The sequence below is a fragment of the Equus przewalskii genome, chromosome 26 (genome assembly GCF_037783145.1).
Source record: "Equus przewalskii isolate Varuska chromosome 26, EquPr2, whole genome shotgun sequence".
Lineage (NCBI taxonomy): Eukaryota > Metazoa > Chordata > Mammalia > Perissodactyla > Equidae > Equus > Equus przewalskii.
The window spans coordinates 24,231,614-24,519,971 of NC_091856.1; the positions used below are offsets into that span (position 1 = coordinate 24,231,614).

Consider the following 288,358-nt stretch of genomic DNA (forward strand, 5'->3'; position numbering starts at 1 on the left):
TATATGTATGAAAAAGAAATCCGAAAGGAGCAAGTTTTTTCTATAACATTTTCCTGGACATCTCAGTGGATTTCCAATGGGGACAAGCAAAAGCACAGACGAGAATATATGTTAATATATGCTTTCTTCTCAGGGTGTTTTATTTTGTTTTGTTCTAATAGGGGGAATCTTCTTCATGCGGCATTTGTTTTTCCTAAGTGGAAAACTTTCTTTAAAGGAACTTCTTAAAGTGAAAAGCACAGTCAATAAATGAAGGGGTCAAAGATTTTGATGAAGTGGTTTGAAAATAAATGATCTGTGACATATATTAAAAGGCTTCCAACAACTCTGACCACATAAAAAAGTAAAACAACAAATCTACAATAGGTACAAATTATATACATTTATTTTTAATAATTTTAAATAACACTCTTGTATAAATTCTTTCATATATTCAAATCATACACAAATTTAGAAATGCATCAGGAAGCCTAGTACAGCATATGTATGAGACACGGTTTTAAAATTTGCGTTAGAATTTTAGTGACATAAATATAAGTCTAATGTTTCAGAAACATTTCCTAATTGCTTGGGCTGAAATTTAACGTATTACAGAGTGCTTGTGCCTAGTATTAAAACTTAACTTTAAATCATTTAGCTTTTGGACTGAGATCTGAAGCCCTGGCTGACATTCCAGGGCTGCTGTCACAGTTACCATGTACGCATAAGGAACAAGTAAGAAAGATTCCCACCTGCCTTTGAAAAAGCATCATTCAACCACTGACATTTTCATGATCCATAACCTTTAGTCCATTTGCTATTGACTTCTTTAGATGAATCAGTGTATCCTTCCTGCTCTTCCCCTTGGCATAGTCACCGGCTCAGGGTTAAAGAGAAAACTTGCATTAACTTTCCATTTCTCCCCTGCACACACCAAACTCATTTTAGCTCCCAAACTCCTTACTATCAAGAAGATCATAACAGACCAAAAGGTTCATCATGGATGAGGCCAGAAATGCTTTCCCTGCTCTAACAGCTTACGTTGGGTTGCTTTTTACTTCTCTAAACTTTCGTCAGAGAGCTTTCCTTGAGATGTGTAAATTCAACTGCTATCCACATACCTCAAACATAAGAACCAGGGAATGTTCATGATAAGTGGTGTGATGTTCACCACGTGTCCTACAAAAAACAGAGGACCAGAGGGAAAGGTCTAACGCTCCAGTCCCAGCAGAGGCTGTCAGGAGGAAGGACGGATGCTGTAGCTCTCTGCCTCCAAAGCAGCAGAGGAGGGCCAAAGACCCTGAAGGCGCTCAGCTGACCAAAACGAACTAGCAGGTCAGTGAGCATTGCTTTAAAGGCCAATTTTCCCAGGCATATTGGAGCTAGAGAGTAGCCACGTAATTCGACTCTTCTACAAATCCTCTCCCAAAAATCTCTCGTCCCATCCCACGTCAGCTCTGTTCTCCTCTCTTAAAATTCAGGTATCCTTAAGAGTGACACACTAAGTCCACAGGATCTTAGTATAAATGATGGCTAGTTTTCATTGTCATTTTTCTCTATAAATGGAGAAATTCCACTAACAGGAGACTGCTGGGAGCTGGAAGGTGGAAGGAGGAAGGGAGGGGAAGCAAGGGAGGACAGACAGACTTAACACAACCTAGAGCATGTGCATGTCAGAAGTGCATAAGGGCTTATTAATGAAGACAAGCGTATCACTTAATAGCAGTATCTGTCATTTATCCATAAGATTCACACTCATCCTATCTTACTGGAAAATAAACAAACTTATAATCCTTAGACAAAAACTCTTCCAATATCAGTCTTTCTGAAGGACTGATGGGTTCCTGGGGCAGAACGCCGTGGCATGGGGATGAGGCCTTAGAGGAATGAGTGGCGTGTAATGTACCCCACACTAGTCTCCTGGTCTGATTTAGGTGGTACATCACTTCACGATTGATTTATCTTTTAGAGCAAAATTACTTTCACCAACAGAAAGGAGGGGATGCTAAAGAACATTATTTAAAACAAATATTAAGACTTTGATTTTTTTTCCATTGGGAAAAATTAAAAACATAAGCAAGGAACTGTTCATAAGTATTGAAAGGTAAACGTTCTTTGTGATTCAATTTTTGCAATACCTTTTAAGGTCTGCTTCAAGGAATCACTACATGGCCAGAATCCGGACCATTTGGCTTTGGCTCTCAGACGCCAACAAACACGCCTTCTTTCTCTATTGAGTTCACTTCTGTTTAACAAATGTTTATTTCTCACCCTCTCAACCCCTGGCTTTGAGGAGCTGGTAGTCTGGGAGAAAGGCAGGTATACCACTTTGCAGAATTCCTTGGAATTATGCAGTGCAAAGTCTGTACACACATACGTGGCAGCTGCTGGGGACGAGGTTTGCCCTCCCTGCTTGGAAGGATTAGTTCACTTTAATGAAGCACAAACTGGTATTTTATTTGCTTATCACCAGTCGTGGCTTCAGGGAGTACTCCTCCTGTGTTCTTTCCACAAAGCCCTTCACAGGCATGTGGCCCCAGACTGCACCGTGCACTTAGAAAAGTCAGAAACACCCAGACAGGACTGGCCCTCGCAGGCTTCTTGAGTCCACGGCTATCGGCCTGCAGTTGGCAGGACATTAGGAATCCTGATTCCAAGCCCAATGATGACATATTGCATAGCCTTGAACAAGGCATTTAACCTCATCTATAAAATGGGGACAACAATTACTTCCTCAGGGGGCTATGGTGAGGAACAAAGGACACACATATGGGAAGATGCTTTGCAAACTGTAAAAGGTTATAGAAACATTAATTAATTCTAATATAATGAATGTAAATACCAACTCTCATGAGCAATGGCCAAGTATTCAGAGCACTTCAGGTTACCACAAGTAGATTATCTGCCTGTACATCCTCCAGTGCATCATCTCCAAACCCTGAGAACAACTTAGTGGTCTCCTACACAGGGATGACCAAATTCCAGGTTTTTCTCTGGGGAAGTTAGGAAGAGTTGTGAACTTGGATTTCCTAGGTCTAATTGAATAGGTCTTTGCCTTTTTTCTAACCACTTGAAAGTTTGCTGTTCCTCCTAATCAAGATGTATATGTGACTTCTAGCTGCTTTTCCTGGCTTGCTTAGTCCACAATCTGTCAATATCCTAACAGATGAGAACAACAGTAAATGGCCCCTAGGAAAAAACTGTGTCTCTAAGCAAGGACTACCTCTCCTTACTCAACCACAGAGCACCCTCCAGCCAGACGAGCAGAAACAGGAGAACTGTAGCACTGCACAGAGATGGCACACACCTCGCGGCGCATGAGTGAGGGGCGATGTCACAGGTAGGAAGCATTTCTTAGGAGGGAGAGGGAGGATATAAATATTTCACAGGCATGAAAGGGGATCCCAAGTGATATGATGGGTTTTCTTTTGGAACTAAAATATTTCTAATTCCTTTGGAAGACTATCTTTTACATTTAAAAAAACCACTTTTTAATGAGGATATGTTCTACATTAATCTATGTAAAATGTATAGAGTGGCTAATGTCTAATTAGGTGAGTAGTTTGGAAAGCACAGCCTGTGTCCCAGCTTAACGATCGTTGACTTCAAAATCTATTGCTTGAATCTATAGTAAGTCAAAGAACATATCACTCTACTTTTACATTGAGAAACGGAAAGAAAGATTAGAAACATTCAACCCCTTATAAATTTCAACAACGTCCAAAGAGGGACTAAAAATGACGGATGCTCACCAGAGTCCCAGCTCTAGCAATATTGTCATCTATTTTACAGGATTTTAACCAATCCCCATATTCTCTTTTTACAATGCCATTAACTGCTGTACAAATAATTCTAGATGATAAAATATGACATGATTTTTTTTTTACAAATAGATACAAATACAATGTTGACCAGATATGCTACATTAACTATATACACCTTATTTCTCTAGAGGCAGGAAAATTTCCTGTTTTTAGACAATTTATCATTTACACTGAGACCCTAAGGAGGACCACCAGCTTCCTGCTTCCAAATGTTGCCCTCTTCTCTTTACCATTAGAAGCTTATCCTGTGCTTTAATCCCATATTGAGTAAGAATTCTGGAAGGAAAAATCAAATCCTTCTAAAGATCTTCTTAGACCTTTCTGTCCTTATTCTAGAAACACTAAAGATTATTTATTGTGATACAGCCCAGACATCAGCTTCTCCTCAATGATGTCTTTTAGTAGAGTAAAATGAATATCATGCCTGACCCTTTAAAAAAATGTGTTTCAGGAATGGAGATGAAGTCTTCTGGCAGTCCTTTCCCCCTCCACATCCATCATCCTGTTTCCACTGGTTTGGTGAACACTTCCCCAGGAGTCTAACCCGAGGTCAAGTGGATTTGGGCTGCACTATGGGGTTGAGCCTTTCTATACTCCCATGTGGTTTGGTACAAAAATATACTTTACTTCAAGTCCTTATTGACAGTGACTACTTCAGATCTTCACGGGAAAACTAAGAGTAATAGGCTAAGTGCATTACACATTTGTACCTGAAATTTCAGATGCACTATACGCCTTTGCTTTCTCAGCAAATGCTACCCAGGCTTTTTTTGGCCCAGGGGCTGTTGCTGTCTTAGTAAGCGCTGTGGTCTAACAATCCAGGAGAAGAGTTCTAGCTCCTTAGGCTTTGTAGTTATGCATGGGTGTCGTCAGGGTCAGTTGCCCATTGGGAGCCACTTCGTTGCCATCATCTTCCAACAATCCTGACACATCTGCATTGGGAATGCTGTCATGGTAGCTGCTGAAACTGATATTGTCTTCTTTCAGCTCGATGGTCCAAAAGGGAGCATTGAGTTTCCGGTTTTGGTACTCCCGGTACATATATACAGCTCCCACAAATCCCATCAGCAGCACCACCACAATGATGATGACTGTCAAAATGATGATGTTAAATTGGGTCCATGATACATCAGCTAAAGCTGACGTGCTGTTTTCAGCAGAGCTTACTGAAAAGATAGTCTGCAGGGTTGTAGGGGTAAATGTACTATTTATAACAGGGGTGGGCACTGATGTGGTCAAAGAGGCATTGGAAACCAAAATGGTAGAACCTTCAGGTGTTGGAACAATAACTTCTGAAAATAAAAACAGAGAATGAAATGTAAAAGACAAAATTATCTAGTTTTAAGAAACAATAAAAGAAATACACATGGGAGTGGAAGTTGATATGGGATGTTGACATGATAGTCTGCTTTACGGTAATGCAAGTTAAAAATAATTTTTAAAGAAATATAGTGAAAAGAATCAGGGTCTAGAAAGCTAGATTATTACATCCATGGCTGTTCTCCAAAATATATACAGCTATACTAAAATCTTTGGGAGAATTCTAATGTTGGAGTTTTCCATCCTTTTTTACTCCTGGATAGATTCATACAAATTCCTGCAAAGGCAGTAAATATGTCACTACTGAATTCTAAATCACTCGGTTAAAAGTGACAGGGATAGATGACAATCATTTGAACTAAAATAAGTTCAGTATGTCTGATGACATTTCATAAAATTCTCTTCAAAGGAGGCAAAAACAAAATAGGAAAAATCGCATTCATAGTTACTTCTGAAAAACACAATTTAAACGTGGAAAGTTGATTCAGCCAAGAGGGAAAACAGCTTCCTTTAATTGCATGTGTAGTAATTCTTGTTTTGTGTACTAGTTATTTTATAACTAAGATACTATGCTTTGTATCTCTAATGTAGCATAGCTCAGTGGAAATACCAAAGGCTTGGAATCTAGTAGAACTGTGTAGCTATAGAAAAGTAAGTCAATCTTTTTCAAACTGAGGTTCCTCATCTGTAAAATGGGAATAATAATGTCTAGTTTGCAGAGTTCTTGGGAAGGATTAAATGAGATAATGTATGATACAACATTATCATATTTAATGTTTACAGTGCTTGACACATAGTAGGCACTCAATAAAAAGATTACTATTATCATTATAATTCATCACCACAGTCAGCCACATCAATCTATCCTAAAAAGAGGAATGTCTTACATTACCTAATAACTAATCAGAAAAATCATCACAGTCCTGTCAGCTAAGGATGGACAAGGTATGCCTGCAAACGGGAAAGAGAAGTGAGTGACAGGCTCTCCAGGCTAGTGAGAGGGTTCAGTCTGAGTCTTCTAGCCTTGATCACAACAGAACAAGGATATTAAGAAAACGGCAGAAGGATGACACTTGCCACAGACTCAGCGTCCATCAGCCCAGTACTCAGCATCTGTCAGAATATCGGAGTGGTTTGCAGAAGAGCATGGTCTAATCTGCCCGTGATCTAATAAGGCCCGAATATCCCTAACTCATGCTGAATTTCTAATCACTAACTTTTATCTAAACCCTTACTCAACATCCCTTTAAGAAACACTTTGCCATAGGAATAACTTTTTCTTTTAAAAATCAAAGGAAGATTATTACTATTTCTTCCATCACACATGGGAAAACCTAGCCCCAAAGTTAGGACAGATGCTAGAATGAACTCTTGTTTCTCATTTGGGACTTCTAACCAGATTATGGGTCCCTACTTAAAAAGACCTGTGATGATCACTGGAAGTGATGAGAATACAGGAAGCAAAGGATAAAAGAAATGATAGGACTTTTAAATTATTAACATAAAAATAAAAATAAATCAAGAGAAAACATGAGAACACTGCAATGACTTTGTCTCGGTCCTCAAATTTCTGGAGTTGACTGGAGTATCAGGAGAGCAGCAGGAACGGAGGAAAATTTCTTTAGGCAAACATCTATCAGAATCTATTTCCAGAAAACTCCTCTGGTGGGATTGGAAGGTTTTATAGAGCTAAAGGTAGGTGTCCTGAAATTTTCACTGCTAGGCTTAGACACTAATTTACAACCTTAGGTGAAGTTTTACCTTTCTTGATGCAATTTCCCTCGCGGTCTCGAACATAACCTTCTAGGCAGTTCTCACACCAAAACCCAGTGGTGTTATGGAGACAGTTGATGCACTCACCACTCTCGGGTTTGCAAATCTTTGGAGTTTTAATTGGGTCCACATGGCCATGACACTGGCACTTTGTACAGATGCTGTCAGAATTGTAATAGCCGTTTTCACATTTATTGCAGTTCTGGCCTGTGTAACCATCTTTGCATTGGACACATGTAGGTTCCAATTCACCCGAGTCTAAAAGAGAGAGAACGCCAATATAATTCAGTACAGTCTGAAGCTGCAATTAAAAATGCAAAACAACTGCTAGTCCTCAAAAAGATTTACAAACCCTCCCTAGTATCTCCTCCCAAACTTAGGAGACATATGGAATCAAAGTAATAATCTATACCTCAGTCATTAACTGTCCCATTTATTGTGAGAATGAGGGGGGCCATCTGAGAACCAATTCAGGGAGAGAATAAAAGAAATATGCCCACATAAGGAATCTGAATAATTGTGACGGAGAGACACTCAAAAATTTTTTATTCCTTCCTCTGTAGTCATGAGAGAGGGAACAAAATAGGACTTGAACAAAATCTTCCTCATCCCTCTCTCAAGTCTCATTTCACATACACATTTGGATTTGATTGCAAATTCCTAGAAAGAAAAACCTTTGCTGCTTTTATAAGTTCCTTTCACCTACAGCATCTAGAATTTTATTTATCAACACACCTTATACCCATTGATAACTGATTCACTGATTTTTCCTCTAAAAATGAAGATTTAGAGAGAGGCCTTACTTATGATACAACTGCCCGTAGATGTCACTGCTGAACAAGGGCAGCGAAGACAGCCTTTAGTGACATCAGGACTCTGATAAAATCCTTCTTTGCATTCTTCACAGTGATCCCCTTTGCTATTTTCCTGGCAGTTTAAACAAGCACCTAAAAGAAGCAAATTATTTTAAGAAGTTAAAGATTTACTCTGAAAGCACAGTAACTTTAAATAAATCATACCTGCAACCGAAAGATCTTACGAGGTAACCAGAAAGAGTTATCCAGTAGGGATTGGACAGAATTCAGTTTCTACCCTGTCACATTTCTACACTGGCCAGGGGGCACACGAGTAGAGTTGCAATAAGCCCTGTTGATTGACTGACTGCATACTGAAAGCACTTTGCAAAGAAAAAATAAAAACAATCTAAAGATCTATTAAAAGAATAGAAAAACTGTGCTATTTTCATAGTTAGGATACTATAGTTAAATAAGTGAATTAGACCTGTATAAACACATACAAATCTTAAAAGCAACATTGGTTGAAAAAAGTAAATTGTAGAATGATACACACAGAGAGAGTGCTTACTTTGCAAAATTTAAAAAACCGCACTACACAATACTAAGAAAATAGATACATAATACACTATGCAGATGGATACATACATATGTAGCAAAAATTAAATGTGGACTGAGAGGGTATAGGTGCATTTTATGCTCTGCTTGTCTCTGTGGAGGGAGGGAGAAATATGAAACTAGGGAAGAAAAAAGAGAGAACTCCAACTTTATTTGAAATTTTCTACTTCAAATATATAACTATATACACATATGTACAAATATTAAGCAAAATATCAAAATGTTAATATTTATTCATTCTAGCTGTGGGTACATGGGTATTTCTTATATTATTCTTCATATATTTTACATTTAAAAGTTCAAAGTAAAAATGAAAACAATTAATTAATAAAGAAAATGAAAAGAAAGGAGGCAAGCAAAGTTACGTATTTTGTGGTAATACTCCTTTGGTACCCTATTAGTAAGGATATTCTGCAGGCACTGAAGCAGCATAACGTCTGAAAACAGGAAAGGAAAAGTGCAGTGTACTTTATATTCCTTCTTTGGGGGGCACAGAGATTGAAAGGGACACTCAGAACTATTACCACAAAAATAAGGGAGTAAACTCCATATAGAAATCTAGGAAGACAATGAAATTTTACATGATAAACTAAATACAGTTCAGTGCTGAAACTATTAGTAAACAGTTTCATTTGATTTCTTTTCCTTACTAGTAAAATATTTTCAAAAAGGGGGAGAGAGAATGAGGCTGTAAAATAAAATGTTCTGACAACTGGAGCAAGATTTGAAAAGCCGAAGAATGGAAATTATGTTAACATACATGTCAAATCTCAATTCTTCAGTGATTACAGCAGAATTCCCCAAAACTTCATGACCTTATTGGGAAAGACATCTTCAAAAGTACATCTGAACACTTCGAATTCAATCAAACTTGCATGTAAATATCATCACTTCTAATCATATAATTTGGTAAGGCCTGATAGTGTTAATGATATTTTTCACATATATATCACAAAGTAGGATATGATCATACAGTGATGAACACTTTAGGTACTGATTTCTTTCCAGGTCTTCTTATATCTTCATCCCTCTTTAGCTATGTATCTTTGTGACAATAAAAGCAGATAAAAAATACATGCTAAGAAACTGTAGATTTTGGCTCTAAAAATAAAATAATCTTAAATGTTAAAGTGTTCTGCAGGTTGGAAAGGTCAAAACCTACATTGTGTATAATATCTATCTGCTCTCCCCCTATTAAAAATGTCCAATGGAAATAATTTTTAAGAAAAAAGTTCTCATAAAGTTCTAAACTTTAATACAAAAATACCTCAAAAAAGTTACTAGTTCTGTAACAGAATATGGTTGTTTAGGGCAAGAGGCATGACAATAACACACCATTTGCAATGTGGCAAGAAAAGGTCATGTTGCTACTCTTATTAAAAAATGGGGTGTTGGGGCCAGCCCCATGGCCAAGTGGTTAGGTTCACGCACTCCACTTCAGTGGCCCAGGGTTTCACTGGTTCGGATCCTGGCCGCTCATCAAGCCATGCTGAGGCGGTGTCCCTCATGCCACAAATAGAAGGACCCACAACTAAAAATATACAACTATGTACCTGGGGGGCTTTGGGGAGAAAAAGGAAAAATAAAATCTTTAAAAAAGGAAATGGGGTGTGCATGTGTGTGTGTATATATATATTATACATTTTTAATACTTTGCCCCTACAATGCTACTAGGCCTACATGCTGATTATTTTGGGGCTTTTCATTATTCTAGATAAGACCTTAAGCCTTTGCTTTGTGCTTATCACAAGACAATTTTACTCTCTTAAACCATTTATATTAGAATATTTAACTTTTTTTTTGAGAAGGATTTATTACTTCTGTTTGTTTTATGCCATACTCTGCAATGAGGAGTCAATGAGAAAAAATAACCCTAAGTGGTAAATATGTCATCTCAAAAGTAAAGATAAGTATGACAATAAAACTCATCAGTTCTTAAAAACTCATCACTCTACATTGCTTTAAAAATAGCACTCACCTGGAACACAGCTATGGAGAAAGAAAATGAATAAATTAAAGACAGAGCAGACAAACACACCAGAATGCTGGCAATAGTTGTGAGGGGCTACAGTCCTTTCAGTGTTTTTCATCCCTCTAATTTTCAAATTGTCTCTCGTATGGTGTGCATGTATCACTTTTATTTTTATTATCGTGATTTTTTTCTGATTGAAAAATGGATACATTATAAAATATATCACCACGCACGCTTTAAAATATTTCAAGAACTCAAGCAATTTTAAAACATTTCATGTAGAAACCTGAAGACTGATTTTTATAATCAAAATAAGGATCATAACCTTTAAAATCTATATACTATAGGAACTAATAATGTGAATTTACTTTTCTAACAGCTTATAGCTCCTCTCTGGGAGGCAACACAGCATAAGGAAAATGTAGGGTATTTAAGGCCAGATCTGAGTTCCATTCCCCAGTGAACCTCTTACCAGCTATGCGACCTTCAGGAAATAGTTTCTCTGAGTTTCACTTTTCTAATCTGTAAAATGGGATAACCATGCCTTGGCTAATAATTTAAGGTAATGTAAACATTTCAAAGGGTGAAAGACTATTCCATAGAATATAACATTTTCTCTTTATGCTTTAGTTTCCTCATCTATAAATTAAGAAAGCTGAACTAGATGAGACCTAGGTTCCCTTTAAAATCTAAAATTTGAGGATCTTTCTTTTATGATAAATTATATACATAAATTAGCTGAAGTCTGACTTGGTTCATTATGCTCTGCCTGGAACCACCCAAATATAACAATACTGCCTTAAAATTCACATTCTCTTTGCTGAAAGGTAGCCAAAGGAGTGGATCCAAAAAAAAGGAATGAGTGTTTCCTGAAGATGATCTCATGCTTCTTGGCTAAGCATCAAAAAAATCTGGTAGGGGTAACCAAGAAAATAACTGGTCAAAGAAAAGAATGTAGGGCTCCTTTCCAACCAAATTCAGTGACAAAGCTTTGAAACATAAATTGCCACCTGTAAAAAGCCTTTTCCTTGTTTATTTTGCCATTTCACAGTTTATATATAAACCTGTCAGAAATACAGCAAGATACTTTGTTGTAGGAAGAAATGCCTGGTCCTCTCTACAGGGCAGAAGGCAAACTTTAACCTGTCAAACAGAAAGAGAGCTAGCCTAAGTGAACAAGGGAGACAATAACAGGAAATAAGGTCAGAGAGAAAGGCAAGGGGCAAAAATGTAAAGTCATGTAGGCCATAGAAAGAAGTCTGAATTTTATTCCAAGAGGAACGGGAAGCCATTGGAGGGTTTAAGCATAGGAATGACACGATCAGGTTTTTAAAAAGATCCCTCTGTTTATTATGTGGAGATTGGACAGTGGTGGGGTGGGGGTTGGAGGATGAGAGCACGAGAGAACAGGCAGAGAGACCAGATGAGAGAGTGTATAAGTGGCTCAGAGAGATGACAGTGGCTTAGACAAGGAGGACAGCAAGAAGATCATGAAGAGTGGTCAGATTTAGGGTGTATGTTGAATGTCAGGCTGACAGAACTTGCTGATGGATTAGATACTTGCAGTAAGGAAAAGAAAGGAATCAAATATGACTCCTAAGCTACTGGGCTAGGCAACTGGGTGAATGGCGCCAGTTACTGAAATGAACACTAGGAGTAAAGCAGTCTTGGCTTATAGGGTAAAATAAAGAGCTGTTTTGGATGTGTGACATCATCAAAAGAAGATGTCAAGGGCGCTGTTGGATCTTTGAGTGTGAAGATCAAGGGAGAAATGTAAATCTGGTAATCAGCACATGTATAGCTGGCATTTAAATTAAATTCAGGGAACAGAGTGAGATCACTTAGAGAGAGTATAAATGGAGAAGACAAACATGTCAAGGACTGAGCTCTGAGGCACTCCAGTGCTTACAGTTGAACAGAGGAAGATCTAGCAGAGCTGACTGAGGAAAAAAAAGGAAAAAACCCAAACCAACCAGGAAAGTATGTGACATCCTAAAGTGAAGAAAGTCATCGAGGAGTGAAAGAGTGGTCAACTCAGTCAAGCAGCTGAGGTTGTTACTCACCATGCGACATTACTCACCTGATGAATACAAGAAGGTGCCTAGAATTCTTAGAAAGAAGTACACTATATGAACATAAAGTTCTAGTTTAAAAAATAACAGTCCCCCTTACCTCCACTTTAAGGGAAATATGTGTTCAATAAAGAAAATCTAGAAAAATACAGGAGTAGAAAGAAAGAAAAAAAATCACCCTAAGAAATCTGTCATTGAGATTTTGAATACTTTTCCTCGAAATCTTTCCTTATATGTAGAGGTTTGGGTTTTGCTTTTCAAATAGTCTAAACATATGGCACATGTCATTTTATATCCTGCTTCTTTCACTTTCTCATGTTGGGATATATTATTCTTTAAAATATTTTAACGACAACATAATAATAGTTGCCAATTATTGATTGCTTATAACGAGCCAGGCACTGCATTAAGCACTTTATAAATATATTGCATTAAATCTTCACAACCCATCAGGCAGTTACTATTATTATCCCAAATTTCTAGGAGAAAAGCAAGATAAGTAACTTGCACAAGGTAAAGTCAAAATTTCACTTTCTGTCTCTTAAACATGTATTGCCTAGAGAACATAATTTGCTTCATTCTCTGGTGTTAGAAATAGTGTTGTCTAATTTTTTAGAATTATAACCACCACCTTGGTGAGCATCCTTGAACATAAAGCTTTTTATGAATTTAGAATTATTTCCTCAGAATAGATTCCTGGAAACAGAATTATTGGATCAAGGAAGTATTTTTAAGACTTTCGATACACAGCATCAAATTGCTTTCCAAAGTGTTTTTTCCTAACATATTTTATCACAAAAAGGTTACTTTAAAAATCTACTTCAATCTAAAACACAGGTAAAAGACTAGAGGTGAGAAAAAATAAGGACTGCGAAAACATTGTTAAGTGGCCACCAGAGGGCAACCGTATCACAGCACTGTTGAAAAAATCTCATTTGAGACAGAAGGAAAGATTGATTTTACGTGAAGCCTGCAGTTTTAAATCAAGTATTTGCAATCCGTCACGTTGGATTCCACTTTCATTATGTTTCCAGAAAGAGAAACTGTGTATTTCTCTTATTACTGGCTGCTTTTAGAAGTTGTAATCGTGAAAAGGGTTTCTTTTGCCTTAAATTATCCCCAGAGCAGGACAGGTTGGGATTTACTTCACGTTAATGAGAGCTCCCTTACTGCTGCAAGGAAAATCAGAAGTGAGAACCAGCACTGTAGACTGCTGTCTGGTACCATAAAAGATCTAGAGAGCAATTTAAATCAACTCAGTATGATGAAGCATTCCTGTCATTACCCAAGATTGAAATTCACCTTCCTTCTGTATGTTTTTCCATTCATTTGTTCATTTACTCAACAAACATTTAATGAGTACTTACTACGTTGCCAAGCTCCATGCTAGAGAGTGTGTACCATGGTGAAGAAAACTGATATTGCTCCTGTCCTCATGGAACTTACAATGTGGTGAGTAAGCCATATGACTCAATCACAAGTAAATCTATAATTACAAGCTGCGATGAGTGCTATGAAAAAAATACACATGTATAGGAGAGTATATAACTGGGAATCATCATTTAGCCTGGAGCATCAGGAACTGTGTTCTAATGAAGTAACCTTTAATTAAAGGCCTGCAGGAAGAATATGATCTAATAAAGGAAAGGGGCCAGGCGTAGGGGTAGAGGTATACTAGAAAAAACATTCTAGGCAGAGGAAAGATCATGTATGAGAACCTTGATACAAGGGAACATAGCTTGTTTGGAGGAATAGAAGCCAGTATGACCGGATCATAGACAGCTAAAAAAAAAAAAAAAAAAAAAAACACCAAGAGAATAACACAAGACAGAACTGGTAGGTAGGCAGGTAACAGATCACATAATAGAAAAAAAATTCTTCTAAATCAGTTTGTTTCACCATAGAGCAGAGGAGTAGAACGAAGAATAAGTTTTCAATAAAGATTTTTCCAGGGTACTTTAAATTTCAAATTGCTACCCTGTCCTCATAAAAACACTTATACTTGTCAGATTAATGTGTCCTGATTTTTTTGTTGGGAAAAAAAATTTCCAAGAAAGTATCTGTAATCCTTACATTTAGGAAAACTGAAGAACAGAAAAGTTAATTGTCTTTCGTTTTCAGTAGTTTGCCTAGATGTGTCTTCCTTTGTTTTTATAATGCCCAGGGTTTGCCGAACTTTCTAAATCTGTGGGTTGATGTCTTTCATCAATTTGGAAAATTCTTGGCCATTATCTCTTCAGATATTGCTTCTGCCTCCACATCTCTCTCCTTTCTTTCTGAGTTTCCAATTACATTTATGTTAGACCTTTTGGCTGTGTCCCATATGCGTTTCCTGCTCTGTTCTTCCCATTGCATTTTTTTCTCTGTGCCTCAGTTTGGATATTTTTAACTGAGCTGTATTCAAGTCTACTAACTTTGTCTTCAGTATGTACAATCTGCTGTTAAACCCATGCAATGAGTTATTAATTTCAGATGTTGTATTTTTCAGTTCCAGATTATCCTTTTGATTTTTTTATAGATTCCAATTCTCTTGAAATTTTGCCTCTTTTCACGTATTGTCTAGTTTTTCTCTATTTTCTTAAAATATTAATATTAGTTATTTTAAAGGCATTGTTTGCTAATTCTAACATCTGGATTATCTCTGGGTCTGCTTCTATTGTTTACTTTTCCTCTTTATTAATGGTCACATTTTCCTACCTCAGCATTGTCTAGTATTTTTGATTGTATGCCAGACACAATGTATAAAAGAACCACAGAGGACTTCCCTTTCTCCTGCTAGGCAGCTATGATGAGAGGATCATTAAATGCAGTTAGAAATTGAGATGGGTTGAGGACGGACTGCAGTTTTAGTACAGTCAGCTCACCTATGGCTCGTCTCTGTCTCTTGGTTGTGGCGCTCTAGGCTTTTGACTGAGAGCCTAGCAGGCCCGCATCTCCTCAGCCCTGAAAGACTGCAACAGATTCAGTACTGCCCTTTGGTGGCTTGAGCCTAGGTGCCACTCCGCGTACCTTCAGAACCTGGCAATGTCTCCAGAGACATGGTCATATGTTGTAGCAGCCCTTCTCTAAAGAGATTTTGTCTTCCCAGCACCACCAGACTGAGAGATTTCTTCATAGCTTTTGGGCCAGCCTCCCACCTCCTGCACAGTCAGCTAATGTTCTATGGGAAAACTGGTCTTGTGTTTAGGGCTCCCCCAGTTTCCAGTCCTTCATGCAAGCCTCAAACGACTGACAAAATCTCTTTCTGTGTCTCTTTCCTCAAGAAGAATTCCTTTGCTTGGGCCAAGCCTGCTCCTAACCTGTGCCCAGAATCTGGAAAGAAAATAGCTGGTGATCATCAGCTTACTTAGGAAGAGTTCTATTCTTTCTGGAATTTTAGTTCATTTAGTTCAACATGATTTTTGAACTTTATGTATTTTTTCTCAAGTTGTTGTAGCAGGAGTTTGGCTTGCTATATAACCTATTATGCCCTACTTAGAAGAGAAAGACCCCTACAAACTATTTGGGAAGAATCAACCTCAAGATGAAGGACTTCAAAATGAAAAGAACAATGGACTAATTACATAACAAAGTTAAGGAAAGTGCGTACCTGTGAGGGCATCACAACTGGCAGACCGATTATTGCACTGGCAGGGCAAGCAGCCATTCTTACTAAAGTCATAATATCCATCTTGGCATCGATCACATGTAGAGCCGGTGACACCCAATTTACACTGGCATTTCCCAGAACTGCAAATAAAAGCAAAGACAATGAACAAAAGTAAATCAGCTTAAAATTTTGTTGCCTAACATTCCATCATACATGATCTTAATGTAGAAACAGTTTTACCTAGATTCTGGTAACTAGAATTATTGAAGGATCTTTGTTTTTAATTGGAAGTTGAACAACTTTACAACTATATAAATTCAATTAACATGGTACTAACATTAATCATTTGTGACAATTTAATCCTCTGCACTTGGGTAGTTTAAAATAAACGATAAAGGAGCCTTGGAGAATGTAAGTTCCCAGTGCTTACAAATCTTTGTTTACTAAGCACTGGGGCACGGAACTGGTACCACTTCTACATCTCATTCCTGGATCATTCCACAGTTCCATCAGCAGCCACCCTGCCCAATCTGGGGAAGAGAAGAAGCACCACCTAGCCTTCATCCAACCTAGCTTCCGGCTGAAGAATATGAATACTAAGATCTTAATGAATGTGAAAGCTAATATCCATTTAGATGCTGCAAACTTGATATAATTTTCTACTTTAGGTCCAGGCTCTTTTGAAATAATATTTCTGGTAATTAAACTAGAATTTACAATTAAGTAAATATGACTATAGTGGAGACCTCTGTTGCTTTCTGGATTAAATTCATATAAAAATTCTAGATTGTCGACTCAAAAAGACTAAAAATCTAAAGTAAGAAAAATATTTTGTTTAGTAACCCAACTCTTCCTGTTAATCTATTTTCTTTTCTTAGATGTCCATTACATCAACAATACCCTCTCTCTCCAATCAGTAAACGTAAACCTTTGCTGTGATTTTCAACTCCTCTACCTCTACTCCATGCTCTTACAGTCACTGATTCATATCCAATATATCACCAATTTCTGTCAATTTTCCTTTCTCTTAGTGTTATTATTTCTTCTACAATCCTCCCTCTTAGAATGGCCTTCCTCCTCTTCACCTGTCAAAAATTCTCCTGCTTTCAGGCTCATCTTTTTCCATCAAACTTTTCCCTGACTGGTCTGAAGAGATCTCTTAGCTTCTTGACTTCACATCTATACCATACATTTTAATCTTAATTATGATCTGTTCTGTATTCTTCCATATATGCAAGCCTTGCTTCTCTAACTAGACTGTTAAAGATCTGAGGAAGGCCAAATGTTGTGGTTTTTTTTTATTGTCCTCAAGACCTAGCACAAGCTTAGGGATAATGTACTATAACTATTTTCATTTCATACATCTTACTTGGTGAGTTTCCTGAATCCAGGGACCACATCTTAGCCATCTTGGTATCCTCAGACTCTAGCATAGTACCAGTTTGTCGTAAGCACTTAATATATGCTTGATAAATAAATGCTCAATAAATACATAAACTGAATTTTAGAGTTAAGCACTGGGAGGGAAAAAGAAAAATGAAAGGCTACACCAATCACTAGGGTTCTCAGAACACCTAAAGTACTTTCCCTTTTTTCAAACAATGTGACTCTTCTTCAGTTGCTCATACTGAACCTCAAATTTTTAGACTTCATCTGAGTAGCTTTTGGCACAGTCATATTGGATGTGAGACAATATAAGATAGAACTTCTCTTCAATTATTATTATTATTTTTTAGAGATTCAGCTCCCAATAATGAGCCCCTATGGGGTTGTTGATTTTAGTTCAGGAGCCCAAGCTAAAATTGTTAATACTTACACAGCTCTTACACATACCAGTTAAAGTAATTCCTTACTACTTCCCATATTCCTATTTCTGTAATAAAAATAGAAGCTCTAAATTTGAGAGTTATTGGAACTCTGGGTTGAACTTTGCAGAATGGAAGTAAAGGAACTTTCAACCATGTGTATTCTGCTTGTGGTATACAAACCTAAGGATTATTTGAGATGTGCTTCTCTGTTCACCAGCATCCCCTGGGCTAAATAATGAGGCTTTTGCCCTCTACTCCTAAAAACTATTTTGAGTAACTAGAGTTAAAGTTTACTTCTCTCTGCCACTTAAGATTCTCTGCACTATCCAAGGGTATGCCAGAAAGGAGTAGAAAATTAGAAAAACAGTTCCACATGGGATATTTTTAGGGCTTTACTCAAACAAAGCCAGTCTAGAGGGGAAAAAAAGCCAGGCTTATGTAAATAATCTATACTGTACATATCTCAAAGCCTTGTATCCTGAGAAGTCACCTATCAAACTCTGTATTCCTATCTTAAAGCTGTCTAGTGTATTAGTTTAAGCAATTTCTTGACTAACAAACAATTACACAGAAAATGTAAATTGGAGGTATCTGAAAGCAGAAGTGATGATGACGATGATAAAAACAATGAGCCATCATTTATTGAGGGCCTATGTCAATAAATATATATTCTCTCTAATCCTTAAAATAAGCCTGTTAGGTGGAAGTCATAATCCTCATTTTACTATTGTGGGAATTCAGAGATGTTAAAGGTATTGCCCACACCTAGCAAGTCAGGTTTCTTTATACAAAGCCACACTACAACCTCTGTACCATGTTACGTACCTCTCCCTAAGTTTGACTCTAAATTTGTACAAGAAATTTGCCTGCCAAATAATTTGAGACCTACTTGGGTATCTAGCTTCATTCTACAGAGTCGATAGATTCTTCATTCTATAGATCCAGCTTCATTTTAAAGACACCACAATTCACCATTTATTTAGGTTCTGAGCCCACTGAACTGTTTCTGCCTTGCCCAGAATAAGCTCCGGTCTCTTTTTTCACTGTTAGTAAATTTCAGGGCTTCCTTGACAAAAGCTGGGAGTTCTTAACTGCTCGAATAGAAAATGCAGCCTAGCAAAGTCTAAGGTTCTCAGAGACTCAAGCCCAAATATTTTGATGCTTAGTTAAAGCTTAATTAAAATTTGTACTGATCATAGTATAGAAGATGAGCATTGATTTTAAATATGCAACAGAAATTTACATTACCAAGCATATCTCTTAAGTAACTTTGCAAAAAAGAAAACAAAAGAACCTCCCGCCCCACCACACACACACAAATATACACAGTCTTACACAAGAATACCTCAAGGTATGTAAAGATCTAGCAAAGTAAATCTGTATTCATTAAATATGAAGTTCAAGAATATCTTATGGCCACAATAAACAACGAGTCCATTTAAGTCTCGCTATACTGTCAGAAAATTATCAAGGATATAATGTATCTTTCAAAGAATGTCTAACAACGTTCATTCACCAATTTCCAAGGCTTTTAAAGTGTTAATAAAAATATGCTTTGTCCTCATTTCTCTATAGACATTAGATTATTTGGTAGAGAGAAGAATAAATAGTTACTTTTAATGACAGAGTTTGCCCAACCCACCAGCTACAAGAAAATAGTATTATCTCGGAATGCCTAATCACTTAATAACATCTCACAACCACAATATAACCAGTGCTCTCAAAGTAGTTGCTATTCCTGTAAGTAGACTTTCCCTCCATAATTCTGCTCTGAGCACTAAAAGACTGATTTAAGCAGGGATCTTTCTCCCTGGAGAATATGATCCTTAGTTGCTAATTAAAAAAATAAAATCCTTGAGTGGCTTTTTGAATCTTGATAAACTGGCTGACTAGCCTAGATACCAGGCTTCACTTTTCCTGGGTAGATTTTAAAACAACAGGAAAGGAGGTGCTTTTTTTCTCTTTTTAAAATCTACAGAAGGGAGTAGGAAAGTTTGGTTGCGAGGCTGCACTAGCAGAGCTTTTCCATCCCATGACTCATGGCCCATGGCCAAGTTCTGCATGTATAAGAATTAAAGCACTCAGCAAATATAAAGCTTTCCCTGTGTGACTTCCTTCATAGAATAGCCTTTACAACACCCCCTTTCATGGTCTCCCTCTGTTAAAGACTGCTGAATGCTTTTTGAAGCAAAGGTCAATGATATAAATGCAATGAAATTTTAAAAAAAGGAACGCAAAGGCCTGTTAACAGACCACTTATGCTTATCCATAGGTTTGAATGAAAAGAATCAAAGACTCGCAGGTTCATATCTGGAGAAAAGGACGCAGAACTGGATTTTGAATAGAAGGCAGAAATCTATACTACTGGGATCAACCAACAAAGAATTTAAGATAGAATTTTCTCATCTGGTGTTACTTTTTACAGACATGAGTTAGTTGTAGCATGGAGAATTATATCAGAAAGAAGAATATAAAATTATTTATAAAGGAAGCACCAGCATTGTGGAACTAAGCTGTACTAAGTATAACTAAGCATATACTACACATTTCTTAAATTATCCCAAACAGAATTCTCAGATTTTCATATGGTGTTGGTGCTTAGTTATAGAATTTATCACACTTATAGGTGTGAACAATTATTACAAGGTTTTAGCACTTAAAAATTATCTCTTAAAATGTAAACAAATATATATTTGAGATGAAGTTATTATTTTTTCAAAAGGAAATTCAGTGGTGTATCATCTCAAGATATGGTACATATTTATGTCACACAACTACTAACCAAAATGTCTTTTTAAAGATTTTGTTTCAGTTAAGATGAGTGAGTGTAGAATCTTCAGAATTTCCCTTTTTATACTCACATTGACTAGGGTGGGAAGGGTAGAACACAGGAAGGGAGGTATCAGGGTCTATGGAAAATTCATAGCTTGAGGAGACACAGAGAGCTTGGTTCAAATTCCAGTTCTGCTTAGTAACTAGCTGGGACCAAGTACTTATTCTATCTTAGACTCAGTATTCTCATTTGTAAAATGAAGACAGTTATACCAAACTTTGCAGTAGTTATTGTGAAAATTAAAGACTGCATATGCAGGGTACTTTGCACAGTGTCCAGCACATAATCAGCATCAAAAACGAAAGAACTACGAAGATGATGATAATGGTCCTAGATCTTGAATTTTTTATGAGAATTGTAAGAAGAATGGGTTAGAATCTTTATTAGGCAAAGACAGACAAGACTAAATTATTTCCTTTTAAAATTCTGTTAACAAACCTACAAAAATGGCAAAAATTTATGGGGTAATTACTAGTTTGGAGCAAAAATTGTGGCTAGGAAAAGAGAGCAGGTTATGGACCTATGGTAGAAACAGTTTTTGGAAAGAAAACTTCAAAACTGAGAAGGGAAAGGATCAGCAAAATCCTCCATTAGGTAAGACCAAAGCCAGCGAGACCCGATGTGCTTTTGTCCCAGCTAGTTAATTGATTTAATTTTCTAAATTGTCAAATGTCTTGGCATGTTTTGTTATCAAAAACATTGACTGTCAAATGTCTTGGCATGTTTTGTTATCAAAAACATTGACTGTCAAATGTCTTGGCATGTTTTGTTATCAAAAACATTGTCTATTTTATTCCTAAGAGTTACAAGATATAACTTATGTGTGAATGGCATACATTTCGATATCATGTTATCAATTTTGACTCAAGGAGTCACAGAATAGCTAAAAAGATAGAGTTCTAATAAAGGGAAATTAATTTATTCAGAAGTCTTGCTTTTCTTCCTGCCTTCTTCCTAAAACAGTTTACATGTTGGCACTCTGACATGGAAAGAACAAGAAACAGAAAAAAATAGATAACTAAACGTATCGACTTTCTTCTCCCTCTTTTTTAATAACTAAAAACAATTTAGTTTATGAAGAGATTGAAACTACTAGTTAAAATAGGGTCTGACATTACCAGAAAATTACTGATTATAAACTCTCTCAATATATTAAAAATAATATTAAAAGGCAGCTAGAAAAACTTTTTCCAACCAGAAAAAGCTTTTACATGGGAAATAAACAAAATGAAAAGTTTTTAAAAATTCTTCATTTCATGTTTGGGTCATGGTTTTGTAAAGGTAATGAGAAAAACAGCTTCTCCTTTTTTGTTATGAAAGAAACTCAATAATTGGACATTTTGGCAAAAGACCATCTGCACTTAGTGTTCCTCTGTCTTTCTACAATCGTGGAAAAGACCATTATGCAATGAGCAAAGCTCCTTTTCTGGAGGAAAAAAAGATAGCTTTATTGTTGAAAACATTGGGCTATTATGCTAAACATTCCTTGTATTTTTGAGGGCAAATAGTCTAAAATATTTTTAGAGGAAATCCATATTCAGACAGAAATTCTTAATACTCAAAAAAGGTATTGCCTAAGTGCAAAAATATTTTCTGATAGCTGATCTTACCAAAATCAAATTTAAAAGTTTATTTGAAAAGTCAGAAGTAACACTTAACGGCAAAAAAATAAAAAGTGTCATATTTCCAGAGCCACAACTTGGGAATGCTAACTTAATACAACTAGGAAAGTTATTTCTTACTTTCTTCACTTTTTTTTAATGGAAGAAATACAGCCATAAGAATTCTCAAACCCACACAATTACTCCACTATTTGATAGAGATTTTCGCATTTCAAAAGTCATTTTGAAAAGAGAAAAAGCATAAGCTTCCAGTATCATCTTGACAAGAAGATGCTTCTCAAATATGCTAACATTTTGTATTCTTCTATAACCACTCTAAAAGGTTTGCTTAGTGAAAGGGTAATTATTAATATGTGATTTGTGTACGTGCTGTGTTCCAAAAATTAACTTGTACTTCCTAGAATCCAGAACTCCTTTTCTCAGAGAAATGACAGCATATGTGGTGGCTTAGTTTCCAGGTGAGCAAACAAAAACCCGTTTAACTGAGAATGTTGATATTGACAGTGCTGAGGACCAAGCCCTTTATATCCAAGTACGAAGCCTTTGCCTTCTGAACCCTGCAGGGGGTAGAGTGGTCAGGAGGCAATATTTACATTTACTGAGTTCCTACCATGGGGTTACAAAGAAGGTGCATAGAGCAATGTTTATATTACTGAATTTAGTCCTTACAATAATTCTATGACATTCACTAGTGTCAGCTTTGCCACTTTGTAGCTATTTGATTATTGGGCGAGTTGTTTTCATATCTGAAAAATAATAATAATCCTTATTTCAAAAGATTGTGAAAATTAGCTGAAATTACATATTCAAGTTTCTTCTAAATATTAGTAGCTCCATATATGGTAAAATATTAATACTTCCAAATCCCCAATTGGTAGAGCTTCAGCAATTGTGAACTGACTCAATTTTCAAGCTCACACAGCCAGAGGATAATCAGAATTAGAACCTAGGTCTAATTCCGGCATAGGGGTATCTGCAAATAGCTAGATACAGGTAGGAAACTAGAGCTCCCACATCTTAGAATTGTATTGAAACAGATCAGAAGCAATATCTCATTTCTTTGGTAATTATTTTGGCAAGTACGTAGAGGTAATCTATAATTATATAACTTAATAAAAGCAGCCAGAAGGATTTAATGTGCTCATCTTAACAGACTTGCAGCACTCCTAGAAGAAGCTTTTCATGTTAATCTTCTCCTGACTCAACTGCCAGTCATTTAAATATCTCCTCTGATGAATGGGATTTTAAAATAATTGCCAAAGAAATGAGATATTGCTTCTGATCTGTTTCAATACAATTCTAAGATGTGGGAGCTCTAGTTTTCTACCTGTATCTAGCTATTTGCAAATGCCCCTATTCCAGCCAGTTTCCTTGCAAAGCTTCTCCCACCCCCCGACAGCTTTATTGATGTAACTTTGCAAAGCTTTTTTAATCTTCATTTTTAAATTGTGAAATACATCGTTCATTCAGAAGTAGATAAATTAAAGGCAATATAATTTAAAGAATAATAAACTCAACACTTTGATACCCACTAGCAAGACATCTGAAGCTCCTTGTACGGCCTTCCTCTGGGGCAACTGCATCTCCTTCTCTTGCCCCAGAAGCAACTAAGTTTTAATCATTCTTTAGTTCTTTAAGAGTTTTATCATCTCTGTATGCATTACTAAATAATATATCATACAGTTTTGCCTGCTCTTAGCTTTATATTTAAAAACATCATTATGTATTCTTCAATGTACTTTTTTTTTTTTGCCAAGAGTATTGTTTTTGAGATTCATCAATGTAAATTTGTATAGCTGTAGTCATTCATGTTTTACTGCCATATTATATTACACCACATGACTATAACCCTATTTATTCATTCTGCTGTACATTTGGGTTGTTTCCATTTGGCATTGTGGATAACGCTTTCGTGAAGCGTTTCTTACACATGTTTTCTGGCACACATGAGCATGCTTTTCTCTAGGGTATATAGCAAGGAATGGAACTGCTGCGTAATAGAGTCTGTGCATGATCAACTTCACTAGGCAATGCCCGCCTTTTCCAAAGTGGTGGTAACAATTTACACTCCTATTTCCAATGGAATAATGGTCTTATTGCTCTATATCCTCACCAACACTTGACATCATCAGCTTTTTAAGTTTTTGCCAATCTGGCAGCTTGAAGCGGTCTCACATTGCGGTTTTAAATGCACTCTCCTTGATTATTAACGTGATGGAACATGTTTTCATGCTTATTGGCTATTTCAGTTTCCCCTTCTATAGAGTGTGCCCAAGTATTTTCGATATTGATTTGTAGACGTTCTTTATATATTCCTGGAAAAGCAATCCTTTGTCAGTTTAACGCGCTACAATTACCTTCTCTCAGTTTGTGGCTGGTTTTTCCACTCTTTTTAAAGTTTTATAGTTTCACAAAGTGTTAAGATAGGAACTCTGGAGCTCAACTACCTGGATTCAAATCCTGGCTTCATCACTTACTAGCCATATGACCTTAAGTAAATTACTTAAATTCTTTATGCCGTGGTTTCTTCACTTGTAAAATGGAGAAAATAATAGTATCTCTCTTGTAGGTTTGTTGTGAAGATTAACTCAGTTAATATGTATTAAGCATGTAGATCAGTGCCTGACATACGGTAAAAAACTATACAAGTATTGCTATTAGAGTAATGTTATTGTTGAAGAATTCTTTCTCCACCTCAAGGTCATTAAGATGCTTTCCTAAAAGCTTTATGTTTTGCCTTTCGCATTTACATCTTTAATCCACTAGAACTTTATATTTGCATCTACGTAAGTTGGAGGCCCAATCTTGCTTTCTTCCTTATAGATAACCAAGGCTCCAGCACAATTCATTGGAAAGTCCTTACTTGTATCCCTCAGCTGTGGTACCTCGTCTGCCCATGTCAAATGTCTTTATGCACATGGGTTGCTCTAGGCTTTCTTTTTGGTTCTATTTATCTATTTGTCTATCTCTGAACCAATATAACACTGTCTTAATTACTATAGTTTTATTTTCCTAAAGTTTTCAAATAAAAATTTTCAAAAACATAGCTATGTTGAAAGAGCAGTACTCTGAATATTAATTATGTATTTTGCTTTACCTAGCACCCCCTGACCCCTAACCCCTACTTCCTTCATCATTTTAGCCACGCTCATTTTGCTTTTGCTCCAATATGCCAGGCATGTTTCTGCATCAGGGACCCTGCGCTTGCTGTTCCCTCCATTAGCAATACCCTTCCCCCAGGGAATCCATATGGCATGCTCCCTTACTTCTTTTTGTTATTTATTCAAATGTTACATTCTTAACAAGGCCTCGGCTAGCCACACTATCTAAAATTATAATATCCGTTACTATGTAACATACAGAATGTCTGATTCAACAGGCATGGGGTTGGGCTCAAGAATTTGTATTTCTAACTAATACCCAGGTTACGCTGATATTAGTTTGGGGACCATCCTTGGAGAACTATTGCATTAAATTAACTGAGAAAATATCACTGCACTTATTTCACTCTCTACTTTTTATACTTCTAGCTCTGACTGGTAAAGCTGCTTAATTTCCACTTCTGGGCTTAGCACTGAACACTTAATCTGACATCATTTCTGACCTCAGAAGAGAATATTTAAGGCAATCAACCTCAGTGATCTGTCTGTCATTAAGTCCCATTTGCTACTGGTTCTTTTGACCTTAGTCCCCTATATTCTCAATGGCTGCATTACAAGTATTGTCCCTAGTTTCTTGATCCCTGGCACCTGGTCCCAGTTGCCCTGCTTCTCCACTTCCCACCCCAATGGTTAGGTCCATGACACTTGCTTTCAGATCCCCCACATGTCGAATGCCTGCCATTTAAGCCCCAGCCAGTGAGGTAGACTCAGTTTTGATATTCATAATGCCCTAATTCTTGTCTTTCAAATGATTCTTTGTAGATACTCCCATTACTTCATGTTGCCTTCTTCCATGAAATATTTCTTTTCATTGCAGCCCAGATCTGATTTCTGGATTTACGTCTTCATGGGCCAGTCCTAGGAGGATGAACCATGCTCACTCACACCCAGACCTGCACTTACATTGAGACTCCCGCTGCCACATCCAATCTTGCCCATTCTATTTCAGGGTACAGTGGGGAGAGCTTTGGAGTCAGATAGACTTGAGTTCTAAGTTCTGCCATTTATTAATTAGTTATTAGCCATTTATTAGTTATCAATTATTTATTAGTTAATATGTATTGCTAAGTAACTCAGCCTCTAAGAGCAAGACAACTAAGTTTTTCTGAGAAGTCAGTGAGGTTACATGTGTAAAATATTAAGCATAGAAGTTTAACAGAGTTCATTAAATGTTAATTTCCTTCTGTTCCTCTTGCTGCCTCTCCTGGATTATACAGCTTCCTTAGATGAACAGTTTAGTCAAGAAAGTTAATATATTTCCCTGAAAAAACTTTTATTTCAAATATCTATAGTATCTGTTTTACTAGACATTCTATTCAACTGTAAAACACTTTAAAATATCAACTCAAGACCAGCAAAAGTAAAGCAACTAAAGAAATGGTCATAGTGTATGTGTTAGGAATTGGCAGAAAAGATGGAAGAGATTCTGTTATTGATGATATGAGCCATATTTTCATTACTGCTTTTGGCAATGTGAGAAGAGTATCTATGTCCTTCCTGTATGGTATCTAGAATAAAACTTCTTAAACTTGATGGTATCTCAGATCTCTTTGAGAATCTGTTGAATGTTATAGACCTTCTCCACAGAAAAGTGTACACATTCACCATTATATTTCATGTGCTTCCCTCCTCATAGGTTAAGAACTCCTGATCTCAAGCATAGGAGCACATATTAACTGAGAACTGAATGCCATGGGAGTTTAATGTAACGGAAAGAACATGGGATATGGTATCAGAAAAGCTTGAATTAACTCTTCTTGCTCTGGTATTTTATAAATATCCAAGCATGGGCTTATCATGTAAACTTTTCATTATTACTTCTCATCTGTAATTTGGTGGATAATCATCCTTACCTATCTCTCAGGGTTGTTGTTAGAATCAAATGAGAAAATGTACAGGAGAAAAGAATACTATTAATTGTAAATGACTTAACAAATATTAGTTTTTAAGAGTCCATAGAAAACTACCAATTTATAAACGCAGAAGCAAGCTTGAAAAACCTGAATTGTTGAAACACATGGAATATATAATACCAGAGAATTCATTTAATATATAAAGAACCATAGTAATGAAATTAATAATTCTTAAACTAGTTCTATACACTTTGAATGTCAAGATAATCAGGGCTGAAGCACTTATGTCCATTTTTATAGGAAATCTGGAGAAACTTCAAGTCCAAATCTCTCTCTGGGATTGACAAATTTAGATATTTTGAGTGGAAATCAAACCCAAGGAGAAAAAAAGATGAATGGTCCCATATTTCTCTCTACCCTCTAGGAAACATATTTCTTGCTATGAAAAAAGCCATCTGAAATGGAAAAAGTCATGCTGATTTAATTTTCTTTCAAGGGACACAGGGGTAGACAAAGCCTTCTCTGTGGGAACAAGTGTCCTTCTATTTCAGGCCAAGTCTACTAACGTAACTTTTAGGAGCTATTCTTTTAAAACTTTAGAGAAAAGATATTTAAAACATTAAAATAGGCCATGAATTCGATTGCATATTCCAACCACAATGTCCTACATCTAAAATGGCAGGTCTTCATGGCAGCAAAGTAAGTTTATTTCCTTATCCTGATTCCTCTTCAGGATCAAGGCTAAGAATTACCATTAGGACCAACTTTGTCCTCATAACAAGACAGTAAGACAATCCATATTCAATGATTGACTGTTATTTGGTCAGACTGACTGACTTTTTATTTTGTAACAATATTAGATTTAAAGAAAAGTTGTAAAGATAGTACAGAGAGTTCTTAACATACCATTCACCCAACTTCTCCTAATGTTAACTTCTCATGTAACCATGGTATATTCATCAAGACTGAAAATTAACATTGCTATAATACTATTAACTGAACTATGGACTTTATCAGAGCTCCCTAAATTTTCCACCAATGTCGTTTTTCTGTTCCAGGATCCAAGTCAGGATATCACCTTATATTTATTCGTCACGTCTCCTGAGCCTCCTCCAATCTGACATTTTCTTGGTCTTTCCTTGTCTTTTCTGACTTAAAGCTTTTGAAGAGAACTGGTCAGGCATTTTGTAAAATGTTCCTCAATTTAGTTTGTCGATGTCTTGTCATGATTAGACCAAGGTTACAAATTTTGAGGAAGAATATCACAGAAGTAACGTGCCTTCCTCATGTCATCATATTAGGGAGTATATGATACTCACCTGACTTATTACTGATGATGTTATCTTGATCACTCAAAGGAAAATTTTTCATGCTAATAATCTGTATGGTAGCAAAACTTGGGATGGTTATACACTTAGCTGGAAAATAAGCAGACGTTCAGTCTCTCAATTAACAAACCCTGGGGCCTACTGAAGGCAGTATAGTCAGAGAGGTGTTGGTTTGAGTGTTTTTGCCACTTACTATTTGTTTGTTTTGGGCCAAATTATTCAAGTCCATTTCTTTATCTATAAAATGAGAATAATATCACTTCAATCAGTTAAACTGATAAATCATTTAAACTGAATGAGCTGATTGTTAAGATCTGTAACTTTGGAGCCCCAATTTCGAGTATCCTTGAAAGAATTTGGCAGTAAGGGAGGGGGTTCATCCCCCCAAGAACAATTGCTGTCAATAATCCTGGACGAGTAAGAGCATCATGACGTTAGTGAGCAAGTATCATCTGTCTGGTGGTTCAGGGCCAGGCCTCAACCCAGTAATCCCATGTAAGAATGAGAAACAAGAACATCAGCAAACTGATCGGAAGCACGTTCCCTTGACGTTTAGCATCAGAGGAGGATTGACTCCTAGAGTTATGGGGAAATTAGTAATTAATTGTTGGAGAATGGGTTGCCTAAAAAGGAGGGCACTGGATTTGTGCTACTGAGGCATATGAGTATCAGAGTGACCAACTGTAAAAATAAAAGAGGTATGCCGATATTTGAAGTCTGTTTGTGGAAAACTTTGTCAGTCATATAAACTTTCAACTTTCCCATATCTATTATATTTGCCAGTCCCACAGGCCTCTCTATAAAGATGAATAATTTTCAAAACTCAAAAGGTAAAGAGCCTTTGGATTGGATTTATTTTTAGCAACATAGAAACAACATGGGGATGGGGACACCACTTGCTGCTCAGCAGCAAGGCCTATGAGGGAATAAAAGTCCCATGGGATACAGTGGGTGGTAGCAACTGCTGAAGCATAGGAAAGCAGATTCAATTCCCACAGCCCACAGCAAAGGAAGAACAGGAAGCACACTGAGAGGGATGGGCCTGAGAAGGAACCCTGGGACTCAGCAATTCTCGAAATTCAACTTAGAAATACAAACTACCTTTAGATTTGTGTGCATGTATCAATGCAAAAATCACAAACTTTCTCGGGAATGATGCACAGAAACACTGCTACCATGGGGCATAGCACCATTCTCACTCTTCGCTATTCTCTCAATATTCTCTCCCTTCTCACTATTAGTACTCCAATTTTGGCCCTCACTAGGCCCTCTCCCCTGCTTATACCCTCCCATTCTGCTCCTGCTAGAACACAGTGTTAATCTTTCTTCTGCTTAAAAATTGCTTCATGGGGACCGGCCCTGGAGCCGAGTGGTTAAGTTCACGTGCTCCGCTTTCACAGCCCAGGGTTTCAGGGTTTCGCTGGGTTGGATCCTGGACGTGGATGTGGCACTGCTCGTCAGGCTATGCTGAGGTGGCATCCCACATAGCACAGCCAGAAGGACCTACAACTGGAAGATGCAACTATGTACTGGGGGGCTTTGGGGGGAAAAAGAAGAAGAAGAAGAAAAAGATTGGCAACAGATGTTAGCTCAGGCGCCAACCTTCAAAAAATAATTGCTTCATGAATAAAATCCAAACCATGTCTGGCCCTTAAGGCCCTCTGTACTTGATCCCAGCAGGATTTGCCAGATTTATCTGCTCTGTCCCCATTCCTTTTCCACCTTACATCCTGTGTAAGCACATCTCTGAGACGTTAATCTTGCTGTTTCCTGTTTTGTAATGTCCTTTCCCACCTTTTCCGCTTCTGTATATCTAAATCCTTTCCTTTTTTTCAAAACTGAGGTCAAAAGCTATCTCCTCAATGAAACCATCTCTGATTTTTCCAGCTATAAATATCTCCCAGTTTCTCAACCTCCTTAACATTTTATCTTTATATTTTAGGATGTGGGTCAATTTTTACTTTGCATTATAATTATTTATATGTATTTCTTAGTGATCTTACTAGACCAGAAGCTCCTTTGGTCTTCCTACTGTCTTACTTATTTTCCACAAGGTATATTAAAGTATCCTGCACATAATTTGTTGAACAAATAAATATCTTGGTACCAAATACTACATTTATCTGAACTCAATTATTTGTACTATTAGCATATATAGAATTACAGATTTGGAGGAGCCTTTCAGAAGAAGCAAAATAAATGATCTTTTAATATTATCGATAACAAAACTTTAACTTTAAAATATTTGTTTTAAAAATTCAAAACTGGACTAAAAGTGGCTTAATAAAATGGAACAAGTAGAGGAGTCTACAATATGGTTTAGGCAAAGTAACATGTTTGATCAACAGCAACTATGTCAATTCACTGTGACATGTTATGTTAATGTTCACAAAGGTCACCAACAGCTGGGGGGAGAAAAGCGTTTTGTTTTTTTTTCATTCATTTGACTACAGCTGATGTCTACTTAATAATTAGAGGACCAAGAGGGCAGAAAATATTGAGTGGAGTATTTAAGATAGAAATGCACTGAAAAACACACGGAGCTTACCAAACTGTAATAGACATGCATTATTTATACTTAAACCACAATGCACTCAGTGCCTTTTTCTGAATAAGCCCCTGTTTGGTCATTTATTAACATTCAAATTTTAGCCTAATTTATTTTACCATGAACTTAAACGTGCTTAAAATATCTTCTAAGACATAAATGATTTGGCACTGTACAAATATTTCTTGAAACAAAGGAACCACGACAGGATAAAGGCTGAGATCAGTTACCTGCTTTGGACTAAGATGGCTACCTTGTAAAATTCTACCTTCAAGGAAAAAAAATGTTGAAGTATACAAAAAAAAAGGTAGCAAACTGGAGATTATTATAATTGCAAGAACAATAATTGGGATATAAAATAAAGTTATTTGTAAATAAAATTAAAGCTATGAGGCTTTGTTCTGTTTTCCTCTAAACTAGCATAAAAATATAGCATAAAAACATGCTAGTTTAGAAGACATCTTAAGTTTGGCACACAATGTATATGCAACTGTCTACCAGACATCTCTATCTGAATGTCCCACAGTCACTTCAAAATGAACATGTTTGAAATCTAACATCAACATCATCTCCCTCCAACTTGCTTATCTACCTGTACTCTTTATCTAGTTAATGGAATCTCTCTTCACTCATGTGCTCGAGCCGGAAAGAAACATGGGAGTCGTCTCTCTCTCTCCTCACTCTATACACACAATCAACCATCTAGTCCTGTAGATTTTATATTCGAAATATCTCTTACTTTGGTTCCCTCCTCTCCCATTGCCAATGCCAATGTTGATGCCTTAGATCAGGCCTTTAACTTCTCCTGCTTGGATTGTTACAATAGCCTTCCCACTAGACTCCTTACCTGAGCTCACTCTCTCTATCCACCAGACTTCTGATAGAGTAATTTTTCTAAAAAGCAAATTCGATGTCACTTCTTACTCGATATTCTCCAATGAATCAACTAATTTGTATGGCATATCAGGCCCTTCATGGTCTGGCCCTGTTTATTCTTCATTCATTCATTTTGCTCATTAATCAAGTATTTACTGAGTTACTTTGTGCCAGGCACTGTGCTGGGTGTTAGAGATAGAGCAGTAAACAGACAAAAGTTTCATCTCTTTAACCCTTCCTCACCACCACTACCAAGTGTTCTTTGCCTTCAAGAAATAGTGAGCCATCTGCAATCTACTAAAAATGCCTTGTCTGTCATACAAACTTCTACTGACCCTTCAAATCTCAGTTTAAAGGCAACTTCCTCTTTCAAGACTTCCTTGAATCTCCTGTGTACTTCATGAATACTCATGTTTTGTCTGCATTTACATCTTTCCACTGAACAGTAAGTTCCTTGAGCACAGGTATAATGTCGTTTGACATATAGTTAGCAAATGCAATATCTTTATTAAACGAAACAAGTGAATAAAATGACAAAGCTTTCCTCAATTGTTAATTGTTTCTAGTGATCAAATAACTTTTTCTTGATCTCTCAGAATTATAGGCAAAGTAATAAATGAGTTTACAAAACAGCTGTTACTTCCAATTATTACACAAGAGCTAATTTTCAGAGCCTCATGAACGTGAGCCATGGAGATTTTGTCATCTTTCTGTTTGACATTTATTTCAGCGTAAGTTTACTTCATGAGTAAAATTTTTCCCTCTGTCCTGGGGCACATTCCCATAATTAAAAATGCAAAGTAGTAAATATTTCAAAATACACTGTATAGTAGCAACCATAGGTTTTACAGAAAAGGATATTACACCACTACAGAACTTCTTTGTTCTCTTACAGAGACAGTTTAAAATGATGCGCCTTGTACGCTAACCTACTATGAATACATTAAAAGATCTCAAATCAGTATATAATTGCTTACATATAAAGTTAGCCCAGGTAGTATTTTAAGGGCTGTGTTAAAAGATTCAGGCTCTCACTAGGCATACTCCTTTTTTTAAAGATTGGCCCTGAGCTAACATCTGTTGCCAATCTTTTTTTTTTCTTCCTTCTTCTCCCCAAAGCCTCCCAGTACACAGTTGTATATTCTAGTTGTAGGTCCTTTTAGTTGTGCTATGTGGGACGCCGCCTCAGCATGGCCTGACAAGTGGTGCCAAGTCTGCACCCAGGATCTGAACCAGTGAAACCCTGGGCCGCCAAAGAGGAGTGCATGAACTCAACCACTCAGCCACGGGGCTGGCCTGGCATACTCCTTTTTGAGATAAAATGTTACTGATTTCTCCATTCATTTATTGAGCATATGTCCAAATGTGAATCAGGAAAATATTAGGAATGCATTCCAAAAGCAAAAATGAAAAGTTAAGATATCACAGACCAACTCCTTCCCAATTAAACAGGTTGGAACACCAATGGCGATGTGAGGGGCTGGCCATCTGTCAGTACATAAAGGACTTTGTGTTTGCACACAAAGACATTGCCCAACCCACATCTGGCTCCTGCAGCCAAATTCTACCCTCGCTGGGGCAACTCCCACTGAAATACATGGGCATAAAGAAAAGGGAATGAATTTTTTAAAAGCCAGCTGTTTGTTCCATGGACAGTAGATGTATGAGAGAATCAGGACAGAATTGAGTCCACTTTTCTACTTTTATTTATTTTAAAAAAGAGGACATGGAGGTCAAGGCAGAAGAGAATCTGAGTAGGTGTTAGGAGATCAGATTTCTCATCTCATTGTAAAGTCTTAGGAAATTCCCTTGAATTTTCCTGTTTTTTTCCACCTGATAAGGTCGTCTTATCTCTCTGCCTTGCCAAATCATAACCTGTAAGGTATATCTCAGTTCCCACCTCCTCTGGAAAGGCTTTCTTTATTACTTCAGCTTATTCCTGTTCTTTTCCCACTCTAAACTACTCTACTTAGAAATGTAGCACGTATTTATAAGCTGTTTTGTATCGGCTTCTAGTAGATTGTGTCTTTTAGTCTTGCATAGATTATATGTTTCCTGACAAGAGCAAAAGCAATATTGTTTTCACTGCAAAGTTTTTACTTCTCTTTTGTGAGTTATCGATTATATTCCTCACTTTAAACAAAAAACAAAACAGATTCAACACAAAGAGATGGCAGTATAATAGATACAATAAATAATAATTATGCATTGAAGGGCTGAACCTCTAATGTTCTCAATTTCGACTAAGCTAAAATTGGGATTAGTCCTTCCCGAAAGAGTTATTTATATGGCATGAGCTACATCACACCAGGGTCAGGGTCCAATTACCAGAGGACAATCAGAAGAAATTCCTACAAAACATCAAGTGGTCTACACCACAGCATCAGAGTTTCTTACAATACTCACTCACTTTACTCAATATCTGAGATTTTGAGAAAGGCTGTACCAACATAGTGGATAGGAACATATACTCTAGATCCAGATAGCATATGTTTCAATCCCCACTCTTACTTACTGGCTATTACCTTGTAAGTTAATAACTTGCCATTTTTTTTCCTGTACTAATGAGAATAATAATAGTGCCTACCTGATATGGTTGCTGTAAGGATTAAATGTATTACTACATGCAAAAGGCTTAGGATAGTGCCTAGCATGTATTCAATTAACTTTAGCTATTATTATTATTCTAAAATACAGAATGTCCAACTTTAAAAGGTATAATAGGTTTATGAAAATGGAAGAAAATAGTTAAACTTTTTTTTCCTGTTATAATGAACAATTTCTTTTTTAGCCTACCAACAGAAACAAATATCCCAACCCCTACTCATACCCAAGTCTGGTTGACTTAATCTTCCTCTTTTCTGAGTTGTCAATTCTATTGCTCGCTTCCTTTTTTCAGAAAACAGATTCAACTCCTAGGGAGTTATTGGGCTGAATCTATGTGCCAGTCACAATGTTAACAGGTACACACACACATACAATTTAATTCTCACAAAAATCCTTCGTGTTACATATATTAATCCTATTTTACAGATGAAAACACTGAGTCTCAGAGAGGTTAAATGTCTTAACCAAGGTCATACAGTTAGTAAGTGTCTAACCAAGAACGGGATCAAAGTCTACCAATTTCAGATTCCCCTTCCTTTCTACTACGTATCACACTACTTGCCTAAGATTTCCCTTTTCCCTTAGCTCATCCACAGAAATTTACAGCGGAGCAGAACACAGAGGTGTTTCATCATAGTTTACCCATACATTCTTGCCAAAACACAGAGTCCTGCAACTTCCCATTTCTGTTCCTCTATTCTCGTGTCAATTTAACTTCCTTTCTGGCAGTAGGAAATGCAATGCTTACAGGTGGATTTAGAGCTCCCATGCCTTCCTTCCAAGGACTTTAAGTACAGGCTTTAAATGACTTTTGTGATGTATTGCTTGTTCTGACAAATTGCCTGGCATTCTGAAATAATATCGTTAAAAATGTTTTAATTAAAGATTACTCTGCAGTAACCCACAGAAAAGAATTATGGATTTATCTCAAAAATTTAATATGCCTATCCTTGGGACCAAAGACAATTAAGAAATAAGGCAAGTAAAAGAAACAAAGATTAGAAGAAGCATGAAAGAAAACTTATGAGAAGAGAGGTCAAGACAGTGAAAGGCCAAAGCATTGTTAGGATCATCTCTAGATATTGAAATCATCCAGAATTATGACGGATGTAGCTTCAGAGAGACAACAGTGAGTCAGAAGGGAACCGACTCTGGGAGTGGCAATAAGGAGAAAGGAAGATATCTATTCCAACTCCAGGTCCAGAGGTAAGAGAGAGAAAACATCCCTCACTTGTAAGGGCTGCAAGGGAAGCAAGGTCCCTCCAGATTTCAATTAGAAGATGATGGTAAAGGATGTGAGAAGTCAACATGCTTTGATATTATGCAGATAATATTAAATCATGTGTTACTCATTAAAAAAAAGACCTACTAAGAATAATAGAACCTATCAGGTACACAGAATATAGTCCTTGTAGACCAGGTAATAATAATAATAATAATATCTTCCACCTCCTGCCTAGCATCAATCTTTCATTACTGAAAATCAGATATTCTGCATGAAATGCTAACAAAGAACCTATTTTCCAATATTTTAAATGAAAAAAAATTACAATGCACTACACGTCAACCCCAAACCACCAACCTAGTCTGTTAAAGTGTAACTAAAACACAGTAAAGCACAAATAAGTAAGAAATAAGTAACAAACTCCCATGTTAGCATAAAAATGCTTACAAAATCACTTCCTGATCAAAAACACTTCCTATGGCTGTTAACGGCTGCTTCACACGCAGTAACACACTGTACACCTTCTTTGTTGACATGTGGTGCATTTACAAATTGTCTGCATGTGATTCTGACATTCTACCAATTATATCTGGAATTTAACACAAGACTGCCCACATATTATTTTGTTTAAAATGTTACATATGGCTTTATCGAGTTTCTGGGACATAAATACAAATTTTTCTTACAAATTATCAGCCAAAACACACTGCATTGAGAGATAAGTAAATTCTAGGATATTTGGGTGTTAAATACCAAGGGGCTTTCTACTAGGGACTTATTAACTGCGAAGTCATTTTGCTTCACAGAATAAGCATTTGCTTACTACATTTGTTCAACTGGAATGAATGGTAGCTTTAGTGTATAAACATAGGAGAGTTAACTATACCCTCTAGATATCAAAATTCTCACACACAAAGTGGGAAAATAATAGTTCTTTCCTCAAAGGAGTTTTTGTGAAGATTAAAGGAGATAATGCACGTAAAGCACAGTGCCCTAGGGGGTTGGCCCCGTGGCCAAGTGGTCAAGTTCGCGCACTCCGCTTAGGCGGCCCAGGGTTTCACGGGTTTGGATCCTGGCCGCGGACATGGCACCTCTCACCAGGCCACGCTGAGGCGGCGTCCCACATGCCACAACTAGAAGGACCCACAACTAAAAAATATGCAACTATGTACTGGGGGGACTTGGGGAGAAAAAGCAGAGGAAAAAAAAAAAAGAAGACTGGCAACAGTTGTTAGCTAAGGTGCCAATCTTTAAAAAAAAAAAAAAAAGCACAGTGCCCTAGCATATAGTATATACTCAATAAGTGGTTCCTATTATTATTTTTATTGTCTGTCTAACAAGTACAGATTGTAAAAATTTACAAAGGTGTTATCTTCCTTGATCCTTAAGACAGCTCTTTACAAGAGAGAGATAGGGCATGGACTGCTACCTTCACGTCACAAATGAAAAGACAAATGCTTAAAAGAAGTAAAGTGACTTACCCAAAGCTACATGGTTACCTGACTATACCCACCATGACTGGAACCCTGTACCAGGGGTTGAGGAACTTACCCTTAAAGAGCCAGATAGTAAATATTTTAGGCTGGAGGCCATATGGTCTCTGTCAGAACTTGTCAATTCAGCCACTGCAGCACCAAAACAGCCATAGATAACAAGTAAACAAATGGGGGTATATGTGTTCCAATGACACTTTATTTACAAAAACAGGCAGTGGGCTGGATTTGGTTCAGAGCTTTGGTTTATAGACCTCTACCCTAGATCTTTGAATTAGTAGTCTAATGTCCTTTTCCACTACTTTATAGTTACTACCTATTTTCAGAATGGTGTTTCAGCCCATGTCACTTAACGACATTAACCGTCAGGGAAAAGATAAATCAGAAATAGTTTGTGAAAGCCCTATAAAAAACAGTAAGATATTACATAAATATTAGTATTACTTTTTTTCCCCCACTCTTCTCCAGCTTCTAAAACCCTCTCTCAATCCTCTCCTTATTTCTTTCTTCTCTAATAAGGTAGTTTGGCCTAGAAGTAAAAACTTTTCTCTCTCTCCAAAAGTACTCAAAGCAAATATGTTTGCAGAATCTTCTAAAAGAAGGAGTGGATATATCATTAGATACCAGAATGAACAAACTTATCCAAATCTCATCTTTTAAAATGGTAAGAAATGTGAACTTTCTACAGACGACTTGTGTGGGCATGTTTTTAAGGGAGTAAAAAGAGCAATGGTAAGTAATTTCTATACTCTCAATCTCAAATAACAGATAATCAGTTTTCTCATTATGGAAGCCGTTTGGCATGGTGATAAGGATACTGGATCTGGAATTAGAAGACTTAATTTGGAATTCCTTCTCTGCCACTTACTATCTTTGTGATTTAATAACCTACGTAAAAGGAGTTGTTGTGAGGATTAAGACAAATAATTATTTTAAAACACCAAGCATCACAAACATTGATTATTGTTGCATTTGAAATTATAAGCTTCTTAATCAAGTTCACTTCTATATTTTTAAATAGAAGTACAATATGATACGATAGTACAATGTGATTTGTAAAACATCCAAAATAGCTACCGCTAAGTATAAAGAATCTTTTCTGACAAGGAGCTAAAAGTTCTTTAAAATATTCCCTCATTAAGCCAACAATATTCCTTTGAAATTACAACAAAAGAGAATTTACCGACTGACGTTTGTGAGGCATTTTACATACATTCTACTCATTTAACCTTCACAACCTCGAGAAGAAACTGACGCTCAGAGAAATGAAATAACTTGTTGAAAACACAAAGCTCCTAAAAGGCAGCAAATCTTGGATCCATACCCAGGTTACATTGACTCTAAAGCTTGTGTTGTTTTCCTTACACAACACTGTCTCTTCAGCTTTTTGACTTGGGGTCCACAAAAAGCTAAGTGCCTCATACAAGGTCAAAGTTTAGTGGAAGCAAATCCTTAGATTATGGGGCACTATTCTACTATATTAAGTTACCTCCAAACAACTTGCCATTTTAAAGGTACTTCCAGACAATTCCTTTTTTTTTTTTTTTTGCTGAGGAATTTTAGCCCTGAGCTAACATCTGTACCAATCTTCCTCTATTTTATATGTAGGTTGCCACCATGGGACAGCTGACAAGTGGTGTAGGTCGGCGCCTGGGATCTCAACCTGTGAACCAGGGCCGCTGAAGTGGAGCATGCCAAACTCAACCACTAGGCCACAGGGCCAGGCCCCAGACAGTTCTTGCTTAATCTAGTTTTGGTCCCAGAACACATGCTGGTATATAGAGTGAAATCAGTCTTTTCCCCACTAGCTAAAGAAATTTAGATATTACCAAGTTTAAGCCTTAGATGTGCAAAGACACCGTTTTAGAATTTTGATAAGAAAAGAAATAAACCAAAGAATAAGTTTCCTGAAACTCCAATGGTATGTTAATAAACATAACAAGAACATTCCCACTGGAAATGCTTGGAAATTATTGCTTCCAGAAAGCAGATTGCTTTCTCAGTAATTTTTTTCCATGAAATTTAGAGAAACTATCACAAAGCAAAATTGGTGACCCAGGTGCTTTTGAAGAACTAAGTCAGTAAATTAGAAGCTTTTTAATCTTGACATTAAGTATAATATACAAAATGAGGGGATAAAAGTATATGAACTGTTTTGTAAATCGATGGCCCCTCCCCCCTATTTAAACAAGCCTGGTCCTTGAGAGCAGGAGCTTTGTTCCTTGACAAAATAAAATTAAGTTCACCTCCACCCTCTGCTGCTTACCTGTTGCAGGACATGCTGAGGGCTCCATGTGGACTACAGTCACATGGCAGACAGAGCCCAGAAGTACGATTCAGGTAAAAGCTCTCCTTGCAGGTTTCACAGCGAAGACCCTGATAACCTGGGTGACACTCACACTGCCCTGTGGTCTGGTTGCAGCGATTCACATCCAGGCTTCCAACCACAGAGCAGTTACATATGTATTCTGCAAACGAAAGAAGAAAAGGTACATTATTAATTAAGATTTAACACTTTCCTAGGAAAATGAACTCTTTTATTTTTCTTAATAAATGTTCATGACAACTTTGAAAGGATGGAAGAAATTAATTCTAGTTCAAATTCACTTTCTATCCTATTTAGTTTATTTATGTTGGGAAAGATACATAGTAAAGTACATAAAACTATGTACTGTTCATAATTACAAAACTAACATTCTCAATTTCCTTTTCAGTACTCTTCATCTTCAGCCCTCTTACCCTACACTTCAATGTGTGTGTGGGTCTGTACCTTATTAGTTTTTCTGGATTGGAAATCTCCAAAGGCAGGGCCTGTGCTTATTTACATGACACTGACAGCACATGCGGGAAATGACAACACGTTAAATAATAAATAATCCCATTGCATAGCAGCAAAAGCCTAAGATTCAGATGATTAACTGTGATAACTAATTCAGTTCAGACAAGATCATGCTAAAGCTGGAATCATAAACGAATATGTTCTTCCCAGAAAGAAATTAATGGAGAATTGAAATTTTAAGGTGAGGAAATGATGAACAATAAAGTCCAGATGAAAGTTCACAGGGTCAGCCTGATCAGTGGGTTAAAACCAATCATAATTTGAATCTCTTTCCCAAATCAAAAGATTTAGAAAATAAACATTTTCTTTAGATACATTTCAAACAGTTCTTTGGAGGAAAATATTTAGAAGTCCTTGGTTTTAGCCTTTTAATACAAATACATTTAAAGATCACTTAGGATTTGGTTTTGCTATTGTTTATACTCATTTTAACAAGAAGAAAGTATTTTCAACAAAGTTTGACACAGTAACAACATGGGACTTTGTAAGCATGTGCAAAAATATGAAGTTAAAATCAACGGCAGATAAAACAAAATCTTGTACATATTTTAGAAATAGCCCCCATTTCAAAATAGCTATGAACCTAGGTTTAAAAAGCCCAGCAAAATCTATGGTAACAAAGTATATTTCTGAATAGGTAAGACACTATATAAAACGGCATTATACTAATAAAAATTTTGCTTGGAAAAAATAATCTTTAACGTCATTTTTGATGATTTTTAAAAAGTTACTGGATAACTGCAAATCCAGAGTCTTAAATAGAAAGTTATAGAGGAATTTGCTTCTCTACTCTAGAAAAGGAAATTAACTTTCAAAATTCTTTAGGTCATCACAAGCAATTTATCCAGAAAAATCAAAACAAAGGATTCCACAGAAATATTCCCACTTGGCCAACTCTATACCTCCCACACTTCTTCAGGTCCTAATTTTTAGTGTCAGCTCATCTCCCTGCTCTTCCCACCTCTTTTAATTTGTAAACAAACCAAATGAATGAATATACATTGGTGAGTGACTTGTTTATTTTATCTATATTTCAAGCTTGGGTAGTGAATTAGTTACAAAACTCAGAAAAGAGTTCAGATTCTTCAGCCCCAAATTTAGGAAAGGAATCAGCTCCCCATCTCAATCGAGATTCTTATTTTCACTGGGCTATGTAACCATGACATTTCTTTGACAGAGCTGCATGTTTTCACGTTATTTCTAGTTTCTGTGTGTGTGTGTGTGTGTGTGTGTGTATGTGTGTGGTTTCTGTAAATGAGGAAGCCGTGTTTAGTGGTCTGTAAATCTGCCAATGACAACTTCATGGCAAGACCTTCACTCCACCGAAAATGAACAGAACGCTTAAAATAACATTTTTCTTCCAAAATCTGGCAGAATTTCAACATACATCCAATTCCTCCTGCTGGACCAATTTCATCACAAGTTAAACTAACCAAATTAGGCTGGTGTGGGCAGAACTAGCTCAAGAAAAACGAACAGACTAAAAAATTCTATTATATAATAAAGACTGAGAATTTTACGTTATCATTTCCTTACTAACGTACTTCCATCTGAGACCTGAATCAGTGTTCCCAATGAGTAAGATTAGTAGAATTTTTTAAGAAGAAAATTAATCTACGAACTTTGAGACAAAAACTACGGGTTTTTTTTTTCAGTAAAGTCTAATGGGTAAACCTTCAGTATTAACCAAGTTCATTGGTTACTTATTATTTCTATAGAGCCAATTCAATCTTTTTGTTATTCCCTAAACATACTCTTTTTTTGTTTTTTTGAGGAAGATTAGCCCTGAGCTAACTGCTCCCAATCCTCCTCCTTTTTCTGAGGGAGACTGGCCCTGAGCTAACATCCATGCCCATCTTCCTCTACTTTGTATGTGGGACACCTACCACAACATGGCTTGCGAAGCGGTGCCATGTCCACACCCAGGGTCCGAACCAGCGAACCCCAGGCTGCCGAAGTAGAACGTGTGCACTTAACTGCTGTGCCATCGGGCCGGCCCCTAAACATACTCTTTTTAGTCCCATCTTTGAACCTTTGCTCATTCATGCTCCTTGGCATGCTCTCCCCTCTCCCCATATTCAAACCTATCCCTTATTTCAAGAATCAGCTGAAACTTACTCCTCCATAAACTCTAATATTATTGCCCCTAGCGTGAATCCGTAACATCTACTACCTACTAACTTTCATATGACAACAATTTGAAGATGCAGCAAAGTGCAGCATTATTAGCACAGACTGTAGAGGTAGACAGCTACAGGTTTAAATCCAGCTCTATCACTAACTTTATGACCTTAGGCAAGGTAGTTAACATCCTGTGCCTTTCTTTTCTCATCTGTAAACACGGCATAATATAGTACCTACAAAACTCAGCCTCAGCACATAAGCTGGAAGTGACTTGGACTGTAATCATACAGGAGCTAGAAGAAACAGACACCAGATAAAATAACACAAACACAATTCAGATGTCAGATTCATAGGCCACAGCTTTGTTACACCCTAAGGACAAGATCTAAAAGCCTGGGATTTGGTTTCTTACCATAGCAGTTTTGGATAATGTCAGGGAAGCAGAATTAGTGTCCTGGCATTCAGAAATCCAAGGTATGGGTCATCTAGATAGAGAATAAGAGGGTGTCCTACATTTGCTAGGCTCCATACATTACCAATATGGGTGCCTACAAATACAATGATGAAAACAAAGATTTAGGATGCGGTTTCAGAGAGGATGAAAAAGAGCGTTTGTTGTTTATACACCCTTGGTACTAATCATCCTAACAGTAGTGGGGTGAATGGCAAATATTTCAGCAAAGAGACCACTCTAGTACCAGGATGAAGTCCATCACCAGGAAGATGCTGTATCAAGACAAAAATACAATATCATGTTAACATCCCTCTCCAAATTAACCAAAGGAAAGGAAGCTGAACCAAAGCATACCAAGTACCAGGGAACATGCACAGCTTTTCTGCTTGCAGCTCAGAATCCAAGGCCCTATTCCAGTGACTGATTTCAATTGAAATGACCCAAGTTAAATGAGTAGTATAAGCAACAGTAATAAATGTAAAGCACTATAAACAACCATTAAATTGTGTCAGGATAACTTGTTAGCTTGTAAGTAGAGTAAAATCTCAGAGCCTTCACAGTTTTTGACATTCATATGGAACCAGATAAGAGTTAGTGCAGAAACAGTGCAATTTACTAGGAGGCTGGCAATATGAAAAAAGAAAGGAAATTTCAATTGATAGAAGCAGTGGGAAGAACCCACAGCCAAGACAAGGGATGAAGCGCTGACTTTTTAATGAGGTAGAATCTTGGACACCACAGCAGCACAAAGGAGTCTGTGACATGACTAATGGTAAGTCACTAGCGTGGATGTTAACGAGAATGAAACAATATGAAGAGGACACAAAAAGCTAATCACAGACAAGTCTCAATGAAATGCCAAAAAGCTCATTTGGTTGCCTAAGAGTAAATAGGGAATAAACTCTCTGGCATTTGAGTAGCAGGTTTCCTTTCAATGCCCTATAATTCTCAGAAAACTCTACAGAGAAATAATCAGAGAAGAGTAACGTCAATGTTAGCAGAGAGACTGCAATCCTCGGCAATGTTTTTTCCTTTTGTTTGGCTCTGAAGAGCAATGAAACACAGTGATTTGAACTCTGAAGAAGAATAAGGAACTAAAATCTGGTGCCAAACTATTTGAAAATAGAAATATAAAGCCCCAGAGAAAAGACAATACATTGGCATTTTTCTCTGAGGGTGATCTTGATGTAAAAGTATCCAAAGCAATCACTGCATTTAAATCAAACACTGCACTTTTTAAAAAATCCCTTACCAAAGCCCAAGAAATGAAAATTTTCAGCACTCAAAAAAGAAAAGGATCATTTTGTTTAAAAGTCTGATAAGTCCTCCTTTTGTGCACAAACCCCTGTCCTGGTAAGAGATGATCGTCTTGGAAATACCCATACTAACTGGGTCTTTCATACAGCAGGTTGGCGTCGCACTGTATGCAACTTTTAACCACCTCATGTTCCTGCTCAGTAAAAAGTCCTTTATATCTCCTACAGAATTTTAATTGTGTTAGTATTATACAGCTACTTTGATGGGGTTTTTAGAAAAATATTAGCTGTGATAGTACATCCTAATTAATGTGTCCTCTGTTTCTGTATGCCTTTTTGAAGTCCTTTCTAAGTGCTGTAATTATGGCAGTTTGGTACAACAGTGTGTTAGCCTTTTGAAGATAAAAAAGAACTATAAAAGCAGTAAATGAAAGATTTGAACAAGAAAATGAAAAAACTGTGTCCTCAGTCAATTCATGATGCAAATCTCATAAACAAAGAAATATTAATTGATAACAGCACTGTTGCTGATCTAAAATGATTACAAAACAAGTACTGCATTTCAACCTGGACACTAGGAAAAAGACTTGTGAATGTGACTAACACAGAGCACTCCCAGGAATCTGGCTCAGAAATAGCCCGAAAGTCTACCTAGAGCCTCTTGGAAAACTGTGGAAATATCTTTACAAAATCCAATTTCTGTCTGCTTTTCATTCCTTCAACAATGATTTCACTCTTCCTTTTCACTATCTTCAGAAATTGAAGGAATACAAAAAAATTACCTATTAATAATACCAAAAAAAACTGCTCTAGGCTACCAAAACTTTTCATTGTTCCCCATATTCAGAAGACATACAAAATGTACTATAATTTTGATGGCATCTTCTGTTCAATCTCAAAGTAAGAAAACCTAGAATATATGCATTTAAAACACGTTAAGATTCAGTACTTAATCTTATAACTAAAATTTAAAATACTAACAAATTCAATTAGTCAGTTTAAACTTTGAAAAACATTTTTAAAAATTATCAATATGAACTATAAGCAAAATATTCTAAAGTGTACTTTTTGTTCTTATTTAATATGTATAAAAAGTGTTTTTTAAAAGTACCACCAGTTTTCAAATTTGTCCGAATAGTCCTTAAAATAGGGGAAGGACTTACCTCCAGGACTTCAAATGTCTAGAAACTTCACGTGTCTATTTGGATAGGCGTACTACACTTTAGTATCTTCATCAGGAAAACAAAACTACTTTGTGAGGCAATATCTGGGGGTCATCTTTAATTATGGAGAAATTGAGTTTCTTGGGCTTTTTATTAGAAGGGAATAACCTGATTGTAGGATATAAAATACTTGAGGGAGATTTATAAACTGAGATCATACGACAGGGATCATGTCAGCAACCATCATACTGGAACAATTGTTACTATTTCCTGCATTGTACCCTAAAGCCAAAGAAAAAACACACCTTCTCCGCTTCCCAGGGAATAATCTCCTATTCCTCCACCTTCTCCCTTTCCTTCTTCTTTTTCTCTCTCTATTAACTCTGGTGTAATGTTTAAAAATTAAGTAAGACAGAATACAGTGCAAAGTAGGTATGCAACAGAACAATAAATATTTTCAATACTTGGACACACATTAACTTTAGTATCTTTATCAGAGGAGCATGATCACTTGATGAGCATATTATCTAGAGCTCCGATGAATATTACTTATTTATTCAAATTCTAAGTGCAAAATGGATATCACAGTTATTAGTTAGAACCACAGTCTAATTTGCAAAAGGAGATAGAAGCAGTTCTGTTCTCTATACATACATTGTAGCCATTAAAACAACGAGCACTGAATGGAAGTCAAAGAGCAAACTGCACACTAAGAGGCAATGAGTACCTGTCTATTAGAATGGCTCAAGTTAAATAACCAAAAACCTGACAATATCAATTGCTGGCAAGGACGGAGAACAATTGAAACTTTCAAAAATTACTGGTGTGAATGCAAAATAGTGTAGACACTTCAGAAAACAGTTTGACAGTTTCTTATAAGGTTAAATATATCTTTACCACATGACTCAGCAATTCCACTCCTGGGTATTTATCCAAAAAAAATGCAAACCTATGTTCACACAAAAACTTGTATATAAATGTTTATAGCAGCTATATTCATAATCACCCAAATCTAGAAACAACCCAAATATCCTTCAACTAGTGAACTGGAAAGACTGTGGTACATCCTTACAATGGAATACTACTAGCAATAAAAAAATGAGCCATTGACATGCAAAAACATGGATGGATCTCAAATGCATTATGTTAAATGAAAGAAGCCAGAATAAAAAGCTATGTATTATATGTTTCCATTTACATGATATTCTGCGAAAGGCAAAACTATAAGAGCAGAGAACAAATCAGGAGTTTTCCAGGAGTTGAGGGGAAGGGGGAAGGTTAAATAACTACAAAGGAGAAGAACAAGGGAATTTTGAGGGGGTAATAAAACCATTTTGTATCTTGATTGTACATTTGTCAAAACTAATAGAACAGAAGACCAAATGAGTAAATTTCATTGGATATAAATTTAAAAATAAACAAAAACTTTGGGAAAAAAGCAATGAGGTTTTACTAGACTAGATTCTTAAATTTTGCTAGAGGGAAGCCTTGGTGCAGACTGTGGTGCTAAAGTCAGCGTGGGACCCAACTAATAACTCAGTCTTTTTTCAAAGCTAAAGTTACAATTAAGATAGCAAAAAGGGATTAATGCTTCAGCTGACTATTGCATAAGGAATTGAGGAATATTTTGGGATTTAAATGCTATTTAACTAAAGAAGTAGAATCTTTTCTTTTCCCTTTGGCTCCAACTTAAGTCTTGGGTTATAATTGCTCTGTGTAGAATGAGGGAGAAGAGGAAACAATGAAAAATAAAGATGTATAGGATTTCCACCCCCTTTTTCACATATAATTGCTTATTTCCCTTTGAGATTCATCATTAAAAACCCTACTGTATTTAAACAAAGACCAGGAAAATGCATGTAAGTATAACAACTTGAATCTACCCAGCCTATCCAACATAGGGCTTCACTCTTTTGCACCTAGGATAGCATCTACAAAATAACATCTCTCCTGATTTTCAAATTGAAAAAAAGGGAAAAATAATTGTCAGAATCCAGCGTAGGAATACTTAATTCAAACCTCTGCCTGTACATCAAAAGAATAGAAAACAACGAAAGAGCAAATTATATTCTCTTGTTTATAGGTCTGATTTCCTAAGTGTGTGGTGTATTTACTTCAAAATGTACTTTTTATTAGGCCCATATTTCATCTTTGTAGGTTTAGAGTAAAGGAATCTCAGAAAGGGCTCATTCCAGGGAAAAGGAATTATCAACAGAGAATTTTTATTTTCATAAAAGGTCTTACTCTAGCATAACATTGATACTCAAATTACATTTCACATTTATGTTATGCCAGGGTAGGGTCACAAATCTTTGCAAAGCTGGGAAACTTAATATTAAAGCTGATGAGTTTCCTGAGTTAAACCAGACTTTGCAGAAATGTGGAAAGTTTTAAAGCCACCACTTTTAAAGAAAAGCTTTAAGCTTTCCCTTTTAAAATAAAAATATATCCATTGAAATTCCCAATCACAATTCACTATTGCAAAACATTTCTTCTGCTTTATGGTAAACATATAAAAAAGAAGGTAACATACAGAGGTTTTATAGAAAATTTTCTGTCTCACACTTAAGCACCTATTGTTAGTGCTTGTCCTTGCATTGCCAGTTTCACTCATTTAATTAGTGAGGACAGATGACAAGTTCTGGGAAAGGTAGTAACAACTAGCTTTTACTATGAATAGTAACAGAGACAATCTTACCAGTTATTGAGGATGTACTACACGTATACCAAACCACATGAGAAACTTTACACATACGGCCTCCTTTAATCTTCGCCACAATCCTGAGAGGTAGGTACTTTGAATGAGGAAACTGAGTCCTAGAGAGATTAAACGAATGATACAGCTAACCAGTACTGGAGAACAGATTGGGAACCCAAGGTGAAGAACTCCAAAGTCCATGCCTTTTTACTATGAGAAGCTCTGCCAATGAAAAATCACTAGACAGACCCAGGACACCTTAAAACCAGAATCTGCTGCTAATTTACCAGCGCTGTTACCTTCAACAAGTCTAACCGCTGTGAGTTTCAGTGTCTCAGTCTACAAAACATGAATAATTCTTGCCATCTATCTCTAAGAAATACTTAGGAATAAAGCTAACATAATATGTGCATGATCTTTATGCTAAAAACTACAAAACACTGATGAAAGAAACCAAAAAAGAAACTAAATAAATGGAGAGAGATAATATAGCAACTAGATCTATAGAGTCAATGAACCCCAATCAAAATCTCAGCAGGATTTTTTGGTAGATATTCACAAGCGGACTCTAAATATGAAAAAGCAAAGAAATCTGAATAGCCAAAGAAGAACAAAGTTGGAGGACACTCAATAACTAATTTCAAGACTTACTATAAAGCTACAGTAATCAAGACAATGTGTTATTGGTGAAAGAATAGACACAAAGGTCAATGGAACAAAACAGAGAGCCCAGGAACAGACCCTCACAAATATCGTCAACTAATTTTTGACAAGGTGCAAAGGCAACTCAATGGAGAAAGGATAGTTTTTTCAGTAAATGGTGTTGGAATAGTTGGACATCCATATGCAAAAAATTGAACCTCAATCTAAACGCACATCTGGTACAAAAATTAACTCGAAATAGACCACAGCCCCAAATGTAAAATGTAAAACTATAACACCTCTAGAAGAAATCATAGGAGAAAATCTGACTGAACTTGGGTTCAGCAAAGAAATTTTAGATACAACACTAAAAGCAAAATCCATAAAAATTTATAAATTGGACTTTATTAAAATTTAGAACTTTCGCTCTTTAAAAGACTACTAGAGAATGAAAATACAGCCACCAACTGGGAGAATATTTGCAAATCACATTTCTGTCAAAGGATTTGTATCAAGAATATACAAAGAACTCTCAAAACTCAACAATAAGAAAACACCACAGCTTAAAAATGGGGAAAAGGTCTGAATAGACACTTCACCAAAGAACACTTATCTATGGCAAATAAGCACTTGAAAAGATGTTCAACATCTTTCATTAGGAAAATGCATATTGAAACCAGAATGACATACTACTACACACCTAATGGGATGGCTAAATTTAAAAATACTGGCATGGGGCCGGCCGCGTGGCCGAGTGGTTAAGTTCTCGTGCTCTGCTGCAGTGGCCCAGGGTTTGGATCCTGGGCACGAACATGGCACTGCTCGTCAGGTCACGTTGAGGCGGCGTCCCACGTGCCACAACTAGAAGGACCCATAACTAAGATATACAACTATGTACGGGGGGGGGGGGGGGGGGGAGGTTGGGGAGATAAAGCAGAAAAAAAAAAAAAAAAAGATTGGCAACAGTTGTTAGCTCAGGTGCCAATCTTTAAAAATACTGGCAATACCAAGTGTTGACAAGGATACTGAGCAACTAGAACTCTTATATATTGCTGACAGGAATGGCTGGAAAACAATCTGGCAGTTTCTTATAGAGTTAAATTTACACCTACCATATGACCCAGCAATTCCACTCCTAGCTATTGACCCAAGAGAAATGAAAACTTATGTTCACATATAAGTGTAAGTGAATGTTTATAGCAGTTTTATTCACAATCACCAAAAGCTGGAAATAACCTAAATGTCCTTCAGCTGGTGAAATTAAACTGTGATCCTTTTTATATCATATATTAACATATTTTTCACATCGAAATCTGTTTCTGATTTATAAAATTGATCTGTCTAGTCTTATACCAGTACAGTGAAAAAAAGTTTTAATATCTACAGCTTTATAATGTGTTTCACTGATGAATTCCTCTTCTTTAAATTTTCTTTTATTTGTTCATAGTTATTTATGATTTTATTTGAACTCTGTTGCTAAATTTCCTTCAAAAAAGATCCTACTGTAATTTTCCCAGTAATTCCATTTATTCTAAAAGTTAATGTATCAAGAACTGGTAGCTTTACAATATTCAATTTTCCCATCTACGAACACTGATATGTCTCTCCATTTATTCAGCCTTCTTTTATATCTCTCAGTGAAATTTCATAATTAAAAAAGACATGTATATGAGTTTCATACATAGTGAGATTATTCCTAAATTTTTTATTATTAGTGGTAGCGGCAGCAGTAGAGGTTAGACCTGTAATCTCTTTTTGCATTATCTCTTCTAATTAGTATTTTTAGTAATAATGATTAACTTAGTTTTTGGGGATATATACATAGCCATTTTGATGAACTCTCTTATTATTTCTAGTGGTTTCTCCTTTGACTCTTTTGAGTAAGGTTTCTATTTTTAAGTTACAGAAAGTTAGGTCTTCTATTGAAGGTCATATTTTACCTAACAATAGACACAATTCAGAGTTTCTTCAACCACAACAGTTTGTTGGTAAAATAGAGCAAACCATTTCACCCAACTGCTTATCTTAATCCCTAGGTCAACCTTATTATTAATTATAATAAAAGCAATTACCATTTACTATTGCCTACAATGCCTCAGCCTTTATCAGACATTTTACTTGCATGAACATTTAGCTTCACAACAACCTTGCGAGGGTTGTTTATAAATATGAAAACTAGAAGCTAAAGAAGCTAAGGACTTGCCTAAGACCTGAGTTGCAGTAAGTGGTTGAGACAGCACTCAAACTCAGGTTTATCTTACTCTACTACCTTTCTTCATTCTACTTCACCACAGAGTTTTCTTCCTTTAAAAAGAAGGGAAGAAGGGGTGGGCCCAGTGGCATAGCAGTTAAGTTAGGCATGCTCCACTTCAGCGGCCCTCATTCATGGGTTCGGATTCCAGGTATGGACCTACACCAGTCATCAAGCCATGATGTGATGGCATCCCACATACAAAATAGAGGATGATGAGCACAGATATTAGCTCAGGGCCACTCTTCCTCAAGCAAAAAGAGGAAGATTGGCAAAGGTGTTAGCTTAAGGGCAATCTTCCTCACCAAAAAAAAAAAAAAAGAAGAAGAAGAAGAAGGGAAGGAGAGAAGGAGCAAAAAAGAAAGAAAGAAAGAAAGAAATTCCACCTAGTACTGTTAAATGTAGTTGGTTTTTTTCTTTTTCCAATCTGTTTTGTTTGCAAGAAAGCGACATCAAGTCAAATGATTACCAAGCAATAGAATAAGGGGAAACAGTTGCTCAAGCTACAAAAATAATTCTCAACTAGAGACTTAGAACACCTTGCATTTGCTTTTGCCTGGTGAGTCTTAATATATTATTCAGAGCCAAGGACACATACTCATGATTTAATATTTGGGATCTGTTTGTTTTATGTAAATGTATTCTCATAGCTAAAATAATACTGCTGATTGGTATTTCCAGTCTCTCTCTAAATTCTGGATGTTGACTATGTTAAACTGCCAGATTGCTACCTGAGCCTAGGCAAAAAATATTTCTTTTTGTGCCACCATTTTCCCATTTGCTTGCATTCTTCAAGGTTTTGAAAAAAGACAACCTAATTTTGTCATTTAATAAGAGTCAACTGCTTACTTTTTGAAAGGGCATTTTATTCTGACAGGCCACTATCAAATTTAGGATACATTGAAAGAAGTGACCAAATACTGCCTAAATGGCCTGAAGGAATAACTATCCTACCAAACTTTGAATTTATATAAGCTGTTTTATTTACTGCATTTTTATAGTGACCTTGAGTTTAAGAGGAGGTAGGGAGGTGGGAGGAAAGCAAATACAGAAATTAATTGGGCCAGAACAACTTAAAACCTGGCTCCAGGCCACATGAGAAAGAGATCACTCTATGAGATCAAAGGACCTGGGTTCAAAACCTGAAATCACTGTTTATATGCCCCATGATCTTAAGTTTCATGCCCTCTTTGTAAAGACTTTTCATAAAATTGGGCTAACGATACCTAACTTATGAGGGTGTTCTAAGAATTAGAGGAGACAAGGCAAAGAAACCTAGGAAGGGCCTTCCTTTCCCCGCCCTACACTTCTATCATAAGCGATGTTTTTAGCAAAGCAGCACCCTTAGATGGTACTACAGATTGCAAGAGTTGAGAACTAAAAGGGATCATCAGAGATCTCTAAATGTACTCAAATTACCCTAAATAATCTCACTAATACCTTAATTTTGTAGCAATAGAACAGAAAAGGTAAGAAAAAGAAGAGAACTTCAATTTCCAATACTGCCCATTGCTTCTGAGGTTGGCACTAGATTTGCCTTAGTGTCTCTGTTTACAGAGCACAGCTGAGCAGTTTAAAGGCTAGAACTATTTGCTCATTGTAATAGCTGGAAAATTAGTTCAGAGAAAAAGAGTGCCAAGAGAGCAAGAGGAAAGGTCAGTTTAAAAATACTATCCTAAAGTTCCCAGTGAAGTAATCTAGGAACTGTTTCCTAATTTTCAAAAAAGGGAAGGTTGGTCCCACATATTATAACATTCATCCTCAGCTAGTTTTTAAACATATTATTAAACATATTATTAAATATTATTAAATGGATGGTTTGTGGATTACTAGGAATAAACATGTATTTGATCACAAAATTATGTGATACCAACCTGGGAAAATACATGGAGTATATAGGGAAAAGTGAGTATAGAGAAAGTCTACTTACCATGTTTGCAACAAAGACTGACAGGGAGGAACATAAGGAGGAAATACATATTCAAAAGGTATCTGGGGCCCTGGATTCCAGTATAAGGAGTTTGCAGCTCATCCTACATGGCCTGATTCTCCAAATAAGTACCACCTGCTTCAAAACCACCTGTGGAGCACAGCAAAACACTGGGTCCCAGCCTACACTTACTGAATAGAAACCTCTGGTTGGGGGACTCAGAAATACGCATTTTTTACAAGCTTCGAAAGTGATTCTGATGTACCCAAAAAGTTTGCTATAAGCAAAAGGGAAATGTGGGAAACTCTTGAGTAGAGTAATGATGTGGCCAGAGTTGGGCTTCAGAAGTAAAAACAACAACAACAAAAATAGTAACTATAATAATGACAACAGTAACTATCCCTACTATTATTTATTATTTGTTTATTTATTACATGCCAGGCACTGTTTTAGGTACTTCACACACACGAACATTTAAAACTTGCAAGTAATATAAGGTAGGTACATGGTGATACAAGGGATAAAATAGGGAAATGGAAGCACAGAGAAATGAATTTCCCCAAGGTCAGATGGCCCTAAGGCATCCAGCTGGGATCAGATTACCCTTAGCAGCAGTGTAAAGGAGGAACTAGAGGGAGGAGACTGGAGGCAACAGATTCATTGATAAACCATTGTAGCAGTTTAACAGGAAAATCTGAGTTTGGGCAGTGTCCTTACTAAAGATTGCTTCCACAAACATACAGATACCTGTCAGTAGATTACACAGCTTAATGAAGTCTGCTTGCTTTCTGAATGAACACTGCAAGGTGGAAAATATACCTGTTTGCAGCGCCAAAAGTTTAACAGATTTGGAGTTATTCCAAAGGATGCTTAAAAGATGCACTTTTTTTTCTTCACAACTGGAAGCGGACTATTTTACTGTGTTCCCTATCTAATCCTCTTACTCCTCAAAACATGTAGATGAATTCTTCCCACTCTCCTGCCACTCTTCACCATTATCAAACACTTGTACAGTGTAAACATTGTTCTACACTGCAAGCTGTGAAGTTCTTTGCTTTATCATCATGACTAAGCATTTGGGTAACACTTCAAATTCAAAAATAAGGGCATGAGAGAGAGAAAAACCCTCTTCCAACTCCACTGCTCACTCCTGCTCTTGTACACACCATTAGAGGAACCTAATTACCCCTCCTTACACACACACACACAGGATCCTCAAAAGAAAACTGACATGGTTAGAAGTCACAATTCTAAAACACAGATTGGGAGCCTTCATTGTTTTTTTAATGAGTTTTTTGGGAGCACCAAGATGTTAAAGACTTTGCTCAAGTTTGCAAACAACACAAAACACAACCTTCAAACTTCCCCTAATCACTGCTAAGGCACTACTGGAAGTTAACAATCTGAGAAATTCTCAGGGAGCAGTGGTCAATAATAAATCAAAAAAGAAATAATGTGGCTCCCTCCTCCACTCCTAAAGTAATCGTCTTGGAGAAGCAAGCAATGTCAGCTAAAGTATCTAAGGGAAACAGACTCTGCCTAAGTACAATGTATCTCCACACAGTGGAACTTACTGTTCTTCCCACTTCACTTCTGATTTCATGTATCCCATCCACAACTATCTGTACCATTAAAAGTTACCACCACACTGTCGGTGGGATTGTAATAGGACAACCGCTATGGAAAACAGCATAGAGGTTCCTCAAAAAATTAAGAATACAACTACCATATGATCCAACGAGCCCACCTCTGGGTATATATCCAAAAGAACTGAAAGCAGGGTCTTAAAGAGATATGCGTACACCTCTGTTCATAGCAGCATTATTCATAATAGCCAAGATGTGGAAGCAACTCAAATGTCCATCGACAGTGAACGGATAAACAAAATGCGGGATATACACATGATAGAATATTATTCAGCCTTAAAAAGCAGGGAAATCTTGTCATATGCTACAACATGGATAAGCCTTGAAGTCACTATGTTAAATGAAATCCACCAGTCACAAAAAGACAAATACTACATGAATCCAGTTATATGAGGTGTCTAAAGTAGTCAAATTCAGAGAAAGAGTAGAATGGTGGTTACCAGGGACTGGGAGGGAGAGGAGAAAAGGAGGAGTTTTGTTTAATGGGTATAGAGTTTCAAATTTACAAAATGAAAAAGTTCTGAAGATCTGTTTCACAACAATGTAAATATATTTAACGCTACTGAACTGGTCACTTAAAGGTGGTTACAAAGATAAATTTTATGTGTGTTTTTAAATCATAATAAAAAAATAGGTGGGGTGGAAGCTATTATCATACAGTATGTGTGTATGCATTTCTTAATTTACCAAAGAAGGTAAGGAAATCTTAAGTGCGGGGACTTAAGGATCTGATTATCTGGTCTACTCCCTTTTTGTAGATAACTGAAGCTAAGAGTAGAAAATTAATTTCCCATTTAAACCGCGAAGCCAGACACACTAGGCTACAAACACGGCTCTAACTCTCAGCTGTGAGCCTGCACAAACGTGGGGTTTAAATGAAACAGTGTAACACAGTGCCTGACAGGCAGTTCTTCCCTTTCAGCAATCTGGGAGCCTTCGAGTGACAGCCAGAGCCCTGTCTGGGTTGACAATGGTAAATGGAGCGACTATTTGAAAAGAAACAGGTAAATTTTTTATAAAATACTTTTATTAAAATCTATATATCTAATGTAGATCAATTCCTAAGAAATGTTGAAATTATCCACTGAAATAATTTTGCTTTTTTACTGTTTTCCCTCCCAAAAAATCTAATTTTAAGAAGAGAATGGTTACAGATTAAATTGAAATAGTCATCGAAAAGAGGCTACTCCTGGAACAATCAAATCTCTCATATACTCCTGATGGAAATATAAACTTCTACATCCTCAGAGAACAATGTGGCCATATCTGGAACGATAATGATGTGCTACAACCTAGTAGTGCCTTGCAACTCAAAGTGTGGTCCATGGATCTGCATCACCTGGGAACCTGTGAGCAATTCAGATTCTCAGGCCCACTTCAGACTAACTGATCAGAGTCTACAGTTTAACGAGATACCCAGGTGATTCCTACACACATCAAGTGAGAAGCACTGCCCTAGAGAAACTCTCCCATATGTGGAGAAAGAGACATGCACGAGGTGGTTCATTGCAGCACTATCTGAAATAGGAAAGAAAAGCATTATTTGAAATGACTATCAATAAGAAAATGGATATCACACTGTGGCATATTTATATAGTGGGAAACTATACAGCAACTTAGACAATCTAGAGTTATATGAACCAACAAAGATAAATCTCAAAAAAATGTTGGGTGAAAAAAGCATGATACAATGCCATTATGCAAAGTTTAAAACATTAACACTATATTTAGTGTGTGTGTGTATAAACATTTTTAAATGCATAGGACCAAATTCAGAAGAGTGGTTACATCTGAGTAGGGAAGGAAGAAAATGGGATGAAAGAGGAACACTTGAGGCTTTAATCATTTCTAGCATTTTACTTCAGAATGAAAAGAGAGACCCAAAGCAAATGGAAGACAATTCGGACATTACAAAGCTGACATTCGTATACAGGGGCTGCTCACTGTAGTACTTCCTATACTTTTCTAGAAGCTTGATATATTTCGTAATTTTTTATGAGATATAAGTTTCTCCCCATTGATCAACATTTCTTATTAGTACATATTACCCTAATCGACCTCATACTATAGTTATTTATCTTCTTGAGCTATCTGGGTTCCAGAAGAACAGGTTTTACATCTGACTTATCTCTGAAGTCATCCTCCCTTCTCCCCAGTACACACACCCACGGCTCTTTGGTCTTCAGATACCAGGTTAAGCGATGCAGAGGTCAGATGTAAGTGGAGTGATGGTTACCTGGGGCAATACAATGCATAGATAGAATCTGTTCCTGGAGTAGCACAGACTACGGCCTCAAAATAGGACTAACTGTAAAGTCCAAAAAGTGAAAGACAGAAAAGAAAACAAATAGCACCATACTAGAAGCAGGACTGAATCAGGTGCATTGAAAGGGTCAAAAAGAAAAAAGATGCACATCTAACGCCATGAATTTATTCATTCACTTGGCAAATATATATTGACTTACTATGTAACGGACATTGTACTAAGAGCAGGGGATGTAGCAGTAAGTGAAACAGACCAAAATTCATGCCCTCATGGACTTTACATCTTAGTAGGGGAGAGACATACAATAAGTAACTTAATTTAAATATCTAGTATGTTAGAAGGTAAATGGTAAAGAGAAAAAGCAACACAGGGAAGGGAAACCCAGGCGGCAGGAAGAGGAGGGACTGGACATGTGTGTCTTGGGGACTGCAGTTTTAGATAGGGTGGACAAAGGAAGCACACAGTAAGTACATGCAGGTGTTTTCCTTTTGAATGTTCTTTACACATGCTTCTGAACAAGGCATAGGGGTTTAAAAGGTTCAAAGCAATGTTCTGCTGAATAATTGAATGAATAAATAAATGAATGAATAAATATGACCAGAAAATTGGAAGAAAAATATCAACACATGAAATATCAAGAAAATGAAATATCAAGAACATGAAAACAGAGAATCCTAATTCTTCTCTAAGGTTGTCAGAGAAAAGGCTCTTAGCAAAGCACATGATTATTAATTCAATCATTCAACAAACTAGTATTGTACCAGAAATGGGGAGTATGATTTCTAGATGCTGAAGATACAATGGTGTGGAAGAAAGGCATGGTCTCTGCCCTTGTACAGTCTTAGAGCAGAGAGAAAAACAAGGAAGCAATATAGTGTGATAAGTACTAAAATGGAACTACACACGCAACATTATGGGAAAACATAGTATGTGTGTTTGTGTAGTGAGAAACACCTAATTAAGACTTTCCAGAGGAAGAAGTCTAAACTGCGACACAAAGAATTAGGAGGGTTAGCTAAACTAAGAATACAGGGGAAGTATATCCCAAACACAAGCAGGTAACGTGCGTAATGACCTGGAGGTAAGATGAAGCATAGTACCATGGAGAAGAGAGACAAGTTCACTGTGGCTCCAGCACAGAACAGGAGGCAGGAGTAGTGACAAGTCAAGGGCTTTCTTAAGGTCAATTGGGTAGCCACAGAAGAATTTTACACAAGAGAGGATGACATATTCAGATCTATATTTTAGAAACGTAACTCTGACTGTAGTGTAAAGAATCGACTGGGATTGTTTATTCCTAGATATTTTATTCTTTTTGTTGCAATTGTAAATGGGATTGTATTCTTAACTTCTCTTTCTGCAAAGAGGTGAAAGGTTTGTACATTGAAAACTATAAAACATTGTTGAAAGAAACTGAAGAAGACACAAAGAAATGGAAAGATATTCCATGCTCTTGGATTAGAAGAATTAACATAGTTAAAATGTCCATACTTCCTAAAGCAATCTACAGATTCAATGCAATCCCGATCAAAGTTCCAACAACATTTTTCACAGAAACAGAACAAAGAATCCTAAAATTTACACAGAATGACAAAAGACCCTGAATAGCCAAAGGAATCCTGAGAAAAAAGAACAAAAGAGGTATCACACTCTCTGATTTAAAAATATACTATAAAGCTATAGTAACCAAAACAGCATGGTACTGGCACAAAAACAGACACACAGATCCATGGAACAGAATCGAGAGCCCAGAAATAAACCCACACATCTATGGACAGCTAATTTTCGACAAGTGAGCCAAGAACATACAATAGAGAAAGGAAAGTATCTTCAATAAATAGTGTTGGGAAAACTGGACAGCCACATGCAAAAGAATGAAGCTAGACTACTATCTTACTTCATACGCAAAAATTAACTCAAAATGGATTAAAGACTTGAATGTAAGACCTGGAACGATTAAACTTCTAGAAGAAAACATAGGCAGTACACTCTTTGACATCAGTCTTAGCAGCATATTTTCAAGTACCATGTCTAATTGGGCAAGGGAAACAATAGAAAAAATAAACAAATGGGACTACATCAAACTGAAAAGCTTCTGCACAGCAAAGGAAACCATCAGCAAAACCAAAAGACAACCTAACAACTGGGAGAAGATATTTGCAAACCACATATCTGATAAAGGGTTAATATACACAATATATAAAGAACTCATACATCTCAACAACAAAAACACTAACAACCCAATTAAACAATAGGCAAAAGATCTGAACAGCCATTTCTTCAAAAAAGATATCAGATGGCCAACAGGCACATGAAAAGATGCTCAACATCATTAATTATCAGGGAAATGCAAATCAAAACTACAATGAACTATCACCTCACTCCCGTCAGAATGGCTATAATTAACAAAACAAGAAACAAGTGTTGGAGAGGATGTGGAGAGAAGGGAACCCTCATACACTGCTGGTGGGAGTACAAATTGGTGCAGCCATTATGGAAAACAGTACGGAAATTTCTCAAAAAAGTAAAAATAGATCTACCATATGATCCAGCTATTCCACTGTGGGATATTTATCCAAAGAACATGAAAATACAAATGCATAAAGATATATGCACCCCTATGTTCCTCACAGCATTATTCACAGTAGCCTAGACTTGGAAGCAACCTGGGTGCCCATCAAGGGACAAATGGATAAAGAAGATGTGGTGTATATACACAATGGAATAGTACTCAGCCATAAGAAACAATGAAATTCAGCCATTTATGACAACATGGATGGACCTTAAGAGTATTATGCTAAGTGAAATAAGTCAGAGGGAGAAAGTCAAATACCATATGATCTCACTCATAAGTAGAAGATAAAAACAACAACAAACACATAGAGACAGAGATTGGACTGGTGCTTACCAGAGGGGATGTGGGGAGGGAGGAGGGCAAAAGGGATGGTGAGGCACATGTGTGTGGTGATGGATTGTAATTAGTCTTTGGGTGGTGAACATGTAATCTACACAGAAATTGAAACATATAAAAATGTACACCTGAAATTTATATAATGTATAAACCACTGTTACCACCATAAAAAAAGAACAACAACAAAAAAAGAATCAATGGGAAAGAATGAAGGCAAAAAGATCTTTCAGTAGCCTGCTAAAATAGTCCACTTGAGAGAGAGGCAGAAAAATAAATGTCCAGAGCGTGTGTGTTATTAGGACCACAGGAAATTTATCATTACCTGAGCCAGATGGTATGCTCATGTCCTAAAAACCTAGTTTTCTATTGTAGCAAAAACAAATCATATGTGCCAATGAATAATCAATGTCTCTTACCCGGAAGGCAGGGAAATTGCATAAAATCAAAGACCCTAATAAAACAGGCACACAAAAATGTTATCAGAGTTGTGCTTTATAACCACCTGAAGTTATTATGGTTTTCCCTAAAAAAGCACCTTCATTGCACACTATGTCAATATCTGATAATTTTCATCCTTTCCCTTCCCAAAACAATTTTTCTACCCATTTTAACAGCTTCTGAGACCTTGACATTCATGCCCGGCTGTGTAAGACACAAGTACGGCTTTTCAGCTGAATAAACAAAGACAGACAATGAGGGCAATGTGGCAAATGAGTCTGCCCACTCAGATATTTTCCAAAGTAGGAGTTCATGCCCAGCTCCCTCAGTTGGAAAGCCCTGGGGAATAAACATTCCAGACATAGAACTGAACCAATATAAAGACATATTTCATCAGCGCTATCATTTCTGCTAATTGTTGAATGGCCAGTACACAAAACTTTGGTAAAATTATTAGGTCTAAGGGTTTAAAAATTAAAGAATGGGAATAGAGAAGGTAAGTCATTGGGGTATCGTGTTGACAGCAGCAGACCCGACACATTAAAACAACTTTACTCACCCACAGAGAAGAGGAAAGCAATGAGCTTTCATCAGTGTTCTCTAGAAGTCAGCCTGTGAGTGCATATTAAAAGATATGTGGCTATAGTCAAAAACGGCTCCACTCAAAATGAAAATTATTTGTATGGTAGGGTATATTCTAAAAGACTAATGATTTGTATAACTATATATCAGATGTGGGATGTCTTGGGTGATACAATGTTTGAAGCAGCTTCTCTGTCCATTTTTCTCAGTCAAAATGAGCAGTACATTCCTAATCAGGTCTGCTCAGACACCCAGGGTGCTAGTGAATGGGAGTACAGACTCTTAGTGACCAAGCAACCAATATCCTGGAATTTGAAAAGAACTTTTCATAATGAAAAGTTCCACTATCAATAGACCATTTGCTTGAGTTGTTTTCCTAGTTGCAACTGACCCTCTGCTGGAGACCAAAATTTCCCCTGTATTAGCCCTCAAGTCATTCCAACTAAAAATTAGGATAGGACAGAGGAGGGGGAAAGTACTTTAAAATTCTAAGACATCAAAAGATAGAAGAAATTAGGTAATCAAAGAGAAGAATGTCCTTGTTATAAAAACAATGTGGGCTATAGACATTTAAAAAGAAACATAAATACTAAATTTCTTGAACTCAATAAATATTTATGGAATAAGCATAGTTCAAAGGACAAATTCAGCACACGTCGTTTGCAGTTTATATGACTATTGCCAAGTCATTTCTTTGAGTCAGTTTACTCACACGTAAAAATTAGATAATACTCTGTACTCAATTCTACCCGAACAATTCAAGGAGTCCTTATATTGCTAGTTTTCATCCTCATTTGGGCTATATGAAGTATTTAGCAATGTCAGAAACAACAACTTTCATTACTTCTCACAAAAAATTATCAATAAAATCTTTAGATTTAGCTAAAATTTAAAAAAAATTTCCTCACTAATCATAAAGAAAGCATTTTGCTTACTCTATATTTGATGATATTAAGAAATTGTTCAATTTTTGTCTGTTTATTTAGGTATGATAGTATTGTGGCTACTCAAGAAAAATAGGAGAAGCCTTGTATTTTAGAAATACATTCTGAAATATTCATAGATGAAACGATATGATATCTGGGATTTATTTCAAAATAATACAGGAGAAAGGTAGATGGATGGAGGTATGGATAAGGCAGGATTGATCCAGATGGCGGTCCAGGTGGGTGATGGTATGAAAGAGGTCATCACACTATTCTGTTAACTTTTGTATATTTTCAAAATTTTCCATAATAAAAAAAGTTTTTAAGTGTCTTTATGCTACTTTCACAGGCATATTTTCTTGGGTTTTTGTTTGTGATAGCAAAGTCATTTACTGATCTCCTGAATAAGAGGTCAGATTTCAAATACACATGGTAGGCAAAAGCTCTTCACTAAGATTAATTTGAATAAGGTAGGTTGGTTTAAATGCATTTTAACAAAATTTCCTGAATGTTTGGAAAATAGATGAGTTGCTATTCCAAAAACAATTTTAATAACTAACATTTATTGAATTCTTTCCCTGCGCTTTCCCTGTTTTAAGTGCTTTAGCAACACTATCTCATGACAGTGCTCGTGACTCTACGAAGTAGGCTGACAGGCTCAGAGAGGTAAGTGATGGAGCTGGGATTTGAATCCAGACAATATGACTTGAGAGCCTGCGCTTTTTTTTTTTTTTTTGAGGAAGATTAGCCCTGAGCTAACTACTGCCAATCCTCCTCTTTTTGCTGAGGAAGACTGGCCCTGAGCTAACATCCATGCCCATCTTCCTCTACTTTATGCATGGGACGCCTACCACAGCATGGCTTTTGCCAAGCGGAGCCATGTCCACACCCTGGATCCGAACTGGCAAACCCTGGGCCACGGAGAAGCGGAACGTGTGCACTTAACTGCTGGGCCACCAGGCCAGCCCCAGAGCCTGCACTTTTAATCACCAATGATTGGATCCTTCGAGGCCTAACAATACTGGTTTGGGTAGTGTTGGAAAGAATTAAGAAAAGAGGAGAAGAAAACTACTTCAAGCGTGAAAATACATATGAATTGCCTTGTCAGGGGAAGCAGTATATATGGTGAGGGAAAAAAAAATGGAAAAAAATCAGGAGTTAGGTAGATTAACTATTGAATTGTAGCTATTTACCATTCATTATTACATGGCCTTGACTAAATAAGTGATATTTACCTCTTTTAGTAGAGCTTTAATATTCTCACCATAACAACAACAACAAAATGGTAATTATGTGAGGCAAAAGATTTAACTAACCTTACTGTGATAAACACTTTGCAATATATATGTGTGTCAAATCATCACATTGTACTATCTTAAACTTACATAATGCTATATGTAAATTATATCTCGATAAAGCTAGGGAAAAAAATAACTGTCTCATCCTCAGTTTTCTCATCCATACTTTGAAGATTTAAGGTAAGGATGGAAAGTGAAAATGTATGTAAAGGAATCTAACACACAAGAATCCTAAAGCATTTGCATAAAGTCTGTCCCTCCGTCAGATGGTAAATGTCCCTGTCATTCACCACTCTACCGTCAGCTCCCAGCAGGGTGCCTGGCACACAGGAGGCACCTGGGTTTGTTCAGTCTAACACCAGATCCATTAAGAGGTCCAGCACCAATTGCTGGCTTCATTTGTCAAGTCTCTAATTTTAGTTGTCTAAGTCTGTGTGTTATACCAACAAACAAAATAGGTTTCAAATATTTGCTTAATAAGAGAAGATATAAAACTAATTCATGATCCCCTCCTACTATTACATTGTCTTACCATGTAAACCTTTTAATCCAAAATTAATGCTGAAAAAGATTTAGAGAGACAGTCAGTGGCCTCTAATTTCTTTTGCTGGGGATCATCTACTCTTTTAGGAGTACACTGCAGTTTCCAGACTAATCCTAAAACACAAACTTTACTATGTCACTTCGGGGCTTAGACTTCTTTGTTGCTTTTAGAATAAATTTCTGAGCACGACATACAAAGCACTTCCTGACTGAACAACTGCCAGTCATTCTAGCCTCAAATCTCACCCCCTGTTCCACACTCACATATTCTCGCCTCCCTACTTGAGCCACTAGGAGTTCAGTTCCCTAACAGGCCGTGCATGTGCTTTCTTACCTCCACACATGCTGCTCTCTTCTCCTAGGGTGTTCTCCACCCCCCACCTCAAGATTCAGCTTAGAGAAAACTTCCTCCAGGAAGCCTTCTCTGACATCATCCTTCAGATCCCCCAGAAGTCTGGGGGGGAAGCCCCTCTTTGCTTTTGTAGTATGTGCATACCACTACGACGGAACTTAGTCTGTAGTCTGATTTTCTGTTTCTTCCACTGTGTTCTCAAGGACAGAAACCATGTCTCTCCAGCATTTATTTAGCCCAGCACTAGGTACATAGCAGGTAATTAACAAAGATCTGATAAATGAATAAAAGAATGTTATTTTGTTAACATGGAAAGTCCAATGTAAACTTACTGACAAAAGCATACCCTTTTCCCCTACATAAAAATGAATGTAAAGTCTTAAGCTGAACTATCTTAGTGAAACATAGTTGAAGGCCAGTTTGAGCATGGGGAGACAAAAAAAATCAGGTGGAAAGAGGATCTGAAATCTTATCTGGTTAAAAAAAAATGAAGAAAAGGAAAGAAAGAAAACAAGAGGAAAATACCATTGCAGATTGGTTAAGCAATAAGGAAACAGAAAGTAATAGCTTCCTGACACTTGTTGCTTTAGTCCTGAAGACTACTTAATCACTGATTTTAAGTGCATTTCTAAATGAATGATCTATTATATGAGATTATCAACTAAAAGAAATACAGCAAAGAGAAATCCTTACTTTTTGGTAAATTTTTAAAAGGTCTGTTAACAAGAAAAATCATATGCTAAGAGAAATAATTCTCTAAAACAGTAAGTTTAACATTTTTTTTTTTTGCAACAAGTGTCTGGAGTCATTTGGAATTTCTCAACAGAAGTTTTATGCATAAGTTAAACAATGATTAATACACACAAAAGTACTTTATTATGTTGTGAGATTTTTGTAGCAACCCAATATATACATATTTTGTTGTTGTTGTTGAGGAAGATTGGCCCTGAGCTAATATCTGTGCCAATCTTCCTCGATTTTGTATGTGGGTCACCACCACAGCATGGCTTGATGAGTGGTGTGTAGGTTCATGCCCAAGATCCAAACCCGCGAACCCTGGGCTGCCAAAGTGGAGCATGCGAACTTGACCACTGCGCCACTGGGCCAGCCTCCCAATATCATCTTTGACATTGTCTCCACTTCCGACAACTTGTGTTTCATCTTTTACACTGGGTGAAATGGGCCTTAGTTTTTGGATATTTGCTATTTGCACTTAAATGCCATCCTAGCTAATGTATAAAATTACTTATCTGATCATAACAGATATCTAAGCCTTCTCTTCTGGAAACCAATCCACTGTACAGATCAATTAAGCTAATAAAAAAATGAAAATGAAATTAAAATGGACAGGCATAGTAGTATGTGAAGATATGCTTTGGTCTTTCAGATAAAGTGCATACTTCCTACCACAAATCCAAAGAATCAAGAGGAAAACCAACAGATCTACGGTACAGATAGAAAAACAGTGACTACAAATCAGAAAAGTAAGTGAAGGCGGTAGGGGAAAAAAGATGCATTAAAACTAACAATGGTGGTTAGAAGGATATAACAAAGCACGGTAAACTCAATCTACGCTTAGCATGTAATTTTGCCATGATAGAAAGAGCATCAAAAATAAGAAGAGTTGGGTTTGAATCCCAACCAACTAGTACTTCCTAGCTATGTAACTATTGGGCAAACCACTTAACCTGATCTCAGACTCAGGTTCCCCGTAAAACACGGTAACACTACTAGTTCAGAACTGAAAGGATTAGGGGTAGTGAAGAATTAAGAGGATTCGAAGTAGTAAAAGTAAACAGGTATCCAAAATACAATAATAAAAAGAACAGCTAACATTCAGAAGGCCTACTTATGCTAGGCATTCTAGGTACTTCACATATGTTGTCATTTAATCCTTATAATAATCCTGTGAGGTAGATGCTATTATTACGCCCATTTTACAGATGAGGAGATTGAGGCACAGCCCAAGGTCACACAGCCAGTAAGTGGTAGAGAAAATGATTCACATCTAGGCAGTTTGGCTCCAGAGATGAAGCCATCACTAATAATAATAATTCCTTAGTTAGCTTGAACAAAAGTTCTCTTTCAGCTGAACATAATTGTGCTTGTGTTCCCTCCAAAAAGCTAACCTCTAAAAGCTACAGAACTCTGAGCTACAGTACATGTCTGCTAGTCCACTGCCTTTCTACAAATCATTTCACAATTATGGGCCTTCATGCCCTCATTTCTTCAAAGTGAAATACTGCTGCCCTAGGTTATTACACTTTTTAAAACAGTGACAAAACAGCCTTTTCTTCCCAGAATAGATGCAATCTCAAGATATAGGTAGTTATACAAAAGGGGACCAAAAAAAGGTCTCATGTCAAGCAGGTATGATACTTTAGGGCATTTTTGTGGCTAGCAACCATGGTGGCAAGTCTGGGAAAGAATTCCAAATTGCCCTTTTCTGGTTATGCTTCTGGATAGGGAGAAGAGGTAACTGGAGATGAACAAGGCAGTTTCTGGCCTCATATTGTACGTGTTCTAGTTGGAAAGTATGATAGAGAGCTTTGAATCTGCTGTTCAAAACCAAAGGTCTTCCTGACCGTGTCATTCTCAGAGACAAATAATTTACTATTTAGAAGTATTCATTTATTCAATAAATATTTACTGAGATCCTATCACATGCTAGGAATTAATCTAGGAGCTAGGGATACAGTGGTTAAAAAAGGAGCGAGAGACAAAACCAAAAACAGCTGCCCTTGTGGAACTCATATTCTAGCGGTGGTAGGCAGGGAGAGTTTATGCCTCAATTCAGTTCAACTATTTATTGAATGCTTACTATATACTGAATACAATCCTAGGTAGAGGTTAGAGAGTATAAATATCAATGAGACATAACCTATAAGCTACTTAAGAACTCCTCGAGGGGATTCAGTTACTTAAACAAGTAATACTTAAAACAAGAATCCTTAAAAAGCAAGTAATCAAAAAATATGTACAGTAATATTAGAATGTATAAAGTACAATAGTTTTGGATGCTGCATGGATGATATTTTTCAAGGCAAATAAGTCTGTCAGGTGAAAGGAAGGGATGCGGTAGACGTCTGTCATTCTTTTTGGCTGCCTAGTCTCAGTATAATTTTGTACTATTTCAGAATTCCTTCCTATTTGGGGAAATTCCCCATCTTTTAAGCCTTTCTATCCCACCACAAAAGTTCATAACGCCAGCACGGGCAAGTGATTTAGGCTCCAACAGTCACATACACGCTCACCTGGCTTGAAATTAGAAACTAATGATTCAAGGGACTGAGCATGAGGCTCTTTCTCTGGGAGCAGAGAGGGCGATGGCCACAGTATGACAAGTGGCAGCAGTACTTGCATGGCATCCAGTACTCAGTGTTAGCAGTGTTGGTGGTGCAAACTATAGCATCTAATGCTTAGTGGTGGTGTCAGTGGCATATTCAGAGGACCTCTCTGTGACACGACTGGGCATTATCTCTAGCTCCATGTCCTGAATTTGGTTCCCCTGGGGATTCTGCAAACTCTTCAATATCCTTTTAATAGATTCCATTTCTGATTAAATCAACAAGCATTGGTTTCTGTTGCTTACAATTAAGACCTTTTTTAAAACTGAAGAGAAGGGTGTTCCAGGCAAAGGGAACAGCATAAACAAAGTAACCAGAGGCCAGTTAGCTTAGTGATTAAGAGAGGAGGCTCTGAGGCTAGACAGATCTGAATTTGAATCAAGGTTCTACATTTTACTAGCTATATGACCTTATTCAGTGTATTTAAAATCTCAAAGCCTCAATTCCTGCTTAGTAAAGTGGGGATAATAATACATATTTCTTCTTAGGTTCTTCTGAAAATTAAACAAGGTCATGATAATTCATTGAAAATTCTCAGTATCTGACACAGAATAAGACCTCCACAGATGATTGCTTTATTAATAATAATGATAATAATAAGCATGGTGTTTGGGGGGAGGGGAATATAAGGAAGTTGATTCTGCTCGAGATTAAAGCACAAGGAGACAGGGCCTAAAAAATGATTACAGAGACAGATTATGAGGCGTTTTAAGTCATATTAAGAAACTTGAGCATTATGGGCTGGAATCACGATGATTAAATAGGAGAATTATATTGAAGTATAAATATATTAAATTATTAACTAGGAGAATGAATTGACCAGGTTGTGCATTGCATGTGTATTCTCCTCAGCCATAGTTGTATAGTTTGAACTAACCACAGTACTTGTACACTTGCAGGATGTAATAATATATATTGTTGAGTCCTGATGTGATACAAACCGGAGCTAATTCTTTCTAATATATACAAATCCTCCAAAATTGTGCATATTATTGGTCAATATGGTTTACAACTGGATCAGAAGGGGCTGGGTTTATACTTGAAATAATAGTTTCCCCTTTGTTTGATCTGAGAGACAAGTAACCTTTGAGCGAGGAGGGAAGTTTATAAAGTGGGGATGGGGAATGCATCCTCAGGTGACGGGGAGAACTATGAATCACATTTGCAAGTCGGAGATTCTTCTATGACTTTTATATAATCAAACATCACCTGCTACTTTTTACAACATATTGTTTTGTCTCAGCATCTTGATCTAGAGTCCATATTAAGTGAAAGATGAAAGGTTTTATTGTGAAGTCAAGAACAATCAATACTACCATTTTGCAGTGGATGGCATTTCTTGCCAAATACTAATAAGCATTACATTGTCTCTGTTAGCACCAATCCTCTGGCTGAGTAGACAATCTCATAGTTACTGTTCAGTTCTGCTTTGCATTTATCATGATTGTCTACCTGTTTACTGTCCTCTAATTTCCACCATTACCTCCTTTGCCCACCTCCAATCCACGACCATATCTACCTCCGAGAAATACTCTTTGATCTAATTTTGATTTTCACAGTAACTATTGAAATCAAACCTGAGTCACTGTGTAATTCAGAATGAGTTCTGAGAAGGACAATGTATGAGCTTGCTGGGGGAAGCTGGGGAAGGCAACAAAAACAGAACCCAAAATGTGCTCTGTAACCACTGAATGCTTTATTTCATTTTCTGCTATTCCCATCTGCTTTGGCAATGCAGCACAGTTTAGTTAAAAGAAAAAAAACAGCACAGACTTTTTAAGTCAGGCAGAGCTAGGTTTGAATTCTAGGTCAACATTCAAGAACCCTATTAGGTTGGTACTATTATACTCATGTTACAGACGATGGTAAAGCAGCCCAGGGAGATTATGTGACTTGAACTGTGCATGTGCATGTTATATTTGGCATGCTTTTAAAAATATCAATGTGCAACCAATATAAAAAGGAGTGGTCATGTCTTTCTATAGGCCCAGTCTTATTTTCATTTTACATGGTCATTTATGGCTAGGGTTTGATAGCTATAAAAGATCCCAGAGGAGTATACATCTGCCAGAACTAGACAACGGCTGTTTCACGGATCCCCTAGAGTCTTATCTTTGCATTTGCTTTTTGAAAACAGCTTCCATTTAGTCCAGTTCTGAGCAGTACCATTACTCTTGCATCTGGCAACATGGCATAGGATAATTCTGGCTTGAACTGAGCCACTGTGATGGGATAGGAGGTAGCCTTTTGCATCAAGCATATTGGTCACACCCCATACCTTAGAACTACCTGTTAGAAAAGGTTGAATGTGACAATGTGCAAGTCTTCCTGATTACCAATGCATTGCCATTCTACAGACTGTGCCAAGTAAGCTGGTAAATTTATTAATCTGGAATTGACAAAGTTCTCTCTGCTCTTTTTCAAACATTGAGAATAGGTAATAAAAACTATTAATAATAATGATGTTAATTTTGAGTGTTTATACTATGTGCTGATTATAAGCACTTCTGAATTAAGTGTTTTACATGTATTAATTAATTTAACCCTCTCTCAATAACACTATGGTTCACTATTGCTTTGATTTAAAAGTTACAGCCTTTTCGTCACAAAATTCAGAGAATAGAGATCACTGTGTAAGATAGACATCAGTTTCCTGAAGGCCAGAGCCACTCTTTGGCATATTCTTTAGCACAGCACCTAGGCCTTTTTTGGCAATGTATGAGCTGGGCAGATGGGCACCTTGACTTCTTTCGTCACCAAATTGAAAATACTAAATGCCTCGCTTGGTTCCAGACTGCCCTGGGCTTTCAGGGGCCATTTGAACCCAAGAAAAATCACTCTTGTACTGGAACCCACAAGCAGAATAGTCAGCTGGTTTGCTTCTGCCAAGGAGCAGCAAGTCTCAAGTAAAGCATCGTACAGAGTCTGAGATCTCTCTTCAAAATCGATTTATGTTCTTTTTTGGTGATATGACACATAATTTAAATGTGATGAATTTTTTCCCATCTTGTTCTGTCATACACTTGATTTCAGAAGAGTGCTAAATCCAACTCACACCTCTGTTTTCATAACAAATAAGTGATCTCATCTATTGCTATGGGAAATGGAGCAATATATGCAGTAATAAAATATTAAACTCAGTCATAAAAAGCTTTACGGTATAGTCTTTTCTGTAACTATTAGGAGGTAATTAATACAGTAACTTGAACAAAGTCAGCACTCAGAGTTTGATCATTTAAATTACATACAGTAATAGAGCCAATAGTACTACTTTCAACTGCATTTGAAAAGTGTCCAATTTCACAATGTTAAAATATTTGAAATATATTACATTAAAGGGCAGTTGCAAAGCAATACATCCATACAGAATTATCTCAATGGTAGGGAGGGGGATAAAAGAAATACTGATGTAAAAAAATTCAGTAGTTACCATTAAAATATTAACTTCATGATCTCTGGGTTCATTTTTTGGCTTTACACTTCTTTATATTTTCTAAAATGAACAAACATTATTTTTATAAAGATTATAAAGATTTTATAAAGATTAAGTAGAATCTCTTCTAAACAGATCAATCAAAAATAATATTAAAGATCCTTTGATTAAACATCGAAAGCATAACTTATTATGAGTTTAATATAAGATAAAGATTATTTTATTTTCTCAAGGTAGTATAGGAAGAAAAATAACACTGAAGGATCCCAAAACTTTGGAAAATACTATAATTGTCTATAAATTATACAAATGTTAACTACAAAATAGCATAAAAATATATTTTGCATAAAGAAGTCACATGTAAATGCATGTGTTTATGTCTTTCCTGTGTTTAATCAAAAGCTATCTTGTTCACATTACATTGTAAGCTAATATAAACCATGTAATTAGGAAAGAATATCAAAAAAGAGTTGGAATTCTATAAAGCCTTTGTGTTTGAGAAAAGCCCACCATAATTTATGTGTGTTACTTCTTAAAAACCTTGGGAGACTGGAAGCAACAAGCTTCATTTTATAGTTAGAGAAACTAAGTCACAGAGCCATTAAAAAAAAAAGTGCTCAAGAACTCAAAAAAGTGAATAGAAAGACTAGAATTTAGTTCTTCTGACTGCTACTCCACTGATTAGCTGGACCATTCGGCTCTGCCTTTGTGGACAAGTTGAAGCAACAAACTAACTTAAAAACTAAAACCAGTTGAACAGGATAGGTTTGCAGGCTACGTACCAACAATTCAGTATAATAATACCCAACAGCTAGATTGCTTTGTGTTTTTGGTACACTTTATAACTATTCATTAACCCAGACAACATCAATGGATGGTGGGGCTATATTGTTAATGCAGTTCATATAGAAAGGATAAATCAAAACACACTGTAGGATTATAAAGAATATGAAGGCAAATGAGAAGTCTATGGCAGAAAAAGCCCAATGCCTTACTCTAATCAAGCCTCAATAAATAAATAAAACAGAATAAATATATTGGAATACCAAGCATCTCCTCTTATCCCCTATCATTTCCGTTAACCCTTCCCAAACTACCATTACATCCCTATAAATGATAGACAGGACTGAAGAGAAACTAAAAGCTACTCAGTTCATCCAATTTCCTTCTGAGACGGCAACATCTAAACTTTCTCTAGAATATTTAAGGAATTTCACCTTTAAAGACCATTTCCAAAATTCAAAGGACCTAGAGAATATGATGTTCTCTGTACAGTTAACAATGCTAACCTCTTCCTTTTCCTCACATATATTAAGTAAAAGCACTAGATATTTAAAAATAAATAAAGATCTAATAAGATCCCTGTAATAAGCCAGTTTCTAGGAAGCATGCAAGACTGAAACAAAAGTTCCTGAAATCAGTTATCTAAAGAGTCTAAAATTTACTAAGTAAAGGTTAACATTCTCCAGCCAGGTTGAAAACATTCCTACTCCTTATCATTTTCCCTGGGACTAGTGAGAATACATTCCCTTTTCCAATTGAATAAATTTCCCTTTCCCTCAGCTCTTAGCTGTCTCCCTGGCAAGGACAGCAGATAGAACAGCTGTTATATTACCCGTATAAAAGCAATCACATCTGTCTAATTGCTAAACATATGGACAGACTGAAACCAAACTTTTGGGAGTCCTATGTCTTTAAAGAAAGAAAGAATCAAAGATCTTCTATCAGTAAAGGCTGTGACTGATGCCATGAATTCAAATTTTGCACAATTTAAATAAGATATACTTCAATAAGCTACTTTAATTAATTTTTAAGTGCATGCTTTAAATTCCCTAGACAGACTGAAATGGATAAAGAACCAGCTCTGTTTTCAGTCTCTTCTAAGATTTCAGTTAAACCTTCCCTAAAGGTACCAAATCTTAGACATGTCATCCTTACCCTATGTTTAAGATTTGTCAGGCCTCAGGAACAGTTTCCTTTCTTGGGTATTGTCTTCAGCAATCTCCTTCCTTCAGAACCACAACTCACTGAGACTAAGCAAATATCTTTGATGCCGATCAAAATGGCTGAGTCAGAGCAGAAATTATAGTTAAGTGGCCCTAGGTAATATCACCTGATTTGATCTCATACAAGTAAAGGCTTACCAAGCTTATCACAACTTTTTATTCATTTTCTCATTTTATTCACTTATTTTTATGACTGTAAAATTAAAATTGGATATATTCATTGGAAAATTCAGAAAAACACAGAGAAGGTAACTAAAATGACCCATAATCCCATTACTTAGCTTTAGTCATTTAACATTTTGGTAGATTTCTCTCCTCCTCTGTATATTGCTACTAAATGCAATATAAGCGTTTTAATGGCTGCATAATAGAGATTACCATAATTTCTTTATCACAGAATTTTAGAGTAGAAGAATTCCTATTTCAAAAATCTTTACTTAAAGAACAAACCCGATATACAAACCAGATGAGAGTGGAGCTGAGTACAGTGTGGGTGGGAGGATGGATCCCCATCCTCATATGGGGATGAGGGTTGGGGGTGGAGGGCCCAGAAGTAGACCGACTTGACCTCCATAGACCCCATTCTGGGCCCTAAACACATCTGAGGGACCCTAGATCCCCAAATAATACAGTTTGAAAACCCACAAATCTGGTCTAACTCTCTGATTTTACAGATAAAATTATTTGCCTAAGATTACAGAACTGGTAAAAGAGCTGAGAAAGAACTTAAGGTCCTATGTCTCACAGACAAGTGCTCAGCTTTTCCAACTTAGTACTCTTTCTACAAAAGTCATCAGATGTTCATTTGTCTATTGCTGTTCTTCCTTTAACTAAGAAAAACAGAACGGATAAAGTTATGCAACAAAAAAAAAGAATAATTAATGTAATTTGCTGGATCGCAAAGAACACCACTTACCCTAAGTAGGTTCTCATGCTATTCCTATGAGTAAAGGGGGAAAGAAGGTAAGAGTTCATTGTTAAACTAAGGAAAAAGGTCACGAGATTAGATTAGTTTCTTGAGCATACATCGCATGTCTAGTGTAGCTACGAACCATCCCTTCTTCCTCACTCATTCAATCATCAAACATTTACTGAGACTCTACTTGGGGCTGGAACTGGGGATACAATTGTGAACAAACAAACAGAAGTCTCTGCCCCCATGGACTATATAAAAACCTGACAGGTTTGGGGCCGGCCCCGTGGCTGAGTAGTTAAGTTCGCGCACTCCACTTTGGCAGCCCAGGGTTTCTCTGGTTTGGATCCTGGGGGCGGACATGGCACTGCTCGTCAGGCCATGCTGAGGCGGCGTCCCACATGCCACAACTAGAAGGACCCATAACTAAATAATATACAACTATGTACTGGCGGGATTTGGGGAGAAAAAGCAGGGGAAAAAACCCCTGATAGGTAAGAGCAAGCTACTTTACATTTCTGAATCTCAGTATTTGCCGTCCATAACGCAAGGATAATAATATTTAACTACTACATTGTTTAAGAATTAAATAACATGATTTTGCGTGTAAAAAAAAATCCTGGTAAGAAAGTAGACATATTATATGTACTCAATTAACATTAATTACTTTTCCTGCCAAAGTGTTAAATATCAGATTGGAAATGAGAGGTGGGAGAGTACCACATCTCTTTGCTACTAACACACTGATTTGAGGCAATACAACTGACATGGTAGGTTTAGATAATTCCAGATTCTTACACTAGGAAAGAAGTACTTAATATTTCAATCTGAAGAAATGAAATCTACATGAACCCTCCCAATCAAGTTCTGTAGTTCATCTTGTTATCTCCATCACCATTTACTTTCAATTACTACTGGGCTCTTTCAATAACATTCAGCCCCATTTGGCACCTAGAAAAAAACATAAAGTAAGCAACCCTCTTCTCCAAATACTATTTTCCAGCCTGTAAAGATGGGCAGCCAAGCCAGTCAAAGGTTTACATTCAATAAAATAAACTTAGAAGACAACAGTTTGAAATATAAAATATCAAATGTGAACCTACTGAAAACCTGTAAAGATTTTGTCAAAATTCACCTATAAAAGTTCCAGCAGAGGACAGAAGCTAAATAAGCCTTTATTCACTCATCTAATATGCAGAAATCAACACAATATGGACGTGAAAGTCTTGGAGATTCTAAGAGCACCTTGAAACCATAACGCACGGCACACTTGTTAATTATTAGAAGCACTCTGTTCACTATTAACTTTAATTAAATTTCTACAAGGGAAATTGTCATTCAAAAGATCTGACATTTGTTTCTCGACCAAATTAAACATTTTATATTGGTATGCAGCCCAAATCCACCTACCTAAAAAAACAGCTCATATTATTCATAAATAGAAAAAGAAGTTTGCTACTTATTCAAAGTACTTGATTTTTTAGGAGGCAGATAACTTCCGTTGTGACAGTTTTTTCTGTATTGTTCCTTAGGAGAAGAAAAAAAGGAAAAAGCTGGGCAATAAAGAAGACGCCAGAGCAAAAAGAAAATCTCTCTCATTTTTTTCAAAAAGAAAGAATTAATAACATGCCCTGAATATTGTATAAATTCTGACATTTTCTTATCAAGTGGGCTTACCGGTCTAAATTAAATAGACTAAGAACAAATTCATAGGAAAAAAGTCAAAGTTGCAGAGAAAGACAGGTTTTGTTCTGAGTGCAAAGTGTTCAACCCTGTGCGCCCTGTTACCAGGACATCTTCAAGGACCTTTTGTTCCTCCAGAAAGACTTCTTGGAAGAATTGGGCTTTGAGGAGGCACTGAAGGAGGACAAAGTGGTAAATTGTTAAATAGAGAGGATAATTTGGTGCCTTAAAGAACATGAAAGAAGGGATGGGGCTAAGAATAAGAGACACGAGCGAGGAACATATAGAGGAGTTGAAAGTGAAAAAATGAGCAAGAAGGACAGAGGAAAGATTTTTCTTTAATGGAGAAAGATTTCTTCTGACAGTAATAATTATCTGTGCAAGAGCAGCATTACCAGAGGAATTTTTTTGACACAAATTTATCACATGTACTTAGATACATCTAAAAAGATAATTATTTTGAGTAAACCTTTACATATGTGATCCAAACACATATGTATCCAGACATAATCTTTATCTTTTTCACCACAATTTTTAAAAATCTCCCTTCAAAGTTGCCAGTGCAGTTAGGGTAGTTGTTCCTAGTGAAAAACAGATAAACCAAAATGCATACTTGAAAAAGACTAAGCGACCACAGAAGAGGTACCTGTAACATAACCTCAACATTAGTACACTTTTATATCACATGTAAAGAAAACAAACAAAAATCAAGATCAAGGCAAAAAAGCATGAATTAAAGCATTTCTAACTAAAAATATCATCTAATGCTGTCTTTCAGCTAAACAAGATTTTTATTTCTATTCTCTTCTGATCTATTAAGTGCCCCAAAGCAGTAATCTCTCTACCCATAATTTACCCGTCAGGAAAAACAGCACTGTGATACTTTTCTTCCATTCTTTTTATAAGGTGCCAGGACGTCTGGAAGTTAATATATACATGCTTAGAAATGCTGAGATAAAAAGTAATGCACATTTTAATTTTATGGGTCTTTAAAAAAAATCAAGATAAAAAGACCTAGTCAGATTATTTCAATGTGTAAATTTTCAACCAGTCACAAGGCTTCCTAGGACATAATTCAGCAGACTTTAACGTTCTGGAGTTTAACTATGCTGTTCCATAAACTAATCAGACTAAGCAATTTCTACTGAAAGCTAGGCACTTAGGGCAGGAATAAGATACAATGAATATGAGAAGTCCCTGGGCCAGGCTGTAAAAAGAGAGGATAAATTTCTCTATCACAGACTATATGAGAACCTAATCAAAGGAGGAATTAGAGCTATAATTTAAAATCACAGTTGCAAAACAGAGCATTTGAGGAGGTGAAAGAACAGTGCACAATGGACTGAAGGGAGTAAATGTCAAAGGACAGCAGAAATTTTTTCAGATCAGTATCCAAGGACCAACATTTTTAGCAAAATGGTTTCCTTTTCTTCTCTTCTCCATAACTATTTCTTTAAAAGCCAATAATAAAATTCTGAAATGAGAAGGACTGGGTTTGAATCCAGGCTCTGCCATAGCTAGGCTTCTCTGAGCTTCAGTTTCCTTATCTATAAAATGAGGATAATAATAGCACCTAACTTGATTACACCTGTGTGAGGATTAAATAAATTAATATATGTAAGGCACTTAGAACAGTGCTTGGAACACAGTAAGTACTATATGTGTTTGCAATTACTATTACAGTGGTCCACAGTCCTTCAGTCTTGATGCTAAATACCAGAAGATGCAAAAACCAAAATTTTTTCTCTAACTCATTTGGCGGCAAAACCTGACCTGAACAAATGCAAGGCTATTTATAGTCTTTATCTTACTCAGTGTGAATATATGTACATGCGTTTTTTTTTTTTTTTTGGAGGAAGATTAGCCCCGTGCTAACATCTGCTGCCAATCCTCCTCTTTTTGCTGAGGACGACTGGCCCTGAGCTAACATCCGTGCCCATCTTCCTCTATTTTATATGTGGGATGCCTGCCACAGCATGGCTTGACAAGCAGTGTGTAGGTCCACACCCAGGATCCGAACCTGCAAACCTCGGGCCGCCAAAGTGGAATGTGTGAACTTAACCACAGCACCACAGGAGCAGGCCCCTGTACATGCATTTTGATGCAGATATTTGCATGTGTTTGATTACAGGATGCTGGCCCAGACTTCACTGGAGTGTATTTATTAACCTCCTAAAATCTGAAAAATTCTAAATTCTGAAATACATCCAGCCCCATAGGTTTTGCATAAAAGATTGTGAACCTACGTTACCTTCGGAGCCTGAACAACCTCTATTTCCTGAAAATGAATGGTATCTTCTTAAATAACTACAAACAAATAAGACTCTGAACCCAGCAGTAGAGAATTTCAGGATGAAGAACATATTTCCCAGTACCATTAGGAGGGTCCTGCATTCCCAGAATGTTCCTTTCAAATCAAATTCATTCATAATATTTTATTTACAAGTCATAGTAGTCAGAGTTTTCAAACTCTAAATCCTAGGGCTTGCTTAAACAAAGCCTATTCTCTTAACTTAGATCACAAATAAACGATTAAAGCTCTTTGGGGGGCATTAATGCGCCCTGAATCATGCACACCAGATCATCATCATCATTGTCGAACTTTAGAGCTGGAAGAGACCCTTGAGAACTAATCTAAACTCTTATTCCTTCCCTTCCAAACTGTTTCAACATCCATAAATTTACTCTCCCCATGAGGTAAGACCAACCTGTCCTAACTTGTCTTTCGACTCTGTCTATAGGAACACCCTGAAGGTGAATGTGAATAAACTGGGTGGGGTACACTGACAGGCTTGGGATCTCAAAGGACAACTTGAATCTAGCAGAATAAATATTACATGTTTAGCAAATGTCTCAGCTTATACTTTAGAATATAACAAGAATTTCCAAGTCCAGAATGAAGGAAGACTCATCTAGCATATTTTGGGGCCGGGGGGAAGACTTGGTTATCTTAATGGACGCAATGAGTCAACAACATAATGTGGCTGCCAAAAGAGCTCTGTGATTAGGAACTAACTGGCATCCAGAAAGAATGAGGTAACTGCCCTCCCTACTACGAGCTAGTTAAAGCTCATCTAGTGTGTCACATGCAGCTCTGTGCTCCACACTTTGGGAGAGACATGGAAAGACTGAACAAGTCCAGAAGAGTCGTGACCAGGATAGTGAGGGAATCTGAAACCATGTCACATAAAGAACAGTTGAGGGAGCTGGAGAGGGAATATGATCACTGTCTCCAGATCCCTAAAGAACTGTCACAGCACAGAGAGAGCAGACGTGTTCTGCAGGGCCACAAAGAGCAGAACCAGAAATGGTGTTAACCACAGGGAGAAATACTTCAGCTAAGTCTGTGGAAGCATTTCTTAAAACGTAGAGCCATGTTACCTATCTAGCCTTAAAGGTCCACAATTTTAAAAATTGAACATTTGTCATCACCTCAGTCTCTTACTGCTGATACCTATTATCCTCTAGCATCACAGCCTCTCCCTTCACCCTTCTTAAAATGTCCTACCCAGCCAACCAATCAGCCAAATGTTTGCCAGGTCTGTGGGAGGAAAGCGCCTGCTTGCTGGGCAATTAGTTTCAGTTTGCAGATCAGTGTCCCTGTAAACAAAAGAGGGTCCTAATTGAGGGGCAGGCAAGGGCTCTCAGCTAGACCTCCATGAAAGAAATTTTTATTAATTCAAAGAGCAGCTAGAAGACCCGTCCAATCACATAATATATTATCAATGGCACTCAGTCCTTACAGGAACATTACAATAAAACATCCTGTACAACCATCTTCCCCAATGCCAGGGAATCCAACTTTGCAAGCCAAATTAGGTCTCTCCAATTCGGTTGGAATTCTTCCTTTCGTCAAAGAGATGTGTTTACTTTTCGAAGCAGACTAGAACCCATGCTCAGATAAAAAGGCTGTACTTGATTATATCATATAAAGCTAAAATTGCCTCTCAATAGGCCCACAAAGTCAGTTCGGCTGCTGAGAACTAGACATGGGCAATCTATAGTGAATTCACAGAAAAGTCCAAATTATAGAAAATTTAAAACACAGGAGAGTTACCGAAGTTGGAGATCCTTCTAAATCTTCTGTCACCCAGAGATCATCATAGACATAGGTGTATGTTAGTCCATGGAAGTTACTTAAAGCCTCAAACAGTTCAAATGGCAAATAGTAATCAATCCAGCTTTACTGCACTTAAAATTTGGATTCTGCGACACTCCAGCCAAAGTATTAGAGAATATAATCTATACATGATGGACTGAACAAGAACCCATTCTTCTGTGTGCTTTTTAAACTGAAGCCCGGAAGCAATCTAACTGTCCATAAATAGGGACCGGTTAAATAAATTATGAAATATTCTTCCAATGGAAAATGCAACTGTTAAAGAATACGGTAGACCTTTGGTACTGACATGAAAAAAAAAAGTCCATGAGACATAGTTAAGTGAATACAGCAAGTTGTAAAACAATATGTATAGAACGATTTCATTGAGTTTTCAAAAACGATTTCTTTCAACCTTGTGTGTATGTGCATATATGCCCAGAAAAACGTCTGAAAAAAGATCAGACTGTTAACAGCAGTAACCTCTAGGGACTGGCTGGAACTAGCGGGCAGTAAAAGAGTGACTTTCACTTTTTCCTTTGTAGACTTCTGGTTGTTTGTATTTTTTTTTTTTTACAAGTAAAGGTTACCTTAGTGATTTAAAAATAACAACACAAAAATAACAAAAGTAACATAACATCAATTACCCAGACATTTATCATATACTAACCATTCAAAATAAGTGATCTTGCTACTTAAATGCTACCACGTGCTTCAAACTCGGAAAATCTAATTCATCCTTCTTCTATTATAGTTTCCTAAAAAAAACAGAAATCAGCACAAGTCCCTACTAGGCTTCTCAGATGCTTTCTATCCCACACAAAAAGCCTAGTCATAAGGATAACTAACACATACATGGTGCTTACTCTGCACCAGGAACTGTTCTAAACACTATACATGTATTAGCTTATTTAATCTTCATAGCAACCCTATGAGGCAAGTGCTATTATCATCTTCATTTCACAGTTGAAGAGAGGTTAAGTGACCTGCCCAAGATTGCACAGTTAATAAGGGGCAGAGCTAGGATTCAAACCTAAGAAGGGACTCCTGAGTCTACACTCTCAACCACTAGGCTTCCTGTCTCTCAATAAGAAGTCAATCTCTCTATACAAAGGTCAAAAAAGTTTACAGTCAAAATTCAGCTCGTTAATACACTCCTTGAAGCTGGAAGAGATACAAACTTAGCTCTTTATGGGTGAATAATCTGCATTCCTACTTATGTCAACGCCAGGCTCCAACCCAAGATTCAAGACTGTATTAAGACTCATCATCACGTGGGATAACACTCTACAAATTCAATTATACTCCAAAGTCCATACCTGCCTCCATAGGAAATCACTGAACCTAAGAATTAGGTCAGAGATCCGTTAACGTAAGTACAGCCAGATAAATGGTTTGAACAAATCTCCACCCCCACTTAAAGCAAAGGAATTCAGAAACTCTTGTCTACCGTCTTGATGAGGTAGGTTTTATTTGTTTAGCTCAGGCCCACTCTAGATGGAAACGGGGAAAGAACAGGAGTTGCCTCTAACTTGGCTTGAAGACGTCAATCAGCAGGAAAGACCAGCCTTGTTTTCTATGTGGACTCAAACAGAAAGTGGCATTTATCAGTATTAGCAAAATTGAGCGTTCTAGCTTAAGGGAGAAAAAAAAACAGACATCCCTGCTTAAATTGTGCATTTGTCCAAACACATTGACCTTGTAATTGAGGAAGGAAAAAAAAAATGGTCCAAGGAGGGGATTTAACCTAATTTATAAACGTGCTCAACCTAGATACACACCTGTCCCAAATGACCTACTGAATCCACTGATTTGCAGGCAAAACATGGATTACAACGTCTTGCCTTTTCTTTTTTGCCTTAAATGATCTGTACTACTGCCTGTACACAAAATCCTCTCAATCTCTCTTCCACCTGTCACACGCACATCTGATATTTATATATACAAGGAGAAATGAACAAGGAAATTGGAGCTTTGGGAGGAATCCCTTGTACTCAGCTTTGGACCCATCGGAGGAGGTATTGTGCTGGCTCTCAAACTTCCCCAAATAACCCAGACGGAGAGGCAGGGCGAGCGAACCGAACCCAAAAGTTTGCGCCCATTCCGGGGCTCCGACAAAGGCCAGAAAGCGCTGTCTGGCAGGGAGGGGAGATGCCTTCCGCACGGCAGCCGCCCCCTCCCGAGGAAGCCCAGCTCAGGGGGGGACAAAGGACTTCCCAGATGCGTGGGGGGCGCGAGGGCAGCCTAGCCGGAGCTTGGACCTCCCCTCGGGAGTCGAAATCTGGGTAGCCTTTGGGGCAAGAAATGATCCCTTCCAGCCAGGAGCCCGACCCTAGGGCCGGGGGCCGGGGAAAGGATGCGCAGCCGCTGGGGAGGGTCCTGCGGGCGAGGCGGCGCCGGGACTCACCTGGGGGAGGCGGGGAGGGGGCCTCGGTGACAGGTGGGGTGGGCGGGACGCTGCCGCGGCGGCCGGGGGGAAGGCGGGTCGGAGTCAGCGGAGGGCTGGGCGCCAGATCGGTGGTCGCTACCGGGGTGGTCGCCGCCGGGCCAGTGGTCGTTGAGAGGGTGGTCGGCGCGGGTCTGGTCGGCGCCCGAGGGGTAGTCGGAAGGCGTTCCACCGCCGGAGGGGTGGTCGGCGCCGGGCCAGCGGTCGTCCAGAGGGTGGTCGGCGCGGGTCCGGCCGTGGCCCGAGGAGGGGTGGTCTCCGGGGACGGGGCTGAAGAGGATGCAGCCAGGGCTCGATGGACGGTGGCGCGCGGGGGTCCGGTCCTCTGGGCCGGCGTCGTGGGAGCCGTCGCCTTAGAGAAAGAGTGACTGGGCTCGCCCCCCAGCCCCGGGCCCGGCGACGCGTCCACCTGCCCCGCGGCCCCGCCGCCACCGGTGACATTCCCGGCCGAGGCTGCTGAGGCGGCGGCGGCGGCGGCGGCGGCGCAGCACAACAGGGCGAGGCCGCCCAGGCTCGGCAGGCTCCTCATGGCGCGCTCGGCTCCGCCATTCATTCATTCAGGCAGTCGGTCGGTCAGTCACCTTCTCCTCCCTGCCCTCGGACCAGGGAAGCCGCCACAGCCGCCGCCACCACCGGGCGCACCATCCCCACCTCCCTCTGACAGGCGGCCGGCCCCGCGGGCGGGCCCCAGCGCGGAGGGAGCGACCGGGCCGTGCGCGGACAGCCCGCCCTCCCCGATTGGCAGCCTCGGACGGCCAATAGGAGGCCACGCTAGCCCACGTGACCCACCCACTTCCCGGCCTCTTTGTAGCCCCACGGACCAATCAGAGGGCGCCGAGGGGAGGAGGCGGTGCTAAGGCCGGAGGAGGGTGGCGCTATCCCCTCTCCTGCCGGTCCGGCTCGCAGAAGCCCCGGCTTTGTCTGCCGGAGGATCGGGGCGCGGGCCTCGGGCATCGGGCGCCGCAGAGCAGACAAAGGACGCACCCCGCGCGGCAGAGGCCGGGCCAAGTCCTCTGCTCCATTGGGCGGCGAGAGCGACCCGGGGCGGGGAGTCCTCTCTCTGAAGTTTCCCCGCCCTCTTGAACAATGGGGCGCCGGCGCCGCACCCCGGCTCGGGTGGGGACCGGGCTGGAAGCCCCGCGATGGGCGAGGGCTGCAGCAGCGAGGATGGAGAGCTCAGCATTGCCTCTGCTGCCCGAAGGTGCCTGGCCTGGGCCCTGCGAGGTCTGTGCTGCCGTTCCCATTTCAGAGATGGGGAAACTGAGGCCCTCACTGAACCGAGACCTACGCCCTCCCCAGGCACCTGCTGTGGGCCAGGCGCTGTGTCAGGCAGGACAGGGGGCCTAGAGACCCGTCAGGAGCGGAAGGTACCACCTTCCTCCGTTGGGGAGACAGGCTAACAGGCACACTTCACCCGAAACCCCGGTGAAAATAGGATCAGACGAGTGGAACCTCAGCTTCATGTCTCCTGCCAGTGGTTTTGTGGTCTAAGCACAATTCTCACCTCTAAAATGGGGATGCTACACACCTAACCCACCCCCATCCCCCTCTCACAGAGCTGTTGTGAGAATTATGTGCTGAGAGGACTTAACCCAGTGCCTGGCCCTTAGTAAACCCTCATTAATGCTAACCACTCTCAGTGTACAGTGTTAGGACAAGCCCCACGCCACAGCCCTACTGTGACCCCAGAGCCGCCTGCCTGTTGCAGGGATTGGGGTGGGTCTGACAGCAGTGCTTGACCCTGGGTGACACTAAACCCTTGTGAAGCTGGAATTCCAGCGCGCAGCCTCGCACCATCCGCCCAGGATCCAGAGCTTGCTCAGGCGCAGCAGCCTCGCCTCAGCGGTTTCCAGGGAGAGCCAGGCGGGGCGGGTTCATCATCTGACAGGGCTTAATCCCATACCAATGCCAACCCATTCCTGGCCCTCCCTACGTAATGCTTGCCTTTGTGCATGGCTTCCCTTTAGTCACTGGCCTCCGAAAAGAAGAGCAGGATGAGATTTGCGTGTGAACCTGCATAAATGTTAATGAAAAAAATGCATTTATTTACCTTCACAAGTAGTGGGTGGGGAGAGGATGTGTATGTACTTGTGAATGAAAGCATAAACATCTTTGTGAGTCTGTGTGTAGAAGCATTATAGGTATTTGTGTGAGCTTATGAGTATGGGAGCAATATCAATTTTTTTTTTAGGAAGATTAGCCCTGAGCTAACATCTGTACCCATCTTCATCTATTTTATATGTGGGATGCCTGCCACAGCATAGCTTGATAAGTGGTGCGTATGTCCGCCACCGGGATCTGAACCAGCGAACCCTGGGCTGCGAAGCAGAGCATGCGCACTTAACTGTTCCAGCACCAGGCTGGCCCCAGCAATAGCGATTTTTGTAGATTACGTGTTTTAAGTATCTGCATGTGTGCTGGTGTGTTTTATGTATATTTTCTGTCTGTTTTTGCATTCGTGAATATCTATGGGTATGTCTTGGTAGGTCTGTCTGTGTATGTAAGGTGAGGGACAAAAGGAGAGGGGTGGGGGGGGGGGGTGTTCTGGTTTCAGACCAGTATTTAGCAAGCACAAATCAAGATTCTGTTTTTACTTCTCTTGGGGAAGTGAGTGGACAGGCCATGCCCTTTCCCCATATTCTCTTGCTGATTCTTCCTAGCCCTCAAACCCCAACCAAAATACCATATCCTCTGAGACGTTGCTGGACCTCTGAGTGGGAATGAATCCCTCCCTCCCTGTTTTCCCACTGCCCTTTGTTTATTCATTGATTACAACCCTGATCTATCAGTCTAGCTCTCCCCTGCCTCTTCCTAAAAGGATTAAGGATGGCTTTCAGAAATATATACAACAGGATAAATGGAATAGCCCACATGGCTTTAATGCTTCTCACAGATGTGCATCAGCGGTAATACTAGAACTTGCAATTTGTGTGTCTGCCTCTCCCATCAGGCTGTTCTCTCTGTTCTCAGTGCCTAGCAGGGATGACATGTGAGTGCTAGTCCTTGCTGGTTAAGTTGAATTAAACTGAAAAAGAGATCCTGTGGTGCCATGGGAAGAGCTTGTATCTTTAGAGTCAGACAGATCTGAGTCTTGACTTTGCCAGCTCTGTGACCTTGGAAGAAACCTTTCACCTCTCTGAGCCTCAGTTTCCTCATCTATGAAATGGGACCAATAGATTCTGTCTCCCTTAGTTGGGCTAAGAATTGAAGAGAATGTTTTTACAGAGCCTGGCACACAGAAGGTGCTGGATCTATATAGATTCGTATTTGATTTATACCAGTGCTGACCTTGAGCCTTGTTGGCTGAAGGACCGCAGCAGAAACCTCTGTCCCATAATTTCCCCATCAGATGACACAGCTTGACAGTTGCCCTACCAGATATCCCCAAGTGACAGCTGAAAAATGCTGGGTTGGCCCTAAGCTGTGCTATATCAGAGATTCTCTGGCAGTAGGGGAGAAAGGCTGATGCGGCTTCTTTGCCTGAGAATCACAGAGAGGGACTAGAAGACCTTGCTGAAGTGATCCAAGCCAGCTCCCTGCCTCAGACAGGGATCACCCATGCCCGGGCTTCCAGGATAGGTTAACTACCCTGTAATAGACGTAGAAAATGTTGGATTTCTTTGAAAGGTAATTTAAGTATATTCATGTTGATTTAATCAACCTGTAAGTCTTAAATTTCTTGCTCTGCCGTCATCTCTAAACCACAGATGACTTTTTAAAAAATTTCTTAGGAATAATATTTTACTTTGTGTTTAAAAATCAGAAACACCTTAAGTATCCAACATCAGAGAAAGGTATATCTGTTCCATTTAATTATATAAAATTAGTGTAAGGATGGCTATGAAGACAGTATAGCAAATATTAATAATAAATCATTGAATTCTTACTGTGTGCTAGACATTATACTAAGAGCTACACACGAAATATTTTGTTTAATCCTAAGAAGAACCCCAGGAAGTAGGTGCTATAATTATCCCTATTTTACTGATAAGGAAACTAGGGCACAGAGAGGTTAAGCAACTTGCCCAAGGTCACTTACTAAGTGTTAGAGCCAGAAATCAAAGTGAGGCTGGCTGGCTCTAGCTGTCACCCTCACCAACTGTGCTATAAAGGGAAAATGCTTATGATATAATGTTAAAGAAGAAAAGAGAAAATAAAACTGATAGCTGTGACTCTCTGTGTCATAGAATGTTGACTGACACTTCTCCTGTTGCTCCAGCACTGCAGCTAAGGCCCAGGGCACTAAAGAGAGCTGGCAACCCACCCATGACACCTGGGGCCACAGGACGTCATGAGGGGTCAAAGAGGGCCTTGTCAGAGTGGGTAAGCAGCCTGAACTTCCTCCTGTAGGCAATGGAGACACTGTCAAGGGCCCTGTCTGAGTGCTGTTTGTATACTCAGCACCTAGCACAGTGTCAGATACACTCAAGAATTGTTCGTTGAGCTAAGATGAGTCTTATGATATGGCAGACACTGTTCCAGGAGTTTTGCATTCATAACACATTTATGCCCCAAAGGTAGGGCTATCACCCTTACTTGAAAGAAAAGGAAACTGAGCCTCTGAGAGGTTAAGGACTTGCCCAAGATCTGCCCACCTCCAAAGCTGATCTCTAGACTACCGTCTGTTAATGTGGCCACTGTGCCTTGCACGTAGCAGGAGGTCAGTGAACACGTACTGAGAGAAAGGACACATGCACGCCAAATTGAGTCCTCCTACTAGAGCAGACTTTAAGGAAAGAGAAGCCTTGGGAGTAAGCAAAGAAAAAAAGGCATAATCATATATTCGATGTGGCTCAGCAAAATAACCTCATCGCCCAGATTCCAATAAAACACGGAAACTTTCCCCTTTCTGGTTTCATTGAAACAGCAATGCTGACATGGACAATCTCTAATCCTGCCAGAGCCTGGCCTCCTATTGGCTGTGGCTAGATTGTTTGGCAGCTTCTGAGGACAATTTTTGGATTATTGGGGCCACTATTAACAAAGTCTGCCCAGCAAAGGACACTCACAGACAACTCACAGAAAGAGAAATACAGATGGCTAGGAAACGTGAAATACTGTCCATTCAACTTGAGTAATCAAAGGTTTGCAAATTGAGACAATGCATTACCATTTTTTTAACCCATTGAATTGGCAAGAATTTTAAAAAACTGGTAATACTTGTTGCTGCCGAGGGAGCGCCTCACACTGTTGAGAGGAACACCTTAAGTGTTAGAACCCTTGCAGTAAGTTTGTACTCTTTGACTCATCATTTCCACTTTTTTTTTTTTTTTTTTAGATTTTATTTTTTCCTTTTTCTCCCCAAAGCCCCCCGGTACATAGTTGTATATTCTTTGTTGTGGGTCCTTCTAGTTGCGGCATGTGGGACGCTGCCTCAGCGTGGTTTGACGAGCAGTGTCATGTCCGCGCCCAGGATTCGAACCAACGAAACACTGGGCCCTGCAGTGGAGCGCACGAACTTAACCGCTCGGCCACGGGGCCAGGCCCACATCATTTCCACTTTTAAGTATCCATTTTTATATCCAAGGGAAATAAATAATCAAATGTAAATTAAGATTTATATACAACAATGTTCATCAGAATGGTATTGGTAATGGTGTTACCATATATTATTGTTAACACTACACGCCTCTTAGAAGGGCCAAAATCTGGACACTGACAACAAAGATGCCAGTGAGGACGTGGAGCAACAGGAACTCTCCTTCATTGCTGATGGGAGTATGAAAATGCTACAGTCACTTTGGAAGACAATTTAGTGGTTTCTTATAAAACTAAATATACTCTCACCGTATGATCCAGCAGTTGTGCTCCTTGGTATTTACCCAAAGGAGCTGCAAACTTATGTCCACACAAAAACCTACACACAGATGTTGATAGTGGCTTTATTTGTAACTGAATTCATAATTCAAAACTTGGAAGCAGCCAAGATGTCCTTCAGCAGGTGAATGGATAAATAAACTGTGATACGTCCAGACAACAGAATATTATTCAGCGCTAAAAAGAAATGAACTATGAGGCCATGAAAAGAGATGGAAGAAACTTAAATGCATATCACTAAGTGAAAGAAGTCAATCTGAACAGGCTACATACTGTATGATTCCAGCTAGACGGCATTCTGGAAAAAGCAAAACTATGGAGACGGTAGAAAGATGAGTGGTTGCCAGAGTTTGGGGAGAGGGGAGGAAGGATGAATAGGTGGAGCGCAGAGGATTTTTAGGGCAGTGAAAATGCTCTAAGTGTCATTATAATGATGGCTACATGTCAGCATACATTTGTCCCAACTCATAGAACGTACACCACCAGGGGTGAACCATAATGTAAAACTATCAGCTTTGCGTGAATAAGATATGTCAATGTAGGTTCATTAATTGTAACAAATGTACCACTCTGGTGAGGGATGTTGATAACGGGGAAGGCTGTGCATGTGTCGGGGCAAGGGGTAGGTATATGGTAAATCTCTGTACCTTCCTCTCAATTTTGTGAACATAAAACTGCTCTAAAAAACTAAAGTCTTATTTAAAAGTATAGGTTACATGACGGTTTATACTATGATCCCAATTATGTAAAGCAACATATGAATATATGTATAAAATAAAAGACCAAAAGAAAATATGCCAAAGTGTTAACAATCTCCGTCTCTGAATGATTGCATTATGGATATTTAAAATCTTTCTCCTTTACACTTTTTTGCATTTGACAATTTTTTTTTTTTACAGTAAGCGCATATTACTCCAATGATCAGGAATAACCAACAATAGAACTCATTTGGATCTTGGGATGTGTCTGACAACCACATCCTTGATCTGCCTCCGTAGCATCTCTTCTTAAGATGATGAGGGGGAGAAAGTCCTAAGTCGGAAACTCACATGATTGCAAAGCACCTTCCCCAAACAATGAAGTTAAATGTTGAAATCCTGCTTCCAAGTCCTTCTGATGCTAAAAATAGGCTCAGAAAAGCATTTGCTGCAGTTCTTGGAGATCTACTGAAGGACATCATTCACAGTGGGCACCAAGTCAAACTCTCGCTCGTCATCAGTGTTGGCCGTAGAGCAAAGAATTTGAACCACCGAGGGGAGGAATGGGGCCGGAGATAGTCACAAATCTCTCTTTCCCTCAGGTTGCTATGATTGTAATAAAGGGGATTACTGACAGGTACAGAACACTCAGAGCTTTCCCAGTCATCTCACTTGAGCTTTGCATCGACCCTTGTGGGAAGATGATTACAGTAGCAGCAGCACTATCAGTAACAGGGACTAACGTTTACTGAGTACTTATTAGATGCCAGGCATCAATGGTAAACATGCAATGTACATTATCCCTTTTAATCTCACACTGTGAAGTAAAAGGAGTGTTTATCTCCACTTTGTAGGTCAGTATACTGTCACTAAAAGAAGTCAAATGACTTCCCCAAGGTCACCAAGCTAATAAATGGAACAAGTAGGATTCATAGCCATTTGTTTAGTCCTCAAGTCCAGAGTGATTTCCCCAACTGCTTACTGAACTTCTTAAACTGTGATTATTTCTTATTGCTATTGTTATTAGAAACGACATGAGTTTAGCAGTAAAGACTGCTGGGTTCAATCCTGGTCTTTCTAGCTGTATAATCTTAAACAAGTCACTTTAGCTCTGTGTCTCAACTTCCTTCTCTGTAGAATGAGAATCATAAAATCTATCTCACAGGGCTCAAGGCCAAAGAAAACAACGTATATGAAGTGTTGAGCCAAAGCCTGCCCCTGATAAACACTCAGAAGACATTGGAACATATTTGATTTTCCTAAACCTTGTCTTCTCACATAGTGGATCAAGGCCAGAAGAGTACAATGACTTTGGGGTTCAATGCCCAGAATTTCTAGACTCTCAGAGGAGTCAAACTCCCCAACCTGTTTCTATGACCCCAGCCCTCTTGAAGGGCCTCCTTTACCGGAGTGGGTACCTGTCATTGGAATGTGTACCTAGCATCTAGGGCTGAGAGAGTGGCAGGAGTGGGCACTTGACTCCTCGGGTGCCCCCTGAGAAATCCAGGCCTTTACGACTATGATGCGCTTTGTTGAACTCTTTTGAGGGTTGCCTTGTCCATTTCATGCTGGCTTCTGAGGGCTGGATGATAGGAAACCCAGTCCTAGAGAAGCAAATGTTCCCCTGCAAAAGCCACAGAAAAAGCAAATATCAGAGCTGGAAGTGGACTAAGGGATCAGCCCCTCCAAGCCTGACCTTGTACACATGATAAACCAAGACCCAGAGAAGGGAAGGACCTTGTCAAGGTCCCTCACTGCACGTTAGTGACAGAACCAGGGTCAGATCCACACCTGCTGACTCTCAGGCCACCATCAGACCCACATCATTCCTTACAGAGGAGGCAGCCGAGGGCCAGCAAGAGAGCTACAGTCTGCTGGTTGGAAACCCAAGGGCCTTCCCATCCACAGCACTGCCCTTCCGACGTCTGGTCCAAGGCTCTCTTTATGTCACCAGGCTCCCTCGCCAGAAACTTTCCTCCTGGAATCACAGAAACTGTGCCCTGCTGCCAGCTTTTCATCAATGGCCAAGGCAGTGTTTGAAATGATGACAATAATCAGGATCTGCTCTCAGGCAGCAGTCGGGACCTCAGGAATGGCCAAATCTTCCAAATTAGGCCACAGGAGTGTCAGAGAACCAGAAACAATGTCTTTCCCATTCCATCAGGCCTGGATTAGAACAGCTATGAAGGGGGCCCTAGGAGATCAGGCGTGGTCTCAGGCCTGGGGGTCTGATTTCCTCTCTCCAACAATTGCTGCACTTTTCTTATAATCCTTGGGCGTTTATTGAGTGTGTGCAACGCCTCAGAGGCAGCCTGGAATTTGGCGTTGGATGTAATCCTTAACCACATACTGGCGGCACTACTTCAGAGACAGGAACCTTGGAATCTCTGCCATCCAGTCCCATGTTGGAGAATTAGTCTATGAATCAGCCAAGCTGGGTTCCCAGCCCAGAGCATCTCCCTTCAAGGTGAAATGGTCTGGTGGAAAAGTCCAGGATCTCGTAGGCCTGGCTGCACTGCTTCCAGCCTATGTTACCTAGCGCAAAAATCAACCTCTCTAAGCTTCAGTTGTAACATCTGTGAAGTGAGCATATGTGCCTGGTCCACTTGTTCTGTTGCTAGGAGAATTCATTCATTCATTCATTCAGCATAAATATATTAAACACTGATCTAGAGATACCCTAGTGAAGAAGACCAAAAATAAAAAAAAGGATACCCTTGCACTCATCATGCTTACAATATAGTAAGATCATCAATTAACAAATAAATGGGTAAATAAGCAAGATACTTACAAATTATGATAAATGCTTTGTTCCTAGTGCCCTCGAGTGGATTCTGACTCCTAGATACCCTGTGTACAGCAGAGCAGAACCCTGCCTGGTCTTTTTGCACCATCCTCTCATCTCCCAGCGCTATATCAATGCTCTGCTGCTGTTCATAAGGTTTTCATGGCCAATTTTTTTCAGAAGTGGGTTGCCAGGTCTGTCTTCCTAGTCTACCTTAGTCTGGAAGCTCCGCTGAAACCTGTCCACTATGGGTGACGCTGCTGATATTTGAAATCCCAGTGGCATAGCCTTCAGCATCACAACACACACCCCCTAAAGGATGATAACTGACAATGGGTGGTGTGGTTCCCTAACCTGGAAACAAACTCGGGCTGCGGTGGGGAGAACGCCAGATCTTAACCACTAGACAAAGTGGCCATGACAAATGCCACAAAGGAGATTAAAAGGGCTCTATGACACAGAATAACTGGGAGACATTCCCTTGTGGGGGTCAGAGAAAGCCTCTTTGCGGATGTAACATTAAACTTGAAATCAAAAGAAGGAGCTGGCTCTGCAAAAACCAGGAGGAACAGCAAGTGCAAGTTCCTTTCCCAGGAGGTGGGGAAGGAACTGAAAGGAGCCCAGGACAGACGAAGTGAAGGAGAACGTGGTGGGAGATAAGGTAGGAGCCAGCCAGGCAGAGCTCTGTAGCCATGTAAGTAGATTGGATTTTCTTCTAAAAGCAAAGAGAAGTCGAGGGAGAGCTTAAGGAGGGGTGAAGTGGATCACAGGTGAGGAAGGGCAGGAGCATGGCAAGCAGGGAGAAGGCTGAGTTGTCCAGGCGTGAGAAGATGGCGGCCTGGACTGGCCTAGAGGCAGATTCAGGATCTATTTGAGAGACGGAACTGTCCAGACTTGCTACTGGATTGAGTGTAAGGTGAGGGAAACAAAGAAATCAAGAATGATTCATAGGTTGGGGAATCAATGAGATCTCTCATTCATTCAACAAACATCAATTAAGCACCTGACCCCATTCTTGGTATTGTGGATAAAGATGGGGATGAAGATTACAGCTTAGTCAGGGAGATAGTCCAGAAAATAGGCAAATTAATGCCTTTAAATAAGTGCAGTAAATTATAGAGAACATCTAACTCTGCTGAGGGAAAAGGATCAAAGAAGTCTTAGGGGAGGGGAATTTGAGCTGAGTCTTAAGGGAGGAACAGGAATAAAGAGGACAAGAGGTTTGGAGTCATAGAACAGAGTTCTGAAATAACAACAACAACGGCAGTAATAATAGTAGTGGCAGCAGCTGATATGTGTTAAGCCCTAACAATGTTCTCGGCACTGTTATAAACACAAATTAACTCATTCAATCCTCATGTAAGAATGCTATGAGGTAGATACTATTATTATCATCTCCCCTTTACGCATGAGGAAACTGAGGCACAGTTAGCCTCTGTGATATAACTCATTCAAGGCCACACTTCTCATAGCAGGCTCCAATCTCATGCAGTTGGGCCCCAGAGGCCGTGCTCTGCCCACCACACAAACTACCTCTCTGTGGGAGAGCCCTGCCCTTGAAGGCTGACAAGTGCAGAAAGTGTGGGGTGTGGGAAGGTAGATGTTGGTGGGAGGTGAGATAAATGGCATGAAAGTGTTTTGCAAACTGTGAAGTCCTGTCCCCAGGCAGATTGTCATCGCCATCATTCAATAAGTGCCTTCCCTCTGTGAGAAACAAAGGGTTCTCGGCAGCATCTCTGGGTTATTGGCCTAGGAGGACAGAGGTGCTTGAGGGACCTGCCCAAAGAGAGGGCATCTCAGGAGAGGATGAGTGAAGGGAACCTGACCCTGAGTTGGGAAGCCGCGGTGTGCGTTCCGGTCCTAGTTCTGCCCCTACCTTATTACATGGTTGTGAGTGAGCCACGTCTCCAGCCGGTCTTCCTCATCTCTAAGATGGGAGGGGAGGAGTGGGGATTCGAAGGGCTTACCCGGCCTTCACATTCTGAACAATTGCTGATGCTATGGGTGCTCTGATTCTCGACTGGACAGACAAAGAATGTCTGCTTGGGACCCTTTAGAAAAGCAAAATGCCACCTTGGATGAGAATGGTACCATCCAGAAAGCAAGATCCAGGCAGGATAGGAAGGCTATGGCTTATGTCTCGAGTCCATGGTCTCCAGGTTAAACGCCTCTCATTCCTCCTGTCCCTGCCAGGACACTGGTCTCCATGCCCCTTAAATCAGGCCCATTCCTGTCCCTCGGAATCCTCCCGAGAGGGTCTGAGCAGCACAGCATGGTAGACCCTGTACTTCCGAGGGTGCAGCCAGAAGATGCCAATGCTGTTTACATGCTAGGGGGTCCTCTTTAGTTTCCTGTGACCCAAAACCCTCAGGGCTTTGTCACATGTGCTGCTGCAAGCTCCACCTTGTGCCGCTGGTTTTGGGGCCGCTGCCCTAGAATAAAGAATGTCCCTTTGCAATGCAGCACTGGATCTTTCTCCGCACGTCTTGGGATGTCCACAGAAAAAAACAGCCTCATAGGCCTGCGAGAGAACCTTTTCCATCCGAGTAATGCAATCCAAACTCTTCTTGCTGACACAGAGCTTTATAAACTGTAAAGCACTTTCATACATTATTAATTCACATATTATTCCTTTTGCACCTCATAAAATCCCTCAGCTAGTTTGGACAGGGGTAGGGTTGCCAGATAAAATACAAGATGCCAGTTATATTTAAAGTTTAGATAAACAAGGAATAATTTTTTTAGTGTAAGTATGTCCCAAATATTGCACAGGACACACTTATATTAAAATATTATTCCTTATTTATCTGAAATTCAAATTTTACTAGATATCTTGTGTTTTTATTGCCTAAATCTAGCAACTCTAGACAGGGAACATTAACCCCACTTTGCAGAACTGTGGTTCCGAGGAGTGAAAGGATTTATTGAAACTCCCTGAGAGCAGGGACAATGTCTGATACATTTTAAAGATTTTAGTATTTATTTATTTTTTAAACATGAGTATATTCCCTTAAAGCCAGGGTATCCCTCCCTTTAGGCGTGATCTGAAGGATTTTTGCTACACGAAAAGCCTATTCCTCTGAGAATCTGTACCCTGTGTTTGTGTAGGTGTGTATATTGCACAGAGCATTAAATGTTAATGATTCATTTTTAATCCCCAGTTCCCAACCTGGAGTTAGCGCTGAAAAGACGCTTAGGAAGTGTTTCCTCAACTGTTGGGCTTTCTGAGTCTCTCATTCCTAGGGGACCCCTAGAGGGGGAAAGAGAGAGCTGGCTTAGGACAGAGAACAGCCCCAGGAACTGTGTTAGGCCGGTGTTCTTCCTATGTACTTGTGCCTAATGAGTTTCAGGAAAGCCGAGAGAAACTATAGAACGTTGTGCAATGATCACAGAATGTCACAAAAAGGTTCCTTTTCATGACACTCGCCTCTCGCTCCACGTTCAGGACCGCAGGGAGGCCTGCCCAGGGCTGCCACATCCCGGGAGGTCTTGGCACATGTGATCCCCAAGGAGTCCCTATACTGTGAAAGACAGAAGCCCAAAGTCCCTTCTCTGTCCTCTGGATGAGCAGACCAGTCAGGGACGCTGGTGGGACAGCCTCCAGGGTGACTCTGGGCTAGATTCAATTCCTCTCTCTCATGATGGCCGTCTTGGGCTCTGCCCAGTGACAGATCACAGACTGATGTCATCTGCCTAGCCAGAGCTGTGAATAAACACAGACACTCTGAGAAGACTTGAGTTGCTGATGACAGAGGTCAGGGGTCTTGTTTCCTTGCCAGGCTGTCAACTAAGAAAGATGACCTGCTGAAAAATTGGAGCCTGGGCACGAGCACTAAGTTTTTCACTGTCTGAGGTTCAGTGGTAGAATCCTAGAATGTTCAAATTAGAAGAGAGGGCCTTAAAAAGCATCTGGTCTGTTCCAAACATTCTCATTTTTTCCAGAAAGAAACACCAAGGCTCAGAGAAGGAAAGGACCTAGTCAAGCTCACACAGTCACCGGGCAGCAGAACCAGGTCTGGAACTCATATTCCTTCTAGGTCTTGCATTCCTGATTCACATGATCGACTTTCAGTGCAAAGCAAACAACAGGTGGGGGCAGATGTGGTCACTAACCCGTGTACTGGGCTGTGGGTCACCAAGCTTTACCCCTGGCACACCTTAGCATCTTAACACAGCCTGTCACCCTCTCCTCCCTGGAGGCCCAGCCGTCCACCGGCCGTGGATTAGAAATAAACTGCTCATGGCCAAGGCCTTGATATTGGAGATGATATGGCCCACAAAGATCATCTCATCTAGTTCCCTTCACAATGCAGAGTCCCCGGCCTCTGTCCTGGAAAATAGTTCCAAGAACCAGTGAGCTCAATGAGCTGACAGAATGGTGGGGAGGCCCCACGGAGGCAGCGTGTGGAGAGTGGGCCAGGGATGGACAGGGTGGGCCGGACAGAGTGTGGAGCCAGCCCAGGTGGGCAGCAGCAGCGCCCTCTGCCTCCTGTCGGCTCTGTTCAGAAGTTCTTTGTATATCGAACTAAAGTCTGTCTCTGTGAACTTCCATCCACTGGGTCCAGTCTGCTCCCTCTGCAGACTTGAATGGGAGGTGGCTCAGGTCACGCCACAGGTCAAACTGCCAAGGTAGGTGGGAAGCCCCGTCTGCATGCAGCCCAGCCAGGGCTCTCTCCCCTGCCAAGTCCATATGCCCATCCCAATTAGGAGAAAAATGATAAAACCGAGAGAAGAAGAGCACAGGCAGCTCTGCCTGGGATTTTTGGATGGAGTCCCCCGCACGCGCTGGCTCCGAGCAGAGAACAGAATAGCCTTTGATGCCTCTGTCACGGAGCTGATGTTCTGGTTAGGGAGTAGGACAATTGATGGGTAAAGAAATAAGATAATTTTAGGAAACGACAGTGCTAAGAAGAAAACACAGGCTGATAACGGGATAGAAAATGACTGAAGAACAGCATGACCCATCGGAAAAGGTGCCCATGTTGCTGAGGCCTGAATGAAGACAAGGAGGTGAGTGTGGGAAGATCCAAGGAGAGGGAACAGCACATGCAAAGTCTCTTGCCCAGGAAGAAGCTTGGTGTGTTTGAGGAAGAGAAAAGCCAGAATGGGTAGAACACACGGTGAGTGAGGGGAGGAGGGGAAGGAGATAAGATCTGAGAGGAGGTTGTGGTCTAAGCCACAACCTACCGCACTGCACTTCGCTAAAGATTCAATCATGGTGACGATTCCACTTGCAGAGGAGCAGAGCCGCAGGGAAGCAGTCGTCCCAGCATCATTGGGAGGATAGCTGTGAAGGCCAGATGCTCACACACATGTGACTGGACTGGGGCCACTGGGGCAGCTCTGCTGGGACCTGCTGTTCTGGTCTCAGATCCAACAGGAGACATCCCTCCTGGGGTTCTGTCTAGGCCAGACAACCTCGGGAGGGCTTGTCTGCCGCTCCCCTGGGCACACCGCACTCCTGAGGGAGCCCCATAGGTCAGAAGCAACTAGAGAAGGAAACGTAGGTGTTACGAGTTTTTGTGAAAGCCTCTGAGCCTCATCTCCTTCCGGGGGCTCCTTCTCTCGCTCAGAGTCTTCACAGGGGCTCTTCACCTCCTTCCTCCATCAGGCCTGTTCTCAGAGTCGGCTCTGATCCCATAGTTCACCCTGCGGTGCTGGCAACGTGCCCTCTCCCAGGTGTCCTGCATTTTATCAAGAGTCAAAGTCCTGAGCCAAAGGAATGCATCTAGAATTGTGTCACTTCAGTGATCTGCCATCCCGGTGGGGGTGGGAGGGAGCGCCTCTGAGTCAGCCCCTGGATGGCAGGGCCCTGCCTGGAGCTGGGTCTTCTAACTCCAGGGTTGGTACAGAGCTCTCTCTGCCATGCTGCCTTGCTCAGGTAAAACATTTATTTCCGCCACAGGCATTTGACCCTTGGGAGTTCATGAGCGATTCTAGACAGTGCCCAGCTCTATACGAACTGCTGATGTACGATTCCTGCACAGGCAGTTGAGATGAGGGTGGGGTGGCCCTGAATAAGCTGACAGAGGACTGGGCTATCACTTGAGGATGTTCTCACGGAAAAGTCTATCCTCTTCCAGAAAATTCTGCCTGGCCCAGCAAATTGTCTTGTCATCTCATTGGCACTCCTTCTGTATTTCTGTCCCATTTCAGACCAGGAGAGAACACGTGGGCAATCTCTGTGAGTTGTTTTCATCTTTCTTTAGGATGATCTAACCTTCAGTAACAAGGCCAAGAAAACCCATTCCTATCCTTTGGTCCGTCAGTCTGCTTCTAGGAATCAGCCCTAAAGAAATACTTCTAAAATTGTTTTAAAAGCTTGTTTTAACAAAGGTTGATAGTTTTACATATGATAGCAGAAACCTGGAACTTTCAGGTGCCAAATGACAGGTAGATGAACAACGTTTGGCCCATTCATTTGAAGGAATACTATGACACGCTTAAAAATGACAGATATAAATCTCATGGAGACATGGAAAATATATACGAAAGAATGTCCAGTGAAAAGATTACAAACCAAAATTGCACAAGTCTTTTAGTTTCTTCCCTGGAGGCCTGTGGGTGAAAAGTGGAAGAGCTCAAGAAGGATTTAAATAAAGCTCATCTCTTTTTTTGTGGGTATTTGCATGCGTAAACAATGGAAATAAAGTAATCCTTGTGAAAATACTTTCTAACTTTTAAATATTGTTCAATATAAATGCTTATTCACTTTCTTTTAAAAATAGCATATAATTTTAATAACTGCTAATTGTTCCATCCTATACTAGGTAGTAGGGACAAAGAAATGATTGTTTGCTACTTGGGATTCAAAAGAGTGGGGATGGGGCTGGCCCCGTGGCCGAGTGGTTAAGTTCTCACGCTTTGCTGCGGCAGCCCAGGGTTTCACCGGTTCAGATCCTAGGTGCAGACATGGTGCCAGTCATCGAGCCACGCTGAGGCGGCGTCCCACATGCCACAACTAGAGGGACCCACAACTAAGAATGTGCAACTGTGTACTGGAGGGCTTTGGGAAGAAAAAGGAAAAAAATTAAATCTTTAAAAAGAAAGAAAAAAAAGAAGAAGACTGGGGACAGAATCTTGACCAGGTCTCTCCCTTCTCAGGTCACTCCAGGAGTTGGGGTCCAGAGGAGGAGCAGCACATGCTCACACCCAAAAGATGGCAGATCGCTTCTCCATCAGCACGTGTCCTGGACCGGGGGAAACCACCTCTCGGGTCCAAGTGGCCTGTCCTTCTAGAAAACACTCTGCTCCCCCAACAAATCACATTCACCATATCAGTCAGGATTTTTAGCTGCAAACAACAAAAATCTACAACGGATAGTTTGATACTAAGTTATTATTACTGTTACCATCATCATTAGTGTTATTGTTGTATGCGAGCACTGTGCTTGGTGGTAAGGGTTTTATATACGTTATCTTTTTTTGTACATAACTTTGAAAAGGAAGGAATTACTCTCTGCTAAAAGTGAAGTAATTGAGGTTTAGAGAGGTTGAGAAACTTGCCAAGGCCACAGATTTACTAAGTGATGGAGATGGTTTTCCAGGCTAGAGGTGACTGCAGAGCTGGAGGTCTCAACCAGCAGGTCCTGCTGTCTCTACGGTGGAGCTCTTTCAGGTCTTCAGCAAGAATCCGACAAGCTGGCGATGGGGCCTCCATCCTCCGTGGGCCTCTACTGGCCTTAATGTTGCAGAGAAATTTCCAGGTTGCTGGCTAGAGTTGGTTGTTGACATTCACACCAGCAGAGCCATGAGGCTGGCTTTCCCCGCCGCTCACATGAACTGGCAAGAGGCAGAAATGCCCTCATGGCCTCAGGAAACATCTGTAAGTCCTCAAGGAGGCAAGAGCTGCCCCTTTATCGCCTTCCAGGAGAGATAGTGGGCCTGTCCCTGCACAGGGAGAGGACAAACATACCGCTTTTCCTTTCCAGGCTGGGTCCCTGCAAATGGAACAAGTCACTCACTCCTATTACACTTTTAGGATCAGACACTTGGGAGCAAACCCCTTACTGGGCAGTGGGGTCACAGTCCCGAAATCAGAGCCACCAACTGCCTTGTAGGGCTCGCAGGCCATGGCGAAGACAGTGACAAGAAGTATTTGCAATTCAAGGTGATTGGTGCCAGAGAAGGGATGTGGCGTAAGAGGAAAAGTATGAACTTTGGAGTTAGAAAGACCAGTTTCTTCACATCCTGGTTATGCGACTTTGGGCAAATTTCCTAAACTTGCTAGGTTGTTTCTTCATCTGAAAGAAATGTAAATAATTATACTTTTATTGCATAATTCCCACGAGAATTAAAAGGAACAAGTACGTCAATACTTAAAATTACCTAGCACATAGTCGGGGCTCACTAAATGGTAACTCTTAGTATTATTATAAAGATGCTAGTAGAGGCATCTATAAATGGTGTTGTTAAGGAGAAAACAACAGAAAGGACATAGGAGCTGGGTTTTGACAGGTAAGTAGGAGTTCGTTGAGTAGCTGGTGGGCAGGAAGAGTTTTCTAGTTAGAAACAACAGCAAGGGCAGCTTTGTGAAGGAGCAGGGAATGTTCAGGATGCATGAGCAGACTAGTTAGGAAATACTGAAATATTCCCAAGTGATAAGGAACTAGCCTGGGGCAAGGTGACTCTCTGAAATCCCCTTTCTGCTGTCCTCATATAAAGGACCCTAAACGACCTCTCAGTGTAAATTCATAAACCAGCATTTTTGTAAGCTATGTTCCCTGAAGTGAAGCAGCCTCCACACCCCTGGCCGGCCTGTCCACAGGGAACAGATGAAGCTGAGGACCAGCCTCGAGGCACCCAAGCCTCTGACTCACCTTCTCTGGAGTAGCACAGGCTAGGGGTGGTTCATGGTGGAGCCACTTTCCTTGCTGTATAATGTCGGCAAGCCACTTCTCTCTCTTAACTCGCAGTCTTGTTATCTGAAACAATGAGAAGAATTATACATTACATAGAAGTCATCACATGCTACCTCAGTGCCCAGCACACAGCCTCTGCTGTGCAGGGAAAGGGGCTGCTCGCGTGCCAGAACTTACTGCAGAGGGAGGGCAGGACCACCATATGTCTGGTGAAGCTGCGCCATCTCCACGACTAAAGATGGAAAAAAAGACTTTGACCAAAATGACATATTTGAGATATTGCTCTGCACTTTGCTTTTCTCAATAAATAATAGATCACGTCAATATAGATGTTTCTCATTCTTTTTAAAAAATTATTTTATAGAGGTCATATTGGCTTATAACACTGTACGTTTCAGGTGTATATCACAATATTTCAGTTTCTGTATAGACTGCATCGTGTTCACCACCAATAGTCTAGTTTTCATCTGTCACCACACTTATGTGCCCCTTTACCCCTTTTTTTACTGAGATATAATTCACATACCATCAAGTTCAGTCTTTTAAAGTGTACAATTCAATGGTTTTTAGTATATTCACAAGCGTGTGCAACCATCACTACCATCTAATTCCAGAACAATTTCATCATGCCCAAAGGAAACCTTGTCCCCATCAGCAATCATTCCCCACTCCCCTCTCCCACCAACCCTCGGTTACTACTTATTTTCTGTCTCTATGCATTTGCATATTCTAGACATTTCAAATTATATGCAGCCTTCTGTGCCCAACTTCTTTCACTTAGCATATTGTTTTCAAGGTTCATCCATGTTGTAGCACGTGCCAGAACTTCATTCCTTTTTATGGTTGAATAATATTCAATTGTATGGATATTATGCCACATTTTGTTTATCCATTCATTAGTTGACGGACCTTTGAATTGTTTCTACTTTTTGACTATTATGAATAATCCTCATTCTTTTTAATGGTGGCAGAATATTCCACTGATGGAGTGTAGTTTATTTAAGCACTTCCTCCTGAAGGATAGTTCTGGTCTTCCTCATTTTTTGCTAATGCAAAATGCTAACGCAAAAAAAAATGTTGCCACAGCATCTTCCATAAGAGGTAGTCAAAACTTACCCAGTTTCCTGAGGAAATTAACCAACCGAAGCAAAAAGTTATATTGACAAAGATATTAATTGCAGCACCTTTTACAGTAACAGAAAATTGGAACAGCTTAAGAGTCCACAATCAGGAGCAATTTCGATAAATTTTATTATTTGATGAGATAATGCACAGTCAGTAAAAATGACAATTATGAAGGCAAGGTGGCAACAAGTGAATTGCTAATGATGATCTTAAATGAAAAAAATACAACAAAATGCAAAATGGCATCACCTGCCCATGCTGGTTCTCACAATAGTAAGAAACGGGGCTGGGAAGCTCACCATGCCCTCAGGCCCTGAGTGGCCCTGAGTGGCCCATCACTACCCCATCACCTTGACGTATAGAAGCTGGGCTTCCTCTCTAAAGAGCAGGCTGGGGATCACTGCCGCCCCGCGTTACTGAGGGTGCCGTGAGAGGACCCACTCAGAGGAGGGGGGAGGGCTCTCCCCCCAAGTGACAAGGGGGAGCAGATGTCACATTGCAACTCCTTAGGTCGTCAGAGGGTGGGTCATGGCTGGGCTGTGTAACCACGATGAGAATCATGGACCAAGGTCATCTTGGGGCTGTGGAACCAGGCATTCGTGAAGATTTCAGTGACTTGTTGTGATGGGTCCCCTCCGAACATCCTGCATGCTGTGCGGAGTCTCTTGCCAGCACTGAGCATCTGGGACAAACGCTGACTTCTTCGGGTGCTGCCTGATACTGTACTTTCCAGAGGAGTGACTGCAAGTGCATTCAACCGCAGCAACTGTGAATGCGTCCAATGGAACCTGTGATGGGAACCTCTTTTTTTTTTTAAATGTATGCTTTCTATCGTCATATTCATATATACCACAATCACTGATAATTAAGAACACACAATGTAGCAAAACCAATGATGACCATGCACTCTTCACAATATTAATGGGAAAAATTTAACCCCAGCGGAGGATGTTGGATGGCAGGTTATTTCCTGTTGCTTGTAGTTATGATTTTTGTATTGGCTTTTATCAATACACTTAGCTTATATTGATTATTTATTGTAACTTAAGCTATGAGTTACAATAATAACTTAGACTATATATATTTTTTCTAAACATTCTAAACTTAAAATATACTAAATGTATAATTTTTGTTAAATCAAAGTTTATATGAAGAAATCTAAAGGGCCAATATCTTAGGGTATTCTATAAATAGTGGTTTCCACGTGCTCTTGCTACCAGCCTCTAATCAGCTCCATGAACTGTAAAGTGGTCTCCAAAATGTCCCCAATCTTAGGGAGAAGTTTGATGTTGTATTTGTTAGGGTCACAACTAAGCTGCTGTAACAAAGAGACTCTACAATATAGTGGCCCAAACATCAGCATCGATTAATTTCTCTCTTAAAAAACAGAACAGCCAGGCTAGGTTGGTGAGGTGGCTCTGCTGTGAGCAGGTATAGGGTTCCCTGTTGCCCTGCCACCCCCTAGGGTGTAATCATTTGCTTAATTAAAGCTGGGTTGCTACTCCTGGGAAAGAGGAAAGAGCTAACATCTAAGACAGAGAGCTTAAGTTAGAGATGACCCAGAAAGGGTGCATATCATTTCCTTTTATATGCTATTAGTCCAAACTTAACCACACGGCCACACCCAACTGCAAAGGAAACTGGGAAATGTAGTTTCCACTCTGCCTAGGAAGCTGGAGAACAGGGATTTGGGACAAATAGCCATTTGCTACAGAGACTTTTTTTTTTTATTTAAAAAAATGTATAGCAATAGAATTATACCACAATCCCTTCATACAACCACTGACATTTCTCTATGGTTCCTCCCTCACTTGATTTGTACATGTATTTCTACAAAGTTGTCAAAAGATTGTCTATGCAATTTTACATTCTACTAGAATAAAATAATGTGATAAAAATAACATTAGATTAAAAGAATGATATACTAGTTTTCATCTGTGACATTGGCAAGGATTTTTTTAAACCACAGTAGCCAACGACCCAGAGATAATGGGGACATGGCCACTTTCAAATGTTCCTAATGAGGGTGCAAATTTGTGCAACTTTAATGGAAGGCAATTTGCTGATACATCTCAAAAGCTTTACAAATTTAACCTCAGGGGGAAAATTCAGAGATGCAGGTACAGATTTGTATAAATGGCTAGCCATAAAAGCCATATTTGTAATAAAGCCTTATTTGTAATGCTAAAAAACAGAACCAACCTGTTTATCCAACAACAGGGAATTGTTTAAATGAATTATAACCCCTCCATCCACAGGATAGACTACTACACAGCCATTCAAATCGTGCTTTTGAAGAAAATTAATGATATGAAAATTCTGATATTATATTAAGTGAGAAAAGTGTATTGTAAAACAGCATAAGTGTTCTGATTCCAATATTTTGCTTAAAATTATTCAGAGATATAAAAATGACTTGAATATTCACCAAAATGTTAACAGTGGTTCTTCTGGGTGCTTGGTATTAGCAGTCATTTTACATCTGTGCCAATCTTCCTCCACTTTTTATATGTGGGTTGCCATCACAGCAGGGCCGACGAGTGGTATGGGTCCGTGCCCAGGAACCCAACCCTCGAATTGGGCCGCCAACACAGGGTATGCCAAATATAACCACTATGCCACGGGGCCAGCCCCCTTAGCAGTGATTTTTACTTCCTTATTTATTCTTTTTTCAAATTTTTTGCAATGGACATATATTACTTTTATAATAAAGGGCTTAGTTAAAACATTGAATTAGACATAGAGAATCCTAACACATTAGAGCAGGATGGATCCTTGGCAACAACTCCCTCATGCTCCACGTGGGGAAAGTGAGGCTCAAAGAGGGTAAGTGACTTGCCCAAAGTCACACTACTAGTCAGAACTGGGATTTGAACCAAGGTCTTACGTCTTCAAAGCCAGTAGCCTTTCCACCACGCCACCCTAGAAAGAACATTTCTAAAAACAACTCGATCCCTAGCAGATTAGTCAGTGTTGAGGTGTACACAAAACAAAATGTGTCTGGAAGCCCTTAGAGGACTTAAAATAACTTAAAACACCCCCCCTCCAAACTTCCGCTATGATCAGTAAATGTATACCAGGAAAACAAACATTCACATTGATAGAAGAGATAGGGTATGAGAACTTCACTCATTCATTAAAAAAACATTTGTCAAGCAGCAGCTACACACCACTTTCCACACACTGGAGCCTGGTATTCAATGATGAACAGATATGATTCTTGCTCTTCTGGTGCTTACAGTATTTAAATTCTGCTCACGGCTGCTGAACACCTGTTACGCACTGCGCACTTCCACAGACCTTTGTTGCATCACGCCAGTGGTACTAATCCCCACTTACTGAGTTAGGGCCTAACAGCTACGCACTGTAACTAGGCACTCTTTCCAAGCTCACAGCAACCCTATGAGACAGCTGTTATTAAGCCTGTTTTACAGTTGAGAGAACTGAAGATCAAAGAGATTAAAGTGAATTTCCCAACGTTCCATAGATCGTCAGTGGCAGAGCTGTCTTCTAATGCATGTCTCTCTGTCCTTAAACCTACGGCCTGTTCCCTACGTGGCAGCTTCACCCACCAACACCCACTCATCACAAAACCTAAATAAAAGTCCAAGACTCAATGAATTTGGACCTATCAAGATTGACTGAACTTACTGGGATGGGGCCCAGGAATCTTCTGTTGTTTTTTTTTGAATCAGTTGTCAGATTTATTTTGAAAATGGTTGTCAGAATCTTCTGTTCTTACTACAATCTCTGTATTCTTTGTCCCTATGTTAAAGTTTAGGAACCACTGCCCTGATCTGTAACCTGGAATCCTACATACAGTTCAATCTTTCAAGAAAGAAACTATCCCCAAGCCCAGGCTAGAAGTATCAATTCTCAAATTTCGCTAGGGGGCAGTATAGACCAATGTGCCTAGAGCAGCAGTACTGGTGAATGCATACTTTTGTGTATGGTCCAGGCATCGGGCTGGGCAATGGTGGGTGATCCCTAGAACCCTCCTGCTGTTTACAAACTAGGAAAGCTGCTTTGGACAATGTGGTTGATGGCAAAGCAGAGTCATAATATTTTGCAGCCTCTCCCATCAAGAGGTGGAGTCTATTTACCCACCCCTTGAGCCTGGGCTGGCCTCCCAACTTGCTTAGACCAAGAGAACATGGAGGAAGTGACTTGTGGAGCTCAGGAACCTAGACCTCAAGGCCTCGCAGCATCTACCTTTGCCCTCTTGGAAGGCTTCTGCATCCAGAACCGAAGCCCAGGTTGAAAGACCATGCGGAGAGGCCCAACTGCCCCAGCGGAGGCCCCAGACACGTGGGCGAGGCGGTCTTAGACCACAACTCACCAGACCGGTTACCAGCTGACTGCAGCTGCCTGGGTGAGCCCAGCAGGCCCAATCAACCCACTGAATTGTGAGGAAAAATAGATCGTTGTTGTTTTAAGCCACCAAGTTTCAGAATAGAATATTACACAGCAATCAATAACTGATAGAACAGCATTGCAAGGAGATTATTCATTTATTTAACAATTATATGGAGGCCTCCCCTGTACCAAGTATTATATTACCCCAGGCGTTGGGGATCTGTACCTTGTTGAACAAGACAGGAGAAGCTCCCAGCCTCGTATGGGTGAAGACAGACAATAAATAAGTAAACTGGTAGACATAGAATTTCATATGGAGAGAAGTGCTGAGAAGAAAAACAAAGCAATAAGGCGTTCAAAAGTGACTGGGGTTGGACATGAGGGTTTGGGGAATAGAGTGGTCATGGAACCATCTAGAAAGGTGAAATTTGAGGATAGTTCTAAGTCCTGAGAAGGAGAAAGACCTGTGGAGATCTGCGAGAATTGTGTTCCAGGAAAATGGAACAGTCAGTTCAAAGACCCCAAAGCGGGAAAAATCTTAGTATATTCAGAACACAGCCCGGAGGCCAGTGGGATTTGTTAAATGCAACACATACTAGTCTAAGAAGCCATTTTAACTTATTTAGAATTCTTCATAGCTCGGTTTTCCCAGCACTCAGAACATGTAATGTTGGTCACTCACATTCATGAAATGCTAACTTAAAAGGATATAATTCTAAAGTATTTGTCAAAATATGTCTAAAAAGTATTTCTCGTTCTGGCTTTTGAATCAGCAAACTGTTTCCCACTTTTCTGTAGTTCTATTGTCTTTAGTTCTCTGCTTATGTTCAGAATCTGATTTTCAGATCTAGAATATCTCTTCAAAGAACATCAAGTGGTTTTAAACCAGACCAAATACATTATGGGGTCCCTATTAAGATGGGAAACTAACACTGGGTTTTCTCTCTCTCCCTCAAAATCCATTCTGGAGGAATTATTTAAGCAAAATGGAAGGATGGAGTTGAGAAACTTGGAAAACAATATACAAGGAGAGGCCTCTGGGGAGAAAGAAATCTGTCTGGAACTCACGTGTGCACCTAGGAGCTAGGAGGGGCTACCTGCAGCCTGGGGGAAAGGCCAATGGAGGCAGCAGAGCAAGGAGAGGCTGGAGGAAAGGCATTTAAGGTCGGCGATTGCCTCATCCAGGCGTTGTCTTGAGATAACCACTGCCCGCCCCTTCCCATTAGAAACCAGCAGCACAGGCAGGCCACGTGGGTCAGCCTATCAGGAAAGCAAAAATCCCCAGTGAGAATAAAAACACAACGGAGCTGGAGATTTCACCCCAGAGACTGCCTCCTCCTAGGGCTGCCACTTACTATTTAAGGACAAATCCTGACCAGAGAATTAATTCCACCTAGAAAGGTGCTATTAAACCAGAGGGATCAAGGGCCCAGCCTGGTGGTGCAGCAGTTAAGTGCGCACCTTCCACTTCGGTGGCCTGGGGTTCACCGGTTTGGATCCCAGGTGCGGACATGGCAGCGCTTGGCAAGCCATGCTGTGGCAGGCGTCCCATATATAAAGTAGAGGAAGATGGGCACGGATGTTAGCTCAGGGCTAAGTTAGTTAGTCTTCCTCAGCAAAAAGAGGAGGATTGGCAGCTGATGTTAGCTCAGGGCTAATCTTCCTCAAAAAAAAAAAAAAAACCAGAAAAAGCCCCCCAGAGGGATCAAGAGTGAGCCTGTGGGTCCTGGGGTTCTGTGGCCTGGAGCTTATCCCCACCTATCTCCTTACACCCAGCAGGAGAGACACAGGCAGAGAGCCTGGTCCTCAGACCCTCCCCCAAACACTACCATATGAGGAGCTGATATCCCAGGGGAGACATGAGCTCAGAGACCAAACTAATGAGCCACCTGAGGAGCACAACCACGGCGAAAGAAGGACAAACATCTACCAGGACAGACATCTGCCATCTGAAGGGAAATGACTGGAATAGACTGGTCAAGAATGTGCACGGTAAATACACTTAGGAAAATAAGGCATTTTAAAATACAAAGAACGGGAAATCATTTTTTACAACTCTAATGATGTATAATTAACATACTATAAGCTGTGCATATTGAAAGTGTTCGATTTGATGAGTTTTGACGTAACTATACATCTGTGCAACCATTGCTGTAATCAAATAATGTAGCTCTCCATAGCCCTCAAAGATTCTTCTTGTCCCTTGTAATCCATCCTTAACTCCACCTCTGTCCCTAGACCACCACTGATCTGCTCTCTTTCTCTAGAGATGAGCTTTATAGAGAGAATTTTGTATAAATAGAATCACATAGTTTGCATTCTTTTGTGTATGGTTTATCCTATAATTTGGAATTCATCCATGTTTTTGTATATGTTGATAGTTTTTCCCTTTTTATTGCTGAGTAGTATTCCATTGTACAGATATACCTCAATTTGTTTACCCATTTACAAACAGTAAAATATATTGGTTAGGATAGTCCTCAAACTTTTGCACATTCAGTGTCCAGTTCTTGTAAATCACTTTTCAAGTTGAGATAGTCAACGTCTGTGATTTTCCACATAATCTCTTTCTCTATGCTATCAAGAGCACTGGTTATGCAGCATTTCTTTACAAAATTTTTATAAAAGAATTAAATGCCTTTACTGCCAGATTTGCAATTATATGTGATGCCAGCTTACTTTTTTGTACTATTTTTTTATTGTGGTAAAGTATATATAAAGTAAAATTTGCCATCTATAGTGAAAATTCAGTAGCATTAATCACATTTACAACGTTATACAACCATCACCATTATCAATTTCCAAAATTTTCATCACTCCAGAAACTCTGTATCCATTAAGCAATAACTCCCCATTCTCTCCTCCTAAGCCCCTGGTAACCTCTAATCTACTTTCTGTCTCTATGAATTTTTCTATTCTAGATATTTCATTTAAGGGAATCATACAATAACTGACCTTTTGTGTCTGGCTTATCTTACCTAGTGTGTTTTTAAGGTTCATACATGTTGCACCGTGTATCAGAACTTCATTCATTTTTATGGCTGAATAATATTCCATTGTATGCATATCCCACATTTGTTATACACTTTCCATTTATTTAGGTCTCTTTAATTTCTTTCAGCAATGTTTCATAGTTATCAGTGTACAAGTCTTGTGACTCTTTGGTTCTGTTTATTCCTCAGTATTTTATTCTTTTTGATGCTATTGTAAATGGAGTTGTTTCCTTAACTTCCTTTTCAGATTGCCCATTGCTAGTGTATAGAAATAGAACTGATTTTTGTGTGTTGATTTTGTATCCTGCAACTTTGCTAAATTCATTTATTAGCTTTAACAGGGTTTTTTTTTGGTGAATTCCTTAGGGTTTTCTAGATATATTCTTCAATTCCAGTTTGGATGGCTTTTATTTCTTTTTCTTGCCTAACTGCTCTGGCTAAAACATCCAGCACTACGTTGAACAGAAGTGTCACAGCATCTTTGTCTTGTTCCTGATCTTAGGGAAAAAACTTTTAGTCTTTCACCACTGAGTATGATGTTAGCTGTGGGTTTTTCATAAATGCCCTTTATCATGTTGCAAAAAATCCCTTCTGTTCCTAGTTTATTGAGTGTTTTTTTAAAATCATGGAAGGCGTTTAATTTTGTCAAATGCTTTTTCTGTATAGAGATGGTCATGTGCCTTTTTTCCTTCATTTTATTTACATGATATGTTGCATTTATTGAGTTTTGTATGTGGAGCCACACAAAAAGATAGGTTAAAACCTGGATTGTTGGAAATTAACAAATTACTAAGTAACACTTGTTAAAAAAGAAATTAAGAAATACTGAGAACTGAATGATAATAAAAACATAACAGATTAAAATTGGACACAGCTTAAGCAATACTTAGGCCAACAGAATAAACTCAAAGAAACAAGAAGGACTGAAACGCTAAGAAGAAATAGAGAGCAACAACTTACAATAGAGAATATGAACAAAATCCAAAGCTGGCTTGTTGAAAAGACCACTATTAAGATAAATAGACCATTACCAAAACTGACAAGAAAAAAAAGACACAAGCTGTCAAAAAAACTAAAACTAAAAAAAGAACAAAAAAGGAGAAATCACGATAGACACAACAGTGATTTAGAAGATAAAAGAATTGGAAGAGGAATATGCTGTTAAATTCGAAAACAGATGAAATTGATGGAAAAATACAAAAGGTCAAAATTGACATAGAGCAAACATCTGATAAAGTACTGCACATGTTGATGATGATAAAAGCTCTTTGCAAACTAGGAAGAGAAGGGACATTGCTCAACTTAGTAAGTCCAGTGGACACACAGGGCTGGGGGAGGCAGCCCCACTTCTTAAAGAAGGGAGTATCAAAGAGTTGTCAACATATTTTAAAACCATCACAGATAATTTCCTGGAAACAGGCAATTTACAGAAGAGGAGACCTCAAAGCCCAATGGAAGGTAATATATAAAGGATATTCAGTGTCATTGACTATTAGGAAAATAAAACAACAAGCCTGTTAAACAGGCAAAAAAAAAATCAAAATAAACTGAACAATAAGTGTTGAGAGGATTGTGGGAATACAGAAACCCTCCTTCTTTGCTGGTGGGAGAGTAGACTGGTGCAGCCATTCTGGTGTCATCTGGCAGTATTTCATCATATTAGGCATCCTCCACCCTCCTCCTCCTCCACTGCCAGGCAAATGGCCAGTAGAGACGCCTAGAGAAGCTGGAAGGATCCTGGTGAGGCGGCTCAAGAGACCCAGCCCCCGGGGAAGAAGGGACTTGGGCGGGAGATGTCGCCACGATCCGCAACAATGCTCCACCCAGGTGCATCCTGTTCCCAAGGGGCACCTTCACCTCTCCTCCAAAGCGCACCACCACCTGATCTCATCCGGGTGCTGGAGGAGAACGTCGCGGCGCACAAATGCCCAGGAAAGCTTGAGTGAATCTCCGCGATGGGAAGACGGCGTGATGGATGGGAAAACCTCTGCCTTTAGGCTCTACAGACCTGTGTTTTCTAGCAGCCACTCGGCCTCGGACAAGTTTACCTCTCTCAGCCTCAGCTCTCCAAGTGTTAATGGGGCAACACATCAAAGGATGTCTATAGAGAGCGCCTGGCACACACTAGGAGCTCAATATTAACCCTGCTCTTCCACGTTTTTGACAAGCCACTGCTGAATGTCTCTGGGGACACAGGGGCTCCTTTTCTTGCCACCCTGTGGGGGAGCTCAGCAGTCTTCCCCACGCTAAATCAACATCTACCTTCCTGGAACAAAAAAAAAAAGTATTTAAATATTGCAAAATATTAATTAATTAATTTGTTATCATTTGTATTTCATGGGAATTTAAACTTTGTAGTTTAAGAAATTAATAGCCCCATTTGACTCACTATATTTCTTTTTAATGGTTTCTAACTTTGGCACTTGCCAGAATCAGGGATCATTTTACTTTCTCTGGGCTAGACCTACATTTTAATTCTTTTAAAATAAGCAATGGGGTGGAAATATCAGGACCCCAAGAGATCAGTTAAGGGATTTTCTTTTGCCTTTTAGTTTCTACCCAAAACAGTGTTTTACAAAAGTCAAGTATTACCTCATTGGTTTCAGCCAATGAAACTCAGGACAGGGTTTGTTTGTGGCTTTGCCCACCCTGGAGCACATCTAGACCTTTCACCGACTTGGAGGGGAAAGACAGTTTTGTCTGCAATCTGCTTCAAAGTGGGGCGGAGGGGTCCCGGCTCTTTTTATAACATCTGAGGCGTTGACAAACTTCCTGGCATTATTCTTTTATTTCATTTCAGGCAGGTTAAATTTCTTACATGGAAACTTTGCAAACACTGTGTGGTTCATTTGTTGCAATAATGTAAAATTTATCATTCTGAGAAAGGTACATGTATACTTTGCTTTGACTTGAGAACCATTGCAATTTATGCCGATCTTTTTCCCGAGAGACAGGAAAACTTTGTTAAATATATGCTGGGTGTCAGGAAGCTTTAGGCGTGTAAAGGAACATTTGACTGAGGGATTCTTAGAAATATTACTTAATTTATGGCAGGCAATAAATAGTTTTCCTTTAAAATAAATTCATATAAAAAATAGTTGTTTCAAAGAAAAATATTAGTATGCAGAAATGATAAAAATTGGTGATATTTGAATAATGAAAGGTTTTGAAAACATTGTTCTAGTTCATTCATTTATTCTACAAATATTTCTTGAGCAGCTTCTATCTTCCAGGCAATCTTCTAGGCACAGAATTTTTTGGTGTGCAAAAAGTTGTTTGAAAGCTCCCAATGATAGAGCTCATAGAATGGTACATCTGGACAGGCCGTTAATAGTCACCTATTCCAATCCCCCTCTTCTGACTGACGGAGAAACTGAGGCTGAGAGAGCAGACATGAATTGCCCAGGTCATACATTTTGTTTGTGAAGGAAAAATGAAGGAAGCCTGCCAGTTCCCCATCCAGGGCATCACTGTGTCTTCATTCCTCTGAACTCTGGTTGTCTGGTCTGTTCCCAGGACTGGCATCTCCAAGACTTGTGTCGTGAAGGTTCTGCTCTGGCATCACCCATCCTGGAGACAGCCCAGGATACACCTGGGGGAATCAGCATCAGGAGAAGGACTGCTTTCTGTTCTTATCTCAGATTTCTACTCCCACGGTAAACATTAATCAGTGCCGGCTGCCAGAAGTGGCTGTCTTTGCTTCACTTTGAAGAGGCTACGTCAGTATTTGTCGGAGGGAGAATGAGTTTTTAACCCCATTTATGGTGACGTCTTCTATTGTCTTCTTTCTGTCTTGGGTATGATCTGTGTCCATGAAGTCAGGATGCCCCTGATGTTGTTTGGTACAGATTTTGCTTGGAGTCGCGTATTTCACTTTGATCTCGTACATCATGTAGTTCCATATGATGAACCCAAAAGAGAATCACAGAAAATCAAAATATGGGCCCCAGAAGGGAGATTGCTGGAAGTACAAGTACACCCCTTGGAGATCAAAGGCCTTCTGTGATAGCCTCTGTTTAGATCATCGATCTCTGCCAAATCTCCTCCATGTTATTGCAGTTCACCACGGAGAAGTTCGAGAGCTGTGCTGCTAGCGGTGCTGACTGCTCACTGGTAACATCCATCGTAAGAGTAGAAATCGTGCCCCACACTAATAGGAATGGATTCCTTTCCTACACAGCTGCTGTGTTGTGGAAGTTTCCTCAGGGAAACTGTTGGCCCAGGGATGTGTCAATGTACTGGGCCAAGATGAGAGACACATACCAAGGCTTCAAATCAGAAACCAAGTTCCCATGGATCCTTCTTGAGAGTTCACTGTGTGCATTTCACCTCTTTTTTTAGGAATTACAAGAATATTCTACAATTCATACAAGGCACAGAAATGTGGAAACTTTTGGATGTTCAGACCTGAAGATTTACAAAACCAGCTGCAGCAAATTTCTGGAAAGATTCTTGCAGTATACATCCCTGGAGGGGCAGTAGAGGTAATTCATAGCCCATCACTACCTGCTTGGTCTCGTCTCCTTCCTGGCAGAAAGGTGACATTGCTCACTACAGCCAGGGGCCAGCCTTCAGTGAGCGCATCTGTAGAAAGGTGAGCAGGAGGCGGTGTGTGCTGCTGGCTGACCTCGATGAGACGGTGCTGCAGGTCAGGCACTGGCACTGGAAGGCGCGGCAGGGGAGCTCAGGCATTTACATCCCATGGTGGGCTTTCCCTGTTTAAAAACCTTGTCTTCTTCAATACTATTCATACATAAACCCCACGTTTTTCAGGTCTTCATGGAAGCTTCTCCCTGGGGTGAATGTGCTGCAGCCTACATATAAGGAGCAAGACCAGATCAAGTCATTGAAATCCAAGAATATGTTGGTTGAGCCAAAGGAATTTGTTCAAGTTTCAGTGCACTGTTCTGGAGAGATTTGTTTCCTCCTTAGATGTGCTTCCGGATCCAGATGTTGCTTTCCTTTACCACTGCAGAAAGCCCCTCCTGAGGGACAAAGCAATAAGGCAGTAGTGTAAAGCCTTAATTTAAAATGCAGATCTTGTGCTGAATAAATTCTATGCGATGAAAGAGTTTCTAGAATTCCTCTTACAAGGAGAGAAAACACTGAATTAACTTTTGACAAGAGGCCCAAAGTCAGGTCCAGATGTTTCAAAGGCCAACTGGCTCCAAGTCATCTAAGAGAACTAAACCAAACTCTGGTGGAACTTTTCAAATACAGCCACCATCGACTGGAAAACTCCCAAGAAGACTGAGAAAGTCAGCAATTGGAGCAGCCATCTATCAGAAACATCCACTGGCTTTAGAATATATGAGAAAGACATGATCCTGGGCTTAACAGGTTGCAGGACATACGTATTTGTCTATAAATATTTTAAGGACATTCTTTTCCAAGAAGATTTAAAGTATTTCATATTTTTCTTTCTTTTTGTCTTTAGTACAATCTTATTGCAAACAGAAAAGAAAAACCTTATATTTGAGACTAAGATCATTAAATACTTCTCTAGAAAAGATTTGCTGTGATCAAAGGTCTTCTCGAAACTACTATCAAAATTCTTTGGTGCTTCAGACAGTAGACGTATGTAAGCAAATGAGCGATACCTACTTGAACACTCACTGGATTTTTGAAAGGATATTTGTTCTTTTCTAAGGGTTTCCTGATATTTCTCGAGAAAGGCACTATTGGCATTCTGGGTGGGGGGATTGTTTGTGGGGCTGGAATACCTCATGCATTTCAGGCAGTTTAGCATCATTACCCCAGAGGCACAGAATAGTCTAAGAACCTAGGTCCAAGGAGAACCACCCCCAGATCCTGCCACTGGACAAAGTCAACAGTTTTGAGCGCCTCTGACCCAGGCACTGTGTCAGGCACTTGGGACACAGAAGTGACAGAAAGGCATAGTCCCTTCCCTCGAGGAATTTACAGTCTAGGAGGGAAGGCAGACATTAAACAGTCTCCAGAAGGCACTCTGGCACAGTGTGGCCAAATGAGTTCATCTAGTCTAGAAGTCGGGAAGGCCATTTTGTGAAGGACTCTGTAGGTGACACTGAAGGATGGGTAGGCAGTGGCTACACAAGGCATGGGGAGAAAAGAATGTTCCACATGAAAGGTTCTACTTTCTCCCAAAGATATAAAAGGAAAAAAGGTGGTGTCTACTTCTTATCTCTAAAAAAAAGATTTTTAAAAATCTAAAATGCTTTATCTTAAAAATGCCATGATATATTATTTTGCAATATCATTTCGAGCTGATATTTTGGCAGGAGACTGGATGCTGGACAGATGTTCACGCAGAGGGCAGGGCTTTAGCTGGAGTGCATGATCCAGTCTGGGCTCAGCTTTGCAGGTTTAGAAACTTTATCAGTTAGTTCAGCGTTGATTGGATTCTAAGATAGATGATGATAAATCTAGATTTTCCCCTAAATCCGTATTCCCTACCAGAGGTTTGGCTGGTGAGCAGAGAATTTGAGAGAAAGAAATTTCGGGTGATTTTATCCAGGCAGAAGGCTGAGCTTCTGGTCACCCAGACACAGTACCTCTATCTCTTAGTTAGTGCTGGAGCAATGGGCAAATGTTTCCTGCCTGGATCCCTTTTTTTGGGGCTCCATCCAGACCCTTGGGGTACCACGTCCCCTTTTTAGACAGATCCCATGGTAGACCAGGTAAACTTTGGACAGTCTAGTTGGCCTCAAGATTTCCAAGTCTCCCTGGGCTCATGAGTAGATCCTTCTGGAGATTTCTTGCTCTCATCTCTTCAGTTACAAGAACTGGCACTCCTACACTACATAATTCAAAAGATAATTATCGCTTCCATTTTATAAGTGAGGAAACTGAAGCTGAAGCAACTGATCCCACATTGCACAATAGTAACGAGTCAGGACTGGTACCCAGGCCCTCTGCACCAGAGCTTCTCACCCCTTAACGTGCATGTGAATTACCTGGGGATATTGTTAAAATTTAAATCCTGACTCAGTAGGTTTGGGGTGGACCCAAGATTCTACATTTCTAACAGGTTCCCAAATGGTGCTAATGCTGCTGGTCTAGGAACCACATGCTGAGTGACAAGAGTCTACACACCACGCTGCCTCTGTTAAGTTGATTTAAAAAAAAATCTTTTTCATTGTAAATGAAAACAGAGATACTGAGAACTATGCAAATCAAGTATATGCTTAATGAATGATTATTATAAGGTAAATAGCACCCAGGCAAGAAATAGAACTTTTTCAGCCATCCCCAAAGCCCTTTCCATGTGCGCCATCCCAGTCACAACCCCCGCCCCATCTCATATCATAAATAACCTGACTTACAGTAACCACATCTTTCCTTTTTTCTTTTCATAATTTCGGCACCCAACCAAGCATCATCAGCCCTATAGTTAAGACTTGCCTATTTTGTTTTTTAAAGATTTTATTTTTCCTTTTTCTCCCAAATCCCCCTGGTACATAGTTGTGTATTTTTAGTTGTGGGTCCTTCTAGTTGTGGCATGTGGGACACCACCTCAGCATGGCCATGACAAGCAGTGTCATGTCTGTGCCCAGGATTTGAACTGGCAAAACCCTGGGCAGCTGAAGCAGAGTGTGCAAACCCAACCACTCAGCCACGGGGCCAGGCCAAGACTTACCTATTTTTAAAAATCTTTAAATCTCTTTCAATCTATAGATTCCTCTTCCATCCCTTTCATTTCCTTACAATGTATCTGTTGAAGAACCCACGCCATTTAATCGGCAGCTTCCCACAGTCTGGATTTTGCTGATTACACGCTCTCGTTGCAGTTCAGTGTATTCCTCTGTCCTTGGAGTTTCCTGCAAATTGGCAGCTGTATTCAGAGAGTGGTTCAGACTCAGGTTTGGTCCCTTTGGAAAGACGATAGGAGACATATGTCTGGTTGTCTCTCTTTTTGTGATCTTGGCAGCTGTTGATGCTTACTGCCTATGTATTATTCAGTGGGGCCGCAAACTGGTGACATTCTAATTCCATCATTTTTTTTCCCACTTGGAATACTTTTCTTGAGACACTTTCGCTCATCTATTATTTGGATGCCAAAATAATTTTTTCTTTAGAGTCCAATTAACTTTAGTAGACTGTTTTGGTGTGGGTCCCACTGGGTCTATGTTCTCAGATACACAGTATACTTTCAACATGTAGTTTCAATTTCTTTTTTAATTTCAGAAACGTCTTTCTTGAATTACAGTTTTAGCATTTGTTCTGTTCCCTTGCTTTGGTTTTCTTCTTTAGGGACTCCTGTTATCTGCATGTTTGATCTCCTTTGCCTGCCTTGAATGTCTGTCACTTTCCTTCCCCATTGGCTTTTTACTGAAACATTTCTTCTGCTTCTCTTAGGGTATTATCTGTTGTGTTTAGTTCTTAGGTTGCTTCTAGTTTAGTCTTCATTTCTAAAATGATTTCTAATTCTTTTCTGAATGCTTCATTTCATTTTTGAGCTTTTCAAATTCTGATTTATGCAATTCTTTCCTGTCTTATATCATTTGCTTAATGTATTCTCGTTTTTGAATAAGTTACAGTTTTGATCTGGTTTTGACCACATCTGCCTGGTGTGCTTTCATTGTCTATACGGATGTTATTGGCCCTCTTTTTCTTTTAATAACTTTGTATGGAATTTGGCCTTGATACTTTTCTATTGTTTAATTTTTTGTAAAATTACTTTTCCTGAGTTTTTGGAATGGAGATCTTTTCCAGAAAGATCTTCAACCTTCACAGAGCTCCCGCTTATATTGTTTTTGTGTGTTTAAAAATAAGGTAACGTGCGTTCTGGGATTTCCTGCCTCCGCCCTTATCCTTTCTTGGGTCTGGGCCATCTCTTTCTTTCCTTGTCTTCAAATTCTGGTAGTGTCTTCCATGTTCCTATATTGACTATAAAGACCATGAGTAATACAGTTTCTCTCTCTCTCGTCTCTGTCCTGCTTAATTTTGATTTTAGTCCTAGGAGTTTTCCCTAGTGTGGGGCCCTGTTCTAGAAGACAGCATGTCAGTCTCATGAGCTTATAAGGGCTGCCCTGCTCCAGCCCTTTCAGGCGTTCTTACCGTAGGCCCTTGCACTCACCCACTGTTGGAGAGGACAAAACCTCTCCCAGCTTCAGCTGACATTTTCAGATTAGCTGCCCAGCTCTTCAGTGATCACCTGTTACCTATTTTGGGTTCTCCTCCTCTCAGGTCCATCATCTACTACCCTGTTCCTTCATTCCTTTTCCTCTTAGGTGAATGCTGTTCTTGTGGCAGTTTTTGGTTTGCCCCACCCACTTGTATTTTGGGGCTCAGGGGGTTACCTTGTCACCTACTTTTTTTTATAAGTATTGCCTGGGCTTTTGGTTTTGCTATTTAGTTGCTGATTTTATGCGGGGATTCAGAGAGATTGAAAAAAAACTATGCTGCCACCAACAACAACCCGCTCCTTTTATATGGAATTTCAGCTGTTTAATGATTTCATCTCCAAATTCTGGTAGTGTCTTATACGCTTCTATAGTGACTATAAAGACCCCCATGAGTAGCACAGTCCAGCCAACCATGCGTATCCCAGAGCTGGCTGAAAAGGCTGGCGATTTACAGGATGCCTGCATCTAGGGTCCTCCTCTTAGCTTGGGAAATTTATGAAGTGTTACTTTCTGTGTGAAACTTGCAACTTCTCCCTTCTTTGTGCTTCCTTCATTCTCCTTTCGCGTTCTGTGTGTGTCCACTGCCCCAGAGAACGGTGAGCTCCCAGAAGCAGGGACCATACACAATTCATCTCTGTCTCCCCAGGCCCTAGCACGATGCCTGGTAGAGAGTAGAGACCTAATGTTTCCTGAAAGAAGGAGTTTGAGCTAAATGACGCCTGCAGCTGGATAGCATAACTAAAGTTTTGAAAAATTATTCTTAAAAATAATTCATGCTGTTGAGAGCTTAGAACAAAAAAGCATATAGAAAATATTCACCTATAATCTCACCTGCAGGAGAGAACTATTACCCTTTTGATGTATTTCATTTTGTTCCTATTCATATTAAACCATTGAGTTTGAATCATGCTGTATGCCATTTTTAGTCCTGTTTTTCCACTTACGTTTTTGCATTTCCTCATGTATTATTCTTCATAGCATTACTTCATAGCTGTGTATTATCCCAGTGCATGATAAAAACAACTTCAGTACAAAATTAAAGGCATTTCTAAAACAACAGGGACGAGTTTCTGCAGACTGCCTGCTGATGTCTTGACACGACATGCCCTATAATAATTGGAAATAAAGTAGAAAGCAACTCCAGTTTGAGAACACATTCAGAGTGGCTGTAACTTTAACCACAAAAAAGTCCTTAGTATAATTAATGTGCTCTACCCACAGCCAGATGTTACTCCCAAAGGTTCCACTAGGTGGCAGAGCAGGTTAGATAATAGAAGTGGGTCTCAACCTTCGCGGGCATGTCAGTCTCAGAAGTTCTGATTCAATTGTTCTGGGTGGGGCCCAAGAGTCTGCATTTCTAACACGTTCCAGGCGAGGCTGATGTGCCGGAAGGAAACTGCGCTTTGAGAAGATCAGATTATAGAAGTCACTGGAGACCAACCCAAGGCCCATTCACCCACACGCAGCCACCCCCTCCTTCAGAGTTGACTTTGCACCAGTTCTAGACGATTTGGGCACAGAGAAAAATAAGACATGGTTCCTGTTCTCAAGACATAGTCTTGTGGGGGAGAAAAGGAGAAATGAAGGAAATAACGCTTAGTTTATTACTTGTACCTCTCCATCTCTTCTTCCTGACACACAGACTTCACGTGTTTTTTGTTTGTTTCTCTGACTCCCTCTCAGATAGAGTTCAAGCTTCGTGCCCTTAAAGCTCGAATGAGCAACTCGCTGAAGAGTCGCCTTACGTGGCTGAACCTGCTGGACTAACCAACTCAAGAAGTTTGCTCTCCTGTGAAAGGCTCACCGATGGACAATCTCCTCTGAGCTCACAGAGGCCTGAGATACAAAAGCACACCTGACAACCCCCTCCTGACTCTGCATTAATGAGTAAAAATAAAACACTAGGATGAGTGTTCTTGGAATTCGCACTTGGCTGCCTTCTGCATTCATTCCTTATTTTAAATTTCAACACATATTATAGTTTATTTTGGAAAAAATCCTTTTGATTCATGATTGCCCATATTTTCCTTTAAATATTACTGATCATCAGTGACACATCTTCATTAGGAAAAGTTTAATTAAAAATACAGTTCTACTATATACCCAGTACCGTTGACTAGCTCTCTTCCGAAATGCTGTCTTCCTAGACCTACTTTCACAGGCCATGCATGATTTTTGACAAAGCCCATCAATTACTGGGATGTAAATAGCAATTGTTGAGAGGTTTGTTTGACACCAATCCTTTTTATGTAATGAAAGAAAATTTCAATGCATGTCTTGGGTTATTATTTCTAAGCTAGCGATGCCTAGATTAGTGAAATTTTATTTTTGACCATAATTCAATTCAAACAATGTTTCCCAAGTATTTGAAAATGTAATAAAAATAAAAGGGTAAAAAAAATGAAGATAGAATTCAAAAGAAATACAAATAAGCACACATAAAAATGTCTTCACATGCTAAATGTGAATCAAAGCAACCTTGAGATACCCTCCTCATACCTACTAAATTGGCAAACATCTTTAAAATAACCTTCAAAAGTGAGGCTGTTGTGCTGAAACAGATACCCTCAATGCAGCAAGGTGACAATATAAATCTAATTCACCCATTTGGAAATCCACAAGACAAGTATGATGCAAGAGCCACAAAGTGTTCCTTCTCGGACACAGAGGTTTCTGGGGAGCTAGAAATGTTCTTGCTTGACTTGGGCAGTGGTTAGACTGTGTCAACTTTCTAACTATTCAGTAAACTCTGTGTTTTATGCATTCTTCCGTGTCTACAACAAAAAATGCTATGAGAAGAATTTCCTTTGCTTTTACCAATAAGTATCTCCTGGGAACTTGTTCTAAGGAAATACGCACAAAGAAGTTCTCCATAGCATTATCTAAAAAGCAAAACTGGAAACTACCTAAATGTCCACCAAAACAGCAAATTATAATAATAAAGGATATTCCGAGGTATTATAGTAATTCCAAAGACTTAGAGCATACTTTTGAGAGCACAATACAAAACAATGATTTGCAATCATCAATTGATACATTTGTGCAAGAGGATTAGAACAGAATATTAAAAATCGTTATGATAAAGGAGCTCTGGGTAATTTTCTCCATAAGTTTGTATTATCGTTAGATTACCTTGACAATAAAGAGAACAGAACATGCGGTTAAAATGCAAAGGACAGGAACATCCCTCTGGCAAGGACTACCCATGTCTAACCATAGAGTGATGATCAAACATTCGGCCCAAAAGTACTCAGAACACTTTAGATGTTTATAGGATACGGCAGGACAGGGAAGTCTAACAGAGGAAGAGCTGTATATAAGTGGTCTTTCATTTGGCATCAATGCTCTGATATTCTGAAGTTATTTTTCTCCCAGTTAATGTAGACCCTAAGACAATCATGGAATTTATTGCAATATCTTATCAAGAACTTTATTGCGCATCATGGAGTTCCTAGCCTCAATCTTACAATGTTGGTGGGGAGACAAGGTATTCACCTGAATTTTGACAAATTTATGGATCAAGGGTGAAAGTTAATGGTTTGCCAATTGCAAAAGGTCACACATGATAAATTGCCAAATGAATTGCACAACCACCTACCCTAGACAAAAATGCTGAGTCAGGCTGGGTGGGGGATGATGGTTAGCACAGGCTCTGAAGACAGTGGGAGGTCAAAGGGCTCCTAAAGGCTGGCCTAGGACAGGTGGAAAGGAACATGAAGGGCTTTTCCATGAGGATGGGAGATGACCCAAAGTGCAGAGGCAGGAGAAGAAAGAGTAAGAACTTTTTGAAGAGATGAGTTGGGACTCATTTCATGTTAATGAATCTAGACACCCCTTGCTGGTGATAGGGAGTTATTAAGGTGGTTTGAACAGAGGAGCCACGTGCTCAAAGGAGTGGTTGGGAGATGCCCTGGAGGCAGAGTGTAAGAGGGCTTGATGGGCACATGTAAGTGAAGGGGGAAGGCGTCAGTCCAGGTTTGGATTGAAGAGACTTGAAATAAGAAGAAAACGGGAAGGGAAACAAGGAATAACCCAGGACTGTGAAGGCTAAAAATTAGGTCCCAGCCTCATCCTCACCGCTTACTATTTCCCTAAGCAATTAGCCACTTTGCCAAGCCTCAGCTTTCTCAACTGTAAAACAGGAACGATCTGCCTATAACAGTACTGTCGAGATCAAAGGTACAGTGTGGTTAGTGACAAGGAGCCCTATAGATTTAAATTAAGAAAGAGCTAACTGCCGGGAGATGTGCTGACCAGAGGAAGGCAAAAGAAAGGAAGTGGATTCCAGAGTCTGGATCTTGCACAATGGTACCTTCCCCCGCATTTGCATCTCCTCGTGAAGGTCCCCAAAATTCCTTCCTTGCATTTTCCTTTTAAATTTATTGTTTTCCCTCCTGGATCTCATTCAGAAAGTGTTATATTGTTGGGCTTACACTCTAGAATATGCAGAAACAGTAAAAGAACAGAGCCACTTTAGATCACATGAGGGGCAGTTCCATTTCTACAAACACATTCTAAAACACACTTTCCAAAAAAACCTTGTGAACTGGATGGGGAAAGAAACCCAAGAAAATAGTCTTAACTACAGAATGCATTTTTAAGGAAATGCAGCTTTATTACTTTCAAGTACAAATGATAACGGGCTTGGCTGGCCAAATGTTGCCTAATGGAAGGAACCTGCTTTAATGTATAGATATATAGGATTTATAGTTAGCACAACCACTCATGGGTGAAAGAATGCTTCTATGATGCACAAAAATAATTTCTTGTCTTAGAGAGACATCTTGTTCCACAATCACTCCACTATTTGCTTAAGCGATCCCTTCCCCCATCCCAGACAGTTCAAATATACACTTCACACCTCATTCCTCCAAGACCACAACATACATCAAGTTAGTGAAACATGAGTTGATGGATTTTACCACATTGCTATAGATGTTGGATTGGTGAGACCAGCCTTTTTCGACCTGAGCATTCTCATCAAGAGTACCAAGTCTAAACTAGCGAAATATGTCTGTTCACAATGTGAGTATAGGGGCACCAAAAAATTGTGAGCTTGTACCATCTGAATTAATATTTTGCCAGATTTAAATATGCAAAACCATCTTTATTTGAGCAGATTCATGAAGAGTAGAAGTAGCTAGATTCTTTAAGCTGCAATAATTAGGCGGCTTTACACTGGTCAGGATTGTAACACCAACTTTAAGCAACTAAACCATTCTAGGGAAGACTGGAAATGCGTTGAATCAACTTGACAGCAAAACACCTTTTTGCACTGAGCGTAGTCATTCAGCCTGATGGGAGTGCTGCAAAGACTATCCAGGAATCCACCTGAGGGTTTATTCTGAAAAAAATTCCTAGAGCAGGCACAGGGGGACTTCTGATTGGAGACACTGCCAAGGATGGCTAGTGAGCATTTCTGTCAAGAAGGCTAACCTGTTCTTTTCATCAGACACTCTATCTGCGGACTGCATACTTCTTGAGTGTCCTGGTTGTCTTAAATATCTTGGCAAGCACCAGCATAATCAGGTAGGAAAGCCATGTCAAGGGGATAGACCTAAATGGTTTCTCCCCTACCCTGACAACTCTGTGTCCCTAAAGGCTAAGGTGACAGTGTGCCCTGCCCCAGACTGCATCCCAGAGCAGTGATCGGATTCTGCACACTTCCTACAGAGAAAGGCAAGTGGTTCTGACACCTAGGCCTGCAAGAGGCCCAGAAAGCTGGGAGAGTGCTGACGGGATGATCCACCTCTAGGCTCCCCAGGAGCCAGGGCACACAGTCACAGCTTCAAGGAGCTGGCTGGGCTTGCCAAAGCAATGTGTAAAGCCAGGCTCCACCATCCTCAGCTACTTCTGTTAGGTCAAAACGCCCAAGCTAACAGAATCAATTTTCTTCATGTCTAAAATAATACTGCTTCCAAAAGTATTTTTCTCCCTAAGATGTTTTAAAGATGTAGAGCAGCAATCATTCTCCTGAGAGCAAATACTAGAAGGATTACATAATAATCCTCATTCACACTTTACTAAGCGTTTTCAACGGCCAGTACAATTTTTAAACAATAAAAACGAAATGCAAACTTTAAAATTTAACAGCAATATTCCCCACCTTCCAGTTATGAAAAGCTATCCAAACCATGCACCTTCTGTGGAACTTTCCAGTCTAGCCCCTCCCCTGGAGGAAGACTTTCTTCCTGTTTCTCTGACAAGTCTAAAGGTCCGTGCAGGGCCAGTTTTAACAACACATCACTTCAAATAATGGCGCAGGAGGAAACTACTTTCCTTTAGAATGGGAACCACCTGCTACAAACCTTACACCCTCCCCACCCCCCACTCAGCTCCTTTGGCTCCCTGTCCTCACTCTGGAGCCTGAAGTTATGGTACCTCTATGAACGTGAGAGGAGGGAAGCCCTTCACGTCCACCACCTCAGCGTCCTCAGGAAATCCAATGCTCATAAAGAAGGATGCTGTCCATCTGCTCCTGACCTAAGAATTTTTTAGAAATCAGAATATTCATAAAGAAGCGGCAAAGGCATTCCCTGGCCTCTGAGCTAAGGAAGCAGAAGGCAGTGTGAGAAGACAACCCGTAACTTAATGAAAGGAGACTAAGCGCGTACAGCCGCACTTACCCCTACCCATTTCTCTCTCTCCCCATTTTGCTTGATTTTTTTAAAAGGATGATTTTTCCATTTTTATACGAGCTGGCAATAGTATGAATAAATCCAGCATCTAAAAAGCAATGAAATAAAATGCTCAGGTGAAATGAAGGCTCTGGGAGAAGGAATCAGTTAGGACTCCAACCACTGCCTCAAGCATTGCTGTCAAAATCCCCTGCACCAGGCACCACCCTTGATGGTAACTTCGGTTTTCAGCCCTGAAAATTGAAATGAGACATTCTGTACAAGTTTCAGGTTTGTCATTTTAAAAAAGATTTTCCCCACAAATAGCTATAATTACTTGCCCTTTGAAGCTATTGGATAGATCTGAAAGTGAGGTGGGAGTATGGATGGTCATTAGATCAGTAACCTCAGTTACTTGTTCAGGCTGGATGAAAAGGAGAGCCATTTACCCTTCTCACTGCCCAGAGTCTCCTGCAGCTCCTGCAAAATAGATTCCAGCTGCAATTCTGGTTCCGTTCCTTGGAGCATCAAGCAGAGCTCACGCACAGAACTCAGCGTGAGATGGATTAAACCCAGATTTGGGGGATGGAGGAAAATTTTGTTCCTTTACCTATTTCCTTAGAATCTCAACATGGATATTAACTAAACCTGTTCTTGAAACCAACCATTAATTCTCTAAAATATAAAGTTCCCAGCATTCAGGGGTCCACCGTCAGGCTCTGAGCTAATACAGACTACGAGAGCACGGGGTCTCCACTGCAGAGTTTGCATCTTTCTCAGCCAGCACCCCTTTCCTACCTTTAAGATAGATATGCTTCACACTAGAGTCGGCAAGAGGAATAAATAACCCACACTCCCAGGTACAGGTTCTCACCGGGGTTCAGTTCTCACTGTCATCTTCACACCGCTCTCCTATTGTTCCACGAATGCAATGCGGGCCCCCCTCCCCGCCCCCCGCACAGCACCACGGTAAACCGCTGAAGAGCACATGATCTTCTCCTTCTGCTTGCTCCCTCTACTTTCTCTCTAATGTTTGTGACTATTATGCTGAAACATTTCCACTGCTGAATCACAGAATTACCGAGCTTTACAGGAATGAGAGGGTGGAGGAGACAAACTGGCAGCCTCTAGACAGGCTTTGTTCAGCCCACTGTATTTTAAATTATCTTCAATTAGTGGTCAACATTTTTGAAATCAGGGAATTTCAAATAAAAATCTGGATTTCTACTTCGTCCTGAAAAATCAGAAGACCCGCCACCACTGGGCTCGTTTCTGCTGACAGTGAGAGAGGACTAACTGCCCATGAGATAAGTTTCCCAGGGTTCACTCCTACCCCACGTGTCTCACTCATTTGTGTTACCTGCATGGCTCCCTGGGCATTTGAGTTTGTGAACCCTAATCTAGGGCAATTCCTTCATCTTAAAGCTGAAGAAAATGAAGGCCCAGGGATGGGAAGTTAACCTGCCTGCGGCCACACATCAAGGGAGAGGCCAAAGAGGAAGCAAAGTGAGGTTCAGGTAGCTTTCTTTCTAATACAGCACTGCTGTTGCCTCTCTAGGGAACCGCGCCTCCACCAGCATTTCTTCCACCAATCATTTACATTTTCTAAGTGGAAAGTGTTATATTTTCCACATTCCCCTTTTATCCATCATTTTCATATATTTTATTTCCTTATAGATAACAACTTTGTATCAATGATTTCATTTAAATATTATCTCCAACCCAAAAGAAACAATTAGGAATCAGACAAAACAGAAATAATCAACTTTTGCAGACCTCAGTAAACACAGGACCAGAAAGAATCTTAGAAATCACTTAGCTTAACACCTGGCTACACAGACAGGGAAAATGGGGCGCAGAGAAGCACTATGCCTGAGGTCGCAGGGTTCCCAGGTAACAGAGCCAGCCTTCAATCTCCCAGCTCAGTGCCCTTTTACTCTACCATGTCACTTCAGTGCAGGCAGCCAGGCAGTGGGGCACTGAGGCCCGGCTCGCTCCACATAGAAGCAAGAATTACAGAACTCCCTCACATCTTAGACACGGCCAACTTTGACTCTCGGTTTAGCATGAGTTCCAAACAATCAATTTATAGAAGTGGATCTGCACTCAAAGACAGACTTTCTCTGGAAGTGGTATTTGGTGACGAGTTCACAAGTGTCACGGGACTTGGTCTTTGTAACACTGGCTGCTGTGAAAGCTCAGCCCATGAGAGAGGAGCTGCTACAACATCATAGCACCTTTGCTTCAACTTCAAGAGAAAAAAGGCAATGGTAAAAAAGCTTTAATAGTAGACAATGTGTTTTTATAGGCAACCAATTAGCAGATTAATGAACCATTTAACTTTCTTTACTTAAAACCAATATTCAAGAAAGATGAACCCAAAATGCATCCTCATACTGACCAACAGAACTAAGTACAATGAAGTCAATGGTGTATCCCATTAGCATGCTGCACTGTAAGTCAATAAAACAAGCCCTCCCCCGCCCCGAGCCCTGGCCCCCTGGCAAACATAGATAAATGATTGTGCACTGCGTGATGATACCATTAGGTGAGAACTTTGGTTCATGCAGTCGGCTGCCACAGAGGTTGCACTAAAACCCGCAGCCCCGGCACCCAAAGTCAGTCGGCCGTGGTAGCTCGTGGCATCAGCCGTGCTCCTTCCACAACACCAGGTGAATACTGTGGTCAGGCATGCTGGTGGCAAAGACCAAGCCCGTGTCATTGTGCCCATCCAGTCCATTCAGCCAGGATGCTTCGCCTGCCAGGAAGCTTGAGCCTCTCTTGGATTTCCTGTACTCTGGCAGAGGCCAGCGGCTAATGAGGCTCTCTGTCCGCAAGTCCATGATATACAGGTAGCGGTTGTCAAACAGCAGGGCGAAGATATCTCCGAAGCCAAGCAAGGCCAAGTTTGCTATCTCAGGAGTCTTGATGACCCTGCAAGGATGACAGTTAGGAAACGTGAACCAGAGGGCAACTCTGCTTCTGCTTCTGCTACTAAAGTCTTTCCCAGGGACATTTAAAACCAATACAAAATTCATACAAATTTAGTTAAATAAAAGTTTTTGATAAAAAGGAAAATATGAGGACAAAAAACCTCAGCCTACCTAAAACGGGGGGAAAGGGAAGGCAGCTTCATTATATGATAGCAGAGGCACACAAGGAGAAAGGTTGTTTGGTAACCGTTTATAAAAGCACAAAATGCCCAGCCAGGCTGGAAAGGATCTTAAAGATTCTCTCATTTAACATTCTCATTTCTGAGATGTGAAAACTGAAGTCCAGCCAGGGTAAACACTTTGGCTAAGGATTCACAACTATTCAGTCAGAACTACAACCCAAGACTAACTATTATCACTAGGTAAAAAATTTATTCATGAAATCCTAGAATGCTGGCCTAGGGGAACTCCTGGAGCCTAGAACAAAGACCGAAAACCAAGTGACAAGTGCTATTCTATGCAGTAGGGAGCAAACACACAGGCTCCTCTCAAAAAGCAGTGGTGGCTGAAAATATCACAAGTTTCCTAAATAATTCAGACACTTTAGTAGATCCAGAAGAAGGTGTTAGAGAAAACTCGGGGAGTTGGGAGCAGAGCCTTAACCTTCTCAGGTTGCCAGTTCCCAAACATTGATGACAAAGGCACAAAATGGGAAAGACCTAGCCACACAGCAGCACAGAAGAGAAAAAATTTAGTTTCCGTTGTCTACACTCGTAGTGAGAGGAAAAGGCTGACAAAAGGTGAGGTCCTCCTTGGAGGCACTAGGTAAAGAGCTATGAGACAAGGGAAATACAAATCCTGCTCTGGCCGGCCCCCGTGAGAGGCAAGTTTAGCCTATGTTTTAACAAGGACACTACCAACCAGCGTCTGTCCAAGGGGTCTACCTGAATGGGCAGAGCCTGGTAAGCAGGACAAGTAAGAAAGAGCTGAAGGAAATCAGCCGAGACAGGAGGAAAAGACTTGGTAGCGACAGGGAAACTAGACATGACCATCACCTTTAGATAGTGAAGGATGCACAGGAGGTTACACCAGACATTATGAGCTCCAGCAGAGGGAACACGGCTCCAGGGCAAAGAGGGTTACACAGAGGCAGATTTCAGTTTGACGTCAGGAAGGGAGGGGATTTAGTAGTTAGCACCTGTTCCTCAGACTGAAACTGAACTTATTGGCCAAACCTGTTTCACTTCTTTATTTCCCTGGCTGCTCATTCACCCAGCTGCTCAAGCTAGGAAACATGGCAACTATCCAACTCTCCTCCTTCTTACATCTTATTCAATCACCAAGATCTACTGATTTTACCTCCCAATGTTTCCTCTAATTTACTCACTACTATCCGAATTGCCACAACTCTGATCTGAGCCATCTTTTTTAAAATTTTTTATTCAGATTATGATAGTTTACAACCTTGTGAAATTTGAGTTGTACATTATTATTTGTCAGTCGCGTTGTAGGTGCACCACTTCACCCTTTGTGACCACCCCTCACGCCCCCTTTCCCCTGGTAGCCACTAATCTGTTCTCTTTGATTACACGTTTAACTTTCACATATGACACATGGAGTGATACAGATTGTCTTTCTCTATCTGGCTTATTTCACTTAACATAATACCCTCAAGGTCCATCCATGTTGTTGTGAATGGGACGACTTTATTCTCTTTTATGGCTGAGTAGTATTCTATTGTGTATATATATATATACCACATCTTCTTTATCCAATCATCAGTTGATGGGCACTTAGGTTGCTTCCACGTCTTGGCCATTGTAAATAATGCTGCAATGAACATAGGGGTGCATGGGACTTTTGGAATTGCTGATTTCAAGTTCTTTGGATAGATACCCAGTAGTGGGATGGCTGGGTCTTATGGTATTTCTATTTTTAATTTTTTGAGAAATCTCCATATTGTTTTCCATAGTGGCTGCACCAGTTTGCATTCCGGCCAGCAGTGTATGAGGGTTTCTTTTTCTCCATAACCTCTCCAACATTTGCTACTTTTTGTTTTGGTTGTTTTTGCCATTCTAATGGGTGTAAGGTGATATCTTAGTGTAGTTTTGATTTGCATTTCCCTGATGATCAGTGATGATGAACATCTTTTCATGCGCCTATTGGCCATCTGTATATCTTCTTTGGAGAACTGTCTGTTTATCTCTCCTGCCCATTTTTTGATTGGGTTGTTTGATTTTTTGTTGTTGAGTTGTGTGAGTTCTTTGTATATTATGGAGATTAACCCTATGTCGGATATATGACCTGCAAATATTTTTTCCCAGTTAGTGGGCTGTTTTTTTGTTTCAGTCCTGTTTTCATCTGCCTTGAAGAAGCTCTTTAGTCTGATGATGTTCCATTTGTTTATTCTTTTGTTTCCCTTGTCTTAGAAGACATGGTGTCCAAAAAGATCCTTTTAATACTGATGTCAAAGAGTGTACTGCCTATATTTTCTTCTAGAAGCCTTATGGTTTCAGGTCTTACCTTTAGGTCTTTGATCCATTTTGAGTTAACTTTTGTGAATGGTGAAAAAGAATGGTTAATTTTCATTCTTTTACATGTGGCTTTCCAGTTTTCCCAGCACCATTTGTTGAAAAGACTTTCTTTTCTCCATTGTATGCCCTCAGCTCCTTTGTCAAAGATAAGCTGTCCATAGATGTGTGGTTTTATTTCTGGGCTTTCAATTCTGTTCCATTGATCTGTGCACCTGTTTTTGTACCAGTACCATGCTGTTTTGATTACTGTAGCTTTGTAGTATGTTTTGAAGTCAGGGATGCCTCCAGCTTTGTTCTTTTTTCTCAGGATTGCTTTAGCAATTCGGGGTCTTCTGTTGCCCCAAATGAATTTTAGGATTCTTTGTTCAATTTCTGTAAAGAATGTCATTGGGATTCTGATTGGGATGGCACTGAATCTGTAGATTGCTTTAGGTAGTATGGACATTTTAACTGTGTTTATTCTTCCAATCGAGGTGCATGGAATGTCTTTCCATCTCTTTATGTCTTCAATTTCCTTCAGGAAGATCTTGTAGTTTTCGGTGTATAGGTCTTTCACTTCCTTAGTTAAATTCACCCCAAGGTATTTTATTTTTTTTGTTGCGATTGTGAATGGTATTGTGTTCTTGAGTTCTTTTTCTGTTAGTTCGTTATTAGAGTATAGAAATGCTACTGATTTATGTAAGTTGATTTTATACCCTGCAACTTTGCTGTAGTTGTTGATTATTTCTAATAGATTTCCAATGGATTCTTTGGAGTCTTCTATATATAAGATCATGTCGTCTGCAAACAGTGAGAGTTTCACTTCTTCCCTCCCTATTTGGATTCCTTTTATTCCTTTCTCATGCCTAACTGCTCTGGCCAAAACCTCCAGTACTAAGTTGAATAAGAGTGGCGATGGAGGGCATCCTTGTCTCGTTCCTGTTCTCAGGGGGATGGCGCTCAGTTTTTGCCCACTGAGTATGATGTTGGCTGTGGCTTTGTCATATATGGCCTTTATTATGTTGAGGTAATTTCCTTCTATCCCCATTTTCTTCACAGTTTTTATCATAAATGGCTGTTGGATCTTGTCAAATGCCTTCTCTGCATCTACTGAGATGATCATGTGGTTTTTATTCCTCAATTTGTTGATGTGGTGTATCACGTTGACTGATTTGCGGATGTGGAACCATCCCTGTGTCTCTGGTATGAATCCCACTTGATCATAATGTATGATCCTTTTGATGTATTGCTGAATTTGGGTTGCCAAAATTTTCTTGAGAATTTTTGCATCTATGCTCATCAGCAATATTGGCCTGTAGTTCTCCTTTTTCCGTGGTGTCCTTGTCAGGCTTTGGTATCAGAGTGATGCTGGCCTCGTGGAATGTGTTAGGAAGTGTTCCATCCTCCCTAATTTTTTTTGAATAGCTTGAAAAGTATATGTATTAAATCCTCTCTGAAAGTTGGTAGAATTTCCCAGGAAAGCCGTCTGGTCCTGGGGTTTTATTCTTTGCAATGCTTTTGATTGCTGTTTCAATCTCTTTCCTTGTGAGTGGTCTGTTCAGATCGTCTGTTTCTTTTTGACTTAGCTTTGGGAGGTTGTAAGAGCCTAAGAATTTGTCCATTTCCTCTAGGTTATCCATTTTGTTGGCATATAGTTTTTCATAGTATTCTCTTATAATCTATTGTATTTCTGCAGAGTCTGTTGTTATTTCTCCTCTTTCATTTCTGATTTTGTTTATTTGAGCTTTCTCTCTCTTTTTTCTTTCTAAGTCTGGCTAGGGGTTTGTCAATTTTATTAATCTTCTCAAAGAACCAGCTCTTTGTTTCATTGATCCTTTCTACTGCCTTTTTTGTTTCAATAGCATTTATTTCTGCTCTGATTTTTATTATTTCTCTTCTTCTGCTGACTTTGGGCTTTTTTTGTTCTTCTTTCTCTAATTCAGCTAGGTGTATTTGAGACTGCTTATTTGGGATTTTTCTTGTTTGTTAAGGAGTGCCTATATTGCGATGAATTTCCCTCTTGATACAGCTTTTGCTGTATCCCATGTGAGTTGGTATGGCATGTTATTTTCATTTGCCTCCAGATTTTTTTGACTTTTTAATTTCTTCAATGATCCATTGCTTGTTCAATAGCATATTTTAGCAAGACATCATCTTTTGCTTGCACTACTGCCAACTGTTTTCAACTGGTCTCCCCACATCTACTCTTAGATCCTTTCAATCAGTTAACCTCACACTAAAATCTAATCCTACTGGTACCTCATTTAAACTTTTAAACTCTTCCGTGGCTCTCTATGGCATTCACATCTCCAGCGACACTGGCCTTTCTCAAATGCAGCAGGGTCCTTCATCTCAGGGCCTTCGAATAGACTGGTCTCGCAGTCTACAATGCTCCTCACTGCACACTCACTGCTGGCATTTACTTAATGCATATACTCATCCTTTAGAGCTTAGCCTGAATCTCTTCCTCAAAGAAGCCTTCCCTTACTCCTCAAACTAGGTGGGGTCTCAAAGTCCCCCACAGTATGTTGCTCTTAGCCCAACCACTGAAACATCTGTATGTAATTAGTTGTTTAATATCAGTCTTCTCTCTCGCTGGTTAGTAATTTGCATGGGTTTGCTAAGTATTTCTGATGGTTCCCAGTATACAGCACAAAATGCCTGACACACAGGCAGGTGCTCAATAAATACCTGCTAATGAATAGAACAGTGGTGCAATGAACATGAGGAAATAAAAATTCCTACAAAAGAGATCCAAAGGAAACTGGGACAAACAGCAAGAAAGTCTATTTAGTCCCACATCGTCAATGCCAAGCAGGAAATAACCAGAAACTTAGAAAACTGGGTGGCTAGGGAATAGGATTTAAGCTGGTGAAGATGAGCTGACTCCAAAGCCTGGAGCACAAATAAGTTGCAGAACAGAATACAGGTTTTGACAGGCTCACAGCCCCCCTTATTTTGATTTCTTTAGAACTGTAAACAGACATCCCTGCTGTGCAGTCTGGGCCCTTGAACCTAAATAACCCTGCCTGCTGTTCTGAGATAACTAGCTCAAGAGATTGCATCATATCTTAGCTCTATTGAGCAAAATGCTGCCATCTGCACTTTGCTTCTTTTCAATTAGCTTCAAAGCATAAGTAGCCCTACCTGGTCCCAGCAACTGAGGCCATAGGATTGTACTAAGATTTCAAAAGAGGTTGATTTATTTGCATTTGGAGTGGAGAAAACCAAGAGATAAAACAGCCCCTTTTCAAAGAAATAGTCTTAACCTAGCACTTCCTAGCAGCAAACAATCTTGCAGGTTTATTTTTTAAAGCTAGTGTATCCAAACACCAAAAACAAACAGAATTTTCATCTGGGACTCTAGACTCTATACGCCATTCAGAGTAAGCAGCACACATGAGAAAGGTAAATGCAGGGTCAAATTAAAACCTTTAGAGACTCTTAAGCATTAAAAAGATTATAATATCTATACTACACATTGCCTTTGCATGCCTCCCTCCCCTATTTTAATTCAAAACAAAAACAATACGAAATTGTAAAGGAGCTGATTTTCCCATTATGACTACCTGGATTTTTTCTTTGCAAAGTTATCAAGTTCTTTCAAAAGCTCTTTCTCTCTGGCTTGCTGGTCCCTTAAGCATATGCCTGTTGGATGATCCAGCCATGGCCGGCTGGCTGGCTGGCTGCTGGACTAGGGTGAGCCGTGGAATGCTGGACAAGGCCCCTACTCTCTCTTGGCTTCAGTTTCCGCATCTATAAAATGAAGAGCTTGGACTAACATTTTCTAGGATCCGTTCTGGTCTTTTTTTCTCAAAGTATAATTATCAATCAGTTCTAGAAACGATCCTGACAGCTTGGAAACCTAATTGGTTAGAAATGAAGGTCTGACACCTGGGAGACATAAGTGGGGTTGTAACTTTATGACTAGAGAGACAGGGCCTGCCAAAGCCCTGTTGGCTAGTATGATCAATCCCATACAAGTTGACCTCAAACAGTCATGCAAAAAAACAATGAAGAGAACATTCAATTTTCTGTACTCCCCCAAGCCAGCATTTCCTGAAACCATGCTGTGGAACACTAAATCTGTGAGCTATTAACAGGTGTTCCTCAAAAAAAGGGCTTTGTGCACAGTAAGTGTGAGGTACAGTGAGTTAAATTCAAACAGGTTTCTTTACGCAGGGGTTCTCAGAGCTATCAGTAACAGAGCTCTGCCAGGTCCTGTGCTAGGTCCTCATTACAGGCATTTCACTTAATCTTCACTTTATTGGTGAGGAAATTGAGGCAGAGAGAGGTTAAGAAACTTACATAAAATCATACAGCTCCTAAGAGATGGCACCAAGTCTTAAACCAAGGTTTGTGTATCACCAAGGTAAGTTCTCTGAAGCACCATATGGCACTGGCTTCCATCAGGCTCTGATGTGCTAAGAGACACCGCCAATCTCTAAGAGGGGTCTACAGCATGCAGTGAATCACAAAATTACTTGTCTATCGATCTCTTGTGTATTTCTTTGGAGAGAAACCTTGTAAGTTGTATTTTTCTCTAAATACCTCTGTCTTTTTACTAGTCAACAGAAGGTCATTTGATGCCTCAAGGTAAAATTTCAACTGACAAGGAAATAGAACGTAAAATGTTAGAACTAGAAATCCGAAGATCTTTTCACCCAAGCCCCTCATTTCCCAGAAAAGGATGTTAAATTCTGAAAGGGGGAGTGACTCAGAGTAAGGAGAGGGACCAGAACCTCAATATTCTAGGTTCTAGCACGTAACTCTTTCTGATTACTGCTATGTGTGAGATTTTCAGCATATAACCCTCTCTTTAACTGATATAGTAAACAGTTCCCAAAAGCAAGTTATTGACTAGTTTATCCAAATATTTAGTCTTGTCTTTACTACTAAACTGCAACAAAATAAAGAGACCGCAACACTGTCAGAGGAAACCTTACCTGAGAATATCATAACTGGCAAAGTCCCACTGGTAGAGACCCAGTGCCGAACTACAGACGATGTATTTGCCATCAAAGTGAAGTCTGGGCTGCAGGCAGATACTTCTATCCTCAGAGACAGACAATGTCTTCAAGCACTTGCAGTTGATTTCTCTCCCAATTGGCCAAATCTACAGATAAAAGACAGTTAGGAAAGATGACAGATGATATCACCATAGAAAAGCTTGTCCTTAAACAACGTGGCTTGTGTTGCTGACATCAGATACAAAGTGAAGTAAAGTGGAAAGACTGCAGGTTTTACAGTCGAGGGATGGGTTCAAGCTCCAATTCTGCAGGTATGTGCCATGTAATCTTGGGTAAAAAACTTAACCTCTCTGAACCTCAGTTCCCACAATGAGGATAATGCCTACTACGTGGAACAGTGCAATAAGAATGTATGTAACAGTGCTCTGTAAACCTTTTGTAAATTGTTTTTATTATAGAAGTAAATGTTTATTTTTTTTTTTGAGGAAGATTAGCCCTGAGCTAACATCTGCTGCCAATCCTCCTCTTTTTGCTGAGGAAGACTGGCCCTGAGCTAACATCCGTGCCCATCTTCCTCTACTTTATACGTGGGACACCTACCACAGCATGGCTTGCCAAGTGGTGCCATGTCCACACCCGGGATCCGAACTGGCAAACCTCACGCCACTGAAGCGGAACGTGCGCACTTAACTACTACGCCGCCAGGCCGGCCCCCAAATGTTTATGTTTTCATAGTTTAGATCTAAGAATTGAGGAGTAGGAGACGCGTGTCTTAAGAAAACAGAATGTACTGAAGATAAATTTCTGCAGTTTTTTTTTCTTCATTTACAAATCAGGGTTAGAAACTGCCTAGAACATAGAAATAACAGGTAATTCTCTTTTCAGTGTTTTAAAGATGGCTTGGACTAAGACATTTCTGCCTCCCTTGAAATATTCCCCCTTTGCCACACCATTTTAATTTTTAAAATTTTGCCAGGTTTTCTTTGTTGAGACAGACTGATGGAGAAGAAACCCTCACCTTGATCTCATACTTGTCCGCACTTAAGAGGATGTAGTCTCCAGGGCTGTGCAAGAGAGACTTGACTTTGCACTTCTGCAAGACCACCTAGAAATGGAAACATCCGTGTTACGGAAGATCCTTTCAATGCTACTCCTATATTGCTTTTAAAAAAATTGAAAATATGAAACGATACGGTATCCTAGAATAGCTAAGCTATAACTCTATGGCCAAGTTAACTTCTACTAAGAGTTTACTACAACCAGATTCTCTACATTATCAGCAGGATCTAAAAGTGTCTAATGTTGGCAGTATTTAATCTTTGCTTCAGTCTGGAAGCAGACATTAGGAACGATTTTAAAAATGATAAAATGTGACTTTATAGAAAGTGTAAGGAACAGGAAAGAAAAAAGTCTGCAGACACAGGAGAAACAAGTGATCTGTTTTCATAAGCATGTGCATTATAAAGGAAGAAGCACTGGGCCTGGGACCAGAATCTGCCATATATTGACTTCGCAAACTGGGGCAGTACCATCTAATCTCTTTGCTTCTCAGTTTCCTCACCTTTCAAATAGGGGATGAGGCACTTATCTCACATAACTGCAGTGAAAATGAAACAAAGCCATTAAATAACCGTAATGGCAACGAACATTCCATTGGCACGTGGGATCTGTAAACACTAGGTTCTAGTTATTTTTGTAATAAATCAGCATGATGTGACAGGGGAGGCCAGACTCACTCATTCAAAATCCTGGGTTGCAGGTTCAACTGAAACTGACAGACATGCTACTAGGTGCCAGGCACCTTGTTGGGTACTGTCCCATCACCTCATTTAATATTCACAGAAACATTGAGGAGATGATGAAACTGAGGCCCGGAAGGGAGGAGTAACTTGTCTAAGACATCACAGTCAGTGTCCTGGCCCCAAGCCCACTGTTTTTAACCCAACACCAAATTGTCTGACATAACTTTTCTATTTAAATATTGAATGTGCCCAATACAGAATTATTTCTTTTCCCAATTTCTTTATTGGTAAAATACACATAACATAAAATGTACTATCTTAACCACTTTTAAGTGTACAGTTCAGTGGTATTATTGATCTTCTTACAAACTGCTCTCCTTTTAGCTCTGCCTATTTCAGAAAGACACAATTACCCATCCAATCTAAAACCCACTAGTCATCTCTGATTCTTTCTTCTTTGTTCCCCGTGAGTCAGTGGGTTCAGCTGGCTTTACCTTGAAGACATATCCTTCATGGGCGCCCTTCTCTTTCTTTACTGCCACTCAAGTCCAAGCCACGGGTATCTTTTGCTCAGACTACTGCAAAAGCCTAACTGGCCACCCTGTGTCCACTTGTGCCCCACTCAAATCCACTTTTCACTCAGCAATTATCTTCTTAAAATATAAATCACACAAGACCCTTGCTTAGAACTGCTTCCTACTACACTTAGAATGTCTATAAAATCCTTAACAGTGCCAAGTAAGGCATACATGAGGGCCACCCCTCCCCCAACTACATCACAGCTCCGCTGGCCTTCCAGGGCATCAAATGTGCCAGGTTCTTTCCCACCGCAGGGCCTGTGCAGATACTGCACCCTCTGCAATAGTCCACTACTTTTACACAGCTACCCCCAATTTATTCTTCATGTTTTGTCCCTTCTCAAGAAGCTTTCCCTGAATGAATGAAATTGGATACCTTCCTAGACTTTCTCACAGAACACTGCACTTCTCCTTCATAGCACTGAACACAATTTGTAACTACACATTTATTTGTGATTTTACTGTTAAAATAACTATTTCTCCTACTAGGCTAACACTCGTGTCAGGCCTGGGTCTGTTTTGTTCACTCCTGCATCCTTGGGCCCTCACAGAATGGCATGGTAAGCTCAAGAACAGTTTCTGCATGGCATTTCCATTATTAATACTGCATCTAATCCTCACAGCAATCTTTTCTTGAAAACTAGAAAACATCACAATGTTCTTTTAAAGATTCTGTAGATTTTTCTTTGTCCCATTTCTTGTAATCATTTTCTTTTTCAAAATAAAAACTGCTTTTCTGATTAAAAAAGAAATATGCTTAGCCTAAAGGGAAAAAAGCACCCACAATTCCAAAGAAATAATCATCTTCAACATTTTGGTGCATAAACACACTCAGAAACTGATATCATACATAGTTTTTTGTATGTAAACCTGTTTTATTTGCTCCCTCTACCCACCTAATGTATTGTGGGCACCTTTCCATGTCCAAAGTTATTCACTTGTTAAAACTGTTTACCAAGTGTCTTTTACGTGTTGGTCACTGTTGTACATCATCATGCTTTGTGGTTGCATCCATTCCATCTTACGGCTCACCTACCACTTATAAGGCAGCGTCTACCATCCTCCACTCCACCCACAGCTCCCCCACCCCCACAAAGCCTGACGTCCAGATTTCTTCTGTAAGTCTTCCTACCTTGGTGACCCATTCCGTGTGCCCAGTGAGTGTGTTCAGGCACGTCCCAGCAGATAAAGCCCATACTTTCACAGTGAAGTCTGCAGAGCCACTCACCAAGATATCCAGTTCATCATTGTAATCGACGCTAAACACTAGTATACATAACACACACAAAGTTAAAACATGCCTCTGTCTGAGGGGCTTTATAATAGAGTTCAATAATGTTTATTCTCCCTAGCTGTCCAACTGTATTTCTCAGCCAGAGCTACCATAAGAATGGTCCCACTCAGCTAGCAATTCTATGATAAAAAAAATATAGCCATTTCAAAATTCTCATTATTATCATAGCTTATTATGCTAAGGATGGAAAGTGTCTGGATTAATACACTCTTTTAAACTTGTGTTAGCTTCCAAGTGAGAGGCAAAACCAGTGTTGGAAATAATGGCATTTCTTCTTAGGACTGCTGCCTGATACTACACAAACTTATCTAGCTTATGAAGGGAAAACAGAACACAGGTGGCCCTACTTAGATTTGCACTATTTATTGCAGTGAGGCAAAATGTCAAGAATATAAGCTGCAAAACAACGCCCATATTCAAGAAAAGCCAGTGTAATGAGAACAACAAAATAAAACACAAAGATCTCAAAGGTCAGACTAAGCCACTATCTCAAAACTAACTGAATTTCTTCACAGCTATACCCCCAGCACCTAAAATGGTGCCTGAGTATGGCAAGTGCTCAAGTATTTGTTTCTAAATGTCTGCCAAATTCTAAAGGAACACTGGGGACCTAGAGATGAAGACATTGGTCTTTTCTTTAAGGAACTCAATCTAAGTGAGGGGTGGAGGAGGAAGTCCAAAAAAAATAAATGTTTACCTCTTGCTAGGGAAACACCAAGGAGAATGACTAACTCTGCCCAGGGGTATCAGGGAGGACTTCAGGGAAGAGGCGATATTGGAGATGGGCCCTGAAGGATGAGTAGAGTTTATCAAGAAAAGAAAGAGAATACTGCAGGTAGAGGGAGCAAAGGCATGGAGTTAGGAAAAGCCACAGCAATGTCCAGGGAACAACAAGGAGAAAGTTTTTTAGAGCAGGGCTCTCAGTTGATCAGGTATAAAATCACTTGGAAGTCAATGTATACCTTGACACTGTGGAACAGTACACTCAGTTTAATATACAAGTTCCATGATAATTCATATATCTTCAAATATTGATTTCTATAACAAATGAGTGGCAACATAGCAGACTGAGGAAAAATGTATAGGATGACAGACAAAACGGCAAAAAAGCCTGTTTTTAGCAATCGAACAGCTAGGTTTACTTCAAAGAATTACTGAGTACCAGGTACAGTGCAAGGAACTCAGGACCTAAGAGTGAACAAGACAGGCAAGCTCCCTGTGCTTTGGAGCTTACAGCCTGGTGGGGAAATCATGAGATGATCATACTTACTTGTACGATGAGAGTTAGGACAGAAATGCAGGTTACTGGGAAACCTACAGCAGAGAGACCAACCTGTTGAGGGAGTCCAGGAAGGCCACTCATAAAATGCGAGGCTTAAGAGCACAGATGGTGTCTGTCAGGGGCTAATGCGGTGGGTAAATGGGCAAAAGGAAGAAGGGAGCTGCTGCACAAGAGGCTGGGGAACAGCTCAGCATGCTTTCTGCACAAAGCCCCAAAATACAGTGCAGCAGAGGGCGAGAGCAGGTCTTGAGGTTATATTCAAAGGACGAGTTTTTGCAAACCAAGCCTGCTGTAAAATTATTAGGAAATCTTCAGGGATCTGTTTCTTTCATCTTATCTCTAGGCAGTAGCTTGTTTTAACAATTGTCAATCAAGCTCCAATTTGACAGAATATGTGTAGATCACACAATCTGGAAACCACTGTCACTCCAAAGGATTTTCAGCCTTAATTCTACAAATGAAGTAGACAGAATTTACAAGTGTAGGACTTAGTCAATTTGAAGTATGGAATCTGATAAAAGCAAAGGGGACTGACTGTCCAACAGCATAAAAATGAAATAGGAGAGAAGAGTTTTTAAATGGGCCAAAGAAAAGCAAAATTAGGGAAAAAATTCCAAATAAGAACTTGAATAAAGGGATTAACTGCCGTGACTGAGAAAGAATAGATAAGAAAGGCAGGTTAAGTTATAAAACAAAACAAAAAAGAGAATCACATTCTTGACTTTTGGCTTCAAGGCACAAGGTTAAACTAAGTCCAGAAACCCTTGAAAAAGGGCAACCCACCCGCCCCTGTGTGCCCCCGGAAGTGCTGGGTCCTGCTTCCAGAACTCCATTCCCAGCAGGCCACAGTGTTGTCAAAGGAGCCTGTCACAAGCTTCTGCTCATCAAACTTCACAGCTGCACAAGTGTGGGTCTGGATGCCATAAACGCACTGCCCTGTGCTCACATCCCACAGTTTTGCAGACAAGTCATCTGACCCTTCAAGAGAAAAACAGGGAGGTTAGTAAGAAAACAAACACTAATGAAGGAAAATCAATCCCCAAACCATGGTATTCTTAAAGAAGAAACTTAACGGTCACCCTGCCTAGTACTCTCACTTTATAGCTGAAAAAACCAAAGCATGGAGCGGGTAACACAACTTGCTCAGGGTCACCAAAATGGTGTTAACGGCACAGCGACTGAATGCAAGCTTTTTGGTATAGTCCTTTTCCCTTAATTTTCCAGGCTACAGAGGAATCTTAGACTGAAGCATCCTTTGGTGCTTCCACTTCTAAAATATCATAAATCTTTGACTCTCATGAGCTCTCTGATTTGAGCTTGAAATGATGTGTATTACTATGACTGCATGTGTACACGCATGCCTGTCCATTACCCAACAACCCTGAATAAATAAAGAATGTTGAATAGTAAAGCAGTCTGCTGGAACATGTTCTACTCTAAGGCAAGTCCAAAGATAAGCCTCAGATCATGAGTTAACTTCTGCAAACGCTAACTGATAATTTCTTGAGCCATCTTGAAATGTGTAAAGGAACCCCTAAGAAAACCAAGGATAAATTATTCCCAGATAGTCACAACAACTCAAAAATGAGCTTGTAAAAGTCTCTTAAGATTCTGTAGAAAACAGTACATTTTATTTCTGCCTCTGAAGAAAATATTATACTGATCATGGCGCCAATTCAAGGCTGTGCTTGAATTATGTTTAAAATCCTAATGATTAACTCACGTCTCATAACTTACCTTTAGAATAAAAAATAGTAAGAACTGACAAAGACATTTTGAGGACAAGTCACTATGACAAGGACATAGTATCCTAGGAAAGCACAAATTAACCAGCTTTCAAAAAGCTGAAATGACTAAAGCAAGCCAGCTACAATTCTACCCTTAGGGGTTGGTCAAGAGCCACTGTTCCAGACAATGGAAAAATAGCTACCACTTATGAAAGAGGTAGAGCGTGAATTCAATCTGGACAAACCCTATGAGAACATACTGAAATGAAGACTCTGTGTGGCATCACTTTACTTTGTAGGGACTCAGTTTCCTCTCTATAAAATGAGGGGCAGGACTGGCTGGAGGTTCTCACTGGGCATATGAGACACTGGAATCATCTGGGGAGCTTTATCAAAACACGTGTGCAGGGCCCTACCTTCAGAGAGTCTAATTTAGAATCTCTGAGGTGGGGTCCAAAAAATCTTAAAAGCTTGCCAATAATCTTAAAAGCTTGCCAGGTGATTCTAATGCATCGGCAATATTTTGAGAACCAATGATCCAGAACAGTGCTGTCCAACAGAAATATAAGGCAAGACATATGTGTAATCAAAATTTTTTCTATTATTTACTTCAAAAAGTAAAAAAAAGAAACTAATCTAATATAGTTTAACTCAAGATGTCAAAAATTTAACATTTCAACATGTAATCAACATAAAAAAATTACCAATGAAACGGTTTATCTTCTAAGTCTTTGAAATCCAGTGAGTATTTCACATTTCACATCTCACTTTGGACGAGCCACAGCTCAAGTGTTCAAAAGCCATATGTGGCCAGTGGCTACTAGATGGTGCAGTGCAGTTTGAGATATTCTTTAAGCTTGGACATTTTGTGACTGTATTTCTAGGGGGCTAAAACAGGGAAAGAAATCATTTCGGGTCCTACCTGAGCTTGGTTCTGATTTACTGCTAGTGCTCAACTGGGGTCTCATTCATTCAACCTTTATTTATAGAACTTCTGAGTCAGGCAGGGCTCCTGCTCACACAGCGCTTAGTCTACTTGGGAAGACAAAAAGGCTAAGCAGGCAAATATAATTCAGTACAGTAAGCGGTGGGCAGTACAAAAGCCCACAGCAAAAGCAGGGAGGGGATAAAAGGAGAAAACGCCTCAGATGAAGCTCCCCTGGTTCACACCTGTGCTCCTGAATCTCTAGTGTTCCACAAATACGCCTTAGGAGATGGCATCCTTGGCTCCTCAACTATACTCTCATTTGTTTTTAAGCTGGGCTTTGTCTTAGGATTGTTTGAAGAAGGGATCTCATGGCTTAAAAAAACTTTCAAGTTTTAACTAGCTGAAATCTAAAGGATGAGTAAGCTAACCACCCCATCCCTACCTTCCACTCGGCCGCCAAAAAGGAACAGTACATGCCAAAGGTCAGCCAAACTTTTTCAGTACAAGATTAGATCATAAATATTTTAGGCTTTTTGAGCCATACAGTCTCTGTTGGAATTACTCTGCTGGATTTGGCCCTGAGTTTGCAGTTTACCAATCGCTGGTATATACCTACTAAGTATCTCTACATATTACATAAATACATGTGAATAGACACTGGGGTCAATTCATAAAGAACTACTTGGAACCATTCTAAAAACTGCCTAGGAACTATTTAGAATGCTTGTCAAAATGCATTGTCTAAACATGGACACTGATACAAAAGCAGTTCAGCATGACCAGGAAATAGTGACAAAGTCAGGCTGGAGAGCTGGGTCAGGAGGATGTTTACGACCTTATTTGCATTTCTGAAAGATCACTATGGCTGCATCACGGAGAACGGTTTGAAGGGGGGCAAAATTGGAGGCAGGAAAGCTAGGTAAAAACTAGGAGAGAAGATAAACAGAATGTGGTATATAAATACAATGGAATATTATTTAGCCTTAAAAAGGAAGGAAATTCTGACACATGCACTTAGTGAAATAAGTCAGTCACAAAAGGACAAATACTGTATGATTCCACCCATATGAGGTAAAGAGAGTAGTCAGAGACAGAAAGTAGAATGGTAGTTGCCAAGGGCTGGAGGGAGGAGGGAATAGGGAGTTAGTGTTTTAACAACTACAGTTTCAGTTTGGTAAAGACGCAAGGATGGTGATGTCTGCACAACAATGTGAATGTACTTAATGGCACTGAACTGGACACTTAAAAATGATTAAAATGATAAATTTTATGTTATGTATATTCTACCACAATTTGATTTAAAACAAAGGGAGAGATTATCCAAACTAATTATTTAAACTAGTTTATACAGAAAAATATTGCACCATTCAGGTTTACACCCTAAAGAAACATGGGAAAACAATCAGGCTGAGTTGAGTTCCATTTTACAGTACAAGTTTACTCTTAGCTGCTAAGCTTTCAGGAGCCATTATTCTCTGCTCCTTTTGGCTTTGTGTCAACCTTCCCTATGGACTTCCATTTGCTGCACTGGCTAGCCCAACCTGTTTTCAAAGAGGTCATCATTGACGCAGCCTAGAAATGAAAAGGAACCAAATAAATGTAGATTATTTTTCACTATACGAAAGGGAAAAAAAAGCCCTCTCAATTCAGAAAATAGGATGAAAACAATAGTTCGATATAAAAAATTACAAGGATGGGTATGTAACAAAGACAAACAGAAAAATGAGCCGTAGCCCAAATGGAGTAAACTATCGTACGAAGCCAAGTTTAAATATTTAACTGGTAGAATTCTCAGCTCTCAGTTGCCTCTCTGAGGCATTTGACTCTGCTGACCAACTGCATAAACATTTACCACAGCCTCTTTAAGAGAGGCAATTTCCATTCTCCTTGAAACTCTCTTCATCACCATTCTGTTTCTTTACCTCTCCCCTTTCTCTAGGCGTGCTCTTCAAGGGTCCACCCTAGGCTCTTTTCTTTTTCCTCTCTACATCTCCTTTTCACTGTTACAGCCACAGCTGTGATGTGACTAACTCTGAAATCTCTCTCTAGCCCTGAGCACTCCCCAAAGCTCTCATCCTGTACTTTCAGATATTTGCAGGAATCTCCACTTACACATCCAACTGGATTTTAAGTTCAACCCAAACTGAGCTCCATCTACATTCTTGAATTTATTTCTTTATTTTCTATTCCTGTTACTAGTACCATCTTCCCAGGTATACACACAACTAGAAACCTCAGCCATTTTTGAAATATCCGTTTTTCCTTGCCACACACCCAATCCATTACCAAATCCTGTTAATTCTATTTCAACAGCTGCTCTTTCATTCAATTGCTCCTTTTTAAAATCTCTATCCTTACTATCCTAATCTAGACCTATTTACCCTTACCTAAACTGCAACAGGCTAATACTTTAACTTGGATGCTTTAGATTTGTCTATGTCAGAGGGTGTCAATAGAAGGAGTATCTCCTAAGGGAACATTTTAGAAATTTGTAGGGGTGGTTTCAATTTCACAATGATTGGAGTAGGGGGGTACTACTGCATCTACTGGGAAGAGGCCAGGGATGCTAAACATACTGCAATGCTTGGGACAGTGCACAAAAAGAACTGTCTAGTATTTTGCATGACATTCTCGAAGGTTCTGCCAGATATTACTAAGTGAAAAGCTTATTCTTAGTTATCTGAGCCTAGAACCTGTTTTACAAAGCATATTTACAGTTTATTCTGAATTTTCTATCAGTGTAACTACCAGGTAAATTGAGAAAAAATGTACTTTGTTGGGAACTTTACTAAGAGTTTTTCATCATTTAAGAAGATCACAACATTGATGCTATCTGTGGCACAAATACAACATTCTGCATTTATAGCTGTCATGATCACAATGACAGCACATACAGGCACAGACATGACTGCAGTACTGGCTTCCAGCATAGCTGTGCTTGAGAACTACACGTTGAATGTGTATTATTTTAAATTACTGTTCTCATAATTTTCCTTTGGATCAGAGTTTAGGGACTGTATTCATTTAAAAAACATGTGTAGCTAAGTTATTTCTATGAATTTTACTTTAAGGTAATATTGTAAAATATGTTATAAAAAGAGGACCTGGGTCTGATAGAAATAAAGAACACTGGTCTTGGGGCCGGTCCCGTGGCCGAGTGCTTAGGTTCGCGTGCTCTGCTATGGCGGCCCATGGTTTCGCCAGTTCGAATCCTGGGCGCGGACACAGCACTGCGCGTCAAACCATGCTGAGGCGGCATCCCACATGCCACAACTAGGACTCACAACTAAAAGTACACAACTACGTACCGGGGGCTTTGGGAGAAAAAGGAAAAATAAAATCTTAAAAAAATAAAAAAGAACACTGGTCTCCTTGAAGAAGAAAGCTCCGATCCCGGCCCCTTTTCTGCTCAGAAATCTTCCATAGTTTTTTCTTACTGCTTATAGAAAACTGTCCAAACTCACGTTCCCAGCATTTGAGGCTTTCACAACACAGCCCAAGTCTACTTCTTCAGATTTTATCCTAAGAGTCTCTTATAGAGTCCCTACTTACATCCTAAAAATCCAGCTAAAATGAATTTTCTTTATTTTCCTGCTATGTGCTCCATGCTGAGCCCTTTCCATACCTTTGCTAATGCTGATCTTCCTGCTGCAAAGCCCTTACTCTCATCTCTCCAAACTCCATCCACTCTTCAAGACTCAACATAAATACTGCTCAAGTTTCCCAAATGGAAGAAATCACTTCTTCCTCTGAACAACTATACGATTTTTTTCTCATACCATTCAACTACATCAGCTGATCACATCTCTTTCATAGCTCTTGTTTTTCTTATTTGACTACAAGCCAGAGGTCATGATACAGCAGCTGACAGGTTAATATGACTCAAACATGATATTTTTTAAATTGTGAATAATACTTAAAAATCACTCTTAAAAAAACCAGGATATTTCACAAAAATCTCGATTTGAGGCTTCTCTTAAAAAGTCAGATCTGACAGCTCTGAGCCTGAATCCCACATGGCAATAACTCACCACAGTGAGAGAGCAGCCACCCTCCCTACAAGCGCAAGTGTTCTCTGATTAGCCAGAGTCCACGTGGAAACTTCTACTTATTCAGGTTACCTTCCTGATCCCAGTGTGTGTGTTTTCTGACCAAAGAATCGCTCTAATTCATCTATGTATGCCCTCACATCATCTTTCATATAATAGGCATTTTACAAATAAATATTTCTTGGACAGCACAAAGCACAATAGGTTCTTTTCTTACCATTTCAGAAATAAGCAGAAGGATAACTACTTCATTCAGTTTATACCATATTAATTTTATTTTTTAAAGATTGGCACCTGAGCTAACATCTGTTGCCAATCTCTCGTTTTTTTTCTTCTCCACAAAGCCCCCCAGTACATAGTTGTATATTCTAGCTGTCGGTCCTTCTGTCTCTGCTATGTGGGATGCCACCTCAGCATGGCTTGATGAGCAGTGCTAGGTCCGTGTTCAGGATCCGAACTGATGAAACCCTGGGCCGCTGAAGTGGAGCCTGTGAACTTAACCACACAGCCACAGGGCCAGCCCCTATACCATATTAATTTTTAGCATCAGCCATCAATCTTTTTGGCAATACTATTTCACTGTTTGTTCAAGGGGCTAATCTGACAGTCACTGTAAGTTTACTGCCAAATTCAGAATTTCCCAATTCAACCACAGTGAAAACACAAGCTCTTAGGTAACAAGATGACACAAACACATGTATAATTCTATAGCAAATATTTCTCTCACTAGTAACAGTCCCAGGGATGCTGTTAGAAAAATTAAACTAATGCTTTGGGTCATTTTCATTAGAGAGAGTTTAATTTTCAATATGCACACCAGATGAATGTAACCAGAATAAAAATAAAAGAACATACAGACCCAACTAGAGAATAATCTTAAAATACAGGGTTGGGTTCACAGTTACTGTAGATAGTAACTTTTCAGTTAAAGAATTCAATGAATGTGTTCCATTCACTTCTGCTCCAAGTAACTGAGGTCTTAGTGCATTTCAAAAGTAAAGTTTGATGAGAAATTAAGAAGAAAGAAAAAAAGCTAGAGCTGGTTCTAAAAATGAGTCAACTGCCAGTATTTACCTAAGTGCAAATGAGCACCAAGCTCAAGGGCAATACTGCATCTTAATCTTTAAAAAATACGCGCCACTGACCATGAAGTGAAAGGACACGGAAAAGCCATCACTGCAACTGGAAAAGTACATCAAAGTATGGAAGAAGAGACGATGCTGTTCCAATAATCAGCAGTACAGTATGGGACAAGGAAAATAATGTAAGCATGGGTAACTTCAGGATGACAAACAAAACCATGAAATGCCTTAAATTTAACATTTATAAAATTGACAAACTGTCTAGCATTTCAGAGAATTTATTACCACACGAGAAAATGTACACCTTCAATGAATAAAGAAATGCAATTTTAAAACAATCTTGAGAAATCATACATCTCTTAACTATTAAAAATAAACGAAAATTGAGGGCCCAGCCCCGTGGCCAAGGGGTTAAGTTTGGACGCTCCACTTTGGCGGCCCAGGGTTCACTGGTTCGGATCCTGGGTGCAGACATGGCGCCGCTTATCAGGTCATGCTGAGATGGTGTCCCACACAGCACAACCAGAAGGACCGACAACTAGAATATAGAACTATGTACTGGGGGGCTTTAGGGAGAAGGGAAAAAAAAGACTGGCAATGGATGTTAACTCAGATGCCAATCTAAAAAAAAAATTAAAATTGAGTCTGGTGGGACTCTGAGGAGAAGCAGGTTACTTAAGACTTTGCTGTGGGCATGGCATCAATTCAATCTATCTGGAAAGGACACTAAGAGGTGCTATAAAATCATTTGTTTCCGGATCTGGGGGTTCCACTTTGAAGCTTCTGCCTCAAATAAATAATTCAAGGAAAGATATTATGCAAACAAAAATATTCATAAAAATAGAAACAACTTGAACACGCACCAACATAGAAATGGTTAAATAATGATATATTTACATAAAGGAGCAATATATACTATTAAAAATGGCAACCATGTAGTTTAGGTAATACCCAAATGTTTATCAGGAATTATCTTGAATGAATTTTCTGAAAAAGATATAAAGAAATTGATCCCATTTATAATAGCATCAAAAACAATAAAATACTTAGGAATAAATTCAAGGAAGTGAAAGATCTCTACTCTGAAAACTACTATACGTGAAGGAACAGAAGACATAAATAAATGGAAAGGTATCTCATGTTCATGGACTAGAAGAATTAATATTGTTAACATGTCAATAGTACCAAAAGCCACCTAGAGATTCAATGCAATCCCTATTCAAATTCCAACGGCATTTTTTTACAGAAGTAGAAAAAACACTCCAAAAGTTAATACGAAACCACAAAAGACCCTGAACAGACAAAGAAATCCTGAGAAAGACAAACAAAGCAGGAGGCATCACAATTCCTGATTTCAAGCTATACTATAAAGCTACAGTCATCAAAACAGTATGGTACTGGCATAAAAAGAGACAAACAGACCAATGGAATAGAATTAAGATCCAAGAAATAAATCCAAGCATATGCAGTCAACTAATATTGGACAAGGGAGTCAAGAATACCTGATGGAGAAAAGATAGTCTCTTCAATAAACAGTGCTGGGATAACGGGATATTCACATGTAGAAGAATGAGACTGGACCCATATCTTATACCATTCACAAAAATTAACTCAAAACGAATTAAAGACTTAAATGTAAGACCTGAGACCATGAAACTCCTAGAAGGAAACCTAGGAATAAAGCTCCCTGACGAGGGGCTTGGTAATGATTTTTTGGATATGGCACCTAAAGCACAAGCAACAAAATAAAAAACTAACAAGTGAGACTACATCAAACTAAGGAGCTTCTGTACAGCAAAAGAAACCATCAACAAAGTGAAAAGAAAACTTATGGAATGGGAAACAATAATCTTTTATGATACATTTGCAAACGATACATCTGATAAGGGGTTAATATCCAAAATACATAAAGAATTCACACAACTCAAGAGCAAAAAAACTCAAATAAAAAATAGGCAAAAGGACCTCTAAAGAAAATGTACGAAAGGCCAACAGGTACATGAAAAGGTGCTCAACATCACTAATCATCACAGAAATGCAAATTAAAACCACTATGAGATATTACCCCACACCTATCAGAATGGCCATCATCAAAAAGACAAGAGATAGGGGGCTGGCCCCATGGCTAAGTGGTTAAACTTTCGCGTGCTCTGCTTCAGTGGCCCAGGCACACGGAGTCCGGGTGCAGACCTACTCTACTCATCAGCCACACTGTGGAGGCATCCCACATACAAAGTAGAGGAAGACTGGCACAGACGTTAGCTCAGGGCGAATCTTCCTGACACACACACAAAAAGACAAAAGATAACAAATGCTGGCGTGGATGTGGAGAAAAGAGAATCATTGTGTACTACTGATGGGATTGTAAATTGGTACAGCCACTATGAAAAACAGCATGAAGGGTCATCAAAAAATTAAAAATAGGCGGCCAGCCTGGTGGCCCAGTGGTTAAGTTTGTGCACTCTGCTTCAGTGGCTGGGGTTTTGCAGGTTTGGATCCCAGGTGCGGACCTACACACTGCTCATCAAGCCATGATGTGGAGTCATCCCATACACAAAATAGAGGAAGACTGGCACAGATGTTAGCTCAGTGACAATCTTCCTCAAGCAAAAAAGACAAAGACTGGCAACAGATGTTAGCTCAGGGCCAATCTTCTACACCAAAAGAATAAAATACAATAAAATAAAAATAGAACTTCCATACGATCCAGCAATTCCACTTCTGGGAATATATCCAAAGGAAAGGAAAACACTAACTCAAAAAGTTATCCACATCCCCATGTTTATAGCAGCATTATTTATAATAGCCAAAAAATGGAAACAACCTAAGTGTCCAAAAATGGATGAATAAAGAAGTTGTGGTATATATATATATATATATATATATATACACACAACGGAGTATTATTCGGCCATAAAAAATGAGGAAATCCTACTGCTTGTGACAACAGAGATAGACTCTGAAGGCATTACACTAAGTGAAATATGTCAGACAGAGAAAGACAAATACTGTACAATCTCATCTATACATGGACTCTTAAAAAAAAAAAAAACTCACAGAAAAAGAGATCAGATTTGTGGTTACCAGAGGTGGGGAGAGAGGACTGGAGGAAGGTGGTCAAAAGGTACAAACTTCCTTCCAATTAGAAGATAAGTAAATACTAAGGATGTAATGTACAACATGATGACTACAGCTAACACTGTTGTATGATACAGAGGAAAGTTAAGAGAGTAAATCCTGAGTTCTCATCACAAGAAAAAAATTTCTTTCCTTTTTTTCTTTTTCTATTTATTGTATCTATATGAGAAGATGGATGTGAGCTGAACCTATTGTGGTAATCATTTCACAATATATGCAAATCAAACCCATCATGCTGTATGCCTTAAACTTATACAGGGACAAATGTCAAGTATTTCTCAATAAAACCGGAGGGAAAAAAGAAATTATCTTGGATGAAGAAAGAACACCAAGTACCCCTTTTTATTACATACAATGGAAGTGACAGGCATTGGGATCACTGACAAGAACTGCTAGAGCCATTCTAAACATTGCCTGAGAATTATTTGCCTATCAAAATATATTGTCTACAATGTGGGCACTGATTACACATGCCCATTATAATTGGAAGATACACATAATTCTAAATTTCAATGATTGTTTGTTATATAAAGTTACCTAATTGCCTAGTTTAAAAATATTCAGCTGTCTTTGTTCCCATGCCCAAACGCTTAACTTCTAATTCTTCTTAGACCCACAGGATTTTAAAACAAGAAACACACATCTCCCTTCCCATATTTTATAGACAAGGAAACAAACACAGGTTAAGTACTTCTTGCAAGATGATCTAACCGTTTGCTAGGACTAGCCACCAACTTTTCCACTGCTTTGTCCCCAAAAATCACTGCTGAGAGAAAAAAAAGTTAACCAATGTGGAGGATGAACATGGAAGAAACGCACCAAAGTAGTTACAGCTTTCCGATTCACATCACGTTTAAAAGAACACCTCGGGGGGCCGGCCCAGTGGCGCAGCCGTTAAGTTTGCACATTCCCCTTCAGTGGCCCAGGGTTCACCTGTTTGGATCCCAGATGCGGACATGGCACCGCTTGGTAAGCCATGCTGTGGCAGGTGTCCCACATATAAAGTGGAGGAAGATGGGCACAGATGTTAGCTCAGGGCCAATCTTTCTCAGCAAAGAGAGGAGGATTGGCAGCAGATGTTAGCTCAGGGCTAATCTTCCTCAAAAAAAAAAAAAAAGTCCGGAATTTTCTTTTTGTAAAATTTTATAAAAATGATTGTCTTCTCTAGAAGGAAAGAGGATGAGGGGGGATGCCATTATAGATATCTCATATAATTAATACTTGCCATTCTCAAGCCTAAGGAATAGCTTGTTCTATGTGTAAGAATACGCCCTACAAAATGCAAAAATCAAAAAAACAATTCCAGGGTCTCTTACCTGTACAGAGAAGTCCGTCTTTGTAGTAAAGTGCATACACTCTGGCACTGTGTCCAATTAATGATGAGGTCTCAAAGGCTTCATGGTCCTCCAATTGCTTCATTCTCAAAATAGCCTTCAAATAAACCTTCTTCCAGTGCAAAGCGTCCTGAAGAGAATCGTCTATCTGCCAGCCCAAATTTTTACACGCAGTCTGCCATACCTCTGTACAGGCACTTATCACCTTATTCCACTGTTTAGAGACGAGGCAGCATGTGAGTAAAGTCTGAGGATCGAGCCATTTTAACAAATAAAAACTGAGCTCCAGGGGAAGGAGTTTGAGGAAGTCCCGCTTGAGGAGAGTCTCCAGGTTATTGGAGAGATGCCTGAGCTGGACTGCCCCACTCAGACTAATCAGGTGATCCAGAGTTTCATTTTTCTGCAAGTCCGTCAGAGAAAGAAATGTAACAGAAATGTTATCAAGCCATGTCTCAAAGTCCTTTCTCTCCATAAGGTTATGGAAAAATTTACCTGTGGCACATCAAAATATTGTATTAGTTCTGCTCAAAAAGACCGTTCAAGCAAGACTGCTAATAAACGAAGTATTAAAAATTAGTGTAAAAAACTTGGCATTACAATTTTATGCTTAGTTACTACATCACAACTTTACAGTTAACACACTATGTTTATCTGAAAATGTTCCATGCACACAAAAGAAAATACATTCGAGAAAACATACTTTAACAAATCACGACCTCTGAAAACATGTCAATAAAACTTATGTTGGTGTGTGTGAATTGCTCCTTTTGAAGTCTAGCACATGCTACATGCATCTTCACAGTAAAAGACTTACAAAGTATTCATTCTTTATGAAACAGTATATTCTGTACAATATACCCCCGCCCCCATCAGAACTATCAAAACATGATTTACTTAATACATTCTATTTGGACAATAAAACACAAAAATAAGCTCCAGGATGTGACAATCAGAAAGCAAGTCTCCTGAGCAGTAACCTGAGACATAAGTTATCATACTAGGAACAATGTGACCTGTTACCAAAATTACAGAGCTGACTACTGGCTTTTGCAATAGATGTTCAGGCAAAAGGATTTGGGGAAGAAAAATAAGTAGATGTAATAAATTATGTGGCTCAGGTATTCTGGTTCTTCCACTTCCTTTACGGCACTGCCTGTTAGAACATGAATTACCAAAGCCTTATTTGGCTTTACACAGTCTGTTTTTATAAGCCTCATAATGAGCTGGTGACAACTCTTAACCATGTGCCCCAGAGAGCAATGAGGGGCCTGAAGCCTGCACAAATAAGTCAAATTAGTAATCCTGATGTTTACGAAACGCCAAAAACCAGGTATCATCATCTCTACTTTGCAGATGAGGAAGTTACAAGTCAGAGAAGGCAAGTGATTTGCCTAAAGTCAACAGAGCTATTAAAATAGCAGCAAAGAGACTGGAGGCCAGTGCTCTCAAGATCAGTACTCTTCCAACCACACCAAGCTGTTTCTCTCTGAAGACAGCTACAATCAGGGGATTATAGCCTGGTGATAAAATCTGGAGGCACTGTGCCTATCTGATTATAACACCTTCTCCTTTAGGAGAATGACAAAGTGCTCCAGGGCTAACTGGAACCAAAAAAACATTTACAATTATCCACCATTACATACTGTGGTAAGGTGTCAACTCACTCTTAACACTGGGGACTAAACTAATGGAAAGAAACAAAAAATAAAGCAAACCAATAAAAATCATCTTTCCCAAGACTGGCCATATGTTGACAGATATTAATGCTGGGTGACGAGTACACGGAGGTTTCTTATTCTATTTTCATATGTTTAAACATTTCTATGATTTAAAAAAGAAAAAACTTGCCTCTAAACTGATCACTTAGTTTCCCACCAGACCGTCATACTAATTTTAAAAATTTATGTCCAAATTAATGTGGACGAGGAAAATAAATTCCTTCTCATATGGGTCACCTAGATCAAGTCTAAACAAAAAGCCAGATCGCATCTTCCAACTTTGTTAATGAAAGGTGAGTAAAAATCATTTCATTAATTTCCCAGTATCAAATTTGGCAAGAATGTTATCAGACAAACGCAGGAGAAGCAACCAAACTTTTCTATTCACATCACCTGCTGTCTAACAGTTTTGGTTTTTGGAACAGTGAATGGACTTTAATACCCTGAAGCCTCAAGGTGTGGGCTAGGTAGGACTTATTAATTTGAGGATTTACTTGGCTGCCAAAAAATAATCAGTTCACCAAAAGTTTTATCAATTTAACACAAGATAACAAGCCTCCTCCTTCCTCTGAATCCAAACAACCTTCTTTCTATAACATTTCTAGAAAACTTTTACTTTAAAAAAAATTCACAGCAAGAAAAAAAAACCCTTTTCTGTGGACATTCATATACCATCACAGCAGCTAATTAATTAATACTGGCCAATTAAAAACTACACCAAACCATCTGCCCAGGAATCATTTTTCATAGTGAAAAAGTGCAAGGGGCTTCCTCTATCACACTTACACCTATGCACACAAAGTATTCCACACATTCATCGCAGGAATGCTTACATTTATGTATGCTGAATTAGTATTTAAATGGCCACAAGACAAATTTAAAATACCCATGAATACATTATCACGTTCTCATCATTCACAAATAACTAAGAGACATCTATATCTTGCCAAATTAACGTGCTCATGACAAGATTATGGGACAAGCTTTCCACTGAGTACCTTTAAAAACCCAGCCATTTCTGAGATTTATTTATTCTCCTAACACGAATTTTTTTTCCAGCTCTTACATTAGAGATTGCCCTTTAAGCTAGTGAACCCCTTACAAGAGGCTGTTTTCCAGTTCTTCATCTCTGACAGTCATGATAAAGGCATCTTTTTTTTTTTAATAAAGCAGGCCCCATTGCCTCTGCAGAATGTACTTTTTACTTCTCTAAAAAATGAACTTTGGAAGGAACTTTCTTAAGGTCACAGGTCTAAACTGAACTCTCTTGGAGAGCCTCTAGGAATACCATGTACTGGCAGCACAAAGCCCCAAGGGGAAAGCTTCAGGAAGTGAGATTTCAATTCAACACAAGGAGGAGCTTTTAAATCATCAGAGCTTTCCAATAATGGAACAGCTGCCTCCAGAGTGGTGAACTTCCCATTACTGGGAACAGTCAAGGACAGTTGGGTAGAGAAGCAAAATGGGATAAATAAAAATGCTTTGGAGTCAGTCAAATCTTTTACTGATTCAGCCACTTCCTATGTGATCATGGGCATGTTCAACTACTAATTTTCAGTTTTGTCATCTGTAAAATGGAAGCTATCATTCACCTTGAGAGTTGTGAGAATCAGAAACAGAGCAAGGACATGCTTAGCACAGAGCCCGTCTAGGGTAACTCAAATGGTACTTTTTGCTAGTTTTATTACTATGAATACATGGCAGGGAAGCTTTTAGTGGCCCTGAGGCTGGAATGGACATGACCACTACTATTGCTTTCAACTCTATGATCTTATCATAGTTTCTTGAAAATGGCTTAAAATATATGGAAGAAAAATTTAAGGGCTAAAACTCACTGGGAGCTTAATTTTATAATTAGGGGAAGTTATTGACTTGAGGCCATAATTTCCCACTAGGTGTATTTTTCTCTCCACTCTATCCACACTCCATGCTGTCTTGCCCTTTTTTTCCCCACGCAGACTAAACATTAAACTTGTCTTTCTGCCCTCAATATTAACAATTACAAAGCTCTGAAATGGGTGGTGTGATGACAAGAGTCCTAAAATGGGAGATGGCAGACCTGGATTTGGTCTCTGGTTCTGCCATTAACTCCCTATGTTCCCTTAGGCAACTCTCATTATTTGTACTCATTTAAAAGACTAAAGTACTGCTTACAGACATTACCTCATTCGATTTTCATAACCTCATGGAAAGTATCAGTACTACTGCCCTTAACTAATAAATGAGGAAATTTATGGCCCAAGAAGTGGAGCGACTTTCCCAGGGGCCCATAGGAAGCAGCATATTTAACATCTTGCCCAGCCCCCAGCTTCCCAAAATGAAACAAAACCTTTACCCCTAGGTCGTATTAGAGATACGCCATTCTGGATAAAATAATCATGAATGAGTTGTCCTCTCTTCCACCAGGACTCAGCCTAGTCAAGACTGAAAGTAAACATCTGTTGTTGGGGAGGAGACTTAATCTTCCCTCTCTTTTCTTATCAAGCATAATTAGCAATTAGAGTACAAAGGCTTTGAAAACGTATATAAACTTACATAGGCATAAAATATCTTTTGGATATTCAAGAAGCTGGCAACGCTGGTTGCCTCCAGAAAAAAACTGGAGAGCTGAGCAACAGGGATGAGGAGTCCCTTTTTGAGTTTAAAACCACATGAATATACTATCTATTTTTAAAAACTCCTTTAGTCTTAAGATGAATAAAAACAGCTTTGAAAGAATACAAACAGTGTTTATAAAATACGGGCTCTGCAACTCCACCTGTTGCTGGGGACCCTGGACAAACCCCTTCACCTATCTCAAGCCCAGTTTCCTCACCTGTAAAATGTAACCACGAACAGAGGTTTTTGTGGGGATTAAATAGGACAATACACGTAAAGCGTTTAGCACGGTACTCGACACAATGGACGCCAACAAGAAATGCCAGTTATCGCTACTATTTAGCACTAATATTATCTTTATTTCAAGCAGCACCCCTCACACACACCTGTTTCCGGGGCACACCCACAACTGCGGCGCAGTCCCTCACATCAGTACAACGCTCTGTATTTCAGTAACCACCTCTCCACACTGCAGTATCTTTCAAACGTATGGCAGCCCTGGCACATCGCTCTTAACTCATTTCGCAGCTAGGGAAACTGAGGCACTCACTCCGACACTCAATTTTCCCAGCTCTCAGCCAACTCCAGATCCCTTCACCCCGTTCGTTGCTCCCAGGTCCCCTGCTCCCGGAGCCATGTTCCGCGCGGCACTGACCTGAGCGAGCGCCCCGGGGCCCGGGACCTCGCGCCGGGCTCACACCGACTAGGCGCGCTCGGGCCGCCAGAGCCTCGCAGCGGCCGGGTCCGCTCGGCAGCCATGGCGCCTGCAAGGAGAGAAAGACAAACAGCCCAAGACGCGGCGGGTCAGCAGAGGCGTGGGCGACAGAGAAGCCCCAACCCGACCCGGCCCCGCCTCACACACAGACCTGGACCTGCAGCCGCCGCTCCGGGTCCGCAACCTCACTGGGGAGCGGCTTCCGGTGCTGTCTGCGTCATCTCCGCGCGCCCCTCCGCCTGCGGCGCCCAGCGGACGCGGACGCACTTCCGGCCCCCGCCTCGGGTCGGGGGGAGTGGGCGGGCCGAGGAGCGTAGAGCGAGGCGGAGCATGCGCAGGACAGCTCAGACCTGTGGAGCCTGGACCGCTGCTTACTTCGGAGCTGCAGTTTGGAGTTTGTCCAGCGCCTTTGTGTCTCTCATGTAATCTGATCTTGAACCAACTGTGCCCCACTTTTTCTTGTTATCTTCATTTATGGAGAAGTTAAGGTGTGTCCAAAATCAAACCACCCATTGAGCGCTTGTGATGTCCCAAACACGGTTGGGGAGGATAGGGTTAGTGAACAAAACCAGAAAAATTCCTGACCGCCTGGGGCTTACATCCTAGTGGGGAAGGCAGACAGATAAACAAACAAATAACTGAGCAAGGTTGATGCAAGCCTTAGCAAATGCTAAAGAGAAAAATACAGCAAAGTGAGAGTTTTGGTGAGCGAAAGAAGGGAGTCAGGTGATCTAGATTTGAATCCAAGCTCTTGCCCTCTGGCTGCGCCAACGGTTACTTAACCTCTTTGGCTTTATTTTCCTCATCTGCATAGCACTTACAGTACCCTCCTCATCTGATCTTTCTGAGTACTGAAGGAGATGAAACATAGAAACCTGTTAGCGTCAAGGAGTAAAACTGTGCTTCCTATGTGCCAGGCACTCTTGTAATCACTTTGTGTTGTGGCACTCAGTTCCCACAGTAACTCTACACAGGTGTTACTATTATTAGCTCCATTTTTAGAGATGAGGAAACCGAGGTCAAAAGAGGTTTAAGCCTCTTGACGAAGGTCGTAGTAACTGGCTATCACAGGATTTCAACTCAGGCTCCCGTTAAAGCATGTTACCCTTGTTTTTCTGTAAGGGCTTGTAAACTACATGCACATATACTCACAGGCATCTTGTACCACCACTGTCCAATAGGACTTTCAGCAATGATGTTCTCTATCTATGCAGTCCAATACGGCAGCCATTAGCCTCTTATGGTTATTGAACACTTGAAAAGTGCCTAATGTGACTGAGGAAATAAAACATTCATTTTATTTAATTTTAACTAATTTAAATTTAAACAGCCACATATGGCTAATGGCTACCATATTGGACAGCCCTGCCCAATGATATAGACAGAACACATAATATAGACAATAAGACAGTCTCATATCCATTTAGTTGTAGAACACAGCCAAGCCTCCAAGCGTCCTGAGTACATCTAGGATACTTGAAACACGTGAAATAATAAGTTTCCTCTTTATGATGGAAGCCAAGTATGGTGAACTGAAAGGTCTCAAGAGAGCGAATTTGATTTGGTAGGCAATAGGAAGCCTCTGTAGACTTCTAAGCCAGAGAGTGACTGATGACAACATTATGAGAAAATTCAGGAAGATATGGATACACAGATCAGAAAACCTCTATGAAAGAGAAGACAGTACTAAGGTAATCAAGAAAACCAAGCCCCGCTGTCTATTTGTTGCAAACAGTCTCAACCCTAGAATGGTAGAAGTTTGATGAATCAAACTGAAAATTCCAGATGGAATTGCCCCAGAGAAAATATTATCTGAACCTCTGATGGGCAACGAAAGCAAATTGTCTAAGTTTAAGCCCAGAGGAGATCCAGGAGCAAAATTTATAGCTATAAAAAATGAAAAGAAAATTGCAAAATAGAATTTGTGTTTAATTAAATACAAGACGTGTTAAATAATTGTTAAATTTAATATATGTAAAAAATTCCTTTTCATTTGAATATTTTTTTAGGTTAGATTTGCCACTTTGTAAAAATCTCCAAGATTGCGTGATGATTGTTGAGAAAACAGCCAACTTTAAACATAATGAGTTATTCCTAGCCAAATAATTACAAAAATTGCTTTGAGTAGCAGGTAGAAAGATCAACATATGAAAAGAAAAATATAAAATATAGCCTGGCATGAGATCAGAGTGTTCAGTACAACTGCTTACGTGACAGGAACGTGAAAATATCCTGGATGTTCTTTCTTTTCTTAAAATAAACTTGCTGGTATAAACGATGTTTGGGACAATTCCTATACATACATGCACTGGGAAAATGGCAAACATCAAATGCTTAGATTCTTCAATTCAGGCTAAAATGGACTACATGTTATTTTCTATTTTGAGATAAAGTTGCCTGGGAGAGGTAGTTTAGACAACATATAATTGATTTAGTAAAGTTCTTGGAATAGCTTATATGAGGAATTCAAAATCCTTCCCAATGGGACACCAAATCTCACCATATGATGTTTCCTTGGGTAGAAAAAATGCACCCACTAGGATGACAAGTATTCCTTGATATTTAGTACATTTCTTGCATGTGCAGGTACCCGGGAGCAGGAAATACTCCACTGATTTGGTTCTTGAGATGCACTCCTTGTGTGATGATGCTGTGGAGAGGTGATGTGGGTTAACTGTTCTTTCAACTCCCAAGCATGCTTCACCAGGAACTCAACATAAAGACAAGGGGTCAGTTTCAAGAGGCACACAAGGTAAGAAGCATTTAAAGAGGTTTGCTTTTTCTATTCTTCGTTCTGGATTCACTCTAGCTGTAACATGATCGATCAGCCCTTGCTCTCCTATGGAGCCAGCAGGTATTCTGGGACAAAAGCTCAGGTTGATTGGCAAGAAACCTTATCCTTAAAGTCTCAGGCACAAAGTACTTTACTTCAAGCGCCGTTAGACTGAGTGATACTGAAATACATTTGGGCATCATTTGGCATCTGGACTCAATAATTTCCAAAGCCCTGAAATTGTTCACAGACAACATGCCGGTAAGTTTCTTATAATCTTTGAAGCATTTGCTATCTATTAAAATAGGCTTTGAGGAGGCTGAAGTTTCTTCTGTGTGCAAATCATCGGCGCTGAGAAAATAGAAAGAAGTTCAGATTATAATTGCAGGCGTTTGTTTTGCTCTTTGTTTTTTTCCTATTCAATAGATGTGGAAAAGTAAAAGATGGGAGTCAGGATTCTATACTGATTAAGAGTGAGCTTTGGAATCTAACAGACTTGAGTTCAAATCATGGCCTTACCCCACTCCCTTACCCACTGAATGATCTTCGGCAAATTACTCAACCTTTTGAATGCTCAGCTTAATTTTGAAGATTACCTGTCTGAAAGGGATAGTACCAGGGCTAAATGGGTTAAGGCATGAAAAGTGCTTAGCACAGCACCTGGCCCGTGGCAAATGCTCAACAAGAGGTAACTATTATTATGGAAGGCTTTGTTGATTGAAGCTCCAGTGAATAAAGATTTAATTCCTTTAATGTCCCCTGGCTCTGTTACATTACAATACTGCATATGCTCTTCCAGATGGAAAGTTTCCATATCCTTTGATGAGATGGAGTAAGCTTGGCACAGGTCCCTCCTAGATCTCTGAAGGGGTGCTATGCAGATAGCAGGAATCTGCCCATATTGACAGATATGTCAGATGGATTAGGGGACATTGTTGAAACAGACAATGTTAGAATTCAGTATTAGATTAAATTGAAAAGTCATACTAGAAGAATGTAAATGTTTGATAGTGGCCATTGTGCAGTGTCCAACAAAAACAACCACGTCATTGAAAAATAGCCCTTGACCTTTGTAATCAGAGAAGAAACTGATCCAAGTGCTTCAGTTCCAGAAAGAACATCATATATTTTCCTGTAGGCTTTTAGCAGGATGCTGCTGCTTGTTACTTTATATCCATGTGTCTGTGTCTGGTTCTTCTTTGCTTCCTCAGTGTCTAACACTGGCCTTGTTTATAGTAAATAGGCTTTTATCCAAACAAGACAGAAAACAACCAACTAACATTTTATTTAGTTTCTACTTTGTGCTGAGTGCTGGACAGCAGCACTGGAGAAGAGAAAGGCAGGAGGCCATGATCTAGTGGGAGAGACAGGTAACAAAAGTAATAATGAGGGGCTGGCCCTGTGGCCAAGTGGTTAAGTTCATGCACTCTGCTTCAGTGGCCTGGGCTTGGCCGGTTGGGATCCTGGGCGTGGACTTACACACTGCTCATCAAGCCATGCTGTGGCAGCATCCCACATAGAAGAACTAGAATGACTTACAACTAGGATATGTGCTGAGGCTCTGGGGAGAAAATAATAATAGTAATAATAATAAACACTTAAAATGATGTACCACTAAGTGCTATAAGAGGTACATGTAGTGTTTGGTAGGGGCAAAAACAGAAATGGAGATGAAGCTTGAATGAACATGTATTCTTTTCCCATTTAGGTGATGTTCTGCAGACTTCGGACTCACCAGTGGTGTTTCATTCTGTTTAATGTCATCCTATTTCATGCCTTGCTTTTTGGGGCTGATTTTGTGGAAGAATATTTTCTGCATGCTTTGCCTTATGTAGATATAAAGGTTCTTGAAATTAAGGATAAGGCAAGGAAATTGAACATGGATCCTGTAAGAAGTAATCTTTCCAAATATTATATCCTGAGCCCATCGGAGGTGTGTAAAGGGAAGAACATATTTTTGCTCTCTCTTATCTTCAGTAGCTCAGGAAATGGAACAAGGCGGGACCTCATCAGGAGAACCTGGGGTAACGTGACCAGCGTTGGAGGGCACCCCATTCTCACTCTTTTTGCTTTGGGAATGCCTGTTTTGGTAACTACTCAGCAAGAGATAGACAAAGAGTCCCATAAGAATAATGATATCATTGAAGGACTCTTCTTGGACAGTGCTGAGAATGAAACTCTGAAGATCATCACAATGACGCAGTGGGCTGTGACTTTCTGTCCTAATGCCCTGTTCATTCTGAAGGTTGATGAGGAGATGTTTGTTAATTTACCAAGCTTGGTAGACTATCTTCTCAACCTGAAAGAACACCTTGAAGATGTCTATGTAGGAAGAGTTATCCATCAGGATTCACCCAACAGAGACCCTAACAGTCAAGAATTTGTCCCTCTTAGTGAGTACCCAGAAAAGTATTACCCAGATTACTGCAGTGGTGAGGCCTTTATTATGTCCCAAGAGGTGGCTCGGATGATATATGTGGTTTTCAAAGAAGTAACCATGATGGTGCCTGCTGATGTGTTTGTAGGAATTTGTGCCAAGTCCATTGGCCTTATACCTATCCACAGTTCAAGGTTTTCTGGGAAACGGCACATCAGATACAACAGATGTTGCTATAAATTCATTTTCACATCCTCAGAAACTACAGATGCTGAAATGCCCTTGGCATGGAAGGAAATTAACAATGGGAAAGAATGTACACTGTTTGAGACTTACTATGGGCTCATTTCCTGCAAACTTCTAACATATCTTGACAGCTTTAAACGTTTTCACATGGGTACCATAAAAAACAATGCCATGTATTTTGGTGATTAGGATTTGTTTTTCTTATAAGTGTGTTTTTAAATTACCTCCTACTTCGTTATAGAAAGCATCCCTCCTTCCTTTACGTAGTTTCTCTGAATCTTTAATTGTATTCAGCAGGTTGCAAAGTGTTCTTAGTGCTCTGATGTATTACACCGTGTTGAGATCTCATTTTAAGAAATTTAACTTGGTGTAGCATGATTTTTGTCAAAATAAAGCCTCTCATTCAGAAAAGAGAGAATATTAAATTTAATTCTAACCAAAAGGTTTGTTTGTCCTTACAATGAGTGAATTTTAAAAGTCGCATTCTGTGGAACTGTCATGACTCAGTGATAGCAGCAGTGACTGATTTGATAATGCCCGGAATTAAAGGAAAATGATAAATAAGGAATTTAACAAAATGTTCATCTTGTCTGCAGCAGGAAACATTTTGGTCATCTGGGTGGTGGAATTACATTTAATTTAAAAGTATTAGCTACCTAGTACATATTAACTTAAACCTCACTCGTATTGGGCTTGGATCTCTCACTTTTGTGAAACATTTTTCATCAGGTCCTAACTGGGTAGTGCTTTACAGATGGGATGGCACAAATTCACGTTTCATGTGACGTATACACTCTGTATTAGTATCCCAGGGATGCCATAACAAAGTACCACAGACTGGGCGACTTGAAAACAACAGAAACTTATTTGCTGGAAGTTCTAGAGACTAAAAGTCTGAAAGCAAGGTGTTGGCAGGGCCCTGCTCTTTCTGAAGCCCCTAGGGGAGAATCCTTCTTTGTCTCTTCTTGCTCCTGGTGGTTGCCAGCAATCCTTGGCATGCTTTGATTTACACACGCATCACTTTGTCTCTGCCTCCATCTTCACACGGCCTTCTCCTGTGTTTGTGACTTCACATCATCTTTCCCCTGTGCTGTGTCTGGGTGTCCAAATGTCCCTCTTCTTCTAAGGACACCAGGCATTGAATTAGGGCCCACCCTAATGACCTCATCTTCACTTGATTACATCAGCAATCAAACAAATCAATGGCCTATTTCAAAATAAGGTCACATTCACAGGTACAGGGTTAGGATTTCAATATATCTTTTTAGGGGATGTAATTCAACCCACACCACCTACTTTCTGATTTCTCTTGTACGACGACTAGGCAATAGATTGTAGTTCCCATCCTGGGCTTCTTGGGATTTTAGGTTTCCCCAAAGTAATACACTTTGAAAATCTCTGCCATGACACCTATTATGATCATATTTTTAGATATGTTACTGAACTGTATTGAACCTCAGTTTAGGTACAAAATCAACCTTGTAGGGATTATGGACTAAATAAGTCAAGTATTTAGCATTGGATTTGGTCCATAGTAAGTGTGCATCAAGAAGAAAAGGCAGCATTGAAGGACGTATGTTCTGAGTTAAACAGCTTAGGTTCAAATCTTGGCTCCACTTACTTGCTGTCTGACCTTGTGCAAGTTCCTTAACTTTGCTGTCTCTCGTCTCATGTGTAAACGGTGTAATCACAGTACCTAACTCCTGGGAGTGAGAGGATAGCAACATATGTTAATATATGAAAAGCTTTTAGAACAATGCCTGACACACAGTAACTGTTTGCTATTATCTCCAAAATATAACCAAGTAACAAAAGAGGAACACATCTGACTAACCATCAGAAAGCTAGGTTAACATTTTGGCTCTGGGCTGTGCCACCTGTACAGGGTACTTCATTTCTCAGGCTTAGTATCTTTGTCTGCAAAATGTTACTTAACTTGTACAGCTGTTATGAGGATAAAATGAGAATATGCATACCAAGGGCCTAACATAAAGTAAATGCTAAGAAATGGCAGCTATTATTAATAATAAAGAACTTTGCGATTTTCCCCTTTAAATTCTAGGCTTTGGTCACTGAATTACTTGTAGTTCCCTAAATGTGTTCTTGTTTTCCTAGCTGTACCCCTGCTTGCTCTGCTACTTCTCTCTATCCTTCACTCGACTATCTCCCATGAGTTCTTCAAGATGCGAGGGAAAATCTTCCCTCAGGTCTAGGGTAGGTGTTTTCTGTTTTCCTCTATTTTTGTATTTACTATATACTAATTTTCTATTGATCTGTTTTCCTCCACTATTAGCCACTTGCTACCTGTGTGATTTTGGAATAAGCTACTTAACTTCTCTGAGCCTCAGTTTCTTCATCTATGAAATAGAGATCTAAAAATTAAATGAGGTGAACTTAGGACAATGTCTAATTCTTTTCCCAAAGCCAGGCACATGAGCAGTCAAGAAGAGTTTATTTATTAAATGCAAAATAAAATAATAGTTTGCAAATTGTATTTAATCTTAAAAAAAAGTCACAGGTGCAAAATCAGAATCAGCATGTAGGCCATACCTAGGAGAGAGGGCAATCCTTTGAACTCTGTTGTTAAATGACTAACATCAGCATCACGAATGAGATTAAACAAAAGTCACCTTAAAGAGAGAGAATGTTCCTCAGTCCAGGGAAGTCCTGGCTGTAGACTAATTAGTGGTATTAGCAGTAGGGAAATGGTTGATATGGAAAAAGGAGACTCAGGGATACCAGAGATGGCAGAAGAGAGATGATCAATCTGGAGACAAGCGAATTCTAGTCACTTGAGAACCATTTTGTTACAAAGCAGGGATGGTTTATCAACATCACCATGGACTAAAAGAGACCTATCTCTAGATTCTCAAGTGTCACACTATGATACCACACTCATACACAAACCTCTGGATTGGCGATGGGTACGCAGAGTGCTTTGGTATTTAGAGAGCAGGGCACTGGAAAACAGGTGGGAACATGTTTTGGTCAGTGAAAAAGTGCATCCCTTGCTAATCAATGAGATGGAATCCTAGTTTATACATAGCGTCCCTTTCGTTCTAACTCAGGTTATTAGGAGTCAGTTTCCTTCTCTCTGATCCACTCAATATTGACTTGATGACTCTGAAAAATTTTTTAAAAGCAAAACCCTCAACAATGACGACCCACCAGTAAATAAAAAGACAGTTTGGGGACATTTCCAGTTTAGTATACTATTACTCCTCCTCCTCCAAAACCACTATAGAGTAAAATTCATAGATAAACAGCAAAAAAGCATCAAAGAACACCAGAAACATTTTTAAAAGGTTTATTTACTGTTTTTCAAAGGAATATTAGTAACAAAAAAATCAGAAGAGACCTTATTAAAAGTATTTATTCTTAGTATGAAGAACATAATTTTAAGATTCCATATTACTTGTTTTTCAAATAATATTTATATCCAAGACTTTGAAAGTGGCATCAGAAGGGGGAAAAGGACCAAAAAAGAACAAAAAAAGGGTGGTGAAGAGAATTCAGAAACAACCTGGTTCTATTTCAGTTGAAGCAGATTTTAAAATAAGACAGTAAGTTCATGGAAATGTTCTGGGAGGAGAACAAAACTTCCATCTTCTTGCAAAGATTAAGGCAGTCAAAGGAATCTGAAAAGCATTTGGTTCAATTCTGACCAAGTGTGCCTCCTTTCCTGGTTTCAGACTGTACTTCAATGTAGAAACACAACAAATATTGGTGATAAAATTACATTAGATGCTCCATGATAATTCTGGGGGGAGGGAAGTCTCTGTTTTGTAAATTACAGATGGAGTCAAATGGCTTAGGAGAAGGTTTGGTAAAAAAAAAAAAAGAGGTCTAGACTCCGGAAGCAATCATTCGGCTCCTTCCACTGCTGTTGTGGAAATAGGTTTCACATAGTATGGACCTTCGCTCAGGTAAGTTCTGAGCCTCAAATAATTTGGGTTCCCAAAGATTTCTGCAATTGTCTTGGAATTGGCAAGTGCTTTCACCAGTTCATATTTGGCATCCTTTGAAGCTTTGTCACGCTCCACGGACCGGTCCATCACATATTCTACAAAACCTGGACTATTAAACATAAGTTTCTGAGCCCAGGGTTGGTCTGCAATGGCCTAAAACGGAAGATAGAAAGAACTCAATTTCTCTGAGCCTTAAAAAGTTAAGTTTGCTAGTGGGATGGCACAGTCCCTAGAAAGAAATTTGGCAACATGAACCTTAAAAATGTTACTTTTTGCCTCAGTAAATGCCCTCCTGGGAATCTAACAATAATCTAAATATTAAAAAATCTTTGTATACAAAGATGTTCAATATAGTATGAAAGTCACAATATAAATGTCTAATAGTGGGGGGATGGGTAATTAAATTATGGTATATAGCCATAAAAAATTAAATAAAAATTAAGAATAACATTTATAAAGAATAAGTAAATCTGTATATGAAAAAAGTAGATCCCAATTATATTACAACAGTGGAAAAATAAAACAAAAACTAGAAAATAAAAGACTACCGTAAAGAAATTCTCATACATGTGCACAAGATGATATTTTTGAGAATGTTCATTATAGCATCCTTTGTAATAGAAATTATTTAAATCTTCATTTACAGAAGAATGATATACTGTGGCTATACAATGAAATACTAATGACTTTCTAATGGCTTCTCTCAGTATAAATCTTAAAAACATAATGTTGAAGAGAGAAAGAAAATTGTAGAATGATGTGAATGGCATGATACCATTTACAAAGTTTAAGAATACGTAAAAGACTGTAATTTGTTTTAAGGATATATACACATGTAGTAAAAGTATTAAATCATTTGTGGGGTTGTAACCCCTGAACTCATAACAGTGATTATATCCGGGGGGGGGGGGGGGGGAATGGGATTGGGCAGAGGAAGCAAGGTATGACTATATGTTTGAGATAGTTCACCAATAAATAAATAAATTAATAAATACTGACACTAATATTAAAAGGAAATACACCAAACAGGTATGACTTTATGTGATTTTAAAATTTCTACTTCTCAATCTTTCTCCAATTTTAAAATGGTGAATAAACCACTTTTATATTTTTTAAAACCTCACCACTACATTTTATGAACAAGGAATAATCCCATTTAGAGCCTAGGCTCTTCCTCTCCAAATGTGTTCGGCAGACCAGCAGTATCAGCGTCACCTGGGAGCTTGTGAGAAATTCAGGATCCCAGGCTCCACTGCAGAACCAGTGACTCAGAATCTACATTTTAACAAGATCTTAAAGTTCCAGAAACACCAGCTTAGTTACCAAGTTGAGGATGAAGGGTGGGCTGAAATAAAAATAGCCATCCCAACCAGTAAATCAAAAATTATCTCTACAGCTGTGGCCAACTAAGTGGAGCAGAAGGTAGAAGAGTGGAAAAAAAATAAAGTAACAACGGGAATAGCAATGCAGGAGCCAAAAGGACTACCACAGTGACTACTGACAAGGGTAAAGCAGTGTAGAAACATTTTTGAAGTTGATGGGAATCCTGTATCCTTCAAGACCCAGATCAGGTATCACATCCTGCAGGACGCCTCCCGTCTCTTGTCGCCTCCATTCTCCTTGTTCCCTCCCTCTCTAGGCCAAGCATGCTGCCTGAAATCCCATTATTACGATTACTAAAGTCATTATTGTATTTCCATGAGCCCAGGCACCAGGTAAGTGTGGGAGCTACCAAGATAAATCAGATATGGTTCGTATTCTTAAGAAACTGTTTAACAGGTCAATAAATAAACATTTTCAACATAATGTAATAAATAGAACACAGAGGTATTCTTCTCACCACAACTGTAATTATATAATTAACTCTACAATTATATTTATTGCCTGAAGGTAGAGGGCACACAGGGGTCCAGAGATATAAAGCAAGCAGGTTGGTATCACTAGAACATTAAGTGCCAGAAGGGGAATGGCAGGAAAAGGAAATAAGGCTCAGGAAGATGACCAGGGCTGGTCAATAAGGGTTTGCCCGATGGCAGAGAAGGAATCTGGAATTAATTCTGTGATCCCATAGCATCCTGTTCAAACTGCTGCCACAGCAGCTAATACCTTTTACTAATACAGTTTATAATACCTAATACCATGTACACATCTGTCTCCCTCATTAGTCTATACTAATAGCAGCACTTGTGTATCCCCGGGGCATGGCAGAGGTACTGGCTCATTGTAAGTACTCACATGTTGAACTGGCAGAGTCCCAGAAGGACCTGTGGAAAAGAAGAGGATGCCTACCGTGAACACTTTTAAGGCAGCACAGCGTAGATCAGGGAAGGGTTGATTACTGATGCCACGGAAGAGCTCCAGCGGGTCCCGAGACAAAGAAGAAAACCAGGATTCTGTCATCCTCAGGAGGTCATCAGTCTGCTGCTCAGGCTACAGGACAGAAAAGGAAACCTCAAGACATCTAGAAGTCAGGAAACCTGGGTTCTGCTGGCACTCTGTCATTAACTCACTGTGTGATCTCTGCCAAGTCAGGAGCAATCGTCCCCAAACCCAGCCTATACTTTCCCAATTTTTTTTTCACGGAGTTAATTAAGCAATCTCTAGGATCCTCTCCAGTTCTAATACTCTATGATTCCACTTTAACTTTGAAAAATGTCACTAGTCATATAGAATGATGGTTATCTTCTTTTACTAAGAGTGAGAAAGATGGCATTTGGTCAACATGTATGTTAACTAGTGATATACTGATTCACACAGATTTATTCTCCCAAACGTATCCCTCTGTCCTTCATTAATTTCCCAATCTACTTACTGGTAAATAAAGAAGTGATGAAAGTGCATCCAAACACCTAATTTTGAGTTCTGTTGAGGCATTTTTCGCTTGATATCCTATTTTCACGAGCAAGCGTTCAAAGCGAGTTCCTTTGAAGGATAATGAGAGATTTTTTATTGTGGTAAAATACACATAACATAAAATCGACCATTTTAACCATTTTTAAGCATGCAGTTGAGTGGTACTAAGTACATTCACATTGTGCAACCATCACCACCATCTATCTCCAGAACTCTCCATTCCCCCATCTCCACCTGCTGGTGACTACTCTTCTACTTTCTGTCTCTGTGTATTTGACTATTCTAGGTATCTCAGATAGTTGGAATCATACAATATTTGTCCTGTTCCATCTGGATTATTTCACTTAACATAATGTCTTTAAGATTACTCCATGTTGCAGCATGTACGAGAATTTCATTTGTTTTTAATGCTGAATAATATTCCATTGTATGTATACGCCACGTTTTGCTCATCCATTCATCCATTCAATGAACACTTGGGTTGTTTCTACCCTTTTTGGCTATTGTGAATGAACACAGGTGTACAAATATCTGTTTGAGTCCCTGCTTTCAATTATTTTGGGGATATACCTAGAAGTGGTCTTGCTGGATCGTATGGCAATTCTACGTTTAATTTTTTGAGGAACCATCATAACTGTTTTCCACAGTGGCTACACCATTTTATATTCCTATCAGATATGCACAAGGGTTCCAATTTCTCACATGCTTGTCAATACTTGCTATTTTCTGTTTTATAAAAAAATGATACCCATCCTAAGTGAACAATGAGATTTTTTTTTTTTAAAGATTTTATTTTTTTCCTTTTTCTCCCCAAAGCCCCCCAGTACATAGTTGTATATTCTTTGTTGTGCGTCCTTCTAGTTGCGGCATGTGGGACACTGCCTCAGCGTGGTTTGATGAGCAGTGCCATGTCCGCGCCCAGGATTCGAACCAACTAAACACTGGGCCTCCTGCTGCGGAGCGCGCGAACTTAACCACTCGGCCACGGGGCCAGCCCCAACAATGAGATTTTTTAAAGTATGCTTTCGTATACTATGACCCCTATCAACCAAAACCAACATAAAAATAAATATGTAGTTAGAGACCAAGTGACAGTCCTAAAACACAGAGTCACACGCAACACAGCATATATAAGTCAAAGTGCAGGGGATTTGGAATCAAAGGACCTGGGTTTGAGTGGCAGCTGCCCAAAGTCTGTATGATCTTAGAAAATTTTCTTAACTTCTCTGAGTTGCAGCTACCTTATCTGTAAAATGAGAACGACAATAGTGTGTTCTTGGCAGGATCATAGGAGGAAATGTCATAGGCAAAAGCAGTTAGAAAAGAACGTGTGATGAGGATACAAGTTGTGATACACAACAGCATGTTCACTTTCAGCATATACCTCACAGGGTTTCAACAGTGCTGCATTTATTATTTTTCGTGTAGAATTCACAGTGCTTTCAAGATACTCATGGATGTGCCACAAAAGTATCACTCTTAACATAAAATCTTATAACAAATTTTCATTTCTTTTCCTTTCTTGATATTACAAATATGAAACAAATGTGTCTTTTCATTAAATATTCACAGCAACCCTGAGTAGTCGTTAGACTCTTTTTATAAATGAGGAAAATGAGGCCTAGAGTAGTGAAGTGAGTAAATGAAGTTCAAAAAGCTAGGTGAGTGTTAGAACTGGGACATGAATCCAGGTCTTTCTGACTCCAGCCCTTGGTCTTTGTACCATGAATACTACATAAGGCAGACGGAGAAGAGAAAGAGTGTGTGGGCCAGTCAAGTCAAAAAACAAAATTTCAGTAATAATCATGAGACTTTTAGGGAGGAGTCTAAGATTATGGTAAAAAGACTGCCACTTGTAAAAACCAGTTTTTATGATACAGTTAATGTACTAGCTAATGATCTTAAATCCTTGTCAAAAATGAAGATATCCCTAAAGAAAGCCAAAACAAATCACACCAACCTGTTTTCTGTAACACCTGTTTTCCTTCAACATTGGATCCCAGGATTCCAATTGTGTCCACTGCTACACCAACCATGGTGGGGTCCTGACTTTCTGTCATTTCAAAGACTTTTTCCACAAAGGCAGGATAACGCTCACAGACCTGTTGAGGACTATCCATGATAGCCAGGTTTCCAAAAAACTTCACAAATCCTAAAAATATTAAAATATATTAAAAATAGATTATTTTAAATTTTAATATATTAAAAATATAGAAGAGGAAGACAGCATAAATTGTGGGCCCTATGTTTTCATAGGGACAATAATAAACTACAGGCCAGAAAGAGGAAAAAGGTTATGGCACTGTATTCCCTGGAAATCAGACAGACTTAATAAGAAGGACCTGTGATGTTTGGTCCTGAGAGAACAGAAAACCCAAGGTGTTAATGGAGCTGGGTCCAAATGCTGAAGCACTGTCATATGCAAGAGGGAGAACAAAGAAATCACAGGAAGGCAAGTTTGGAGTTATTATTAGGAAGAAATTTTTAGACAGAGATGTTCATCAATGAAATAAGCTAAGCTACCTAAGGAAGGAATAAATCTCCAAATTCTGGAAGTGCTCAAGAAAAACGAATCAACCATGTCCTAGAAGAGAACGGCTGGAGTAGATCTTATATTAATAAAGATTCCAACTCAGAAGTTTGATGAATCTGTGAAATGTACTGTAAATGTTGTGACTAGTACTTTTATTTTTCTTTTGGCTGAGGTTGAAAGGAAACCATCCTAATGCTCTAAGTAGCAATACTTCCAGAAAATGACAATCAACAGTTCATAGCTTCCAGGGCAATAGAGTCTACCTCATTAAGGGGCTATGGGTATTATCTCAAGGGAAGCAGCTCTCAAGAAAACAATCCCTGGCCACCCCTGTCAGAGATAACTCAGAAACAAAACATGCACCATCATTTCCACAGGCATCAATATTTCTTACCTGGCAAATAGAAGCTAGAGAAAGGGTCTGAATCTGCCCCAACAATTATATTAGAAATCTGATCAATTACTCCTTCTTGAGCAAGGTACTGTCGTCCATGATGAGTACTTGCCAGCGATGTCACCGTCTCTATACAGGTTGCTCTGAGATGCCAAGATTTTGCATAGGATTAGCATACTTTATAAACTGCTTTCACATAGGTTATCCTATTTAATTCTTTCCATCAAATCTGAAAGGTCAGTGATCCTGGCTCTACTTTTCAGATGAGGACAGAAGGATGAGAAAATTGCAGTGTCTTGTCCAGAATCACGTTGTTATTAAAAGGCAGAGTTTAGACCTAAATCTTGCCCTTCTGACTTGAGGCTCATTATTATTTCCATTATAACATAGTTACTTCCTAGGAAATCTTTTTAAGCTTTGTTTTATTTTGAAATGTCAAACATATACAAGAGTAAAAAGGACAGTACAGTAAGCCCCAATGTACCCATAATCCTGATTGTATAGCTATCAAGATTTTGCTTTAATCTTTTTTCCCCATTTTTTTCTGAATTGTTTTAAAGCAAATTCTAGTCATCTTGTAATTTACCCCCACATATGTCAGCGTGCATCTCTAAAAAACACGAAGTTTTTCTCACATAATTATAATGCCTTTTCCACATATTAAAAAAATTAATAATAATTCTTTGGTATCATCTAATACCTAACCATGATCAAATTTCCCCAATTAACTAAAAAAAGTATTTTTATAGTTGGTCCTAAGGTATTTTAACTGACTATTTGCAAGCTTTTTTTTCTATGTCACAAAATCTGATACAAAGCTAAAAAAAATTAACAAAATTAATTCCCTTATTAGGACTGCTTTGAAACAGTGTAACTGGTGACTGATTTGTGCATCTGAGATTAACAAATTCAGTCACATTTAATGAACATAGGACGATCAGAAAATCATTTAAGACAGGGATAACAAAACCTATGTACACAAAGATGGTAACTATGGTGGTATTATAAGAGGAAAATACTTGAAGCAAACTAAGTGTTCAACAGTGAGGATGTATTAGTAAATTGTGGAATATCAATAAAGAAACTTTTGGCAGATAGTAAAGGGGACTTAGTGAGTAGGGGGCTGGGAGGGAGGAGACTGGAATTAACATTTCTTTGAGGACCTATGTCAACCATTGTCTTGGTCTCTATGGGGTCAATCACGTAATCCTCATATTATCTTCTTTACAGTTGTCATTGTCCCATTTAGGAGAGAGGAGACTTAAGTGCAGAAAGGTTACAATAATTTGTCCAAGGTCAAATAGCTAATAAGTAGCAGAGAGGAACTCAAGTCCAAGTCTTGCTCATTTTCAAAAGTCACGTTTCAGAGGAAGATGGCCATGGATGTTAGCTCAGGGCCAGTCTTCCTCAGCAAAAAGAGGAGGATTGGCAGTAGTTAGCTCAGGGCTAATGTTCCTCAAAAAAAAAAAAAAGTCACTTTTTGTCCATCATGCCATAGTGCTATTATTTAACAACAAACCAACACCAAACAATGTGTACATTAACACAGTAAGTAATACAAAATGGCATCACCATGTGATTGTAACTTTTTAAGACCACACATGCCTAAGGACAGGGAACGCAGTTATTCAAAAGCAGCTGGATTGTCATGCGGGGTTTTGCTAAGTTCTAGTATGCTGTCACAATATAAGCTTCTTCAGGACATACATGAGTCATGAGATTGCAACCTGGGCATAGGCTCTAGTAGGGAAGATCACACTGAGTCCCAGGGTTGTTTCCTGGCCCTCCAGAAGAGGACTTTTTGCTTTAAGAACTCTCTCAGAAAACATACCTGACTAGCACATCCTCGCCAGTCAGCTCTCTGAGGAGCTGGGTCACCAGTCCACTGGTGGCACAGTAGTTTAAAGATTCTGGTGACACAGAAGAAATTTCCACAATTAGCTGAAAGAAAAGAACAGAAAAAGCAGAAAGGTCAAAACAGCCCCAAACTTGTCAGATCTCATTTTAAGTTAAATGTTGGAGTTTACATAATTGCATTTTAAAAAATCCATTGTTTGTCTCCACAAGTAGGAAAACTTTATCAAACACATAAGAAATTACTTTGACACAGAAACACTCCATTATATCTAGGTGTATCTGCGCTTAAAAAAAAAAATCATCAATTAGAGTGCAAAAGCCTGAATCAGCAATAACCGACAGATTGTAAAAATCATTCATTCATTCATTCATGCATACATTCTATCAGTCAATCATTCACAGGCACATCCTGAGGGCTTACTGAAAGATATAGGACACTGAAGGATTTTAAGCACAGGTATGACGGAATCACATTTAGATTTTTTTTTTTTTTTTTAAAGATTTTATTTTTTCCTTTTTCTCCCCAAAGCCCCCCGGTACATAGTTGTGTATTCTTCGTTGTGGGTTCTTCTAGTTGTGGCATGTGGGACGCTGCCTCAGCGTGGTCTGATGGGCAGTGCCATGTCCGCGCCCAGGATTCGAACTAACGAAACACTGGGCCACCTGCTGCGGAGTGCGCGAACTTAACCACTCGGCCACGGGGCCAGCCCCCAGATTTAGATTTTTAAAAGATCATTCGGACTGCATGTGAAGACAGACTAGTGGTGACAAAATAAGGACTCCAGTTTGGATGCAAATACAGCAGTGCACGTGAGAGATACTGGTAGCTAAGACTAGGATGTTGGTGGCTATACCAAGGAAGAGAAATGCATGGGTTTAAGTAAAACCAACATGACGTGATGACTGAATAGATAAGTGGTAGGGAGAACAAAGCCCCACAGAGAATGAGCTTGAGTCTAATATCCAACCATGAGGACTGTGGGACAGGGCCACTTTGTTGCTGCTGTTTTTTATTAGGGGCAGGAGGCAGGTAGAAAAGATCAGGAGTTTGGTTTTAATGAGTGTGAGGGGCCCAGAATATGTCCAATGGGGAGAGAGTGAATAAGCAGTTGGACCCAAGGCTCTGAGCTCAGAAGAGAGGTCTGGGACGGAGTTTATGTTTGAGAGTCATCACCATTACAGGTGGGAAGTGAAATCAGAGGATGAATGATACTGCCTAGGAACGAATACAGAGTACAGTGAGAACAGGGCTCAGGACTTCACCTTCACAAACTCCAACCATTACAAGTTCCATAGAGGATAATGAGCCAGGAGACTGGGAAGAAACAGCTAGAGGCAGAAGGAGAACCAGAACAGTGTGGTATCAAGACATGAAAAGTACGAGTGTTTTGAAGCGAGAATTAGACTGTAGAGGGTTCCATTTTGAATACGTAGCCTATCAACTGTGTGGCCTGAGGTCAACTACTCCATCAACAGTGAGGTTAATGATAATGATGTATAGGGTTTACTGTGAAAACTGAAGATGACATCTGTGAGGATTTAGCACAGCGCTCAGTACAAAGCTCGTGCGAATGAGAGCCATTTCTTCTTACAACTACTACAACTAATTTTTTCAAAGTCCAGTTCCAATGGTATCTCCTCTGTTATAGCACTTACAGTGCAGTGTAAACATTTCTTATCTGTCTCACACTAGGCTGGGAGTTCATCACTATATCTCCAGCACGTGGTATAGGGCCTAACACAGACTATGTATTCAATAAATGCATGTTAAACAAGCCATCTTCCTTCCAATGCAAGCTTGACTGCATCCTGAATTGTAGGCATCAGAAACTGTGCTTTTAGTCTTACCTCATACACCCTGTATCGAACAATGTCATTTGTTTTCATTACATTTTTCAAATCATCCAGCAGATTGCTTTCAAATAAAGCCTCCAGTCCAGCTTGGGTCAGTGATATTCTTGACAGGGATTTAATGGCCTTATGAGGAAAGAAAAGATCTCTAAGTCATAAAAATATAGAGTATTAATATCTACTTCATAAGACTGATGTGAAAATTAGTGCATGGAATGCCCCTTGCCCAATGAGCATTCATTACATTTTAGCTATTATTATTTATAATTGGAAAAGATACATATTATTCCCAACAGAAAACAGATTATGTAAGTTTTGTTTCCTATCAAGCAACCCATTGTAAGCCCTATGATGGATAATTCAGATATGTGTCTTCTAGAAAACAGAAGGGTTTTATTAGTATTTATGTGACATCATTTATTTATTTGATACCATATATCTGTGGTAGCAAATTCAATTACACAGATCATCCATTTAAACCTTTACCTCTCAATCCAGAAGGCCCTTCCTTGCCTTTTAGGACACCAATATCTCTGCGCGTTTAAGCTGATGGCTCTAGCTGACTTACCGCTTTAGCTACAGATAGATTCTCTCCACCAATACAATAAACGACTTGTTTTAGTAATTCAGCATTATTTAGAATCTCAGTAACAGCATCAGAATTTTCAACAATTCTTCCAACCTGAAAGAAAGAAAAAATCAGAAATACTCTTCCAAGGTAGGGCAACACATGAACACACAATGGTCAAATTTCCTTAGCATGCAGTTATTTTAGGAGTTACTGATTACAGCTTTAAGACAAGTCATTAGAAATTCCAAATGACCCAAATTCATTAAAGCTAAACACACATATCGTCTAGTAACATCTTTGAAAGGAAAGAAAAAAAAAAGGTGGGTAAAGAGTTGAGACACTTCAGTGAGTGAAAACAATATAAATCCTAGTTCTGTCAATTTTTAGCTACATTGACCTTGGGCAAATTAAATAACTTCTTTGAGCCTAATATTTGTCAATAAAATGGGATTATAATACTTAACTGCAAGACAGTAATGAAGATTAAATGAGACTAAATAGGTAAAGCACCTACTACACCGTCTGGCACATAAATGATCAATGAATAAATCGATAGTTTCGCCTTTTTGTTGAATAAACAATTTAGAGGAGAAAAGGAAAAACAGTAGTTGAATATGTACTGGATAACTAACTGCTCAGCTCCTAACATTTCAAAAAGATTAATCCTCAGCAGCAGCTCTTCACCCAAATCTTAGTAGGATATTCTGGTTACCAGGGTGATAAGAGTTACTGTCTTAATTGGTTGGTTTAGTGACCTTCACAATAGTACTTCGTTCATGCCGCTATAAGACTTAACATGGCAATCTTTTCCTCTAGACTTGGGGTTCCTTGAAGGAAAGACATACACTTCATTTATCTTGGTGGCACTAACAGTATATGATACAATGCCTGGCATGTAAAAGGAACTCAGTCAGTATTTGATGAATGAATGACTCAGACGGTACTTAGTGGAATTCTTACTTTAGCTTGTATCCCCTCAGGTAGGGTTAGCCATGAACATTAGAATAGCCTCGACACTCCCTAGAGACAGAGAGATCATATTTTCCTTATCGCTTTTTCTTTGGCATGCAGCATAGAGCCTGGTCCAGAGCAAGCAGTCACTAAATGTCAGTTCCTTTATTACGTGCTGGTAAAATGTCATACCTGGGACAGAGTGAGGATTTTCACAGAATCACTGGGGTGGGTGAGCCCCCTCTGCAGGTCACCCTTGAGGTTCCGGGCCACGTGAACTGGCTCCACAGCTTGGAGCAATCTCTCCAGAATGGATACACACAAAGCAGTCTGTTCCCTAAAGGAGGCACCATAGCTCTCATTAGTTCATGTCTTGCCAGGTAGGAAGTAACAAGCTAAGAATATCTGCCACTTAGCTCAGTGAGGATCCCTTCCACACAGACTTCCCTTTGAAACACTAGCTTCTACTAATTTATTAAATAATTTACTAAGTACCTATTAGTGCCATGCCTGTGCTGAGGCTACAAAGAAGGATAAGATATATTCTCTAGCCTCAAAGAGCTCAGTCTAATGGAAGATATGGAAAAACAGAAAGGCAACTATAATCCAGGTAGATAAATGCTATAGGTTCGGGCTGGAAGCTGTGGGAGCTCAAATAAGAAGACAGTACAGAGAAGGTCTCTCAGAGGGGTAACACCTGAGATAAACTTTAAGAAAAGGTGAGAGTTATCTCAGAGAAGACAGTACCTGTTCTAGGAAGAGGGGGTAGCAGCACACGAAACGGCAGAGAGGAATGAGATAGTGTTATGCATTCAAGGAACCACAAGTAGCTTGGTATGACTAGGTCAGAAGGGGAGAGAGGTGGGGAGGAGGTAAAAGGCGGGAGATGAACAGCAAGACATAAAACAGGAAAGACGCCCAGAAGCCAGATTTTGATAGGTCTTTTATGTCCCGCAATGGAACTTAGCCTTTTTCCAGAAGGCAATGACAAGCCATGAAGCAGTTTTAGAGCACAGAAGTAACATGATGAGATCTGACTTATAGAAATCACTCTGCATCAGTGTTAGAGAAAGAATTTTCAGTTAGAAGGCATCATTGAGGGGCCGGACCCGTGGCCAAGTGGTTAAGTTTGCACGCTCCGCTTAGGTGGCCCAGGGTTTCGTCAGTTCGGATCCTGGGTGTGGACACAGCACCGCTTATCAAGCCATGCTGAGGCAGCGTCCCACATAGCACAACCAGAAGGACCCACAACTAGAATATATAGCTATGTACTGGGGGGCTTTGGGGAGAAGAAGAAAAAAAACAAAGATTGGCAACAGATGTTAGCTCAGGGGGTCAACCTTTAAACAAAAAAAAGAAGACACTGTTGACAATGAGAAGTGATGAAGGAATAAAACAGGCGAGTAGCAGTGGGGATGGAGAAGAGGGAAAAGATTCAACAGCTATTAAAGAACTAAATTAATCAGAACTTGACTACCAGATGTAGATACAGAAGGTGTTTCAAGAGTAACTTCCTCATCTCTTAATAGGCAGTACAAGTAAATGGGCACTCACATACCGCTAATAAGAGTATGCAATTAAATTGGTACACATTTCTAAAAGGTGATTAAGCAATACATAGCAAAAGTCTTAAAAAGGAACATATCCTTTTAATTTAAGGATTGTACTTTGCATAACTGAGCCTAAAGGAGTAATTAAGAATGTTCTTATACCCAAGACAATTGAAAACATATGTCCACACAAAAATTTGTACACAAATGTTCATAGCAGTGGAAACGACCCAAATGTCCATCAATTAATAAATGCAAAATGTGGCATATCCATACAATGGAATATTATTCAATCATAAAAAGGAATGAAGTACTGATACATGCTACAACATGGATGAACCTTGAAAATATGTGAAGTGAAAGAACCCAGAGGCAAAAGTGTTCCTTTCGATGATGATTCCATTTATATGAAATGTCCAGAATAGACAAATCCATAAAGACAGAAAGCAGATTCCTGGTTGCGAGGGGCTGGAGGAGGGGATAAGAGGGGGAATGGAGAGTTACTGTTAATGGGTACATGTTTCCTTTCCTCTTTTAAAAAACTGCAATTGTACATATCATAAAATTTACCATTTTAACCATTTGTAAGCAAACAGCTCAGTGGCATTAAGTGCATTCACACAGTTGTGCAACCATCACCACCATCCATCTCCAACAACCTTTTTCATTTTCCCAAACTGAAACTCTGTATCCATTAAAAACTAACTCCTCATTCTCCCCTTCCCTCAGCGGGTAGCAACCACCATTCTACTTTCTATCTATAGGAATTTGTCTACTCTATGCACCTCATACAAGTGGAATCATACAGCATTTGTCCTTTTGTGTCTGGCTTATTTCACTTAGTATAATGTCTTCAAAGTTCATCCATGTTGTAGCACACGTCAGAATTCCCTTCCCTTTTAAGGCTGAATAATATTCCGTTATATGTATATAACACATTTTGTTTATCCATTCATCCACTGATGAACGCTTGAGTTGCTTTGGTGATTTTAGTTTGTTTTAGCCATTCTAATAGGTATATAGTAGAATCTCAATGTGATTGTAATTTGCATTTCCCTAATGACTAATGATGTTGAGTATCTTTTCACGTGCTTATTTGTCAGCCATATATCTTCTTTTTCAAATATTTTGCCCATTTTTAAGTTGGGTTCCTTTCTTGTTGTTGAGTTTTGAGAGTTCTTTATGTATTCTGAATACCAGTCCTTTATCAGAAATATTCTTTGCAAAGATTTTTCTCCATTTGTGACTTGCCTTTTCATTCTCTTAACTGTGACCCTGGAAGAGCAGAATGTTTAATTTTGATGAAGTCCACTTTATCCATTTGTTCTTCTACGCATCATGCATTTGGTGTCACATCAAAGAAATCTTTGTTTAACCCAAGGTCACAAAAACTTTTTCTAAAGTTTTCTTCTAGAAGTTTTATAATTTTAGGTTTTATATTTACGTTTATAATCCACTCTCATACACTGCTGGTGGGAATGTACAATGGTAGAATCACTTTGGAAAACAGTTTGGCAGTTTCTTAAAAGTTAAACGTACACCTACCATATGATCCAGCCATTCCACTCCTAGGTATTTACTCAAAGAGAAAAGAAAGAATATGTCTATGTCAAGACTTGTACATAAATGTTCATAGCAGTGTTATCTGTAATATACCCAAACTGGAGACAATGCAAATGTTCATCAACAGGTGAACTGATAAACAAATTGTGGTACATCCATACAATGGATGACTACTCAGCAATAAAAAGGAATGAAGTATTCATTCACACCACATGGATAATACTTAAAATTATGCTGAGTGAAAGAAACCAAAAAAAAGAGTATATATTGTATGATTCTACTTATATAAAACTCTAAAAAATAAAGGCAAACTCATCGATAGCGATAGAAAGCAGATCACTGGTTGCCTGGCTGAGGCAGGGAGGGATCACTAAGAGGCATGAGGAAACTTCTGGGGGTGAGAGATATCTTTGCTATCTTGATTGTGGTGATGGTTTCATGGGTATATATGTGTCAAAACTCGTTAAATTGTACATTTTATTATGCACAATTTATTTTATGTAAATTATATCTCAATAAAGCTGTTTTAAGAAAAAGCAATGGTAGGTTAAACTGTGTAGTGCACAAATTTCAAGTCGCATGTGGCCCTTTGGTACCAAGAAGCCAAAGAGTTAATAACTTACAATCAGTCTTGTTTGACTTCCGTGTTGTAAAGCAGTAATCTTAGGACATACTTTCCCTCACAGGAACTCCTGTCGAGATTGTAGATTCACACCTATTAGACCAGACCTTGAACTAATATATAGCAACCTGTGTGCTTTAACCAGGATAACAGCAATGTATCTGGAGACTGCCAATCTACTATCCAGAGAAGAATTATTCCCACAAACTGCAGTTTGTATCTACTATGTAGCCAGTTCTGAAGTACCCTGCCTTTAAATTTTCATTAAGATTGTTTGCTAGAGCACTGCTCCTTCATTCAGCAAACCATCTCCCCCACAGAACTTATTCTTAAGACTCCTCTTCGTTTCAGTTCCTACTGCATCCCTGGTGTTAACTTATGATATGAGCCTTGAAAGTCTCTTCGTCTATAAGATAAAGTGGTTGGACTAGGCCTCTCTAAAATTTATGAGTCTAATCTTTTATTTAGCTTATATTGTATTATGTGTTGCACCCTAGGAGGGTTGCAGAGATGAACAAAATATGGCCCCTGCCTTCAAAGAATTTACAAACTAGAAATAAATACATTTGGAGCTATAATATATGGCAATAGTGTAAAGCATCATTAACCGAAGTTATGATAATGTCCCTCAGAAGATCTGAGGACCAGTCACTTAAGTGACTAAGAAAGACTATATGCAGTGGATGGCCCCTCACCTGGTCCTTAAAGGATGGTCAGATTTGGAGAGAGGGGAGGGCATTTCAGTTAGAAGGACTGGCATGACTAAAGTTAGGAAAGTGCCAAGTCATGCTCAAGAGAAAGTGAGTGGTGCCACCTGGTATCTGGAGGAGATGAAACACATGAATAGGAGTGGAGGGAAAAGTTGAGGCTGGAAAAGTAGGGTGGAAATATGCTGTAAAGGTCCAAATACCAGACTAAGAAGTCATGATTTTACACTGTAGGCAATGGGAAACCACGGAAAAGATGTGAGCCAAGTGACCTGAGAAGTTCACTGTGGTTGTGGCATAGCAAGGACATGCTAGAAAGGAAGCTTTGAGGTAATAAGAAGTCAGACAATGCAATAGACCTAGCAAGAGGGAGAAAATGAAGGACTCAATGAAAGTGAACAAATAAGGGATATTTCATAGACAGACCTCAATAATGTTACCTGATGGATTTAATGACGGGAGAACAAGTATGAAAAAGGGAGGAATCTTAGGCTAGAGCCAAGAGAGCCTTCCGAAATCATCCAGTGTTGATTCAATGACTCATCCTTTTCAAGCAGAAAGGTCACTTTTAAATTTCTGGATCACAAACATTTTAAACCCTTTTACATTATCAGATGATCAAATACAAAGTGTTTCTTAACCAAATATCACAAATGTGCATAAAATGAAAAGTAAAAGTTGCCATCCTACCATTCTAAGTCCCACTTCCATATTAATAGTTCCTGCTGTACCTTTCAGATATTCCCAATGTTATACTAGCCACTGTGAGTTTGAGGGGAAGAGTGTAATCCTTTTTAAAAATTACACGTAATGGGATCATAAACTCACACGATTTTTTTTCATTCAACAACATATATTAGAGATCTTGCCATGGCCACATATATAGATCTATCTCAGTTTTTCTAATCGCTGCACAGAGTTACATACTAATGTGTCACAATTTATTTAGAATCCTCTTTTAATGGATATTTAGGTTGTTTCTAGTTTCTTGCTTTCACCTTCTGCTACGGATATCCCTGCATAGGCGGTGCATTTGTGTGGGAGTACACCTGCACGTTAAGATTCTACAAGAATTACTGGATCAAAAGGCAAGTGAATGAAAAATGTTGACGGATCTTGCCAGACTGCCAGGATAGTACCCCTTCATAAGAGGGGGAGAAAAGCTAAAGGCGTGTACACAGGATTGTGGCGTCCTCCCTGTAGATGGGCAACCCTGCTTCCTCCTCCAATTCCTATTTCAAGGATGAGGGCAGTGAGGCCAGGGGCACACCGCAGAACCTGGACTTGAACCCTGTCTCTAGCCTCTCGGCCCAGGGACCTGCCCTCTCTGAATTTCAGCTATACGCTACCCTCACTGCGACTGGGCAAAAGCCTTCCCCGTCACCCCAGCCACCCGGGTGTCCATGCTCGGGGATGTCACTCTCCCCCATTCAAGCCGCGGGGTCCTCTCACCTGTGGTTCTCGTGGAGCAGCGAGAAAAGCGGCCCAAGGTGCAGTTCCGCCGCTTGCTCGCGGAGCTCGCTCAGCGGCACTGACTGCAGCACCGACTGAAGCGCGCGCAGCTCCTCCAGCGGCGCTTCCAGCCGCGACACCTCCCTCAGCAGCGCCAGCGCCTGGGCCGCCATCATGCCCCTCCCGCAGGGGCTCGCGGGCTGTCGGTTCGGCCCTCTTCCCGGCGAGCTTCCCTGAGTCTCGCGAGATCTGCCCGGCGCAGCCTGCTTTTCCCGAGTTTCGGCTGTGGCTGCGAGCTGCTGGGGCCGCACCAATAGCAATGCGGAGCTGGCGGGCTGCGCGTGCTCGCGGGCTGTCAAGCCTCGCGAGACAGCGGCCGTTAGGGTCGAGCCGATGGTCGCTAATGGGTGAGGGGTCGCGCTCGCGCGTCATCGCGGGCGCCGCTCAGTTGGTCGCGCAGGCCGACTCTCGGGTTGGGTTGCGTGTTTCGCAGAGAGAGCGAAGGTTCGTCCTCTGCCCGGCTAGCGGAGTGGTGAGAATGAGGACATCCCCCAGGTTGAACGGCTTCGCGGGCGGCCTCCTGCTCTCCAGCCGGACCCTGGGCTGTGGCGAGAGCGGCGGTGCTGGAGGCCGCTGAGGCTCGGGCAGCCCTGAGGCCACCTCGGGGGGGCGGAGGCGATGGGCATCCCGCTGCCCGGCCGGTCACGTACCAAGAGGAGGCGAAGTGGCATGCCTCTGGAAGACACGATGAAAATTCTCGAGAAGCTGGAAGACGGCGTGAGTAAACCGACGTGGGGCGCCTTTCTGGCGTCAATGAGTCAACCGGGCGAACCATGAAGCAAAACACCAGGGTCATTAGGGCCAGCCTGGAGAGTATTTCGCCCGTCTGCTCCGGGGTGCTGTGCATTCTCCGTGACGTAGACGTGCCAACACTGGAGACTGAGTTAACCTGAGTCGAGGACCAGACCAGAGCGGGGCGGCCTGTGATGCTGAGGGCCGTCTGCAGCCAGGCCAAACGCATTTACAAGCAACTGGTGGAAGCCACTGGGAAAGGCAACCCAGATCAGTGTCCTGCGAGCAAGGGATGGTTTGAGAAGTTTAGAAATCGCTACAGTCTGCGAAATTCGAGGCTGATGGGGGAGGAAGAACCGTTAAATGCCCAGTCAGCACCCAAGTATTCCAAGCAACTCCACAAACTGATCAGAGCTAGAGGCCAAGTGCCTCAACAGATCTTCCTCGCCGAGGAGATGAGCTTGTTTGGGAAGTGCATGCCTTCTTGTACTTTAGGGAAAGACGAAAATCCGGAAAGCTTAGAGGAAACCACAGGATTTCCCTCATTTTTTAGTGCCAGTGCACAGGTGACAAAATGATGAAACCGTTGCTCCTTTATAAAAACCCTAATCCCACTTGTCTTCTGGAAAAAGATAAAAAACGCCTTCCTGTTTTCTGCTGATCACACCCCAAATTGACATTAGCCGCTGTCCTCTTTTTGGATTGGTTTCATAATTGTTTTATCCAAGCGCGGAGTTATTTAGCAGAAAGAAATCTTGAATCAGAGTGTTGCTAGTTTTGGACAGAGGTCCCAATCACCCAGACTCATTATTCTTGGTGCATATAATGATAATACTGTGTTTCTCCCTCTGGAAGGCACTAGCCGTCTTCAGCCCTTGGATCAGGGTATAATTGAAGCATTGAGGAGGTGTTACACCAAGTATGTATTTGACCAGTTTGCTGACTGTATTGCAAAAAACGCTTGCCTTGCTTTGAAAGAAGCGCGGCAAGTACAGCAGTGCTTTGGTAGTGATAAAAGAGGTGATGGATGAAAACCAGCCGCTCTTAAAGCCTGGTGGAAACTTTGAGAGGATGTTGTGAGTGATTGTGCATGTTTCCCTAAAGCCAATGAAGAAGTTAAAAAAATCATAAAGTCTGCAAAACAGATGGGCTTTAAATTCATCAAAATCAGTGAAAGTGAAATTAACAAGCTATTCAAGTTTCAAGCTTTAGCAATAACTGAGAGAGAGTCTCCATCCATAGATGAGGAAGAAGGCAAGTCCCTGGAACCAGAGGTAAAGATGAATCTAGGAACATTGGATGCTGTCTTACACCAGGCCTCAGACCTCACTGATGCTGCAATTGATATGGATCCTTTCCTGGATTGAAGTTTGGCCTTTAAAAAAGATTTCAGTGAAGTGTTCTATACCTATAAAGAGGTGCAAAACAACCTTCAAAATAAAGCCAATGAGTTGAAGAAAGAGAAAGAAGACACAAACAATAAAGAGGAATTAATGTGGGTGAAGGAGGTGGATACAGAATCTGAGTCTGAAGGGGAGTCTGAATCTGATTCTGAATCTGATAAGGAGGAGGAGAAGGTAGAGAGAAAGAGGATAAGAAACCTCCAGAAGAGCCTGAACCCTCAGGCAGTGGCCCTAAGAATCTTACTATATCTGAAGAATCTGCCAAAGCCATAAATGCAGACCTGGACTTTTGGAATCTAACTTTGGAATTGAATCTGGAGAGAGTAGAGATACCTGAGTTGAAGGAAGAAAAAACTCCAGAGGCAGTTTCTTCCAAATAACAGCTCATCTCTTGCCATCCTTCCCCTCTTGTCCTAACATCATCTTCATCGTGACCATCCTTATAATCATCAGCCACACATCCATCTCATTTAGTCATTCAACAGACATTTATTGAGCATAAACTCTGCGGGGTCCTGTGCTAAACTTGGAGACGCCATCTCAGGAACTCACCTCAGGATCTAAGGTAAATAGTTGTTGACAGTGACCTTTCTTATTGTAATAGGTATAAAAGATCCCAGTCTTGACTTCTTTTTGTAGACTTTGAATATAATGGTTTTCTTAGGACCACTCAGCCTCATTTTCTCTAACTTTATTTTTTCTACAGATACTAAAATCTTTAATCACAAGTGGAGCTTTTCTGAGTTAACCTTGGTAGTTGGCATGAGACTAGTAGCTCTTGAAATGCTGACATAGTCTTAGATTTTATAAGGCACTCTGATATTCATCTTCTCTGTTAATCCTCACTTTAGGCCTATGAAGGAGGTGTTAGCCCTTCTTTTACCAAAAAACCCTCAAAAGCTCAGAGTGGTTAAGTAACTGGCCTGAGTCTGCACAGCCAACGGTGTAAATGATAGGACTAGGGCTATAATTGATTTACTAACTTTGTCAGACACTTTGCTAGGAAATGGATCAGGCCTTTAAGAATTTATAGTCCTAAGGAATGAGACAGACAGGTAAACAGGTAACTAAAATAAACACAGAGGCTGTGAACTGGAAGCCTGCGGCTAGATTTGGCTGACGGATGTGTCTTCTTCTGTCTGCCCAGTTAACGGAATTTTGAATTGGTTTCTAGCTTCCCCCTTCCCTTTGTTTAAGCTACTATTTACATACAATACACTTCACCAGTTTCAGTCTACAGTTTGTTGGTTTTTTTGACACTTGTGTAACCACTCCCACAATCAAGATATAGAACAGTTCATTTAACTTAAAAACGTTTGCTTGTGCCCTTGTGCACTCAATCCCTTCCCCCACCTCAGAAATATCATATTTTAAAAACTAAGATATTTCGCATTAAAGAGCTGGATTAAGAAATTGGAAACCCTGGCAACAGTGGACTCTGCATTCCTGAAGGGCAGCTTGCTGCTTTCTTGTTTGTTTCAGCTCCCTATGGTGCTCTTAAGTGTGGCAGCAGAAGTGTGTGCAAAGTGCCTTAGGGGACACTGAGAACTGTGAGCTTAACTCCGGGAAAGGCTGCAGCGAGCAGCTGCCCTGGAAAGGTGAGTGCACTCACAGGGAGAGCAGTCAGAGCCGGAGCCTTCTAAGCCAAGGAGGACTAGAAGGGAGATCTGGGAGGAGGGGGTCATGTGGGGTCGGGGAGGCAGCTGAGTGTGCTTCACTCACTTGTTTTTGTTGGCAGGACGGGCCTGTATAAAGTGGGAGAGTTTTGCATATGTGTATTATTGTTTGTGCGCTGTGGTTTCTGAAGGTTTTATGTATCTAAGAAACTTAGATCTTTTTATCTGTACATCTCTGGGGAGTTCAGAGGTTTTTTTTTTTTTTTTTTTTAGTTGTTAGAGTGGGGAGGGAAAATTAGGATTTTTATTTTTGTAGGAGTTGTAGATCTGCATGTGGTGCTTGGGTTTTGTGTTTCTAGAGAGTTGCCCAGTGAAAATTACTCCCTCTTGCCCCGCCCCGTGCACTGCCTCCTTCCGGCTAGCCTGTCTGGGGCCTGGTGGGGTGAGGGCCCAGCAGCAGGTGGTGAGGGGAGAGGGCAGTTGAGGCCCTCAGTGCCCGCCCACCAGTCGGCAGCTCAGCCTGGGGCTGTAGATCCCCAGGGCTGTGCTGCTCAATTACCAGCGACGCCATGGACAAGCTGGGCTCACGGTGCCCTCTGCCAGGCTACCCGCGGCCCTCTGTCTTTATATGCCTCCTGGTGAGTGCCCCACGCTCCGACGCTACGAACCCCCTCAGCCCAAACCTCTAGTCTGAGGACTGAGGGAAGAAGGCGCGTTTCTCTTTAGTGCTCCTGGGATTTTGAGCTGGGGGCAGGCAGGTAGAGGGTGGATGGTAAAGTCCCTGGAGACACCACCGGTGTCTTGGAGATTGTGGCGTGGTTCTGAAGGTTACCTTGTGAGGAGGAGTGACTGGGCTGTGTTTCGTTGCCAGGGTGGTCGGAGAGGGGAAGGGGTGTCTGCTAGTGAGTTCTCGTCTAGATTCCTTTTCTCTTTGTATTGCAGTTACGGTCTTGTTTTTCTGTATTTTTCTGGGGGCTTTGTTTTTGCATTTCTGAAATATCTTACAATGTTAAAGTTGGAAATGACTACAGAGTGTCTCCAGTGGTGGTACCCAGGGGTCTAGCCCAGCTCTGCTGCTCACTTTTTGGGTAATTTTGTTCCCTTATTTTCCTCATCTGTAAAAATGGGCACAAATGAGTGGCCCTTAACCTTTTTGGGATTGTAATTTTTCTTGAATTTTTTGGGAGAAAGTTCTGAATTTGCACCCAAGGAAAATGTATAGATAAACACGAAAGTTGCATTCACTTTCAGAGTATTCACGGATTCTTTAAAACTAGGATGGCAAGTATAGAACCACTAGGTGGTTTCTGAGGCCCCTTCTCCCTAACAGACTGTAAAGTCAACCATAACCTCCTAAAGGCTCTGCAAATACTCCAGGACAAAAAAAGGAAAGAGGCAAAACGAAACATGAAATAATCCAAAGATACGTAAAATGTTTGAAAAGAACATAAAATTAGAAAAATACAGTAAAAGACATAAATATGAAAATGTTATAAAAACTTTAAAAAATTATAGTAGATCTTTTCCCATTATAATGTCTCTCCTAGGGAATATTGTGATGTGTGTATTTTCCATCAATTTTGCATTCATATAATGTTGCTTTCTCACATATTGTGGTCCACTCTTGGTTCCAAACTGAACTTTCATGCCGATACTTTGTTGATATGGTCCACAAATGTTTCTCAAGTCCATACTCCATGCCAGGGGTTGTAAAGTGCTGGAAATACAGAAGTAAATGAGACTGAAGAGCACATGTCCAATGCGGGAACCATGTGTAAACAACTGTCTGTATTTCAGTTTAATCAATGGTACAACAGAGGGATGTTTAGCAGCAGTACTGGCCTCTCCCCGCTAAATGCCAATGGCATCTCCTCCCCAGTCATGACAGTGAAAATTCTCTCCAGATATTGCCACATGTCCCCTGGGGGGCAAAATTGCCCTGAGTTGAGAACCACTGGATTAAGTGAAGCTGAAATGACCCTACTAGATCAATTCCTAGTCAATTTTCCTTGCAGTTCAGGGAGCCTAGAATGGGAGGCAGGAGTCTTGGATTCAAGTCTTGGTTCTGACACAGAGTTTCTGTATGTTCTGCTTCAGTTACCTTACCTGTTAAATTAAGGGTTGTCTTAGATACTACCTGAGGGCCCATTTGCCTCTTAGTATTTTGACTATGAGTTCATATAAGAGTTTCAGTACATTTTAGGTGAGTTTATATTTAATCCTGTTAGCTCTGTTTTCCAGTGATACCTGCTGTCTGAAATGCCCCAGATCTTCCCTAGGAATGGTCTTTTTGTTTGGGGGACAGGCCATTGCTCCTTTTGTGTAGAGTCTTTGCTGGAAGCCACCTTGGAGTCGTGTAGTTGACACCTTACAGTGTTCCAATATGTCCAGTTCTCTACTAAAAGCACTGTTAACAGTGGGTGACCCAAAAAGCCCTACTTACTTCCCTACTTATTGAGACCTACTTAGTCTCAGTAACAAGTATCTTGCTTGTGGATTAATTCACTAGTCTACAAGTATTTATTGAGAAACTGCTGTGTGCCGTGTTACAGTGGGGATACAGTGATGAGCAAGGGACCGTCCCTTCCCTTATTGAATTAGTGATTACAAATTGTTTTTCCTATCTTGTTTGAACCCATGGCAACTCTGAGGTAGGCAGCACAAGTGTCGTGATCTCCAATTTCTAGATAACATTTACAGAAGGGAGAAGCAACTTGTCGAAGGCCACAGGCAGTTAGCAGTACTGGCACTAGGATTTAAATCCTACTCTCTTGTGCTTTTGTTTTTTCCTAGAGTCTGATTGAGTTGTCATTAAAAAATATGCACAATAAAAGCTTCATTGGTTTAGTTCAGAGAACTAGTGTGTTGAATTGTAGGTGTTGGTGGAGGTAGTGGGAGGGAATGAGAAACCCAACCCAGACAGGCCTCTAGTCAAACTGAAGCTAAAGACATAAAAACGCTACTCAGGCCCTGCCAAGAAGTAGGAGCCAGGGCCCAGGCGATAATGTCATAGAAGTGGGAGGACAGAGGTTTATTTGAGCAAGACATGCGTCCTGGGCTGGGAGGCAGGAGAAGCACACTCTTGTTCAGTCTTGCCTGAGTCACAGTGGGACTCCTTGCTATTTGCCTCCCTCCCTATTAATGGCTCCATTATATCCTCCAAGCAGAGAACCCTGGAATGGAAGATGTTCTCCAGTTCTTTTCACTTCCTCTTATTTTAAATGTTTATCATTAAAATAGTAAGACAAATTATATGTTGAATGTCTTTTCCTCTCACATTGTCACTGCCATTTTCTTAGCTCAGGATCTTAATGTCTTTTTCCTGGATCATTGTAAGGGCCTTTGAAGTAGACTGTCTTCTGGTCACTCCCCATCCTCCCTGCCATTACTCTGCTCAGCTTGACCATATTATTATTCTCCTACTTAAAAACCTCCAAAAGTACCCTGTTGCTTGAGTGTAAACCTCAGACTCCTTAGCCTGACCCTTTTCTTTACAATTCCAGCCAGCCTCGTTTCCTCCTGATTAACCCACAGATTAAGACCCATGCAGACTAGATATCTCATCTGTCCTATTAAGACCCATGCAGACTAGATATCTCATCTGTCCTTAAGTATCTCTTGAGTTTGTATGCATTGTTTGCTTAGAGTGCCTCCCTCTCCTTTTGTAATCCTGTTTACTATTTCAGATCCAACTGAGGGGGTACCTGCTCTTTGAAGCCTTTTCTTACTCCCTCAAGTAGAGCCTTCCTCTTGGTCCCCCCCAGCTCTCAGTTACAGTAGCACAGGTCACATTGCTTTAGAATTAGGCTACCTTTTCCACTAGGCTATCCACAGCACTTGGCACATCTACAAATGAGTGAAGGTGAAACTAACTCCCTGAAATATCAGTAGATGTCCGAGTTTATCATTCATAATAATCTCCATAGGTTGATGGCAGTTCAGTGGATGCCAGTTGGTGTTACGTCTATCCAGCAATTTTGTACAATAAGAATGAATTTCAAGACATCCAGACTTGAGTCCTTCTCCTGGCTTCACCAATTAAGAGCTATGTGATTTTGAGAAAGTTTCTAGATTTCTGAGCCTCTGTTTTTTTTATCATCTGCAAAATGCAGAGGCATGAAATATCTAGGCATGAAAACTTTGTTTAAGCATTAAAGCTCAGTACAGATCCCAGGAATTATTTTGTGGATGGGGAACAGGGATGAAAAAATGATGCCCAGCCTTGGTTCCAGTCGGCTTGAGCTGGCAGATAGTGAATTGGCCATGTCACTGCTGACCTGTGCTTTTCTTTTCCCATCATGTAGATCCTGATAGCTTCTTTCCTCACATACCCTATGCTCAAGACCCTTAGCCTGCAGCTCCATTCAACTGTCACCGGCAGCTATGTCTCCGGCACTTACTCCATCGTCTTTGTCAACTGTCCCAACGAACAAATTGCCAGAGATATTGCCAGGTATGGTGAAGGGGCTTATGTGCTGCCTCACGAGGCTTGGGGGGGCTCTCAGGATGCTCCAGAGGGGTCACTTTTGGGCCCTTCTTTTGCTCCTGACAACCCTGTCTGTCCAGTGATGAACTACACAGCTGTCTGCTTGGGGTGATGTAAGGAGCATGGCTGAATGATTCCCCCAGAAGATCGTGAAAATGCTGAGTGGCGCATGGGGGCATGTAAGGGATGTGAGGCCCAGGGAGATAGGTAGCTCGCCCTACATGTTAAGGTAAGAGAACAGTGGAACCCTGCAGGCTGAGGGTTTAAGTCTGATTCCTGGCCCAGCTCTCTTTCTCCTTGGAGGTAACCTCTTTGCCCAATCTTGGAGGCACTCACTGTGACAAGTGAGGAGGAGGAGGCCGTTCCAAGTATTTGGCAAATTTCTGAAAGCAGCTGTGGTGTGGCAGAAAGAGCACTGGACTTGTAATCAAGTTTTAATCTTGGCCCTGCCACTTTCTAACCATGTGACCTTGGGCAAATTGCTTCCCTTTTGTAAGAATTGGTTTTAATGCTTAATTAGTTTAAGAATTAAGCTTAATTAATTTAATGCTTAATTAAACTAATTTAGTTTTAAAATTATAAAATGGGATAATGCCACCTACCTCACAGGATTGTTGTGAGATTAAATGATATGAAATACGTACAGTCCTTACCCCAGTAACTTGAATGTAGTAGATGCTCAGTAAATGTGTGTTGTATCTGAATTTCCCCCCTTCCCTCCTCTTTAGAGCTGTAGCTTTGAAGAGGGTTAGTGGGGCTGGAGGGTATTGGATATGGCTCCTTGCCCCCTTTCGTCTTGCTCCTCAACTCAGCATTCTTGAAGTTTGATGATAGACAAAGTTAAAGTGTTTTAAGATGTTGAATCTGATCTTTGTGGGCATACAGCCTCCAAATCGTTGGTCACCGGTTAACTTTCATTTAATTCTGTCTTTTCTGCTCCCAAGCAGAGTGTCTATTTTTCCCTCATTAATATATTACCTTTGGAGAATAGCTCTTATCTAAAAGAACCTATGATTACTTCAGAAATATGACTATAGTATTTAGCAGCTAGGAATTGAAATCCCTTCTGATGCTTCTGGTATATCCAGGGTCCCTGCTGAATTGTCTGGACCCCTGGATTAGCCACTCTGGGTCCTGTCAGAGAACAACTTCAACTGACATCTGTGAGGCTGGGTATTGGGAGGAAACGCCTGTATTCTAACCAGTTGAAAGGCCGGTACAGGTAAATGGATCAGCATGAGCTTGGAGAGAGGTCTCTGTTGTCTTCTTGCATCCATGGTTGCTGATGAGAAGCCTGGTGTTTATTGGGGTCTCACTCCTTTGTAGGTAATGCTTTTTCTCTCTGATAGTTTTTAGGATTTTCTCTGTCTCAATGTTCAACTATTAATTTGTTAAATATTCTCTCTATTCTTTCTGTGTCCTTTTCCTCGAACTCCTTTTAGGTTGATGTTGAATTTGTTCTTATGACTGAACTTTATTTTTCTGTTCCCTTATTCTGCATACTGGGAGAATTTCTGTGCCCAGTCTTCTCTCTTATTTGTTTTTCAGCTGTGTCTATTTTGCTATTCAGCCCTTATATTGAGTTTTTTGTTTAAATGATTGTAGTTTTCCTTTTTAAGATTTCTAATTGTTTTTTTAACAACCAAATGCTTTTGTTTCATAATTATCTGATCTTATTTTGTGGATGCAATTACCTTGCATTATCTTTCTGTGGATATTAATTATTTTAATTTTATTTTTTTCCAGCTTTATTGAAATATAGTTGACATATAACATTGTGTAAGTTTAAGGTGTGCAACACGATGATTTTATATACATACATATTGTGAAATCATTACCCAAATAGGATTAGTTAACACATCCATCACCTCAGTTACCTTTTTTTGTCATGAGAACTTTTAAGATCTACTCTTCTAGCAACTTTCAAGTATAGGTAATTATACTTATTTTAAAATCTTGGTTTTGAGTGTTTTATTAACTGTTTTTCATCTTATCTAAATTCTTTGGTTTGTTGAGTTTTTGTCTCTCTTGGTATTGACTTTCCTCAAATACTTGGTGATTCTTAATTGTAACCTCTCTCATCTTTTTAGTTGTGCTTGTGGGGAGCTACAGGAACAGCTGCAAGGAATTGGTGTCAGGCAGCACTGTTTTCAGTGTGAGGGTGGGTTGTGGGGACAGTCTACTGGCTGGGGTAGCCTAGTAACTGGTCTTCTGGGCGTGAATTCTCCCTTTTGTCCTTGGCTGTCACCAGCCACTAGGACACTGTTTTGCCTTTTCACCCAGAGTTCCCACTCTCACAGCTTCTGCCTAGAGACAAACACCCCATTACTGTTGCCTCGGCCATGACAGATTTAGGGGGTCCTCCTGCTCCAGCTGTGGCATTCCACCTATTTACTTTGATGGTTGCCTCCCATTTCTTGCCTGCTCTGGTGCCCACCCCCTCCAGATACAGACTGTTGCTCACATCTTCTGTGGTGGTCCCCTTGCACGTGCCCATGCCTGTCTCAGGGCTGCCTTTTATTCTTTGGGGCTTCCTCATAGTTGCTGATATATAAAGCTTTCTCCTACTGTGTTCTGGCATGGTTAATTAATAAATATTTTCTGTCGTTTCTAGGGTTTGGTGTAAAAGGAGAGACTGTAGTGTGTGTTCAGTCCGCCAAGCTGAACTGGAAATCTAAAGTGGAGTCTTTAGTGGTGTGGCTGTGGAGCTCTCACCTCAGCCTGTTCTGTCCAGTATTTTTTATTAATGATTCCAATAGAAGAGAGGCAAACAGGTTTAGTTCCCAGGATTTGTAGGAGAGTAACTGGCTATGTGGTGAGGAAGGCCCCACAGGTGTTAGCTGGCAGGCCCCCCAGGTTTAGCTACAGAACTGGTGCTGGGACCAGGTCTTTCAGCTCCAGTTTAGTGTTCTTTAGAGTTTCGTCTGCTGCTTCTCCATTCTGGTTCAGTTCAGTTCTGGTGCCTGACCATGTTCTTAGCTCTCTTCATTGACAGACACATTCTAAATTAGAAAAATCTCTTGGGGCCAGGCTGAAAATCCTGAATCTTGAATCGTGAGACCTGGATTCTAGTGTTCTCTTGGATGCCAACACCACATATGACCTTAGACAAGTCTTTTTTCTCTGGGCTTCAATCTTATATGTGGAGAGGGGGAATGGGATTAGGCCATAGTCACAAACACAAATAGCTATAGGCAGGTAACTTAAATGAGTCAAGTGGGCAGGGGTGTAATGGTGAAGGCTGGTGGTAGATAGCAACCCTTACTCTTTCTAGGTGTTGTGGGGAAAGAGCAATGGAAACTGTGTTGACCTGAGAAGCATGTGTCATGCCTATAGCACTGCTCAGCTCTAGCTAAATGTGGCCTTGTAGGACTGCAGGTCCCATGTTATAAGACTTATTTTTTGGTGAGAGGCTAGATAATCTGTATTTTTTGAATGTGAAATATCCTGATAGTAAGTATTGGTAACAAAGTCAAGATTTTTTTAAATGCCCTGAGAGCCAAACCGTGTACCCGGTCTGTGAGCCCCTAGTCTGTGAACCTTGCGATTTCTAGAGGCCCTAGCAGCACTACACATCTATCCTCTGCTTTCCTCAGAGGAGCATGAGGGCCTGAGCTGCTGGCCTTGAGTGTGTGTGTCTTTTATCTGTCAGCTTGTGTGTTCTCTCTTGCTCTTGCTCCCTCTCTTCCTGTCTCTCTCTTTTTCTTTGGCCATAGGGGCTTTTTGAATAACACAGTCCACCACAGTTCTACAGTCTTCTGCCCAAGGACAGGTTGCCATGACCAGTTTACACTCGCAAAGAGATTGCAAAGGGCCTGGGAGGCAATGGGTTATTTTTTCTAGAGGTTGAACTGGCTGTCTGTGTTTGCATGCCACCTTCAGAACCAATAAAATGTAATTCCTCAGCGGATGATTGAGTGATCAAGACTTGCAGCAGTTGCTTAACAGATTTGTGCCATGTGCTTCTCCTTATGGCCAGGGATTTATTTAGCTCCTGGAACTTTCCAAGGGAATGAGGGTGGTGGTAATGCCCCATTAATGTGGAGCCTTAAATAGAGCATTGTGCAACCTGGAACTCAAGGGAAGAGAAAGTAGGTCAGTTCTCTTGGCAGCAGCTGAGGAAAGGAGGGATCAGTGAGCAGGGCTCAGATGTGTTTATTTGGCAGGGTGCAAGCACTTCAGAGAACAGAGACCGGGTTCCCTTGGCTGCCTAAGACCTGAGAAAGCTTTGTCAGAGTCTGCCTGATGCTGAGGGCTTGAGGTTTTGATGCTTGGAAACATTTCTTTGCATCAATGACTTGGTGATGCTCCTGGTTCTGTGACACCTGTACTAGTTTAAGCACATTTTATTGTGTTCACCAGGGCTTTGCATAGGGATCAGAGACAATCAGATCAGTAATTCCAACTTGTGGTCTGTCAAAAAAACAACTTAGAGATCTGCAAAGCTGATGATTGTGCTCTTAGGGCTATGCTAGAAAGCTTTACAAAAATAAAAGGTGAAAAGAGCCTATATTTGCCAAAGACAAACACAGGATATAATGCTTTTTTTGCTTTTACTTGTAGTTGTATCAGTTCTATGTGGTCACACAGGTATCTACAGATCTTGAGCACTGAGTGTCAGCCTGACGCATGTCTGAGAGATAAAAGCAGGAGAAGGTGGCATAATAAAACGAGTTCTCGGCGGTGAAAAGACTGACTGACGCACTCCTCTCATTGTACAGCAGGAGAATCGGGTTGAGTGAGAGGGACATGCCTATCCTGGATAGGTGCTCACATACTTATTCCTGGAAGGAAAGAGAACACTTGCATAGGTCACACAGCCATCCTACTAAAGGGCCAGGAATGGAATCCAGCTCTTCTTGTTTCTGTCCAGTGTTAATTCCTGTTCCTCAAGCAGACTGGGCCTGTCCTTAAAACTGCCTTCTCAAAGCTGCTTCCCTACTTCTCTCCCCACCCAGGGAAGGACTTAGAACAGCTCTGTCTTCAGAGGCTCTGTGTATGGTGGTTATGGAATGTGTTAGTTTGAGGGGAGAGGGCATTCTAAATGATTATCTGCTTAAACTCAGGTTTCCTGGATAATTCCTAGGAGCTCCTGTCCCCTGCCCCTTCTTTAAGATCCTGAACACTTGCCCCAGTGACTGTCACTCTCTCTTTGCTTTAGGGCTATACTGGATAAGAAGCTGGCTGCCTCTGTGAACATCTTACCCAAAGCATCCTCACTGTGAGTTTTGCTATGGTGCGTGGAGTGGGGTGGGAGTGCTAGTTCAGGTCCTGGCTGGTGGAAAGAGCACTGAACTAAGGGGGAATTGTCAGAGAACAACTCAAAGGCATATAATTAATCATCAGTTCACTGTTGATTTGTATTCAAAGGAAATCAACCAGTGGGTTTATGTCATCCAACAAAATCAAAAATAGGTGATGTATAGAGAAGAGAGAAAAAACCCTACACTTTAGGAAGAGTGAATCTTGTTGGTACATTCTTTGTTTAAATCAGTTAGCTTACTGTTAGCAAGTAAGTCAGACTGGCTAGTCTATCCCTGAGAAGGCCAACTAGGGATATCAAAGAAAATAATTTCCATTGCTTTTGGATTCTGTGGAAAAATTTGAGAGTTTAGCATATGTTACAGGCTGTTTCTGTGGATTGTCTGCCTTTCATTTCATTGACATCTTCACTTTAGTTAAGGCTGGTCTGCACCACTCCCCTGATCACAATGTTTCAGCATCCCAGTACCTTCTGGGCAGGTTTATCTTATGTCTTAATCTCTCTCATCAGCCTGTTTCTCATCTTCTTCCTCCCCTCGGGAAAAAAACAAGAGAGAGAGAAATAATGTCTACTCCAAAAGTCAAAACACGAAAGTGCTGTATAATGAAAGCGTGCCCCCCTCCCCCTAAGTGGTGTCATTCCTTCGGTGGCTCACATTATCCATAGCTATGGCTCCCAAGTTTGGCTGTGCTTTAGATTCCTAAGCTCCATGCGAGATCTCACTGAGAGTGAGATCTCTGAATTTTCAAAAAGTTGTATAGGTGATTCACATACAGCCAATCTGAGAACCAGTACTTGGGAACTAGAATAGGATTTCAGCCCAGCAGTCCCTTCATGTGTCCACCCTTCCTTGTAATTGATCCTTTTACCACAGCTCTGTGAGACTGGGCCAATGGCCTCAGTCGTCTTAGACTTGCCCTGGGTCAATGTGTATATTCTTAAGCCAAATTTCTTTCCATTCCCATGATGCTGTACTGTTCTTATACTCTTTTCTAAACATCATCACTGACTTTGTTTTTAATTTTTGGACCTAATTTTTGGACCTGTTTCCATATCTCATAAGGCTCACTTCTTCATGAAGTCTCCTGTGCTTTTTTTATTATCCATTTGCGGGCACTCAACTTTGAGAGTCAGTGATAAAAGTGGCACCAGTCCAAAGGATGAGGAGGGACCTGGAGGCCATGAGTATAGGATGTGCATTGAAAGAGCTGGAGGTGCCCAGTTTGCAGGAGAGAAAACATAGGCGTTTCTGCAGGGCTGTCCTGAGGTGGTGCTTCATGTGGAAGTTGGGGAAAACAACTGGGAGGTCGATGTTGGCACACTAGAAGAAAAACCGTCACATGTGAAAACCTTAAAGGTAGATGGACTTCTTCAAGAGATGGTGAGCCTCTCACCTCCAGGAATGTTCAGGCAGATGCTAGAAGCGTGCATTAGAATGGTTGGACTAGGTGACCTGTGGGGCCTTCACCAACTCTTGACTTTTTTATATGGGCTCGGAAAGATTTTAAAGTTTCCATCTTAGTAAGTCACCTAGTTGGGGCAGATTTGACGTTTCACTGGGGCCATCTTGTGAGCATGATAATTTGGTTTTGTTCTCTTCTTCAGGTACTTTTGGAATGGAGAAATAGAAGAAGCCACTCAGATCCTGTTGGTGAGTGAGGATGGGGGTATGGGGCCTTGATAGGGGAAGAGTGAGACCAAGTCCTTATTCCTAGGTTTCAGTTACAAATTAGCAAAGATCAACTGATTGAGGTTCTTGCCCCACATAAGATGCCCAAGGTTCATTTGTGAGCCAGTGACAGGGCCTGGTGACCTGGGAGGAATGCTGTCTCCTGAATGGCCAGATGAATGAGCAGCTGCAAAGCTGAGGCCCTAAGGCAGTGATTTTTTTTTTTTTCGTTTTACAGTTGATAAAGACAAAGACTTCCAAGGTACACATGCTGTCCAGCTACATCAGGTAATGCTTACATCTCTTCTCAGCCAGGGACATGCTGGGGACTAAGTGAATGAGCATGAAAAGCAGGAGACTTAGAGCGTAGTCACCAGCCTCCCATATGACCGTGTCCCTGTCCCTCAGATTCTCCATCTATAAAATGAGAGGCTAGAATGAGTTAGTTTAAACGAGTAGTTCTCAAAATTTTGGTCTTAGGATCCCTTTATACTTTTCAAAATTATTGAGGACCCAAAAGAGCTTTGTTTATGTGGGTTACATCAGTGGTTACTAATTAGAAATTAAAACAGAAATTAAAAAAATACTTTTAGTTCATTTAAAATAATAGTAATACAGCTATATAGTAACATAATATGTGAACATAATATATATTAACATAATATAGATAACATACTATATATTAACATGTATAACTGTAATATATGCAGTTATATGTTAACATAAATAATGCATTTTTATGGAAAGTAACCATATTTTCCAAAAAACAAAAAAGTGAGAAGAATGGCATCATTTTACATTTTTGCAAAATCTGGCTTAGTAAGAAAGCTGGATCTCCTCAGAAGCATCTTTAAGTATTGGGACACTTTTAAGCTCTGGAGATAAATTCAAGCTTTCCCAACTTCTAATTTTTGCTTGAAAACATGACTTGTTTCATTGACAGGAAATGATGTAAATTTTCCTTTGAATGGTGGGCCTACTTTGTTCATAGGTGAGAAATGTCTACCCTAATGCTCAAACCTGAGTAACCATAATTTGCAAAAGTGACAGATAAATGATGGTTGCTCAGGCTTGAAAGTAAAATGGTGCTCAAGTCTCGTTTAGCTTGTGACTCACACAATCAGACAAGTTTAAGACAACATTGAGCTCACGTATATAGCAGAAGTGCTGTATTTGTGCTTCCCATTTTGTTACATAGAACGTTAAAAAGACATACTCAAGGGTCGAAATTTAATAAAATTAGTAACTTTTACCACTTGATTATGGATGTTCTTAAGTGAATTTGACTTAAAAATTTTTTTTTTTTAACTTTATTTTTTTTTGAGGACGATTAGCCCTGAGCTAACATCTGCTGCCGATTGTCCTCTTTTTGCTGAGGAAGACTGGCCCTGAGCTAACATCTGTGCCCATCTTCCTCTATTTTATATGTGGGACGCCTGCCAAAGAATGGCATGCCAAGTGGTGCCTTGTCCGCACCCGGGATCCGAACCGGCGAACCCTAGGCCACCGAAGCGGAACGTGTGCATTTAACTGCTGCGCCGTGGGGCCAGCCCCAAATTTGACTTTTTTAAAATGCAAGTGGGTGATGGGGGAGAATACAGTGATCGGTAGTACAGTTTGGTGCCGTTGTCTTGAGCATGCTAAGGTGCCAGCAGTTTCACCCATCATAGCTTTTGCACCATCAGTGCAAATGTCAACATAGTGAAAAGATAAATTAAAAGTTACTATTATTGTGACAATAGTTTTGGCCTCATGGACTTCCTGAAAGAGTCTTGGAGTTCCCTAGGGGTCAGTGGACCCCACCTTGAGACCCACTGGTCTATATCCTAATCATGCAAAGTGTGCTTTTTGGAATAATTGGCATCACCTAGAAGCTTGCTAGAACTGCAGAATCTCATGCTCACCCCAAACCTACCGAATCAGACTACAGTTTAACAAGATCTCCAGATGATTCCTATGCACATTAAAAACTTGAGAAGCACTGGTCTAAACTAGTGGTTCTTGATGCTGGTTACTGTAGTCACTTGGAGACATTTTTCAAATTACCAGTTTAGGCCCCATCGCTCAGATTCCAACTTAATTCATCTGGAATGGGGATGAGTATGGTGTTCTTCAAAAGCACCCAGATTGACTCGCATGTGCAACCAGGGATGCAAGGCACCTATCTGCTGATAAAAACCCTTTTCCTCTTCACTTCTTAGGGACTCAGGGTTCTGTGAATATATGGCTATAGCCAGCTCTCAAGTCTAGCAGTACAGAAGGCCCTCAGAGGTGTGGGAATAAGGCACCCTTAGTAGAACCAGCACTGTTGAGAAATGACAGCTTAACTGGTGAGGGACAGCTTCAGGGTTAAAAGGGTGAACCCCAAATCTTGATTGCCAGAGTCACGTTCTGGCTCCTCCATTTGCCAGTTGTAGCATAATTGCATGCAAATTACTTAGACTTTCTGTGCCTCAGTTCCCCCGTCTATAAAATGGGATCATACTAGTACCTTGGGTTGTTATGCATTTTGGAATGAATCTATGTGAAATGTAAACTTGAAGTGCTGTATCAGTGTCAGCTCTTACTACTAAAGTGTTAAAAATGTCTTATTCTATATGTCTGAATACAGTATTCAGACATGCACTGAACTCATCTGTCTGTTTATAAAAATATATATACTGGTCTAAGTGTCCATGGAATAAGTTAAGAAAATTCATTATCCTTGGGCACTGGATGAAATTACCCACCTGACTCCAAATCTTTAAGCACCTATACATATGTTGTGATTTATTAAGCATGCTGTCTCATGAGCATTTTACAGTGCCTCACTCAGCAAAAAAGAAGAGGATGATTATTACCCCCACTTGACAGATGGGAAACTGAGGCCCAAGGCCCCATGTTACTTCAGTCTGGAAAGTGAAGAGAACTTGCATTGTGTGCTCAGGGCTGGGTGAAAGAGTGGGGAGAAGGGAGAGATTCCTTTTGGTTTGGCTGGTCAAGGAAGATCCCTTGGAAAAGGTCAGTGGTTGAGTTGGGCCTTGAGGAATAGAGAGGCTTTTGATTGATCAACAGGAGCAGAGAGAACTTTGTAGGAGGGGAAGAAAATGCAGAGGTATTGAGGCGGGGCGTTGTTTGGGGAAGGCACAGTGACGAGTGTGGGATGGTAATAAAGACAGTAGCTAACGCTTAATGCATGCATACAGTACCAGTCAGTGTACCAGATCAGCACTCTCTAGACCTTGTCTCATTTAATTCTCAGCAGTCCAGCCATGTAGGTGCTATTTTTAACTCTTCTTTTGTAGGGCCTTTAGAGAAATTAAGCGATTTGTGCATGGTTACATAGCTAGTAAGGGGCATACTCAGAATTTGAACCCATGTCTGTGAGACTCTAAAGCCGTCTGGTCCAACTCACTGCTTGCTGACAGGTGGGAAGCGTAGGCTCAGGAGTGGTGGGCCACGGTCCTGGACAGGGGGCTGCAGCACGTTGCAGAGGGCCTTGAGTGAGGCGGGCCAGTCAGGTTTTATTGCATGGGCTGATTCTAATCATAGTCACTCACAGGGCTCTGCTTTCTTTCTAAAGGTTGGTGCATCCTTTTGAAATCCCAGAGATCTTCAGTCTTCTCATGGACCAAGGAGATGTGCAGTATTTGAAGTGGCTGGAGGAGGGCATGGAGGAGGACTGAGTGGGGGAGGCTTTTTGTGCGTCCTGCTGGCTGCCTCTAGCCTTCATCAGCTGCACTCTGGGAAAGGGGAGGCCTCTTTCTGCCTCCTGGCATCTCTGGATTCCATGTTTTTGTCAGCACAGAGGAGCTAAGTAACTTGTGAAGGCTGAAGGTCCGAGGCTCCTAAGGCTGGAAGAGGAGGCTGGGCCAGTTGGGCCAGGCAAGAACCCAGTGGAACTTTTCTCTGAGTGCTTCATGCTTAAAGGTGGCCAGGGGGTGGGAGGGTGATGATGGCTGTGTGTAGGGATCCAGGGGAGGTGGCAGTGAGGGTGAGGTTTGTCACCTTCTCCTGCAGTCACTGTGCCTACCTCGAGTGCCCAAGATGTAATTCCTCTCCTTCTCAGGAGGAGGAATGGACCTCATGACCTCTTCAGCCAGAACTGTGTGGGATGAATGCACCTTTTGGGAAACTGGCAAGCACTTCATCCAAAAGGATGAATTCCTAATGGTGGAATTTCAGGGACAAGCAGGATTATTTCTCCAGGCGAAAGATGGTGTTTGTTGTTCCAGAGTCTTGAGGAGGTGGGACTGGGAATGGGCCTCAAGAGTTTGTAGGACAAGGGAAACATTAGGGCTTAGACACAGCCTCATGGGTTGGGAGTAGGTCTTGACTCTTCCTGGCCTGAATGTGACAGACAGCAGAAGCTTCTGGGGCCTTTCTCAGTGGAGACACAGGTTCTGAGCCCGCCATACTATTTCACTTGAGCATTGAAGCTGAACATCCTAAAGTAGGAAAGAACCCTGGGGAATTGCTGGACCAGTGTTTTTCAGACTTACTCCACAGAGCCCCAGGGGTTGACAGAAGGTACTCTGGGGGCTGCCTCGGTGTGCGGGTAAGGATATGAGGCCCCCCCACCCATAATTCAACCAGTACAACTGTGCTTTTATTTATGTATTGAGCTCCCTTGTAAGCTTTGGGGTTTTTTTTAAAAGTTTTCTCTGTTAAAAGTTTGTGAACCAGTGGTCTAAGCCAATCTCCATTTTATAGATTCCTAAAGGAAACTGAACTGCACTGAGGTCCAGAAAGGGGGTGACGTGTTGCATTATGAAGGGTACAGCCAGGCCTGCTCGCCCTGTGTCTGGTGCTCTCCTATACCTGCTCCACGGGTCTTAGGGGGAAGAGAGCAGAGAAGGCAGAGCCCTGTGGGGTGAGAAGAGAGACTTGACCAAAGGCCTCTCTGTGCCTCTATCACAAGGTAACCCTCCTTGGGGGAGACCATGGGCAGTTTGGGTAGGGGTCCACAGATATCTGTGGTATCCTGGGCCTTTCTTCCCCGAGGGAAGGGTGTGTGGGAGGGGTTTTGCCTGGCTCTAGTTCTGACACCTCCTGTGCTTCTTGGACCTTAGTTCCTCCGAATATAAAATGGGGGGGGGGGGATCTCCAGGGGCTCTTCTGTGAAGACCTTGTAGGGACTTTAGGCTGAGGCCCTTCCAAAGGTTCAGAGGATCCTATGTTGAGAGCCAGTGGGGATTTTGGAGGACTGCCTCAGGAGAAGAATAAAGAGAATGATAATGGTGGTGTCCCTTTTTACAACAGATGTTTGTGATACATATGAAAATCTTGTGTAAGTGTGAAAATCTTGTGAAAACGTTCTGGGGACCCCAAATGGACTGCCCGTTATTGCTTTCAGGATAAAGTCCAATTTCTTGCTTTGGCTTTCTTTTTTCTTTTTTTGGTTTATAACATTGTGTGATTTCAGGTGTACATTATCATATATCAGTTTCTGTATAGACTACATCGTGCTCACCACCAATAGTCTATAGTTTTTATCTGTCTTCGGTCTGGCTTTGAAGGCCCTTCATAACCTTGTCTCCAACTCTGGCAAGTGGATGGCTCCAATATGCTGTGTGATATTACCCCTGATTTCAGGCCATCCCTTCTGCCTGGAGTGCCCTTATGCATGAATGCTCGTGAAACCTGGCTGCTCCTTTGCAAGGCCTGGCTCCCCTGGTTGGAAGGAATCTCTCCTGCTGTGGTGTCCCTGTTATCCTCGTGCACCACAACCAGCCTCCTATTTCTAGAATGTGGGCTGCTCGAGGTCAGGGGCGTGTCTGAATCTATTTGATGTCTTCCACAGGGTTTGGCAAATATTTCCCAAATTGATGTTTAAAGGATATGAATAACTAAAGCTTTCTCTGTAGTCCATAGTTATTTTCTAATTGTTGGAATTGGCAAAATCCAACATTTTTTCCTTGAACTTTCTTAAAGTAGGACTAATTCCAAAGCAGATTTTTCTTTCCCTCTGTGGCCTTCATTGGGTCATTTTCTATGCTGACCGTGCATTGAAAACTGTTGGTGGCCTTCCTTTGCCTCAGTGTCACCGTTGACTATAGGAATGGGAGGGGAGAGGGACAGAACACCAGCTCTCTCTGCCAGGTAGTGTTAGGTTCTTAATTATTTTTACCTTATAACTCAGTGTTCTCATTTTGCAGATGTAACCTGAGATCAGAGAGTGTAAGACACCTAAAATAAGTGTCAGAGCTATGCTCTGAACCCAGTTTTGATTCTAAACCTGCTGCTCTTATTGCCTCTTTCAAAGAGGTTGGATATCTTTCTTTATAGGCCAAAGACCCAGAGAGCCTGCTGTAGCCAACTCTAAAGGAAGTTATTAGTTCTTAAAACATCTATATGGTAAGTTGGTCTGGCACTTAAACATTTATTGCATTGTTTACTTCTCCCCACAGATGTGGAGGTTGGTGATAGTATCTTCACTCTATAGATGAGGGGACAGATTGAGCGTTGTTCAAGGATTTTTAGGGTCTGCATAACTCCAGCTTACATGGTTTGGCCACTAGACCTCACTGTCCTCCTAGAATGATGCTGTGGGAGCTGGGGCCAGGACCTAGACTGGTGTTTCCGTGTGGGAATTCCTTCCCAGCATTTCTCAGGAAATAAATTTTTTTTTTTTAAGATCGGCATCTGAGCTAACATCCGTTACCAATCTTTTTGTTTTTTTTCCCTCCTTCTTCTCCCCAGAGACCCCAAGTACACAGTTGTAGATTCTAGTTGTAGGTCCTTCTGGTTCTGCTATGTGGGATGCCACCTCAGCGTGGCTTGATGAGCGGTGCTAGGTCTGTGCCCAGGATCCGAACTGGTGAAACCCTGGGCCACTGAAGCAGAGTGCACGAATTTAACCACTTGGCCACGGGGCCGGCCCCAGGAAATACATGTTTTTTGTATACAGAATCCCCAGAAAAATCGGTTGAAGAAATGAGAAGAGGCATTATAATTATCCATGAATACCAAAGCCTAAAAGCATAGAGAGGTTACTGGCTTGAAGGGACTCACCTTCATCAAATAAAAAGCAAGAGCAAGAAACACTAACACGTGGAGTTGAAGGTTCAGACAACCAGGACAGGAGCATGCAGGAGAGAAATGGGTACCATCTCCTCAGTCTGGCGTGTGATCGCTGCCCTGTCATATGTGTGTGTGTCAGTAGCCCTGTCTGCTGCAAACCGTGAGTTATTCTTGCCAATGCAGTAAGTTTATACACTGCTATAGTATACTTCACACAAATCCTATCAGCAGTATTCCAAGAAATAAGCTTTGGAAGCAAAATAAATTCTCAGTTTGGCAATTTTGACACATGACCCTGTGTACTGTTAACCCTGCTAGGATATGTGAATGTTAGCATTATTTGAATACTATCCAATAAGGTTCCCTGGCATTTTCTAATGTTTAAATATTCCCTATAGGCCACAGTTCTCTGTAACTACTACTGAGCTTAACATGCCTGTTTGTTAGACACACAGTTTTCAAATATCTACAATGGGGAAAGCGCAGGAAGAATGAAGTATTTTAAGAGTAACTTATGATTGAGGGAATTTTTGAGAATGCTAATTTCTTGCTCCTACATTCCAAAGGTAAATATTTGTTGTAAGTTTGTAAACACTAACCTAGACCACAGAGAACCAGGCACTCCAGCCTGGGGAGGACCACAGAACTTGCACTAGAACCCAGGCCTGACACCTTGTGCCATTCACTTTTCATTCCATTCCATTGTTTCAGCTCCAAGAGTACTGCCGCTCCCCCACCCCCATTTGTGGTTTTGTTCCCAGGGCATTTAAAAGGTTGAAGTAGAAAAAAGTAGCAGTCATAATCAAGATTTTTTTTTTAAAGATTGGCACCTGAGTTAACAGCTGTTGCCAGTCTTTTTTTTTTTTTTTCCTTCTTCTCCTAAATCCCCCTCCAGCACATAGTTGTATATTCCACTTGTAGGTCCTTCTGGTTGTGCTACATGGGACGCTGCCTCAGCATGGCCTGACATGTGGCGCCATGTCTGTGCCCAGGATCCGAACCGGCAAGACCTTGGGCTACCGAGGTGGAGTGCGCGAACTTAACCACTCAGTTAATCAAGACTTTTAAGGGCAGACGTTAACATTCAGGGGGATTACATCTTCTGAAATGGCTTAATTCAGTTGTATCTATGGCCTTCACCTCACTATAGCTTTCTCCTATGCTTTCACATCTCATATTTTCCTCTCTCCGGACTGCCCCAAATTTAGAGTTTATTTACAGTAATAATCCATCACATTTATACGTGAAGGGTTCCCTCTCAACACCTAGCATCTGAAGGGTGAGGAAACTGAAGCAAAGGAAGCTGACTGGGTGGCGCAGGTTTTAACTAGCAGAGCCAGGCCTAGAACTCATTTCAGATCTCTAGAAATGTATGCCTGTGTGCACTGAGTAAAGTTTTATAGTGTCCATATTTAAATATGTTAATAGGGTCAATTTCTAAGTTCATTTCCCATCTTTTAATTCTCTGTGATGCTCAACTAATGTTTTTTGCCCTCGTGGGTCACATACTCACAATAGAAAAAAGGTTCCACATCCTCTGGGCGGTAGGGGTGAGAATACTGCCGAGAGAATGTGGTAGGCAGTGGTAGGAGTGGCATGGTGGCCCGAGAGATGGTGGGGTCCTGCCGTTCCTCCTCAGCCTCCAGGGAAGCAAGACCAGAAGCCAGAGCCAGTTCCTCCTGCTACCCAACAGCTGACAGTTCACTCGGAGGAAGACAGGCAGTTTTTCAAAGGGCGCTTTTAAATTGTAAGTCAGACACATTAATTATAACTTTAATATAACAAATGTTATTAAAAGCAGCAATTCAAAACCATAAATCTTTTTGAAGGTGCACAGGGTTATAAGGTCAGTTGGCAGTAATGCAGCTATTATCTTGTATGAATGAAATGCTGGGGTGTGGAGTCAGGGTGACCTGGCCAGGTCTTATGCCGACTTCCCAAGTGGGGAAGACACCCTTTCCCTCTTTCCCCCTCTTCAAGTCCAGAGCCTTTCTGGAGCCAGAGTTGAGAAGGTACAGATGCACTGTGACAGGCCTTGTTCATCCTGTGCTTTCTAGAAGCCTGGAAAGCAGGCCTGGGAGGTTGCTGTGCTCTCTGAAGCCAGGCAGGAAGCCACAGATTGGATCCCAGGGCCTACACCCATGCTAAGCTGGAGGCTGGCTTCTCAGCTCCTCTTCCACCTGGCCCCAGGAGGAGGCTTTAGTGGCAGCAGCTGTGGGGCTGAGAAGGGGAGGACTGGGCCCAGCTCCAGCTGGTCCTTGCCTGGGCCATGCCAGGGAAGCAGAGGGAAGTGGGTGGGCTGCACACAGGAGATGAGGTCCCATTTGAAAGGCACTGTAGGAGCTGGGGCTTGAGGCAAGGGACATCTGAACTATCTCAGGGCCCCCTGGAGGCTCACAGTGGGGAGGGGTCAGCCTGATAATGGAAAAACCAGCTCCTCAGGCCCGCTGCCACCCCGTCACTGTTCATCCACCTTCGCCTTGCAGCTGGCAGCCTACAAAACTCAGCCAAGCTAGAGGCCACAGCAGCAGTTGGCAAGGCGGGTCCCCATCTGGTGCACCCCCTCACCCCAATTCAAGGCACTTCTTTCTATTTTCCAATCAAGTATGTCAGTTTCTAATATCTCTGGAAGCAGCAAAAATGAGGGGTCCACTCCCCCTCCCATTTTTGGTTTCCCTCCAGATGGGTATGGGTTTAAATGTTGGTTCTAAGAATTATATTTATACTCCCACTGACAAAGGCTTCCCTTTGAGGGGACTGAATGACACAGGCCCCTTAAAAATCCCAACCTGGCCCAAAAAAGTGATTGTCAATATCAGGGTGGGGCAGGGGATAAGGAAGAGGGTATGTCCCCTGTGCTTCCCTATGGGGTCAAAGCTGGTTCACGGGCTGAAAGAAGGGGCAGGAGCTGGACTTTCACATTTAGTTGCAGGACATGGCCCCTGGAAGAGGGCCAAGGGAAAGCCAAGGGCAGGAGCCAGGCTGGCACTGGAAGGAATGTGTGGCTGTGTGTGTGTGTGTGTGTACACCTGGAGGCTGGGGGCCACATGTGTGTGCCTGGAAAGTGAAGGCACACATGTGGATGGAAGCTTATATGTGAGTGAGTGTGTATTGTTCAGCTGTGGGTGTGGTGGGTCGGGGGTGGGAGGCCTAGGAAACAGTTTGAGGTTAAGCATGACATGGCTTCCTTCCCTCCCACTTCCTCTCCCGTCCCTCAGGTTTTCAAGGCCCCCTCTAGTCCAGCAAGGCCAGGCTCAGCTCCACGGCAACTAAGAGGGAGTGTGGCCAGGAAAAGGAAAACTTCTGGGACCTCAGAGACTGACAGCAGCCATCACTCTTAGCCTTAATAATTGGGCTCTGGTGCTGGTACCTTCTGAGGCAGAGATGCAGCCTCTTCACTTCTCAGATCCTGAGAGTCCCAGGGTCTCTGCCACACAGGCTTTCACAGGGGCGTTGGTGTTCTCCCACCCTCACCACCTCTTTTTGAGGGCAGGGGGAGTGGCAGGAAGTGGGAGAGAAAAGCACCGCGGGCATCTTCGTATCCACCTTCACCCATTGTCTCTCAGAGGTTCCTGTTCTCAGAGTGTGGTCCCTAGGAGGACAGGCTGCCCATGGGTCTGGTGTGAAGGACATCCAGTGGAGGGACAGCCATGCGCACATAGGGTGTGTAAACACAAACCCAAAAGGGGTGAGGGAGGTAAAGGGACACAGAATTGGGGACAAAGAGATTCAGGCCTCAGGAGAAAGGGTCATAGAGCCGGGGGAACACAAATTCAGAGGAACAGATGAACAGTTGGAGGGAGTGTGGAGTGTGTGGAGACACCGAGAAATAGCCAGCGGACCTTAGAGACACAGGCAAAGGGGTGATGAGCCTGAGACGGCCCGAGAGCAGAGTGGGCACAGCAGAGAGGCGCAGGCCCTGGCCTGGTGGGCAGGCAGGCAGGGCTTTTTGCCAGGCACTGTCCTGCTTCCCTCTCCCACCCCTGCCTGGAGAGAACTGGGGAGCCTGTGGCTTCCACTGTCTCTCCTTTGGTTTCCAGGGCTCCTGGCATCCCCTGAGGGCTCGTCAGTAAGGGGTGGTCCCTTCCCACTCCACCAGGTACTGAACCTTGCCCTCGGGCGTGACCCTCCGAGCCAACACCTGGTACTTCTCCCCACAGGCCAGCCGCCCAGCTGCGCCAAAGTAGTTGGTGATGGATGACTTGAGGTGGGACAAGGAAGAGTCGTCTTCACTGATGCTCTCAAATGTGTGGCTGTCGATGCCTTCGTCTGGCCGCTCAGGGCCTGAAGCCCCCTCTGCACTGCTGTCCGAGGGGCAGCGTCCACCCAGCTCAGCTGCCCGCCGCTTTGCCCGCAGTGGCATGTATGCTTTGGCTGCCAGTTTCCTCTTGCGGCTGCCCACTGTCCGTCTATATCAGGAGGGGAAGAGAAAGATGATGGGCATGAGATGGAATAATCCTAAGATGTCCCTCTCCCTGAGCACTCTCCTGGGCAACAGGCCCTGGGCCCTGGGCATGGACTATCTCTCTGGATCCTCACAACAGCCATGGGGAGGCTCCAGAGAAACCTCCAGCTGCAGAGTGGCAGAGACAGGACTCAAACCTAGGTGTGTCCAGCTCTAGGCACATGTTCCTTATATTGAGACTCTCAGCACTGCACAAGTCCAGGGGCAGCAGTCTCTGTGCCTCCTGAAGTCGCGCAGTGCAGAGGCCCTGCTTATCCCAGCTTGTCCCTCACCTGGGACTCATTTGTATCTAGGTGAGTCAAATGGGGGTAGGATGGAGGTTACAGACTGAAGTACCTTTACCCCATAGCCTGGATTGGGGACAAACATGCGTGTGTGCATGTGCACCACACACGAACAGAAAGAGGCAGAGGTGGTAGAGAAAAACACACACACAAGAAGAGGTACACATTCACAGATGCTTAGAAACAAACCAAGACCTGAAGAGCTAGAGAGAACAAAGAAACAGGAAGAAATAAATGAAAATACAGAGGCAACAGGAGAGAAAGACACTGAGATGTTTGGAGACAGAGAAAGATTCCCAAGACACACTTCTATGGGCATTATACTTTTAATTCTATTTTTGCAAGGGCCTCAGATATCCTAAAATACACAGTTAAAGGACCCTCAGAGTTCAGAAGAATTCATGGATGTGCTTTGCAGTTTCACCCTCCCTCTGCTGCTGAAGACGAACTGTTGCCAATCAGGCTGTACCCTGAGCTAGGCCCCAGGGTTTTCTGTTCCCTCTCCCAGACCCTATGCCCTGCAGGATGCCATTTTCCCTCCATCAGGCTTCCAAATCAATGGTTCGTTTTTTTAGAGACCTGGAAGATTGACACTAGATTCAGACAGGCAAGAACCAGGGCCAGGGGGCCCTGCAGTCAGAGGCACAGACATGCAAAATCATGGTGTGCAGAGGCCAGGACCCCAGAACGAGAGAACTTCTGGTCAAACCTCCCCAGAACTGGAATTACCCAGTGAGAAGTGTCCCACCACCTGTGCAGCAGGTGAAGAGGAGTGACCTGAATGTTCATACTCAGCCCCTCTCTGAACCCCCATGACTCAGAACCAGAGCGTCCCGGACCCAGACTTAGAACTGCAGAAGACCAGGTCCCTCAGCCAGAGACTCACATGCACAGAATGAACGACATGTCACAGAAGTGGAAGGTGGAGGGGCTGGGGGGGATGAGGGAACTTGAGTCACACTGCCAGGAAGCTTACCTGGAGTCATAGGAGAGGCTGGTGGAAGCGGAGCCAGAGGTGCTGGCGGCATCAGTGGAGTCCACATCTGAGAAGAATGTCTGGCCTGAGCTGGCACTGAGAGGGAGGAGTGGGTGAGCCTGCTGTTGGCCTCGGCACCCCTTAAGACCTTCCCGGTTGTATCTCAGCCCCTTGGTCATGCATCCTTCGTCCCAGCAGAGGCCCGCGTTCCCATTGCGGAGCTTCCTGCCACCACCCCTCAGCTGCTGCCTCCTCTCTGCCTGTCCGTTTTCTACTCATCCAGCCTTCAAAGTCCAAGGAGTCAAGAAAGCCTGCCCTGACCACCCTCCCCCGTGGCGATATAAGCACTGGTGACAGTAATTAAAGATAATTAATGAGCAAGATCCCAGACACTTGTGCAATGCGTACAGGCCCAAAATGCTTTCATTTACAGTATCTTGTTTGAGTCTCCTAGCAACCATGCAGAAACAGGTGAGGAGGGTCAGAGAGATTGAAGAATTGAGCTAAAGTTACACAGCTGGTAACCAGGAAGTAGGGGCTGGACCCCAGGTCTGTCTGAAGCCCTTGCTGCCTCCATGGCTCCAGGAAAGCAAGCATTAAAGGACCTTTCATAATTGTGGAAATAAAACGATGGAATACACAGTCCTTCCCTTGGGCGTATCAAGGGTGATAGGCGGTGGGACTACACAGGAAGCATCCAGCACAGCCTGGGGAGGATGAGTGAAGGCTTCCTGGAGGGATGTGAATGTGGGATGATCACAGGCATTTTGGTACCAGGAGTGAGGCAGGGAGAAGCTGGAGAGGTAGGGAGGGCCCCGGCAAGGCGGGCCTTGAATGCTGCTCTGGGGAGCTGTCCTTGGGAGCCCTGGAGACTACAGCAGGGGGATGTTTTGCTGAGAGTTCTGCAAAGACCTTTTAGGCAGCTTACGCAATATGGGCTCTTTTAACTGGGATAACCCCCAGGGAGCTCCCACTCCCTCAAAAGGCTTTCTGCTTCCCCCCTCCAGAGCCTGCCTTCACTGCTGGGGAATGAGGTGATCTTCCCCGCCTGATTCCATCCTAGTCTTCAGAGAGACCTCTCTGCTGGGACCCTCACTGTTACCTTTTTAAACTCTGAATTTCATCCAGCGTGAAATCAAATATGCTGGCCAGGTGGTGGTTGGTGCTCCAGGCCGAGGTAAAGTCGCTCTGTGGACACAGAGGAAGGAGGGTGGAGGGTTGGTCAGTGAGCATCAAATCCTCCTCCCACAAACGCCCTTCTCCCCGCTGAGGACCACCCAGGCTGCCCGCTGGTCGAGCCAGGGCTTCTGAGGGCTGGACCCTCCCAAGGGTAAGACTTGCCACTTCCTCTTTATTCCCAGTCCTGACCGAGAGGCCAGGTCACACTGGTTCTAGTCCTGGCTCTGTTTCTACCTGACTGTATGACCTTCCCATCTTTGGGCCTGTCAGCTCAACTGCAAAATGTGAACAAACCCCTGGCTGCGCTTCACTCTTAGAGGTGTCAGGAAGCACAACAGGATGAAGTGGTGGTGGTAAAAGGGCCTCGTAAACTGTGAAGTGCTGCGGAGATGTGAGGCGCTGCTAATACTGCTGCCCACAGGGAGGGCTTCAGTGAGGATGCACGGCTACTGAAGAAGGGGAGAGATGGGGAGCCCTGGTCCTAGGCTGGGCTCTGCCACTGCCCCTCCCTGGCCCTCAGTTTCCCCACCTGGACACTGGGGGCAAGCATATTGCATACCCTTGCCCCCTGCTTTGGGTTCTTGGGAGAACGTGGGGGATAAGGGAGTGGTCTTGCAGTGCCTGGCTTTTCCTTGTTTAGCTGTAATAGGAACTGGCTTCTCCTTTAAGGGACATGGGAGAGTCCCCTGGGCCTTGGGGGACTTAGTTTTCTGCACAGGAATCCCTATTATGTGCTGACCCTGCATGTGAAAGTGGAGAGTAAGAAAACAAGAAACTAACACTGGGAATAGCATCTTCCAGCAAAAACTTTGATCTTTTTCTTCTATAAACTCGCCTTTTCTGCTGCTGGAATTCGTGAGGCAACAAACTGTGGAGACAGAAAAGGGAGAGGATGGCCCAGTCAGAGCCTGAAGGCCCAGAGGTGGCCCAGAGGGACGAGAGGCAGGGCTGGGGTCACAGCAGTAGGAGACCTGGGGAGGAGGTGGGGGTCCTCTGGGGCAGTAGGTGCAGAGGGTGTGGAGGAGGGTATCGGGGCAGAAAAGCGAGAAGGTGCCTCTCCAGACACATGCATCCAGATGCTCTGCCTCCCAATGCCCAGGATGAGGGGGCTCAGCTCAGCCAGCAGAGCTAGGGACCCCTTAAACTCTGACTTCCCCTTCACCTCTCTGCCTAAGCCCTCATCTGGCAAGACTGGGTCCCATGATTTGGCTTTCCCTCCAAGCAAGGTGATAAGGGGCTATGGTGGAAGGAGTCAGGGATGTGGGATAAAGTCCTGGCTCAGCCATTGACTGGCCCTTTCAGGGTGCCTCCAGCTGTGACTAGCTGGGTATCAGTCCTGCTTGCTCACTTGGATGCCACCGTAGTCTCTAGGCCCACTGCACAGCCTGTCGGCTGGAGCTGGGAGCAGAGAACCCGAGGTCGGCTGCAGCCCTAGCCCCTGGGTCCCCAGGCACTGACCCAGGCTTGCTCTTTCCTTTCTTACGCAGCTCAGAGGAGGCGCCGTTCTCAGTGGGCACCAGGCCCTTGTCAGGCAGCAGCTTCCCTGGAGGGTTGGGCGGGACGCGGATGCGCAGGCGGAAGATACACTTCTTCTTCTTGATCTCCTTGCCACAGAGGAACCTGGGGGATACCAGGGGGAGGAGAAAGCTCTGGAGTCTGTTGGTCCATCCTCCTGGGGAGGAGAGTCAAGTGTTATAACTACCCTCTCAGCCTCCCTGGACCCAGAGTGGCCCATGGAGATGCTGATTCCTCAAAGCCTGTGGGATCAGGGGTCCCAGGTGGTGGCTGAGAATGTGGCTGGTGGCTCCTCCCTGTCCTTCCTCATGCATGTGTAGTTCTTGCTGCTCCTCTTCCTTTTCTTCTCTGCCTCAACCAGCCCCCAAACCCACCTCCTATAGGAAGGCCTTCTCCAGCTCCCAGTGAACCCCTGTGGTGAGACACTGGATTCTACACCATTCTGTTCTCTGGTCTACCCAAGAAGCTAGAAGCACCTCCAGGCACTTCCCTCATCCTTCCAACATTAGCTGAGCTGCCATGAGGCTGCAGAAGTGACTCAGTCACAGCCCTACCCTCAGGATACTGTACAGGGGATGGCAAGAGGCCCCATGTACTCAAGAGTAGGGCTGTTTCTGGGTCCCAGACCATGAAACATGGACAAGAGAGTGGATACTCCTGTCTAGAGATGTCTGGAGAGATTTCACAGAAGCAGGGACCATGTCTTAGTCCTCACTGTGTCCTCAACACCTACACAGGGCTGACACAGAGCAGCAATTCAGTAAATAGTCGTTGATGGAACCAATGCCTGAAAGGGATTGAAGAGCATCCTAGGCAAAGCGAAGAGCATGAGCAGAAGTGCTGAGTGGGAGGGCAAAGGGTTCAGTGCTGCTGACAGCCAGGGTGCATCAGGCAAAGGGCAGTGGCAGAAGGCATGGGCTGCGTCTGATCATAAGAGGCCTAGGGAGCCTGGGCATTCCCTGTGGTACTAGCAAGGGATATGTCAGCTGTGTGTTCTGAGAGAACCTCAGAAGTCTTGGTGGGAAGACATGGGTTGGGGACAAGTTAGAAGGCTGCGGTCCCTCAGTGCCTGTCCCAGAACCAGCATGAGGAGCCCTCAGAGATCAAGGGTGCAGCCTCCTGTGGAGCTGAGTCCATACCAAAATGTGTCAGGCCACTGGAGTGATCAGGGGAGGCATCGCAAAGGAGGTGGAGACCTCCCTGGATGTTGAAGGATGGGTGGGATTTATCTAGTCAAAGAGAAGGGCAGGGAGACCCAGGCGAGAGCACAGCTTGAGCAAAGGCTATGAGGTAGGAGGATGCTTTAAACTGAAATCCCACCTGTCAGGGGCCCCAGGGCACTCCCCCACTTCCCTGCACGCACCGGCTTTTGTAACTGTTCAGAGCGTTGAGGAGATGTGGTCCTCGGTCCGTCACGGGGGTGCTGGTGAGCTAAAGGGGAGCAGGCCAGCAAGACAGTCACACCCGGGCATGTGGCGTCTGAGGAGGCCTCAGGCCCTGTCCCTTCCCTCCCCAGTCTCCTGATGCTTCCGAGTCCTCCAGGTGAGGACCCCTGACTGATTCCATGATCTCAGACCAGTCTTTTCACCTCTCTGAGCTCACTTCCCCATCTGTAAATAGGGAGAATAACTCCTGTCCTAAATGTCATAAGAGCTTTAAAGACGTCCATGCCTTTCACCCAGGAATGCTAGCCTGTGGAATCTATCCTACAGACGTCATATGAAACATGAACAAAGCTTCATGTACAAAAATGTCTGCTGCAGCACTGTTCCTAATGATGGGCAAAGACAAAAAATGGGAAAGAAGCTACACGCCCAACAGGGAGGAAATGAGTGAGTGAGCTCTGGGGGAAACCAACACAGCCATTAGCAATGTGGATGAAAACTTTCCTAACATGGAAGAGTATTTATGATATGATGTAAACTGGAAAATGGATGATTTAAAGTTGTATATACTGTATAATCTAGGCCATGTAAAAAGAAAAAGTGGACGTAGAAAAGAGGATGGCAGGATACGCACCTAGGCATTTATAGCAGTTGTTTCTGGGCGGTGTCACGTGGGAGTATGGATGACTTTTTTTAAGTATACTTCCTTATACTTTTTGGTACTTTAAAAATTTTCTACCAAGAACATGTATCATTTTTTTATAAATCAGAAAGATTATTTAAAAAAAAATACCACCTCTGCCTATCTTTTAGGGCTTTATAATATGTATGTCTTTTATAAATTATTAAACACTGTAAATGAAAATATTATTATATCAGAAACTTTTGCCAAGCATAAGGGTTACCTTTTTTTTTTTCTTTTTTAAATTCCTGTCTCGTCATAGAGGGATTTGGGGCAGTCAGTGGAGAAGACGCCTCCCTCTGGGTGTGGTGGAGAGGATTCTAAGGGTGTCATTAGGGAAAAGGGGTCATAGCCATACTGTGGAAGTGGTGGGGGAGGCCCTGGCTCCAGTCCCAGCTCAGCTCCAAAGCTGTGCTGACCACTGGCAAGTCACCCTTCTCCTCTGACATCCTGAATGTCTCTGGTTTGTTACTTCACTCCGTGGATCCCAGGCTCCCAGGCCCCCAGGTGACCACTTCTGCTGTTCAGAGTAGGACCAGCAGGGGGCAGGCCCACTTCACTTTCCATTCTAGCCAGGTAATCTGGAGTGGGTCAAACGTCTCTGTAGAGAGCCCAGCTCCTACCAGATTCGACCTCAGCAACCAGCAGCTGAGTTGGTGAGGCCCTAACCCGCCCACTGCCAAAACCTGGGTCAGGAAGCCCTTTGGAGGGCACAGGCTCAGAGACCTGGACTCAGGCTCTGGGTCTTTGTTCCAGCCAGCAGCCCTCCGAGACAGGCAGGGTTGCTGAAGAGTAAGCACTCAAGACCTAGTTCCTACTCTTGGCTGTGTGACACTGGGCAAACTCCCCCCCTCTCTGGACCTCGGTAACCCCACTGTGGAATGGACTCCTGCCATTCGGATGTCCCAGTGGTACTGCATACCTTGCCAAGCTGCAGGAGCTCCCAGTGGTGGTTGACAAAGGCCAGAATCTCCTCAAAGTCAAAGTACTTCTTCTTGCTCTGCACTCCCAGGTTGTAGAGGGCCAGGTGAACCACGTCCACCCTGGGCAAGGGGGCGGGGAGGTGGGGCTGAGGTGAGGCGGCAGCCTGCTCAGCCAGGGCTGGAGCCTCCTGGGTCAGGGCTGAAGGGCAGGGGCAAGGCTGGGACCTAGTGGCTGGAAATGGAATTGGTCCCAAAGGGAGGGGTAAGAGGAGGGTTGGAGAGAGGACAGGGGTGGGCCTGGGCAGAGCCCCACCCTCTCACCATCGCAGGGGCAGCCTCTCGATGTACTCTGGGCCCTGGTTACACACGGAGCAGAAGAACAGGTAGAACCTGTGGGTGGGTGGAGAGGGGGCCTGTGGTGGAAAGGGCTCCGACACCTCACCCTAGTCCAGCCCCTCTCTCCCCACTCAGTCAGCGTTGTTCTCATTCCTAGGACTCGTGGTCTCTGGCGGGTAAGGACATGACAGGACAGGGACCAAGAAATACTCCCCTACTCCTCTAACCCCTACCTCAGCCTCCTTCCCAAATGTCATTGCCCTGGAGCGTGGCTGAGATCAAAGAGAGTGAGCTGAGCTAGGCTGAGCTGCAGTGGTCACCCACTTCCCTCTGAGACACACACTCACAAATGACATGCGGCACAAACTCAGAGACACATAATATCTGGTGTGACACACAGAAGCCTTCCATTAGCTCAGCCCCATTGGTTAGAAGCCACATCAAGTCATCCATTTCCCCAGTGGCTCCCACAACAACCCTAGGCAGGGATGGGGCAGGGCCTATGTCACTCCCCCTTCCCCAGACATTTAAAGAGACCGGGGCTTAGGGAAGGTAGGGCTTTGTTTAAGGTCCCCCACAAGTCAGTGGCAACTGGGGATGTGGTCCAGAATGTTCTGCTACTGGGAAGGCCTCCCCTACCCTGAGCTGCCTACCGTAGACAGGTACACACCATCATAGACCCCCACTTGTCTAGGGCCTGGCAGGCAATCTGAAGGAGTTGCTGCTGCTGTCCCCTCTTCCCCCCACCTCGTCCTCCGGGCTGAGCTGGACCAGATTAGCACCTACCGGTCTCCAAACATCATGGGCTCATTGAGGCACTGGGTGCAGGCCTCGTGGAACCACTGCCTGCACCGGTAACATTGCAGCATCCGCAGGTACCATCTGGAGAGCCAGAGGAGCCAGGGTCAACCAGGCATGAGCCTCAGCAACCTTTCCCAGCACAAACTCGCCCTCCCCCAGGGGGAAGGGAAGAGAACTCACAGTTACTGAGCACTTAGGCTGTGCCAGGGGAGGTCCTGGGAGCAGGGCATATGTTCTCTCATTTGATCTCACCATCTGGTATAAGGCAGGCCACTGCCCCCGTTTTACAGCTGAGTCAGAGGTTAAAATGCCTTGCTCAAGGTCACTCAGGAAGCAAGTGGATGGTGATTCAAACCCTGCCTTCCTCACTTCAAAGCCTGTGCTCTTGGGCCATGCCCCACTGGAGCCCCCATCTCTGGACTGCACCCCACATACTGCTCCCAAACACCACTGACAGAGAAAGGTTTGCCCGGAGACCTCCTGGGAGGATAACGGCTCCTGCAGGCTCCATGGGCAGCACTACATCTGGTTTTCATCACTCGGGACCCTGTCTACTCTATCAGGGGCATTCAACAACTATCCACTGAGTATGAATGAAGAGCAAAAACTATTATTTCCTTAATAACAGTCAGGTGTGGTCCATGGACCACCTGCATCAGAATCACCTGGGGGGAGTCTAGGTTAAAATCCAGATTCCCTGGCCCACTCTAGACCAACTCAATCTTTGGGGGAGCCCCTGGGAGATGCATTTTTAACAATCACCCGGGGCACCTCCGCTCAGGAAGCATTGAGAACTACTGCCTTAATGCTGTAAGATCTTTATAAGCACCTCTTCATCTGTTATCCCATAGGCTTCCCAACACCCAGGGGAAGTTGATGGGGCTGAGGTTATTAATCCCACGAGAGATGAAGTAATGCAAGCAATTTGTCTGAATTACCCAGCTAGGCTATAAGCACAGCTTCCTGACCCCTCGTGCTTGTCAAGAGAGCTTGGGGCTGAGCTTCAGGACTCCGGGGGCGCCTCAAGGCTGAGTTTCCTGAGGACAGACATCCCCATCTCTAACTTCTGTGGTTCCTCCCACAATGTGTGGCGCAGTCAGCCCAAAGGAGCAGGCTCAATCGCCATGGCTCGAGGCCAGCAGGGAAGGAAAAAATCAAAGACTCCTGCCCTAGAGCCAGGGCAAGAATCCCGGTCACAGCATCCCCGCATCTGACCTGCAGCCCCTGCCTGCACACCTCCAGGGAAAAGATCTCACCAGTAGCCTGTTTCATTGGCTCTGACAACAGGGAGGTTTATCTTAACTTTGTGCGCCACCAGTAACAGCTCACACTTATTAACAAGTACCAGGCACTGTGTGAACCTGTATGTGAATTATCTTAATCAGGCTCTGCTCACAACCACCCTATAACGGGAGAACTATTATGAGACCTGAGACTCAGGGGCGGCACAGCTGTTAAGGGGTTCGGAAGAGCTGGACACCGGGGCCAAGCTCTCTAACCGCTCAACACTTCCTTCTTTTCCACGGGGCCCCCTGCCGCAGAGCGCTAGACTCGCCATCTCGAGCCCCGCCCTCGGGCTCATCGCCGCGGCCCAAATATTTGGGCTCTCCACTTGAGGTTCCTCTCCCTCAGGCCCCACGCCACAGCCTTACCTTCAGGTCCGCCCCCGTTGGGCCCACCCGCCTGCCCCGGCGCCCAGACCTGCCCCGCCCCCTTGGGGCCCCGCCCCGCGGCCTTACTCTCCAGGGCCGCCGCAGTAGCAGTAGCATTGCTGCTGGTTGGTGCGGTGGGGCGAGTCCCACTCGAGCTCCTCGGGCTGGTAGGACAGCACCATCTTCACAGCCTGCAGCGTCCTGGCGATGGCGCCCTTCTTCAACGCGCCGCCTTTCTGCGGGAAGATGAGGGCACGAGTCACGCGGGGGCAGGGGGGTGCGGGGCGGCCGGGCCACAGGTGTCAGCACAGGACTATTGAGGAAAATGCCGACCAGGGGAACCCGCAGATATTCCAGTGTAGTCAGAAACAAGGAGCTTTTTGTCATCAATCCCAGATCCATCCTCTCTATCCCAGAAGGATCTCCATTAGTAATAGTATTAATAGTAATAAGCGCAACAATAACCAATATGTATCGAGTGTGGGCGCTTACATGTATTCTCTTATAATAGCAAAGCACCATTTATTGGGGGCCTCCTATTCCTGATGCCAAACTCGTTTCCGTTTGACAGCTGAGGAAACAGGCTCAGGGAGGCTAAGGAACCTGGCCAAGGACACACAGCTGGTAAGTGGCAGCAACCCTGTCTGCCTCCAAAGCCCAGGCTCTGTGACAGGGAGTCAGGCCTGAGTCCAGGGAGTCTCTGGCCTTCTGGATTGGAGGAGGGGGGAGAGACAGGGACTGGAAGGATGGAGGGCTCACCCGCACAGCCAGCGCGAAGATGCATCGTCGGCAGAACCAAGGTGTGAGCAGGGGCCGGTCGGCACTGCCTGCTATGGGGATGTGGCACTGCTGATGGTAACCTATGGCAGAGGAGGGGTGGTGAGTGCCCATGAGGAAGCAGTGGCCGAAGGCCAGTCAGCCCAAAGGCGGCAGGGAGTCGTGTGCCTTCCAGCTGCCAAGGACTGGCTGGTGATGCTCACCAAGGCAGCCAAGTTGATATCCAAGCAGGCGACTCAAAGACAGCCTGGGCTCCAGTGGGGGAGGCACAGGTCTGGCTTCAGCCTTTGTGCCCCCTCTCTCCCAGCCATCCTCTCCACCCAGGGGGGCTCCAAAGTGCAGAACTTGTCTCACTTTCCAGAAGCCCCAGCTCTCCCCAAGGGTCACCTCCGTGGGCCCTCATTCCCAGAGACTGGCCCACTGTTACTCTGGAGCTCCAAGAGAAACAGGAAGCCAGCTGAGGCCCCAAGGGTCTGAGGCAGTGCCCGGCGGGGGCCAGCGTGGGGATGAGGACCCACAGGTCGGGGCCTTCTCAGGGCTGCTCATCTCACTCACCCAGGCCACATTTCCCACAGATGAGGATCTCATTCAGTGGCCCCGATGTCTTCCCCAGGCAGATGTTGCACTTGGGCTCCTCCCCTGGAACACCAGCTGAAAGAGGGAGAGAGGCCCTCTAGGGTCAGGTCAGGTCCCAGGAATCAGAAGAGTTTGAAATCACATTCCAGGTGCTGTGCCTAGCACTCGGCCCCATATGCCAACTCATTAAACCTCCCCCACCACACCGGGGTGCCTATGGTCATACCCCATTCTGAAGACGGGGAGATCGAGGCTCAGAGAGGTTAAGTCCCTTGCACAGCTAGTAAGTAGGAGTGGTGGGATTCAAACCCATAGCTGTTTGACATCAAATCCTTTGTTCTTTTGGCCGTGTCATGCTGCCTCTCCTGCCTGATTTAACTTGATTTGTTAAACAGTTTTTTATGTTAAATAATTTTTTTTTTTAAAGATTTTATTTTTTTCCTTTTTCTCCCCAAAGCCCCCCGGTACATAGTTGTATATTCTTTGTTGTGGGTCCTTCTAGCTGTGGCATGTAGGACGCCGCCTCAGCGTGGTCTGATGAGCAGCGCCATGTCCGCGCCCAGGATTCGAACCAACGAAACACTGGGCCGCCTGCAGCGGAGCGCACAAACTTAACCACTTGGCCACGGGGCAAGCCCCTATGTTAAATAATTTTTTAAAACTTTATTTGGGGATAATAATAGCCAGAATGTTATAATGAAACTCCATGTTCTCACCAACAGTTACAAAGTCATGGCCAATCTTGTTTTGAATATATTCCCCCCATTTCCCCTCCTGTATTATTTTGAATCAAGTCCTAGATACTCATTTTCCATAAATATTTCAGTATGTATCTCTGAAAGATTAGGACTCTCTCTTTTTTTAAAACATAAGATAGAGCCTTTACTGCACCTAAAAATTAAGAATAATTTCTTAATTTCAACAAATTCAGTTAGTGTTCACATTTCTAATTGTCTCAAATAAAAATGTCATAACAATGTTAAGTCTGTTCAATAGCTTTTAAACTACAGCTTTCCTATCCATCTCCTTCTTTCTTTGCATTTTTTGGGGGTTGAAAAATAAATATGGACTTATATGTGAAAGGTTTCAGTGAATAAATTAAATACATTTTAATGTGTGTTTCTGTCTAATGTCCCCCAGCAGACTGAAAGTTCTGTAAAAGGCAGAAATGGTATCTGTTCATCCATGTGTCCCCGGGACCTCAAGAGTGTGGTACATAACACGTGTTCAAGATGTGTTTGTTGAGTAAATGGTCTCCTGCCTCTTATTCTTGAATACGCCCCAGAAGGGGGTGCCCACCATGGGTCTCAGTAAGTCCTCATTGGCTTAACGGAGCAATGGATCAATGACTACAGCGGGCTCAGCCTTGAACTCTCATCCTGGGAGACACCGGAAGGGCTGCTGTCCTGCCCAGGGGCAGCAGTTATCCGGCTGGGGAGCCACACCGTTCCCCACATGAGCACAGCAACACCTCAATGTGCCTGCTGCGCAACAGCCTTCCAATGAAGGTCTTCTCACCAGCTGGCTCCCTCTGCTTTCAATACGAGGGTAACCCAGGAGAGGAGACCCTCACTGCTTTGGATCTTTACATAATACATTTAGGGTGAGAAGGGCTTGGAGAAAAGTCAGTCTGCATCAGCCACAGCATCTTGCAGAAAGGGGCAGTTCAGAAGCTCCACTAACTGGTGGCCTTCTGTGCCGCTATTTGGCAGGCCCCCTTGAAATCCTCTCTTATGGTAACAAATTCTTTAGAAACTGCCCCTCTGTAACTCAGTAGCACTAAGCTGGGCACTTTACATGGATTATCTCATTTAACCACACGGTGAGGCCAGTACTTTCATTATCTCCCTTTTTCAGATGAAGAGACTGAAGCTCAGAGAGGTTACATCACTTGCCCAAGGATCTAGAATATGATCCAAGGGCTATCTGACCCTACAAGCTGCCTCTTCTTCCCGTACCACCATGTCTGTTCTCGTGTTAGAGCATAAAGGGCAAACAGGTTTCTTCTCTCATGGCAACTCTGACTGACCGGCGGTGGCTGCTTGGAGCTCCACATTCAAGTACAGCAGTGTTGAGAATGACACACATCATTATATATACCAGATACATGACTGATTAGTGATGTCTGCCATGTCCATGGGAAAGGAGAATGGTGGCAAGAATGCCCCCGATTTGCCATCTCTGTAAGACAGTGTCAACTCTCTGAGGGCAGGGAGGGGACCCAACCCAGCTCCCTTTCAACTTGGGAAGCTGGTCCAGCTCCATCCAGGCATGTCCATCTTCACCCTGCCTGGTCCATCTCTCCTTTTTGGTCTTTCCCCAAAGGATAGAGCTGCCTCTACTAGTTTTCTTCACGTGTTGATAGGGGACACTGTGCTCACATCTAGAGGTGACAAATCTGATTACCTGGGCCCCTCCCTGTTTCTACCTCAGACTGACTCACAACTTTGTGCAGCAGGAGAAGTCCAGAAGGAAGCAAACACAGGCCTGAGACCTATCCCAGCCATCCCGGCCCCTCCCTGAGCCACTCTCTCCATCTACCTGCCTCCCTCATGAGGTATGAGTACTCAAGGGGATGGCAGATGTCGTAAGTGCCTTTCCATGTAAATGCACCACTGGTAGTTTGATCATCTCAGGTGGCCATGGACAAGGCCAGATGCCAGGGGTATGAGACAGAAGGAGAGAAGGACAAAATGGAGGTGGAGGAGGAGAGAGAAGTGGGGTGGGCCAGGGGCGCATGAAATCTTCAGAATACTCACCATGCTGTATGTCCTTCCACAGGACCCAGTATTTGGAATTATCTTCAAAAGTCACAAGGCAGCTCTGCTTAGAACTGCTGACCTGGGGCAAGGAGAGGGAGGAGCAAGGTGAGAAAGTAGCAGGGGAAAAGCCACTGGAACACGGTCTTCCTCTCCCACTTTTGTTCCTGCAGGACAGAGGGACTAGACCCACTCCTTGTGCTCCAGAAAGGAGCTAGGCTACAAGGGCAAGGAGGATGTCAGTTCCTGGAAGGAGTGTGTGCCCAGTCACTGGAGTTGGACAGTCTGGGACCGGGGGACAGAACAGGCCAGATGATCATCCGTGAGCCTCTCCAACCTGATTTTGTTTTTTTTGTAGGCTGGCAGAACACTTTTCTAAAGAACTGGTTGGGTGATGTTGGTCCTAAAGATGGTGCCTGCAAAAGCAGACTCCAGGTCCTTCCACTGTCAGCTTTTGAGCATGAGGGACAAGAAGGGAATTTCCCAGCAATCCCACATCCTCCGTCACCAATCTGAGCCCTAGGCCAGAGGATGAGCAGAGAGATGCTGAGCCTGGGAACTGGGGCCAGGGAGGAAAGGCTTACCCTCTTGATCTTCCCGAGGTAATACAGTCCATCTGTCCACCGGCACAGCACATACTGGCCCTCCGTCAGCTTGGACATCAGGTCTTTGAAGTTGTTCTTGGCTTTTGCCAGGACCCCCTTGTTGGGGAGGTGGCTGGTGGCACCATAGGAGTCCCGAGTCCCTGGGTCCAGAGCTCGATTCTCCATCAGCTTCCACTGACACTGGAAGAGAAAGAACAGAGTTTTTACTCCTTGCTTCCGGCTTCAGAAGTCCATCAGGAGAAGGAAGGAGACTACCATTCATGTAACCCATGCTATCTGCTGGACACTTACACCTTCTCATCGGATCCTTGTGACAGCCCTGCAAGGAAGACATTATTTTTCCCATTCTACAGGTAGGGAAACAGGTTTGGCAAGGGGAAGTGGCTAGTGGGTCAGAGGCAGAGCCATGGTTCATAATCAGGTGAGCTGATTCTAAATCCTGCCTCTCTTCCCACCCATACTATGCTGTCTCCTAAGGAAAACGCATCTCTCAACCAACCGCAAAGCAAAGTCACCCTGCCCAGGGGGCCTGAACCACACTCTCTGGCTGGGGAGCCTGAGGCTTTATCCCATAAGCAAACATACTCCATGTTGTCTGAGTGGAGGGCCTTCTCCAGGGGAGCAGCGTGAAGTCTTTATCCCCTACCCCTGCCCTGAGAGCTGGCCAGGGAAAATTCACGCAGAAAGGTAAACTCCTGGGTGGCTTGTGAACTGGTATAGCCTTGGCCATCCGTGTCTTCAGTAATCCCCTTTTCTGTTCTCAATAATGGGGTGATTTAATGGAAACCAATTCTGGGACATTTAAACTCACTTAGGCTTTTGCTCAGATGCAAATTTGCTCCAAGCAGTTAAATCATCCCCATGCCACCCTCTCCACGCCTGTCTCTCCATCCCAGAAAACGTGCTGCTCCCCCATCGCTTTCTCTTTTCCTGCTAATGGTACGACTCTGGTCCCCAGAACCCCCAAGCATCTTAGATTTCTCCAACCAATGAGTTGCTACAGTCGGCCAACTTCAAGCACACTGCCTTTTGGCATTGGCCCCTCTCTTCCGCTCTCTGTCCTGGTCTGAGTTCAGGCCTCTCTTTGCCTAGGCCATTCATTCATTCATTCAATAACTGTTTCCTGGGCCTTGTGCTCACCCATGCTGGGCACCTGGGATGTGGAATAGCACCACCAGAGCTCAGTGCTAAACAGGCCGCTCCCTGCTCTCCCTGCTAGACTCTTTCACCAATTCCCACCATCTTATTCTCCCTTCCAGAAACCTGAGGCTCCCCAGTGCCTTCACAGGCATTCCAAGCCTTCCCCAAGGCCTCCACTTCTCCTCTCTGGGCTCACCTGGCTCCATGCCCCTCCACACACTCTCCACTAAGCCAAACACAGCCCTTTCTGTTCCCTGTACCCGCTACTCTGGTCCCCCCTGCTGTCTGCCATGGTGCTGGGCACCTGGTGTTATGATGATCCGCAGACAGGGAGAGAATCCTGTGTGTTTCTCCCTGTGAGTGGTGTGTACTCCTGTGAGATTGTTTGACGATGTCTACAGCAGCATGTCAGCGAGTATAGAAAACTAAATACATGTGTGTGCATGTCAGGGGCCCTGGGGCGGGCAGGGCACTGCTGGGGTCTTGGTTCCCCAGGAGGTGGCGCGGCCACGTCCCCCTCCACCCCCACGCCCCTCTTCCTCTCTTTTCCCCAGGGCAAAGCGCACAGGCGTTGGGGAGGTAGGCAGTCCGAATCCCTGCCTTCTCCCTGCCACCTGGCTCCCGGGCGCTGCGAGGTCCCCGCCCGCCGGGCCTGGGGCCCAGGCCGCGGCAGGTTCACAAACTGACACTTCCTCCCCCGCCGCGCCGTTGGGAGCGGGCCCGGTCGCCGCGCCCCCCTGGCCGGGCGGGGGCCCCGGGTGGCGGCCCCCCAACCCGCGCCTCCATCCTCCCGGAGCGGGCCCCGGCGGGCTGTGATTGGCTGATTCAAACCCATCTGCAAAGAAATGCCTGTTTGCGGGTTCCCGTCGGCGTCCAGTTCAAATCCGCGGCACCCGGAGCGCGGGGCCGGGCGGGGGCAGGAAGCAAGGATGATTCATGCGCCGGGGCCTCTCCCAGGGCGGCCGTTGGCTTTTTAAAAAGGGTGTTCAGGAGGGAAAAAAAAGCTTGCAGCAGAACCCCCTTCGGGTTCAAGTGCTCCTCTCTTCAGTCGCTCCGACGCCAAGCCTCCCCCATCCCACTCCTGCCGCAGCCTGACTTCGGACGTGAGCAAAATCCCAAACGCCCCCGTCGGTCTCCACCCCCCACCCCCCGCCGCCCCCCAGCCCTCGAACAGAAAAAGTAAAGATTTGGGACAAGGGAATAGCGACCTGTCACCCACGCCCCCCAAAGGCTCGGGGACCCGGGCGGGGCTCCCGCCGCCCCGCGGACCCCGTTCACCCCCGTACATCCCCCACGCGCGCGACTCCCCAGGACTCCAACCCCCCCGCCCCCCGGAGGCGTTCGACCCGCCAAAGTTCAGGGAGATTCCGAAAAGACCGATGCGTACAGGGAGAGAAGAGTGTGGCGGGGAGTCCCCCAGCCAGGACGGGCAGCCTGCAGCGCTGAACTTACCGCGCGGCTGCGTGTCCGCCGGTCCCACTTGGAGTCTGGCCACCAGGCGCATCGGCGGCGGAGGCGGCTGCGCTCGGCCCGCGGCTGCCCGGCCGAGTGTCCGCCCGTGGGGCCGGGGTCGGGGTCTCGGCGGGGGCGGGGCGGGGCGGGGGCGCCGCGGGGAGGAGGGGGGGAGGAGGAGGAGGGAGGGGCCGGGGCGCTCAGGAAGGGGCCCCCCGGGCGCGGGGCGCCATCTTTTTCGCGTTTTCCCGCGAATTATTGACGTCCCGCTTATGTAATTAGCGGGGGCCGCGCCGGCCTCGCCATTGGAGCCCGCGGCCGCGGGGCCCCGCAGCGCCGCCCGCCCCCGCGCCGCGCCCCGGCCCCCGCCCGCCGCGGGCGCGCATCCTCCGCCGCCACCGCGCGCCGGGCGCAGACACGCGGCCCCGCGCCGCGACACGGCCACCCCGCGGAGGCGCAGCGCAGCGCGGCCGCACACAGAAGCCGCCGCCCGCGCACGGCGCTCAGCGCAGGCACACACTTGTCCGGGAAACACACAACTTTGCGCGCAGACCTACAGCTGGCACAGACACACGGCAGGGAGGTGCAGACACACACAGACTCACAGCGTAGACACAGACCCAGGACGACCCAAACGGGGTTCACGCAACATAAACACACGATACCCTGAACTTCAGCGCAGTAAGCACAGAGTCACACCACAAGCGTAATACTAAAACAGATACACAGCGCAGACACAAGTTCACAACACCACATACACCACAGGAACACACAGTGAAGAGACAGTTACAGAGCATAGACGTAGATAGACATGAGGAGAGACACAGTGTACACAGGGTAGGGCCACAACAGAACATAAACATAAGGTAGACAAACAACAGGCGTAGACCCATAATGCACTAGACACACAAGAGAAACAGTACATACACCAACAACAAATTGCACAGAAACACAATACAAAGATTGTGTACAATACAACTGCAAATACCACATACACAAACACAGCATATAAATAAATGGCACACAGTGAGAGACAACATACAGAGGCATAGGAATAGCAGATTGAGGCAATGGTTATGGCTCTAGTCATATAGGGTCCTTGCCCTGGGGACCAAGGACAGACGTGTCCCCATCCAGACTCACTTTTTGCTGGGGTGGGGTGGAGAACACTTGCAAACAACCCCCCATCTTCTACTTCTCCCCCTATCCCTCGGCCCTTCTCTCACCTGCTCACCATCACACTCTGTAGACACCCTCAGGAGGCTGGGGAGTGTGTACATCATGGGTGTGGCCAGTGGACAGCACCCCCTCACCCCCAGCCTTCCCTGTTCGCTGTCAAGTTGCCCATCCTTGGCCCTCTGCCTCTGGGCCTTGGGGTGTGATCCCTCTAGCCCTCTGGGTCTGCCTTTTGGCTGCTTGAGGCTGAGATTATGGAAGGAAGCACTTATCTCTGGGTCTCAAAGGCCGGCTCCTCTGATTATTGGCCATGGGACCTTGAGTTATCACATCAGCTCTTAAGCCTGTTTCCTCATCTACACAGAGCTGTCGGGAAAGTTAAGAGTTAATGTATGCAAAGCCCCTGGCACCCAGTGGATGTGCGGTAAGTGATTATTGTATTTTGTCAAGAAATTATATATTCATTGACTGCTCCCCTGGGTGGCACTGGAACTGGGAGCTGTGGGGCCCACAGTCTCAAGGGGGAGTCAGGTCTTGGCACGAGCGCGACAGCACACGTATACGGATATGAGGGGCATAGTGCGGTGAACTGTATGGGGAGCTCCAGGAGTCCTGGCTTTGGGTCCAGCTCTGCCTCAGGGCCGGCATGGGCTCTTGGGTGACCTCATCCCTCTTTAGGCTATGTTTCCTCATCTGTTCAAAGTGGGTAATAATACTACCCCATCTCACAGGGCCGTGGCATAGATGCGGTTAAACTCAGATTATGAATGAGAGTTAAAATAGCATAATGAAGGAGCAGGTGCTTTTGTAAATGAAAAAGTCGTATGCAAAATGAGGAGCTGTTAAAACACTACAAAATGAGAAATTATAAATGCCACTAGAAAGGTTTAGTGTCACCAGTGATTGCTTAGAGGCCACTCTAACTTCGAATTGAGAAGAGAGGATAACTATCACGGAAAAGGTGGCATTTACATAGAATGTGGAAAAAGGGAGGTGAGCCTTCCTGGTGGAGGGGAGGGTATGTGCAGGAGGCCTGGGACCGAGCACCTTGTGTTTATCGGGCTGGAGTTCAGGTGTGTGGAAGAAGCAGTGGAAGGTAAGGCTGGAAGAGAAGGTGGAGCTGAGTGTAATGGGCTGAGCTTGATTGTCAGCCCACGGGCAAAGCAGGGCCATGAGCAAGGTTACAAGTTGTGCATGTGCTAGAGAGAGCCATGGGGAGTCTAGAGCAGAGAAGTGCCGTGATCTGAACTTGCTTCAGGATCTGGCAGTAGGTTGAAAGGGTGGACAAACAAGAGAAGGATAAACAACCCAATTTTTTACAAAATGGGTTAAGGACATCAACAGGCAATTCACAAAAGAGGAAAACTAAATAGCGCAAAATATGAAAAGAGGTTCAACCTCACTGGTCATGTGAGAGATGCAAATGGGAAGAGCAGTGGGACACCATTTCACAGCCACCAGACTGGCGAAGAGCATGAAGTCTGTCAATATGGGGGGGGGGGGTGAGGATGTGGGACCGTTGGAACCTCATACGCCATTGATAGAGACATAAATTGGTACAATACTTTGGAGAAGAGTTTGGCAACATCTAATAAAGTTGAAGATGCTCATATCTACGATTCCATGATTCCACTCTACTCACTCTGCACAGAATTGAGAAATTAGAAATTGATTAATTGTCCATCAACACAGTCCAGGTAGGTAAATTGTGATCTATTCATACACTTTAATAACATACTAGGAGTGAAAATAAACCAAGACTGTCAGCCCCGACATAGATAGAGTTGAGAGAAAACCCCACCAGGTTGTAGAACAGGTACAGTGTGATACAAAAAGGTTTTTTTTAAACACTCGAAACTATGCTACTGTATATTTTTAGGGATACAGTCAGATAGTGAAAGTGTTAAAACATGCATAGGAAATCAAACACACCAAATTTAGAATAATGGTTACCTCTGGCAAGGGAGGGACGGGAATGAGATCAGAAAGAGGGGCAGAGGGATTTAATTATATCTGTGATGTTTTATTTCTTAGAAAAAAATATCTGAAGCAAATAGGGCAAGGTGTCAAGATTTGACAAAGCTGGGTGGCTGGTCCCTGTCGTTCTCTCTGATCCTTGTCCTTCTCAAGTCTAAAACTTTTTCTCTATTTTCTGTATGTTTGAAATATTCGGTAATTTTAAAGAGGGAAGGGGCAGGGAGACTGATGAGACTGCAGCAGAGGAGGTGGGTCATAGCGTGTGCAGGGCCATCATCGCGCCCGGTGTCCTAACACGTCTGTGCGGGGACGTGCCACAGCTCGGTGAACCCGGCATGGCAAGCGTCAGGTCCGTTTACAGGGAGAGAACGAGGCCTGGAGAGCTGGGGTGATTGCCCCGAGGTCACACCCAGTGGGGAGTTAGGACGAGTCCCCAACCTCAGCTGTGTCAGAGCGCAAAGCCAAAGAACCCCGAGAAGGTCTCCCACCTTGTGGTAAGCCGTCCTCCGTCTGCGGCACCGTCCTCTTTTTTTCTTTCAGTTAAGGACAACTTGGAAAGTATAGAAAAGCACGAGGAAGAAAATAAAAATCACGTGATTTTCACTATTTTGTTTTTTATGTCAGCTTTATTGAGGTCTGTTTACAGATGGTCCACGACTTACAATATTTCAACAACGCTTTTTTGGCTTTATGATGATGAGAAAGCCATAGGCATTCTGTATAAACCGTATTTGGAATTTTGAATTATTGACCCTTTCCCGGGCTAGCGGTATGTGGTAGGATGCTCATGACGCTGCATAGCAGCCATGAGCCACAGCTCCCAGTCAGCCACACCATCCCGAGTCAACAAGCGATACACTTACAACCCTTCTTTCCCCATCCAGCCATTCTGTTTACACTTTCAGCACAGTATTCAATAAATCACATGACCTGTTCAACACTTTATTATAAAATAGGATTTGTGTCAGATGATTTTGCCCAACTGTAGGCGACTGTAAATGTGCTGAGCACGTTTAAGGTGGGTTAGGCGAGGCTGTGAGTTTCGGTGGCTTAGGTGTATGAAATGCATTTCAACTTATGATATCTTCAAATTATGATGGGTGTATTGGGAGGCAACCCCATCGTAAGTCGAGGAAGACCTGTAATTCAAATGCAATAAATTCACCTATTTTAAGTGTACAGCACTAACTTGTTTTCAGAGAACATCATTTCATTTGGAAATATTTGTTCAAGTACTAGACACGTTCGCATGCCAGAAAGCGCTCTACAAAGAAGAAAATGCTTTTCACAAATATGAGTAATTGTTATTGTAATAAAAGTTTTGGAAATAGTTAAGATAAAGGTACTTTATCCTTGAAAGCAGGTGACCAGCTGGGTGGGCCTGTGTTTCATTGCCTGAATTTGGGGATCAGTTCATAATGGCTTCAGCGTGGAGGTGCGAGAGTTTTCAAATTATAGCAGAAAGCATGATCGTTTACACCATTAAAAAAACCCAACCCAAAACTAGTTGATAGGGTCAGACTGTGACCTATTAAAGTGCTTGTGGCCTTGGTTAGCTGCCAAGCCATAAACACCTTTACCTATGGCTTTTGTGGGGAAATGAGAGAAGTCAAGTGTCTGCCCTCTCTGTGAGCCCGCGAGAGCCTTCGAAAGATGCTGCGGGAGGTCGTATTGGTCCTCCTTGATCCCCAAGCTTGCTGTGTATCCAGGGGTGGGTCCCCTCTCTTCTCTGAAATGGAGTCTCCTCATCTGTTAAAAATAAAGTGGCGCTTTATTCACACTTGCAACATTCAGCAGCCATTTAGGGAAATGTGCTGTGGGCAGGCTCTGTGCTAGGAATGGGGGTGGGGGCAGAACGAGATGTGCGGTGATGTCGAATAAGACACAGTCTCTGGCCTCAAGAAGCTCCCACTCCAGAGCTGGCAGGTGAGGTTGAGAGGACAGACCTATCCACAGGTAATTGTGACAGTGTGTCAAGAGCTGAGATCAAGACAAGGAGTGGTGGCTCTGAGCAAATACTGATGATCAATAAAGTGCCTCTGACTACCAAATTATTTGATCCTATGAACTTAATGTAAGCTTTGTGTCTCCCTCACTGAGTAACCTTGAATAAGTCACTTCTCTAATCTGGGCTTCAGATTTTTTTTTAATTGTGTTAAAATACACATAACATAACATTTACCATCTTAGCCATTTGTAAGTGTACAGTTCAGTGGTATTAAATGCATTCATAGGGGGCCGGCCCGGTGGCACAGCGGGTAAGTGCGCAAGTTCCACTTCGGTGGCCTGGGGTTTGCCACTTCAGATCCTGGGTGCAGACATGGCACCACTTGGCACGCCATGCTGTGGTAGGCATCCCACATATAAAGTAGAGGAAGATGGGCACGGATGTTAGCTCAGGGCCAGTCTTCCTCAGCAAAAAAAGAGGAGGATTGGCAGCAGATGTTAGCTCAGGGCTAATCTTCCTCAAAAAAAAAAAAAGCATTCATATTGTTGTGCAGCCATCACCACCATCCATCCCCATAACCCTTTTCCTCTTGTAAAACTGAAAATCTCTACTTGTTAAGCAATAACTCCCTATTCTCCCCACCCCCAACCCCTGGCAACCACCATTCTCCTTTCTGTCTCTATGAATTTGACTACATACACTAAGGACCTCATGTAAGTGAAATCGTACAATATTTGTCCTTTTCTGACTGGCTTATTTCACTTCAGGCTTTAGATTTACTCACTGGTCAGAGCATAACATTTAGAACAAACAAGTGGGTCCCGATCTTTCTCCACAAAGGATCTTATATAAATATTTCACCCACCAAATGCCACAGTTGTTATTTGATAGTTACTTTGTCTTCTCTTTTTTATGAATTAGGTCCACATATTATATTCAATCAGAGCTTTTGATTGGTATGATACAAATAGTGTGATTACAAAAGATAGAATTACAAAAACAAAAAAGCCAAGCTCCTAGAAGCAGAGAACAGATTGGTGGCTGCCAGAGGCGGGGGGTGGGGGTGGGAGAAATGGGTGAAGGGGTCAAAAGGTACAAACTTCCAGTTATAAAATAAATAAGTCATGGGGATGTAACGTACAGCACGGGAACTACAGTTAACAATACTCTATTGCACATTTGAAAGTTGCTAAGAGGGTAGATCTTAAAAGTTTGCATCATGAGAAAAAAAATTTTTTTTGTAACTATGTAAGGTGACGGATGTTAACTAGATGTATTGTGGTGATCATTTTGCAATGTATACAAATACTGACTCATTATATTGTACACTTGAAACTTACATAATGCTATATGCCAATTATACCTCAATTTTAAAAAAAGATAGATGAGATAGATAGATAGATAGATAGATAGATAGATAGATAGATAGATAGATGGATGGATGGATGGATGGATGGATGGATGGATAGATGGATAGATAGATGGATAGATAGATGGATAGATAGATAGATGGATAGATAGATAGATAGATGAGATAGATGGATGGATGGATGGATGGATAGATGGATGGATAGATAGATAAATGGATAGATAGATAGATGGATAGATAGATAGATGGATAGATAGATGAGATAGATAGATAGATGGATAGATGGATAGATGGATAGATGGATAGATAGATGGATAGATGGATGGATAGATAGATGGATGGATAGATGGATGGATAGATAGATAGATGGATGGATAGATAGATAGATAGATGGATAGATAGATAGATAGATGGATAGATAGATAGATAGATAGATAGGTAGATAGATAGATGGATAGATAGGTAGATAGATAGATGGATAGATAGACAAACAAATAGAATTTTAGCCAGAACAAGAGCACTGGGTATTTTGCTAATCTATGCCATTTTATAGCAGACACTTCCACAGAGGATTAAAGATATCTCTCAAGTTAACCTCACATTGAAATACAGAAGAGCCACTTTATTAGTAAGTTCCAATATTTACAAGGCATCTTTTCCAGGATCGTGCAATCCATAAATCTACCTCCTTCGGGTGGCAGAGCACCCAGCTCCAAGCTGGGCATCCAGGAGAGAGAAGAAGTGGACCAGAACTAGTTCCTGGGAGCCAGGCCTCTAGCTGGGCATTTCATGAAGGAGACAAGATATAACTGCTCAAGAAATAATCAGAGGAGAGCAGAAAAGAAGATAGTGGACACAGCATGACCATTTGTATGATTCAGCTAGTAATAGGAGAACTGAGGTTTGGATCGCGTTAGGTCTGGTGTATTCAAAAGCCAGTGTCGTCCCACTGCCTGGCTCTGCCTCCCTTGGGTCATGATAGGAGGATAATCTTGATAATCGTCAACGTGGATGGAAAACACACCGCATGCCAGGCACCGCCCTGGGTTTCACACGTGCTATTATTACAGCATTTTACCCATAAGGAAATAGTAAACACAGCAGAGTTGAGCCACAAACCCAGGCAATCTGGCCCCATACTGCAAGAGCCTTTAACCACCATGCTCTTCTGCCCCTACGAATACTGCTATTTGGTTCTGTAGGGCCACATACAGCCTAAGACACCCTAGACACATCATACCATCATTTTTCATCTTACAGTAGTACTTCGTTTATGAAGAACTCTTTGGAGTTTATACAGGGTACTTTCACATCTCTTGTTCCATCCCCACAGCGACTCTGCAAAATGAGCAAGGCAGGGATTATAATTCCCCCATTTTGTAGATGATGAAACTGAGGTTAAGGAGGTTAAGTGATGTGCCCAAGGTCATGCAGCTAGAAAGCGTTAGACTCAAGATTCAGGATCAGGTAGTCACAACAACTGGAGAAGACCTTCCAAGTCAAGTTGCCCAACTCCTTATATTTAGGTGGGGAAATTGATACCTGGAGAGCAGGTGAGGCTTGCTCAAGGTCGTCCAGGAAAGACTTGTTCATGGTCAAGTGGTAAATCAACAGATGAGCCAAAATTTGATCAAAGTTTCTGCCTCCCTGCCCAGAGATTTACGTCATGTTGCTTTTGTCAGATCTCCAGCAGCCCTCTTGAGATTTTCTACTGCCAAAATGTATTTAAAAACTCTTCTGGTTGAGTGTTTTGTGATATGTGACGTTCTCATGAATTTCAGAAGGAGTCCCTGCCTGGGTGGGGGGACGTCTAAGTGAACCTTTGGGGCCTCTTGCAGTTTGGAGAGGCTGTGATCCTGCCGCCAGAATTCTATGGGTATTTAAAGATAATCTTTGCTTCTTTGCCGCTCTCAGCAGAAACTCTCAAGCCTGGTCTCTTTCTGTGGTCTGCTCTGCTTTCCGCTCTTTGGACCTAAATTGGGGCAATAGGTCCAAGAAGTTTAGCTGGGACCACTCAGACCTGCATTTAACAGCTGCTCCTTCCAGGATTACAATTCAAGGTCCCGTATGTCTCCTGCCACAGAGGAGAAGAAACATCTGGGCCAGAGCTGCGTGGAGGGAGCCCAGCTTGTGTGGGAGATGCCCTGGGGAGGAGACTGGGAGCGGAGAGCTCTTCATTCAGATGTGGTTTGGACCATTGGGGTCTGGATCCCACCTTCAAGGCTTCGGCAGGCCCAGGGTGTGTGTGGGGGGGGCGGGCTGTGGGGGGCAGTGGAAAGAGAAGCAGGGAGGGAATCTGGAGCAGTCAGCATTCAGGAAGGAGGCCCTGCGACATATGTAGGGAGGGTGGGTATGGCAGGCATAGCTTATAGGGACATCCAGCCAGAATAGAGAGATGCTAAGGCAGCTGGGCAGAAAAAGCCAACCCCAGCATTTGGTAATACACCCCTGGTGTGAGTGAAGGGCCATGTCCTCTTCCGCACCCAGGAGATGACCCAATGTCAGCTTGAGTGTTTCCCACTCCAAGTGCTGGTCCATCCTGCCTGCAGTCACCCCCTCGGACAATCCCAGGAGGCACCACTCTGGGTTGACCCTCTTTGATGGCTAATTTTCTGCATCAACCTGGCTGGGCTCTAGCACCCCATTCTTTAGTCAAACCCTAACCTAGGTGTGGCTGTGAAGGCATTTTGTGGATGTGGTTAAGATCTACAGTTGATTTAAGTAAAGATTATCCTTGATAGTGTGGGTGGGCCTCATCCAATCAGTTGAAGGCCTTAAGAGCAAAAACTGAGGTTTCCCAGAGAAGAAGAAATGCTGCCTGAAGACTGAAGCATTAAGACCTGCCCAAGTTTCCCATCTGTCAGACTGCCCTACAGATTTCAGACTTGGCAGTCCCACAATCACTTGAGCCAATTCCTTAAAATAAAGGTATCTATAAATAAATAAACACACACACACACACACACACACACACACACACACACACACACACACACATATATATATATATATATATATATATATATCCGATTTGTTCTGTTTTTCTGGAGGTCCCTGACTGATGAACCCTCTTTCACAGTCTCTGAGAACAGATCACTGATCAGGTCCTTCCTAGCCCGTCTCCTGAGCCCGTGTTGACACATACGCAGGTCCCCTTCCTCCTTGCCCACCTGCCCCTCTGTCCATATTCCCCAGCATATCCCTCTGTCAGCAGACCACACTCATAGGTTTCATTTCCACCTGAATCTCCACACTCATGATCCTTAAGAGGCCAGAAAGGCTCAGATGGGAATGGAATTGTAGGAAAGCAAGCTCGGTGGCAGCTGGAAGAGCCAAGAGGGCTGGAACCCAGAGGTGAGACATGGAACAGGAGATTATGTCTGGCTTTTCAGGATGCAGGCAGCGGCCTGGACAATTGGGTCTGTGTGTATGATATTTCTCAGGCTTTGGAAAGAGTGCCAGCATTTTCACAGCATTCAAAACGGTTCTCCTGGTAAGAATCTCCTTGGTCAGTGCCCATAGCACCATGGGAGGTGGCTATTTCCTGGTAGCTCTGTAAACAGGATGGAGACCTATGACCTTGTAACAGTCAGGATTCTTGGTTACAAGTAACCGGGACCATCTCTTGCTATCTTCAACAAGGAGGGACTTACTGAAAGATAGTGAAGGCTCAAGAGGCCAAAGAACAAGGTTGGACAAAGGACAGAGGAAAGAAAGCCACAGGAACCCCAGCAAAGGGAATGTTGCAGGCATAGTCTGATCTAGGGTCCTCTACTGAGTGTGCATTTGACCTCCAAGGGGCCCCTCACCACTCCCTCAAAGTCAGCCCCTGGAATGAGTATCAGATCGGCTGAGGTTGTATCTCACACGTGCCTGCCCAGTGTCCAGGCAGGAGGAGATTCTGGGGAAGGACTTGACGACACTACACTTTGGCAGCATGGTGGCCATGGGAGGTGGGGGCTGGTTTTTCCCTTCCTCACAATGGAGAATTCCCCGAAAAGGGAAACCAGGGTTCTAGGGTGGGAGTGGATACTGGACAGATTATAAGTGATGGCTAAACCTCTTGGGGCTATTGTCCAACCTAAGCCACTAGCAGTTAGATGGTATAGGTTGAAAGGGAGCAAGGCAGAACGGACAGAACTTAGGATCTGAAGTTGGGTGACTCAGGGTCAAGTTCTACCACTGCCTAGCATTGTGACTCTGGGGAGCCTCTAAGAGCCTCGATTTCCTCCTCTGAAAAATGGGGATAAAACTGTCCATACAGCTCACAAAATTGCATGTGACAACACTTTGTAAACCGTACAGTATTTGGAGCCTGGAGGGCGGGGAGGGGGGTGGGGGGCGGAGCAATCATGCGTGAGGCAGCATCTCATCTTGCTGCCATCCCGTAAATGCCCGTAAGTGTTTGTTGAGTGAACGGATAAACAAGTGATCAGGGATTATCATCATCGTTCTACCCTGACCATCAGCTTTACAGAGAAAACCGGGCAGATGCTGTTGGGACTCTGATATGAGTTTTGTGAGCTGAGGCCTCACCAATGAGCCTGCGTATTTTTTTTTTTAAAAAAAACAACCTTTTTAACATTTTCATTTTAATATGTGAAACCTGGCTACTTGTCTCAGGGAGTTTATGGAAAAAAAGCTTCCAGCTGGCTTTGGGGCAGCCCATAAAAATGTACCGAAAACTTTGACCAGTTAGAAATGAGGAGCTGTTGGAGGAGAGATCAGTGACGCCATAAACCCTGGTGAGGCCCACAGTATTTCAATAATTAGCTCTCTGGGCAAGAGGATGCGTTCTTCATTCCTTCCTGGTTCCTAGTCAAAGGATGGGGCCCAGAATCTGTTAAAGAGAAACCACAGCTTTCAAATAACAGACAAACACATCTTTCACACAGGCAGTCTGTGATTCAAACCGTTTCAAAGGGCGTGGGGGAGAGAGGAGTTTTCAAGAGCTTGAAAGGCGGCATCAAATCAGAATGCCCACACGTCTCCCTCCCTGCCAGCTTTCCAAATCCTCCCCGACACTTGGCTAAGTCTGACCTCCTCCAGGAAGCCCTCCTTGGTAACCACAGCTCATCATGAGTTTGTTCATCCGTGTGACTCCTTGACTTAAAACCCTCCAGAGGTTCCTCCTAGCTTCAGGGTCAAGTTCAGTCTTCTTAGCTTGGCACGCAAGGCCTCTTGTGATTTGGTCCCTTCCCGTCTCTGTGGCCTCTTCCCATACTCCCCAGCTCCACCGTTGATCCAGCTGGGCCAGACAACCTTCAGCTCCACCTCCTCCCCCCTCCATTCGGGCCTCAGAGCCTTGGACGGGCCCCTTGCTTTGGCTGGGATTTTCCTTCCCCTTCTTTATGTGGCTGGTTGGTATTTATTCCCCAAACTCAGCCCAGGCCTCTCTTCTGGGGGAGGGCGGTGGGGAGTTTGAGTCCCCCAGGCCGGGTTAGGTGGCCCCGCTGGGTTCCTCAGAGTCCTCATCACACTTATTCTAACGGTCCACGTACTCCCCTGTCTCCACCCACTCCGCTCTCCTGGGAGCCTTGCTCATCTCTGTTTCTCTACAGTCAGCACACATCTGGCCCAGAGAAGGTGCCCCATTCGAAGCCCTGCTCCTGGCCCCTGGCAGTACCCTGGGATCCCCCAGGGAGCTTTAGGATGCTCACGCCTGTGTTCTCATCCTCAGGGGCTCTGACTGAATTGCTCTGGGAGGTGGCCTGGGTCGAAATGTCTCCAGGTGGTTCTAATGTGCAGCCAAGGTTGAGCACCGCTGTAATTTATAGCACTTGACTCATGACTTCCCCTTTAACTCAGAGGAGCTGGAGCATGACTTTGAACTCACGACCCCACTGTACTTGCCGCAAGTCGAGTCAAAAGAAACCTTATTCACCCGTTTATCTAGATCAGCAGAGCTGAGCAGCTGTACACTCACCCACAGCCCCATCCAGCCCTCCGGGCTATTTGGAGAGCCCACCTGCATCACACTCACCTCTTAGCAAGATGCCTGCCTGGGCCCCACCCCCAATCCAAGGAGCCAGACCTGGGACCCTGCCTTGTAAACAAGTTACTGGGGGCTTCTGATGCTCGCTAATGGGCCACAACTCAGAACACCCCAAAACGGGGCTGCCAGCTCCCGAGGACTTGCAAAGCCAGGTAAGGGAAGTTAAAAACAGAAAGGGCCATCTGGGAATCACAGAGGGGTTGGAAACCGCTCAGCTCCGGCCAATTCTTGTCCTTTGCGGATGTGGGCCCCACGTCGTCAAATCCCGTTGTGTTTTTTTTTTTAATAGACCGCCAAAGTCTGGATTTTTATGTGAAATCCCCTGTTTAAAGTTGACAACTAATTCAAACAGTTTAAATACACTTCTAAGGCCAGATAAAGCTCACCTGAGGATGGCATGGAGCTAGCGGACTGCCAGTTTGCTGTAAACGTTTCCCATAAACTCTGCATGTGGATTAAACTAGAGAGCGGCGTGCGTGCCCTGCCTTGTCGCTCTCTCTCCTCTGAGCTGCTTTTCCGCTTTGGGACATGGGCCAGCACAGAGTGGGGTACAGGGAACAGCCCCTGAGACTTGTGCGCTACGTGCAGTAAGTACGCTGTTTGGGGACATTGCTCCTGAGGTCTGACAGCGCTCCTCATGCCACCTCACAAGGAAAAGGCCTCTCTGGTCTCGGGGTCTGTAAGAGTCATGTGTGCATCTCAGCAACTGATATGTTGGTATCTTGTGGATAATGAACCTCATGGGATGGGGTTTCAGCTACTAGAAAGTTCAGAGGACAATTTGGGGCCTGTCTCCATAACGTGTAGGAGCCCAAGGTCTGCGTTTGTATGCCTGTCTCATTCCTAGGTTCTGCTGACTTTTCCAGTTTCTATTTTCCATTTGTCACCCATCACAGGGCCACACCTTTGAATTTTGTTCTCTTGTACACCAAGTCAAGAAGTTACGTTAAGTGCTTTCTGGAATAAGGCATGCTATAAATAAATAAGGCCGTACAAAATAGTAAGTGCTCAAAAAGAAAAGTTTGTTGAATAAATGACTACTTGAATGATTCATCTTGCGGTCCCACCCAGGGCCTTGTACCGAGCAGGTGTTCAGGAAATGAGGGGCAGGATGGTAGAGTGGAAAGCGACAGTTTAGAGATGGGGAGACAACAGCCCTGTCATTTCCTCACGACTAGGACCTTAGCCAAGTTATTTAACCTCTCTTAGCCTCAGTTTCCTCATCTGTAAAATGGGGAGGGTCTCAGCACCCACCTTATCAGAGTTATTGGGAAGACCGAATGAGATTATGTATGTAAAGTGCCTGGTACATAATAGGCACCTAATAAATGGCAGCTGTGGTTATTAATAATAAAAACACCATCAATGTTGACATCAGTATTTAACAGCCTAATTGATAAGGTGTGCAGCATGAATAATGACACTCTCACTCTGCTCAGGCTGGCTAGAGTCTGACAAAGAAGCCACATGTACCCAGTGGGGGCATAAATCGGAAGTGTGCTCCAGGAAGTCCTCTGTTTCCTCAGCTCCCTGTCCCAGGTCTGCTCACCAGCCCAGGGCAGCCCTGGTTACAGTGGTGATGGCAGGAAGCTTCCTGTGCGAGTCCACGGTGGCCCCATCACTCTCTTCCCAGCATGCTCAGGTGCTGAAGACGCTGTCCTGCCTCCCCATCACTCAACTCTCCAGCCTAGTCCTGTCCATCCCTTTTTGGGAAGGCCCTGGCAGTTTTCTCCAAGCCTTCCAGCTCCTTCCTGAGCCCTGACCAGCCCCTCTCCTGGTGACCCCATAAAGGAGCAAATCTGTCATGAACGGTCACTTGCCCTCATTGCTGGATGGGTGTTTGTGTCCCGTGGTGTTCAGGAGGAGCAGTCACAGAGGACCGAAGGCAGCGTCTGGGAGGCATTCCTCTGAGGGTGGGACGTCAGGCAGGAATGTAACCCTCTAATGTTGTTCAGGGGAAGGCAATTTGTCATCGATCCTTGACATGGAAAGCATCCCATGGTGAATTGATGGTCTGCCTAAGTGCTGAAAATTTCTTCAGAGGGGGCACCGTTGTGTAGGGTAGAGGTTCCCAAAGTGTGGTCCTCGACCAAGAGCATCACATGCGAATTCTCCAGCCCCACCCCAGAACTACCCAATCAAAAACTCCAGGTGTGGGCCCCGCCCTCAGTTTTAACAAGCTCTCAGGGTGATTTGGATGCACAGCCAGTTTGCAGACCACAGGAGCAGAGGGGAGCGAGAAGCCTGGATTCCAGCTCTGAGCCTCAGCTACTTCATCTGTCACCAGGAACGATGCTTATGGTGGTGGGCGGGCTTCTGTAAGGGCAATGAGATTAATATGGGAATCGTGCCCGGCATGTGGTTGGTGCTCAGCAATCCCCACACCCTGTCATTCATCAAACCAACTTTTGAGGGTCGGCTGCAGCTAAGACTGTTCTGTGATAGGCACAGAACCAGTCATGCACCCCAAGACAAGGGCTCCATCCAGGAGGAGAAATAAGACAAAGCAAAGGGAACCTTGACTGGAAAGTTTGGTTGGGGCCCAGAATGCCAACCTGAGGATTTTTATTTTAATTGTTCTGTTCCTTTTCTACAAAAAATCAACATAATCCTTGTGATTCCAGCAGCCCCTAGGGTCACCTGGCTCCCTCGCCTCAAACCGCCTCCTGGTCCCCAGTGGGGCTGTTGGAGGAGAAGCCCTGAGCGCCAGGTCCCCCCTAGGCAGGGGGGGCGCGATGGTCCACCTCAGTCACTCCCCGCGCTGGCCGTGGCCCTGCTCCGGAGGAAGGCAGCGGCGGGAGGCCCCCTTATCGGGCGCTGAGGCCCTGGCTGCCTGGAGAGGGCCTGGCGCGTTCCAGGAAAAGGCGCCTGGGAGAGCAGAAACGCGCGTTTGGAATGCGAGCTCCACTCAATGCATTCCATATGGCTGTGGGTGCTGGGCGGCGCTGGGCGCGACCCGGGGGACCCAGGGGTGGGGGATGGACTCTGGCAACCAGCAGCTCCCCTGCTAGGCCCTTGGGCGCCCCTCCCTGCTAGAAGGCACATTCATTGGTGCTCATTTCTTGTCTGTCTCCCCCACCACCCTGTGCGCTGGGATGACGACCACTGATTATCAAGACTAGGGCCGTGCCAGGAACATAGGAGACGTCAGGAGGATGTGATGAGTGAACACCTAATAAACGATTTATTGGTAGAAGGCATTAGGGATTCTCCCCCTTAAATAAACCCAGCACACAAGCCCCCAGAGCAGTCAGCCTCAGTTAACATTCCTGGGAAGCTTGTGTGTGTCAGGACACTCCATGTGTAATGGCAGCCAACCCTCATAACCCGACTGGTCAGGGACTATGTTACCTGACTTTGCCCAGGATGACAATTAGGCTCAGAGCTGGTGATGACCTGCCCAAGGTCACACAGCTAGCAAGGAGCCAGTCAGGATCTGAAAGCAGGTTAAAGGACTCCAGGTCCAGTGCTCTTTCTATCCAAGCTCCAGACGGAGGGAGCCCTGCTGAAGCTGCAATCTGCCTCGGCCTCCCTCGGGGGCTTTCTCACTGGGATCCCAGCGTTACTAAGGCTCATAAAGTAAGGAACTGACCCCTTAAGAATACAAAGCATAGAAACCTCAAGCAAGCTTTTCTTTTCTTTTTAAAAATTTTTCCAGCTTCACTGATGTATAATTGACAAATAAAATTGTCAGAGTTTTTGAGCTTTCAAATTTAAAGGAGAGTGATCACCTTAAAGAGGGATCTGTGTTTTTCATGTTGTGTTTATGAAATCGCTATAATGGCACGATTGCTTGATTAACAGGTTCTTTGGGTAAAACCCTAGAAGCCCTCCGGTTAAAATAAGGAACCCAATATCTATCTAAAGAACACGGAATCAATAATTCAAAAAGATATATGCACCCCTATGTTTATCGCAGCATTATTCACAATAGCCAAGATGTGGAAGCAACCCAAGTGCCCATCAGTGGATGAATGGATAAAGAAGATGTGGTATATATACATAATGGAATACTACTCAGCCATAAAAAAATGAAATCATGCCATTTGCAACAACATGGATGGACTTTGAGGGTATTATGCTAAGCAAAATAAAGCAGACAGAGAAAGACAAATACCAGATGATTTCACCCATATGTGGAAGATAAACAAACACACACACACATAGATAAGGAAAACAGATTGGTGGGTACCAGAGGGGAAAAGGATTGGGGGAGGGCGAAAGGGATAAAGGGGCACATAGGTATGGTGATGGATGAAAACTAGACCATTGATGGAACGCGATGAAGTCGATACAGAAACTGAAATACAGCAGTGTACATCTGAAATTTACACAATGGTATAAGCCCGTATGACCTTAATAAAATAATTTTTAAAATATTAGGAACTAATTCTAACAGTTATTACAACTGTTATTCAGTAGTGACATTATTTACATATAATTTGCACACTAATGCTTACTAATGTGCACTCAGAATATCCCAAAACGGGGCTGCCAGCTCCCGAGGACTTGCAAAGCCAGGTAGGGGAAGTTAAAAACAGAAAGGGCCCTCCGGGAATCACGGATGGACTGGAAACCTCTCAGCTCCGGCCAATCCTTGTCCTTTGCGGATGTGGGCCCCATGTTGTCAAATCCCATCTTTTTGCTTTTTGTTTATATTGAATAAGGATGTCTGTTGCTACTATTATTTAACACTGATCTAAAAGTTTGAGCCATGACAGTAAGGTGTGAAGCAAGGAGGTGGTGGGAGAAAGATGCTGCCACTTCTTAAGGACTCTGAAATTATTATTATTATTATTATTTTATTGAATACTTCTGGTACCTTAACAAGGTAGATTATTATTTTATATATTAGTATCATGTCCGTCTTTTACTTACAAGGGAATTGAAGTTCATAGACATGAGTAACTTGCGTATGTTTATCCACCAAATGGTCCTTGTGGCTCCAGAGTGTTAACGGAAATTGGAAAGGAGACAAAATTATTCTGATTTAAAGAGAATCTGTTTGTCCACCTTGAATATCAAGAGAACTAACTGAAAAAGCTACTGGAATTAATAAGAGAATTCAGGAAGGTGATTGGATATAAAAGGCAGTCACAGTCCTGCATTTCTGTACCACCTTCATGCAAACACAACCAATTACAAAAGATAATTTAAAAAAATCTCAATCATAATGACTAACCTTAACAAGAAATGGGAAAGACCATAAGAAAACTACAAATCTTTATTGAGGAAACATAAAAAGATGGAGATTCATTCATACTGCGTTCTTGGATGGGAAAACTGGATATCACAAAGATGTCAACTTTTCTCAAGTTAATTTGCAAGTTTAATGAGATTCCAATTAAAAAACTTTGAAATCTTTGATCACGTTTATTCTATCTGGAAGAATAAAAAGCCAAAAAGAGGTTGAAAAAGAAGAATAATTTTTTAAAAAGTAATCTGACGTGTGAAGCATCATAACACCAGTCATGTCACATTTTAAAACATACTATAAGGCTGTAATATCGAAACAGGGTGATGAGGATGTAAGAAATGGCAATGGATCAGAAGAACGAAGATAGCTCCGAGAGTCCTTGGCACGCCCAGGCTTCGGTGTGTGATAAAGACGGCAGCACAACTCATCCAGTGAAGGGAGACTGGCTCAACTGCTAGGCTAAGACAATTGGCCAGCCATTTGGAAAAAAAGTAAGTCAGAGCCTAGCTTCTCACTTTCTATGAATTAATTTTCTGGTGGAGGAAAGAGTCAAAAGAAAAAAATGAATCCATAAAAATCAAAAGAAAATCTAAATGAATATTTTACACTTAAAAAATATCATTTTAACCTTTTATTCTGAAGTTGCAGAAACAGCACAGAGTTCTTGTGTAACCTGTCACCCAGCTGTCCCCAGTGATAACCTCTTACATAATCATTGGACATGTTCAAAACCAAGAAATTGAAATTGGCCCAACACTATTAATAAACTACAGACCTTATTTGGAAGAGGATTTTTTTTTAAGTAGCTTTATTGGGATTATAATAGTTTATAACATTGTGTAATTTCGGGTGTACATTATTGTTTATCAGTTCCTGAATACACTTCATCGTGCTCACCCCCAGTAGTCTGATTTTCATCCATAACTATACATATGTGCCCCTTTGTCCCTTTTGCCTATCCCTCAACCCCCTTCCCCTCTGGGAACCGCTAATCTGTTCTCTTTGTCTGTGTGTTAGTTTGTCTTCCACATATGAGTGAAGTTATGCAGTATTTGTCTTTCTCTGTCTGGCTTATTTGGCTTAACATCATACCCTCAAGGTCCATCCATGTTGTTGTAAATGGGACAATTTTGTCTTTTTTATGGCTGAGTAGTACTCCATTGTATATATATACCACATCTTCTTTTTCCATTCATCTGTAGAAGGGCACTTGGGTTGCTCCCACATCTTGGCTATTGTGAGTAATGCTGCATTGAACATAATCATATGGGGTGCATAAATCTCTTTGGATCATTGATTTCATGTTCTCTGGATAAATACGCAGTAGTGGGATAGTTGGGTCATATGGTAGTTCTATTTTTAATTTTTTGAGAAATCTTCATACTGTTCTCCATAGTGGCTGCACCAGTTTGCACTCCCACCAGCAGTGTATGAGAGTTCCCTTTTCTCCACATCCTCTCCAACATTTGGTGTTTTTGTCTTGATGATTATAGCCATTCCGACCGATATAAGGTAACATCTCATTGTAGTTTTGATTTGCATTTCCCTAATAATTAGTGATGTTGGGCATCATTTCATGTGTCTGTTGGCCATCTGTATGTCTTCCTTGGAAAAATGTCTGTTCATGTTGAAGGAGGACATTTTAAATAATAAGAAATACAACTCCATTTTAAAAATCAAAATCTTTTGTATGTTAAATGATCATAAATAATAGAAAGGGAAATAATAACGTGAGAAAAAGAGTTGCACCAAGTATGACACACAAATGGTTATTACCATACTTTCTGATGATTGCTCACAAATTAAAAAGAAAAATGCTAACATTTACATAGAAATTTGGACAAAGGGCATGTGTAGACAATTCACCTAAAATGAAATGTAGGTGGTTCATAACCAGGTGAAACAGGTTCCTCCTCCCCAGATACCAAAGGAATCTGTGTTAGAATTTTAAAATGCCATTTCTTATCCAGCAAGTTAGTACAGATGTTAAAAATATAATATAACATAGTGAGGTGAGACAGTACTCTGATACACTACTTGAGAACTTTAAATTGCTATATCATTTCTGGAAAACAACTTTCTATATGTATCAAGAGCCTTAAAAGTGTTCGCATACTTTGGGCCACTCACAGCACTTCTAAGCATCTCTCCTTGGGCAGCGATCAGAGGTACCACCAAAGACTTAAGTACCGGAGTGTTCATCCCAGCAGGATAGAATGGAATTATCTGACAGTAAGGGATGGTTAAATTACTTCCATCCCCTCCATATACTGGAATACATTACCATAAATAATAATTTTTCATAGATTTGTAATGGTATAGAAAATTTAATAATAATATGAAATGGAAAAGGCAAGATAAAGAATGATCCTAATTTTGAACTTGATCCAAATTTTGAAGATTATGTGTGTGTGTCTAGAAGGAAATATACCACCAGGTTAATAGTAGTTATCTCTGTGTAGTGGGATGCTTTTCCGTATTTTCCTCTGCTTTTTAAAAATAATGATCAGCTCTTACTTTTATATTGTTATTTTTAGTGGCTTTATTGAAGTATAATTTACTTACCATAAAATGCACCCTACCTTTATAGTCCTTTAAAGTATTATATACTTTGTGCATTTCAAAACAAATTTACATTTAGAAAATAGAAATGTATTTAAAACTAAAAACAAGTCTCCTAGACTGTATCAGGGTTCCACCAAAGAAACAGAACCATATATATATTGTTTAGAATATATATTGTAATATATATATATATACATACGCCACTGAATTGTACACTTTAAATGGGTGAATTGTATGGTATGTGAATTATATTTTGATAAAGCTGTTACCAAAAAATTCCTAGCTCTGCCCTCACTAGCCGTGTGACCCTGAAGAGAGACCTGGCCTTTCTCAGCCTCAGTTTCCTTCTCGATAAAGAGGTGACAGTAACAGCAGCGACCTCATGAGGTCGTCGTGACGTTTCAGTGAGAGGGATCCTGTAACTGCTGACTACAGAGCTTGATCGAGTTAAGCCCTTGGTAGAAAACATCAGCAGTGTTTCCTACGGCTCCCTAGGGCCTGGCACTGTGCTGGGCCCATATGTCCTCGACCTCATTTAGTCCCCTAACCGCTGTTATGCCCACTGTGGAGTGGAGGAGAGCGAGGCCAAGCCGCAGCGCTCTAAGAGACCAGCAGCAACTGGAACCGCGTGTGTTCCTGATGCCGCATCTTGAACGCCAAGGCAATCCTGGTTTTCATGTAATTTTGCCCTTATTTGTATGGATCTTCTTAATATTCTGACCCACCTCATTAGGAGATGTCGGGCTGCACACCTGGAAGCTAAGCTTCATCGACCTACCCTCTTTCTTCCGAATCAACTCTCCTTTTCTCTTGCTTAGAATACTTTCCAAGGTATTAAATGCCCCCAGAGAGAGGCCGCGCAGACTGGCGACCGCCCGGAGCCCAGTGGTAGGGCCAGGCCTCCGGGGAAAAGGCTGGGACTCTCCTTTGCCCCCCCGTAGGTTGCAGGGACCCCTTAGCCTCGGCCTCATCATAGAAAACATGCGGATTATGGTAATATTTACTTGCCAGGGATGCTGAGAGGCTGGCTTTCATGCCCTGGAAGGCCCCAAAGCCATGGAGCTGGGTTCTCCAGAGACCCCCATGGGCAGGGAGATGGCAGCCCTGGGGCTGGCCCGCGCCCAGCGAGCTTCAGAGCCAGCTGTGCTGAGGCAGCAAGTACAGCTGCTAAAAATAGAAGTCACGTCTCACAGAGACAGGGGCAGCCCTGAGGCAGGGCTCGTCCCAGGCAGATGGGGGTAGGGCAGGAGAGGGCGAGGACACTCACCCCGACCAGGGCTCCCCACTTGTAGTGTGTGTGGGCGGCTGATCCCTTTACCCAGTGCAAGCCCCCAGACCCAACTAACCACAGAGTGGGTGGGGCCAAGGCAATTGTGTTTCTAGCCAAGGCAAGGGAAAAAGTTGTCCAGGGCTGTCCAGTGGCAATATATAATGTGAGCTGGATATGTAATTCTAAATTTTCTATCAACCTTAGAAAATAAACAGATGAAATTAATTTTAATAATATATTTTATTTAATCTAATCTATCGAAATGTTGGTCATTTCAATGTCATCAATATAAAAATATTAACAAAATAAATTCTCTTTTTTGTACTCTTTGAAATATGGTGTGTATTTTAGACTGACGGCTCATCTCTATTTGGGGTAGTCATGATTCAAGTGCTGTATTAATTTTCAGCTGCTGCTCTGACACATTCTCACAAATTTCACAGCTTGAAACAGCACGAACTTAATTATCTTATGATTCTGGAGGTTAGAAGTCTGAACTGAGTCTTATGGGGCTAAATCAAGGTGTCAGCAGGGCTGTGCTCCTTCTGGAGGTTCCAGGGGAGAATTCCATCCATGACTTTTTCAGCTTCTAGAGGCCGCCCGCATTCCATCTGTCCGTCCATCTTCAAAGCGCGTCCTTCTATGATCTGCATCCCTCGTCCCATCCTCTCTTGCTCTGCTTGGTCACTGATTTGCCTTCTCTGACTCTCACCCTCCTGACTCCCCTTTTTACGACCCTCGTGATTATATTGGGCCCCCCAAATAATCCAGGATAACCTCCCCATCTCAAGATCCTTAATCTCATCTGCAAAGTCCCTTTTGCCGGGTAAGGTGGCATAGTCACAGGTTTGGGGATGAGGAAGTGGATGTCTTGGAGGGTGGCGATTCAGCCTGCCACACGTGCTTCATGCCACATGTGTGAGCGGCTGCTGTCCTGGATGGGACAGTGTTAGGGAATTTAGGCGTAGGGTCTAGCGAGATTTCCTAGCTCCACGCTCCAGCTCAGCCACTCACTCACTGTGGGATCTTGGGCAGGTCACTCTATATGCCTGGTTGACTGTACCTTCCTTGTACATAAAGTGGGGTTGGCAACAACCCACGCTTGGGAAAATGCAACAAGCTACCAGAGAGATAAGTGCTTATTTCACTGTAAAAGGAGAGGGGGTCCAACTGTCAGGTGGGAGGGGGCGCTGCCCTGTCGGGGGAGACTTGAATGCTGGGTGGGTCCTCAGAGGCCTTGGGATTTAGCTGCCTCATTTTACAGATGGGAAAACTGAGGCCCAGCAGGGAGAAGAGGCTTGCCAGAGGGTCCCCAGAGAGTTGGTAGCTGAGCCAGAAAGGGGATCCTGTGGGTGCACTGCTCCCCACCATGTCACACTGCCTGTCCCCTCTGTGACCTCAGCTTCCTCATCTATAAAACGCAAATAAGAGCGGCATATTTTCAGGCCCGTTGTGAAGATGCAGGGATGTCTCAGGTAGGAAGGTGCTCTGGGAACTGAGAGGCTGGGGCACAGGAAGGTCATGATGACCCTGGGCACGGGGCTATGGTCTCCATCCAGGGAGGAGGCTGGCAGCACCCTCTGTCTCTCTGGCCTGTGGTTTCTGGAGCCCCCGGAGGGCCTAAGGGGGCCTGCTGAGCGTCCTCACCAGCTTTTCCTGTTGGTGACAAGGGGACCGTGACCCTTTCCTGGAAAGTGACTTCCCCGAGGCCTGGCCCTCACCTAGCGCTGCTCCTCCTGCGGGGGCTTGGCTGGGGCAGGGGGCCAGGCAAGGGCTCTTTGAGGCCTGGGTGCATAAGCCTGAGCCTGGGGGTCTTGGTTGGCTCCCCCGCTGGCTAGACGTGCTAGCCTGGGCCCGTGCCCTGGCCTCCCTGGGCCCACTGCCCAGTGGGTGGGAGGGGTTAGACCAGAGACGCCTGCAGCCCCCTGAGGTCTAAGATTCTGGGGCTCTCTTCACTGTTCTTACAGGTGCCAATGGTCAAACCATGCCCGAGTCGAACTCTCACCTGCCCTAGGGGGCAAGGCTGCAGGCTGGCGGTAGCCAGGCCAGAGGCAGGAACAGAACAGGAAACCCAGGGTGGCTTCCATCTGTCAGCTTCTCCCCTCCCTGCCAGCATCCCAGCTCCATCCTGAACCTCGGGCAGGGCAGGGCTGTCCTGTGGAGCTGCAAGGGGACCTCTGCACCAGAAGGAGTGGGTGCTGGCATCCATGGTGAGCCTCTGAAAACACCTGACAGCCATTCAAAAAGGACCGCTCTGGATATTAACACCCGAGCTGACTATTTAGGCGGGCTCCAAGCCCATGGGAGGAAGCAGGTACGTCCTGCCTCGAGGTGCAGGAGACACAGGGCTTTTCAGATTCAGCCTCCGAGGGGCACGGTGGCCAGCCTGCTGCACATCCATTCGTTGCTGTCTCCCAAGTGCTACGTCTTGTGGCCCAGGGTGAAGAGAATGTGGGTCCCTCCCTCTTAAAGTCTAAGTGTCATTTTCTAGGCAGGGTCACCAAGGCCCATCGATGAGAAGGGGCTGGCCTCGGGTCAGCCAGTGATTTGGCGGCAGAGTCAGGACTAGCAGGAAGAGGGGCGTTGTGGCCTTGCCTTATGGCTCTTCAGTGGGCTGGAGGCTGTGGGTTAAGACCATAATAATGGTTGTAGTAGTCATACTAGGTGCTGTTTATAAAGCTCCCACTATGTGCTCTCTGTGCTAAGTTCTTGCCATGTGTTGGCTCACTTCATCCCACAACACCCCTATGAGGAACGGATTTATTATCACCATTTTATACATGGGGAAACTGAGGCACAGAGAAGTTTTAACTTGCCCAAGGACACAGCTACTAAATGACAGAGTGAGGACTTGAGCTGGACTCTTGCGTTCCAACACATGCGCTCCTGACCAAATGCAAGTGTGACACTGGGGGAGACAGTCTTAAGTGACCTGCACTCCATGACCCACCACCTAGGGAACGCAGCTCCTGTGCTGTGGGGACGACCTGACTGGTGGCCCTGTGATGGCGGACAGGGCAGGATCCTAGCCAGGGCTGAGCAAAGATTCCCATGGAAAAGGGCCTCCCTCAGTCAGACTTAGCACTCAGAATCCACGCGGTCAGCACTGGAGGCCGGTATCCATCCCCACCTACCTGTTCACTGTGCAGATGGGAAAATGAGCTCAGAGATGGCAGGCATGGCCCAAAGTCCCACAGCAAGAGAACAGAGTCTCTGGAAGGCTGAACACTAGACGCTCTGATGGTCTTGGGGGTTGGGAGTGCTCTCACTGTGCCCACCACACCCCCAAGAGCTGTACACGGGGGCAGGCAACTCCCTGGGGAGGACAGGAGTGGCAGAGAGGACCTCTTCTCCCCGCAGGCCCAGATGCTTGTGTCCCAGGTAGATTGCATTCCACAGCTGGCCCTGGGATTCCTCCACAGATGGAGCTGCGCTTGGGGGTGGGCGTGGGGCTAGAAATCACTTAAAGAGGATCCATAAAGAGGATCTTCAGTATTGATACCAACGAGTTACTGGGCGCAGCGGGAAGGGCTGTGGGCTGTGGCAGACGACCCAGGGCTCCGCGGGCTCCGCCTCTTGGCAGCTGGGCGCCCCCGAGTGAGCACACTCCTCCTCTGAGCATCTCCTCTTGTCTGCGCAGAGAACAGAGGCCCAAGTGCTGGCAGGACGGATCCCACTGCCCAGAGGGTGGTGGGAGGGTGAGGGCAACAGGCAGGAGGGCTGATGGCTCAGCTGACGTCCTGCCACCAGAGAGGAATCACAGGCCACCACAGCCGAGCCACCGACCCGCTGGGTGACCTTGACTCCCCTGCCTGTCCAGGGGTCAGCTCTTTCGGCTATGATGACATGAGCACCACTCACCCCAGATTTTCTGAGGAGGAAAATGCCTTGAGACGGGTGAGGGTTGAGGAAAGGACTTGAAAAAGAAGGCTGCCGTCGGCCCAGATGACCATGATATCCTGGCCCCCTCTGGAATGGTCCCCCGAACTCTGCCACATGAACTACTTTGCTTTGACAACACGCACACGTCCCAGAGGCCGAGGCAACAAATGAGACCCAGCTCCCGGCAAGGGGTGCATGGCACACCAGCAGCTCCCCTGACTTCATCCTTCTCCTTCCCTGTGGCCTGTGCCAAACCCACCCAAGTGGTCCCCTGGGGCGGGGTGCTCCAGGCCTGGGCAACTCCCCTGGAGAGGGATCCTGGAGAAGAAGGGCTGGCGGCTGGTCCAGAAGCCATGTCACATCTCATTGTCCCTCTCCTGCTACCCAAAAGCACCGGGGAGGATGCCATGGTGGGTAAAACCTCTGACTACGGAGGCAGAGACCTACCTGCTGGCTGTGTGTCCTTGGGGAAGTTGCCTGGCCTCTCTGAGCTTGTTTCTTCATCTATAAAGTGAGGAAAATGGTACCTTCCTTCCAGATCAGTTATCAATGTTAAATGATACTGGCAAGTAAAGTAGGTGCTCAGTAAATGATACCTATCATCATTTTGTTAAGGTTATCAAAAAATTAATTTGCCGTCCGTGCAGAACTAAAACTGGATCTCCCCTTTCTGTGCCTTTTCCACAACGTCAGGCTGATCAAGTCACTGGACTTAAGGGTTTGAACCAAGTATAGACTGATCTGGGTCCAAGTCCTGGCTCTGGCCCTAGTGTGACCTTGAGTGACGGATTTTTGCCTCTCAGAGCCTGGGTTTCCTCCTCCGTAAGACAGAGACCATCACCCTCACACCTCCTTGGAGGGTTTTTCATGAAATGGTGGACGCAAGCCCTCAGCACAGTGCTGCTGTTCGGCTGGACACCCCAGGACTGGTTGGGCTTCTTGTTTCTGTTCTTATTAGACCGGGACCCCACAGTGTACAAAGCTAGTGGCTTCTGAGACCTTGGCATCCTCACAACACCGTGAAGTTAGAATTTTCACCCACACGGCAAAAGTGGAAACTGAGGCTTCGCAAGTAGCGCGGGTAAGTAAGGGAGAGGGGGTCCTGTCTGCTCCGCTGGGGTCAGCTGCGTGAAGGCAGAGGAGCCACCCCTCTGCCCCGGCCCAGGCTGTGGGCACGGTGTCCCCCTCGCCAGCTTCTGGACCCACTGTCTCTTCCAGACCCACAAGGCAAACCCTCTGCTGGGACTCCTCAAGCCCACCTGGACAGAGGAGTCCAGGAGACCCGCGTCGGCCCCACCCCTCTCAGACACTGGTCGTGCCATCTCAGGCCATCACTTCCCTCCTCTGTGCCTCAGTTTCTCCATCTGAGAACAGTCTTAATGATTTCAGCCCTGGGTTTGGCACCAAAAGACCTGAGTGTGAACCCTGATTCCAGCACTTATTTGGAGTGGCTCTGAGCCAGTTACTTCCCTTGTCTTAGTTTCCGTGTCTTTGCTGATACCAAGGGGCTAATGGTAGAATGTGATAACGGGACGTTATGTGAAAAAGGAACATAATGCTGTAATGAGTATGATTTTAATTGCATTTTAAAAGTCTATGTGTGTGTTTGTATCCACTGTTTCGAAAAGACAAAATTTACTAAAATGTTTCTCGTAGTACTTTCTGCACACTGAGCTCATGGGTGATTTTTACTTCCTTCTGTATATTACTTTTATAGTTTTCTGGTTTTTCTACAATAAGTATATATCTCTTACAATCCGAAAGCAACAATAAAGGCATACATAATAGTTGTCCCTACTGCTCAGGGTTGTCCGAGGGTCACCTGTGGACACCAGTGAGGTGGCCCGTGAGCTGCCGGTGACAGCCAACGTGTGGGTGCTGACTGTGCCCACCCTCTCCTCCCGGGCACCGCTGGGTTAACATGGGTAGTCCCGCAGGGCTGGCCCTCTGGCTGGGAGCAGAGGGACCCATTGCCTCCCAAGGCCTCCCAGGAAGGTGTGACCTCACTGAAGCTGAAGACACAGACTTCAGCCAAAGGAAGCCTGAAGAGGAAGGAAAGTAACTAGAAGCGAAAGACCTGGCCCCTGATTCCAGCTGCCTCCCCCGCTCCCACGTGGACAAGGCCCCTGGCCTCTCCGGTCTCAGCTTCCCAATCTCTAAGAGGGGATGAAACGGTGGGGGGTGGGGAGGAGCCAGTGAAACGTGGCTTTGCCTGCCTCTTGCCTCCCTCCCCTGAATCACCTGTAAGAGGCGAGATGTCAGATGTTTTGTGCACTTAACACAGGGCTTCTTTGGAAGATAAACTACTGTTTGAAATCATCCCTGCTGTTGACAGCCCAGAGGGTCACGCAGGTGATTTGGGACCTCCCCCACCCAGTGCTCCTACTTTCTGGCAGTTGGGACTGCCTTCGATGCCCATCCTACCTTTCTGCCTCTCCCCCAGGGTTCTGCCTCACAGACCCTACCTGCTTCTCATCTCCGTCTTTACTCTCCCCTACACCCCTATCCTCAGCATCTCACAATATTTTAAGGCTGAGTGTAAATGCCACCTCTTCCGCGAAGCCTTCCCTGCTTCACCCAGTGGATCTGGGATCCTGTGCTTTCTCTGAGCTTCTCTTATCAGTTTCAATGACCTACTTCCGTATCTACTTCCTCTGCTGAACTAAGAGTTTCTCAAGGGTGGGGGGCTCACGTTACCTTTCCCTCCCTAGGGTCTCAATAGAGCTTTGCTGAAAGAATGGCTGTGACTCACACTGTTCAAAGAGAGGTCTCTTCCCATGAGAAATAAGCAATCAAAGGTACAGAGGAATAGCTGTCCCCAGCAGTAGCTTGTCCTACAAATGCCTTGTCAGCTCAGCACTCACTGAGTAGGGATGAAGATGCTATTTGTCAGGACACCAGCCCTGAGGCGAGGTCCCCATCACTCGCTAGGCCAGACCTTCCCTTGTTATTTACACGGGTCGAGGGGAAGCAAGTCAGTCTCCAATACTGACAGGCTGTCGACGGTGGGGACAAGAAAAAGCAGCCCTGACGTGCTTGTAGCCTGTCACCAACGGCACGATGCCGTCGCGCAGACACAGCACTAACGCGCCATTCTCGTATTCTGGCCTCGTGAAAACCCTGTGAGCTGGGAAGGGCTGGGAGGATGCGCCCCCCCCACCCCCCGTTTTCAAATGAAGCTGAGGCACGACGGGATGCCGGGCTTGGACCCAGGCTGGGTCTGGTTTTCTGATGTGTTGAGCCCACTGTGCTGAGCTGCTCCCTCACCTCCTTCGTGAGGACAATCCTCTCAAATGCTGGGCCAGGAGGACAGGCAGGGCTGCTGACCCATTTCACAGATGAAAACCCTGAGGGTGTGAGGAGTGAAGTTGATGGTGGCCTCAGCATGTAGAGGAGGAATGAGCTGTGAGAAGGCTGGTGGGCAGAGGAGCGAGGTCCTGACCTGGAGCCCCAAGCGGCAACAGGAATCTCAGGGTCTCTGGAGAGTTGGGTGAGGGTCTCTGCAGGAGGTGGTTGTGTGAGGTCTCCAAGGAGAGAAGACGACCGTGGGCCACGGCCAGGCCATGACGGGTGAGGTGGGTGGCCACGGTGCCCGGGGCCTTTCTCTCTCCAGCCTCTCCTGTGTGGCATCTCCTTTGAGGTTCACGAGCCCAGTAAGGGAGGCAGGCTGGGGTGGGCATCCCCATGATGGAAAGGGGAAGGCTGAGGCCGAGGGGATGCTCCTGCCAGCACACCGGCTTGGGATGGTAACTGTGAAACTGACAGTGCCACCTGGAAGTCAGCAATGGTCTTCTCCAACTGGCTCAGTGACTGACTCCCACAACCATACACTGCATGAAAACTTCACGAGATGAAAAACATTCCTTCTTTGGTTTTATCCATATTTAAAAGGACAACCTGTGCTCAGGGGCTCAGAGGCCCTGATCAGTCAACTAGAGAAGTGAGTACCTTGCGGAACCAGGTGAAATGAGATTCTGGAAAGTGCTGACAGTGGGACCCCCAGGCAGGGAGAGAGGAGAGCTTATGCCCCTCTCCTCCGCGGTCCTTCTGGATGCTCTTGGGAGCTCAGTGACCTGGTTTCACCTGGAGGAGGTGAAGGGGTGTTTGCTGGTGGTAGTACAGGACGCAGGGCCTGTGTGTGCCCCTGCATGTTAGGGAAGCTGAGCTGCCAGGCCCAGGGTGGCAGGTGCCATGTGGGCCAGCCAGGCCCACCTGGAAGCTGGAGGGCATGAGGCTCCTGAATGTTTCTAGAACCTCTGCAGACCTAGGCCTCACCTGGGCCAGAAGGCTTAGACCTAGAGACTTTCTGGGGTGGAAGGAAGCTTCAAGGTCTTCAAATCCAACCCCCAATTTGATGCCTTCCCCCAAGTGCAGCCCTCTGGCTTTGCTTGCTTGCCTCCAGTGATGGGGAACTCAGTCCAGGCACGGACAGACTGAATTCACATTGTACACTCCCTTCCACCTCCTGGTCCCAGTTCTGACTTCGGGCAGGAAGAGAGCAAGCATGTTTCCAGTGCTCCGTGGTAGCCCTGCAGAGAGTGTCCCATCCTGAGAGCTTCTTGGTTCAGGTCCTGCCTCTCCAGCTCACCATCCGTGCCCCGGGCCTGGTCCCTATTCCCTCCCCATCTTGGTCAAAGCCTATCTCAACATTCAGGGCCGGAGTGGCTCCCCGGCCTCCAGGGCAGTGTGGTCAGTGCAGAGGAGGACAGTCCTGCCACCGCCTCCTCCTGGACCCTTTGCCTTTGTGGGCCCAGCCCAAGGTCGTGCCACCCTACGGTGATGGCCAGCCACAGTCCATCTGTTAGTCCTGCTCAGATCAAGCCAGCCCCTGCCCATCACTGCACCCTGGGATTTTGGGCGTCAAGGGCAGGACCTAAGTCATCTTGCTAAAGCCGCAGTCGGAGCTGGGGCTCCCGCAGGAGTCAGGTGTGGCTCACCCAGCCCAGCCCACCCTAAGCACTTGTCTCCACGATGCACTTGAGGAACATGGTGTCGTCCTTCACGTAGGCGTGCTTGGGCGACTGCAGCCTGCTGAGGGGGAAGAAGAGCGGGCAGCCGCTGGCCACGTTGGTTTCACTCTGGGGCCGCTGGAAGGATGCTGAGTTCAGGTCGGGCCGGAAGGCATCGATGGCGTGCTCCCGGTTATTCTGGTCAATGAGCATGAAGGTGACCTGCAGGGCGAGGGGCAGTGGGAGGTCAGGCCCTGGGCAGCAGCACCGAGGCTCGGAGCCGGGTCTTGGTCTATCACCTGTGTAGCTCTCTGACCTTGAGCTCTGACTGATTAGGACTCAAAGAAACAACGTAAGGACCACACCTGGCACATAGCGAGACCCCAGGAATGGAAGCACCTGGTATTCTGAGCAGGCTTCAGGGGTTGTCCTATGATTAGGGATCAGATGTTCTATCCAGCAGGAAGGGGAGAATTCGGATGCCATAGTCAATTTTGGTTGGCTGCTGGGGGCTAAGGATGAGACTGAAACCCTGACAAGGAGGCCAGACTGGATAACCTATAACGCCCCTTCCACTCTGAAAGGTTTGATCCGTCAGCTATAGCTGGAACCTCCTGGGGCAAGAAAAGATAGGCCTTCAACTGAGGGGCTGTGAGTCAACGCCCTGAAACATGAATGGAGCTTCTGGTATGCACAAGGCGGATATGTGTACCCCGGGGAAGCTGGTGATCTACAGGTGACTCAAACCCTCCTTCCTGGCACATCACTGAAATGCCCATCAGGACGTGAAGCGGCTTCCCACCGCCCACTGCCGCGCTCTCAAACTTGGCTGCACTTAAGTCCTCTGGGAAGGTTTTGAAGACCCTAAAGCTCAGGTCGCACCATGTACCGTGGTTGAGACCCAGTTGTTGGTATTTTTAAAATCTCCACCAAACGTATGGGAACCACTGAGCCACTGACTCATATCCAGACCTCGGTGGCACTCCCGCCCCCGCCCTACCTGTCTTCCCTTCTCTCCCTCCACCCCAGCTGAGGTCCGTATTCTCGACCCCTCCCCCCCTTTCCTCCCTCAGCCCCTGGCTGCTGCTGTCCACCTGCAGAGAATGCCTCGCTTCTCCCACCCTCTTAAATATTCTCAGTAGATTTTATTTCTAGAGCAGTTCTAGGTGCACAGCAAAACTATGGAAAATATAGAGATTTCCCACTTACCCCTGCCCCACACAACCTCCCCCACTATCAACATCCTGTGCCAGAGCGGTACATGGGTTACAATCAATAAACCCACACTGACGCATCAGAATCCCCCCGAGTCCACAGTTTACATCAAGGTGCACTCTTGGTGGTGTACATTCTATGGGTTTGGACAAATGTATAGTGACACGTAGCTATCATTATGTATGGTCTTATACAGAGTATTTTCACTGCCCTAAATATCCTCTGCGCTCTGCCTATGCATGCTTCCCTCCTCTCAACCCCTGACAACCACTGATCTCTTTACTGTCTCCATATTTTTGCCTTTTCCAGAATGTCACATAGTTGGAATCATACAGTATGTAGCCTTTTCAGATTGGCTTCTTTCACTTAATAATATGCATTTAAGGTTCCTCCATGTCTTTTCATGGCTTGATGGCTCATTTCTTTTTAGTGGTGAATGATATTCTGTTGTCTGGATGTACCTCAGTTTATTTATCCATTCCCCTATTGAAGGACACCTAGGTTACTTCCACGTTTGGGCAGTTATGAATAAAGCTGCTGTAAACATGTGTGTGCAGGTTTTTGTGTGGACATTAGTTTTCAACTCCTTTGGGTAAATATCAAGGAGTGTGACTGCTGGATCATATGGCAAGAGTCTGTTAGTTTTGTAAGAAACCACCAAATGGTCTTCCAAAGTGGCTATACCATTTTACACTCCCATCAGCAATGAAGGAGAGTTCCTGTTGCTCCACATCCTGGCCAGCATTTGGTGTTGTCAGTGTTCTAGATTTTAGCCATTCTAAGAGGTGTGTAGTGGTGTCTGCCTCCTTCCCTTTTTCTGAAAATGCTGCCAGTTCAGGCTGGCCCCACAGCGCCTCCTCCAGGAAGTTTTCCTTATTCACCCCACCAAGTGGATTTCATTTCTACCTGTCTTCCAGGGGCACTGGTCCAGGCACATTAGCCCCTGGACTCAGGATGCTGGAGGGAGCCTTGGCTACCGGATGTGAACTCGGCTCTTGTTTGATAAAAGAGGAAACTGATAACGCAGAGGGGGCAAAGGACTTGCCCAGGTGACACAGCCAGTTCATGGCTAAACGAGGACCAGGACCCAGGTCCCCCAGCCCCACGCCATCGCTGCCCCGGCCCATACCTTGTTCCGGAAAGGCCACGGCAGCAGAGCGTCATACTCCCCTCTCATGATCACGATGAAGAGCGAGAGGTGGGTCCTCTTCCCCGTCCCGTCCCCATTCAGATAGAGCCGCAGGCACAGTTTGTAGCCGTACTTGGCAGTGTAGAAAGCTGAAATGCGGAAGCCACAGTCAGCTGGAGAGCGCTGGACTTTGCAGACGACCAAACTAGGACCGGCGGTTAGGCATGCCCAAGGTCAGTGGCTCAAAGCTAAGAAATGTGGGGTGGGAGCCCAGCAATCTTCTCGATTATAGAGCATCAGAGAGGGGACCCAGCTCTAGGAGATCGTTCAGCCCAGGGTCCACTGGCCGTCAGAACCACAGATTGCAGAGCCCCCCGGAGCTCGGGACTGGGTCGTGCTGGGGTGAGGACGGAGAATTTGCATTTCTGACAAGTTGGCAGGGTATGATGATGCTGCCGGTCCTGGGACCACACTTGGATTTAACCAACCTGCATTTCGTATTCAGGAAACAGAGCCCAGCGAGGGGAAGTGGCTGGCCACGCTCTCACAGTGTGTTGGGGCCAGAGCCAGGATTATGGCCGGGGCCTCCTATCTCCCAACACTGATTTCTTTCTGCTGCCCTAGGTCAAGTGGTTGGGGTCTCCTGGAAGCCAGGGGAGAGCGGGCCAGCTCACAGTTCCACCCTTGGCAAGGGCCCCTGAGGGCTGAGTCATCCCCTGGTGACTAAGCACAGCGGCCTGTGGACTCTCTCCCTGGACAGCTGAAAGGGCCCTCTGAGTGTGGGCTGTTACCACACGGCCCCTCTAGGAGGGGCCGAGTGGGCACAGGGTGTGTGTGTGTTGGGGGTAGGGGCAGGCAGGAAGGGGCAGGGAAGCAACGGCTGACAGTCTGACTCATGTCTGCCCCTTACATATTCTAGAACAAGAAGCCAGAGCCACTGCTTGCTTTTCCCTCTTTGGAAGGAAGCCTGGAGAAGCAGCCCACGGGGCCTGGCTTTGGGACCCAGACCTGCTCTGTGGCGTGGGGCAAACTCCGCTGCCTCTGTCTCCCCCTCCATAACGTCAGGAGGCTGGAGAGGAGTGACCCCAGCGCTGGGGGTCTTGGGTGTGTCAGAGGAGCTCAGGAACAGGAAAGGCACGAAGCTGGGGCAGTTGTGAGGGGTCCTTAAAATCGGCACTGACAGAAATGCTCCTTAACGACCCACCGTTCACTCAGACGCGCATGAACGAGGCGAGGGGAAGAGCACCCACGTCTGAGCAGTTTCTGCACAAACACACGCACTGCTGTATAAACGGTTATCAGCTAAGGAAACCTCTAATGACTAAGCACTTCATGCAGGATGCTGTGCCAGGTCCAGAGATGAGTAAGAACTGCCCAATTTACTCCATGCTCACTCACGTGCTCCCCAATCATACACAAACGCACACTCTTTGACTTAGACCCGCTGGCTCCCCGAGGGCCGGGGTCCCATGGTGTTCTCATTTGCACAAGCTTTGGTTCAGAGCACACTCTCACACCCGCTATCCACCTGGAACAGAGGACAACTTTTATTCCCATCTGCAGAACGTGACGGATGCTCAGGGAGGTGCAGGGCGTGCTGGCTTCAGACAGCCCATGCTCTGTGTGGCTCAGCGGGGAGTCTACCAGCTCCGTGGGCCCAGCACAGCAGGTGGCCTGGATGGACACCGGTCTAACTGGACACGGCACGGCTGTCCCAGAATTGACTGCTCTCCCTGTTTCCTGGGCCCAGGGGGCCAACCTCCCCCAGCTGGTCTCTGTGCCCCTGGAGAGGTGGTACCTGGGGAGAAGAGGCTGACAGTCCTGCCGCAGGCCGACTCATGGCACCGCCTGGTGACATTGGTGATCTTCCACAGGAAGGTGCCGTCAAAGGAGGCCTCCTCCATGAGGCGGAGGCTCTGCTCCAGCTTGCCCAGGGCCTGGTCTTTCTGGGCCAGGGTCTGCTGCAACTCCAGCACCTGTGGGGACACCCATTCAGCCAGGGACACCAGAACCCCGCTTGGGGAGGGGGTGGGGATGGAGGGACACGGAGATAGATCTGCCCACAATATGTCTTCCTGACCAGCCTCCTACAGGCATGTGCACCTGCCTTTGCACGTGCTGTTCCCTCTCCTGGAATTCCTTTTCCTGCCTTCTCCACTCCACCAAACTCCTATTCATCCATCAGGCATCCGGGTCACAGAGCCCTTCCTCTGGGAAGCCTTCAACACTGCCCTAGCTCAGCTGGTCTCTCTCATCTACATTCTTAGTCAGCCCTTACCACAGTTTTATGAGATATATTTTCCTGCCTTTCCTACCAGACAGATGGTCTCCCCTACAAAGGGCTGGGCCCATGCTCATTTTATCTCTGTCTTGCACAGTGTCTGGCAAGTAAGAGCAGAGCCAGGAAGTTTGCTGATGAACTGAAGACATGGTCTGCCCTCAGGGAGCCCACCTTCTAGCTGGGGCAAGAGGTACATAAATAAAGGTTTTACTGGCTCACTTGAACCCAGCACCTGGCTCCTCTCGTAGGTTTCCCCATTGACATTTGAAAGAACACAGATTTATTCTTGGGTGTGCTCATGTAGGGAAGTGAGTATCCTTAAAGAAAACTGAATCCCTAACTTTACTGGTGAGAAAGTGGAAGTCCACAGGGGGAAGGTGACTTGTTCAGACCTACACAACAAGTTAATGGGGGAGCTGGAACTAAAATCCGGGCCTAACGCAACATCAGACAGTGATGTAATGTTGCTGCAAAAAAAAATGCAACCTTAGCATGATGACTGGTTATATTAAGAAAAGTATAAGCTCTGGAACAAAGGAGGGGACAGCCCTGCTCAACCAAGAACTGTCAGATATGTGGATTATCTGGAGTAGGTCTGGGACCTCCACTCTGAGCATGTGGAATCCCTTAGAGACTGAGCTGGAGCATATGAGGACAGCATAAAACAGTGTGCTCTGATGAAGGCACTGGGGGCATTTAGTTTAAAGAATGAAATATTCAGGTAGGATATAATCACTGACTGCTCATCTCTGAGGGGCTTCCATGGGGACAAGAAGTCAGATTTGCTTTCTGGGCCCTGAGGGGCACAGCCAGGAACAATGCAGGGAAGACACAGAGAGGCTGGTTTTAGTCTAGTATAAGGAAGAACTCTCTAATAGTGAAAAATGTCCAGCAATGGAATGAGAAGCTTAGGGACGGAGTATCCCATAACAGAAGAAGTTCAAGCGAAGGAAATGAAGCACTGCATGGGGGAGTTTTGCCCTGACTATAACTTCTGACTCAGTGCTCTTCCTCGAAGGTCTCAGGACACAGAAGAGAGACTTCCTGATGGGGAAGTGACTGCTCTGAGCAGGGAGAATGCTTCGAAGGAAGGCAGGTCCACTGCTCTGGAGATACGATAGGGCAAAGGGCACCCCCCTGAGCCGGCCTTGAAGGTCAACTTGCCTCCCACGCTCACCCGCTGTTCCAGGCTCAGGATGTGCTCACGGTCCAGCTGGCTCTGGTGGATGGAGGCGGCCAGGGCCAGGTGGGAGGCCTCCACCTCCTTGTTGAGGACAGCGACGATGTTCTCAAACACACGCAGCTTCCCCTCCAGCTCGGCCAGGAGCTTCTCCTTCATGAAGTGCTGCAGGGCCAGCTCCTCCTGGCTCTCGGAACAGGGTGCCCGGTAACAGTCGACCTCCAGGTCTCCAGCCACCTCCACGGCCGCCTGTAGCTGCAGGTCTGACAGATTCTGCTCCAGGGCCATGGGCCCGGACCCCAGGCCAGAGCCCAGCTGGGCCTTCCACTGTTTCATGAAGCCCAACACCAGGTTTAGGTGGGTGGCCTGGGAGGCGACCTCATGCTCCTGCATGAACTTTGGGCTCCCCTGCCAAGAGAACAGGGCTGATCAGTGAAAACAGAGAAGGTGGAGGGAGGACCAGGGAGCCGCGGAGAGTGCTGCCGACAAAGGTTGCCAAGGAAAGTCAGATCCATTCACCTAGCAAGGGGGAAGTGGCTTTGTGTGCAGCAGGGGGATTTGGAGGAGGACCCTGGCATCATGAGTCACGTGCATCCCGGCCTCCAGAGCAACAAGTCTGCCCTGCCCTTGAGTGTCATGCTGATTCAGGACCATGGAGAGAGGCACCAGGGCGGGGTAGGGGTGGGGTCATTTTAGTGACGCTACAATGCTCAGGTGAGACATTAAGAAGAACTTCCCTGAGTATGGAGATGATTTACCAGTGGGATTTGTTGCTTGAGAGAGTCATTCATGTAAGGGACATCCAGAGGAGTAGCTTGACATTGTGGGAAAATCCTGGAGGGGCTGGAGTGGGGTGATCCAGAGGTCTGGGCCTGTAGTGGACAGATCTCTGTCTCACACTCAGATGCTTACCTTGAAGGAGCAGCCGACACCTGCAAAGGGGCACCCAACTCCAGCCTCAGCCACCTCCGGGAGGTCCTGCAAATAATAACCGTGTCATTGGATGGTATGGGGGTCCCAGTGGCCACCACTGGGGCTCTCTGCAATCACCAGGATCCACCAGAGCATGAGATGGGCTGGGCCACATGACTGCACATGCTGTTCCTTCCGCCTGGCTGACTCCTTTCCACCCTTTGAACTTCAGCCCTTCTGTGAGCTTCCTTCAAAACAGGATCAGGGCCCTGGCTGCGATCCTGGGCAGTGCTGCCACTTCTCCCATCAGGACGTGTTCCACTGAGCCCTGAAGTCATCATTCACTCTATGGTTGCTACCACTGGTCTGGGGGCTCTGTGAGGGTCCCGGCTTTGTTCCCAGTGCTGGGGGCAACGCCTGGCACAGGAGCTAGGAACCTGCTGGCTGCATGAGTGAGCGCCTCCCTCCTCCTGAAGCCCATGGGGACTTTCCTCACAGTTCCCCTCGGGATCTCTCCCTGGCAATCCATCCTTCACTGAGGCGCGCCTGCCCTGCAGTGCTCTCCCTTCCAGGTAACGTGCAGCTGGTGGGGAGGGGGTGGGGATACAGAAGGATCTCAGGACTCAACAGAAACTGGACAACACTCTTAACCTAGGTACAGGTCTGAGGAGTTTACAAAGTGCTTTCATGGTCATAATTCTTCCTACGGTCCTTAAAAACACTGTGGGGAGGGCTGCGTACATTTTTTGTTCCCATTTACTGATGAAAAAACTGGGGCTCACAGAGGAGGAGGGATCTGCCGAAGGAGAAGAGCACGGTCACAGGGCTCCCCCCACACTGCATCACTATCTTGTCAAGAGTCAGCCCACGGGAGACCGGGAGAAAACTTTTCCCAAACACATATCTGAAAAGAGCTCATGTCCAAAATATATAAAGAACTCTTACAATTCAACAATAAGAAGATAAACAACCTAACAAAAATGGGTAAAATACTGAACAGAAACTTCACAAAAGGAGACACATAAACGACAAGCCTATGAAAAGATGCTCAACATTACTAGTCACCAGAGAAATGCAAATTATAATGAAATACCACAATGAAATACCACAATCTACTCACTAGATGGCTAGAATGAAAACAGAATGACAATACCAAGTTTTGGTGAGGATGTGGGGGAACTGGAACACTCATTATGTTGCTAGTAGGAATGCAAAATGGTACAGCCACTCTGGGAAAATCTATGGAAATATCTCATAAAGTTAAATTATACTTATAAAGTCACTTACTCATAAACCACGAGTATCAAGTTATCATACCACCCAGACATTTCACTCCTAGGAATTCACCCAAGAGAAACTGAAACATATGTCCATGTGTGTATGTGAATGTTCACAGCAGCTTTGTCCATAATAGCCCAAGCTAGAAACGATCCAGATACGCACCAGCAGGTGAACGGGTGAACAAATTGTGGTACATCTCTATCCATCAGCGATCAGATGGACTAAAACACCAATATATGCAACAACGTGGAGACACCTCAAAAACATGCTAAACGACAAAAGTTGAACACAAAAGACTACATGCTATGATTCTATTCTTAAGAGATTCTAGAAAAGACCAAACCATAGTGGCAGAAACCAGACCAGTGGCTATCTGGGGCTGCAGCCGGGGGAGCCTGACTATCTAGGGCCCCAGGGAAGCTTTTTCCAGGGGAGAAAGTCACCATCTTGGCTGCAGTGGTCGCACAATTGTATACATTTACCAGCATTCATCAAACTGTACACTTAAAGTGAGTGAACTTTACCGTATATAAATATCTTGATTTTCCAAGAACTTTTTTTTTTAAAGAATAATCTCATGGGGCAAAATGAATGATGGGGCTCAGGATGAAAGATGGGGAGCACGGAGGCCTCTTGGACCGAGCGAATACAAAGCCACACTAGTTATTATTCTTTCAAAGTAAAATAAGCTGTGGGTTTAATGAGTTTAGTTGGTTTGGGACACAGAGCACAGCCCAGCAAAGGGCCACCCGCCCTCAGCCCACTGCCCTGGGCTTCAAGCACAAGTCGTTCCCAAAAAAGAATAGAAAACAGATGTTTGGGGGGCAGAGGGCAGCCTTGGCAGGAAGACCGTGCTGGCGCTGGGGAGCGTGCAGTGACGCAGCCTCTCCCAGCAGGTAGCTTCCCGACACGTGGGAATAACAGAGGGGCTGATGCTGGGTGCGGCCCTGGTTCCTGGGTGAAGGTACCAGGGGTAGCTCTCAGGCCTGAAACTCCCCACAAGTCCACGATTCACATCCTCTGCGGTTCTAAGCTGAAGTGAGTCACAGGAGGGATACAAAGGTGAAAGGGATAAAGTCAGTGGCATTCCCAAAACACCCCGCAGGTGGAGGGATGTGTTCTTTGGGCAGCTCAGCCACACTGGTGTCGTGTCTGTGCAGTGGAAGCCCGTTGCAGGGTGGAAAGTGCTACATGAATGTAGGGGTCATCCTTAGGATGATGCGTGGATGCGTGCGGGCTGTGACAAGCCTCCAATGGCTGACAGAGGAAGGGTAGGGGTGACTTGAGAGGCTGTCAGATGCCTCGGTGGCCAGCCAGGCTGCCCAGAGTCCCATCATCAGTCAATCATTCATTCCTTGGAGAGCTACAGGTGTTAGGTGGTGGGCTCTGGAGCCAGCCTGTTGGGGCGCAAAGCCCATTTTTGTCGCTTCAAATACGAGCTGTGTGGCCCTGGGAGAGTTATTAACCTCTCTAAGTCTCAGTTTCCTCATCTTCAAAATGTAGATAATAATACTACCCCCCACTTCAGAGTTATTGTGAGGATTAAATGAGATAATACATGTAAATTCTGGTATTAGTCACCTATTGCTGCTATAACAAAGCACCACAAACTTAATGGCTTAAACAACCTAAATTTGTCATCTTACAGTTCTGGAGATTAGACGTCCTAACATCAAGGTGTCTGCAGTTGTGTTCCTTCTGGAGGCCCCAGGGGATAAGCTGTTCCCTTGTTTTTTTTCCAGCTTCTAGAGGCCGCCTGCATTCCTTGGCTTGTGGTCCCATCCTCCATCTTCAAAGCCAGCTGCAGAGCATCTTCCCATCCCTCCCTGACCTGACTCTCCTGTCTCCCTCTGATGAGGACCCTCGTGATTACACTGGACTCAGCTACAGAATCCAGGGTAATCGCCTCATCTCAAGACCCTTATTTGAATCACATCTCCAAAGTTCTTGTTGCCATTGTTACAGGCTGAGCTGGATCCCCCACCAAATTCATATTTCAAGTCCTAACCCCCAGAACCTGACTGTGTCTGGAGAGAGGGTCTTTAAGCTAAAGTGAGGTCATTAGGACGGGCCCTAATCCAACATGCCCGGTGCCTTCAGGAGAAGAGAAAACGTGGACACAGATGTACCAAGGGAAGATAACCTGAAGACAATGGGAGAAGACGGCATCCATAAGCCAGGGAGAGGGGCCTCAGGAGAAACCAACACTGTTTCGAACTTGCTGCCTCCAGAACTGTGAGAAAATAAATTTCTGGTTGTTTACGCCACCCAGTCTGTGGTGCTTTGCTATGGCAGGCCGAGCAGATCAATGCAGCCACTAAGGTAACAGAGTCACAGGTGCTGGGGATCAAGACGTGGACATCTTCGGGGAACATCATTCTGCCTAACGCAGTGCTCCCTAAATGTTAGCCATTATTATTACTAGGAATCTTACTATTACTAATATTTTTATTCCTAATAGATTAAGCACTGCCCTTGGGACATCTTTCCTCCCCACCCCCACCCCCAATGGCTGCCATATACATGCATTTCATTTAATCTTCCCATTTCAAACTCTTAGTTCTGTAAGACTCCATTTTCCCATTGGGTTTCCTCGGGGAGTGAGGAACATCCCTCAGTGTGTTCGCATTTATACAGGACCGAGGCATCCTTGCGTGTTATCTCATAGGGTCCCTGCAGCCATCCTTGGAGGCAGGCAGGGCAGAATTAGCTTCACCTTCATACAGATGGGCAAAGTGAGAGAACGGCTGGCCGGAGGGCACACCAAGCTTGCACATTTGAGGAGCTGACCAGAATCCGGGTCCTCTGTCCCATAGTTAGAGACCTGGCAAGGGCTTGCTGCTTTCCCTGCACCCCTGTGCGCACCACCCCATCGGATCTCACAGTACCACGAGGGGGAGGTCGGGACTCTGAGGTTCTGCTTCTTTTGCGTAGGTGGAGGAGCCAAAGCTCATGGATGGTCCATGACTTGCAGCAGGGGATGCAAGGTGGAGGCAAAGGCCAGGGAGAGGCCAGGGGCCTGGGGTCCACATCCAGGGTCGTTCCTCCTCACTACAGAGTCCTCACCTTGACCAAAGGGCGGCCTCATCTGAAGGATGGGGACCGAGGGGACAGGAGAGGGAAGCAGGCTGGGGCTGCAGAGGAAGAACAGGGCATCTGTCCTGGGCCAAGCCTGGTGTGTGTCTGGTGCCACAAGCGGCCCCTGTGTGAGTTGCCTCATTGCTTGCAAACTGCTAAAAATAAAATTTGCAGTGGAATTTCCTCTGAGGAGGAAACAGAAACAGAGAAAACAAAATCCCAGCCCTGAGGGAACACTCGTCCTTCTGTCTGTGTCCGAGAAGTCTGGGGGGGTGCAGTGTTCCCGGCCACCCTGGTTACCCAGGCCCTTTGTGACGGGGTCAGTAGAGGGTCCCAGCGAGAGGCCCCCACTCGGGGACCTGTGGGCCTCTGAGAATGTGAGCATTAAGAGGGTGCCAGGAGCATGAGAGCTGCCTCAGTGAAGCCACTGCACGGAACAGAGGGTCTGTGCTGGGCACAGAGGCTGGCTGAGGTCTTAGATGCCCACCGGGGCCGTTTTTGATCAGGTCTCAGCTAGTGCTGAGGGAGAAGCACTCTACAGTCATAGAGTGGACCCAGTCAGTCTGTCGCTGCCCGCCAGTTCCTGCCCACCTCTGTAACTGGGCCAGTTTCCTCTCTGCCAAGTTCTGCTCAGTTTAACTGCCACCTCCTCCAGGAAGCCCTGCCTGATTTTCCCAATTGGAAGTAGTCTTGCTCATTCCTGTTTTTCCATAGCACTTGGTGGATTCCAGAACTTAGGGCTGACTGTGTTATTTTAACCTGCATAAAACATTTGAATATCACTAGCCTAGGAGGCAGGAGGTGGTGACACAGGATGTCATGGGATCGACGAGGGTAGATGCAAGTGTCAAGCTCAGAAGTGTAAGGGCTCGGGGATTCACGTCCAGGCATCACACTTGAAAGGACACAAATAAACGGGAGCAGTTATGCCAAATGCATAGAGACTGGGGACAGACTCAAGAGGAACGTGGTCAGTGTCTTCCCACAGAGGCAGGGCTGCCTTAGGGGCAAGAGGCTGACTGATTCGCCTTTTGTGGCCCCAAGGGAGTACAGCACAAATAAAGAGGAAAACGGTACAACAGTCAGAGTCCCCTGTAGGGAAAGTGGTCATTGCACAGAGTAATGAGCTCCCCGTCACTGGGAGAACATAAAGCCACCTGGCATGAATCCAGTACAGAACGGAAACTAGACCAGACAGCTTGACCTCTTGTCATTTTCTGATTGTAGAATAAGTTAAGGCATTATTGTAAGCCACCAGACTCTGAGGCCAGCTTGCTTTTGACCTTCTTGAGTGGCCTCAGAGGGAAGAGTGGGAGAAACGAGCCCATTCACAGGGTCGCAGACAGACAGAACTGAAATCTTCTTTTCCAGCCACTGGGTCGTCCCCTACTTCACTGTCGCTTCTGTAGGAAGGTCTTGATTCTCCCGGCAAGAACCAAGGCTCTAACTAGGTCAACGGTAATCCTTTAATATCTCCTCTGACATTAGCCACTCCGTCTATGGCTCCAAGCACTTCTTAGAGAGAGATTAATCTAATGAAGTCAGAGGAAGAGCACAAAGTGATAAGCAGATGGCATGGAAAGTGTCTGTGAGGATGGGCGGCTCCGGGCTCAGCTCAGCTGGTCCCCAGCCAGGCCCCTCCACCCTACCTCCTTTTGCTAGGTTTCCCCAGATGCACAGATGAACTTTGGAATTACCACATACACAAAGTGTTAACTTATAATCAGCTGCCTTCCTTTGCTCAAAAGTCCCTCAAAGTCCCCACCAGGGTCAGGAGCCAGAGGAGTCCCTGGTCTTTCCACTATGTGGCTTTCGGCAGGTGTCAGACCACTGGCTCGCCCACTCCCCAGCTTTCCACCGGGGTGCAGTGATGACTGTGTTAGGCCGGGAAGCCGGGGGTGGGGGAGAGTGATGCTTCTCAGAGGTCTGCCTGTGTCCAAGAGGCCTCCACCCCCAAATGTAGACAGCACCCCTCCCACCCCAAAGCCTGCTAGAGTGCCTGGAATTCCACCATCAGAGTTACTTCATTTGGTTTAAGGCAGCCAGTTTCAAACTGTGCCCTGCTGGGCCCTAGGAATTCCCAGAATCCCCAGGGGGCTGGGACAGGAGAGAGAAACTAAGAGGACACGAGTCCACTCTCCCTTTCAATAACAGCACTTCTACTCTCATCTGATTTCACATTAAAGATGAAAACATTAAAATCACTGGATTAAGAGATATTAAAATATCTCATCTATATTATCTAAGATTTGTACAATGAATGTGTATTAGTTTCGTTAAGAGGCAAAAATAGAACAAGTTAAAAATAATAGTCCTGGAGCATTCAAGCAGGGAGGGGCCTTAGGAAGCATTTGGCCACACCCTCCCTTTTGTTGGGGGAGCGAGGTGGCCCATGGAAAGAGTGATGGGTCTGCTCTTGGCTCATGGCTCATGGCCGGTCCACTAAGATGCCCAAGAGGGAGGCTCAGGAAGTGCCTCCATGGATCAGTTTATCCTATTACCTCTTAGCACGCGGCGGAGGGTAAAGTCCTGGGAAAACTCACTGGACCCTTACTATTAGTCCCTTGAGGGTCTGCGGGAGGAGGGGCTGCTGAGCAGGGGGCAGGAGAGTGCTCAAAACCAGCTTTGGGTGGAACAGGAAACTCCCCCAACTCTCTGAAGGAGAAGGGCCGAAGTCAAGAAGGGAGAAGGAGGTGTGGAGGCTCGCCTGCCTCTGTTCCCACAGGTGGGAGGGAGGGCCGCCCTGCCAGCCATTGACCAGTAAGCCGTACATCACAGGTCCTGGAAAGGCCTTGCGGAGCCAACGTAGCTTCTTCATTTTACAGACTGAGAAACAGGCATGGGAGTCATCTCAGGCAACATACTGAGTTACACAGAGCCATCCCTGGGCACCAGGCTCCTGACCCCTGGGTTTGGTGCAACAGGCTGCAATGAGCTGGGCGCCTAACAGGGCGGACAGTGAGGATGGCCGAGGGCAAGACCCTGGTGACTGGGGAGCTCCACACTGAGACCCCCCTAGCGGGTGTCGGGGCCCCACATGGAAGATGAGGAGGTTAGATGTAGAACAGTGGTTCTTACAGATGGCGGTTCATGGACCAATACAAGTTTTGTGTTTTTTCTTAAATTGACAGACTAACATAAAGATTGCCATATTTTAATTTTACCAAGTAAAAGCTTTACCAAAAATTCTGCCATCTATCATCACTATCATTTCAGTTATATGAAGACATTAAAGGAAGGGCACAATCTCAGAGTAAACGTTGATTCTATAAATGGGATGAATTTAGTTTTAAGAAAAACTCACTACAATTTCCTTATTTTTATCATTTGGTCATGAACTGGTGGGAGAGCAATCCTGGCTGGACTGTGGGGACCTCTGGGCTGGACAGAGGACCTGCGAGGGTCCTTCTAACCTGGAAGGGCTGGGGTTCTAAACTGGGGTGCCTGGGGATGTCTCCTTGGCCCCTCACCCTTCCAAAGCTGTCTCTTATTCCTGGAAGCACAGCTCGGCAGGCCTGAGAGCTGAGCTGAGTATGGCCTCTCCCCATCTGAGCGCAGACAGGAGCAGAAAGAACTGTCTAGATCAAGAGTTGGCCACCTTTTCCTGTTAAGGGCCAGATAGCAAATATTTTGGGCTTTGCCGCCTCTGTTGTAACTAGTCAACTCTGCCATTGCAGGGTGAGAGCAGCCACACACAACACATAAATGCATGGGTTGTGGCTGTGTACCAATACAATTTTCTTTATGGACACAAAGGTTTGAACTTCATATGTCACAAAATATCACTCTTCTTTTGATTTTCGCAAACCACTTAAAATACAAAACCATTCTTAGCTAGTGGGCCATACAAAAGCAGGTGGCAAGCCGGATTTGGCCTGCCGGCTATCGTATGTGGATGCTTGGCCGAGACTGTTGTTCTCAACCTGAATCTGTCGCAGATCAGCCCGGTGGCTTTGGGCAAGTCACGCCACCACTGTGAACATGAGTCTCCTTACCTCTTATGAACAGAATTCAGTCCAGACTGAAGACAAGGGCAGAGGCTCCCGCCAGTTGCTGCACAGGCAGCTGCTTACTTGGCCTCGACCAATGGAGCAAACGGACAAATCCCCTTTCCTGGCTGTGCAAACGTACCTTCTCCTGAGACACCAGGCTTCCTGGGCCCACAGACTGGGAGTCGCCCCCTCTGCATTTGAGACAGACCCGATCCTCGCCGTTCCTGGGGACACACAAACCAACCGCGCTGAGTGAGGCAGTCCTGACTCCCTGGCACCAGCCCCTATCCCGAGAGCTCCAAAGCCCAGGCTGACGTCTGAAGCCTGGAGGCTGACAGCAGTGAGCGTGCAGGTCCACAAGCCCGGACTCCCCGCCGCCAAACCTGCAAAGCCCTGAGCACCCAACATTTGCCTGGAGCCGGCGGTGAGTCCTTTGGCAGCCCAAACTGAGCTGAAGTGACCCCAGGCTGTTGGAGCCCTTACTCAACCCACTTAGGATGAAGAGTTATATGTTCCATTGCAGAAATACTAATATGCTTGATTACAAGGTGCTGCCTCAATCTCCGCTGGAAGAATTGTGTACGAATGCACTGACCCGCTCTCCTAAAATCTGAAAAAACGCTGAATTCCAGAAGACATCTGACCCAGGGGTTCAGGGAAGGGATTGTGGAAGTGTGACTGTATTTGCTCTTTGCAGCTTCCTCTACTAGGTTTTGGTCTCTTGTTTTTACTCATCACAGATGACCGTGGCCTATTAGAATAAGAAGGGACCTCAGAGGACATCTAGCCTGAGCTTCTTCACCAGGAGTGGGTGTCGGACTCTGACCAGGTGACCCATGGGTATATGTGCTTTTATAAAGCTCCCAAGTGATTCTGATCCACCGTGAGAGCTACTGGTCACGCCCATTTTGCAGGGAGGGAACTGAGGCCTGTGAGGAGGGAATGGATAGGCCAAGGCAGAGCAGATCAGGAGCAGAGCTGGGCAGAGCTCTTCAGACCTCAGGCCTGGGTCCCTTTGACACCTAGTCAGCTCCCTCCCCTCTGCCAGGTTTTGGAAGAATGAGGAGGGAAGGCAAGAGACCCATTTCAGAAGCCTGAGAGGAGCCCAGAACAATCAGCTTGATGCTAAACCAGTCAAGCTTTGCTCCACCACCCCTGACCTGGCCTTTCCATGGCCACAACCTCTGCCGCCTCTTCTCACAGCCTCCCCCCTTCTCAAAGCTTTGAACTTCTCACTCGTCTGACTCAGTTTTCCCACTTCTTAAGCTATAAAGCCCCAAACAGAGGTCACACTGGGGGCACATGGCAGTTTAAGAGCACGTTTGCCAGGAAACTGGCCTGGGCAAACCGACCTGATCGCTCCATCAGGCCTCACTGTCCTCATCTGTGAAATAGGATAATAACAGGATCCACCTTTCCAGGCTCTTCTGAAGACACAAAGAAAGAGCATGTGGTACACAATGGGTGTGTAACAGTTGCTTAAAATGATCGTATTGATGTCACATCTGAGTTATTTATATTTTAAATACAAATACATGCATATTTTCATATATATGATATATATACATTTCATACATACAAAAATGTACATTTTATATACATGTTTGTATAAAACATATACATATTAATATACATTGTATATATATAATATAAACAGATACTTTGTCACCTTTAAAAGGGTTCCCAGCAAACGAGGTGATGGGTAGTATTGTAGAAGGAGATATATTTGTACAGAAGTTTGTTCTTTACTAAGGGAGTTTACGTTCATTATTATATGAACTTTTTTGAATAAGACTGATTGGGTCTGTAACAATTCTGGGAGGTAGAAAATAGCTTTACGGCATGTTACAGACAAGGAAGCTGAGGCTTCGAGACATTAAGCAATTTGCACCAGGCCACACAGCAAGTAAGCAGCCCAGCTGGGCCCAGAGGCTCTCGCTCCGCCCCGGCGAGCCTTCTGCTGTGGGAGCTGACAATCTTCTGCGGCCACTTCTCCTTCCACCAATAGCCAGAGGGGCAGCACCAGTGGAAACAGTGTGGAAACTGAGGCCCAGAGAGGTGAAGCCACCTGCCCAAAGCCCCCCATGAGGGTTCCCTCCCTGGTACCTTCTCCCCACCCCCTTTGGTCCTCAGACCCCTCACCTCGAGTTCTCAGAGAGACAGGCAGCACAGCAGAGGGCCCTGGGCTCTGATGGGTCCTCGCAGACGGTGGGGGGGCACCCAAAGGGAAACTCGTTCTCATCGGGGGCCGGGCGGGGGCTGCTGGCTGAGCCAGAGGCCATCCTGGCGTCCCAGACTGGCGGGGGGCCCGTCTAAGCTCCTCTGGGGCAGGGCACCAGCCTCGTGGAACTTGTGCTGAGAGAAGAGGTGTGTTCTGGCCCAGGCCACCCTCTCTGGTGAGCAGGAGTCTGATGACTTTATCTTCTTCTTTCTGGTTTGTGTGGTTCAACGTCACCGCTGAGTCACAGCAGGGATGGGGCAGGAATTACCCTTTGTGGTGAAAAAATCCCCTGGATGGTGCCTGAAGGCCCCTGGAGTGTCCAGTGATTCTTTAGAGTGAGAGAGAGAGCAAGAGAGCAAGTCAGAGAGAAAAAAGAACCGTGTCACGGACTTTCAGGAACAATCGTCAGAGTTCCCCTGTCAGAGAACTGTAAGCTGCCACTGGCTTCCTCCACCTCCTCCCCAGGGGATGTCACAGAGCCACAGCTAAAGACATGTCTGTGTTCCCTGGACCTCCAAGCAGCCTAGAATTCTTGGTGGGGGTGCTCACCTTTCTGGTGGAAATCCCCAGGGGCCTGGAGGCAGGTCCCAAAACACAAGTTCCAGGCGCTTTAACTCTGCCCTGTGCAGTGTCGCTCGTAGAAGTCACTTCCTCACAGGGGAGCTCGGTTACCCCATCTGTAAAATAAGGAGTGGTAGCAGGTGGTCTCCAAGGCCCCTCTGGCCTCGAAGATTCAGGAACCCTATGGCCAGGGCCACCCGAGGCAGCAGGGAGGTCTCTGATGGCCCAGAACTGCCCATGGCATTCCTCGTCAGTGACGGTGACAGTGACGACACAGGGCCCTCCCCTCCTTTGAAGTCCGAGGCCTCAGGATCATAGACGGCTCAGGGCCACCCCCCACGGCCTCCCTCAGGAAGTCATAAGTGGCCACACGCTCAGGTCAGGTAGCACCACTTCCTGGCCCTGAGAACAAACCTCTAAACAGACACCAGGTCACAGGGCATTGGTCTCAGTAGCCAAGTGGGATGCAGATCCCAGTGGTGGAACTACAGCTCCTGGCGTGTCTCCCGTGCGCCGCACGACGTTTTCCTTCTGAATCCTTAGAGCAACCTGCTGGGAATTCTTCTGCAGCCACGTATCGGCTCAGAGAAGCAAGATGCCCAGGCCAAAGTCACAGAGCCCCGGGTGGCGGAGCAGCATTAGCACCAGGTCTGTGGGACTCCAGGTCCCGAGACAAGGTCCTTAACTTCTCTGAACCTCAGTTTCTGCATCTGTAAATGGGGATGATGATAATAACGACTTCACCTGACTATCAGGGGTGAAAGCAGGGCAGGGTGCACGGCCCACGAGAAGTGCTCAAAAGGCTTCGAGATTGGATTCCGACGATGACTTCGGCCCTTCAAAATCAGGGAAAGGGGCTAAAATGGTAAATTATGCTTACAGAGTGTTTTCACATCCATCAGCTCTACTTGAGCCTCCCGAGTTGGCAAGGCAGGTCAGATGTCCTCCGACCCCAGGTAGATTCAACTGCACACCTTCCGGGGCTCCTGGGAAAGACAGCATGGCACCCTCTGGCTGGAACGTGAATCCAGACCTCTACCCCAACCTGGGCCAGCCCTGGCCTGGCCCTCTCAGCAGGTGACATTGAGGCCTACTTCAGAGAAAAGATTGTCAGAGAGGCATTCCCTTCACCGCATACCCCAGACCTGCAAACTTCCTGCATCCCACTCCTCCTCCTTCCCTTGGTTTGGCACAGATGGACTCCCCAGACTCATCTCCCCACCAAGTTCCCAACGCTTTCTCTCTAGTCCCTTTTCTCTCCTCTCGGTCTTCAATGCCTCCCTCTCCAGCAGCCTCTTCTTATCAGCATCAAATACGCTCAAACTGCTCTAATCATAAAAGTGAATAGTAACAGGTACTGCTTTTTAGTGCTGTGTTAAGTACTTTTACAGGTGCCATCTCATCTAACCTTCACACAAACCCTGTGAGGCAGGTATTGTCATCATCATCCTCATTTCACAGAGGAGGAAACTGAGGCACAAAGTTAAGTGACTTGCCAAAGGTTTCACAGTGGTGAGGACTGCAGTGAGTAAGGGTGGGAACTTCAGAACCCAGAGCCTGTCTTCTAACCACACACTTGCTTTAAAAGGCTCCTCACCCTCATCCCAAATTCTTCTCCCGCATCTACACTCTCCTCACTTTAAAGGAACTTCCAGAAAGGACTGCCTGCTTCCTCACTGGAATCTCCCCAAGGTTCTCAAAGTGGAGGTGGCCAAATGCCCTGGGCCCGTCCCAGTTTCTATCCAGCCAGCCCTCTGGCCAGCACCTGACAGGAGTCTTGGCCCCTCCTTACGGAATCCCTTCCTTTCCGCATCCCCTCGTGTCCCCTGCCCCCTTCTCTGCTCCTTATCGTCTCCTTGACCCCCTTCTCTTCCACCCTGAACCTCCATCGGTCCCATCTTTGTGGCTTCACCCTCTGGGGGCTCTGCACACGCGGAGTCTCTGCGCCGCGTACCCCCATCTCCCCAGCCTTCCACTTGTCCTTCGGGGCGCACCTGGACCATCCCCCACCTCCCCTGGGAGTCTCCGTGGGCCGCCCTCAGGATGGGGTTAGGCACCTGGCTTTGCGATCCCATTGCGTCCCACAACACGAGCACAGCCCCCTCCCACCCGGCTCGGTGATTCTGGGTTGCCTGTTTGTGGCCCTCAACCCGGTTTGTGCGGCCCCCGAGGGTAAGTGACCGTCGTCTCGCCACCGCCATATATCCAGTTGCCTGCGCAACGCCGGGAGCAGAGCAGCGCCCGCGACTATACAAGGATGTGCGAACCCGGGGCACCCCGGCGGCTGCGGCAGGGAGTTCGGGGCCGGGCTCCGCAGGCGCGGATTCCAGGGCCCTGGCCGCGCGCGAGGGAGGCCGCGCTTGGGGAGCCCCCGGCCGAGCAAGCAGGAGCTGGCGCGTCCCAGGCGGGGAGAGCGGGGGGCGGGGGCCGGGGAGCCGCCCGCAGTCCCGGGGCGGATGGGGGCGGGGTGGGCTGGGGCGCGGCGGGTGGGGGCGGGGTGTAGTGCAACCAACCTCGGCGCCGCCGCCGCCGCCGCCGCCGCCGCCGCCTCCGCCTCTCTGCGGCCCGGCGGGAGCTTCCGGTGGGGCGCCGAGGACGTGGCCCGGGCGGCGGAAACCGGGGAGGGCCGGGGCGGGTCCCCGCTGCCGGAGCAGGCTCCCGGGGCCGCCCCGGGGGCGGGGCGAGCGCTCCCCTGATGGGGAAACTGAGGCCCGGGGCTGGATCTGCGGCGTCGCAGGCTCTGTTCTCCCACCGGGAACCGACACGCTTCCACTCCCCTCCTCCCCGCGCTGCGTTCCTGGCACAAATGAAGGACTCAGGAATGTGTCCGCAGAATAAACACATACAGACTTGGCACTTGAACCCTCACCCCCGTGTCCTGCCTGCCTGAAATCCCGCGTGGGGATGGGGTGAGCCGTAGCAAACCCGAGTCTTAGCCCTCTTGGATTCTTGCAGAGCCCAGCACGGCGCCAGGCTCCTCCGAGCTTATTGGGATGGAGCAAAGAGAGGGTCCGGAGCGGTTCCCGGAGGCACGGTGTTTTCCAAAACTCAATATTTTAAGGAAGGGTTTCTATTTTCGTCTAAACACACAAAACAACACGTGCGCGCACGCACACACGCGCCCACGTATTCCCTATGAATTTGTGTCTATCAATCAAGATAGCTATGGAATTTAGCGTTGGGTTAGAATTTTTGTTTAAAAGATACAAACAACCTTTATTTTTGCGAATTGGACAAAGGCTCCCTTCTTTGGTTTTGTTCTAATTACTCAGAGGCACCCATTAAATTCTCTTTATGGATTAGGGTCCCGTTTTTTTTCTCGACACCAAACTGGAGTTGGGAATTGTCTTTTACTTCTTTGATTTTGTTTTTTAACTTGAGGGGTGTTTAAGCTTCCCGCCCACCCAAGGCAGAGCTGCTGTCGTCCAGCTCATGACAGAGAGGCTGACCCTGCGGGATAGAGAGTCTTGCTGGTGAAAGGAAGGTCTTGGAATGCCAGCTGGAGGGGCCGTGCCCGCTTGAGGACAAGCAAAGGATCTCAGGGGCCTCCAAGACAAGCAGTCCGTGGGCCCATTCATTTTTAAGAGAAAAGGATTCAGTTTCCAGTCTCTGTTTTTTCTTTTTTTTCTTTGTCTGCTTTATCTCCCCAAATCTCCCGGGCACATAGTTGTATAGCTTAGTTACAGGTCCTTCCTGTTGTGGCACATGGGACCCCGCCTCAACGGGGTCTGACGAGTGATGCCACGTCCTCACCCAGGATCCTAACCATCGAAACCCTGGGCCACCCCAGCAGAGCACGTGAACTTAACCACCGGCCAGGGGGCCAGCCCCTCCAGTCTCTGTTTTACAAATTTATTGATTCTCAGTCAAATCCATGAAGAATTTGGGACCTATAAAAAAGCCATCCACTGGTCCCACCTCTCCCACCCACCCCTTCCTCTCCACCCCAGGCCGGTGTTAGTGAAAAGAACAGGCAACCTGACCTCACTCTCTTCATGTGCCACATCCTGTTTTCAGATTAATGAGCTCATTTGGTGGAAATTCACCAAGGGAAATAGTTTAATTTTGGAAAGTACCAAAAACTTATCTGTAGTCACTTGGCTTATTTTGGGGGGCTCTTGAAATAGAGGGGGCATCACGGGAGGATCGCTATGTGCTCAGCGAACGGCAAGGCTGCAGGAATCGAAAGCAGAGCCCCATGAGGCTCGACCTGACTCAGAAAGGAGACCAAACTGTTTGGAGACCACTCATCTCTTCCGAGTAGAAAAATTTTTTTTTCTAAAAATAAGTTTAAAAACAAAAGTAGTCCATCTGGCGAAGGCCTAAGATCTGGCGGTCTGCGCATGGGGCCGTGACTGAGGAAGAAGAAAGCGAACGCAGGGCAGTTTGTGCCTCAGCAGCCGTTTCACATCCACTTCTGCTCTGCCCGTTCTAAGAGGCACCGGAAGGCTTCCATGCTCCAGCTCTGCCCCCATCCTTCTGCTGTCAGGCCCTTGACACTGGCATGGCCCGCCTCACTTCATAGCCTTTTGAGCTTGTGGCTGCTGCAAGAAGCTAAGGACTGAATGGCCCAGGGGACTCAAAGTTTTGTGAGCCTTTCTGCGTTGAAGATGGTGGAGCACATGTGACAAATCCCCTAAGTGCCTGACCGTCTCCTGGCCTGCCCTATTTCCTAGGGTAAAGATTTTTTCTTTCTTTTTTTTTTTTTTTTTGAGGAAGATTAGCCCTGAGCTAACTGCTGCCAAACCTCTTTTTTGCCGAGGAAGACTGGCCCTGAGCTAACATCCGTGCCCATCTTCCTCTATTTTGTATGTGGGACACCTGCCACATCATGGTTTGCCAAGCGGTGCCATGTCTGCACCCGGGATCCAAACCAGTGAACCCCGGGCCACTGAAGTGGAATGTGCGAACTTAACCACTGAGCCACTAGGCCAGCCCCTAGAGTAGAGATTTTTAATTCCTTCCAAGATGCAGAATAGAAAAGCGGTGAAAACTGACAAGGCCTTGACAATTAGTACTGGGATGAAAGGAATTGTGGCTGCCTCCTCTCTGCCCCATCTGAAATCTGTAGTGATATATTGGAGGATATATTTATATATTGGAATGAGCACTGGACTAGGAGTCAGCAGACTTGTGTCCTGTTTTTCCCCCTGCCGCTAAACCAGTTGTTTGAGGGAGAAGGGGTGGGAAGATAGATAAACAAACACTTAAGTAATCATTCAAGAAATAATAGTTCTTAGATTTCTTTTTTTTTTTTTTTAGTGGAAAATGACCTTAAAGATCTTGGAATGTTTTGGATTTTTCAAACTTTGTTTTAGCTGTAGGACTGTGTCTTCGAATGCTTTCTCACATGGAACCCAAATACACAAACTAGCCAGAAGCAGAGATGCTCTGTTAAGCAGAAGATGTGGCCGGGAGCCTATGCACTGGCCCTCTCTCCTCCCCATCCCGACCTCTGGGCTCTGGGGACACAGTTTGAAAATCATAGACCTAAGGAGATGTTCTCAGGTCCCAGATGTGGAAACTGGGCTGGCTTGCCTCTGCTGTCCCAGCCTGTCCCAGCCCGTTTGCCAACAACTGTGCCTTTGCTTGTGTTATGGTTCAGGGTGCTGGTGGCCAAGGGCCTTAGAAGAGGGAGAGATTACACTGGCCTGGGTCCTTAGCCTTCCGGAGGGAGGTGGGACCAGACTGGAGCCCAAGCATCCTGAGGACTGGGGTCTGAGGTCGTGGTAAAAATAGTAACGGTGACAAAATAGTGATTCCCCTTTATTTAATATCAGACACTGCTCTCTGCATGTCACGTGCATTGCTCCATTTGCTAAAATCTCCAAGAAGGGGTAAGAAAACTATTTTCTCCTTTCCAGATGAGAAAACTAAGGCTTAAAGAGTTAAGCCACTTGGTCGGGCCAAGCACCCAGTCTTTGACAGCACTGGCAGGGGGAAGGGCGTTCAGGTTCTGTGTTTTTCCACTTGTTCAGACCAAGCTGGGATCTCACCTGGTTCCTCACTGGCAAGCTGCAAGTTGTTTTCCCACCCTGGGCCTCAGTTTCCTCATTTGTCAGGTGACAAGGATGGAACAGATAGTCCCTGGGATCCTCTGCATGCCGTCACTCTCAGTTTACAAAATCCAGGCCTGAGGGACAGGTAGGTAAAGGGGGGCCACTTGACGCCCGAGCCCAGTCCGGTATGCCAGCTGGTTCTCCCGCCTCTTAATTCTTGACATTTCTTTAACAAGAGACAGATCCATTTCTTTTTCAGTGAGGGGAGGGGAGCCCAGTCACTGTGACCTATACTTCCATTTACGTGTCAGGAGGAGTCTTTCCTGAGGGCAGGTTTGCAAGGCAATGGGTGGGTGGGGGGGGGGTGATTAAGAGTCAGGTCTCTGGGGGAGGTAGGCTCCATGGAGGGGTAAAAGGGGTGGAGGGTGGGTCACAGTTGCTACAGACATTTTCATTGACTTCGCCCCACACAATTTTACTGAACACTTGCAATGTGTTAGGCCATAAGCAAGGCCCTTGATTATAGCTGTGAATGAGGCAGACATGGCTCCTGGTCTCATGATGGCTACCTCCTAGATGTGCATGAACCAAGCAAGTGAATCCAGTCAGCTGATGACAGCCATTTGGGCATGCTCCTGTTTGTCAACAACCCTTAAAATGTGGAGCCCGGAATGGGCTACGACTCCCTCTACTTATAAATACCACATATGCCCAGTTTTGCCCCTGTATGCCTTCTTTTTATCGCCAGCAGCTTTCTTTGTTCCTGGCATATTCACAGATTGTGTTTAGTAAAAACAATTCATGAACAGCTTTCCTGTTAGCATCATCTTAATTTCCTCTGATAACTTCTGGTTCCTGAACCAGGAAATTTAATTAAATAGATGATTACAGGTTATCCACCACCTAGTAGATTAGAAGACCAAATGGCATTGGGTTCTTCAACCCAAATTCAATACCTCCCTGTGGTAACTTACATACAGCTGACATCAACAACAAAGAAATATACCAAACGACCTTGTAAAGACTGTAGCCTATAGTATGCGTTCTCTGCTTTGATATGATGATTAAAACTGTCTCAAGTTTCCTCTGTTAATCCCCATGTTGGTTCTTATTACACTTACTATAACTGGCAATTTACAAAATGTGCCGGTTTACAAGGTTTTTTCCTTTCTGCCTCACTAGAATCTATGAATTATATGAATATAGGAAATTAAATGAATTAAAAGCATTACGGTAAAGCTGTGTCTGATTTCTTCATTATCGTTTCCCCTGGCTCAGCACAGTTCTGGGGGCATAGGAGGCATTCCGTAAACATCTGTTCAATGAATGACTAACCTGCAAGACCCTATCCATAAAGATTTTTACTTAAGGTAACAATAGTGAATGATGATTTCACCATCATCAGAAAACATTTATTAAGCGTCTTTGGCTGGGCCTTTTTCAGGGTGTTGTGAAGTTAGAAATAGCATTCTAACAAAAATTCGAGAAGAAATCTGGGGTTGTTCGTTGAGGGGAGTTTTTAGGTCTGGTGATTTTCCTTATCTCAACAGATTTCCAGATTTTAAGGAAAGGAACAAAGCACCTCTGACGTTCCTTGAATTGGAGGCTCCAGAGCTGTCCCCAGGGTTTTTCCAGTTATCTGTGGGAGTGGCCACTTTGAAAGTGCAATGGGATTTCAGTTTATGATGGGGGTGCCCATGACACTCATGGGGATGGTGATGTGGTCCCGGTGGAGAGCTTGGCAGACGGACCCTTTGATAAGGACAAGCTCCTGGCACACCAACGATGAGGAAGGCAGACATCTTTGGATTAATACTAGCCCATCTACTGCTTCTCCTCGCCGTCTGTGGCCACTCGTTGCTCTGTTCTAAAAGATTGGTTTTGCTATGTGTCATCTTCCTTCTCTCTCAGACTCTGGCAATAAAGACTCCCAAAGGTGGATATCCCGGGGCTCCAAGGCTTTTGCTGGGCTATGGAATTATTCCTCTTCCTTCACACCTACCTTTGTGAGGCTGGGTTTCCTGGGGTTCTTGGCTGGAGCAGAACAAGAATAACTCGGTGTTCTAGCTTGACAGCAGTCAACATCTGGCGGAGGAGGGACGCAGCCTGGTGGTCTTCATCTTACTCTGTCCTGACGACTTAGCCTGAGAGAGAACTCAGGGAGTAGGGAGAGCGCTTACTCAGGAATCACAAGATCTGTCTCCGCCATTGACGGCAGGCCTGCAGGGAAAGTCCGTCCCATCCTTGGGGCTCACTTTTCTCATCTGCAAGGTGGGAGAATGACAGAGGAATTCTTCAGGGCAAACGCTTTAGCCATTCCAACCCTGGTGCTGGGGAAGGGGTATAACTCTCCCACCTGTCTAAGGGCTGCTCTCCCCACCTGGACCAGGAACCCTATAACAGATGCTGGAAGCTTCTACTAAATGCCTGGTCTTTTTGGATCCAGACTTTTCTTTCTTTCTTTTTTTTTTTTAAGAGAAAGCAATGTGAAAAACCTCCTCTGATGGATTTCTTTCAGAACTCAAGCCAGATGAATTCCCAGCACAAGCCAAGACTTGGAAGCAAGAATGTGGGGTGGGGAGTAAGAGGCTAAGAACCGGGGCTCCAGCTTGCACTCCTTCAAAGCATGCCCAAGGTGGGGGCTGGGAGGGTTGTGAACGTGGGGTTGGTGTTGGCTCATCTCTTCCAACAATCTTGTCTTACAAAAGGGCAAATGGGGGCCCAGCGAGGGAAATGAGCTTGCACCGTAAGTCACAGGTCCAGAGGTGTCTTCTGCTATGCCCTATGCCTCTGTCTGGTGCCCTTTGTCCCCAGATGTCTCAATACCACCCTATCCTTTCTTGTTCTGCATTCATATCTCTTCGGATATCTCTCCCCAAGACTGAGTTTCCTGAGGGCCAGGGAGCAGGGCATGTTCACCTTTGTAGGCCCCTCGTGCCCAGCCTACAGCTTGCACACGGTGGGGGCCCAGTCAATATCTATTAACAGGGACTGATTTGCCATCCTAAGAGGATCCAGAAATATTAGGAACATATCAGCCCTACATTTCACACTTGTGGGTTCCCAAAATGTATTTAACAAATATATTTTTAGCTTCTACCATGAGCCCATTCGCTCATTTTTAAAAGACCCATAGTCTATACATCTACCAGTGCTTTCTGGGGAGATCATTATCTTCATCATTTTGGAGCTATAATTGAGGCATCTTTAAAATGCAAAATCAAGCAGACAAGAAAACCCATTCTGTCTAGCTGCCATCCTTGGTTACTATCTTCTGTCACCAGTGTCCAGCCACGCAGCCGGAGAGCCTTGGGTAGGGCCCACAGCTCCCTCTGGCCCCTCTGATTGCTGAAACTGGAGCTGCCCTGGGGGGCTGGGCCCTGGCAGCAGCTCCTGCCGGGTCCTGCTTCTCCTTTCACAGAGAACACGTCTGCACATGAGCCCTCCCCAGTCACCTTGGAACCCCTCCAAGGACAGACCTGGAGATGGGCCAGGAGGGAGGGTGCTACGGGAGGACACATCTATGGGAAGCAGAGACTGTGGCATGCAGGCACACACACACAAATGCTTGCACGACAGCCAGATCTTCCAAGGTTTCAAGAGAAGCTGGAAATCTGGGTTTTTACGTGAAATGTCTTGATTTTTAGAACACTCCTTGAGCCAAAAAACAAACCCAAACCAAACGAGCCTCCCCACAAACGGTGTCTGCGGGCCACTGTTTGCGACCTCTGATAGAGCCTGGCACGCCATACACACAACCTAAGCAGATGAACTAATGCCCTACATGTAGCTCTCCTGGACTTTGCACTTCGTACGTGCTTATCCAGTAGCAGACCCTGCGTGCACATAATAGAGACCAGTCATCAAACATGTATATATATATATGCTGTCTCCCAGGATGCCGTTTTAATAGGTTCATTTACCAACTAAGGAGACTGAGTATGGGAGATCTCCAAGGTTGTGTAGCTAGTGGGTGGCTGGACTTGCATCCCAGGCAGCCTGACCACAAAGCCAGTGTTCGGAGCTGTCACACAAACTGCCTCCCGGACGCCCGCACTCTGCACTGAAATGCCTGCTAATTTGCATCCCTGCCTCAGCTCAGCTCCCTGAGCTCAGGGACTGTGTTTTATTTGCTGTTGCATTCCCATCGCCTAGCACTGTGCCCAGTGGGACATAGAAGGCGCTCGATAAGTACTTATGGGATTGCCCACAGGCACACAAACACGTGTAGAGACACAGACACACGAAAAGCCACACACAGTCACTCGACTCCACTGTGCCCAAGAACACCTGAGCGCTCATGCTCCCACAGGCACACCACCTACCCCCAACCCCCACCTCCCAGGACATCAGAACCCCACTGGGCCTCCCCAAGTCCCCCTGCCAGCTTTGCCCAGAACCTTCACAAATTGTTTCCTGGAAATCTTGAGGCAGCTATGGTGTTCTTTTCCCTTAACTCAGGAGACAACTCAGCAGTTTTGTTTTTCAAAGTCTGGGACTCATAAACCTGGAATCCTTCATTTTTTCCACTAGAATTTTCCTTGGCCTGGTGCCTTTCCCCGGGGCCTTGGCTGGGAGTTTACGCTCAGAGCGCCCTCTGCCGGGCACAGTCCGCCCAACCTAGTGGGCAGTTGCAGAGCGGATGGAGAGGACCTGTCTCAGATGCGACTGCTTTTACAGATGGGGAAACTGAGTCAGATGGTGGTAGTGGGGAGAGGTTGGGGGATGTGGTCTCGTTCCAAGCGTGTGCCAATACGTGCGACTGCTAAGTGGTTTTGTGAGTTTTTTCATGGTTGAAAATAATAAAAGAAGAAATAGCCTCCAGAGCTTTGACACAGAGAAAGGCCCCCTGCTGTCCCCCGGCCTCCGTGTGGGGCAGATGGCAGAGATTTAGGAACTTCATCACATTCTACTTGATCCTTGAATCCCTCCCCCAACCTTTAATAGGTGAGGAAATCTAGACACAGAGAGATGGTGGCGGAGGAGCGGGAGGAGTATTTATTGAGCATCTGCTATGTGCTAGCTATGCTTACAGATCCTCATTTAATCTTCACAGCAACCTGGCGAGGTAGGCGGTTTGGTTTCCATTTTACAAATTAAGACGTAGAGGCTGAGCGAGGTCTCAAGATCAGAGGGGCAGCGGAGAGCTGGAATCCAAATCTGCTGTTTTCTTGGCTTCACAGCCTCCTGGATTTTTCCCACTTGGCTCCAGTGGGCCCGGGGCGGAGCCTTTGTAGCTGGACTCATTGAGGCAAAGTTTCCACCGCCCTCTGCTTGGAAAGGGGAGCCCCTCTCCCCGGCCTCTTCCAGAGGGCAGTGCTGGGGACTGTGGAGAGATGGTTCGAGCAGCCCTATCAGGCTTGAAGCTGAGGGCCCCGAGGTGGAAGGAGGGTCTCGGGGCTGGCAGCTGTGCCAAGGCCCCTTGACTCACCATAAAAACAGGATTGGATGTCTTTATAAACCAAACTCATGAGAGGTTCCAAAGGGCAAGGGTTTTCCTGGAAAAGAAAGCAGGTCCTGGAAGGGTTTTGTTTTGTTTTTCTTCTTAATGGGGCTCTGGTTAATGACTCAAGGAAATGAAGAACACATTTCACTAAGAGTTAGTCACTGCATCCTCCATCCCGCTGCTCTGTCCAAAACCTTCCAAACTTCTCACTTCCTGCAGGAAAACATCCAAACCCCTTATCTTGTTTTCCTGGTCTGGCTTGGCCTTATCTTGCACTTGTCTCATTTAAACAAACCATCCAGGGGTGTCTGTACACACCTCCCTCAATTCCCGATGCTGGGCATTTGCTCACTTTATTTCCTCTCTCTGAAAAGACTTCATTTCAGCGTATCCAGATTTTGTCATTCTTAGGACCCAGCTCAGAGGTTGCCTTCTCCATGGAGCCCTCTCCACTGTGTCCAATAAGATCTATCCTGCTTTGTGCTCATCTTAGGATGCACATTGTAGTTCCCCTAATAGACTGAGATCCTGGAGAGACAGTGTTGGATTCATCTTTGATTCTCCTATATGGGCATGCGCGCGTGCGCACGCGTGTGTGTGTGTGTGTGTGTGTGTGTGTGTGTCGCCCTTTAAACTGCTTAACAATATGATGCTCTAGAAAGAGCCCTGGGATCCTCAGCTCTGCCATTAAGAGATTAGGGTTGAACAAGGATTGTGCTGGAGAGAGCTGTCGTGCGTCTCCCCTTCTTGAGGCAAGAGAGAAGGACTTCATGAAGTCTACTTAGAGCTTGCTACGTGTCTACCGTTGTTTGAGATGGGGAGACATGGTGGACTGGCATCTGACAGCCACCAGAGAAATTGAAAGGATGAGAGATGGGTGCCAAAGGAGAGTTGACACTGCTCGCATCAGCCTGAATGCCCAAAGTTGGTTTGTGCAAAGGATGCTGTTCCCTTGGACTAGAATTGGGCCATGCACTGGAAGAACGGATGTGATGGCCTCTTAGGTCTGTCCAGCAGGGGGGACAAACTGAAGGGACCGCTGGATTCCTAGGGCTGCAGGAGGAGGGAACAGAGGGATGCAAGGTAGTGCGATGCCCGGATAAGGCTGAGAAGTCTTCAGAGCTTGGGGGGAGTATCTGAAGATTCCACGGACATGTCCACACACAGTCGGCTTTAAAGCCATCTTACAATAGTTCTGGTCAAGGAGGAGCTCTCCTGCTCCCCTTTCTTCTGCTTCTCCTCACTCCCTCACCCCTCTGGCCCCGGAGAGGTCAGAAGTCACAGCAAACCCGGGTGGGAGTTCTGGGGAAAGAAAGAAGTGGCTGTCCATGCCCCCGTCCCCAGCTATAGGGGTCCCACCTGCAGAAAGCCCTGGTTGGGAGAAAAGGTGGAAATTTAAATCAAATTTGGAATTTTCCTTTTGTATGGGACTGATTTATGAATGGGGTTTGTTTGGTGGCTGGTAATCACAGGACTTTTTATTTCCTAAGAGTGATCAGAAAAGTCATAGGATGCTTGAATTTTCATTAAAGGGCAGAGAATGGACTTCTCTCCATTTTCTCTGAATAAATTTTTATGGGAGTTGGGAGATAAAGTTGATTTATAATTACACACTGTGAATCTTATTTCCGCAATGTATTGACCATATTTGCTATTGTGAAATAGGTTGCCTCCTTCCATTATGTTTTCTAACTGGGGGTGTCTGCTTCTACCACTTCCTCCAAAGCGATCGAGTCCCTGTGCTCACCTCAGATGGAGCCACTTGACCATCGCCTGAAGGTTCAGCTGTGCTTCAGGCGTCAGACCCATATCTTCTGGGGGTCTTAAGAAGCCCCATGTCCGAAGGTCCACAGACTCGGTATGAATGTGCCTTTATCACTGGTTCCTGTGTGACAATCAAGTTCTGATTCTGTTGGTGTATTGCATGTAACAGACTTTCATGTATATCTCGCCTGTGGCACGTCTTGTGCTTAAGGATACAGAGAGGAACAACCCCTGTCCTCGGGGAGCTCACGGTGATAGAGGGACACAGACGAGCAGTCAGAACCCTCAGTGTGTGTAGGAGCTCCAGCATAGGTGTGCTCACAGGGAATGACTTACTGGAGCTTTTACTGAGTCTCCCCCCGGGGCTGCCACAAGAGCCTGGCCTGGGGTAAGCACTCTGCCCCGGGCTGTGTGCTTCTTTTGCAAAGGTCAGCTCTTCCGGGAAGTCTTCCATCTTAGCTCTA

At 43.3% G+C, this 288,358-nt stretch overlaps 7 protein-coding genes and 1 long non-coding RNA gene across 39 annotated transcripts; 2 read left to right on the top strand and 6 right to left on the bottom strand.

Moving 5' to 3' along the window:
* Positions 1-367: 367 nt before the first annotated feature.
* On the bottom strand, positions 368-82,301 carry MEGF9 (multiple EGF like domains 9). The gene is made up of 6 exons (XM_070596098.1): positions 81,503-82,301; positions 39,562-39,763; positions 15,942-16,081; positions 7,700-7,843; positions 6,885-7,154; positions 368-5,095 (listed from the first exon to the last, which is right to left on the bottom strand). Exons 1-6 carry the CDS (start codon positions 82,092-82,094, stop codon positions 4,644-4,646), a joined length of 1,800 nt encoding a protein of 599 aa, XP_070452199.1. The 5' UTR covers positions 82,095-82,301; the 3' UTR covers positions 368-4,643.
* A 14,849-nt stretch (positions 82,302-97,150) lies between these two features.
* Positions 97,151-124,922, bottom strand: LOC139079682 (uncharacterized). The gene is made up of 3 exons (XR_011533503.1): positions 124,775-124,922; positions 99,661-99,765; positions 97,151-99,084 (listed from the first exon to the last, which is right to left on the bottom strand). It is a non-coding gene; the product is annotated as an uncharacterized lncRNA (long non-coding RNA).
* A 1,244-nt stretch (positions 124,923-126,166) lies between these two features.
* On the bottom strand, positions 126,167-157,225 carry FBXW2 (F-box and WD repeat domain containing 2). Of its 6 annotated transcripts, none has more exons than XM_008519187.2 (8): positions 156,653-157,225; positions 156,442-156,550; positions 151,453-151,962; positions 139,996-140,190; positions 137,769-137,902; positions 135,335-135,421; positions 134,293-134,462; positions 126,167-126,834 (listed from the first exon to the last, which is right to left on the bottom strand). In XM_008519187.2, the coding sequence occupies exons 3-8, from the start codon at positions 151,940-151,942 to the stop codon at positions 126,546-126,548; spliced, it is 1,365 nt and encodes a 454-aa protein (XP_008517409.1). In that variant the 5' UTR covers positions 151,943-151,962; positions 156,442-156,550; positions 156,653-157,225; the 3' UTR covers positions 126,167-126,545. The 6 variants fall into 6 exon arrangements, with proteins under 6 accessions (XP_008517409.1, XP_070452200.1, XP_070452203.1 ...); XM_070596099.1 differs by having other exon boundaries at positions 151,453-151,870; positions 156,653-157,211; XM_070596102.1 differs by having other exon boundaries at positions 151,453-151,870; positions 156,337-156,550; positions 156,653-156,775.
* B3GALT9 (beta-1,3-galactosyltransferase 9) lies at positions 156,748-162,339 on the top strand. Of its 2 annotated transcripts, XM_070596103.1 has the most exons (4): positions 156,785-156,989; positions 158,070-158,192; positions 159,088-159,253; positions 160,983-162,339. In XM_070596103.1, exons 3-4 carry the CDS (start codon positions 159,197-159,199, stop codon positions 162,084-162,086), a joined length of 1,161 nt encoding a protein of 386 aa, XP_070452204.1. In that variant the 5' UTR covers positions 156,785-156,989; positions 158,070-158,192; positions 159,088-159,196; the 3' UTR covers positions 162,087-162,339. The 2 variants fall into 2 exon arrangements, with proteins under 2 accessions (XP_008517579.2, XP_070452204.1); XM_008519357.2 differs by lacking the exon at positions 158,070-158,192 and having other exon boundaries at positions 156,748-156,989.
* A 2,851-nt stretch (positions 162,340-165,190) lies between these two features.
* PSMD5 (proteasome 26S subunit, non-ATPase 5) lies at positions 165,191-183,848 on the bottom strand. The gene is made up of 10 exons (XM_070595778.1): positions 182,770-183,848; positions 177,068-177,212; positions 175,922-176,035; positions 175,351-175,479; positions 173,477-173,586; positions 171,646-171,788; positions 170,679-170,870; positions 168,678-168,787; positions 168,155-168,295; positions 165,191-166,018 (listed from the first exon to the last, which is right to left on the bottom strand). The coding sequence occupies exons 1-10, from the start codon at positions 182,943-182,945 to the stop codon at positions 165,761-165,763; spliced, it is 1,518 nt and encodes a 505-aa protein (XP_070451879.1). The 5' UTR covers positions 182,946-183,848; the 3' UTR covers positions 165,191-165,760.
* Positions 183,849-186,971: 3,123 nt separating this feature from the next.
* LOC103550369 (protein CutA homolog) lies at positions 186,972-203,359 on the top strand. The gene is made up of 6 exons (XM_008519220.2): positions 186,972-187,218; positions 190,885-191,033; positions 196,228-196,287; positions 197,935-197,980; positions 198,237-198,286; positions 201,561-203,359. The coding sequence occupies exons 1-6, from the start codon at positions 187,150-187,152 to the stop codon at positions 201,661-201,663; spliced, it is 477 nt and encodes a 158-aa protein (XP_008517442.1). The 5' UTR covers positions 186,972-187,149; the 3' UTR covers positions 201,664-203,359.
* Positions 203,360-206,759: 3,400 nt separating this feature from the next.
* Positions 206,760-226,855, bottom strand: PHF19 (PHD finger protein 19). The gene is made up of 15 exons (XM_070595777.1): positions 226,508-226,855; positions 223,895-224,095; positions 223,311-223,392; positions 220,531-220,626; positions 219,958-220,058; positions 219,286-219,434; positions 217,532-217,627; positions 216,731-216,799; positions 216,409-216,529; positions 214,783-214,850; positions 213,363-213,524; positions 212,685-212,772; positions 211,828-211,913; positions 210,726-210,821; positions 206,760-209,409 (listed from the first exon to the last, which is right to left on the bottom strand). The coding sequence occupies exons 2-15, from the start codon at positions 224,078-224,080 to the stop codon at positions 209,067-209,069; spliced, it is 1,743 nt and encodes a 580-aa protein (XP_070451878.1). The 5' UTR covers positions 224,081-224,095; positions 226,508-226,855; the 3' UTR covers positions 206,760-209,066.
* A 26,590-nt stretch (positions 226,856-253,445) lies between these two features.
* Positions 253,446-277,336, bottom strand: TRAF1 (TNF receptor associated factor 1). 26 transcript variants are annotated; one of them, XM_070595784.1, is made up of 12 exons: positions 277,199-277,336; positions 275,566-275,671; positions 275,100-275,395; positions 274,674-274,801; positions 274,046-274,452; positions 273,256-273,330; positions 272,043-272,127; positions 263,553-263,618; positions 262,638-263,048; positions 260,978-261,155; positions 259,180-259,328; positions 253,446-257,057 (listed from the first exon to the last, which is right to left on the bottom strand). In XM_070595784.1, the coding sequence occupies exons 5-12, from the start codon at positions 274,183-274,185 to the stop codon at positions 256,839-256,841; spliced, it is 1,323 nt and encodes a 440-aa protein (XP_070451885.1). In that variant the 5' UTR covers positions 274,186-274,452; positions 274,674-274,801; positions 275,100-275,395; positions 275,566-275,671; positions 277,199-277,336; the 3' UTR covers positions 253,446-256,838. The 26 variants fall into 26 exon arrangements, with proteins under 26 accessions (XP_070451885.1, XP_070451883.1, XP_070451884.1 ...); XM_070595782.1 differs by lacking the exon at positions 277,199-277,336 and adding an exon at positions 276,743-277,134 and having other exon boundaries at positions 275,566-275,775; XM_070595783.1 differs by lacking the exon at positions 277,199-277,336 and adding an exon at positions 276,743-277,098 and having other exon boundaries at positions 275,566-275,778.
* Positions 277,337-288,358: the final 11,022 nt, after the last annotated feature.

Coding starts and splice junctions, on each gene's coding strand:
- B3GALT9 (XM_008519357.2), top strand. CDS start 159,197: ATGCTTCACCAGGAACTCAACATAAAGACAAGGGGTCAGTTTCAAGAG. Junction 159,254..160,982: donor AGTTTCAAGAGGCACACAAG/GTAAGAAGCATT, acceptor TTTCCCATTTAG/GTGATGTTCTGCAGACTTCG.
- TRAF1 (XM_070595787.1), bottom strand. CDS start 274,185: ATGGCCTCTGGCTCAGCCAGCAGCCCCCGCCCGGCCCCCGATGAGAAC. Junction 272,128..273,255: donor AGGCCTGATGGAGCGATCAG/GTCGGTTTGCCC, acceptor GTGTGTCCCCAG/GAACGGCGAGGATCGGGTCT. Junction 257,058..259,179: donor CGTGGCCTTTCCGGAACAAG/GTATGGGCCGGG, acceptor CTCGCCCTGCAG/GTCACCTTCATGCTCATTGA.
- PHF19 (XM_070595777.1), bottom strand. CDS start 224,080: ATGGAGAATCGAGCTCTGGACCCAGGGACTCGGGACTCCTATGGTGCC. Junction 216,800..217,531: donor CCCATGATGTTTGGAGACCG/GTAGGTGCTAAT, acceptor ACCCACCCACAG/GTTCTACCTGTTCTTCTGCT. Junction 211,914..212,684: donor TGGAAGATGCTATTCCCAGT/GTTAGTTTCTTG, acceptor CTGTGTCCACAG/AGCGACTTTACCTCGGCCTG.
- FBXW2 (XM_008519187.2), bottom strand. CDS start 151,942: ATGGAGAGAAAGGACTTTGAGACATGGCTTGATAACATTTCTGTTACA. Junction 134,463..135,334: donor CGGACAAGTATGAGATCAAG/GTGAGGGTTTCT, acceptor TTTTATCTGTAG/ATTTGGCCAATTGGGAGAGA. Junction 126,835..134,292: donor GCCAGTTATGATATTCTCAG/GTAAGGTTTCCT, acceptor TCATCCTTGCAG/GGTCATCAAGACTCCTGAGA.
- PSMD5 (XM_070595778.1), bottom strand. CDS start 182,945: ATGATGGCGGCCCAGGCGCTGGCGCTGCTGAGGGAGGTGTCGCGGCTG. Junction 176,036..177,067: donor AAATCCTCACTCTGTCCCAG/GTATGACATTTT, acceptor TCTTTCTTTCAG/GTTGGAAGAATTGTTGAAAA. Junction 173,587..175,350: donor TTCGATACAGGGTGTATGAG/GTAAGACTAAAA, acceptor CTTTTCTTTCAG/CTAATTGTGGAAATTTCTTC.
- MEGF9 (XM_070596098.1), bottom strand. CDS start 82,094: ATGAATGGCGGAGCCGAGCGCGCCATGAGGAGCCTGCCGAGCCTGGGC. Junction 16,082..39,561: donor CTCAGCATGTCCTGCAACAG/GTAAGCAGCAGA, acceptor TTTTATTTGCAG/TTCTGGGAAATGCCAGTGTA. Junction 5,096..6,884: donor GGGAAATTGCATCAAGAAAG/GTAAAACTTCAC, acceptor TTTTATTTTCAG/AAGTTATTGTTCCAACACCT.
- LOC103550369 (XM_008519220.2), top strand. CDS start 187,150: ATGGACAAGCTGGGCTCACGGTGCCCTCTGCCAGGCTACCCGCGGCCC. Junction 196,288..197,934: donor TTACCCAAAGCATCCTCACT/GTGAGTTTTGCT, acceptor TCTCTTCTTCAG/GTACTTTTGGAATGGAGAAA. Junction 197,981..198,236: donor AAGCCACTCAGATCCTGTTG/GTGAGTGAGGAT, acceptor TTCGTTTTACAG/TTGATAAAGACAAAGACTTC.